General features: G+C 42.3%; 1 protein-coding gene and 1 long non-coding RNA gene across 5 annotated transcripts; one reads left to right on the top strand and one right to left on the bottom strand.

Annotated features, from left to right (window-relative positions):
- The first annotated feature begins 48,928 nt into the window (after positions 1 to 48,928).
- PDGFD (platelet derived growth factor D) lies at positions 48,929 to 278,837 on the top strand. Of its 4 annotated transcripts, none has more exons than XM_027579123.2 (7): positions 48,929 to 49,371; positions 205,723 to 205,909; positions 208,869 to 209,049; positions 249,366 to 249,428; positions 253,029 to 253,227; positions 265,833 to 266,047; positions 275,137 to 278,837. In XM_027579123.2, the coding sequence occupies exons 1-7, from the start codon at positions 49,245 to 49,247 to the stop codon at positions 275,260 to 275,262; spliced, it is 1,098 nt and encodes a 365-aa protein (XP_027434924.1). In that variant the 5' UTR covers positions 48,929 to 49,244; the 3' UTR covers positions 275,263 to 278,837. The 4 variants fall into 4 exon arrangements, with proteins under 4 accessions (XP_027434924.1, XP_027434923.1, XP_027434925.1 ...); XM_027579122.2 differs by having other exon boundaries at positions 48,940 to 49,371; positions 205,705 to 205,909; XM_027579124.2 differs by lacking the exon at positions 48,929 to 49,371 and adding an exon at positions 170,077 to 170,225.
- Positions 217,611 to 223,108, bottom strand: LOC113914169. The gene is made up of 3 exons (XR_003517399.2): positions 222,924 to 223,108; positions 219,739 to 219,958; positions 217,611 to 218,314 (listed from the first exon to the last, which is right to left on the bottom strand). It is a non-coding gene; the product is annotated as an uncharacterized LOC113914169 (long non-coding RNA).
- Positions 278,838 to 288,358: the final 9,521 nt, after the last annotated feature.

The following is a 288,358-nucleotide window of genomic DNA, read 5'->3' as shown; positions in this document are numbered from 1 at the left end:
TGTAAGAAACTGAAAGACTAGATGAATGGATCTCAAATTATGGTGTATGTAAGAATATCAAAGTGTTTACTAAAATTACATTCTCTGGTGCTTTTCTGCCCTCACTCCTAGATATAGAAAATCTGGTATGAGTCTCAAAATTCTTGTCAAAGGGAACAGGATGGTGAAAGTGAAATGTGGTAAAGACTGAATCCACACGGAATTATTGGACTCCAGGCAAGAGATGCTCTGCTTCTCTTTAAGAATACACTTGCATCAACTGCTGTTTTTAGTCTACTCCTTCATCATATCATTTCTGATTCATTCCCTCATTCTCAAACAGATTCCAGGGACACCTGGGTGGCTCAGTTGGTTAAGAGTCTGACTCTTGATTTCAGCTCAGGTCAGGATCCTAGGGTTGTGGGATCAAGCCTGGGCTCTGTGCTCAGCACAGAGTTTGCTTGAGATTCTCTCTCTCTCTCCTTCTGCCTCTCCCCCTGCCTGCTCTCTCTTTCTCTCAATAAAATAAAATAAAATAAAATAAAATAAAATAAAATAAAATAAAATAAAATAAAATAAAATAAATAAAATAAAATAAAATAAAAAAGATTCCATTTAACCAAGCAGGTGAAAGACCTGTACACTGAAAACTATAAAACATCGATGAAGGAAACTGAAGATGTCACAAATAAATGGAAAGATATTCTATGCTTATGGAGTGGAAGAATTAATATTGCTACAATGCCCACATGACCCAAAGCAATCTATAGATTTAATGCAATCCCTATCAAAATTCTAATGGCATTTTTCACAGAAATAGAACAAACAACCTAAAATTTGTATGGAACCACAAAAGACCACGGAATAGCCAAAGCCATCTTGAGAAAGAAGAATAAAGTTGGTAGCATCGCATTTACTCATTTCAAACTGTACTACAAAGGTATAGTAATTCAAACAGTATGGTATTGGCATAAAACAGACACATAGATCAGCAGAACAGAATAGAGAGCCCAGAAATAAACTCATACATATATGGTCAATTAATTTATGGCAAAGAAGCCAAAAATACACAATGGGAAAAGGACAGCCTCTTCAACAAATGGTGTTGGGAAAACTGGACAGCTACATACAAAAGAATGAAACTGGACAACTTTCTTACACTATATGCAAAAATCAACTCAAAATGAATTAAAGACTTGAAGGTAAGCCATAAAACTCCTAGAAGAAAACATAGGGTGTGAGCTCCTTGACATCAATCTTGGCAATGATTTTTTGGATTTGACATGAAAAGCAAAGGCAACAAAAGCAAAAACAAGCAAATGAAACTACATCAAACTTTTAGGTTCTGCTAAGGAAAAGAAGCCATCAAAAACATGAAAAGACAACCTATGGAACGGGAGAAGACATTACCCCACCGTATATCTAATAAGGCCATAATATCCAAAATACATAAAGAACTCCTATAACTCCACAGCAAAAACCAAACAATCCAATTATAATATGGGCAGAGGATCTGGAACAGTCATATTTCCAAAGAAGACATCCAGATGGCCAACAGACACATGAAAAGGTGCTCAACATCACTGATCATCAGGGAAATGCAAACCAAAACCACAAAGAGGTATCACCTCACCACTATTAGCATGGCTATCTAGTATCAAAAATAGAAGAAATAACAAGGGTCAGCAAGGATGTGAACAAAAGGGATCCCTCATGCACTGCTGGCGGGAATGTCTACCAGTGCAGCCACTGTGGAAAACAGTATGGAAGTTCCTCAAAAAAATTGCAAATAGAACTACCATATGATCCAGCAATTCCACTTCTGGGAATATATCCAAAGGAAACAAAATCACTGTGTTGAAGAGATATCTGTATCCCCATGTCCTTTGCAGCATTATTTATAATTACCTCCACCCCCAAGTTCATTACAGATTTACAACAGCCAAGACATGGAAACCATCTAAGTGTCCATCACCGGATGGATGGAGAAAGAAAATGTGATATATATACATAAACAATGACATAGTATTCATCCATGAAAAAAAAAAAAAAGGAAATCCTGGCATTTGTGACATGGATGGATCTTGAGGGTATTATGCAAACTGAAATAAGTCAGACATTGAAAAACAAATACTTTATGATCTCACATGTGGAATAATAATGATGATGATGATGTAATGTACAGCCTGGTGACTATAGTTAATAATACTGTATTGTATATTTGAAAGTTTCTAAAAGAATAGATCTAAAAGTTCTCATCATAAGGAAAAGAATTTAGTAATTATGGGTGGTGATGGATATTAACTAGAGTTACTATGGTGATCATTTTGCAATATACATATATATGGAATCATGATGTTGTACACCTGAAACTAATAGAATGGTATATGTCAATTACATTTCAACTTTAAAGTGAAATAACAAAACAAAATACAGATTCCAAAGGGTTTAATTCACTTTCCACCACTGGCAAATAGCTTACTACATACCTCAGTTTCATCATCTATAAAATGGGCATAAAATACCTATAACGTAGGGATGGTGCATTAAATGGTAAAATATATGAAAGGGACCCTAGGTAGAAACTGGAATATAAAAGTCACCTGAAAAACACGGGTTCCTTTCATTTGTTGAGTGGTGTGTTCTTACACATATCAATCCTTAGACAATTCCAGAAGACTACTCTTCAGGTGGACTTAATCAGGTGGAGTTCTGTCTATGTGCCTACAGTAGATTCCAGATTAGAAACCATTTAGAAACCCAGGAAGATTGGGGCTGGGTGGATGCTCTAAGTCTTTTTAGAGAATTCTTAGATTCTAAGGAGAGCAAAATGTTCAACTCATGGCCTACATGACTACACCATGACTGGTGTAGAATCACAAAATATTTAGAGGTCATCTAGTCTGAACATGTCATTTATTAATTAGGAAATGGGTATGAAAGAAAGTTGAGTCATTAGCCCAATTCATAGAAAACAGTGGTGGAAATGGACCTGGCACCCAGGAGCTTTGACCACCACGCCAAGGCTCTTGGGATTACTCCCTCATTGCTGGCTCATACATTCATTAATTCATTTGTTCGTTCACTTTACAAATTTTATTGAGTAGCTAAGATGTGCCAGACCTTGTTCATGATATTGGATACTCACATAGCCAATAATCTGATACTATCAGCTAAAATTTGTTGAGATCTTATGATAGTGAAATATTATTTTAAATACTTTGCATATATTAACTCATTAATCTCTGCGTTTTTGCAGAATATTTTGTGTTGCTATTTTTATGTGTTTCTGGTATTTGGAAAATAGTCAATTCACATAGTTTAAATATTGACAAATTAATATCCAAATAATGCATTTGTCTGGGTTCTTAATAAGCTGGGGGAAGTAGGTGAGTGGAAATTGTACTGGGCAAATGAGGTGTGAACTCCACATTCATTCTGCAACTCTTTTAACCTAAAATTGTTTGCCTTAACACAATGTTGCTTTAACACATGTATAAGCAAGCGTTACTGCTTGTAAAGTTGCTGTTGCTTGAAAAAACCCAACTCTGTCACTCAAGTATTTTCTGTCTGTGGTGCCCACAGGTTTGAACACTAACTTATCCATGCAAAAACTTAATTATCTTTTTCGATTTTAAAAATGTTTGTGAAATGATGTATATGCAGACATCTTCCTCCTCCCTTGCTGGTTTCAACCCTCATGCACATCACAGAATCAGCCAAACTATGTGCCTGATCTGAAATCTGAATCTTAATCAATGACAAACATTTAAATTTTGTTGGCACATCACTCTAAAAGTATTTGTGTTGTTTCATCATTTAATGAATAAATCTACCACATGAATTTATAATTTCATGTCTTCATTATAATGCTCTAATAAAAAATAACAAAATTAGTATGAATTGTTAAAAAAGATTGCGGGGGATTTTTATTTTCCCCACTTTATGGTGGGGAAAGGAACCGAAGCCAGAAGAATGAAATATCTTTCCTCTAATTGTATGAGCAGTCGCCATCGTGCTAGAATTGGACCCTGACCCCTACTCTTCACCACTACACTGTACTGCCTCTTGGAGAGAAGGAACTGTAACAACGTTGACAGACAATAAAACATACACAAAGAGTTATAGCACAGTAATGAAAATAGAGTAAACCCAGAAGGTAATAGGGGAAGGATTGGAATCTGTTTAGACACTAGCCAGGGAAATTCCCACATTGCAATAACACTAACATGGAAAAGACTGGAAGCCACCTAAATAAAGAGTGGAGGGGGCGCCTGGGTGGCTCAGTTGGTTAAGCATCTGCCTTCAGCTCAGGTCATGATCCCAGGTCCTGGGATCGAGCCCGGCATCGGGCTCCCTGCTCCGTGGGGAGTCTGCTTCTCCCTCTGCCTCTCCTCCTGCTCTTGCACTCTCTCTCAAATAAATAAAATCTTAAAAAAAAAAAAAAAAAAAAAAAAAAACGAGTGGAGGAATAATGTTCACACAGGGGGATTAGCTTGTGAGAAGGCTCAGGTGTGTAAGGGGCTGGTGTGTCCATGCCCAGGAAAGGGACTGGCGTGCGGAGAGCGAGGGAGAGAATGAGAACAGCCATTGGAGAGCCAGGCAGGGTCCAGATGGTGGGTGCCTTGGGCCACATTAAGACATTCCGATTTCATCATGAGTGCAAATGGGAGTCGCTGAAGCATTTTAACCCGAGACCATGATTTCTGTGCTTTTTACATTTTCTCTTCTCTCTTACTCAACCTAGTGCACTCTACACGTTGAACTGTGAATAAAGGTTAGAGTTAAATTGGCTGTCCTTAAAATTACAGAGAGAGAAGCTTTTTTTTCCCCCATTCGATCGCTTCTTTATGGTTAAGAGAGAACACAGGCCACGTAGAAATAATAAGCAGTCATATAGAGCTAAATATATCTCAGAGCTTTCAGTTTTCATGCCAATAAAAATATTACCATACCGTCCACACCACCATCCGCATATTGAATTAGTAAGTAACAGCATCACTATTTAAAATGAAAAGGTCAGCCATAGGTCCACATTTTTAGAAATCCCAGCCTAAATGAAATAAAGCATCCAGCTAGAGTTTTTTTCTCAGCCCACAGGTTCCCTGCTCATGTTTTACCAAAATGAATTACTTCTGCCGTTAAAAGAAATATGCCCTTGAAAAAATGTGTGTTGCTTCAGTGATCCATCTGAACCAGAAAATGTATATCAGAGCAAAAGCAAAAATAGATTTGCCTCCGACATCCAGACCTGCTGAAAGCAGGAGAGGGATGCAATGGAGAGAAATATTTCCAGGAATTCTTTTCATGCCTCCGTTAAAGAATAAACTTAAAGTAGCTATATTAGACCAGACCAGTGTCTGGGTCCAGGATCAAGGAGGATAAAAATGGCAATTTGGACCCAGTTCAAAGTTTACTTCCGAGGAGGCCAACAAGTCCTGCAAAGGAAAATGAAGGGACCCCGACGAGAGAGGAAGAACGTGTTCCCTGTGTCCTTCATCCATCTTGCAGAGAAGCAGCCCAGGCTCAGGGTTCACAGCAGTCCTCACAGAGAGGTTACCCACTGGCAAAGACACGCGGAATCCCACACTCCCTGCCCCGTACACCCCCAAGTCCCATTAGCACCACTTTTTTTTTTTTTTTTAATGTGTAAGACCATAATTTTGCAACTCAGTAAGGCTTGTCTCCACAGGCAGAACGTCCAAGTCATGGGTCTCAACATTTTTGCTGTGCGGGGCCTGGGCGATCTCTCTGGGAAATCACATCTAGCGGCTTTTGATGGCCAGCCAGGCACAGCCCACAAGAGCGACCCCACACTAAGTTAAAACAGAGATCAACTCCTCACACCAGGCTCTGCATGTTCTGTTGTTCGTGGAAGTGACGTCTCGAACAAACTGGTAAAACCATGAAGAATAGGTTACCACTTGTCTAGTCCCGACGCCTGAATTAGATGCTTAAAAACAACCAGTGATGCTTGGGGAGCCTGGGTGGTGCCGTCGGTCAGGCTTCCGACTCTCGGTTTCGGCTGGAGTCGTGATCTTGGGGTTGTGGGATCCAGCCTAGCATCCAGCCCCAAGTCGGGCTCTACAATCAGCACCGAATCTGCCTGGGACTCTCCCTCCCTGTCCCTCTGCTCCTTCCCCTCTGCTCTCTCTTTCATAAATAAGTAAATCTTTAAAAGAAATAACCAGTGATGGTTAACTCAACTCAATAAAATATGGGGAAAGAAGTAGCGTTAGGATAGAGATGTGATAGTCTCTAGAATTTCAGCAGGAAAGTGTTTTCATAATTATTTCATAAATAATGTTTGACATGTATGTAAGTCCATTTCAGAAATGAAGCCATGTATTTGAATACTTGAGGTTTCTGTAGAGACAAGATTAAATCTGTGCTGACCAAGCAAAGCACCGTTTATTAAGCAGTTACCCGAACACACTGCCTTTGAGAGCACAAAGTGTTGGACATCTTTTTTTTTTCATTAGATGTTCTTTTTCTCACAAAACATTGTGGGAACGATTGCATCAGCTTTGAAAAATCCACCCAAGATATATATTTTAAATCCCTTCTGTCGAACAACACAAGATTCAATGCTGCAATAAATGAGGGCCCAGCAAGTCATAGGTGTAATTATAGTATTCAATCCTAATGATTTTAAGACAATAGGTTACCCATTTGTAAGTGATGTCTATACAAGAACGTTGGAATTGAACTAGACACACAGTCTCTTTTACCACTGCCCCTTTACATCTCGAAAGGGAGGAAAGTGTTTAATATTTGGGTAATGCTTTAGAGTTTACAAAGTGCCTATATAGACACCACATTATTTAACACAACATTTTGGAAACACAGAAACTGATACCCAGAATTTTTAACTGACTTGTCCAACACGAGCCTGCTAACAAGTTAAAAAACAAAACTTAAACCTCGGGGTTCTTTCCACAGTCTCAAATGTGAGTCCCTAGCGGCATGCATAAGACACTGCAGGCAAGCACACCCGTATTTTAATTAGTACATTTTCTCAAAGCAATTTTGATACATATTATCAAATAAATATTTAATCTCATACTGCATGGGCTAACCTCATATGGCCTATTTATCAACACATATAAAATATACCATCCTTTTTTTTTGAAACTAACAAGCACAGGAAGTAATTTGTATCTTATTTTTTAGACAGACATGGGTTGATCCTTGCATTGTTGGTTTACATATTGGCAAATGCTATGTTGTCATGTGCCCAGCTCAGCATCCCTCTCAATGAAAACTTTGGGAAAATGGTAGTTTATAATTCCTTCCAAAAATGTGTTTATGGCTATTGATTAGTCTAATAGCATCAATGAATATACCAGATAGAACATGAATTTAAATTTGTTTTCTATTATGAAATAAAATATAAAGCAACGGCATATTGCCATAGGATGGAATTTTGAGTGCATAATTTTAGTCTTTATGTTCAAAATGCCATTCCCTTGTTCTGCTCTTATCATCCTGAAATAATCATTCCCAGCCCACTGCCCTGGTGAGAAAACAATACGCCAAATATGCTCACCATCCCTGCCCCCACCTCCCGGCCCTCCTCCCGACCACACGCACCCTGAGTGCTTTTCCAGTGGAGCTGAGCAGACTCACACAGAGACTTTAACAGATGAGGCTCACGTCCACAGGCCCTGACTTAGACCTTCAAAGGATCTGGCTCCAAAAGATAAAGTGCACCAAACCCATTGTCCGTCAGCAGTTTGAGCCACTGGATACCAGCGGAAGACCTAGTCCGCGATAAACACTTGCTCTGAAAAGTTTATAGAACTGAGGCTATGGAGGCCATTAAAAGACCCCAAATCTTTGAAAGTTATCCAAGAGGAGAATCTCAGAGGGAGGTGTTTGGGGGACAGCTGAGGAGGAACTCGATATGGGAGGACCCAAGCACCAGGAGGTAAGCAGCCTCTGTTCTCTGCTTCCCAGGTCCCAGCCTCTACCTTAGGGAGGCCAGATGACACCTGACTCCCGAACGTCGATAGGTGTGGGATTCTCCATACCTATTTACAAAAAAAAATTTCCTTTTCACGAGCAAGCTTAAACGGGTCTCTATTACTTACACCTGAACATGAATATTACCTTGGCTTTGAGAATCTGCGTGTGTGGGCAGGCAAGGGAGGCTCCCTCAGGTTATCTTTTGCATTGATGAACAAACACATAAGATAGGCAAAGGTTTTATTATTATTTAAAAAAAATAAATAAAATTTATTTATCTGACAGAGAGAGACACAGCGAGGGAGGGAACACAAGCAGGGGGAGTGGGAGAGGGGGAAGCAGGCTTCCCGCGGAGCAGGGAGCCCAATGCGGGGCTCCATCCCAGGACCCCGGGATCATGACCTGAACCGAAGGCAGACGCTTAACGACTGAGCCACCCGGAATTTTTTAAAGTAAAAGATCATCACAATTTTCAAAAGGGAGAAGGAGATGTTAGGGAAGGAAGAAGTGGGAGAGGCTCTTTACTGTCCTTTAAAATTTAAGGATCAGCAATGTATTTCCTACCGAAAAATCATGACCGTGCCAATCACGGAGAAACACGATACCCTAAAATGTTAGCAGGGATGCTGTGGGCTAACCCCATGCACACACTCAGTTTATATTTGGAATGAAAAATCAGGACCACCCATGTGGGAGAATGCCAGAGGGGTATCTATATGTGCCCCAGGATCATTGCATAAATTTCTGGACTCTTCTTCATTTGACACTTCCAGATACCAGTTTTACTCTTTAACTGGGCAACGTTCATGAGTGGATCACGTTGCCCAACATTGGCCATACTGAAGTTTCCTTAGTTATATCAGTGCAGAATCAGATGAGGACATTCCTGAGAAGACAGCCACTTGTTAAGAAACTGATTCTGGGGCACCTGGGTGGCTCAGTTGGTTAAGCATCTGCCTTCGGCTCAGGTCATGATCCCGGGGTCCTGGGATTGAGCCCCACATGGGGCTCCCTGCTCTGCGGGGGTCTGCTTCTCCCTCTGCCCCCCCACCCCGTGTTTGCACTCTCTCTCTCTAGCTCTCTCTCTCTCTCAAATACATAAAATCTTAAAAAAAAAAAAAACTGATTCTGTTGAGAAATGCACTGACCATCAACTGTAGTTGTAATTGTTTTTACTGCGACCTAATGAAGAGACGCATATCATACACTTCCCAAGGACTCCTAGGTCCTTTTATGGGACATGTGTGGATTCAGCAACCCATGATCTATTCCCGCCAATTTCTCTATGGTTTTAAAGGAATTTTAAGCAATAGAATAAAATCATGGGGGAAAAAAGTGCCAAGATACTGTTATGATACACTTTTTGATAATCAACATGACATTTTATGGGCTTAAATTGTTTAAATTAATAATGGATTTTGAACTTATCAAAAGTAGGATATTTAACAATATCATTATCCACAAATAGGCATTTGTTTTTATAATTTGATAGAGAAGAATAAATATCTTGGGGCACCTGAGTGGCACAGTCGGTTAAGCCCCCAACCCTTGATTTCAGCTCAGGTCATGATCTCAGGGTTCTGGGATTAAGTCCCACTTCGGGCTCAATGCTCAGTGGGGCGTCTGCTCAGGATTTTCTCTCCCTCTGTCCCTCCCCCACACACTCCCACCCCTGTGTTCACTCTCTCTTTAAAATAAATAAGCCTTAAAAAAAATAAAGAATGTCTTTGAAATGAATACCAATTGCCAAGCTTCATGCCTCACAATAGTAAATTCTGGAGGACCACAGGATTACCTCAGGGCAAAATAGTTGTGCTGCTTATGAAAAACAAAGACATGGAAGTCTATTAGAAAGCTCTGCAAGGTACAAGGCTTTGAAGCCAATACATATTTTCCCCACTAAAAAACTATCATTTTAAAGACAAAGCTTATAGTTTGGAGACCCTGAGTTAGGCATAAATAATTTATATTCATCTAGGTCGAATGCCTGACTCTCTGGCATGTTAAGTGCTACAATTATCTGGACCAGACAAGTACTTCATTTTCATTTTCTGGGGTGAAATTTTTATGGTTGAATATATCTGTGGATATTTCTGCATGATTACTTACAATGGGCTTGTTCATTCCCCCATTTAAACTTGCTAAAAGAAGTTGGTTTAATGTTTTGCTATATTGAAATTTATATTAATCTTGAAGGGTAATATTGAATTGTGCAAGCGTGCTTTATGATTGTTTTATCCTTAGTAGACTGTAGGGAGGAGATGTGAGGTCTAAAGGAAAGTCTTTTTTGCATAATTAAGTACCTTCTGTTCCCTCCCTTTGTCCCTTTCACAATTAACTATAATTGTATTTATCTAACCACGAAACATTTCTTTTGAGAAGGAAAAATTTTAGCATAATGAAGTTGTTTTAAAGGCAACAGCATGCCCATAGATGCACAGGAAAAGGCAAGGATTCTACTTTTCCAAGTTAGTTTTGTGGGACATGAATGCTGCTTTCTACTGTTCCCCATTTAGAGGTATTTTCCTACTTTTACCAAATGGGGAACAGTATGGAAAATTTGCAGAAAGGAAAATCATGAAAACTGGTGGTTCTTTTCCCCCCTTTTTGTATTTCTTACTTATATATTCAGAAGAATTCTGTTTTTCCTCCTCTGGCATGCAATTATCAAAAAAGGGGCCTGGGGAACATTTTTTGCAGGTTTTGGATACTGTCAGGTTGCCCAGTAGAGGTATCATTTTTAAGATGCTTGAGAGCAAATCCAAGAAGGACTCCATTCTTACCTTCTTTATTTTTAACTTCAAAGGGCTGATGGATTCACACTCCACAGATCATGACACGGATGTCATTGTCTTTGGAAGTCCCTTCCTTCAGTGTTTATTTTTAAACTCCCTCTAGATTCTCTGAATCTACTTCACGATGCCCCTAGTTCCTCCACAGGAAGGAACATAAGAAGAAAAATTAAACATTTGACCCCAGAAGCTGCCAAGCATCCTTAAAAAGTAAAGGGGAAAATAAAGGGAGACAGAGGGAGGGGAAGTATTCAGAAAGGAACAATAAGTATTGAGTTAATCAGGTCTTCTTTTATGAAATACAGCCTTGATTATATATCTACCACTTAAAATTTACCTACAAACTCTAGCACTCGTCCTCGATTGATCTGCCTCTTTCAGTTCTCACATAGGCTCTGAGAGCAATGACTCCACAATGCGTCCCTGTAGCCCCTCGGTCAACCGCATCCCCACTGGCATCCTCCTGGTGCAGAGCACCATGGCGTCTGGCCTGGACCAGAGCAGCAGTCCCCGTTCTTGCCTCTACTCACACACACACACAAGTACATCTCTGCCACACTGGCTTTTCCCTCCACCCTCAAGGGCTGTGCGTTGACTCTTTCCTTCACCTGGAAAACCCTCCTTCCTAATTTCACTTCTTCTCTGTTCTACATCATTCAGTTTTCAGATCAAATATGGCCTCAGGAAAGATGATTTCTATGACCATCCTGTGGAAAGTAGCCCTACTCAACCCCAAGTCATTCTGCATTTTATCACTTGGTTTATTTTCTTTTTATTGCTAATTGCTACTGAAATTTTTCATGTCTGTTTATTTGCTTATTTTATATCCAGGTCCCCCCTTCCTTAATTCCAAATAGAAGGTAAACTCCACCAAAGACATGGATATTGTCCTTCTCCGTGCTACGGAGAACAGGAGTCCACCTTTGTGCAATTGATGAATGCTTCCTAAATGGATGAAAGCACCAGGCACATTATTGGGTGACATCCATCCATCCTAAGAGCAGATACACCATATTCTCATTATTGCTGTTTTGTAGATGATAAAACTGAAGTGTAGACAGATTAGATAGATAATCTGTCCAAGATTGCATGGATAAGAAATAGCATATCCAGAATCACACCGCTTAATTTGGAGTCATTCGTTCAGGCTCCAAATCCCTTGGCCTTCTTACTGAGCCTGTGATTTATAAAGCTGACTTCCTATGCAGTAGGTGTTTCCATCTCCGTTTATATGGGTGAAGAAGTGCTGGCTCAGGACAATTGATCCTTTTGCCCCAAATTGCACAGGTGGAATATGGTGGGGTCAGAATTTGAATTGCATTTTCTATAGTGTAATCTCATACTTTTTCTATCCAGCATGCCGCCTCACCTCTCAAATCATGGTACTAACCTTAAGGTATTACAATAGAAGTTTTGAGAACAAAAGATGTTAAACGTAAGCATATACTTTTTACATTAGGCATTAAATTCTTGCCATCAGATTACAGTGTAAATGTGCATGACCTACCCTTCTAAGAACATGAGTCTTTAACCTTACTGCCCTCTCTGTACAAAGTACCTCGTACTGTCACAGACCCTGTAGGGACAGTCCATATTCGCAGAGTATGTCTAGTCATCTGGGGGAGTAGCCTTTGCAATAAAATCAGTTCTGGTTATAATTTTGTGGCATAAAATATTGCCCCTGCCCCCCAAATCCATGCTCTCCTCATCTTCTTGGGTACATGGCTGGAGGGTTGACCTCATTTCTGGGCTCCATTTCATTATGTGTGCCCCTAAGATTAAATTCCAGACAATGGAATGTGTGAGAGAAAGTAATAAGCACCTCCTCAAAGACTGGCCCAGGAAAATCCTTTACAAACACTTCTCAGAGCTCTCTTTCCTCCTGACTGCTTGAAATGGAGATCGCTCCAAGGTCACCCGGGAAGCATCCTTAAGTCTGGGTTCCTGAAAAACTGGATGGGGTAGGATACCCTGCCAACCTGTTCACTGGAAAAATACTGTTGGTTGAGGAAGGACTAGAACTCTCAAATCTGTTCTACTACAGTTTCTCCAGCAGATTAGCTCATATAGGATTGCCACACAGAAAATGGGTAGAATCAGGCCTGGGTGATGCGCCCTGACGTGGGATCTCCCCATGCGCGCTCATGGTTTGTGTCCTGAGGCAACAGCCACAGACCTCAGCTCTCTAGTTCGGCTGAACAGAGTCACAGAGCAGCACGGAGCTGTGACTTCCGTCCACTCCACGTTGCCCCAAGTTCGGTCCCTTGCTCTGCATCTCTAACTTCTCACGGTCTTTGTCTCCAGCCCTCTGAAGCTCGGTTATTCCTTGTACCCTTCTGCCCTTATTCCCCCACTTTGTCAAAAGAGCCTTCCAGGTGTGCGCTTACTTATCAGAAGTGTAACGTGAACTTCAGAAATGAAGACCTGATTCACAGCAAAAGTGAGTGGAAAGAACCAGGATCCTCTATGCCCCTGACCCCAACGCCACCACTTACACAGATCCCGCCCACTCTCAGTATCTCCACCGGACTCGTACTTCTGTCACCATCAATGAACAGACAATAGCATGTCGTTCCCAAGCCCATAGTTTACACACGGGGTCACTCTTGCCATTCTGTCCTTTTTGACAAAAGTACAATGACCTGTATCCATCACTGTGGTATTTTCCAGAACAGCTGAGAAAGCCTTGTATTCCACCTGTTCATCCCTCCCTCGTCCCTGTACCTCTGGGACTCACCAATACCTGTACTGTTACCATAGATTTACTTTTTCGGGATGTCAGGTAGTTAGAAATATGTCTTTCCTAATATACTAATATTTTTTCTTATTGTTTTTAGTGTTCTGTTTAGAACTTTAGAGTTACCAAGCTCCCTAGGTTTCAAAGGGTCTTCCCCAACTCCATTTTCCCCAGAATTGCTATTATTTTTAATGTGCAATTTTATAGAATGGTTGATCTTTTAAGAATGGACATATTAGGTTTTTACAGCACCTTAATTGAATTTGAGCCATCATAAACTTGGGGGTCTCTATGTCGTGTTACCGAGTCTAGTTCATACAGATCCCTCACTAAAGTCCCGTTTACCCCAAGGAGTAGGGCATTTTGAAACAGCACTATTGGAAGGAGTGTAGCACAGTAGTTGTGTGGCCTTGAGCAAGTGTCTAAATCTTAATCACCTTCTCTGTCAAATAGGTGTTAGAGGTTGTTGTGAGTATTCAACCATACAAGCTGTGGGATGGACTTAGCTCAGGACTGTCTGTCATCATCACGCGGACGCTTAAATTGGGTTTTATCATTGGTTTTGCTGTAAGACATACCACATTTCTGCCACTTACTATCTGTACCACCTCAGGAATGTTTTTTTTAGCCCCGTAAAGCATCAGTTTCTTCATTTGTAAAATCTGTAACAAGGAATGAATACCGTAACTCACTAAGAGAGAGCATGTATGCAAAACTAGTAACACATAAGGCGTCACGTTCAAGCAGAAAAAAACCGACATTCAAACGCTTTCCTAGGAAGAGCAGCCGCATTTCAAAAAGCAGGTTTTCAGTGTTTTTCAAGACATACCTTGTGGGTGATTGTCGTCCTTGCAAACATATCAGAATGGTTCCAGGGGTCACTGGTGTGAGAAAGGAATATGCCTGTAATCAGTAGCACACACACTAAGCTTGGGAAAAAGAAAATTTCCATCTGCAGCACTTTCCATAATTCACCCAGGGGCATATTCACAGCGGGAACTCTAGGTCGGTAAATAGTTTATTAAAATTCTTTCTGAGTTTCATTGTATTCAGTTTCAGGAAGGGAGATAAGACAAATGAGATACATCAAAATAAATCCCAGAATTTGAGAATTAAGCAATAAAAAGGAATAAAGAAACTGGAAGAAATATTATGTGAATATTTATCAGTTATTGGGCTGCAGAGAGACTTTTGAATATAATATTGTAGAAGGGAACCATAAAATAAAAACTTAACAAGTAAGACTTTCTAAATTTTTTTTAAATTTCAAGTTTTTATTTAAATTCTAGTTAGTTAACACATACTATAATATTAGTGTCAGGAGTAGAATTCAGTGATTCATCACTTCCATACAACACCCAGTGCCCATCACAACAAGTGCCTCCCTAACGCCCATCCCCCCCGTCAAGCCCATCCCCCACCCACCTTCCTCCATCCACCCTCAGTTTGTTTTCTATTGTTAAGAGTCTGTTTTATGGTTTGCCTCCCTCTTTCTTTTTTTTCTTCACCCTATGTTCATCTGTTTTGTTTCTTAAATTTCACATATGAGTGAGATCATATGGTATTTTTCTCTGACTGACTTATTTCCTATAGCATTATGTACTCTAGCTCCATTTACGTCTTTGGAAATGGCAAGATTTCCTTCTTTTTGATGGCCGAGTAACATTCCATTGTATATGCATACCACATCTTTATCCATTCAACAATCTGTGGACATCTGGGCTCTTTCCATATTTTGGCTATTGTTGATAATGCTACTATAAATATTGGGGTGCATATGCCTCTTTGAATCAGTGTTTTTGTATCATTTGGGTTAAACACCTAGTAGTACAATTGCTGGGTCATAGGTAGTTGTGTTTTTAAACTTTTGAGGAACCTCCATACTGTTTTCCAGAGTGGCTGCACCAGTTTGCATTCCCACCAACAGTGTAAGAGGGTTCCCCTTTCTCTGCATCCTCACCAACATTTGTTGTTTCCTGACTTGTGAATTTTAGCCATTCTGACTGGTGTGAGGTGGTATCTCGTTTTAGTTTTGATTTGGATTTCCCTGATGATGAGTGAGGTTGAGCATCTTTGCATGTGTCTGTTAGCCATCTGGATGTCTTCTTTGGAAAAATGTTGATTCATATCTTCTATTTCTTAACTGGATTATTTGTTTTTTGGGTATTGAGTTTGATAAATTCTTAGTAGATTTTGGATACTAGCCCTTAAGCTGGTATGTCATTAGAGAATATCTCCTCCCATGCCATAGACTGCCTTTTAGTGTTGTTGATTGGTTCCTTTGCTGTGCAAAAGCTTCTTATCCTAAGTCCCAATAGTTCATTTCTGCTTTTGTTTCCCTTGCCTACAGAGACATGTCTAGTAAGATCTTGCTGTGCCAAGGTCAAAGAGGTTTCTGCTTGTGTTCTCCACTAGGATTCTGATGGATTTCTGTCACGCATTTAGGTCTTTCATCCATTTTGAGTTTATTTTTGTGTGTGGTGTAAGAAAGTGGTCCAGTTTCATTCTTCTGCATGTGGCTGTCCAGTTTTCCCAACAGCATTTGTTGAAGAAACTGTCTTTTTTCCATTGGATATTTTTTCTTTCATGTCGAAGATTAGTTGACCATAGAGTTGAGGGTCCATCTCTGGGCTCTCTATTCTGTTCCACTGATCTATGTGTCTGTTTTTGTGCCAGTACCATACTGTCTTAATGATGACAGCTTTATAATAGAGCTTGAAATCCAGAATTGTGATGCTTCCAGCTTTGCTTTTCTTTTTCAAGATTGCTTTGGCCAATCGGGGTCGTTTGTGGTTCCATACACATTTTAGGATTGTTTGACCTAGGTCTGTGAAAACTGCTGGTGGTATTTTGATAGGGATTGTATTAAATGTGTAGATTGCTTTGGGTAGTATGCACATTTTATTAATATCTGTTCTTATGATCCATGAGCATTTAATATTTTTCCATTTCTTTGTGTCATCTTCACAATTTCTTTCATAAGTGTTTTATAGTTTTCCAAGTACAAATCTTTTATGTCTTTGGTTAGGTTTATTCCTAGATATCTTAGAGTTTTTGGTGCAATTGTAAATGGGATCAATTCCTTGATTTCTCTGTATGCTGCTTCATTATTGGCCTGCAGAAATGCAACAGATTTCTGTATGTTGATTTTGTATCCTGTGACTTTACTGAATTTGTGTATCAGTTGTAGCAATTTTTTGGTGAAGTCTTTCAGGTTTTTTTTTAACTTTTTATTAATTTATTCATGAGAGACAGAGAGAGAGAGAGAGAGGCAGAGGGATAAGCAGGCTCCCAAGGAGCAGGGAGCCTGATGCAGGACTCGATCCCAGGACTCTGGGATCATGACCTGAGCCGAAGGCAGACGCTTAACCATCTGAGCCACCCAGGTGCCCAGTCTTTCAGGTTTTTACATAGAGTATCATGTTGTCTGTGAAGAGTGAGTTTGACTTCTTCCTTGCTGATTGGTATTTCTTTTTGTTACCTGATTGCTGAGGCTAGGACTTCCAGTACTATGTTAAATAACAGGGGTCAGAGCAGACATCCCTTTCTTTTCCTGACCTTAGAGGAAAAGCTCTCAGTTTTGCCCCATTGAGGATGATATTAGCTGTGGGTCTTTTGTATATGGCTTTTATGATGTCGAGGTATCCCTACCCTATCTCTAATTTTTGAGCGTTGTTTTTTTTTTGAGGGTTTTATCAAGAACGGATGCTGTCGGGGTGCCTGGGTGGCTCAGTCATTTGAGCGGCCAATTCTTGGTTCTGGCTCAGATTGCGATCTTGGGGTCATGAGATCAAGGCCTGCATTGGGCTCTGCAATCCGCAGGAAGTCTGCTTCCTCCCTCTGCTCCTCCCTCTTCTCTCTCTCTAAAATAAAATAAAGTCTTAAAAAAATGGATGCTGTACTTTGTCAAATGCTTTTCCTACATGTATTGAGAAGATCATATGGTTCTTTTCCTTTCTTTTATTAATGTGGTGAATCACATTAATTCACTTGCAAATATTGAACCACCCTTGCAGCCCAGGAATAAATCCCATTTGGAAGATTATTTTAATGTACTGTTAGATCTTATTGGCCAGTATCTTGTTGAGAATTTTTGCATCCATATTCCTCAGGGATGTTGCCTATAATTCTCCTTTTTTAGTGGGGTCTTTCTCTGGTTTTGGAATCAAGGTAACACTGGCCTCGTAGTATGAGTTTGGAAGTTTTCCTTCCATTTCTTTTTTTTTTTTTGGAACAGTTTGAGAAAAATAGGCATTAACTCTTCTTTAAATGTTTGGTAGCGGGGCGCCTGCGTGGCTCAGTTTGTTGAGCATCCGACTCTTGATTTCAGCTCAGGTCATGATCTCAGGGTCCTGGGATGGAGCCGCCATGTCATCAGGCTCCCTGCTCAGTGGGGAGTCTGCTTCTCCCTCTTCCTCTGCCCTTCCCCCATGCTCTCTCTCTCGAATAAATAAATAAATCTTAAAAAAATAAATGTTTGGTAAATTCGCCCGTGAAGCCATCTGGCCCTGGACTTTTGTTTATTGGTTTTTTTTTTTTTTTAAGATTTTATTTATTCATTTGACAGAGAGAAACACAGCAAGAGAGGGAACACAAGCAGGGAGAGTGGGAGAGGGAGAAGCAGGTTCCCCATTGAGCAGGGAGCCCGATGTGGGGCTCCATCCCAGGACCCTGGGATCACGACCTGAGCCGAAGGCAGACGCTTAACGACGGAGCCACCCAGGCGCCCTTATTGGGGCTTTTTGAATACTGATTCCATTTCTTTGCTGGTCATAGGTATGTTCAAATTTTCTATTTCTTCCTGATTCAGTTTTGGTAGTTTATATGTTTCCAGGAATTTATCCATTTTTTTCCAGATTGTCCAAATTGTTGGTGTATAATTTTGCATAATATTCTCTTATAATAATTTGCTTTTCTGTGGTATTTATTATGATCTCTTCTCTCTCATTCATGATTGTATTTATTAATTTATTTTCTTTCTTCATTTGGATAAGTGTGGTTAGGGGTTCATCAATTTTATTAATTCTTTCAAAGAATCAGCTCCTAGTTTCATCGATCTGTTCTACTGGGTTTTTTGGTAGTAGTTGTTATTGTTGTTTCTACATCATTTATTTCTGCTCTAATTTTTATTTCCCTTCTTCTGCTGGCTTTAGGCTTCATTTGTTTTTCTTTTTCTAACTATTTTAGGTGTGAGGTTAGGTTGTATATTTGAGATTTTTCTTGCTTATTGAAGTAGGCCTGTATTGCTATAAACTTCCCTCTTACGACCACTTTTGTTGCATCCCAAAGGTTTTGGACTGTCGTGTTCTCATTTTCATTTGTTTCCTTATATTTTTTATCTCTTTTTTAATTTCCTAATTAAGCCATTCACTCTTTAGTAGGATGTTCTTTAACCTCCATATATTTGTGATCTTTCCAAATTTTTTCTTGTGGTTGACTTCAAGTTTCATAGCATTGTGGTCTGAAAATATGCATGGTATGATCTCAATCTTTTTGTACTTGAGCCCTGATTTGTGACTCAGTGTGTGGTATATTCTGGAGAATGTCCCATGTGCACTTGAAAATAATTTATATTCTGCTGCTTTAGGATGGAATGTTCTGAATACATCTGTGAAGTCCGTCTGGTCCAGTATGTCATTCAAAGCCATTGTTTCCTTGTTGAGTTTCTGCTTGGATGATCTGTCCATTGATGTGAGTGGGGTGTTAAAGTCCCCTACTATTACTGTATTATTATCAATGAGTTTCTTTATGTTTGTTATTAATTGTTTAATATATCTGGGAGTCCCAACCTGGGGGCATAAATATTTACAATTGTTAGATCCTCTTGCTGGATAGACCCACCAATGATGTTAGTGACCTTCTTCCTCTCTTGTTACAGTCTTTAGTTTAAAATCTAGTTTGTCTGATATAAGTATGGCTACTCTGGCTTTCTTTTGACACCCACTAGCATAATAAATTGTTTTCCATCCCCTTGACTTTCCATCTGCAGTTGTCTTTAGGTGAGTCTCTTGTAGGCAGCATATAGATGGTTCTTATTTTTTTATCCATTCTGATACCCTATGTCTTTTGTTTGGAGCATTTAGTCCATTTACATTCAGAGTGATTTATTAATAGATATGAATTTAGTGCCATTGTATTACCTGTTAAGTCATTGTTTCTGGAGATTTTCTCTCTTCCTTTCTAATCTTAGTCACTTTTGGTCTTTTCTTCCCACTCAAAGAGTCTCCTTTAATATTTCCTGCAGGACTGGTTTAGTGGTCACAAACTCCTTTAGTTTTTATTTGCCTGGGAAAATCTTTATCTCTCCTTCTGTTCTGAATGACAGCCTTGCTGGATAAAGTATTCTTGGTGGGGGGTGGGAGGGATGGGGTGGCTGGGTGATAGACATTGGGGAGGGTATGTGCTATGGTGAGCACTGTGAATTGTGCAAGACTGTTGAATCACAGACCCATACCTCTGAAACAAATAATGCAGTATATGTTAAGAAAAAAAAAAAAAGAAGCTAGCAGGAGGGGAAGAATGAAGGGGAGTAAGTCGGAGGGGGAGATGAACCATGAGAGATGATGGACTCTGGAAAACAAACTCAGGGTTCTAGAGGGGAGGGGGTGGGGGGATGGGTTAGCCTGGTGATGGGTATTAAAGAGGGCACGTTCTGCGTGGAGCACTGGGTGTTATATGCAGACAATGACTCATGGAACACTACATCAAAAACTAATGATGTAATGTATGGTGATTAACATAACAATAAAAAATTTTATAAAAAGGAAAAAAGTATTCTTGGCTGCAGATTTTTCCCATTCAGCACATTGAATTTATCATGCCACTCTCTTCCGGCCTGCCTAGTTTCTGTGGTTAGATCTACTGTGAATCTGATTTGCCTTCCTTTGTAGGTTAGGGATTTCTTTTCCCTTGCTGCTTTCAGAAATTCTTTATCTCTGTATTCTGCAAATTTTACTACAATATGTCTTGGTGTTGGCCTGCTTTTGTTGATTTTGATGGGAGTTCTCTGTACCTCCTGCATCTGGATGCTTGTTTCCTTCCCCAGATGAGGCAAGTTTTCAGCTATAATTTGCTCAAATAGACATTCTGCCCCCTTTTCCCCCTCTTTTTCTGAGGCTCCTATGATATGAACGTTATTACACTTTATGGACTTGCTGAGTTCACTAAGTCTACATTTGTGATTCAATACTTTTTTTCCCTCTTCTTTTCAGCTCCATTATTTTCCATAATTTCATCTTCTATATCACTGATTCATTCCTCTGCTTCTTCCATCATTATGGTCATTAAATCCAGTCAGTTTTGCCTATCAATTATAGCATTTTTTATTTTGGCCTGACTAGTTTTTAGGTCTTTTATCTCTGTGGTAAGGGTCTCCCTGGTGTCTTCTATGCTTTTCTCAAGCCCAGCTAGTAGCCTTATGATCACTGCTTTAAATTCTGGATCAGGTATATTGCTTATATGTGTTTCAATTAGATCCCTAGCCATAATGTTTTCTTGTTCTTTTTGGGGGGCATGCATTCCTCCATTTTGGCATTTTGTCTCGGTCTCTGTCTTCTCCCGTGTGTTAGGAAAACCTTTTATGTTTTCTGCTCCTGAGGGTAATGGCTTTATGAAGAAGAGGTCAAGTAGTGCCCAGGGCCTGGAGCTTCAGGAAGTGTTTCTGGTGTATTCTGTGCAGTCTGCTCTTGTGTTCTGACTGCTCTTTCCCTCAGGTCAGTCCTCTGCAGAGTTTCTCCTTGCCTGCAGTGGAAGGGTTTGAAGCTTGTTCAGAGTGTGGTGAGTTTTAACTAGGTGTGCTCTGGTCTGCTTGCTTAAAGAGGCTTGATCCTAGTTCCACTAGAGCTGAAGCTTTGCAGTACTGTACAGTGAGTAGACTTACGCATGCAGGGCATTTGTGCTGAACTTCCAGGGGAGGGATCTGCTGCTCTGGTTTTCAGGCCCACTTGCCCTTGGTAAAGAAGTTGCAGGGGGTGGGGCTTGGTGTAGGTGGCTCAGGCCTCCACTGCTGGTGCTGTGTTGCTCACTAAAGTCAGTCCTTGCTGACAGGCAGGGCAGAAAAATGGCACCAGTCCTTTCTCTCATTCCTGTAGAGGGGAGTTCACATTTGCCACTGTCTGGGAAGCCCTCACAGAAGAGCAAACAATCTCCCCTTGTGTGTCCCAGGCACCCCTCAGATACCTGCCTTCACCCAGTCTGTGTCCAGGCCATCTGTCCACCCAGCAGTGCAGTGCACCTATGTCTTATCTCAGGCATACCAGCTGAGTTTCAAAACTCCAAACTTTAGGGACCTGGTGTGGTGAGGACCCACACTGGGGCTGGTGTTAGTTTGTTCCAGAAGAGCAGTCGTACCAATGCACAGGATCTTGGAGTTTAGAGTAAAGTGCAGAAAAAGGCCTGAGTCCAGGTTAACTGTCTTCAGTAGGTGTCTCCGTCCCTATGCTTAAGGGGCCGGGGAGTGCAACGGTGCCTGCAGGCTCTTTTGTCCCCTGAGAGGCAACGCCACCTCTCCCAGATGCACTCCAAGAAGGGGAAAGCATCTCTCCCAGTGCATCCCGGGGGATCCTCAGATCATGCTGTCGCCTCCTGTGCCTCTGTCCTCCTTCTCCACGGGAGCCCAGCAGTGCACACCAGGCTCCACACTGGCCATGGTCTGGACTTCTAAAACTCCAGTCTTTGAGCTCCACTGGTTATAATAACTCATGATAATCAGCCCCTCTTGTTTTCCCAGTTAATGGTTTTGGGGAAGTGTTTTTCTTGTGTGATCCCCTGTGCACTGCTCTCTCTCTCCATCTTCATCACTGTCTCTCTCTCTCCCCCTCTCTCCATGGTCAAGGCTCCCTCCCCTCTGCAGCACCTGCGATCCTTTTCCCCCTCAAATTGTGTCTCCACACTTACTACCTTCCACGACTTCGGCTCTCCTCTCCTCTAGTTGTGCAGTTCATACTCTCAGTCCTCAGGTTGATTTCTTGGGTGTTCAGAATGATTTGATATTGATCTAGCTGTGTTCAAGGGACAAGGCAAGCAAAGAGTTACCCCTACACCCCACCATCTTCCAATCTTCTGACTTCCTGAAAATTTTGAACTTCTGCACACATGTTTAATTCTTCCACTCATCACTGTAAAAAGGCAAACAACTAACCAGGAAAAATATGGGTTATGGGTTATATAAAATATATCTGGATTAATAAGGTAATAATATTTAAAGGATTAACAAGGATTATTTTTGTTTTTTTTTTAAGATTTTATTTACTTGACAGAGAGAGAGAGAGCATGAACACAAGCAGGGGGAGCAGCTGAGGGAGAGGGAGAAGCAGGCTCCCCGCTGAGCAGGGAGCCAAATGTGGGGCTCGATCCCAGGACCCTGGGATCGTGACCTCAGCCAAAGGCAGACGCTTAACTGACTGAGCCACCCAGGTGCCCCTAGTGGTCTTATTCCATTGAAATATTCTCTATGAGGAAAAGAGAAACATCCAAATAGAAAGATGGCACTATGGACTGAATGGTTTTGTCTCCTAAAAATTCCTATGCTGAGCTCCTAAGCTCCAACGTGATGGTATTAGGAGGCAGGGTCTTTGGGACATGCTCAGGGAGCCCTCCTTATGGCAGCAGTGCCCTTTTATAAAAGAGACCCAGAGTGCCCTCTCACACCTCCTGTCATGAGTAGACAACTGAAGACAGCTGTATATGAGAAAGGAAAGGACCCTCACCAGCCACTGAATCCTCCAGTGCCTTGATCTGGGACTTCCCAGACTCCAGAATGGTGAGAAATAAGTTTCTGATACTTCCATTATAGCCGCCCAAACTGACTAAGACAAATGAGTAAATGTCAATTTCAAATAATTCATTAGAAAAAAATATTTATTAAGCAACTTGTATATGCTAGACAGAGCTCTAGGTGATGGGAATTAATACCAGAATGAAAAAGATAAGCCACACTTCCTCTGCTCAGGAAGCTTGTCATCTAATGGGAAGGTGGACAGTAAAAAAGTAAACAGGAGGCAGTTACATAAATAAACAACATGATTTTAGGTGGCAAACAAATGTTTTACAAAGCAGGGGAAGTAGATAAAGAACACAGGGGGAGAGGCTATTTTGGACTGTTGAGTCCTGGAATGCTCTATGAAAGGTGACATTGGAGCAGAACAGAGTGGAGAGAGTGAGTCTTGTGAAGATCTGGAAACAGGGATGCACTGTGCACTGTGGCTGGAGAAAGCCCACAGCATGATCAACGTCTCTGAGAGAGAAATAAACTTAGCACAACACAACAGCAGTGAAATGCGTGTGGCTAGAGCAACGTCAAACAAGAAAGGTGGCAGGAAAGAAAGAAGGTCCAGCCCACGTGGACAAATATTTATAATAATTGACCAGTAATCCCACCTCTAAAAATTTATGTTATTTGATAAAATCATTGAACACATAAATGCACACAGATATTCATATATTATAATTCAAAATAATGCAATATTGAAAATAAACCAATATACAACCATCGAGATTACTGCATTAGTATGGTATGACAATAACATGGACAGTTATGCAGAAATAAAATTATATTTTCAGACTACTTAATAAGATTAAATACTCAGGACAATATAATGAAGGGAAAAGAGCAGTACACAAAAGAGAACATGGCCTTAATTTTAGGGAGAAAACCAAGAAAGAAATAAGCAAGCAAGAACATTGAAATGTAAGCAATGATTTTCACTGTGTTGAAAAATTATATGTGACTTCAATCTTCCTCTTTATATGCCCTGTGTTTTCCATTTTTTCCAGTGGCAATATGTCACTTTTATACTCAGAAAACCAGACAAAAGTTATTAAGAAAATTAAGTTTGCACCTAAAAATGTCTTGCTTTTTATAAAATGGCCTATGATGGGTTATCCCCACAGGGAATTGTATGTACACCTTGTTTGGCTACAGACAGAGCAAAAGCAAGGGAAATGCCTGGTTCTCTGGGTGTATATGTTTGAAAAGAATCGTCACAGAATGATGGGATGTTACGGAAAAGATAGAAAGATAGTTGAAACACTTTGTTTTGAAGATGAGGAAACAAAGACCCAGGAGAGATATGTAACCTGCTAAGGACCCAACAGCAGTTCATGGTGGGAATTAGACTAAAGCCTCCCTGACTTGATCCTCAGGTCCATTATCCTATATCCCAGAACACCTCAAGCCTAACAGCCGCATGACCAACAGCTGGGCAAAGAGGATCTGTCAGAACAAGAGAGAAGAAATGACTGGGGAAAAGCTAATGTGTGGGGTAATCTACCCCCGTGAAGGAAGGCTGAGGATGACAGGAAGACCTTCAGTTGGCAATGTAACCATTTGTGGACAGAATCGAGTACACAGGAAAAAGGAAACAATTATTGACAGTTGAGATACAGTGAACTGGCTAATAAGCCTTCAGAGTGTCTATTTTCAGACAAGTTCAGCCAGGAAAGATACCTGAAGCTGCATAACTAGGAACCATCCGTCCTTTATAAGAAGACCAAGTGACCTAGAGCCCAGAGGGAGGGTAGAGGTCAGACGGGATGCCTAGAGGCAGGAAGCTGGAGAAAGTCTCTCTGTAAGGACACTGCACCCCCCATTTCCCTGTGGTTCTGTATATTTGCATTCCTAGACAACAGTAGGTTACTCCCAGACCTTAAGATTCTTTAGATTGATAGCTCACCCTAGTTATTTCTGCCATGACACACCTCATAGATATTTACTGCATGCTTAACATGAAAGCATCTGGATGGTGTAACACATATAACTGTAATGCAAGACCTGTGGTACCACTCAGCAACCCCAGTACCAACGCTGAATTCCAAAAGACCTCCAACGGCACAGTGAAAAAACCGAAGTTCCCATCCGACAGACCTATTCTAGAATTCTAATTTTGTCGCTTTTTAACTTTGGATCAATGAGCTTCAGCTTCTTCCTCTATTCTACCTGATAGACCTGCAAAGATAAAATGAGACAATGGATGTAAACCACACAGGATGGTATGTGAAATATACAAAGCACAAGAGAAAGATTAAAGGCTCTTTCTACACTTCTTACTTTTGACTATGTACACCACCCCTCCCCCTTCATCACCTCCACACTTTCCAAATACAGAGTTTACTGAACTAGAAAATCTACATTATTTTTTTTTAAGATTTTATTTATTCATTCACGAGAGAGAGAGACACACAGAGAGAGAAAGAAGCAGGCTCCCCGCTGAGCAGGGACCCCGGGATCATGACCCAAGCCGAAGGCAGAGGCTTCACTGACTGAGCCACCCAGGCGCCCCTACATTATGGTTTTGAATGCTGCTTCTGCAGAGCTGTACTTCTCATGGACACCCAATACTGGGTGATCAACTCTATTTGAGACCTCTCATGACCCTAAAGATAAGAGTAAAATCTTGCTTTGACATAGGAGCAACTGAAGTCACCCATGAAGCACCGTATTGGATTTCCACAAGCCCGACATGAGATTCTTTCATAGGTTTTTGCAGATGCTGCTTGTATATCAAGTGTTATGTGTGTGCATGTGTGTTGTGCTAAAATCAAGAAAGGGGGATCCTTTTTAACATGCAGAATCACTGTATCAGTGGAATAATGAGCAATGTAATGATGGGTTCTACTGTACTTGTTGTCTAAGTATGCCTTAGAGGCAGAGGCCAGCCCACAGGAGGCCTTGCAAATTTCAATTTCCAATTCCTCCCCCACAGAGCATGAAATGAAATGGAAAAGAATAAACGTTGTCAATTCGAGTTTTCTAATATATTTGGTGGAAAAGGATATTAAGTTTGAAAGTAAAGCAGCCCATTTCTTCCCTGCATGGCTGTGATCTAATCCCGTTCTTGGATAAAAATATAGATCATGAGTGTGGCAGCCTGAAACAGTGACCCCATCTCCATATTCACCACCTACATTTGCACACTTACATATAACTCATTTCACTGTTCCTGGGAATCTATTTCCTCTTTTACATTTTCATTCACCTTAGTCATGTGTTTAAGAATCACCTGTGAAGCTTTCTGAAAATACAAATTCTCAGTCTGCCATGAAAAACCCTAATTCAGGGAACTGCACGTTTTAATGAACATCTCAGGCGATCCCGGTGCGCACGCTCACCACCCCTCCGCCTTGGAAGACCGCTGTGCTGCTCTTTCTGGTCAATTCCCTTCTAATGAGGCCTTCCCACTATTGTTCTCCACTGAGGAATATACTTTTTCCTCCAATTAAAAAAAAAAAAAAACGTTCTTACATGTCTCAGATATCTCCTTTTATTGCTCTTTTGCTTTCCAAACCATATCCTAGTTAATATGAAACATCTTCACTTGGCTTCCAGAACACACATTTGCGTCTTTTTCTCTCACATTTTTGGCCACTTCTCAGTACCCCTTGTTGGTCCCTACTTATCTCCCCGGTGCTCACAGGGATCGGTCCTCGGCCATTTTCCGTTTTCTATCAAAATCACTCCCCAAGTAATCTGACCCATTTCATGGCTTGTATATCCAACTCTTAAACATCTCCACCGGGATGTTTAAGAAGCATTCAACCTTGCCTCAACCTGGGAACCATGATAATCCCTCCAAACCTGATTCTCCTTCAGCGTCCTCCATCCTTCCAGTTGCCAAATTCTTGAAATTATGTCTGACTCTTCCCTTTCTCTCATACCCTGCATTCAATCCACTAACAAAACCCATTGGTTCTACTTAAAAATGTATTTATAATCTGAACACTTCCCACTACCCCCAACTCTACCACTCACCACCATTTCTTACTCACAAGAGTCAAAATATCTGCATTGACCTTCTTCGTCTCATGCCTACCTCCCTTTCTGAGCCATTCTTACTTCAGCAGCTGTAATGAACTTATTAAAATGTCAGTCAGAACACATCACTGCTCCAAACCCAAAGACTTCTCATCTCACTCAGAGTAAAAGCCTAGGTCTGTACCATGCCCCCCTGCCAAAGTCCTACACACGATCTGACCCCACAGCCACTCCTTGTCCCTCAACTCTCCTACTTGCTCCTTCGGCTCCAGCCCACTGGCCTCCTTCCTGCTCTGGGGACATGGCGGCACCCTCCCGCCACAGGGTGTTTGCCACTTTTGTTTCCTCTCTGGAATGTGCTTCCCTCAGATACGTGCATGCTTCGCTGTCTCACTTCCTTCAGCTTTTTACTTGAAAAGTCATTTTCCCAGAGAAACCTTTCCTGGCTAATCTGTCTAAAATTTCAACACTCCCATCCCCGCCCCCAACCATCCTAAACTCCTGACACTTCATAATCCCATTCCCTGTTTTATTTTCTACTCTTAGCTCTTATTCTAACCTGGTGTGTATTTTCCCTCTATCAACTATAGTTGACTGCTATTTCTTTGAGTGTTTAGTTTATTGCTGTATCCCTAGCAACTAGAACATTGCTGGACACATAGCAGGTATTCAATAAATACTGGCCGAATGACTTAAAGAACAGAGGTTTAAGTCCTTGGGTCCAGCAATCCATTCAATTGACCTCTTACATTTTCTCCAGTTCTCTGCTTTATATATTCCAATCTCTTTTTCCCATACATAAACAAAGGCCAACTCCCTTTATGTGACCCCTGAAAAAGTGCTCTGTTTTCTACCCTAATATTCTTTGGACTGTTAACTTCTTTTCCTATTAAAATGGGAGCCTTTGCTTTGACAGCGCCTCCCGTGTGACAAGCACTAATACAGTGAGCCTCTAATATAATGCTGCTTTCCCATTTTACAGATGAGGAAAGTATTCTTTGAGTAATTTGAGCACCTTTAGTGGAGATCATCCTTTGATCCTCCTCAGTCTGCCCCCTAAACCTGGGCTTTTGGCCACAAATTGTGCTCTACGTTTTCATACCAAAGCCATGTCATAGGGCTTCATGTGCACTTGCCCCACCTTTGAACACTCCCAGGTCTAACTGTGATGTGTCCTACCCTCCCACACTTTGCTTCGTAGACATCCAACTTTGTTCTTTCATTTCACAGTTGTTTCTTAAAACTCATCCTCTGTCCTCCACCACTCCTAAAGCTTTCCCAGTGGAAGGGAGATTCTGTCTATGTAGTTTTATGTCACTTGCCTCCAAATATCTCTCCCTCTTTCTCTCACCCTATATAGCCCCCTTCCTCAGGTCTCTCAACAGTTACACTTCAAATTCCAACCCCACTTTTAAAATGTGTCATGCCAAGGCAATGTTAGTAGTGATAGCCAAAGTCAGCAGAAAATTTGGATAACTCATTGTTCCAAAAATGGAATTACTGGCTCATCAATCTGGCACAGTTATTTTATGCAGTGAAGAGGTACCAACGTATGTGCCAAATATCTCCCCTTTAATTTTCATTGGGTAGAAATGTATCCATAGGAATGATATAACAAAGGCAATGCAAAGTTTGGAGGCCAATGACACCTGCATCACTATTGTGATAACCTTATTCTACTTCTAAGTCCTTTTACAAGGACTACAGATAAGCTATTTGATATTAATGGGAATAAACTGTCAGAAAAAAATGAAAAAAAATCAGGATAATTTAATATTTTACAAACCTACCATGTTCTTTATGCTGAGATTAACTTAATTCAGACCCTGCTCATGAACACAGCAACTCCTCCACAAAGGTGAATGTTTTAATGCTCGTGGTTCTCAAAATAAACGCCTTTCTTCCTTCATAATTCACCAACAGTCTGGTGAGGTTATATTCCCTAAATCCCTATTTTCTTTAGAGCGATCTTGAGCTTCTCAATGTTCTCTCTGCATTTTTATTAGAAAAGTGGGGAAGGCAAAAGACTAGATTATGATGGCACTTATATGAATTCATTACCTTTCCTAGAGATGGAGATGGATTTTATGGCCACATTGCACTGAAGCATAACTCCCTTAAAATATGGTAGGGTTTTTCATTTTTAATAACTCCCTGCTAAAAGGAAAAGATTAAAGTTGCTGATTTACAAGAGAGGAAAATACATACAATAAATAAAATAGAATGTATGTATTTTTGAGATCATAACTTTCTTACTATTGAATTTCAAATCTACTGAAGTGGAAAAAAAGATAGTCAGTGATGAGGAAGAATGACAAAATGAAAAATCTGGAACACAGCTTCAGGCAGTTAATGTTTCCGTGTAGACAAAAGCCTCATCACAGGTTTTAGAACGGAAACTCATACATCAGATTTTCAGCCAAGAGCTTATCAGATAATTGCAGATTCCCAATGGCAGTAATCCTTTAACATGTTTTTCATCAACTGTATTGTTTTCGCCATCATCCCTATCATGTGTCAACCAACACACCAGAAAAAAAAAAAAATCAGTTGGACTGCAAGTTTAGGCCAAGTATGGTCCTTGCGGCCACGGACAGACATCTTTCAATGCGATCAATTCTCTATGACTGGCTAAAAATGGTCAGTCTGAATGCACACATCTATCTGAAAATAAAACTAGTAAAAAACTATTGAATTCTTCTGAGAAATTTGATGACATGATGGATATTTTAAAGTTCTAGCACCCTTTGGAGAATTAATATAGTTAAACATTGCTAAGATAAAGTCTTAAGATATGTCATTATCTTGTGTACCCTTGGGAAAGAAAAAAAAGCTGTCAATTAAACTCCTAATTAAATTAATCAATGCTTTGTTCTCTTTAGAAACGTTATGCTTATTCAAAGAACCCTTACATACTTAATTTTCATACATAACGTATTCATACATAGTTTTTTGAATTACTTCTGTGCATAAATAAAAATGAAAGTTTTAGCGGAATACACAGGTTTAAGTATCCCTGAAACTTATTCCAATCCAGAATCTGACTCTCCTGAAAAATTTTTGGGTTGAGAATTATTGAACTCCGTGTTTTTCCATACAGTGTTATTTTCTGGGTCATCAAGGATGTTCATGATACAGCATTTATTTACAAAGAACTCCACTATTGTCTTTGAACTTTTCTCCTACCCACGAACGCCTTCCTACCAGGTTTGATGCCTGGAGGTTCTTAATCTTACCGAAGTGTGAGGGGATGTCCACCATGTTATTCTGACTGCCGCTTGGCCAAGAGTATCTGGAAGAAGCAAAGGGTTTTTCTGATTGTAGAGCTGTTTAAAGTGAGAAAACGAAATGCATCTTAGAATTGACAATATATGGAGAGGCGGAGCAAGATGGCAGAGGAGCAGGAGACCTAGATTTCGTCTGGTCTCAGGAATTCAGCTGAATAGGGATCAAACCATTCTGAACACCTACGAACTCAACAGGAGACCGAAGAAGAGAGTAGCAACAACTCTCTGAACAGAGAAGTGACCACTTACTGGAAGGTAGGACGTGCGGAGAAGTGAATCCGAGGCGATATTCGGGAGGATAGACGGCGAGGGAGGGGCCTCCGTCGGCCGCTTCTGGCAAGTGCTAGAGCCGCGGAGCACAAAATCGGACCTTTTAGAAGTCGGCTCCGCGGAGGGACGTCGCTGCAGTGGCTAAGCGGGGGGTGGAACCCTCGCGGGACAGTGTGGTCTCAGGACCCTCGGGGTCACAGAAAGACCGGGGGTGCCTGAGTGCGGCAGAGCTCCCAGGGATCGGAGCGGGGAAGCCGGCTGCAGAGACGGAGCCGAGGCGCGGGCTCTCAGCTCGGGGTGGCCATAAACTGTGATCCGTGGCCCAGTCGGGGCACGGCTCCCCCAGCAGCGACCCAACAAGCAGCAGATCCGGGGAGACTCCCCTTCCTTCCCGGGGAGGAGCGGTGCGGGAACGCACTGCAGGTATCTGCTGGGTTTGGAGACTCCGCGCGGGTTCGGGTGCCAGAGATAGAAACGCTCGGTCACAGGCCGGGTGAGCACGGAGTGCGGCCGGAGACCGGGGACACGGGATTGACTGCTTTTCTCTGGGGGCGCATGAGGAGCGGGGCCCCGAGTTCTCAGCTCCTCCGAGTGGAGATTGGGAGGCCACCATTTTCACCCTGGTCCTCCAAGGCTGTACGGAGAGCTTGCAGGGAACAAAAGCTCCTGAGAGCAAACCAGAGCCGCTTCCTTAGCCCGGACCGACAAGGATGGGGCAATTCTGCCTCCGGCAAAGACATTTGGAAACCACAGCAACAGGCCCCTCCCCCAGAAGATCAGCACAAACAGCCAGCAAGCCAAGACCAAGTTGATCGATCAAGGAGAATAGGAGAACTCCAGCGCTAGGGGAATACTGCACATAGATTCATGGCTTTTTTTTTTTTTTTACCATGATTCATTATTTCATCAAAGTTAATTTTTGTTGACTGTTTTTTTCTATTTTTCTTTTTCCTTTTTTCAACCAACATCTTATAAATCCCTTTTTAAAAAAAAAAATTTTATTTTTCATTTTTAGAGTCATATTTTATCCCTTCATAGTAGTTACCCTTATTTTTGGCATATATATATAAGTTGTTCTCTCTTTAAAATTTTGAGGTACAGTTTCTTCTAACAGATCAAAATATACCCTAAATCACTAGTGTATGGCTTTGTTCTAGTCTCCTGCCTGATCACATTCTCTCCCTTTTTCCTTTTTTTTTTTCTTTTTCTTAAATCTTCTTTCTTTTTTCAAACAACTTATCTTACCAAGTCCTTTTATAAAATTTTTATAATTTTCATCTTTACAGTCATCTTCCATCCCTTCATTGTATCAACCCTTATTTTGTACATATATGTCTTTCTTCCTTTAAAATTTTAGGAGGCACTTTGTTCTAACAGACCAAAATATGCCCAAAATCTAGTGTGTGGTACTGATCTATGCACTAGCCTGATCATATTTGATCATATTCTGCCTTTTTTGTATTGTTTTGTTTTTGTTTTTATCTCTTTTTTTCTTTTTTTTTTCTTTTTCTCTTTCTTTTTTCTTTCTTTCCCTTTCTTTTCCCCTGGTTTCAGGTCTTTTCTGATTTGTATACAGTATATTTGCTGATGACATTGTTAACCTGTTAGCATTTTGTTCTCTCATTCATCTATTCTCCTCTGGACAAAATGACAAGACGAAAGAAATCACCTCAGCAAAAAGAACAAGAGGTAGTACCGTCAGCCAGGGACCTACTCAATACGGACATTAGTACGATATCAGACCTAGAGTTCAGAATCATGACTTTAAAGATACTAGCTGGGCTTGAAAAAAGCGTGGAAGTTATTAGAGAAACCCTTTCTGGAGAAATAAAAGAACTAAAATCTAACCAAATCGAAATCAAAAAGGCTATTGATGAGGTGCAATCAAAAATGGGGGCACTAAATGCTAGGATAAATGAGGCAGAAGAGAGAATCAGCGATATAGAAGACCAAATGATGGAAAATAAAGAGGCTGAGAAAAAGAGAGAGAAACAACTACAGGATCACGAGGGCAGAATTCGAGAGATAAGTGATACGATAAGACGAAACAACATTAGAATAATTGGGATCCCAGAAGAAGAAGAGAGAGAGAGAGGGGCAGAAGGTATATTGGAGCAAATTATAGCAGAGAACTTCCCTAATGTGAGGAAGGAAACAGGCATTAAAATCCAGGAGGCACAGAGAACCCCTCTCAAAATCAATAATAATAGGTCAACACCCCGACATCTAATAGTAAAACTTACGAGTCTCAGAGACAAAGAGAAAATCCTGAAAGCAGCTCGGGAGAAGAGATATGTAACCTACAATGGTAGAAACATTAGATTGGCAACAGACCTATCCACAGAGACCTGGCAGGCCAGAAAGGACTGGCAAGATATCTTCAGAGCACTAAACGAGAAAAATATGCAGCCAAGAATACTATATCCAGCTAGGCTATCATTGAAAATAGAAGGAAGATAAAAAGCTTCCAGAACAAACAAAAACTAAAGGAATTTGCAAACACGAAACCAGCGCTCCAAGAAATATTGAGAGGGGTCCTCTAAGCAAAGAGAGAACCTAAAAGCAGCAAAGAGCAGAAACGAACACAGACAACAGACAGTTAACAGTCACCTTACAGGTAATACAATGGCACTAAATTCATACCTTTCAATAGTTACCCTGAATGTAAATGGGCTCAATGCCCCAATCAAAAGACACAGGCTATCAGATTGGATTAAAAAACAAGACCCATCCATATGCTGTCTGCAAGAGACTCATTTTAGACCCAAAGACACCCACAGATTGAAAGTGAGGGGGTGGAAAACCATTTACCATGCTAATGGACACCAAAAGAAAGCCGGGGTGGCAATCCTTATATCAGACAAACTAGATTTTAAAAGAAAGACTGTAATAAGAGATGAGGAAGGACACTATATCCTACTTAAAGGGTCTATCCAACAAGAAGATCTAACAATTGTAAATATCTATGCCCCGAACATGGGAGCAACCAATTATATAAGGCAATTAATAACAAAAGCAAAGAAACACATTGACAACAATACAGTAATAGTGGGGGACTTTAACACTCCCCTGACTGAAATGGACAGATCATCTAAGCAAAAGATCAACAAGGAAATAAAGACTTTAAATGACACACTGGACCAAATGGACTTCACAGACATATTCAGAACATTCCATCCCAAAGCAAAGGAATACACATTCTTCTCTAGTGCCCATGGAACATTTTCCAGAATTGATCACATCCTAGGTCACAAATCAGGTCTCAATCGGTACCAAAAGATTGGGATCATTCCCTGCATATTTTCAGACCACAATGCTTTGAAACTAGAACTCAACCACAAGAGGAAAGTCGGAAGGAACTCAAATACATGGAGGCTAAAGAACATCCTACTAAAGAATGAATGGGTCAACCAAGAAATTAAAGAAGAATTAAAAAAATTCATGGAAACCAATGAAAATGAAAACACAACTGTTCAAAATCTTTGGGATACAGCAAAGGCAGTCCTGAGAGGAAAGTATATAGCAATACAAGCCTTTCTCAAGAAACGAGAAAGGTCTCAAATACACAACCTAACCCTACACCTAAAGGAGCTGGAGAAAGAACAGCAAATAAAGCCTAAACCCAGCAGGAGAAGAGAAATCATAAAGATCAGAGCAGAAATCAATGAACTAGAAACCAAAAGAACAGTAGAACAGATCAACGAAACTAGGAGCTGGTTCTTTGAAAGAATTAACAAGATTGATAAACCCCTGGCCAGACTGATCAAAAAGAAAAGAGAAATGACCCAAATCAACAAAATCATGAATGAAAGAGGAGAGATCACAACCAACACCAAAGAAATACAAACAATTATAAGAACATATTATGAGCAACTCTATGCCAGCAAATTAGATAACCTGGAAGAAATGGGTGCATTCCTAGAGATGTATCAACTACCAAAATTGAACCAGGAAGAAATAGAAAACCTGAACAGACCTATAACCACTAAGGAAATTGAAACAGTCATCAAAAATCTCCCAAGAAACAAAAGCCCAGGGCCAGATGGCTTCCCAGGGGAATTCTATCAGACATTTCAAGAAGAATTAATACCTATTCTCCTGAAACTGTTCCAAAAAATAGAAATGGAAGGGAAACTTCCAAACTCATTTTATGAGGCCAGCATTACCTTGATCCCAAAACCAGACAAAGACCCCATCAAAACGGAGAATTACAGACCAATAACCTTGATGAACATGGATGCAAAAATTCTCACCAAAATACTAGCCAATAGGATCCAACAGTACATTAAAAGAATTATTCACCACGACCAAGTGGGATTTATTCCTGGGCTGCAAGGCTGGTTCAACATCCGCAAATCAATCAACGTGATACAATACATTAACAAAAGAAAGAACAAGAATCATATGATCCTCTCAATAGATGCAGAAAAAGCATTTGACAAAGTACAGCATCCTTTCTTGATCAAAACTTTTCAGAGTATAGGGATAGAGGGTACATACCTCAATATCATAAAAGCCATCTATGAAAAACCTACAGCGAATATCATTCTCAATGGGGAAAAGCGGAGAGCTTTTCCCCTAAGGTCAGGAATGCGGCAGGGATGTCCACTCTCACCACTGCTATTCAACATAGTATTAGAAGTCCTAGCCACAGCAATTAGACAACAAAAAGAAATCAAAGGCATCCAAATCGGCAAAGAGGAAGTCAAACTCTCACTCTTTGCAGATGATATGATACTGTATGTGGAAAACCCAAAAGACTCCACCCCAAAACTGCTAGAACTCATCCAGGAATTCAGTAAAGTAGCAGGATATAGAATCAATGCACAGAAATCAGTGGCATTCCTATACACCAACAAGACAGAAGAGAGACAAATCAAGGATTCGATCCCATTTACAATTGCACCCAAAACCATTAGATACCTAGGAATAAATCTAACCAAAGAGGCAAAGGATCTGTACTCAGAAAACTATAAAATACTCAGGAAAGAAATTGAAGAAGACACAAAGAAATGGAAAAACGTTCCATGCTCATGGACTGGAAGAACAAACATTGTGAAGATGTCAATGCTACCTAGAGCAATCTACACATTCAATCTAATCCCCATCAAAATACCATGCACTTTTTTCAAAGAAATGGAACAAATAATCCTAAAATTTGTATGGAACCAGAAGAGACCCAGAATAGCCAGAGGAATACTGAAAAAGAAAAGCAAAGCTGGCGGCATCACAATTCCGGACTTCCAGCTCTATTACAAAGCTGTCATCATCAAGACAGTATGGTACTGGCACAAAAACAGACACATCGATCAATGGAACAGAATCGAGAGCCCAGAAATGGACCCTCAACTCTATGGTCAACTTATCTTTGACAAAGCAGGAAAGAATGTCCAATGGAAAAGAGACAGTCTCTTCAACAAATGGTGTTGGGAAAATTGGACAGCCACACGCAGAAGAATGAAACTGGATCATTTCCTTACACCACACACAAAAATAGACTCCAAATGGTTGAAAGACCTAAACGTGAGACAGGAGTCCATCAAAATCCTAAAGGAGAACACAGGTAGCAACCTCTTCGACCTCAGCCGCAGCAACTTCTTCCTAGAAACATCGCCAAAGGCACGGGAAGCCAGGGCAAAAATGAACTATTGGGATTTCATCAAGATAAAAAGCTTTTGCACAGCAAAAGAAACAGTCCACAAAACCAAAAGACAACCGACAGAATGGGAGAAAATATTTGCAAATGACATATCAGATAAAGGGCTAGTATCCAAAATCTATAAAGAACTTATCAAACTCAACACCCAAAGAACAAATAATCCAATCAAGAAATGGGCAGAAGACATGAACAGACATTTCTCCAAAGAAGACATCCAAATGGCCAACAGGCACATGAAAAAGTGCTCAACATCGCTCGGCATCAGGGAAATCCAAATCAAAACCTCCATGAGATACCACCTCGCACCCGTCAGAATGTCTAAAATTAACAAGTCAGGAAACGACAGATGTTGGCGGGGATGTGGAGAAAGGGGAGCCCTCCTACACTGTTGGTGGGAATGCAAGCTGGTGCAACCACTCTGGAAAACAGTATGGAGGTTCCTCAAACAGTTGAAATTAGAGCTACCGTTCGATCCAGCAATTGCACTACTGGGTATTTACCACAAAGATACAAATGTAGGGACCCGAAGGGGTACGTGTACCCCAATGTTTATAGCAGCAATGTCCACCATAGCCAAACTGTGGAAAGAGCCAAGATGCCCATCGACAGATGAATGGATAAAGAAGAGGTGGTATATATACACAATGGAATATTATGCAGCCATCAAAAGGAATGAGATCTTGCCATTTGCAACGATGTGGATGGAACTGGAGGGTGTTATGCTGAGTGAAATAAGTCAATCAGAGAAAGACATGTATCACATGACCTCACTGATATGAGGAATTCTTAATCTCAGGAAAGAAACTGAGTGTTACTGGAGTGGTTGGGGGTGGGAGGGATGGGGTGGCTGGGTGATAGACATTGGGGAGGGTATGTGCTACGGTGAGCACTGTGAATTGTGCAAGACTGTTGAATCACAGTTCTGTACTTCTGAAACAAATAACACAACATATTTTAAGAAAAAAGAAAAAAGAAGAAGATAACAGGAGGGGAAGAAAAGGGGAGTATGTCAGAGGGGGAGACGAACCATAAGAGATGATGGACTCTGAAAAACAAACTGAGGGTTCTAGAGGGGAGGGGGGTAGGGGGATGGGTTAGCCTGGTGATGGGTATTGAGGAGGGCACGTTCTGCATGGAGCACTGGGTGTTATGCACAAACAATGAATCATGGAACACTGCACCAAAAACTAATGATGTAATGTATGGTGATTAACATAACAATAAAAAATTAAAAAAAAAAAAGAATTGACAATATATGGTACACTATTGGCCAAATATGTCAAGAAGTTTTTGTCCTTCCTCTCCAGGACAATCTTATGTATGAAAACTTATTTTTACATGGATTCTACAATGTCTCTTGTGTCAGTGACTCAATATTCTCACCTCCAACACCTTTGTGGTAGTCTTCTTAAATGTAAAACTTAGTTTTTGATCAGTATCCTCCAAATATTGACCATACAATTCAATTTAAAGGTGAGTCCAAGTCAGGTTTTCTTGTAATTCAGTATTTCCCAAATTCATGTCCAGTATATTGGGGAAATGCTGGATTAAGCAAAAACTAAACAGGAGGCTTTAATACAACTTTTTCAGAACCTGTAATATATGGATGTATATTGTGATTGTCTAAGAGTGGCAAATTATGTAACACTTCTGAAAATTATTTGATTATAGAACATTTTTAATAGAATATGTTATAAAATTTTTGCCTTGAGGAACAATATTATAGTTAGCTAATATTCTTTGTAGGGTTTCTTTGTAGTGTCTTCTCTTTGCTATGTGGCACTTTAAATTACTAAAACTCTGGGCTTGCACGTGATTTTAATACAGATAACTCCACATTTATCCAGGATTATCAAAGAATGAGATGGTCATGACATAAATTTTAGGTAAGAGAATCTTATTTATGCACAAAATTGTTTGCCTTCTATCATACAGTGTGGTTACACAATTCCATAACATATGTTTGTTTTGAAAACTGACCAAGACGGCCATGAAGAAAATCCTAGGCTTTTTGGGAAAATATGAAACATCTCTGGCAGCTAGGGTAAATGAAGGTTAAAGGTTCTTTCCCCACAACTGTCCTATCGGTTGTTATATCACAAGAGAAGCATGTCTCTGACAAACAGATAAATGTTATTAGTAAACAAGTATAAAGCAAATAGGTGGTTCTTAAAGCTGCTCTGGGGACAGTCTAATTCTGTTAAGATACTCCAACCTTTCATACAGACTTACTCAAGTGAACACAATGGTATCCTGGGTATAGGACTAGCTGGCCTTGTAACTAGGTCACGAGACAAGGAATATTCTGTGAAACAAGAGGATAGAGGTCCAATGGGGTCTGGTCAAGACTGAGCTATATAGGTACCTGGATGGCTCAGTTGGTGAGCGACTGCCTTCGGCTCAGGTCATGATGCTGGAGTCCCGGGATCAAGTCCCACATCGGGCTCCCTGCTCGGCGGGGAGTCTGCTTCTCCCTCTGACCCTCTTCCCTCTCGTGCTCTCTCTCATTCTCTCTCTCTCAAATAAATAAATAAAATCTTTAAAAAAAAAAAGACTGAGCTATATAAAGAACTTCTCAAACTCAACACCCAAAACCAAATAATCAAGTCAAAAAATGGGCAGAAGACACGAACAGACACTTCTCAAAAGAAGACAAACAAATGGCTAACAGACACATGAAAAAATGTTCATCATCGTTAGCCATCAGGGAAATTCAAATCAAAACCACATTAAGATACCACCTTACACCAGTTAGAATGGCAAAAATTGACAAGGCAAGAAACAAATGTTGGAGAGGTTGTGGAGAAAGGGGAACCCTCTTACACTGTTGGTGGGAATGCAACCTGGTGCAGCCACTTTGGAAAACAGTGTGGAGGTGCCTCAAAAAATTAAAAATACAGCTACCTTATGACCCAGCAACTGCACTCCTGGGTATTTACCCCAAAGACCCAGATGTAGTGAAAAGAAGGGGCACCGACACCCCAATGTTCCTAGCAGCAACGTCCACAATAGCCAAATTGTGGAAAGAGCTGAGATGCCCTTCAACAGATGAATGGATAAAGAAGTTGTGGTCCATATATACAACGGAATATGACTCAGCCATCAGAAAGGATGAATACCCAACTTTTACATCCACATGGATGGGACTGGAGGAGATGATGCTAAGTGAAATAAGTCAAGCAGAGAAAGTCAATTATCATATGGTTTCACTTATTTGTGGAACCTAAGGAACAGCATGGAGGACATTAGGAGAAGGAAGGGAAAAATGAGGGGGGGAAATCGGAGGGAGAGACGAACCAGGAGAGACGATGGACTCTGAGAAACAAACTGAGGGTTCTAGAGGGGAGGGGGGTGGGGGATGGGTTAGCCCCGTGATGGGTATTAAGGAGGGCACGTTCTGCGTGGAGCACTGGGTGTTATAAGCAAACAATGAATCATGGAACAAAAACTAATGATGTAATGTATGGTGATTAACATAACATAATAAAATTATATTAAAAAAAAAAAAAAGACTGTACTCTGCACCAAAGACATTTGGCTGCTGATCTTGCTGAATTCTTATACCTCATTCATTTAAGAAGAGAGTCTGTGATTGGTAAGTATCATATGATCTCACTGATATGAGGAATTTGAGAAATAAGACAGAGGATCATAGGGGAAGGGAGGGAAAAAATGAAACAAGACGAAACCAGAGAGGGAGACAAACCATAAGAGACTCTTAATCTCAGGAAACAATTGAAGGTTGCTGGAGGGGAGGGGGGTGGGGGGATGGGGTAACTGGGTGATGAACACTGGGGAGGGTATGTGCTATAATGAGCGCTGGGTATTATATAAGACTGATGAATCACAGACCTGCACCCCTGAAATAAATAATATATGTTAATAAAATTTTTTTTTTTAAAAAAGAAGAGAGTCTGACCAATATTTCCTATCAACCACATGTATAGGACACTATTCACTTCACTGATGAAAAATCATTTCTAATATTGCTTATACAAATTAACAAAGTCTTCATGTGTATATTTGGATAAAGATATGTGGGCACTAAGCATTCAAATTCTCTAATGCTGATTTCTGACAAAGATTGTTTTTACAAATGCTAACCAATTATTGCTTTGGTTTAAATTGCAGTTAACTTGTATACATATACATATATGTAACAATATTAATATTTGATTTTTAAAAATGAATGTCCATTATATTGGTAATGTAAAACCTTACCCTATTAAACAGAATATAGCCAAAGGAATTGATATGTATTTACAGTAATTAAGCACCATTATTATATTTTTCAATTAATGGGACACCCCACTGATATCTATCAGCTCCAAAGAGTTCTATCAGGATGTTTGCAAGCATAGTAAATAAAGACTCCATACCGACTCTTAGTTCTTCTTTTTGTACATTTTTAAAAACTCCTCTCTCATTCTCAATTTTATTGTATTATTCTTGATGTTCCACTCTGCAGTCTGCTACTTAATAGAGAAACCACACATTTGATCTAATTAAAATCATGTACAGGGGCGCCTGGGTGGCTCAGTCGGTGAAGCATCTGCCTTCAGCTCAGGTCATGATCTCGGGGTCCTGGGATCGAGCCCTGGTCGGGCTCCCTGCTCAGTGGGAAGTCTCCTTCCCCCTCTCCCTCTGCCCGTCCCCGCTATCGCTCTCATTCTCTCTCAAATAAAGAAAATATTTTTTAAAAATGTTTAAAATTATGTACAAACTAAGACCAAGCCAGCTCTCTATTAGGGCCTAAAGTTTTCCCAGAAAGTAAAGCACACAGACTTTCTAGAATGATCTTTGGAACACCTAGCTTGGATGTTCAAAGACTGCCCCTCAGTTTTATTATAGTTCCTTCAAGTTGCTGAATAAGTTATTTTCAAAACAACGTGAAAAATAAGTTATACCAGATTTTATCGACCTTAATGTTTTCATATTTTCTACAGTTATGTTTGGCTTCAAAAGTGAATTCAACAACGTTCCAAGCTTGGTAAAATTAATATCGTACTAGAAAAAACAATTACATCAACTTTAATGCATTAGGGAAAAATATATGTGCGGTCAGGATGTTGGTCAGATTGAGACAATTAATTTGCGTATTTTTTATTTTCAATGTAATACCATCCTGCGTGTGCCGTAGGATCATATTAAGAATGCTGCTGGGCTTCACGGGGGTCTAGACAACACTCCTAATAACTAAAAACATTTGAAAATGACCTGAAATAGAACTATTAAAAATTCCCAGCTGTGCCGTGAGTAATAGGATTATTGTTCAAAAACTAAATAATCTTGGGGGAGCTATAACCATAAAAGTACAATATCGTACAGTTGGGGAAAAAACTTTTAAGGCCTTTCAAAACTTCTCCTTAGGGGCGCCTGGGTGGCTCAGTCATTAAGCGTCTGCCTTCGGCTCAGGTCATTATCCCGGGGTCCTGGGATGGAGCCCCGCCTCGGGCTCCCTGCTCCGCGGGAAGCCTGCTTCCCCTCTCCCACTCCCCCTGCTTGTGTTCCCTCTCTCGCTGTCTGTCTCTCTGTCAAATAAATAAATAAAATCTTAAAAAAAAAAAAAAAAACTCCTTAGGGAAGTAACTTCATTTTTAATGCTCCTGTTGTTAAAACAGTGCCCACGATAATGCTTTTAGTAATTTGAACAACAACAACAACTTCTGTCCTAAGATACAATTCATTCTATTTTTAAACAGGTCAAATTAGGCTTTTTGTGTTTTTTTAAATACGGTATGAATTAGAATGTCCCTAGTTCTACATGCTTTATAGAGCAGGGATGGTTTATTTATAGAAACCATCTTCCATGTGGTAGGTCTTCAAGTGCATGCAGATAGTCTCTGTGTCTCTCTGCACCCTTCACCCCTACCCAGCTCTCCCTCCACGCCACTCACGCACTTTTATCTTCCTAATCATTAGGACAGGTTCTTGGCAGATACTCCACTGTTCCTGTGGCCTCATCAGTATGCATATTAGTTTCTCTACATTTACACATGGTGCCCAGGTAGATTTTAAAGCCAAGCCATTTAAGTTAGAACTATAATTTGGACAGACATGTTTTTTAATTTGCCTTTGTTCCCTTGAGATGACCCGCTCCTTTCCTGTGGTCTCCCACATGCTTCCTTTGTCATGCTTTTATCGTTTCACTTTGCCCACCCCACTCGTGAGATAGCGTCTCATCGATTGTGCTACATTAAGTCAACAAGGGTTGCTGATGCCTTCAAACCTTCCTGAGAGGTTTGGAGATTCACCCCAGCCAACTCAAAAGCAGAAATGGCCAACAAACAGCTTGAACTAGTAGTGCCTTTTCCTAGCTTGGAGAGTCGCCTAGGCTCAAACATAAAAAATACAGTCGTGAAACACAGGTCATGATCTGGCAAAGATGCCACACTAGATTATACTTCAGGATTCTTCAATTAGTTAATCAGATTAAAAAGTATTTGTAAAAATATGTTGATAAGACTGGCGAATAGTGTCTACCCATTGTCAAAACAGTCTCACCTTGGTAGAAGTTTAAAATTTTCAAATGAGGGCGCCTGGGTGGCTCAGTTGGTTAAGCGACTGCCTTCGGCTCAGGTCATGATCCTGGAGTCCCGGGATCGAGTCCCACATCGGGCTCCCTGCTCGCCAGGGAGTCTGTTTCTCCCTCTGACCCTCTTCCCTCTCATGCTCTCTATCTCTCATTCTCTCTATCTCAAATAAATAAATAAAATCTTTAAAAAAAAATAAAATAAAATTTTCAAATGAGGGACTCTTTCTGTCTTTACTCTGGAAACAAATCCCTTATGGCCTCAAAAGAAAAAAAAATCTATGAGAAAAATCAGGGTCAGCGTCAAATGATGTGATTTATTTCTACCACAAGTTAGCTTATTGAAAGTAAACTGTAGGGGCATCTGGGTGGCTCAGTCGGTTAAGCGTCTGACTCATGCTTTTGGCTCAGGGCATTATCTCAGGGTCGTGGGATCGAGCCCCATGTTGGGCTTTGTTCTCCACCAGGAGTCTGCTTGACATTCTCTGTCTCCCTCTGCCCCTTGCCCCACTCATGCTCTCTCTGTCTCAAAATAAAAAAATTTTATAAAAAGTAAATTTTATTATTCATTTTGTGCAACCCTTTCAATACTTTTTTCTCTTCCATGGTGCACTGCTACTTTTTTTAGTAGAGAAGATGTAAGAAGGGAAGTCAGGAGACATAACCAAGATTTTAGAACACAAAAGATGGCCTCGGTCTCAAACCCTCAAAAGCAACTCTTTGACAGAGGAGAACTACACATCCAAATGGTGAAATTAGTCGGCTAAGAATAAAGAATCTGGTCACTACTAAGGGTTAAATACTCAAATTTTAAATACTGTCATTAATAAATTCAAAATGGGCTCAGTGGAAAAGAATAGATGTATAATATGGAATTCCACGGGACATAAATACAGAGAAATATTTTCTTGATTGGATTAAAATTCTCACTCAAGGAAAGGGACCTGAATACCAATTTGTTGCTCAGGAAATGAGGAGAACTCAAAGTATGACAGTTCACTGGATATAAGCGCATCTTGTGAAGATAAAAGTGCAGAATTCTAAAGGAGACTGGCAGACATCCCAGATCAATTAAGGAAGGAGTTCTGCAATATATGCAACATATTCATCTTTGAAACCTTAAATTTAGATAATGCAGCTCGAGAATGGATAAATGGAAATAAAACATATAACTGAGCTGAAGAAAAATTATAGATATAGGGATTCTTTTCCATGAAAGACATATAACTCAATGACTCATTCTATTAAGAGTGTAGGATAAATTGAATACACTGGACTTATGATTGTATTACTATGTATAATAATTTTCCTCAAGTTAGGACCCAGAAAATAGAAGTAGGCTTGCACTTGAGTCAATCAAGTAGATCTAACAGTTGCATTTTTTGCTATACATTTAGTATGGGCCATTGCAATTATAATTTTAAAGAAAAGTCCTTGACCAGGAGGAACTCTGTACCGTCGCCTCTTGAGGAAGGGCCATGCTCAGAGCATGGGCTCCCCCACCAGTAACTGAAAAGAGGAAAAAATTAATGCTATTTTGAAAGAAATTAAATAAATCAGTAAGTTTTAGTCCTCCTCAGAGCCATAATTTCAGTCATTTCTTCACTTTTTACAGAGAATGTGATACTTGTAAGAAAAGGTGCTTTAAAAAGTCTACATTATTTTACTGTTAATAATAATGGAGACAAAAGGAAAACTATGCTACATGTAGTAAGTGAGTCAGTTAAAAATATGACAGAATTTAACAAAAGGAAAATTTAATCGTTAAAAGACACTCATTGAATAGGTTGAAAAATGATGTGCTTCTTGTCAATGAGTAAATATAATTTAATGGCATATTTTGCACATACTTGATATAAAATATTCTGTAACCACGTTGGTATTCTGGGTCTTTCGAATCATTTGGAACTATTTAGAAAACTTAACCATGGTTTGTCATCTCATGAATATTTAATTTCAGTTTTTGGCACCAACTATTCAAACATTATCTTTTATTCAATCACAAAAATCAACTGATTTAATCCAGTTTTTCTGAGCTAAATCATAGGTCAAAATCATTTTGCTAACTGTCTTAAAGCACCAGAGTTTGTCTCTTCTCTGAATGTGTCACAGTTTTAATCAACTGTGGTTAATCTCCTCAGTTATTCCCACCACTAAAACATATCCCCGCTCTTTATATTTGTATACATTAGAATCACTGATTTCTCTAAAAAAATATAATTTTGAAAACAAAAGTAACTATTAATATTAGATGATAAGCCAAGCTTTTAATCAGTTTATTAGAGGAGTCCTCCCATTATCTACAAGGGATATGTTCCAAGACCCCAGAGGGTGCCGGAAACCACAGAGAGTACCAAACCCTACAAATACTGTTTCTTCTTATACGTACATACCTACGATAAAGTTTAATTATAAATGAGGCACAGTAAGAGATTAACAACAATAACAATAAAATAGAAGTATTATAAGAGGACACTGTAATAAAAGTTATGGGAATGTGGTCTCTCTCTGTCTATATCAAAATATCTTACTGGACTCACCCTTTTTGTGAGGATAGGAGATGATCAAGGGCCTAGATGATGAGCTGAGGAGATGCGAGGTGCATGAGGGATGTGGGGCGCTGTGACGTAGTTAGGCTACGACTGACCTTTGAAAGATTCGTCAGAAGGACGATCACAGACAGGGTCTGGACTTCGGCTGCCCGCGGGTACTTGAAACAGCTGATGGCGAAACCACAGATAAGCAGAGGGGACTACCGTCTATATTAGTCATTGAAATTCCAAATGTCAGCTCATTAAAATGTGTAGAAAACTTTCTTGTATGTTGTATTCTTGTATATACTCACAATTTCTAAAACTATTTAAATGCATTTCAACTTGATAAAGCTACATATGTAGACTGTGGTTTTAGAGAGAGAGATGGTGATGAGGTTTAATAAATTAAACAAAATAGATTTCCAAAAGAATTCTTGAAGGTCATCTACTATAACACTCTCCTTTTTGCAGAAACAGATCTACGTCCCATGAACTTCAATCCTGCCAAAGATCAGTAGTCTATTCGCAGAGCAGAAATTAGGATTTTACGTCAGAGTGTTCTGCTTTTTCTGAGATCGGTGAGTGGAGGATGACCAGCCCAGGGGTGTCCCCTTTGAGGAGAGTAGGCTTCGTGGCATGATTACTACAGTCAAGAGAAAGGTCCTGCACTGACTTATAAGTAAAGACTGGGAGAAGTTTACTTAAAAAAAAAAAAAGTACTGGTATGAGCCACTTGCAGAAATGAGACACGCCCTATTTCATTCCTTTTCCACTGTGACTTTTATGAATTCCTGAAAGAAGCATATTGGAAAATGTAGTGGAAAACACCATTCTTGTGCTCTATTTATGTAAGGAAAAGAGTATATGATAAAAAATGGTGTCACATCCTAACCTACCTTTTAGCAAGTCATTACTGTGAGAATATATATGTTTGGGATAAATGCCACTTTGCATGGACCTCTTATAAATTGCTCTCATATTTAACAATGTTTTCTAAACAGAAGTATCCTTTACAGTTATATGAATGTCATTGAACAATGGTTAAATATAGAATAGTTGATTTATCTTATTCTGAACAGTCATAAATATTTATAAATCTGACTTCTTCATGTTCTTCTAACTGGCCTATAAGCATTTAAAGACACAGTGGCAAGTTCAGTGTTTTGCTAAGTTAGTTTAAGATACAGGTAAAAAGAAAATTGAATCATCTAATCTTTAATCTTGATACCAGACCTTCCTCAGTCTCTCAGTCTACCTTTCTTAAGTGCTTCTTCTGTGTGCAATGATACCTTAGTTGGTGTAGTCAACCTCATTTGTAAGAATTAATTATTAGGTAATATTGAAAACCAGATTCAGAAGAGTTGGTTAGGGACAGCTCCCTAGTTTTTCTTTTCTTTTAAAGATTTTATTTATTTGAGAGAGAGTGAACACAGGCAGGGGGAGGGGCAGAGGCAGAGAGAGAAGCAAATTCCCCGCCGAGCAGGGAGCCCGATGTGGGACTCCATCCCAGGACCCTGGGATCATGACCTGAGCTGAAGGCAGACGCTTCACCGACTGAGCCACCCAGGCGCCCCAGTTTTTTTGTTTTATCATTGATTTGGGGTATTTACTGACATTAAAGATCAAAACATGCAGATTCCGTGTGAGATCCTTTACTATTCTCAACTAAAATATTTGACATTATGAATTTGCAATGCCTTTACACAGTACACAGTATTAGTATCTTGGGCAACACGACTTTGAATACTTTAAATTCAGTATTTTATATATTATGATAAATGATCCTCTTTAGCATTTGATACTTTAACAACATAAACCACTTGCACATTTTTCTCATTTTTCCTATATTCTCATTTCAGGGGCTATATCTGAAATTTAATGAGCATTTTCAACCACTTTTTTAAAATGGTATAATATACTTTAGTCTCAGTCCTATCTTACCAGTCTCTGATTCTCTTATTAATATATATGGGTGATTATGATGTGTCAGTGTATGATCAGTTGTAACAAACACACCACTGTGGTCAGCCCTGTTGATGATGGCAGAAGCTACCCCTGTGTTTGGGCAAAGTGCATATGGGACATCTTCGTACTTTTCACTGGGTTTTGCTGTGAACCTAAAAATTCTCTGGAAAAATAAAGTATTGATAGAAAAAAGTAATCATGCTGGTCTTGAAACTGACTTCACAATCCACAAACCTGCAGTTGGTGAACTACTGTTTTAGACAAAATGCCAGGGGATGAACCACATGAATCTTTGCCTAAATGGAAAGAGCACAGGTGTCCTAGCCCACGTTGGACGGTGTAGTTGTCAAATGTCTTTTTTCCTTCTCAGCTGCTCTTTATCTGGGTATCACTGACTTCTCATACCCCAGACTTTCAGGGGCTGGAAGGCCTAAAAGAGACTACTAGTAAATGTCTCTTCTAGTTCTCATCAATGAGGAGCTGAGAAATTATGTAAATTTGGATTTTAATTCAGCTACAAAGCTAAATACCAAAATTATTTCATATAATTGTCACCACAGCCATACAGACTAAAAATTGCTACCCTCCTTTTCTAAGTAAAGACACTGAGGCTCAAGAGGTCAAGCGATTTGCTCAAGGTGACAAGGCCGTAAGCAGCAGAGCCGAGACTTACTCCTGTTCCAAACATAGTTCCTCACCCCGGAGAGATAGATGCATGATGCAGAAGTTCCTAGAACCCACAGTCAGGTCCTCTGGACCTCTGAGCTCCCAGATACTGAGAGGAGGGAGGCCCAAAGGCCTGATGCTCCCTGCCTCTTGCTATGGACCATGAAGAAAAAGAAGGAAAAGAATGTAATGGTCTCTCAACTTCACCTTTCCAGCGTGCCCCGGCTCACCCCCACCCTGACCTCTAGCCCCTTCTACTGGGCAGGGCGTGGGAGTGGGCATAGGAGAGCACTCCTGACCCTTTCTTGTTCCCGTCACCACATGGGGCCATCACAACTAGAGCCCCGTGAGATAGGAAGGACCTCTGTTCCCCCTCCCACCGGTGGGAAAACGACCTTGACTCAGCTAAGGTCACGGCCGGACCGGAGCTCGTAAGGAGCTCAGAATCAAGCTTCTTTACCTTGCCCTGGCCCACTTTCTCACCTAGTGATATCCTGAATAAGCAGAATCTGATTCTGGCCCAACTCCAGGCCCCATCCCCAAACCCCCCACCACCGTGGAGGGAGCTCTGCCCCCGTGGGGACGGACTAGCAGGCCGCTTGGGCAGAGGCGCTGGGAGGTGGGCCTCTCCCCGGGGTCCGCGCTCCCCGGCTGGCGGACCGAGCGGGCCTGAGCCGCGGCCGCGGGGGGGGAAGCCGCGTCCCCCCCTCCCACGCCCGCACCCGGGGCCCGCTGGGGGCGGGGCGGAGCGCGCGCCTCTGGGCTCCGCGCGGCGGGGCTGGCGGAGGACGCACGGCTCTGCGCGCCCGCCCGGGACGCCGCGCCCCCGCTGCGTGTGCTGCCGCCGCCGGCCGCCGGAGGGGGCGGACCGGCGTCAACCTGTGGTGTGGCCCGCCACCCTCCCTCGGCCTGCGGCTGCACAAGGAAGTGCGGCGCCCACACGCGCTCCGAAAGTTGGGCATATGCAGGAAGTGCGCGCCCAGCGCGGCCACTAGCTCCGCGGCCCGGCCCTCGCGCGGGAGCGCAGGCGGCGACAGCGCTGCGTCCGGCCCGGCGGCCCCCGGCTTTCTCCTGCGGCGACGCGGTCCCCGGCTCGCGGCTCCCAATGCGCCCGCTCGGCCTCGTCTACACTCTGGTCTGCGCAAACTTTTGCAGCTATCGGGACACTTCTGCAGCCCCGCAGAGCGCATCATCCATCAAAGCTTTGCGCAACGCCAACCTCAGGCGAGATGGTGAGAGATTCAGATTTTATTTTCTTTAGTTTTTTTTTTTTAAAGAAATCACGTTTTTGTTGTTTTGTTGTTGTTGTTGTCATCCTTAAAAAACTTTTTCATATGAAGCCTGGTGAAGGCTTCGTGGCGGCAGGGCGGGGTGGCGGGGTGTCTCGTGCTTGTCCCCATTCCTGAATGGGCCTGGGGGCTTCGGGACGCGTGCCAGCGGCGTGGGGATCACATGGGTCAGGTGGCTCATTTCCCTGCACCCCAGAGAAGTCCTCTCTGTGCCGTAGTCACTGATCCCAGGGTCCCGGAGCTGCAGAGCTGCAGCCTGCGCCGCCCCTCGGCCAGGCTCTTAACCTTTTGGACTGGACACTCAGATAGATGGGGCATTTTTGATAGGCGGAGGGACTCAAGAGTGGCTTTCTCTGGGTGATTTATTTTATTTTTATTGTATCAGGAGGAGGAAAGGGAATGATGTCCTTCAGTCCTGCAGCCGTATGTGGAACAGAGAACTCATGTGTTATTTATTTTGGGGAGATGGCCGTGTGCAGCGTTTGCCGTTTATGTCCCCAAAGTGAATTTCCCCCGGGGGTGCAGACGCTCCCTGGGAGACTGGGACAGCCGGGGTTTCATCAGTACCGCAGGGGGCTTGTACTCTTAGTTTCCCCGCACAGAAGGTTTTCCAACTGTTGCAAGAAGCAAGGCTGCTTAGCTAACCTAAGCAACGTGCCAAGCAGGCTTGTTTGTTTTCCTTTGCTCTGGAGGACACCTGGGTCAATGGGTCCCAGACACTTTAATTGAGCTTATTTAGTTTCTAGGCTACCACCAAGAGCTGAACTTGATTTATTCTTTTATTCCCAACTACAACTGATGTTGCCAGTAGTTTGAAGCTGTTTCTACCATCTACCTGAACTGACCCATAGTCTTTTGTTTTTTCCCTTCATCAGTACCACCTTTCTTTCTGTCTGCCTGCTGAAAATTCTAACACATCCCCCAAGGAGCTCACCAAGCTGTTCTTAATGGCTTCACTGTTTGAGCGGGCAGTATGTGTTCTCCAGTAAATTCATAGTAGCCATCTTATGCCCTTATCAGTTTCTCTCTTGATATGCCCTTAATTTGGACTTTACAGCAAGGCTTTTGAACTTTGAAACAACAACAAAAACCTAGTATATTTTCTGATGATAAGTACGCTATGGATTTCAGTGTGCTCGAGTCCTACGAGGTGGTATAGTTGTGTGGAGAGGGCACAGGGAAGCCTCAGGGTCACCTCCTGGCCAAAAGATGCCCCTGTGTTTCCAGAATTACTTTATCACAGTGTTGTTATGTGAAATATTCCAGAAGTGGCTTGCCCTCCATCTTAGTTAAAGTACAGAGTTTTCTTACTAAAACTTAAAAAAAGTTTTAGGCTCAAGACCAAACTTTTATAGTTTTGCTTCTGTCATTAATGTTTCCGCCAGGGACAATCTTCTAGTGGAGTTTTTAGATTTGTTAAGGTTTACACTTTATATGCCCTCTCAGCTGTGTAGAATAAAATGCCATGTATAATTTGCATGACTTCATAGCCATAATTTTGTAATTCTTAGCCTCCCAAGTATCAGTTACAAGATGTCAAGGACAGAAAGTGAAAAGTATGTAACCATTGCCTGGTAACCCAAGATTCCAACTGAAACCAAGGCATGCAGCTCATATTTTTTTAAAAGAATACTCTCCTTTTAGTTTTCATTGTTAAAACTCTGTACATCTGTCTGGTCTATATGATAAAGGCTTTATTTTATCAGAATTTTGAAAACTAACCTGGATCTATTTATTCATATTTTAGTTAAAGCTGTTTTGCAGTTTACTAACAGCACACACATGCACACACATTTTGATTAATTTGGATTGCTCAACACTTTCCTCAATGTCAGTCTCATTTTGCAAACAAAAATAGGTGGGGGAAAGGTTAGATAAAAAAAATTGTTATATACAGAGTAAAAAAATTCATACTCATAATGAGTTGTTAGTTTGGGGAATTTTCAAAAGGCATCTTACTCTTAAGTGTTACAGAGCATGCATTCTCAAAGAGCGACAAAATTGCCCTAAAGTAGCAAAATCAGATCTTAGAGGGTGAAAAAAATCTTAACTACTACAGTGGTTTGTGGTCCTGCGAAGGGCAGGAATATGTAAAGAGATAGTGTATCTGTAGTGTTAACATTTCACGGGGAGGAGACATGATTAGGAAAAAAGTCTAAACAGGCTCTTGAAGGGAGGAATGATGATAACGAAAAACAAAATTGAGAAACACTGCCGCAGGGTTTTGCTGAGGGGTTAAGAATAAAGGTTCTTTGAAAAAGTCTAGACATCATCTGGAAAATCTTAATCACAACAGTTGGGCTGTTGAGAGAAAGTAATAACGTATTAAATTAAAACGCTTGTTCTGATTCCAGACATTTTTAACTGGTTCCCCCAAAGTTCCTTTGTCAAGGAAGACAATAATCTTGTTCTTTTGACTATCGGGTTAAGACAGGGTGTAATCCTGGAGAGGACGTGGGCATGGAATGTAATAAGGAGAAATACAGAAGATGAAAGTTTCCAAACATTAATTTAGGGTCCCCAGAAGATCGGGCTTTCCTATTACAAGTGGTAGGAAGTCACAATAAAAAATTAGCCATGACCCTTGAATAGGGGTTTTAGAAATCGGTATCTAATGACGGAACTATCCTCATTCACAGCTGAGTGCATCAATTTGTTCCTGCTGACCCTGTTAGCTGCCACTTAATGCTGGAGTCAAGATAAGAACAAACAGGGCAGGCATCCTGTCATGGGCATGCGATGTGGTGGATCCTGTCCAGCCTGACACCCAGAAACCTTGTTTTTATTCTACCTGTATGTCATAGCTCCAGATATAGCTAGAATAGCTAGAAATGGTGTAGAAGTGTTAGAGTCGATCAGTGATAATCTCCTTCTACCCAGAGTGTAGGAGGCCGGTCTGCTGCTGTCTCCTGGCCAGAACTCTCCATCACAATATATTTTTATTGTAAAGGGGTTATCTGCAGACCCCTTCCCAGCACACCTGCAGAAGGGTTCAAGGTGACCCAATGGTGGTTGAATTTGGTCCCTGTCTCCAGGAGGAAACTAGATTCTGCATCTAAGAAGGAGAAAAGTATCGTTTGCAAAACTTAATTGATTATTTACACTTCCTTATATCATATTTATTATTTTTAACTGATTTACTTTTGATACCCATGCCTGACCTGCCTCCTAGCTCAGGGAAAGTCTTAATGATAGCAGCAGAGTTCCCATATTCTTGTTTTAGTGCCTGCACAATTGTGCTTTTGTAATAACTGGCCACAACTGGTGTTGCTCAGAGTGTAGATCAAGAAGTGTAAAGGTAGCAATTAACTGACCGTATTACTTACTGATTTTAAAATCGAATAGACAGAACTTCCTGCTGGGGTGTGGGCTTCGGGGATACAGATGCACTCTTCATTTTCTTGACCTTTTGTTGTTTTCTGTGTCGCTTTCAGGTGCTGGTGGGAAAAGGTTCTGAATTTAATGTTGTTTGTTTGCTTAATATGCTGATACTTGAATTGTCTGTTACATTATCATTATCTAGTCATAGGCCTGCAGGTTTACTAATTGTGGTCTTAGATCTTTAAGGAGTCAACCTTGTTTCTTAGATAATGTGGATTTCTGTCGTCAATGATGACAAAGATTAGATCTGTTAGAAAAGGCAACAAAACAGAGGACGATGTAAACAAATTATTAGGGTTTGTTTTTTTGAAGTAACACTGACATACAATACGCTCTGTATGCACCCCTATATATAGGATATGTGTTCTGTATATTGCAGCATTATTTACAATAAACAAATTATCTTCAAAATGTTTGAAAGCTGAGAATCAGGTTAGTGTCAGGTCTTATGTTCTTCTGGGTTTATATTTTCTGTTCAACTCTGAGGGCATTAAAGTTTCATAATCTCATACAGCATCGTGGTGATTACGTATTTTAAATGTAACATGGCTATGACTTGCTGCCATGGGTTATAGTATTTAATATAGATTCTTCTAAAGAGGCGAGTTTAAACAGGTGGATGTACACTCTGTAGGAGGAAATGCCACTAGATTGTGAGTTATGGTAATGACGTTGATTTTTGTTTATGGGATTTCCCTTCCAGGGAAGGAGAGCAAAACTTTATTGTTTCAGAACAGTATTGTCAACCAATGGAGCAGTGTCCCAGAGTCATTGATCTTTACTGATCAGTGATAAGCATGCTGTCACACGGGTCTCTTGAGTATGCATGGTCTCAACCCCATCTTTCTGAGTCTGGAAGGATGTGTGTATTTATGTGTCTGTCCTTGAGAGCTGAGTCATAATGCACATCATCTCCCTTCTGGAACTACTCTTTTCAACTTACCCAGCTGAATTGATCTGACTAGCTTAAAAAGGTACTACCTAAGCATTAATAAAATTCCTCCTTATATTAAAATAAGAACATCTTTTAAGTGAGCTGGGGGTGGCTGCTCCTAGCTCATCTATGCCACGTCCTTTAGGTAACGATTTGTCTCTCACAAAGGAGTCAGATGGCTTAAGGTGGAAGTGAATCATGTTTGAACTGTCTGTCCCTTTTAAAGGTTGTCTCCTTTTAGTTCATTCCTTCTTTGGTCTGGACTGTCCTCTAAACATGGAAGTTTGGAAATGAATGTACAAATAGTTCTTTGTCCTGCGCTCTGCTGCTGACCCCCACTGTTACTTATTCATCTCTATGGCAATTATTTATTGTATCTCTAATCTTTGCCAGTTACTGTGCTGGATGCAGAGTTATCTAGCACATTATGAATAAAACAGGCATGGTCCCTGCCTCCTTCCAGCCTATAGTCTCCTGGACAACAGAGACAAATGCATACTTCGTGCCAGTGTGGTACCGTTGTCTTTCAGGTGCATTCGGGAGAGTCCCAGGATTGTCTGCCCCTCCTTCAACAGAACTATTTTACATGCATCCCTACATTTTTGCTTCACATATCTGAGTCCATCAGAAGAGTTTTATTTGAAAAGGATTTATTTTGCAATTAGAAAAGTGTGAAGGCCCAGTGTAGTGTGATATTTGCTTTTATGGAGGAAATGCACAGAGGTATGGGAATTCGCAAGGAGCACCTAATCTAGATTTGAGGGATTGGGGAAGGTTTCCTGCAGGAAGTGGTATCTAAACTGGGGAATGAAGTGTGAGTAGGAGTTAGAAGTTGGGGGCAATGAGGAAGCAGGGTGGAGATTGCTAGCGGGAGACAGCCCTTGCCAAGATTTGGAGGTGAGAACGCAGCCATCAGGTGTCCACTAAGTAGAGGTCTGGGAAGTGATGTGAGGGAGTTTGGCCATTATTTGTAGGGCAGTGAGAAGCCACCAAAAGAGTTAGTTTGGAGAAAGATAGGGCCTGTGCTGTGTTTGAATACTGACGGCCAGTGTTCCTGAGAAGTCAGCCAGGCCAGTGATGTGATCAGAACAGTCTCCCTATACTTCCGCTGCCCATGGGACATGAACACGGGACCACTTAATTTTCAGCATGATCGGGGTGGACGTGACTGGTTTTCCTAGCCTGAAATTTCCAGATGTGAGGTGCCAGTGTCCTGGGACGTCACTGAGGTCCCCTCACCCTGGGTGCCCCCCCCATGCCTCAGCACGCTAGATGCTAGATTCTGCTCCCTGTACCTGAGGTCTCGTTCAGATCATGTAGAGAGGGAAAGCAACCTGTCTGGTGTGTTTACCACATTTTAAGGTATTTCAAACTTCCATATTTCAGATTTAATGCAATTTAAAACATTTTTACATTGACCATTGACTTTTATGTGAAGGACGGTTTTGGTAAAAAGGTACAGGGGGATAATACATAATAGCCAAAAAGAAAGAATCCAAGACAAATACTGCATCAAAAAAAAATGTTCTCCCTCCCCACACTGTATTTCAGGACCAAATGTAAGTCATAAGTAAAGGAATAAGCCCATGAGACACTAAAGTGCACAAGGGCACATATAGGAAGAAATATTTTCTTCCAAGCACTTTTTTCCAGAATAAGAATGAAGTATGCCTTGTTTTTACATGTGTTGATGATACATATAATAATGTATTTTTGCTCTGCTCTGTACCATGGTATGCTGACATCAGTATATTATCTTTAATATTCATAGATTAGTACTATGCTTTTTTGTGCTTTGTGCAGGTTAGTGGTTGTTGTGTAATTGGGAGACAGGGGTGTCTCCGGAAACACCCTGCTACAGGCATAGGAGTTGTCTTTCATATGAGGAGGGGTGTTTTCTGATTTTAGGTTTTTTACTTGAGCACTTTTTTGGTAGAGTGTTTACAAAGACAGATAGAGCTTTAGAGGCAGCACTCTGCCTGCAAAAGTGAGCCAGACATGATTTGGAATCTTGTATCTTAGGATTCTTGATTTCTGGAATTTGGAGGCCAGCATGCTTTCTTGGGACTGCTGGGTGTGCTGAATAAGCTGTGTTAGTTTTGAACAAGTCATTTCAGACCCAATAGGTTCTGCATTTCACTAAGACATGCAATAAGCAATGTAGCAACAGTCCACTTTTATTTTTTAAAGATTTTATTTATTTATTTGTTCATTTATTCATTCATTTATTTATTTTAGAGAGGGAGTGCTTAAGCGGGGGGTGGGGGGAGAGAGAGAGAGAGACTCTTAAGCAGACTCCCTGCTGAGCCTGGAGCCCGACCTGGGGCTCAATCTTATGACCCAGAGATCATGACTCGAATGGAAATCAAGAGTTGGATGCTTAACCAAATGAGCCACCCCGGCAGCCCAGCAACAGCCCAGTTTTACAGACTTTAGCTCTTCAGCAACCTCTACTATGTAAAATGCAACCAAATGAACCAGTAAGTATGCAGCAAATCCCCTTAAAAGCCAACATCAGTGTTGCAGAGTTTTTAAAGAGTTTGTAAGTTCATGTGGTAGACACTGAAAGACCCTTCGCCTCTACTTTCCATCTAATTCCATCCCCCTTGTTTTGGTGGTTTTCACATCCACAGCAGAATAGGAGCGTGATATTGGAATAGAGAACAAGACTGGTTCGAGTTACATACGCTGTTGGTACGGAGAACTGACAGCTAGTAGTTTTTCTGCCTCTTGGTATTTCCATGCCTTGGAAAGCATTCATAAGATCTAAGCAAGCATTGCTGGCTTAGGCTTCTTACTGAATAAGGGCAGAAAAGTTCCTACCTGCAATGTCTGTGTCCCCTGAGAATTCATACATTGAAATCCCAACTCCCAGTGTAGTGATATCAGGAGGTGGAGCCTTTGGGAGGTTATTAATGGCATTAGTGCCCTTCTACAAGGGACACCAGGGACGTCCCTTTCTGCAATGTGAGGATACAAAAAAAAAAAAAAATACTGGATCTGCCCAGGCCTTGATCTTGGACTTCCTGGCCTCTAGAACTGTGAGGAATAAACTACTATTGTTTAAAACCCACTCAGTCTCTGGTATTTTGTTGCAGCATTCTGAATGGGCTAAGACATGCCTCGCTCCAGATTTCACTAAGGAATTACTATATTACAGCCCAGTAACGTTGCTGATTTTTAAAATCATGTCCTTGATTAAGGCTCCTTGGGGGCTCAGTCTGTTGAATGTCCAACTCTCGATTTCTGCTCGGGTCGTGGTCTCAAGGTCGTGAGATCAAGACCCACATCTGGCTCTGCTCTCAGCAGGGAGTCTGTTTGGGATTCTCTCTCTCTCTCTCTGTCCCTCTGCCCATCCCTGCCCCCCTCGCAAGTGTGCTTCCTCTTTTTCTCTCTAAAGAAATTAAATAAATGAAGTAAAATTATGTCCTTGAGTCATAAAGGAAAGTTTAGATAACGTGTTTGGTGGGTTTACCAGTATCCTAAACTGAAAGTGCTATTAGCTTAAGTATATATGGATCTCAACCAGAAAATTGGCATTTCTGTGACAACATTGTGGAAAAGAATGATTGTAGCCTTCATGTTAATAAACATATTATCATTCTTTTGGTGGTAGATTTGTGTTTGTCAAGAGGGAAATGGAGAGGGATATAGATTTGTGTTCGTCAAGAGGGAGATGAAGAGGAATTTTATTGGCACTTTGGATTAGACCATATTGGGGTCAGAATTCTTAATAACTTGAGTGAAGACACAGAAAACACATCTGCTAAACTTGGTTATTTTAGCCGGAAAGAATAGGGAGTTGGAGTAGATGCAGAGAGGCAGGCTTTCACCATAAAGGGCCAGGTACTAAATTCTTTAGGCTTTCAGGCTATAAGGTCTCTATTGCAATGACTTGACTCGACCACTGTAGTATGAAAGCAGCCATGAAATTACATAGAAAAACAGGTGTGGCTGTGTTCATTCTAATAAAGTGTTATTTGCAGAAACAGGCAGTCGGCCTACAGGCTGTAGTTTGCTGACTACTGATGTAGAAAATCCACATGCTCTTAGGTGGAAATGATGGACTGATCCTATGAAATTCAACAGGAATAAGTGAAAAATATCATTATTTGGCTAGAAAACAAGAGCAACTACATAATTACAGAATGGAGTACTTGGATTAACATCAGCTCATACCACGATAGATCGATGGATGGATGCATGGTTGGATGGATGGATGATCGGATGCGTAGATAGATAGATAGATAGCTGACTGGATGGACAGATAGATGGATAGATAGGTGGATGGATGGATAGATGGATGGATGGATGATTGGATAGATGATAGATAGATAGATAGATAGATAGATAGATAGATAGATAGATAGTTGGCTGATTGGATGGATGGATGGATGGATGGATACATGGATGGATGGATGGATGGATGGATACGTGGATGGATGGATGGATGGATACGTGGATGGATGGATGGATGGATGGATAGATGGTTGGATGGATGGATGGATGGATGGATAGGTGGATGGATGGATGGATGGATACGTGGATGGATGGATGGATGGATGGATACGTGGATGGATGGATGGATGGATACGTGGATGGATGGATGGATGGATGGATAGATGGTTGGATGGATGGATGGATGGATGGATAGGTGGATGGATGGATGGATGGATACGTGGATGGATGGATGGATGGATGGATACGTGGATGGATGGATGGATGGATACGTGGATGGATGGATGGATGGATGGATAGATGGTTGGATGGATGGATGGATGGATGGATGGATGGATGGATGGATGGGTGGATGGATGGATGGATGGATGGATACGTGGATGGATGGATGGATGGATACGTGGATGGATGGATGGATGGATGGATAGATGGTTGGATGGATGGATGGATGGATGGATGGATGGGTGGATGGATGGATGGATGGATGGATAGATGGTTGGATGGATGGATGGATGGATGGATGGATGGGTGGATAGATGGATGGATGGATGGATACGTGGTTGGAAGGATGGATGGATGGATGGAAGGATGGATGGATGGAAGGATGGGTGGATACGTGGATGGATGGATACGTGGATGGATGGATACATGGATGGAAGGATGGATGGATGGTTGGATGGATGGATGGATGGATACGTGGATGGATGGATACGTGGATGGATGGATACATGGATGGAAGGATGGATGGATGGTTGGATGGATGGATGGATGGATACGTGGATGGATGGATACGTGGATGGATGGATACATGGATGGATGGATGGATGGAAGGATATGTCTATATCTGTGTCTGTATCGTCTAACTGGTTTAAATGAACACAGCTAATGCTTCAAAAAATGGTGTAGTTGCTAAACAACAATCACTACTTAAACCTGGTATCAACATTAATATCGTGTCAGGATCAGGGAGGCCGAAGTGCTCTTTTAAGTCAGACTCTGTTCCAGTCCATCGTGTATGAGGGTTTGTGGTTAGGGTCTCTCTCCTGTGGACAAAGCTGCTGACTCCTTCAGTCCCATGACCTAAACCCACAGCTTACTACTCTTCTGTCTTTAAATTTTCCCTTCTTACTGGCTCCATCTCCTCAGCCAACATGTGTGGTCAAGTTTCCTTGCACCCTCCCATAATGTACACAAGCTGTTTTACTATTTTTCTACTTTACCACCATATAAACATCTTCGGTTTCACCACGACTCACCGTCTCCTCCTTCTCTCCTCTGCCTTACCCACTTGACATGCAGTCACTCCCGTGGCTCTACTGAACTGCTCTGGGTTGACATCACTGTGGTGACATCACTGTGACATCACTCTGATGGGCTGGTCTTATCTTGAAACATTGTCTTCCCTCGGCTTGACACTGCCTCTCCTTTGCCTTAACCGCTCCTAAATGCCAGGTTTGGAATGGTGATAGAAATAAAGCCAGAAATAACACAGTACTTGTTTTAGGTTCTTTAGAGGAGCAAGATGAGAGAAGGCCTTAAAAAGTGTATCTTACGTGCCTGGGTGGCTCAGTCGTTAAGCGTCTACCTTCGGCTCAGGTCATGGTCCCGGGGTCCTGGGATCGAGCCCCACATCGGGCTCCCTGCTCCGCGGGAAGCCTGCTTCCTCCCTCTCCCGCTCCCCCTGCTTGTGTTCCTGCTCTCGCTCTCTCTCTCTGTCAAATAAAATAAATTTAAAAAATCTTAAAAAAAAGTGTATCTTATGTGTTATTGTCCCTGTAACCATTATGAATAATGAAAGAAGTAGCAAAGATCTTAGAATGTAGTAAGGATTTTGTGAATACAGAGAGAGCACTCAAAGATAAAAATTGTATTACAACCCAGGAAGTGCTACAATCGCAATATTTTGCGGGGAGATATGTATAGATAGATCGTATAGGTGTATCTATGTATATATGAACTTAAAATGTTTTAAATAGAAGGGTATTTATGGCTATCGAAATATGACATTGAACACAGATTTTGACATTGAACACAGACACTGACGTAGATTTTGTTTTCTTATGTCATTGAGCGCACTCTTATTTTATTTTTTGTCTCCTCCGCTGGGTCTTCGTCTCACTGTCTGCCCTATAAATACTGGTATGTTTTCTTAAGGCTTTGACCTCAGCCTTATCGTCTCACTTTCCTCACTGATAATCTCTGGAAAATCTTAGTTTTATCCAAAGTGTCAATTGCTGCCAAAGACCTGTAAATATACATTTACTGCCTCTGCCTCTTCACTGAGCTTTGAACTTGAGGTCTGCATTGGCCGATCCCATGGGGGCTTAGAGTAAACTCTCCAATTTAGAGGCCTGAGAGTGAAATAATTACTTTTTTAAAAATATTAGCTTATTCATCCAGTGGTGAATGCCGTAGCAGTATTAATCCTTGTGGTTAATTCTTTCCGACACAGCACGGTTATGTCTGCCTGGACCGTGGGTGGGGGCAGGGGCAGGAGGGCTGCATCACTCTGTCGCCTTTCTGGACCCCAGCACCCCCCAGGGAGAATTGGCCACTCCTTAATTATCCCACATGTCCATCATAAAGCCCATAAGGGTACTCACTTATGTACTTATCTGACATTTTCGGATGTGAGCGTGCTTGTATGTAGTACAGCCGGGCATCCTCATTGTTCGTTTCACTGTCTGGCCCACGGGGGAATAAAGTTTCAGGAATCAGTAAATCAGTGGCAGCCAGGGTCTCCTTTTTGTGCCGGATCTTTGAACTGCGTGAGCCCTCCCATCAGCGGACTGTAAAGGGATGGGAGAAGGGTGTTTAAACCCGGACTCGAGGGTGACAGGTTTCTGTTCATTGTCTGGGGGGGCTTTTTATATCCAGAACAGGCTAGGCAGTCAGAGATGAGGAACAGGTAAGGGAAAGTCACGGAGACGGACTCTTCAGGCTTTGGGAGCCTGTGCAGGATCCATGCGGATGGAACCTAGAGGCAGGGAGGCAGGAGAGACATTGTTTTTTTTTTTTAAAGATTTTATTTATTTATTTGAGAGAGTGAGAGAGAGAGAGAGCACGAGCAGGGGGAGTGGCAGACAGAGGGAGAAGCAGGCTTCCCGTGGAGCAGGGAGCACAACGGCGGGGCCCGATCCCAGGACTCCGGGATCATGAGCTGAGCTGAAGGCAGACGCTTCACCATCTGAGCCACCCAGGGGCCCCAGGAGAGAAACATTATTTATATGAAATACGTGCACAGTGAACATGAAGAATCAACAGTGTATTATTGTGCTTTTAAAGTAAGAGATTTCATGGTTGTGGGCGTGTGAGAAGAAAACCTGGTATTTCTGGAGCACTTGCAACATGGCAAAGCGCTCTCTAGCCTCATCAGCAGTGGTTGGTGTGAAGGGTTGAGTTTTTCCAGCAGACTTGTGGATAATGCCGAGATGACACATAACTTTTAGACTGCTGCCTTAGGCATAAGCATGACATCTGGGCGTTCACTTTGGACTAATATCAATGAAGTGTGTGAAGAGTTTACCCCCCCAAAAAAACCCTCCACACATATACTGACTACAGTGAATCCTTTCAGATATACCTTTCCTTTCCAGTATTAATATTTGAGTGCTTTTACACGAAATTCCTGCTACTTAATAAAAGTTCAAAAGAAAGAACATTAAAGATCAGGAAACAAGTCTTAAGGTTCAATCTGGATGATTAACAGACATTAAGAAAGATTAATGCATCTCTGTTCTGTGCATACAGAGAGTGCGTGTTTAACCCATCTGTTATTTTACTGAGGATTAAACAAGAAAGTTGCCATTGAATGGAATAAAAAATATATGTATTTCCTATAAAAGCAAAAAGTTCATTGATGAAATAAATATGGAATTAAAGGATTTTTATAGAGTTAATTAAAAAAAAGAATGAAGTGAGAGCTATTTGGAATTTAGTTTAAATACAGCATCTGGGGGGATTATTTAAATACCCTAAGAAGAACTCCTGTGGCTTTGTATTGTTTTGATTCAATTCTGTAGATGAATGCTTTTCACCAAACCCAATTCGAGTAAACATGAACACTGTTCATTGGCTCAGCAGATGTTTATTGAGTGCTGCCTGCATGCAGAGTTCTGGATGACATACTGAGTTTAGAAACAGGTAAGCCTCAGGCACAGCCTCTACTCTCTTAAAGCTTATACTTTGGCCGAAGAGATAAAACATCTCTGTGAATAAGCACAAGGCAGTGTCCATCTGGGTGCCATCATTCTGTGTCCTAGGCTTTTTGTTTGAAGACTTGGTCCAATTGGCCTAATTGTAACCACACATCGTCTCTCCTAATATTTAGTTCAGAAAAAAATGATACTGGTCAAGCCGTTGTAGAGCACAGGATTCTTCGAAGGTTGAAAAACAACTCCCTCATTGGTTCTCACTATTCTATTCATTAACATTTGAACAGAAAAGTAACTTTTGATTTTAGAACGGGGAGTTGTACTTTCTTGATTTTCTCTTTTGTGTATTTAGATATTAGCCTGAATATTCCTGAACCACAAAAGCAAAAACTGTGGGCTCCCTTAGCAACCCACATTAACTATTTAATGCTTACTTATTAACTTTTTTTCTATGTAATATGCAATATGATTATTTGACCACTGGATGGCAGTAGAAAAAAGACAGCTTTATGCGTCATATTTTTTTTACTCCCTCACTTGGGAATGTGAGTTAAACTAGGGGAATTTCATACTTTTCAAATACATTGGAAAAAAATGAACAATAATGGTAATCTGTCACTGATATACAACCATTCTCATCTATGTGATCTCAACAAATTTTAGATATAATTAAAATAGTTGAATCAGTTGTATGACCCCTGAATCGCTTGGTGTCATTTACACACCCAATTTGCATGCATGCCTAAAATTCATGAAAATAGAATTTAGAAACATTGGTTAGTTGAAAATTATTTTCTGAATGACATTTGCATGTGCCTATATAGCCCTTAGCTGACCAGTTTCCTTTGCGCACAAAACCAGCTAGTTGGCCCTTCTAGACTTGCAGACACTCCCTGGAGACTCCTCATTACTTGCCAGATGTTTATCAGAAATAAGTTATTCAGGGGGACAAAAGCATTACTATCATATCAGGAGTGAGAAGTCACCATCTCAGAATCCTTGCATCTGTGAGATCCTGAGGAGAAACGAGCGCAGCATTGAGCAGGTGAAAGCTCAGGAGCATGAAACCTGCAACCCACAGTGGGGACAGTAGTCAGTTAGGGGCATGCAATAGCACATAATTGCTATATAAAAACCTTGCGTCCATCCAGCTTTCATAGAGATTGCAGAGTGGCATACAAAAATGACCGTTTTTAGTGACTACCGTAGGGCAGATTGGAAAACTATGTGTTGGAGTCTGTCTTCTGTGGACTCGTGGCCCTCAAAGGTTGCATGCCCTAATTCTGGCATCGCTAAATAAGGCTTTATATGGCAAAGAATTTGCAGGTGTGATTTAGCTAAGGATCTTGAGATGCGGGAGATCATCCTGGATTTTTCAGGTGGGTCCTGATGCGATTTTAAGTGTCCTTATAGGAGAGAGACTGAGGGAGATCTGACACAGGGAGAGAAGAGAGTGTAGTGTCACCATAGAAACAGAGCCTGGAATGATGTGGACACATGTCATGGAATGCCAGGAACCACCGGAAAATAGGAGAGGCAAGCAACAGATTCTACCCTAGAGCATCCAGAGGGAACATGACCCTGCCAGCACCTTGATTTTGGATCATGGCCCCCGTCTCAGGTGTCTGGCCTCTAGAACTGGAAGAGAATAAATGTGTGTTGTTTTAAGTCCGTCAGTCTGGGGCTATTTGTTACAGCACCCACGGGAAACTAATAAAGGGTATGAAAGATCATACGATGTGAAGGATGGATAGTTGAACTATTTGTTGAACTCAGTTTTCTAATCATTTATACATTTCACTGGCCTTGAAATCTATATTGACAGTTTAATGGTGCATTTATATCTCTGCCTTTGAGAATTCTCTAGGAAGACGAGCCTTACTTTTGCCCTAGTTCCTTATCAGAATATCTTGAAAATCCTGGCTTCGACTGCTATCTCTTTTTCAGCTCAGTGAAGTCCTGACATGATCAAAAGGGCAATGCTCCTATGTCGTTACAGTTTCATTGATTCTTGAAATTCTCCCTTAACCCACCTTTTGTCATTTATGGCTCTGTTGGCTCATATGCATTCACTTGTTCATTCTACAAACTTTGGTTGTGAGTTCACTTTTTTGTTAGTTACTAGGCTGGATTGTAGGGCAACAGTGTTGAAAGTGATATGATAATGACTTTGTTAATTAGCTATGTGATAATGGTTCTCATCCAGAGTACTTACTCTTACGGAGAGTATGCTGATGTGACATACTATGTGTTAGTGCAGTCGCGATATTATATGATAAGTGGTGGGGCATTGAAGAGATTGCTCTCGATGAGATATTTGCAGATATTAGGGTTATTGGGAATTTGGAGCTTAGGACAGAATGAGAGAATTCTAGTTGTATTTCTGGGCCCAGTTCCATTAGCTGGGATTGAATCAACATTTGCCACTCTAAAGCATCATCGTACGACAGAAATATAATGCAAGCCTATACCACTTAAAAAATTGTAGTAGCCGGGGCACCTGGGTGGCTCAGTCGTTAAGTGTCTGCCTTCGGCTCCAGTCATGGTCCCAGGGTCCTGGGATCGAGCCCTGCATCGGGCTCCCCGCTCTGCGGGAAGCCTGCTTCTCCCTCTCCCACTCCCCCTGCTTGTGTTCCCTCTCTCGCTGCGTCTCTGTCAAATAAATAAATAAAATCTTTAAAAAAATTGTAATAGCCACATTTTAAAAAAAGAAATGCATGAAACTAATTTTATTAATATATTTTATTTAACCCAATCTATATCCAAATATTATCATTTCAGTGTTCAATAAATATTTTAAAATATCGAGATATATCTTCCTATTCTTTTTATCATGTTGAGTCCTCAAAATAGGATATGCATTTTACATCTATAACACATCCTATTTCAGACTAGACACATTTCAGATACTCAGTACTAATATGTGGCTAGTCATTATCAATTTGAACAGCACTGTTCTGGGACATTGATATCATTTATTTAGACTAACACAGTTATCATTGGTCTTTTTCCAAAATAAAAAATAATTTATGTGAGCTCTTTCTCCATCTTATTTTTTAGCAATGTGTCGAAGTTGCCTGAGTCACTTTTTAGGGGGATTAATAATCTAATAAGGGCAAGTTTTATATGATTTCTATTTTGCTTTCTTATTATATCAACATGGATACATTTCATGTTTCTGGTTGCCTTCATATATTCTCTTTTGTAAAAAAGAACTTACACTCATCTAGAAGATACCCATCAGCCAGGCTACTCAGTTTTTATAGCAGGTGCAACGTTTTTGATATCTGAGAAGTTGCTTATGCAAACACCACTGGCACATCATTTCTCTGTCATGGATGGAAAAAAATTTGTGTTTAACCAGCTTTGGTATTCTTTTTCACTTACAACTTAATTTGACTCAGGTAACGATAACATTCTTTTTTATCACCTGACTTTTTAAAAATGACTCTTTCTGGCTGATCAGTGAAGGATTTGTAAAAAGCAAAGTCGTGCCGGGTGCAGAGGGAGGCTTTAACCTATTAGAAATTTGATATGGCTTTTTATTATATAACTCATATCTCCCTGGATTTAGAGGACTTGAACAGCATCTGTTTGGAGCCTGCCTTTTTAAAGGAAAGTTAAAGGTTATGAGCGCTGATGTTTTGCGTTTTAAAATCTCAGATCTGCCAGTCACTTTGTGGTCCACAATGGAAAGATGATCAATAAAAATGATTAGAGAAATATAAATCATTCTTCCTTTTTGTTCAGTGACTTATTTCTACCAAACTTGTGGTTGGGTGTTTGTCAGCATGGCCTTTTAATTTGTTAATAGTCTGGGCAAGCAAAAGCATTCTGTCTAGTAAGTGTGGCTCGTAAGGGTGCCTTGTTTTTCCGTAACCTAATCTCAAACCATCTCCTTGGGTTATGTTCCTTTGATGGGTACAACATGTAACATGCATGTAACAACGCCCCGTACAATTTCCATTGTTGCAGAATGTATTTCTTCCGTGGGTGGAGGGCTCTGCCACCTGAGGTCCCAGGTGGAGGTCTGAGCCTGTGAAAGACCTCAGCACGGTGACCTTAGTGTTCTGCACAAACACCCAGGATGGAAAAAACTTGTTCTAAGGAAGGAATGACCTCATGAGCTCTGAGCTCTATATATGTCAGGACACAGCAAGACGCTACTTCTGTGAAAACATTTTGCTCATGAGGCACTTTCCGTTTCCAGAGAAGTGGTTTTAAAAAACAATTCTTCTTGACTCTGCCTGTTTTGCAACATCCTCACTCACCTCTGCCCGAAGTGGTACATTTTTATTTGTGTATGTCCTGTCTCCTTCCAAGAATCTGAGCTGTGAGGATGGAGCCTTGGTCTCTTGTATTCCCTGCTGTACCCTTCGCTCTTGGAACAGCACCTAGTGTGTAGGAAGTGCTTAGTAAATATTTGCTGAATGGTGGAATGAATGTCAGCGGAGTGCAGTTCCGGGGAAGCTCAGATTTGTAGCAAGAGGAAGGTCTCTGCGGGTGGCAGCCATGGCCTAACTTTGAAGCTGAGGATACTTAAAGCTGCAGGCCCCCTCCCTTACCAGGTCCCTGCTGAGGCCCTGTTACCTAAGTTTATATTTATAATTTGTTTTTCTTAAAGAGAGCATCTCAGATTATATAAGTATCATACACCACAAAATCTGGGTCCTTCCCTGTATTAAGGTGCATTTCTCTTAGTCATGTCAGATTTGCCCTGCAGAAATGTGAAAATACCCTCCACCAGGTGAACAAATCAATGCAGCAAGAGCTCTTTTACCCCAAGAGGTAAATTGACCACATGGTCTAGTGTGAATGGAAAATCTTTGAGTGACACCTGATGTAGGAAAGACGTTACGGTTCGAAGCCGACGGCCAAGAAAGAATTCTTGAGACGTCTTTGGTGCAAAAAGGTGGTTTTATTAAAGCCCAGGGGCAGGACCCGGGGCCAGAAGGAGCCGCACCGGGCTCGTGAGGAGTGGCCCGTCATATACTTTCAAGCTGGGAGGGGGTTAGGGAGAGCGGAAGTCTCTAAGGAATTTTGGAAGCAAGCTTTCCAGGACCTCGAGGGGGCTAGCTGTTGTTAGGACAAGGGCGTTTATTACTGTCTAATAAAACCTGAGTCATGAGACCCTTCACATGTGTATCGGTGGGTCGTATGCTTGGGGGATAATTGACAACACGAATCTTGGGGGGTTTAGAGATAAAGGAAGTTCCCAAAGGAATTTTATATGTTAAAGTAGACTTACAGGGTCCTGGGGGGAGAAGGCGTCGAGCTAGGATTGTCTTTTGCCCTCAGCAAAGTGTCAACATCGAGGTAGGTGAGTTCCTAGAGGAAGGTCACTCTGCCTGTCTCGAGGACTTGTCCGTGGGCTGTAGGTAGTAAGGGAATTTAGCAATTTTTCTTCTGCCTTCATTTCCCACATCAATACCCACGATTGCCGTGCTTGTGTTACTACCCTGAGTGCATTTCTGCTTGCACTGTTGAGATAGACACATCCCAAGGGTCTGTTGTACTTGTTCCCAAACATCTGTTGTCCAGTTGTACACATTGATATAATTACAATTCAGTTAAATATCGTGTGGCACAACAAAACATGAGTGTAGTCAAGAGGGTTTATTATTTATTACGGTAAATATTTAAGTGAAAATCCAAACTTTCATGGTGAGTTGCTTTAAAAAATGTCGTTGAGTTAGGTTGTCAGTGAGACAACTCAACCGTTTTACAAAGAGTGAAAATAAATAAATCTAAAAAGCCTGAATGGCTTCACTTGTGTCTTTAAGTTTTTCTCTACTTTCAAGACAGAGAAACTGGAAATTATGGATACGTTATGGACACGGCTTATATAAGAAAGATCACAAAGAATTTTATCATTATGAGATGTACTCAGAGAAAAGATCTTTGTACTTCATCAAAACCTGGTCACAGGAATGCACATTTATGTTTTAACCAAAATAAAATGTAAAACCTCCCCCATTTTAACAGGCATTTTACATTGGTCAATCTAGGACTGTTTCAACTGTGTTGGGTAGGGTGGTTTCGAACATGTGTACATAGAAAAGAGTAATATCTTAAAGGGACACGTGTACTGTATAACCAAGCATCCAATTTATGCCAACAGAGGTTAATGAATTTATGTTAATGAAGGAAATAAGGAAACCTGGCTTATGGGAGGCTGTGTGGAAAAATGATTAAGAGTAACGAGACCTCAGCTGAAATCCTGCCTCTGCCGCTTACTAGCTAGGTATTCTTGGGAAAGTACTCAACCCCTCTCCCACCTGGGTGCATTGAAAATTGAAAGCAAAACACACACACACAAAAAATACTCTATAAGAAGGTGAATGTGAAGAGTCAATAATTACTGTATGTAAAGCTCTTAACATGATGTTGGGAAAACAACACTTAATGAAAGATGGGGCATTTAGATGTCTGCATTCAGTTGTTTGTCAGTGGTTTTTTTCTTAAAGATTTTATTTGAGACAGAGAGAGAGAGAAACAGAGAGCATTGGGGAGGGGCAGAGGCAGAGGGAGAAGCAGGCTCCCCACTGGGCAGAGAGTCCGACATGGGGCTCGATCCCAGGACCCCGAGATCGTGACCTGAGCCGAAGGCAGAGGCTCACAGACCGAGCCCCCCAAGCACCCTCTATTTGTCAGGTTTTTATCTTTCAGGCTCAACATTTCCTTCAGAGGATGCCTTCCATGATCCAAGTCGGAACTCATACAAGTACTGGTAAGAGCTGTGTCTACGGTACGTTTCCATGAGGACTTTGTAGACTCGGGAGATTTTAGCACTGGAAGCCTTCTTCGGGGTAGTCTAGGCTGTCTTCTTGCTCTACGGTTGATAAAACCATGGCACAGAGAGGTGCGGTGACCTGCCCAAAGTCACACAGTGGATCATGCCAGGGTCAACGTTCAAGTACACGTGTTCCAGCAACTCATCTGTTGCTTTTCCCGCAGGAGTGCAGATGGCTCCTGTTGTTAGGCATGGCAAGTGCCGGTCTCAGTAAAGTGGTGGCAGGGTGAGAGCACCTTCCACAACACCTCACTGGTGCGTCATCACTATACCTACCCTTCCCCCTCCAAAGCTGTGTTCACTTTGGGCTTCTTTATGGTAAATACAATGGCTGTATTGAACGTTTTGAACTAAAGAGTAGTCATAAGAATTGAGAACTTCCGGCTCTTTTTTGTTGTTGATTTTATTTATAATCTTAACCTTCAGCATTCAGCTTACTGCAGTGTATTCGAGCCAAAGCTGTAGATCAAGCCAGTTTGCAGCCTCTTCAGGAGAGGCTTGACTTTTTAGCAATATGCTTTAGCCATAAAAACATGAATCTAAATAAAGTTGGAAGTCAGGAAATCCATTTCTGAGTATGTTTTCTTTAACGTCTCAATGCAGTACGTATGCAAATACAAAGTTGCCTTAAGAAAAAGGACAGAAATTTAAGCTGCTTTTAAATAATCTTCACTGGATTTGAAAAGTAGACAAATCAGTTCTATAATGTAACCAAGGAAAATAATGTAAATCCAGCCCTTTGGGTGTGAGTTTTGTGTGATTCATTAGTCATTTGATGAGCATCTACTCTGTTCCTACCACTTGAGCTGCCACAGATGTGGTAGTAAGAGAGACAGGATTCTCCACCTTGATTCTCAAGGTTAGGAGACCCTTGAGGCCAGTAGATTACTGTCCCAGAGTGAAGGCTGTGAGCTCAACATGCCAAGTGGGTACTGAGGAGGGGCCTCCATCCTAGAACCACAGCAAGGGTGGTCCCCCAAGATCTCTTCCCCAGGGAGCTTTGAGTTGCCATAAAATGTAAATGATGCTTCCAAGGATAAAATTAGATAGATTCAACAAACCTTTACCACCCAATCAGTTACCAGATTTTGTGTTTAATCATGGCGACCAAAATCAAGTAAGAATTCCAAGAACATCAGGGTTTCTGCTTTATTCAGCAAGAACTGGTTCAAGAACCCTTTCTAACCCAGGTTTGCTCCCCTCTAGCACTTTCAGAAATGTGGAGGCTACACATAGATATTTTAGTATAAATCTTATTATCTAATCAATAATTTTCTAAAATAGCCCCAGCAAACAATTCCTGATCTGGAGGTGTTCCTCAGACCAAAGAGGAAGTTACAGCTTTCTGTCAAAAAAATTATGTATAAAAATATAGCAGACCTTTTGGGGCACCCGGGTGGCTCAGTCTTCAGGCGTCTGCCTTCGGCTCAGGTCATCGTCCCGGGGTCCTGGGATCGAGCCCCGCATCGGGCTCCCTGCTCGGCGGGGAGTCTGCTTCTCCCTCTGCCTCTGCCCCTGCTTGTGTTCCTGCTCTCGCTGTGTCTCTCTCTCTGTCAAATAAACAAATAAAATATAAAAAAAAAAAGACTTGAAAACTCATTGATTTATTTGATGATTATGTGCTGGGTGTCTGTTAGTAAAGTATGATGCTGGGTAAATAAGATGGAGATTTAAAAAAGCAATGACATCGGCTAAGGATAGATATATTATGTGTATGTTCATACGTACCCACATACCCAGATGTATGACAATGTTTTACATAGATATGTATAGGCAATTACACAAGGCTTGGTGGCTTAAAACAACAGAGATTTATTCTTTAGCAGTTCGGGAGGTCAGAAGTCCAAAATCGAGGTGTTAGCAGGGCTACATACCCTGCAGAGACTCTAGGGGAAGATCTGTCCCTCACCTTCTGTTGGCTGTTGGCTTTCCTTAGCTTTGGCCACGTTGCTGCAGTCTGTGCTCCCGTGGTCACGTTGCCTTCTCCTCTTCTGTGGTCAGCTGGCCCTTGCTTAAGGATACTTGAGATTGTAGGTAGGACTCATGGGCTTAATCGTGGAAGACTCTTCTCAAGATCCCAGAGTTCCTCACATCTTTTGCCACGTAAGGTAACATTCACAAGTGTTTGAAATGAAAGTGTAGACATATCTTTTGGGGAGGGCTCCCCATTCAACCCACTGTAGGTGAGAACCTTTTCAAAAGCTAAGTCTGGGGAGAGCCTTATAGGGGGGGAAACTAGAGCAAGCAGAGGTGTAGGGGCATCTGTAGGAAGAAGGTACATTGCATAACAAGGAGGAGCATCAGGGAGCAGCCGTGTCCGTGGAGGCAAGGAAGAGAAGCAAACAAGGTTCCGGTGGGGCCAAGCCATGGGGGCCCTTTGCTCCTGGGCAGCCACATTCAAATGGATGAGGACCGGGTAGGAGGCTATTAACGTAGCCCAGGTGAGACATCACCAAAGCCTACAAGTGGCTATTAGCTATGGGAATAGAAAGGGAAGGAGGTATTTCTTTTCTTTTTTTTTTTTTAAGGTTTATTTATTTATTTATGTGTCAGAGAGAGAGAGAACATGAGTTGGAGCGGGGGAGAGGCAGAGGGAGAAGCAGGCTCCCCGCTGAGCAGGGAGCCCCACCTAGGGCTCCGTCCCAGGGCTCCAGGATCATGACCTGAGCCAAAGGCAGACGCCCAACTGCCTGAGCCACCCAGGTGTCCCAGGAAAGGAGGTATTTCAGCAGTAAAATCAATAAATAGAGTTTGCAACACATTGGGTTCGGTTCCACAAAAGAGAATTCCAAATGCTTGGATTACCGGGAAAGGGCTAGAACATTAACAATAGTAGGGAAATTAGAGGGTAGGAATGCTTGGTTTGGATGTGTTGTCTGAGTTGCCATATGCAGAGGGGGATGCAATTAGAAATGTGGACTTGGTCTCCAGAGAGCCGCTGGTGTTGGAGTTCTCTGCCCCAAAGGGTGAGGCTCCAATGGGAAGAAAGAGAACCTGTCCAAGGTGTTAACAGTCCTGGAGGACTCCGTCCATAGAGGTTAGGAAAGAAAAAGAGGGCTAACGTTCCTGTGTTTCCTTATTTTTCGACCCAGAGGATTATTGAGGTTCCAGAATTTTTGCTGTGCTCACGGGTTGTAAGTGAGCTCAATCTCTTTATGTCATCTCTACTGAAATCCTGGCATGTGAATCTTGCTGTGAGTCTTTGCATTTTTTGCTAGCACAATTTAGCCTAATTATGACCTTATTAAAATAACATGGTTATATTTGCTCTTTGTTTTATGGTAATGACTGATAAACAAAATGTTAATTGGCATTACAATTTGGGGCTATATTTGTTCTGATATTCAAATGGTTTAATTAGGATTTAATTTGCACACCAGCCTGAGCAGTTGTCTATGCTGATACTTCGTTTGCTTTTTTGGTTCGGGGAATGTTATTTATTATGACATGGCAAGGGCCCAAAGCTTTGTCACTGCGTGTGGTGCCAACGCCCGTTTTCAGGGAAGAGAGTTTTCTTCATGAACCAAGGCAAGGAGCAGTTGATTCCAATTATGTCATTGTATGCGAAGTTGTGGTTTCAGGTGAAAACCACCGGATTATCCTTTGTCCAGGCGAAAGCAGCAGCTTCTACACGTCACGTTGCTGCCCGTCTTTAGTCCCCAGTGTTTGTGATTGGATATGGCTGTCCTCACAGCTCATTTCTGGTTCAGGTTGGACCCATACAAACTTGCTGTGTCAACACTTAACAGGTAGTAATTTCTCCTGGGGCATCTGGTGCTCCCCTTCTCCCCGTTATTGTCCCGTTTGACTTCTCAGCTACATGCATTGCTGGTTATATTTCTTCTCTCCTCACTGTATAATGCGCTCTGAGGTCAGATCCCTGCAGGAGGAAGCGGCTGTCCTACACTCGGTCACCAGTCCTCAGTATGATTCTCTAGTGTTGTTAGAGCAGGTGATGGAAGAATGGATGGGGACCACAGGCATTTAAACATATTCTGAAAAAATTCAAAGTGCGGTAGAAGGCATGGCATAACTCTATTGCATGTTTCATACTAGAGCTATTTAGTTACTTTATTTCAAGGTGACACATCCCGACCACAAAGAAGGAAAGGCACGTGAGCCAGTCGTGCTTCTCAGAGCGGATTGTGCGTAGGGCTACCTGCGGATCATGCTGAAGTGCAGATGCTGCTGATTCGGGGTGTCGGTGATGAGCTGGTGGTGAGCCTCAGGGTCTGCATCTCACGGGCTCCTCGTGACATCCCCCCGCCCCCGTTTGCTGACCACATGTTTAGTAGCAATTAGCTCACAGGGTTAAGCTGCAGGAGTGCTGGCTGCTCTCTAATCAAATAGTAGAAGAATTTAAAAGTACATACGTGTAAGTCTGTATCCCTCGTAGACCCAGATGCATTGTTGGTAATACACATGGGGCTGGGAGGAAACCTAAAAACTTTTCTAACCCAGTGAGAGAATCAAAGTATTTTAAAAGCTGCAAAACAAAATCAGTTTAACCAGGGATTTTGCTATTTATTTACTATTTTTAGGATTTTGCATTTTAAAAGAGCTTTATGGTGATGCCTCTTGTCATGTAAATCTCTATCTAAAATAACTGCTTTGTAAATGTGGATTTCCTCATTGGGTTTTCCTAAAAGTAGATTTATTTTTTAATGAAAAAAAGAGTTAAGGTTTAAATTGGAATCTGTTAATTTTTTCTCGATTCTGTAAATACCGTTTTAGGGGTAATGTACACCACTTCACTGTTCTTTAACACATAGAGTTATTGTAGTACATTAGCTAGCACATGTACAGATTTGTATCATTTATTCTTAATAAGAAAAGTTTCGTCTCTGTAACATAGGCCAGCATGTGGGATGCGATGCCCACACTCTAGCAAGAATTGGCTAAATGCAAGATGCAAGGTGAGTGGCATGGCTTCTTGCTTTCAGGAGCTCAGTTTCTCCTGGGGAAACAGGCTTATGCACAGCAGTGGGCAAAACCCGGGATCTCCCTGCAGAGGGGACACTCTAGCTCTGGGCAGGGTAGGTGTGGGGTGGGAGGGTGGGGTTCTGCAGAGAAGGCAGCTGGAGGTGGCATTAAATTGGCCTCCTAAGAAGGGCAGAATCGCAGAGACTTCCCACATCCAGTAAGCGAGAAGGCACAAAGAGGTGATGTGCATCGCTAGCAGAATAATTGGAGGTACAATGGAAGATCACGGTCTATCATCAGGGTATTTGTGATGTGAAAGTCAGCCAGCAGGGGCGGCCAGGGACACCCTCCCACCCCCGCCAGCCAGCCACGGTGGGTGGTCTAAAGCAACTAAGTGAAGTCTTCCAAATCGGCTGGAACAAGGATGGAATGCTGAGGGGGTTCAGTACTTCCGGAAGTGTTCTAACTTTGTCTTGAACTAATGATAAAATTGACCAAGTAAGCTGTACTTGGACTCTCTAGAAAATGTGCTGGAAACTTTGTATCTGGAGGCATATTTGTGATTTGAGGATTTTGCAAAATGGTCCAGTTCCTGTGAAGTGTTGTAGTGTTGATCACCACGCTTCCTTACACTTTTGGTCTAACTCCCCCATCTCCTGCTCCAGCTGCAGGAGGGCAAGGGGTGAATCTTTCTTATCCATGGCCATGTCATAAAGAGAGTTCTGGAGCATTGTGTGCATTTAGATGGATTCTGTATTCACTGTTCAAAGATCCCTCTTTGTTACTGAAATTCTAAACAACAGACAAATTTTTAAATGCTCTCAGTACTGACAATGGTGTTAATATTTTGCACAGCCATTTGGTATAACGGGCCTAGTGTTCAATAGACCAGAGCTTGAGAAATGCGGGGTCAGTGGAAGGAAGAATGGACAGGCAGGACCCTGCATCCTTGTGTGACCTCTAGCAGATCCTCTCGTTCCGTGCTTCCTCTCCAGATGCAAAATGAGGACGTTGGATTGCTTTCACTCAAAGCCCCTTTTTGTTCTAAATTGTATGGTGTTTGTAAGTGAAATATGAGTGTAAAGTCTTTTAGGGACTTGACCCGAATGCTTTTGAGTGTTTCTTAAAAGGACTTGGTTTGGCAGGCAGGATAATTCTATTTTATCTGCAATAAAGCATAAAAGTGCTGATAGATAAGTGTTGGTGAGGGGTGAATGCACCCAGCAGAGCACATGTTGACATAGATTTAGTAAGACATGAGCACACTTCTCATGTGATTTATTACCGGAGAAGGTGTATTTGTGAAAAGTTACATGCAACCTGAATCTCATTCTCATGGTGTTGATGTTGTAATTCATAAAATGTGTATTTTTGACAGAGTAATACATGTCTGTAGTTGAAACACCAAACAGATGTCTCTCTGGGTTTATAATAATGAATGGTGGTCCTTCTAGTCCTAATTCCCAGAGGACACTGGTGTTTTGCTTTACTTGGCATTTGTTTTGTTTTATCTTTGCATCTTCTAGATCTGTCAATTTTAGACATTATTTTCTTTTGACACTGGGAGGTGATGTTTCGTGGATTTTTTGAGGAAGGGAAGGTAAAGATGTTTGCTCAATCTGTCATGCTTAGCTGGTAGCCTGCAAACAGGATTTTAGAGATGTTCTGTTTTTGTTTCTACAGAATCGTTATAGGACAGTAGCTCAATCATTAACTCCTGTATAACCTTAGCCCTCTTGGCTGTCCATTCTCTAAAGACTGAATCATGCAGACAATTATAGGTCTTTCCCTGGATACTGATGAGCTCAGTGGTGCCTGATATATCACCTCCTTTCTCAGATTCCAAAGATAAGGCTCACAGGCTCACCTCTGCATTTACACTCCCCTTTCTTGGGGATGCCTCTCTTCCCTTCCGCACCCCATTGCACCGGTCTACCTGGAGACCCCCTTCTGCTCCTTCCCGCTCAAATCCTGTGTTACCTGACCTTCCCAGCCTTCCTGAGAGCGGATGCCTCCACGTCCGATGTCCCACAACTCCTGGTGCATGTGTTTTATATGTCTTCTCATTCTCCCTCCACCCACTTCCTAGACCTCTCTCTTGAGCATGACCCTTACCTTCATTTCCCTATAGACAGCTCATAACTGTCTTTCAGGTGCCGCAGATTCGCTGAGCACAGACCTAAACTCACCCCAGCCTTTCCTAAAGTAGCCTTCCCTTGGGTGTCTGTACGAACGGTGAATGGAGCTCCTGTTCCCTGAGATCCTCACTCCCACCCCGCTGTCAGCTAATCCGTAGTCCTCACACTATAAGGAACAGGTGGGCGTCTGATCAGGTACCCCCCTTTCCAAGATTCTTCAATGCCGCCTAATAGAACAGCCTTCTGAGTAGGGCTTAGGTTCTGGTTTCAGGCCCCTCCAGCCTCCTTTCAGCCTGCCTTTGCACACAGGTGCGCTCTGAGCTTCTGGCGCATGAAATCACTTGGAGTTTCTGGAAAAGAGCATGCTCTGTCTCTCCTCTGGGATTTTATTTATGCCATAGCATTCTGGAATACTCCCTCCCCCCAGCTTGGGACACACACTTCCTTCATTACCTGTGTAATTGCTCGTCCTTCTCCAGCTCCACTCACAAGCCTTTCTGGGGCCCTCGCAGCTGAGGTGGGAGTCACCGTATTGGGCTCCCCAGGTCTCTGGGCATACTCTCCCCTAACACCTAACACCATGGGATGCAAAAAACCTTGAAAATTGTCACTGCTGTTTACTTAGGACTTACTAGTTCAAGGGATTATACTAAGTGCTTTAGGGATATTATGCCATCAAAATGAGGTTGTCTGATTATTAATATAAGAGGCATAGTGGTTGGTTTTCCTCTTCACTCATGGCCCTTCTCTGAGAGATTAACCACAGTCCCTGCTAAGAGGCCGGTGCATCCCCTGCCCTGACCCACTGGCCTTAGGACATTGGGCACGGACACAGATGCTTGACTCAGCCAGGTCGACCAGATACCCCCTTGTAGAAAGCTTGAATTTGGGCTCAAACACTCTACTGAGAAATGAGGTCACTGAATGCTCAACTGAGGAGTGACTGATGCCTTTCTGTGCATTTAGAAGTGCAGAAAGCCAATCAGAAAAGAGGAAGGAGGCTGCAGCGGCCTAGCCCAGTGGGGGTGGGGGGCTGCGGATGCAGCGAGCAGATCTGTTTCTGACGTTGAGTTATGGTTTCAGCCCCTCGTGAGGCCTGAGTCAACATGCTGCTTTGGGTTTCAGGAGACTCTTTGTGTCTGCCCCAAGTTCCTCTTTTTACACAAGCTACGTTGCTGCTTGAAACCAAAGTATTCTTAATTAAGATACTGATTTTAATCAAATTACTGACTGTGAGCTTCTTAAGGACACCGAGTGAGGGTTCTCGGAACTTTGGCATATGGCCTGGAGATGCTTCATAAATGGATGGATCAGTCTGTCCTGGGGACTGGGTGCCTTCAGATGGTCAAGGCCATGGTGTGACTCCACAGCCAGTGTCCCTGGAGTTGTAGCACTTAAATTAATTGGGCTTTTTATGAGGCTTTATTATCCCAGTTTAGAATTACATTTCATATATGTGAGAAGTTTTCTAATCCAACACAATCTATTTTAATAGTATACTTAAGATGTTCTAACTATGATAAATGGGATGTATTTCCTTAGAGATGCTTAGCGTCTGAAAACAAAACTAAGGGGGTACCTGGGTGTCTCGGTTGAGTGTCTGACTTCGGCTCAAGTCATGATCTCAGGGTCCTGGGATCATGGGGAGTACTGTGTAGGGCTCCCTGCTTGGTTCAGAGTCTGCTTGGGATTCTCCCTCTCCCTCTGCCTCCCCCCATGCTCATGCTCTCTCTCTCTCAAATAAATAAAATCTTGAAAAAAAAAAAAAAACTAAGGCTAGTGTTTAATGTGTGTAATCATTATGGATTTTTGACAGCAGTTATCTGGTACATAGTACTCCAAAGATGATACTGCATGTGTATGAGCATACATGTGTGTCTGTGTGTGTGTAACTTCTGAACACACATTCATATACACACAGCTGGGTTTGTATTTGCAAAGGGACGAAAACAAAACGCTGAAGAACTGTAGTTGCTTCTTTGATGTTTCCTGTATATTTCATTTGTGGGTGATAGGAATAATGAATGTTACAGTAATGCCTGTGGTTGTCGGAGATTTATTAGGTGAAACAAGGAGTGAGCGCAGAGTGATTTGTGCAGCTGTCTAGCCTAACATGGGGCCATATTAGTAAGAGGTACCGTTCTGGTGTCTGCTCGGTATCTTCAGTTTGATCCCATCATGTCCCTGGTGGATGAGCTGCATAGACACCAGCTGCAGGATATACTAGGGCTCAGCACCTTGTCACACAAGAGGTCACACAGCCTCTTTGAGCCTTAGTGTTCCTGTTGTTTTGGTTTGTTTTTTTAATCAGTAGAATAGAACTCATAACCCTGATATTGCATTCATGCTTTATAGGACTAGTTTATATAGTCTCTTATCTAGTGTATTATATGACATAGTAGATCCCAGTGGATATTAGTGATTATTATTAGTATTTAACTCAAAGAGAAATAATGAGTTCCTATGAATTAAAAATAGGAGGCCTGTAGCGAAACCTGTCGGTAAGGTCCTAAATGAAGATGGCATTTGCAGAGAGCTAGAGCACTTGTCACAGATGACGCCACCACATTTGAATATGTTAGAGCATCCCCATCACGTCCACTAGACGGGCCCCAACTGCATACATATGTTTTTGAGCAACCTGCTGTCTTCTCTGTAGCATGGAAGCTGGAGATACAGTGAGAACTTTGAAACTTCACCCATCGTTATGACTTTTAAGAAATAGCCCCAAAGGAGTTTCCTTACAGAAGTTTCTCCAGCTTTTAAAAACTGCCTTAACTTATAAAATCCTGCTAAAAATCTTGATGAAATTATTTAGAATTCCTATTTCATTATTCATGATTTATAAAGATTCAATATATTAGTCAAAACAAAAAAAAGTCCTCTTTGGTGCCATTTTATTGGACTCTGGCAACCATTTGATCTTCCGTCTGTTCAACAAACAGTTGAGTGCTTATCGTAGTGCTAGACTGCGTTCAAGGTCCTGGGTATACGGTAGTGGCCAGGGAAGGCTATAAGGCCTTATTCTCATGGAACCAGCTTCCTGGGGCGGGGGGTGGGGAAAGGTAAAAGACACTTATAATAATCAGGATGGTCTCCAAAAGTTACAAGTAAAGTAAAGCCAAGAGCTGTAACAGTGAGTGGGGTGGACAGGTGGTGATATTAGGTGGGATTGTAGAGAAAAAACTCTTAGAACATTTGAAGTGAGACTGGAATGATAGCAAGGAATTGGTTCTGTGAAGGTTGGGAGAAGGAGGATCTCAGGCAATGGGAACACGGCGCAAACACCCTGAGTCAGGAGAACAGAGAGATAAGCCGAGGTCCACCCAAAGCTACCAGGTCTTAATCTGGAGGGTTTTTGCAGATGTGATTATGTTGAGGATCTTGAGCGAAGGAGACTATTTGGGACCATCAGAGTGGACTCGCAGTGCCATCACAGTTCTTATAAGAGAGAGGCAGACAGAGATAAGATGCAGACAGAACAGGAGAAGTAATGTGAAGAAGGAGGCAGAGATGGAGTGAGGCAGCCATGAGCCAAAGAATGCTGGCAGCACCTAGAAGCTTCTGGAAGGAGCGATGGCCCTGCCAACGCCTTGTTTTTGGCTTTCTGGCCTCAAAAACTATGAGAGAGAAATCCCTGTTGTTGTAAGCCACAAAGTTTGAGGCCATGCATTACAGCAGCCTTGGTAAACATGGTAAACCCACGCACATGGTGAGCGAGAACTAGACTAGAAGTAGACGTGCGGATCTGGTAGGTCTTGGAGGCCAAATTGGATTTTTTTCTGAATGCAGTGGAAAGGTCCTGTGTTGCATACTTTTAAGCAAATCAGTTTGGCTGTTGGGGAGGGGGATAGATTATGGTGGTGGAGAAGGGTAGGTTAAGAGTAGGGATATACTTAGGGGTCAGTGGCACTCCTCCAAGCAGGAGGTGATGGTGCCTTGGTTTAGGACGGAAGCCATAGAGTTGGTGAAAAGTTGATGAATTCAGATTATATTTTGGAGATTGAGCTGACAAAACTCACTAATGGATTGAATGTGAAATCTAACAACAGAGAGATCTTGATATGCATATAAGTAAAATTATAAAACCAAGGGCAAAGTATTTGTTTCTGTTCATCCTGTTGACAAGAAATACAATCTGACAAATTTTAACCATTTTTTTCTGACATTTTTCAATAAACTAAAATAAATTATCTTACCTCTAAGGGTTACTTCTAAGGGATTTTCCTAAGATATTTTAGGTATTTTTAGCTCACTTATAGTTGTAAGATGAGACTGTGTAAGAGTCATGGGCAGAATAAATACTTCTTCCGGGAGATTTTGAGGAAATGTTTTAGAGAATACTGTAGAATGTACAAATCTATATGCTCCTCCCTGGAAATTTCAGCACATCTCCTCATTTTGAGGTTCTTGGTCTTGGTTTTGAGGTCTGTGGCCATGCATGACCCCAAGTATGTGTACTGCAGATGTTATAAGGACAGCTAAAGTAAAATTTCATTTTCATGTTTCACCATTATTTGATGGTAGCACAAGCATTGTGATGAAAATGACTGATAAAGAAAAGATGCTGTTTACAAGCAGTCACTTTTTCCCTGTTGTAATTCACTAATAAATGGTAAAATTGGAGAACTTACGTGTTTTGTTCATTATTCAATTAGGATGTGTTATCGATTTCAAGAAAATTCTTATGCCTATTACTCAATTTTTATCACTTAGGAAAATATAAAATGACCAGAATTCAAAATTAATCCATGCTGATAGTAATAATAATGGAGATGGTGATAATAATAAAGGCTAATATTTAGATATTCTGTTCCTGTAGTAACAGTGAATTGAAATTGTAATGTTTATATATAATAATAACATAATAATTAAACCTCCTTGAGTGTTACTACTAAAGGTAGGCATTACTTTATGAGCTATTTCTTTATGGAGTCTTCATAACTAATTCTGGGTCACGGGCAGTAGTCGAAGTGACCTTGATCAATTCTGGGCAGAGGCGGGGGCATCTGTCTCTTGCATCAGCTTCTTCTCCTACAACAACAACCTTGGAGTTCCAGATGGTGGAGCTACCCAGACTGCTTTGGATTGTGTGTGCATGAGCAACGGACTTAGAGTTAGTCTGCTGAGAGGTCAAGGTTGTTTTGTTACTGTGGCAACGGTCTTACCCTGACTAATACACTCACTGCATGGTACAGTATGCAGTCACATTGTTTACCTGGTTTATTTTCAGGTCGTTATGGAAAGGTGATGTTGGTATTTAAGGAAATATGTTTGACTTTGACACATCAGCTAATTGTACTCTTATAAACCTCTGTGTCAGACTAATCATTGGTTGGATGAGAAGACAGTGGTCTCAGCAAAAGCATAAATGCTCGGCATAAAGAATTCTTTAAAATGATGCTGTGTGGAAGTATAGTATCTGTAGTAAGGAGCTCACTAGACCCCTTTCCTTGTTGAGTGGTTTCATGAGCCTGCCTTACTCATGTTAGAATATGAGAGAACAGCAGAATTGAAGAGATGATACAACTAGCCGATGCCAGGGAGAAATCACCAGGAGGGGACGGGCCCCATGAAAAGAGGTTTCAAAAGAGGCTCCAGGGAACCCACAGTGCAGACAGTGAGCATTTTTTTGTCTAGCTGTTGGAAAGTAGCTAAGCATATTGTTTCGTCTTTGTACAAAGTGGGAAAAAACAAGACATTCTTATAGTAATACCTTAGGTTCATCTGCATATGCCATGTCAAGATTATGTTACTTGTGCAGAATTTTTGAAAAAAAGATGCTTGTTTTTTATTGAATTTTATTAGAACCCTGATCTGTTCAGTTTGAGCAAACTGCAAAGAGAGAATATCAAAGAAAATAAGAAGTTGACATAAGAATAAGTAATATGCAGTATTCAACCCCATTACAGTTCCATTAAGCAGATGTATTTTGACTGAATTGAATGCAGTCGAATTGTCCAAGATCGGAATGCCTCGTATCAATTAGAGGTAGTACCAGGCTCAGTGAATTTCCCTGACAAATTGCTTTATGATTTCCATTCTACCCCAGGAGACAAAGGCAACTATTGTTTTTTTTAAAGTTCCCATTCCCAGGTTGTAGTTGTCTCCCTTAAGGTCTAAGTCATAATTTTCTAAATTATTTATGATTGTGTTCTTCAGAGAAGACCAAGAAAAATTGACGAGTCTTGTGAAGTCAAGATAAATGATTGTGCTCTCTCTTCCATCTGTGAGAACCATTACTCTGTCAAAGTAGTAATTTAGATGCTGTGATTTGTTCCTCAAAAAGTTATTTTGATTTTGCCAGCACCCTCTCCTTAGGCATGGTGGTCAGTGGGTTGTATTTGTTCGAACATCCCTCTGAGTAAACTTGAAACAGTTGAACAAGGGGCAAGGTCGTAGTCAGTAAAGCAAAGCTGGCTTTATATTTGCCTTTGGTCAAATACTGCTCTGAGGTAGAGCGCGGGTCACCTCTGTGGGTGGTTGGGGAGGTTTACAAATTAGAAGAAAAAGTTGTTTGCCCCATCACTGGGTCTTAGATTACAGTAAATGGAGGTAAAGCACAAGAACCTCTATGTGGTTGCCTCTTGGATGAAAGCAGGTTGTTTGGATCGGTTTGCATTTGGTGGGGTATACTCTTCTCTACGAATAAAGATGAAATAAAATGTATGATAAGAAATAACCATTAAAAAAAGTGATGTGAATTAAATCATGCGGTTGGATAAAAGGATGAGTTTTATCTAACACTGCCTTGATGTCTGATATTTTCCTGTCCTTTGGCCTGCTTGCCATGGCAGGGGATATTCAGATCTCCAGATTTCTTGAACCTGAAGGTGATAGTATGTTTTTAAAGGAGCCTCGGTTGGGTCCCTGGGTGGCTCAGTCATTAAGCGTCTGCCTTCAGCTCAGGTCACGATCCCAGGGTCCTGGGATCGAGTCCCGCATCGGGCTCCCTGCTCGGCAGGGAGTCTGCTTCTCCCTCCGCCTCTCTCTCTCTCTCTCTGTCTCTCATGAATAAATAATCTTTAAAAAAAACAAAGGAGCCTTGGTTGATATGTCCATCCAAAGATTCATCCTGGTGCCACTTGTCAATTTCATCTCTGCTTTTCCTGGCTTCTGCAAAAGAGAATTTCAGCCTAGAGGTTATCTCATCAGAGAGTAGATCACCAAGATGTTCTCACCGTTCACTGCAATCTGGGGTACTTAGAGGAAACACTAGGACACTGTCCCTGTCTAAGGAGATTAGATGGCGTTTCTTCTCACTGGTGCCAGCAAATCTTTGTGGCACGATTACCAAACCAGACCAGAAATGCCAATTGTTGTGAAGTTGACAGAGAAACGGCATTTATAGCTGTTACCCCACATGGCATCATCACTCTGGATGGTAAAGTGTTAGCTCGGAGAGAGAACGCATCTCATTCTTTGAATTAAACATGTTTTGCGTACCTCCTGTGTTCTAGGCAGTTGGGATGTATAGGCAGGGTTCTTGCTCTCATAGATCTTACGTTTTCAAGATGGTATATGATCGATGAGCTTAGTGTGCTGATTCTAAGATACACATTCTGTTTCATGTTTTAGTAACTTGGAAGTCAGATGCGACTCACCATTAAAGGTGTGTTTCCCACCACTGACCAGAGAGCAATCTGACGTACTGGTCATTTCCTGCTTATGCCCAAACTTGTTAAAAGATGTCCATATCATGGCCAATTGTGTTGCATTATGTGTCCACAGGTTGAGTTTAGTTGCCATTTAAAATCTTTTTGAGAAGTTTACAGTATCATTTGACATTAAAGCAAAAAGTTATTGTTGCTGCAGGAAGCCAGAAACAGAGCATTGAAATTGAAAATAATGAACATTCATTTTTGGCAGAATGACTATGACTTTGTATTTAACCACAAGACAATGAACAGCCTATCTCATTTTTATCTTCCTATTCGTGTTTGTAAAAGAGTGATATATAATAAGAATCAATGTCTCAGTAGATCTAAAAAACATCTTCCCATTAAATATATAATCGGAATTCAAAATGTTAAGAAAAACATGTGTCTTAGTTTAATTGGCAGCATCTTGCTTTGTTAAGAATACACCAAATAATACCACATCTTGTACTTGATGGCCTCTTGGATTCAAGGACATACAATTAATAAACCAAAAAATAGCAGACGGTTGTAAGGTCTCTGAAAATAACAAAATAGGATGAGGTGATTGGAATTGGCTGGGTCCAAGGCAGGGGAGGTACTTTAGAGAGGTGGCCTGAGAAGGTCTCTCTGAGGTCATTGGAGCCCAACTGAGATTAGATAACAAGAATGAGCCATTCTCCAGGAAGAACATTCCAGGGGGGGGAGGGATAGCAAAGTCAGAGGCCCTGAGGGTGAACACATCCGGCTTGTTCAGCCAGCACAGAAGGCTAGTATGAGGTGAGTGTCAAGAAGGCTGGTGTAAGGATATTTTTATCTTTTGTCACTCGATTCAGCGGCCAACGACGTTGACTTGGGTAACTCAGACATTGCCCTTCCTCTAGAAGCAGAGGTCGCCTCTCTGGGCATTTGGGGAAAGGTGGGCTAATCTCATGCCCACCCCCTTGAGTTGTTCTGCTGTCTCTCGGTGCTCCTGCGATGGAGCCCCTCCGCGCTCCGAGCGCGGCAGGTCAGCGCCCAGACGCCCAAACAGCTGCCCGTCACCAGCAGCTACAGCGGGGCCACGCTCCCTCCAAACGCCTCCCTTCCCAGCCCCAGCTCACAAGGCTGTATGGTTGTGTTAGACTTCACTCAGAGTTTGGTGGAGAAAGGGGGAATTGAGAAAGCACTTAGAATATAGAGGGTCTTTTTGCCTCATCACACACCCTTCATGAGCCTCCATCCACCTGAATTTCTGCAGACTGTAGCCTCCCGTTGTGCTTTCTCAGCCCCCACCTGTGCCCCCCCTTCTCTGTCTTCCATGCTGTGGCCCCACCCACAGGCCCCCCTTTAACTTTCTGTGCTGAGCACGTTAGCTGTTTCTTCCTTTTACTGTCTCCTTTCACCTCTTGCCTTCATGCCTCACTTTCTGCCTCCAAGAAGCTGATCGAGGTTAACTTGAAGTTTCTTCTTTAGGAGGAGCTCCAGTGCCAACTTCTAAGATGGTAAATTCCGCACCTTGAGGCTTCAAGGAAGCATCTGAGGTTGGTGTGCAAGGCTCCCACCAACCATGATAACAAGCTTTTTTTTTTTTTTTTTAAGACAAGCTTTTATTTTTTTAAGATTTTATTTATTTATTTGACAGAGAGAGCGAGAGAGCACAAGCAGGGGGAGCGGGAGAGGGAGAGGGAGAAGTGGGCTCCCTGCAGGGATGAGGGGCTCCATCCCAGGACCCTGGGATCATGACCTGAGCTGAAGGCAGACGCTTAACCATCTGAGCCACCCAGGTACCCCAACAAGCTTTATTCTACTTTTTCCCTCCCTTCTTTGTTATAAGTAAAAAAGAAAAAGAGCACGTTCCTAGAGACATGACTGGAAAGGCATGTATTTATTTCTATGCCTCTGCTCGTGATTCAGGAGGATCACAGGAGGCAACGTTGCAGGTTAAGGGGAAAGTTGACAAGGAATGCTGTAAGATCTTTCTAACGTGTTGTTTGCAGGGGCTGGGAGGGAAATGTGTCAGACTTCCCTTATCATTAAACCACTCCCGGGGTGCCCGAATAGCAGCCACGCAGTGCTACCTGGAAAGATTTAAAAAAATCTTTTTTGGTGTTGCAGAAGGAGAAGGGAAAAACAAACAAACAAGAAAATGGTAGGCACAGAGAGAGACTGTCATTGTTGGGCAAACAGAGAACTCAAGTTGGAGGTCTCTCCGCATGTGCTCCGCCAGGTCCCTTGCCATTTGCTGTGTCTCTTACATTTCTAAGATTCACACAGGTTTCCAGTTTATTCCAAAACTTTCAAGATGCACGTGCAGAACATTTGCAGTGTTGACTGTGAAACTGGTGGCCACAGCATTTGGAGACTGTGCTGAATCACGGGATGTTTGGACTTTGCATTTCTAGGTCACCGTGAGGATAATTTCTGAATGTGGTATTGTAATTAAGAATTACGAGCAACAGTACTAGCAACAGTAAAAATAACAATTGGCAGCATTCATTGAGCGTATCTCAGCATGGTGGGACAATGCCAAGAGGTTCGTGCACATTATCTGTGTGCATTATCTCATTTAATCCTCCCTGGAAATCCTCCAAAGCACATACGATTTTTGCTCTCATTTTATAGTTCAATAAATTAGATTTCCCAAGAGAAGCCAAAATTGCAAAACACATTTTTCTCATTGCAAAACAATTCTACACTGCCTCTTCTGAATCAGCGCTTTTTTTTTTTTATAGTAACCATCTCTTATTTATTGTTTATGGGAGGCTGACAAAAGAGAAGAGAAATATATTCTCATGCATGGAGTCATGCATCTGTACCAGGCTTTTCATGTACCCAGTGGTATCAACTGCAGGTGACAGTACTGTCCTAGAGGTGTTTAGAAACACAAGGGGTGTTTTGGTTGCCGTGGTGAGTGGAGGGTACCACTGGCATTTAGCGGACGTGCCAAGGAGAAGGGCATCTGCTCCCTGGCTTAGAGCTGTGTTTGGGCATTTGAGAATTCTGGGATGGTGGTTATCACCTCCCTCCTTGGAGAGAGGAAGCAATGCTGTAGGAAATCACTCAGAAATCCCACTGTCCCAACACCACTGGCCAATGCGGGGAGAAGCAAAGTCATTCCCCTGGCAATGGGTCAAGCCTTGTTCATCCAGGAAGGGTTGGGAGGGCAGGTGCAGAAGGGGCCATCACATGATACTGGGGCGGGGGGCACAAATTTCAAATTCTATTCTGCAGCACTTTTCGATAGATTAGTCCATTTCTTTGTAGACCATCATTTGTCGGTCTCCTCTCCCCTGTATTCAGGATGTCCTAGCCATTGCTGAGGTGTGGCCCACCTACACCATGTTTCCTCAGTGAGACATCCCCCTGTCTCTTACACTCTCCTCCCCTTCTCGGGTGAGCGGAACAGACTGCTCACCGAGCACGTGGTGGAGGACCGAAATTGGGGCGGGGGGTATTGGAAAGCTGGAGCCCACACAGCTCACAGCACTTGCCTGAGGACAGCTCCCGGCCATGACGGATTGATCCGTGGACACTCCTGCGCCCACGCTCGCTAATAACCTTCTCCTCGGAATTTGTCACTGGAGTGGACAGAGGCCCAGAGACTACATGTATCAGGACACCAAATACTAATACTGATGCTAAAATGGACTAAATGGTGGTGCTAGTGACTAGGAGAAGGTCCGTGAATTTTTGTGTTGAGGTTGTAAGAGCTTCTCTGGATCCTGTTCTTGTGATTGAGTCATTGTTCATATTCTTTATCCAGTTTCTGAGCCGCCTCTGATAAAGCTCTGATGTAGTTAAAAATCTACACATATGTAAATATATATATATACACACATACATGAAATCTACATATACACACCATACACACACACACACACACACACACACAGATATATTTTTTTAATTGAGCCTTAATCATTTTCATTGCTTGGAAAACCAGCAAACAAAACTTGGGTTGGTATACAAGCATACCAGAGCTGGAATGTGACATTAAAAGCTACTCTGTGCAGTCACCTCTGGATACATATTTTAGAATTTATATATACATTTTAAAGATTTTATTTATTTATTTTTGCAAGAGAGAGAGTGAGAAAGAGAGCACACAAACAGGGAGGAGGGGCAGAGGGAGAAGCAGACTCCCCACTGGGCAGGGAGCCTGATGGAGAACTCGATCCCAGGACTCTGAACCGACTGAGCCACTCAGGTGCCCAGATAGTTTAGAATTTAACACATATTTCATGTTAAATGCTTATTAGAGCCATATCAGAATCTAGGCTTCTACACAATACAATCTGACCTCTTTGAAAAATGAATCTGGTTTTGTCCCTTCCTTCCAGTTTCTTCTGTGTCATTGGCTGTGTCACTTGCTATATGTTGGAATCTCCTGGAAACTTAGAAAAATCTCCCGGCCCAGATCATAGTTGTACTAATTAAATCAGAGAGTCTGAGGGTAGGATCCAGGGATCACGTTCATGGAATCGCTGTATGGAAAATGGGGAAAAGCCGAGCTAGTGGGGTGGTGGGCACAGGGTGTGTGCTGCTGGCGGGCCTGGGGCCCCTGATGGTCTGTAAGAATCCCCCCCGCCCAGGACCACCAACAACCCCACAAGGAGCACAGTTGGAACTCTACTGCGATGGCACGTTGACGTTCCATCGGCTTCCTGTGCAGTCGGGGAGCTCATGGAATTTGTTACTCCTAGGGTACGGTAGTTCGCAAACGGTCTTCTTCATGTTAGAGTTCTTTCATAGTTATTCCTGCTCCTTTCATTGCGTTGTAGCCTGCATTGCTGTGCTGGGGGGAGAGAGCTAGAGCTGTGGCCGCTGCCCGTGCGTGAGCTGCTCTCACAGCCTCTGTTAGCTGGGAACTGCGCACGTGATTGGCATGAGGGTCACACGTAATGCACTTGCCACACTGCTGTGCTGTGTCTGTGTCCCTCTCTTCCTAGACCCTAACCTTCTAAAGAGCAGGCGTCGTGTTTCAGTTATGTCTTCCACATCTGGCATAATGTCTGGCACATAGTAGGTGCTCAACCAAAGTTGTTTTTCTCCTTAGAAATCAAGTGAATAATGTTGAACTTGCTTGAGTTTAAGGAGACCTGATGAGTAGTAAGTACTTTCCCCACCTGGTGTTTGAAACCACGGTGAAGTAAGCAAAAGGACGAGGCAGATGATTCTAGTACAAGTGGGATTGCAGGATGTTATTTTAAGTGGGCCTTTTTGTACTGCCGGTGGGATCCCAGCCTTAGACCCCAGCACTGTTGGGCTGAGGGGGCTTTCCCATGTCCTGCGGCAGAGAACTCTCTTCAGGACGCTGAGGATTATGCATGCCCCGCTTTTCAGTCCAAACTCACTGAGTGTCAACCCAGTTACTCTTCTTGGAGAATAAGCAAGGGAGTGGTGACAGGCTAGGGATATGCTCCTGGGACTCTAGCCACATGGCAGGAACCGTCAGGAGTGGTGGGAAAGCATTCTTCCCCTGGACCCCCACCACTACAGTGACCACATTCGGTCACTCGGGGGTGCTGTGCCCTCTGTATTCGAGTTTGGGTCTTCATCATATGATATGTATGAGATTAAGAATGCCTGCTCTCTGTGATGGTGTCACTGTTATTCTGGGCCCAAAATGAACACCTACACCTTGTCACTCTTGGTCATAGTATGAACAGCTTTACTCACTGCCTAACTTCAGCATGAGGAGTACTCATGCCGCCCATTTGCTAACAGAATTATAGGGAGTTCTATATTTTTGCAAGTAAAATTATGGGGATTTTTCATGCTCTTATGAGAAGAGTCATTGATAAATATGCAGTAATGTAATAACATGCACTTGCATTCTTAACATGTTCCTAAGAGTGAGATATTCTTGAGAATCTATAAGCAGGAAACATTTTGGGATAATTTTCTGTGGTTTTATTCAGCTTAGGTCTGAAAATCTATAGTCTATAATTTCCATTTTAAGGTAAATATATCCCTGATAACTTACATATGAGCAAGTTTAAAATCTGAAATTGAGATCACTTAAAAACACGTTAAGGTAGAAATTCTCTCAGTATAAAGTAATAGTAATAATAAAAAAAGAATGTTCATGTTTTCTTGTTATGTGAAGTCCTTTATATGTATTAGTTCACTTGATCCAGAAAACAACCCTGTGAGGTATATTTTTGGCCCTATTATCACATAAGGAAGTTTAGAGAGTTTGATTAACTTGGTCAAGGTCAAAGAGCTGCTAAGCAGGAAATTCAGATTCCAGATCAAATGCTTCTTGACATCATGTTGTGAAGGAGGCATGTTTTCTAACCATCCCTGAGACCCAACTGACCCTCTACATTCATACCTACCCTTCTTCCCCATTACTACTTGCAAAGTTCTGGCTCTTCCTGAAACTGAGCATAGCTGCCCACAGATGAAGCTGGAATTCCTGAGTCAAGACAAAGAGCTTGGTGATGAAGATGGGCATTGCTGGAGTACGTCTTTGTTGTAGCAATTTTAATAGTAAAAGGCAATTAAGTCTAAAAATTAGCGTTTCTGACTCATCTGATTTAAAAGAAATGCTAGGGGAGCGCCTGGGTGGCTCAGTCGTTAAGCATCTGCCTTCGGCTCAGGTCATGGTCCCAGGGTCCTGGGATCGAGCCCCGCATCGGGCTCCCCGCTCAGCCAGGAGCCTCCTTCTCTGTCTCCTGCTCCCCCTGCTTGTGTTCCCTCTCTCGCTGTCTCTCTCTCTCTGTGTCAAATGAATAAAAAGTAAAAAAAAAAAAAAGAAATGCTAGGTACGTGATTGTTTAAATATACTGTTTGCTACTTGAAGATGTATAAAAGTTACTTTACAGATTCATCTGGATTCTTTAAGGTCCTTTATTTTAAATTCTTAAACAGTTTATGTGAACAGGAAAGTCCTGATGTAGAGTGCAGCTTTTCTAGGGGAAGGGAAACCTCATTTTCATAGGGTCTTGAGGAAAGGGTATGTTTGGGCACCAATACTGAGAAAGATTCACTGCATTGTTAAAACACTTACATTTGCCTTTCAAAACTTTGCTGTACTGTAAACTGGTAAAAAACATCTGAACTTTTTCTAGCCACTTTGGTAAAATGAATTTTATGTGTCTCTTCTGAATGAGTGAGGAACAAATGAACGTGAATGGACACAGCTGATTTAATAATGAACATAAACATTTATAGTAATTATCCGTAGCGAGGATGAGGGCCTTAAAGATGATCTGCTGGTCTACTCACAGACATCCCATTCTGTGATGTAATTACAGGACTTCCAGTAAGGGGGACTCACTGCGTGCCATGTAGCCCTTTCAGGGCTGTGGACTCAGAAGTAAGAAAGTTCTTTTGTGCCTTAAAGTGGAGCCTGCTTCCTAGTAACGTCCCCACATTACACTGACTTAACAGCTGAATGTACAGAGTGACCCTTTCCTCTGTCCTGAGAACCCTTAACATACATTGATATTTATTTTGTTCTTTGCCCCGGAGGAGACGGACTGGCACGGAGGTTCTCTGGTGCTGAGACGGGGGGTGGGGGAGGCGGACGGGAGGGACTGCGGTTGGCTTGAGCCTACAGACAGCATGCCTGGGCGCACACAGCATGTGGAGCCTGGTTCGGTCCACTTCATAGCACTGTTGCCGTAACAGAGACAAAGGTTGAATAAATGTCAGGTCGCTGTCATCCAGGATTCTGTCTAAGCCCTGTTCTCTCCCCATGCTGCATAGTTTCATTAGGAGTGGTCTCATCCGTGCTCATTCCAGCAAAATCACATTTGCTGCTGATTCTTACATGTTCCCCCTCTGCCAGACCTCTATATCTAACTGCCTACTGGGCATCTCGTCTTGCACATTTCGCCAGTCAATGTTGTATCAATTCAATGTAACAAAAAACATTTTTTTTTCCTGCCAAATATATTCTTCCTCCTGTGTATCTTATTGAGCAGCCCTGCCATTTAGCTCCTTGAGCCCGATGTTGGGGAGCCCTGCTGCATTCTTCCCTCTCTGGAGCTTGCAGCACTGTGGGTCCTGAAGCATCCAGCCCCGGGCTCTGTTCTCGGTACTTTCATGCCGGCTACTGATGAGGCCTTCCACCTCTTTGAGTATTCCCTGTTCGTTTCTGACATAGATCTTTCATGCACACTTCCTTCTGCAGGAAACCTCTGGCTTGCATTGGCTGTCCTTAGGAGGCCCTTAACCCTCTCCCACGATTCAGTTGCTTCTTAGAAAAAAAAACAAACCAACATAACTGTCAGTTCCATGAGTTAAGGACAACCTTTTCACCATTGTTTCCCCAGCAGGGAGTTTGATATGGAGGAGACAGACAGTCAGTGACTCTGTGAATACAGAAATGATCAGCCTCCAAACTAAGCCTTACTGCATTGGTTTGGTCTTCTCTCCGCAAAGAGGAGAGAAGACCACACAGCCTAATGCGGTGATGAGCTATGGAAGGACTGTGCTAGTCGAGCCTTTGCTAATTAGCAGCAAATTTTTAATTGATTTTTATCGACTTTTCTTAATTATCTGGAGTCGGCACCAGTGACTGTAGTAGATACTAAAACAGGTAAAAGAGAAGGAAAAAGTCATATTAAAGAAAATACCAAACACCAGGAGGAACAGAACACAAAGGAATGCAGGTGTGTACAAAGCAAAGGGCATTTGAAAAATCTTTCAAAGTCTGCATTAAAATTGCAAGCTTTGCTAACAAGTTATTTTTCCTTTGAATTCATGAATTCAAAATAAAGACAAATGAATGCCACTTTAAACATATTTAATTAGTTGAATTCATGGCTTCAGGGTATTATGGACTCATAGTTTACTAGGTTTAAAAATTGATAGAATACTTATTAATAATAGATGCTTGTACTCATTACTTAACAGTCACTAAGCAAGTCTACTTCTCAACTTCCTAGACAAATACAGCAGTGGTTTCAGGCAATTAACTAGACATTTCAAGAACTTTTTACTTGAATTGTCTAGATAATTGCCCTGGTGCCTTGTTTGCTTTTCATATGCAGACAAAGAGGTAGAATATAAAGTTTTCTTTCTTTTTTGAAGGCCAATTTATAGAAGAGAAAGCGCTCCTTGTTCAAAAACAGCACCTGGGCTGATCATTAGGATCTGGGTATTACTTCCCAGGGATCCCATAATCACTTTTATGGTCAAAAATTTTAAAAATGCAACGCAGCTAGTGTCTTACTTATTTCATGTTTGCATTTGTTTGTTTCTGTTTTTTTGGAAGAAATAATGAATTATTTCCCAAATGAGATACCGTACTTAATAGATGTTTACTACCATGGAAGTTCCCAGGAAAACATTCTTTAGAAAAAAGAGAAAAATAACAAAACTCCCCAAACTCCCCAGTGTTTTAATTTGTTGGGATTAACATTAGTAGGGAAAAAATGTAAACACAGCTGTGTACAGTGTGTAGGAGATCCAGGGTCCCGTATCCACAACTGTTGTCATTATGTGCCCAGGCTTGGGCTAATAATTTTCCGTTTTCGTTTTTCTCCATCTAATCTTATGTTCCGTGTTTGCCTTATACACACAAAACCAGCAAGATCAAGGTACAGTTCCAAGCTGTGCAAATTCCAAGATTGGCCTTCTAAAAATGGAAATGAAGGGCGTATTTATGTTTCCTTTCATGAGCCTTTTGATTAGCTGAAGAAAGGAACACACATTTGTGGAAGGTTGTGTTTCAAGGATCCGGTAGGAACAGGAGAAAGATACTTGGATGTGCCTGGGTTTGTAACTATGTTTTCAGATGTGTCATATTTTATAGACAGCAGTTTTTTTCAGCTGTAAGATGAGTATGGTGTCTATATCAAAAAGGATTTTCTGAAGATTAAATAAAATAAATTATGGGAACAGTCTAGAGCAATGCTGGGTACATAACCAGTGCTCAAAAAAATGAGAAATTACTATGATTCTCACGTTGCTCTTCTATAAAATAAGGAGACCTTATCAGTACCATTCCAAGTGTGGCTTGGGAACCAGTAATGACCAATGAACCAACTCAATTATCCTGAGTTAAGCGCAGAAATTAGAAGTGTGTATTACACATCTTATGTGATTTGCTAGAATAATTTTATGTCTGCTGAATCTAATAAACAATAGAACTTACATATTTTTTTATTATTTCATTTCTAAATAATTCATTTTTATTATGGTTTACACAATCATTAGTCAATGACAGATTAAACATAAAAAAAAAAAAAACCACAGGTGGTTTGAGGAGCGCTAGACCAAATAATCTCTGAGATAGTCTTCCTAGCTCTCAATTTCTGTAATTCTGGATAAACCATACAGTTTTCTTCAAGGAACTGTGAAATGTACTCACACCAGATACAGATGTTTTGAAAACATTTCATTTAGTGAAAATTGCTTCACTAAATTAAAATTCCAAATACGTACCCCGTAATATTTATTCACATTGTCACCTGCATTAAAACCAGCGTTGTGGGTGCCTGAGGAAAAGAAGGAGGGTCTGCACTGTTGACAGTCAAATTAAACTTCCTATTTGTTCTTTAAAATCTAATCTACTTGGATTCAAAGTTCTGTTTTTAATGAAAAGCAGCAGGAGATTACAAAAGATGGTGGTGTGCACTGTCACTTTGAGTCCTCAGGTTCCTTTCTTAGATTAAAAAGGAAATCATTCCCTCCTCACAGACACCACTTCGTAGAATTTCACTTGGCATTAAGGTTGCTAATCTGCAGTCTTTGAGAGAGAGAGAGAGAGATTTTTCCTGGAGGATCTGATGGGCCCAGTGTGATCATAAGGGTCCTCAGAAGCAGGAGAAGGGCTCAGGGAAAGGAGATTCAGAGCTGTGACCACAGGGGTGGGAGTCCAGCCTGATCTCGAAGGTGCAGGAAGGGGGCCAGGACCCAAGGAATGTCGGAGAGCCTCTAGGGGCTGGAAGAGGTTCCCTCACAGTCACCCAAAGAATGTCACTCTGCAACACCCTGATTGTAGCTCAGTGAGGCTCAGTTTGGACTTCTAACCTGGACAACTGTGAGATAATGAATTCGTAGTCAGCTGCAAGGTTTGGGGCAATGCATGTAGCAGTCCTGGAAAACTGATCAAGGCAGGCATTTGCCAGGCACAGAGCTGTGGCTTCCCCTCCTGGCCTCCAGCACGGCCACACCAGCCCCGACCGGAGATGGACCCCCAACCCCGGGCTCAGGGACAATGCTCTCTTCCCAGAGTGGTCCTTAATTGATCTGTCACAGAACCAGAAAGGCAGGAATCTCTCCCTGTCTCGCACTGCTCTATGTCTGTGTATGAATTAACAGTTGTTTTGTAAATTACCCTGTATATGAATTAACCAGTTGTTTTGTAAATTACCCATCAGATTTTTTTCACATGAAGTCATGGAGAGAGATGAACCATAAATTGTCCAGAACACAAGGAGTAATCCAAGTTTTGTATGGGTTTAAGCTTATACAATTTTTGGGAAAAGGAAAAACAGAAATTTAGGTATGACAGTGCATATATATTTAGGATGAGAGAATGAATAACAACAGATTACATATAAAAATGCTAATAAGTACCACTGATATCCAAAAACTATATATAGATATATATACACACATACATATAATGACTGACATGTCTTTATAATGTTTTTTTCTATATTTTTTGACAATGTACTCTTGGATTATTTCTTCATATGACCATGACTTGTCATTTCCTTTTCTGTAAAGAGAATGGAAAGCTCATGCAAGCTTTCTGCTAGCATGTCTAATCAATTTTTTTTTCTTTTCTTTTCTTTTATTAATAGTTTGGAAAAGTTTCTGTTAGCATCACAACTTGTTACTAAGTGATTCCAGTATTTTCTTGAGATTGTTGCCAACCTCCATCAAGTGTCTTTCATATATGACCGGGAAGATTTAGAAGGTTTTTCCACAGTCCAGCTACTGACTCCGACATTTCAAACCTTGCTCCTCCTCAACTCTCTCTGTTTTTCTAGGAACAGGCACCAGAGGACCTAGTTTGGTCTCTGCAGAACCTCTGACTTTGCAATTCCATGTCCTGACAGCGGGTGTGTGGGAGTCAGCACGGTAGGTGGTAGAATATTTCTGGAAGCCATTCCTACACCAGGACGGCAGCGAAGACTTGACTATATAAGAGCGTGGTTACGGACCACAGAATGTAGCCCATTAAATGCAAACCAAGCTCAGCTTTCCTTAGCAGGACTTGCAGTAGCTCCCCCCACACACTCCCTCATCACCTGACACAAGGGGGCCTGATGGAGCATATAATGAATGGAAGGAGACAACGGTCTTAATTGGTTGCTTTCAAAATATCTTACTTTTGCAAAATTTACTAAAGCATATGACATGGTAACCACATTGCTGGGGCCTCTCCCAGTACCTTACAAGGAGCCCTTTGCAAGGGAGGGGCCCTAAAGCTCTGTCAGTTCCTCAGTAAAAACATCTCTGATAGGACAGTATTTCATACACTGGCAGGATTTCATAATTCTTTTGTTTTTGAAGTTTTCCAACCCATGATTTTGAAATTCCAAATATGGAGGTAACCAAGAAACATGGATCAAATGCTATCGTCAAAACATTTATTCCTACAGGCTGCCCTCCTTGACCTTGAAAGTCTTAGCTTTATAGTAGGATAAAATTTGCAGATCTGTTTTTTTGTTTGTTTATTTGTTTGATTTTGTTTTCCCTGAAGAAGCTCTCTTGTGTGCTTTCTCTGGGTTTGGCCAAGATAGACATCCTTAAAGCAGGTGTCTTTCTTTGCTTTGGGGGCTTTTTTTTTTTTTTTGTCCATTTTATTGTTTAAAAAAGGTCATTTTGCACATTCCTACCCATCTGTCATTTAGCTAAACTTAAGCATCAGAACTTTCTTCAAATATGCTGGAAAAGTAGAGAACATTGTTATCTGGAATGAAGAGCAAAATCAGACAGCAATATTGCTAATGAGAGCAGAAGGAATGGATCAGAGCCTTCATTTAGTCATGGGTGGCAAGTTTCACAGGATTGATGACTCATTCAGCTGGATGGTACCTGCAAAAACATCAGGAATGGTTCCTGCCTTTCACTGCTCAGGCGGATGAGGCCCAGAGAAAGAAAGTGCTCCATCATTTCTGAATAGGTCTTTTCCCTCTGGATTTATAGAGCTGTCTTCAGTATCTGTAAGTGTTCCTGTATTTATCTGCTTGTAGTATGCTTTAGTAATTGGATTTTTAATTCTTGCAGGTAGGATTTCCCAAATTTGGTGACAAACTTCGGAAAGTTTTTTTACCGGTGGATGGGTGACGTGGGGCCTGGGGAAACTGCAGGAACATTTGGCAGACTTTAGGGTACAAAAGGTTGGAAATGTCTAGATGAGAGCAAGATGTGGAGTTATCACTTGGAAATGATTTTTCTAGACTGTGTGTTGTAACTTCCATGCAAAACAGATTGGTTCTTGTCATGTCAAGGATGCACCTAGGGCAAAGCTGCACGTGTTCTGAAATTTGCTTTGTGAGAAACCGGTCTTAAGTGTGTAGGTGATGCCAGTTTGAGTTGAGAACTTACTCTGCCTTGGTAGACTTGTGAGAGGACCCGGAGCAGCTCTAGGTTAGATTTCTCCTCAGTCTCAATATCAGATGTGACCCAGGCAGCCTTGAAGGCCTCCAGGGCCCATTCTCCCCGCTCCTCACAGATGATGTTCACTTCACTCATCGCTGACCCCTCCCTGGGTGGGACCCATCTTTCTTTTCTCTGTGCTTTTAAACACCTGTTGTTTTGTGTGCAATACCTGTTAAAAACAAAATGGGTCAACGTGTGTCTTTGACGCAGCCTTTGTCATTCCTCCAACCTTTTCCAATTCCACAGTCTGCACGAACGTTACTTCCTTTTAAAGTCATTCCTGTGTTCCCCTTTAGAATGAATCCGTAGTTCTCCTTTGCTCCCTCTGTCTTCCTCTCTCACTCTGCTGGGGAAGAACTGTCCTTACTCTCTTCTGCCACGTTTTATAAATGGCTTAGCCTCTGCTTACTGGCCTATAAGTTATACAAGGTTGGAAGGGATGGTTTCCTCTACTTTTTTTTTTTTTTTGCCTTATCCTTGTGCTTTGTATAAATACAAGATACTCAGTTTTTTTCTGTGTTGTATTCATTCAACAAATATGCAACAAATATTGAACCTCTTTTTGCCAGGCACTGTTCTAAGCACTGGGGACATAGCGGTGAACAAAACAGACAAAATTTTCTTCCCTAATAAAACGTAACACTAATTGTGTTGAGTTGTACTTCTATTTTATTCTTTTTTTTTTTTAAAGAATTCTTTTTTTAAAAAGAATAAAAAAAGATTATTTTAGAATGGGGGGGGCAGGAAGGGGCATAGGGAAAGAAACTTAAACTGACTCTGCGCTGAACATGGAGCCTGACATGGGGCTTGATCTCAAGACCCTGAGATCAGATCTGAGCTGATACTAAGTGTCAGATGCTCAACCAACTGCACCACCCAGGTGCCCCACTTCTATTTTATTCTTAAATCTCTGGTGTGCTCCTTGATTTATGAAAAATTAGTTTAAAAATCAGTTTTATTCTCTAGTCTGACAACTCTTCATGTTAATGTTGATTCTTGCCAACTAGCATTAGTAGGTATAGTGCTGAAAGGTTCATCTTAACCAGTTGGGCAAAAGATTTTTGTAGAATCATTTTAAATTACACCCAAAATTAAATCATTTAATGGTTTAGTTGAATGATCTGTAAGATTACAGGTAACTTAGTTACTTATGGGCTTTAGTATCTCCTTGGATGGGTCTTGCCCAACCACTGTTTTCCTATCCAGCTCCTTCCCAGTTGCCTTTCACTCCGCAAACTCATATCTTGTGTAATTTTTCCATATTATATGTATCACTTTATCTTAATCTCTAGCCAACTCTACCAGTAAAATGTAGGCTTTGTGTTGGCTTGGACATGGTTGCATTCCCACGATACTATCAAGCAAAAAAGAGGCACTCAATCAATGTTTTTAATGATTGAAAATGATTTAATACCTTCTTGATTTCTGAGGAATTTACAACCTTGGGTGTAGACATTCACCCCCCCCCATAAAATTCATTTTTAAAGTTGCTCTTACTAAACAGTGATGTCAAGGCCAGCCAAATATTCCAACTGAATAGAGACCTCTTTCAGTTACAGGTCTTAATTTTCAAAAAACACATCATTGGTTCTTATCTTACTAATTCTGCTTTATAGTCTCTCTCATCAATTGAATTAGTTAGAAAATAAACAACTTTGCATTTCTAACTTTTGAAATGACAGACATCATGGAGATAACAAAAATTTAGAAAATCACATTGGTCTTACATTCTTGAGACTGATGTGTAATTGGGATATGAATGAAACCCTTAGCCTGAAGACCTGAAAGTTATTGAACCATATTTCTGTAGCAAGTTACACAGTTACAAGCTGTCTCTTGAAGTAGGGTTAGATGTAGTAATAATAGATGTTTAAACTTCTGAGTTGTTTTACCATGACTTGTAACCATACTTAATTTTTTATAATTTTCAGTTAATTATGGATCTTATATTTCCAGATCCATATTGGATCTGTATATTTTAAGAAGTCACCTATGATTTACTCTTCTTCCCTATGTCTCCTAATTCATAGTTTAGATAATTCATCTAAACTGTAGAAGGAGCAGATGTCTAAAATTTGCTCTGTGCTCACCATCATCAGCATTTCTTATGTTTTCCCAGCCTGAGTTTCTTTCAACAGAATATTGCCCAAGATATCCAGAACCAAGAATGGTAGAGAATGGGAGTAAATTGTTCAAGAAGAAATAATCAATAAACAGATTTTATTAAAGGATGGGTTTGTTAACAAATGCTGTTTGTGTGTATAATTTTAGTTTTCCTGAATGGGAATTTTAAGAACTGGAGAAAAGTAGGAAATAAACATTCATGCTACTAGGAATCATGTTGTTTATGTGGTTATAGTCTTTGTTTTTGTTACATTAATAAATACCTCAAATTCTTGTACTTTTAATAATAAACACCCTGGGAACATTTTCCTCCTGTAGAATTTCACTCAATAAACAGAAGCTTTATTTTCCATGAGTGAAACTGCACTAGGTTAAAAAAGCATTTTGGGGAAGATGCAAAATGTTTTAGGAGGTTTCTTTTAGGTTTAGGAGAATTTCTTGCTTTACTTTTATACCTTCTCGCATTCCAGTGGCTTTCAAAATATTTTATCCTCAGATTTCAGTTATTCTTGGAATCTTCCCTAAAACTCTCATAATCTTACCATTGATATGGGAGACAAAAATGCAAATGCAACACTTAACCTCATAGATTTGCCACCACTCAGCCATGATCAGAGTTTTGTAACATCACTGCAGCGAATTCTGTTTTATTTTTTCAGCTTTTTGAGATATATTTGACATAAAGCATTGTCTAAGTTTAAGGTGTACGATGGGTCGATTGTAAAATGATTGCCACCATAGCATTTGCACATCTCATATTTATCATTTCTTTTTTTTGTGAGGAGAACATTTAAGATTTTCTGTCTTAGCAAGTATTATGTGAGTATATGATACATATTGTTCAAGTACACAATACAGTATTATTAATCATAATCATCATGATGTACATGGATCCTCAGGATTTATTCATCTTATAGCTAGAAATTTGTATAGACCAACAGCTTATGTCCCTTCTGGCCCACCCTCTGGCAACCACCATTCTAGTCTCTGTTTCTGTGCGTTTGACTGTTTCAGATTCTACACATAGACAATATGCACTGTTCTTTCTCTTATTCCACTTAGCCTTAATGCCCTCAAGGACCATGTTGTTAAAATGCCAGGATTTTCTTCTTTCTCATGGCTGAATATTTCACTATATATACATACGTGTCCATCGGCAGATAAATAGCTAAAGAAAATCTGATCTATATACATATGTCTATATATGTATATGTATATGTGTGTGTATATATGTATATAGATCACATTTTCTTTAGCCATTCATCTGTTGATGAACACTTACGTTGTTTCCATATCTTGGCTACTGTAAATAATACTGCTGTCAACATGAGAATGCAGATATCTTTTTGAGGTCCTGTTTTCATTCCCTTTGGATATATATCTAGAAGTGGGATTGTTGTATCATTTGGTAGTTCTATTTTTAATTTTTAGAGGAGCCTCCACACTATTTTCCATAGTGACTGTACCAGTTTGCATTTCCACCAGCAGTGCACAAGAATTCCCTTATATCCACATGCTTAACAGCACTTGTTATCTGATGTCTTTTTTGACAAAGAAAGATCTGCTGATAGTCTTATGGGGGGAGGGTCCTTGTATGTAACGAGCTATTTTTCTGTTGCTGCTTTTAACATTCTTTCCTTGTCTTTAACTTTCATCAGTTTAATTACAATGTATCTCAATGTGGGTCTCTTTGGATCCATTTTACTTGAAACTGAGTTTCCTGGGTCTGGATATCTATTTCTTTCCCCAGATTAGGTAAATTTTCAAACATTAGCTCTTTGAATAAGCTTTCTGCCCCTTTCTCTCTATCTTTTCCTTCTGGGACCCTATAATGTGTATATTGGTCCACTTTATTGTGTCCCACAAGGCTCTCTTCATTCTTTTTTATTGTTTTTTTGTGCTTTTTTCCCCCCTCATATGAATTCCACTGCCCCATCTTCAACTTCACTCATCTTTTTTTTCTGCTCGATCTAGTCTGCTATTAAACCCTTCTACTGATTTTTGTTTGTTTGTTTAATTATTATATTCTTTGGCTCTTGATTTCTATTTGGTACTTTTGAAATATCCTCTTTGTTGAAATTCTCACTCGGTTCATGCATTTTCTCCTGACTTCCGTGAGTATCTTTATGAGCATTACTTTGAGCTCTCTGTCAGATACATCACTTACCTCTGTTTCGCTAGGCTCTTTGTCTAGAGTTGTTTTTTTTTTTTCTCATGTTTGAAACATCTTCCTATTTCTTCATTTTCCTTGACTCTCCACGTTGGTTCCCGTGCATTAGATAAAAATGTGCAGCCACCTTTCCCAGTCTTGACAGAGTGGGCTTGTTGGGAGATGGACCTTGTCAATCGACCCAGACAGAGTGGGCTTGTTGGGAGATGGACCTTGTCAATCGACCCAGACAGAGTGGGCTTGTTGGGAGATGGACCTTGTCAATCGACCCAGACAGAGTGGGCTTGTTGGGAGATGGACCTTGTCAATCGACCCAGACAGAGTGGGCTTGTTGGGAGATGGACCTTGTCAATCGACCCAGACAGAGTGGGCTTGTTGGGAGATGGACCTTGTCAATCGACCCAGACAGAGTGGGCTTGTTGGGAGATGGACCTTGTCAATCGACCCAGACAGAGTGGGCTTGTTGGGAGATGGACCTTGTCAATCGACCCAGGCTGTGCTCACAGTTGTCCCTTATACTGTGTGATTGTCCAAACTTACTTCTTTGTTCTCAGTGTCTTCCAGTAGTTAAGGGTGGACCAAGACCCATTGGTGTTCCAAAGAGGGGACTGCAGTTAGTACCTAGATGCAGCCTGGCTGGAGGCCGGACCCTCAGGCAGCCTCAGGGAAAGGATGCAGTTAGGACCCTTCCAGGAGATGGTCATGTTTGTCTACTCCCTCTTCACTGGGCCTGGGTGTATATCTGTGCAAGGGGGCTCTTTAGACTGTTGAGAACTTCTTCCTTTTTTGCTGCAATACTGTGGGACTCCTGGATGCAAGCCCTGTTGACAGAGCCAGGGGATTGGGGGCTCATCTCTCAGGTGGCAGGTGGCAGCCGCAAAAGCTGGGGCCCCAGACAGGGGTACAAGCTCCTTCCAAAGAGATCCTTGTGATTTGGGGTGGGCTATCATGAGGGCAAGGGAGGTATTGGCCAGCTTCCCTGGTCTCTGGGGAGGATCACAGTCACCCCTAGATTCATGCTGAGAAGGCTGACCCTCAGGCATCAGCTTCTCAAGTAAGGGCAGTGGATGTTAGAGGGCACAGGTCAGGGCTTGGGGAAAAGACACAGCATATGGGGCCTGTGGGTCATGGTTTCCTATGCCCACTGAAACCATGGTGCCTTCTGTTGTGAGTCCTTCCAAACTACTGCATACTTTCCTAGGCTTTCTGTCTCAGCCCAGTCTCTGCTTCCAGCACCGTATGTCTGTTTAATTTCAAGCGCTGACTGTTCGCACTGAAGAGTACCTGCCCTGGGCACTGTGAGGGAGATCGTTCCGAAGGGCTCAATAATTTTGTTTCAATGAATAAATGATTAAAACATATTGCTGACTGTCAAATTCACAGTCGTCTGCAATTTCCATGAAGCCCTTCCCGAGTTCATGGACTCATTTTTTCACCCATTCATACTTTTCAGGCTGGGCTAGGCATCAGGTGTGTAGTGGGTGACCCAGATGTGTTTGCTGTAATCAAATTAATAATGCTGGTAATAATAGAACAGTAACAGTAGTGATCATAGTATTTTATGGAGAGCTTCCTCTTTGACAGGAGCTGGGTTTAGCATTAGACATGTTGTTCCCTCACCGAACCCACACAGACTCTATGTATTATTCCCCATTTCATAGGTGGAGAAACTGAGGCACAGAGGTTGAGTCAATTGCCAAAGGTCACATAGCTATTATTAAGTGACTCAAGTGCCTTATTATAAGTGCAGTGAATTTTGTGATTGGAGAAAAAACAAGATTTGATTCATTCTGAAATTCACAAGACTTTATCTTTACATTTTTAATGTACACTGATTTATATATTCATTTTGTATTTCTTTTTTCTTTTTTTTTAATTTTTTATTGTTATGTTAATCACCATACATTACATCATTAGTTTTTGATGCAGTGTTCCATGAGTCATTGTGCATAACACCCAGTGCTCCATGCAGAATGTGCCCTCTTTAATACCCATCACCAGGCTAACCCATCCCCCCACCCCCCTCCCCTCTAGAACCCTCAGTTTGTTTTTCAGAGTCCATCGTCTCTCATGGTTCGTCTCCCCCTCCGATTTCCCCCCTTCATTCTTCCCCTCCTGCTATCTTCTTTTTTCTTAATATATATTGCATTGTTTCAGAGGTACAGGTCTGTGATTCAACAGTCTTGCACAATTCACAGCGCTCACCATAGCACATAACCTCCCCAATGTCTATCACCCAGCCACCCCATCCCTCCCACCCCCAACGACTCCAGCAACCCTCAGTTTGTTTCCTGAGATTAAGAATTCCTCATGTCAGTGAGGTCATAGGATACATGTCTTTCTCTGATTGACTTATTTCACTCAGCATAACACCCTCCAGTTCCATCCACGTCGTTGCAAATGGCAAGATCTCATTCCTTTTGATGGCTGCATAATATTCCATTGTGTATATATACCACCTCTTCTTTATCCATTCATCTGTCGATGGACGTCTTGGCTCTTTCCACAGTTTGGCTACTGTGGACATTGCTGCTATAAACATTGGGGTGCACGTACCCCTCATTTTGTATTTCTGAAAAATAACCTCCAGTTTAGCAGATCAAAGCAACACCTGTTCATTATCCAGAAAGCATCAGCAGCTCAGGAGTCTGAACATGGTTTAGCTGGATCCTCTGCTCAAATGCACGTGAAGGTGTTGCTAGGGCTACAGTCTCATCTGAGGTTTGGGGTTCTCTTCCAAGCTCACTGGTAGTCAGGAGAATTTGGCTCTTTGTGGTTGTCAGGTTGAGGTCCTCAGCAACCAGAGGCCACCCAGCGTTCCCAGCCACATGACCTTCTCCCTAAAATGGCAGTTCTTCAAGACCAATAAGAAAACACCCCTGCTGCTTCTCATCTCTTAACTTTAGACCTTTTATAGAGACCTGATTTAGTCTTTTTAGGGATAATCTAAAGTCAACCGGTTAGGGACCTTCATTACATCTGCAGAATTATTTTAGCTTTATCGTACTGTGTAACCTAATTGTGGGAGTGATGTCCCCTCCTCCTCACTGGCCCTGCCCCCACTCAGGGGAGGGGGTCATACAAAGGCATGGGTCCTAGGGGGTCACCTTGGAATTCTGGCTACCACAAATTATAATAACGGGGAGTTGTTTCATCTCTCTACCACTACACCTTGCAGAAGTTCTAGAACTAACAGTCTTTGTTGTTATTGTTTTTAAAGTTTTAGTTACCTGCACACCCTACGTGGCATGACCCCGAGATCAAGCGTTGCACGCTCTGTCAACTGAGGCAGCCGGGTGCCCCATGACCGTCTTTGTTTTACCTGCAGACGCAGCAACATGCCTTGCACAGACGGGCGGTCGGTGTTAGCTGATGGCTGAGTGTGTGCGGTTTTCCTCTCAGCATCTCACCCAGACTCCCCATTAGCATGCGATCTGTATTAATATAAATTATGCCTGTTTTTAGAAACTAAAACAGTGGTCTCTGCTGTCACAGTTTGGAATGTATGCTAATGCGGAGGTAGTGATTTTTGTCCTTGAAACAAACAAAAAAAGAAACAGCATGTGCTGTGAGTTCGGCTGTGTTCCCTTGGTGGTATGATAACATTCTTCAGAGATGAAAAATGAAAGCATATGCTATCAGTCAGTGGGTTCATGAGGAAACTTTGTGAACAGACAGTGCCAAAGTGTTGAAAAATCGGAATTACCTCATCTTGTTTACAACTGGACTGCATGGAAATTTGAGATTACACAGTTTACTAAGGCATTCCGTCTGAATGCTCTCAAGTCAGCTAGTTTTTTCTGTTCGTCAGTACAGAAATATATGTTTCTAATATATGTGTGATTTATAATACCCTGTGGTGCTGGCTTAATTTTTAAGTGGAGATTAAATAATACTTGAAAGTTCCTCTGTTGTAAATATACTTTTCCCTGCCCACAATCACTGTGTCAGGAATTTCTGACGACCCCACATACCATTCTGGACTTCTTTGTAGTCCAGTCTCAAATTTAAGTTCTTTTCCCTAATTCCTGATACTACAAACACCTTACAGGTAACAAACTTACAACTTTACTTTTTCTTTGAAGAAGTATGAGTTCTCCATCAAAACACAGCAGGAGTTTCCAGGAATACTTGCACATGATTACTTTGTACTTCATCCACTCTTACTGTCCAGAATTCTCCTTTATTTTCCTTTGACGTTATTTTCCTGCTGTCATTTGGAGTGATGTGCATGCCCAGCTGGATTCTATGAGCCCTCACCTCTGTACAGACCATCACTGACTGCATGTAGAGAAAATGGCATGTGAAGCTAAATGAGCATTTGGAAAATATGAGAACATTTACAACAAGACAGTTTGAATAATTGGAGCTACAAACACCATTTTTCTTTTACAAGAATAGTCTTCTGAGGGTCAGTTGAATAGCAGACCAAAGACTTTGTTTACCTATATAAACAGGGTGGATGTTTTCTTCTTCCTGTGGTTTGTTCTCAGCCCTGAACTCTTAGTCTAAGTGGGGTGACTATCCAGCAGGCATTTGATTCGTGCCTGTGATTTGGTAGTTAGCTCAGGTAACTTGAGAAAACTAGTTGCTAACCAACATAATACAGTGGACAGCGGATCATATTGAGAACTAAAGTTTGTAAGCCTAACTTCCCTTCTTGCTGTAGCTGCATATCGGGGTGGGGGCGGGGGCGGGGGTGCAGCGGCTTCAAATCCAAGACCTGGGCTCAAACACCAGCCCAGCTGTTAAGTCTCTGGGTAATCTCTGACAAATCATCGTGTAGGTGGTCTTCATCTCTGCTTCCCTGTCTTATCAAATGATCACCACGGGGTCCCCTGGTGGGGTTGCTGTATGGCTCACGTGAGGAATGCACGTCAGGTGCTTAACACGTGACAGGCACATCATACATTTCACTTCCCTGTTAACTCTTATTATAATTGCGTTTTCCCTTGTATGGTACTGATAGCTATGGTGAGCAGCAAAAAGGAAGTCCTTATTAGTGACAAAGAACAGTTTCCCTGTGTAGTGTTCCTCTTGAACTCCGTAGGTTTGCATGTGGTGTGAATGTTTGCGGTGACAAACAGCTGCTTTACATGGTCCTTCTGGAGAGGACCGCCGTTGCTGGGGATGCTCAGCGCCTAGGGGCTTAGCGCACTTCTTTGGGGAAGTTCTGCGTAGATGTGTGGTGAATCATTGATGAAAGATTCTCCTAATACTGGATATATTCCTCATACACAGACACTCGGTTTTCTATTTTTATTTGGATATTTTGCTTATTGAGAAAGCAAGAGAAATCTGTTCAGGTGAAACGTTTAAATCCAAGTGAATACTTGGAAATAGGACTTGATCAGATTTGCAAACAAAACAAAAAACCCAAAAGGGATGGTTGTATTTATAAGGAAAAATGGGTAATACTTCTACAGCCGCTGAAACGCGCCAGCGCTCATGTCAGCCGCTCGCATGTACTCGCTGACTTACTCTTCTCTGAACAGCTCGGGGAGGTGGACGCTGTAAATGCCGACATTTGGCAGATGAGTGCTCTAAGGCACAGGGTGAAGTGACTTGTTTGTGGTCACGTGACCAGTAAGTGGGGAACTGGGATTTGAAACCTTGTCGTGGGGCTCCAGAAACTTTGCTTTCAGCCAACGTGCTAGTTCAAAATAAAAGCTCGTTTCATAGATTTCAAAATAGTACCGCCTTCAATCCAAGCCAGAGAGACCCCCGCCCCAGAACCGAGGACCCGTGTTTTAGTGGGCCCTGCTAATCAAACCCACAGACACAGGGAGAAAACCATGGGGAACAGCCCGGAAGCACCCGGTCGCTCAGGATGCTCTGCTCCGTGCTGCCCAAGTGGGCCCTGCAGCCTGCTTAGCCCCAGAACCCCTTCTGAGCACGTCTTGTCCTGAGTCCCCAGCAAGGCACATGCATCCGAATGTCCACAAGCGTGTGCACTGCCGGTGGTGGACGGACACGTCCTCTGAGGTTTGAGTGGCGGAAATGCTTAAAGAAGGGAGAAGATTGATTCACCTGTCAAACCCTTCTGCTCAGGCGGCAGGCATGCGGTGGAGTTTTGCACCGATAAAGTCTTTGTTCTCTATTCTTTGAGAGCATCCATTTTCTTGATTCTCTTCACGCTCCCAACTTGTGGTTTGAAAGGTATTAACCATCTAGTGTGGTATTCACAACATGCTAATTAGCAGTTTGCAAAAGAACACGATTCATGTTATTCTTAAAAATGGGCGTGTGAGTGCAGGCCTAACATGCATGAAGGCAAGACAGGCAGCTGGGTGGACGTGAAATAGCGGATTTATGAATAGTCTTATTTTTATAATTATGAAGATTTCATGATTTAAATTTTCAAAATATCCACAAAGCAATTAAAGCTATATTTTCAAGGTAGAGAGATGAAATATGTTTCATTAAACAATGTGTTTGCTCAATTTATAACTTAAATATTTAGACATACTGTATGTCAACTTGCATTTATAGTCTTGCTGTGGGCAAAGGATGGGGTTGTTTCAAATTTCTCAATATTTGACAGAGTTTGAGCTTGAGCCACCACATGATTTTCCTTTTTTTATTTTTTTATAATTTGTTTCTTTATGATAGAACTTGGAAGGGAAAGAACATTCAGAAGGAAAATTTGACCCCTTATATAATCCGTATTTCACTTTCTTTACCCCAGATGGTACCAATAGTTATAAATTTTTGTCTGTGTGGTTATTTATTCGTGTTTTTTAAGAGGACGTAAATTAAGAAGCAAGATGTCCTTCAGAAGTTGGTGAAGACTGCAGGGCGGGACAGCCGGCTTCCCATGCTGGCGAGGCCACGGACCAGCTGTGCAGGGTTGTGCTCGTCGGCGGAGCATCTGGGTTTGTTGGTGCAATATAAGTGCTCACGCATCCATCTCCCAGGGTTGTTGTGAGAAATGGCTCTGAGAAAGCCCCCGATGCAAGTTCGGTGTTACTATTTTACTTTATTTTCAGTGACTTCAGCTGCTTTTATTAAGATCATTTTAAGAAATCACTCAATAATTTATATGAGGGATTTCATCTACTTTTTCAAAAATAAGACAAAGATCTCCAACAGATTTTATAATGTTTCCTGTGTGCTGGTCCTTATCTGTGTCACATACTGCTTTTTCCTTCTTTTTCATATTTGGTGAATAAAATGAAGAAAAACAGGAGGAAAGCTCTTCCCCTTTAGATACATATTTCGCAGCCTTTTAGAGTGCTTGGAATTGGCAAATACTTCTCATAGGAGAAGGTCAAAGTGTGAGTTAAAGGGAACAGCATTCCCTCCCAGACACATCGTGGTCTCTCTGCACCCCACTCCTCTTCTGGAACGTCCAGATTCCTTGGCATCTCAGAGAGCTCAAGCCCAGAAGAGAGGCAGAGAACTGAACAGAAATAGCCACCATATCTAATCTTTGCTTTTCTTTTGCGAAAACAAAGCTTTGCCCAAAGCCAGCATGCAGTAGGCACCAGGTGGGTATTTTTATAGTGACAAGATCAAACAAATTATGTGTTTTCAGGTTGAAGTTGATGACCCATCTCAATGAGGATAAAAATATTTTCATGCAAACTGTTTTTGTGGTGGCATTTTAAGGGGCAGATTCTCTTATCTTACGGTTGAGCATGATTTTTATGCAGGAAGAAGGCATTTTGGCTTTTGGAGTGCAAGGCTGGAGTTCTCCTAAGGTGATGGACCCACTATGTTAAGCGTCTGAAAATTGCTGTAGACTTTGCCACAAAGCCCCACTTGGAAGTGGCTTGAGCTCGGAGGAGGCACTATGGTTAGGTTTAAAGTAAGAACAGGGGATTCAGACCTGGTGTAGGTGGAAGCCCGGTTGCTTACCTGTTGAGAGATTGCTTAGTGTCCTAAGCCCCAGTTTCTTCATTTGTAACCCAAGGATAATAATAGAGTTGGCAGCACCATGGTAGTACACTATGGCTACGCTACACATAGTTATCCTTGTTCATATTGTCACGAAAGTGTCGAAGGAGTTTCTATATAGTGTAACATTAACTTCTGTTGGATCCTAAACAGTTTGCCTTGCTGTATACAGCATGTTTGGTAGAGGTCCACGGCTGGCTGGGGGTGGGAACCCTGTTTGGAAACCATGTGAGTTCATCATGTCAGCATTGCATGAAGAATCGGCATCTGCGTTGAGTGTACAGCTCTTGCCGAGGGTCTGGGGCAAACCTCTTGACCTTATCAACCCTCTTCTCTTCAAGAGCAGAGGAGTGATGGTTTCCAGAAGCATTGTAAGGCCTGACATAGTGAAGAACAAAACTATTTAGTACGAAAGGGGTGTTAAGAGGACATAAATAGGGCCTTCACTGAAGTCAGCTTGTGGTTATTCAAGACCTAACCACCTAATTCTTCTCCTTCTAACCAGTCTGATCACAACCACCCCTTAGCACAACTGGAATTTCACACCCTTTGGAGAAGGAGCTTTAAACCGCTGGACGTCATTGTACCCTGGGCACCGCCTCTCATCCTTCCATCCTGTGCTCGTCCCGCGTACAGAGGTGTTACCAGTGCTGGTTCGAAATGTCCCAGATATTAAATATTGGCCACGCGTAGATGAGACAACTTAGCCCAGAAACCCCTACAGAATGACACTTGTAGGAAAAGTGCATTTCCCCCCTTCTCTCTTTTTAATTGAGGTAGAGTTGACACGCGATGTTACATCGTTTCAGGTGTGATTTCAGGGTGTGAGTCACATGATGCCGTGCTCACCGCAGGTGTCCTGCCGTCTGTCCCTATAAGCACCGTATTCCCTGTGCTGTACCTTTCCTCCCCATGACGTAGTCATTCCGTCACTGGAAGCCTGGACCTCCCAGAGATGCTTTCTGAATGACTGCAGACATCATGCAGATTGAATGAAAGGGTCTGTGGGTCTTTTATTCATCTTTTCTCACTCCAAGCAGAGTCGTGTCTACAAATGTTTGTTGAATGAGAAAATGGAGTTTGGGAACTGTTGGTGATTGTAATTTGTCCTGTATTTCTTTTGTTCCCTCATTCTAGGATGAAATCAAGAGGTGAATAAATACACTGTTCGTATCTGTTGATCTTCACTAACATTTGGCTTTAAATTGCACGGTATGTGGAATGCTCTCCATGGCTGTTCTTCCAGCATTCCCGGTATTTTGCCCAATACCCACATTACAATAACTAGAGACAAGAGAGCTTTTTTTTTTTTTTTTTTTGCAGGAAAAATGAGACAGTTATTGGACATTTGAATTCCTGAACAAATGCTTAGAGAAATCTCAAATTGTGGCTCCTTTTATAAACTTCAATTAGTATTTTTAGATTGAAATTATTATCTCTTCAGGGACCACATTACAGAAAATGTAACTGTAATAACAGGAAACAGAACATAATGTCCCATTCCCCACGTGCCTAGGCGGTTCTCTTGGGAATATGTTTAGGGAGATCTGCAGATTGTATTAATTCTTTCATGCCACTGGGGGAGTATTGAATGAGTTAGTGTTTCAAAGTACAGGCTGTGGAGTCATCTCAGAACTAATAGAGCTAACCCACGTTTTTATTTCCTTGTATATCAGTAAGAGTGATTTCATTTCAAGTGTGAAAGATGTGAAGAGATAAATATGATACTGGAATTTGTAGGATGCTCCCTGCTAAAGATGGAAGCTGTATATTTGGCCTTTCCAAACATTAACAGTAATGGGGATTGCACGTGCAAATGTTCATTACAGAGATGATAGGCTTTTCTACGGGGCATGTTTTATAGACCAAATCTGAAAGGAGAACGGTGAGAATATTTCTTACACATCCAGTGTGCTTCAACTACAAATATTAAACCTTTTTCTCCTTTCCCCACCTCTTTCTGCTCCTCTCATTTTTTTCATCTTACACAGTTAGTGACGCAGCAGCGGGAAATAGATGTTATAATGGGGATTTTAGGCACGGGTGGCAGAGCGTTACTGAGGATGGAAACAGGAGCTTGTAACACCACCCCCGCACCCCGCCCCCAACCTCCTATTTCCAGGGCCCAGATCAGGGCTCAGAGGGCTGCTCTGTTCAGTGGGAAGAGTGGTTTTCAATAGTCACAATCTTTTCTGCTTATTAATTGACACATAATTCTTGAGCACCTCCTGTGTGCACTGTTAGGAGAAGTAAAGGTCTCATTCTTGCCATCATGGAGATTATGGTTTAGTTAGATGATATAAAACAAACCAAGACAAATCACTATGTTGTAAGAAGAGAATACTATGTTCCTTTAGGTCAAGCGGGTGGTCAGAGAAGGCCTCTGAAGATGTACTATTTAAACAGTTATCTGAAGAATTAGCAGAGGGAAGACGTTTCCAGGCAGAGAACGTATGTGAAAAGGAAATATGGGGCCGGGAGGAGGGTTGGAAACCGAGGCAGGAGTCAGACCATGCAAAGTTTTGTGGGCATGCTTAGGAGTTTTCATTTTATTTTCACTTTAGTGGAAAGCCATCAGAGGGCTTTAGAAAGGAGACTGTCGTGACCTGATGTAGTTTTAGGGATGTCTCTGGGCATTATGGAGAGGGAGGGGACGGCCGTGGGAGAAGCCAGCTGGGAGCTTGTTGCATTTGTCCATATAAGGGTCGATGTCATGGCTAGAGTTTCGGCAGTAGAGTTGGAGAAGAAAATCTGAAAGAAAGCTGTGCACAGAGTTGAGATAGTAGAACGGACAGGACTTGGCCAACGACTGGTTGAGGGTGGAGGCAGAGTGGACGATCACGAGGCTGAACTGAGCAACTGGGCAGATGGTAATGTGGTGATGTGAACAGAGGGGGAAGGACTGAGGGGGAAGGTGGAGGGTTTAATTTAGGAAAAGTCAAGTCTGGGATGCTTGTATCTCAAGGAGGTTTCTGGATATCTGATTCTGGTCTTCAGATGTAAATCTTGGCATCCTTGGCACAGAAATGATAGCATACAGACGGGACATCCCAAGGAGACTGTACGCAGGGAGAAAAGAGGAGGGGCCGGGGCTGGTTACCAAGGAATTCCAGGACTCACAGCCGGGTTAGAGGGGGAAGAGCCAGCAGACGCTGCTGAAAACAGTGGGGGGGAGCCGGGAGAGGCTGAGCAAAATCAAGCTGTGCTGATTTGGAGACCAAGAAAGGATGTGGTTAAGATGGAGGGGTGACTGATGTGCCAGATGCCCAAATGCTGCGAGAGGCCTGGTCATTTAGGAATCAAAGCACACCTGATGTTTGTTTTGTTTTGTTTTGGAGAGAGAGCACACAAGAGAGTGTGCGCGTGGTGGGGTTGGGGAGCGGCAGAGGAGAGAGAATAATCTCAAACAGGCTCCACGCTCAGCATGGAGCCTGATGCAGGGCTCGATCTCATGACCCTTGGATCACAGCCTGAGCTGAAATCAAAAGAGTCAGACGCTCACCTGACTTGAGCTGCCCAGGTGGCCCTCACACCTAAGTAAGTCTAGCAACAGACCATCTGGCGTGTGCGAGCAGTGCTGGCCCGGGGGTGGGGGCTGATGCGGGACTGGGCTGAGGTGAAGAAGGAGTAGGGATGGCAGGCTCTCTGACAAAGCGTGGAGAAATTGGAAACCGGGCCATAGCTGGCAGAGATGGTGAGATTAAGAGGAATTTCTTTTGTTGGTACGGAGATACTAGAATTGAAAGAGCCGATGGCCAGAGGGGGAAGGCCTTGAAGAGAGGATTAAAGAAAGGGAGAGCCGCTGTTGCTGAGAAGGCAGTAGAAGGTGGGTGGGGCCCCGTGACGTTTCGTCATTTAATGATGCAATTAGATGAGGGAGGTGAGCCCTCGTGGATGCCATCCTCTGGCCAAGAAGAAAGCGAAGTCGTTGGCTAAGCAAGGAGGGGCGAGGGTTTGGGAGGTTTGAGGGAGAGAAAAGCAGGCCCACTCGGAGGATGCTATGGGGGTTGTACCCAGTGGAGAACTAGTCCACGGAACCTTCATATACGAATTGATAAAAGAAGAGGTGTCTTGTTGGAAGAAGAGAGGAGGAGCAGAGTTTGGTCTGGTCTGTTTTCTCCGCGCTCCTGGGCCAGGAGACCTCGGACCCCAACGTACTTCATTTTAAAACAACCTGCACTGGGGAGAACGTCCCCGGCTTTTCAACAGGCTGAGCAGCCAGGCTCTGCATGTGTCCATATGCGCCCCTGGGCGTCAGTCCCTTCCAGGGCTGGCCCATGAAGCATCAGCGAAATCTCCTATACCCTCGCAATTTTCCCGAAATCTTTAGCACTAAAACTTACGTTTTCCTCTTGAAGGCATACTGAATTCCCAGTGAAAAATCAGATTCTCCTGGAAGAGCTACTAGCTCGTGAAAGTTGGAAGCGTTTCGGCTTCAGCTGACCCAAGGCAAGCCGGGTGTGTGTACCCGGGACTGGGAGACCCTGCAGGTGGGGGAGGAGAGGGGCGCTCAGAAAGCAGGTGGGGGAGGGGCCAGGACTGACTCCATGCACTGTACAATCCTGTACTCGATGGGACTTGCTGTTCTAAGCTGCTTTCAATGTCACAGGAAAATGTTGCATCTGGCATGTTCTCAGCCCACCTGTTGAATGACTCCTTCCCTTCTTGGTTCAGCCTCCAGAATATGAGAAGGACTGAAAAAGGCTGGACAAATTTTTAAAACCCCAAGGTGATCATATTTTGCTTTTTCCATATAATCACTATTGATTTTCTCCTTTTTGTGTCATTTAGCACATTTGCTCATGTCAGAAAAGCCAACAGCATTGAGTATATTTTTTTAAAAGGGGGATTATGTTTCTCAAAATTTTGGTCATTACTTGCTCATATGCCTGTGACAAAACTCTACATAATATGCAATTGTTTCCTTCAAGAAGATCAGAACTAGTACTTTTTTTTTTGGAGGGGGGAGACATGTTTTAATTATAAAAACAGGTCCTTTGGCAATGACATTTTCTTTTTTTTCTTAATATTCACTTATTTATCTAAGAGAGAGCAAGTGAGCTGGGGGTAGGGGCAGAGGGAGAGGGAAAGAGAATCCCAAGGTGACTCTGCACTAAGCGTGGAGCCCAGTGTGGGGCTCGATCTCATGACCCTGAGACCATGACCTGAACCAAAACCAAAAGCCAGATGCTTAACTGACTTAGTCACCCAGGCACCCCAGCAATGACATTTTCTGATCTTATTTGTTAGGATATCATTCTAGTTGTCTCTAAAATGGTCAGAGTGCTGTGTGTCAAATGCCCAGTGTGTTTTGTTGAGGATAGCATAGGGGCCGGTGTAGGGCATTCTGCTGGGTATGATCATAGGCACTTTTCTTTCCTCTTCTGTAAAATGTGACCAATAAAACTACCACTCTCCTGAGGTTGTTCTGAGGATTTAGTGAGTAAATCACTAAAAACACTGTAGCCACCCCTGGTAAGCAGGAGTCATAAACTAGTGTAAACATATGAAGAAGCTACAGATCTATTGGGGGCCACATGTTGTAGCTGAAAACTCATTGTCTCTGAGTCAGATTTATAGGGTTTCAAGTGCTGGGGCTGACGTTTACTGGGTGTGCGATCTTGGCAATGTCACCTTGCTCTCTGAGTCTTGTGGGCTTGCTTCGTCTTACTGGCTTGGAGAGCCCACATTTTCTCTAAGTTTTACTAACTTTGCCTTTGAACTAGAAGTAGTCCTCCTTCCTCTGTAGGGCTGATATGACAATGACTTAGGGTAATGTGTAGAAAATATATGGAAAGGCCTCATATAGAAGGTTCTGGGTAACAAGTGCTGGGGGCGCTTATGTCACGTCACCCCGTCCTTCACTGCCAGCCAGACTGGTTTCCAATCCTGACAGACAGGACTGTGGTTACTTCTGACAGCTTGGTGGGGTCTCATGGTCTGCTGCTCCCACAAGTCCCCCGAGTGTTAGATCCTTGTTGCCATGAGAAGTGTAGATTTTGGACCCAGTCAAAATCAAGACTATGAAACCATGAGTTATTTAGTGGCCGTTGTTATTATTCGTTACATAAACGGTGTAGGCTCTGCTCTAAGCACCTAAAACCTGACTCCTAAGGAGTTGGTCTTAGCTTGCTCCTCCTTGAAGGGCACAGTCAGGGAGCCCTGCTCTTCATCACACCATGGAAGCAGACTCGTTAGGGACAGCGGGTCAACCTTTCTCCTCAGAGCACTGTTGCAGGAGTGAATAAAATGTGACTCGGTCTTCCCATATCCACTGCCGAGAGTGTGGGCTGCATCACACGGGGCAACGTGTTTCCTGGGACTCCCTCTATCTGGGTCACGCAGAAGCAGAGAGGGGCTAAAATATGGAAATGTATGGAGAACAGAGAAAGCTTCTCCTCCTTAGACACAGACTAAGGACCGTAGGGTATCTATCCCTTAAAATAAAAGGGTGTTTCATAGTTGATTCTACAGTACGAAGCCATTCTTTTCAAGAAAGGAAAAACAAATGATCACCATGATTTTAATATTTAAATATGTTCCACTTAAAAATTACTTATGAAATTGTTTCACCTGCTCATACACATATAAACAAGCGTGGTTTTGGCTAGAGACAGAGACTCTAATTTGCAATGCTGCGGAGCCATCAGCTATAAATCTGTGTAAATCATCTTGTTCCGGTTGCCCTGGGGGCCCTGGGAAACGCTTTGGGATTTCAGCGTGAGACTCGGTCGCTTGCCCGGGGGGGCTTCTGCGGGAGGATTGCAGGCCACGTTACTACATCCGTTCTACCATGAGCTGCATCATGGGCAGAGTGGTTGCCCCCGAGAGAGACCCGGGAGATCAAAAACACGGCAGGTTCTGGGCAGAGTTGGGGAAGCACGTTCTTAGCTGCTGGGCCTGCCTCGGATGCAGGACAGAAACAGAGAAACAGAGTCATTTATTCCATTTCGCTGTCTTTCTCCATTGCAGGCAAATGTTCCTTGAAACACAGTCTTTGTGAAAATAGTGTTGTGGATGTTTCTTCTTTTCAGTGAATGCAGATTTTTCCACAGTGCCTTGCTGTGCAGGACCTTGGTTTTCAGCACTGACCAAGCACTAAGATTGATCTCACAAGCGCTGAGTTTCAGGGGGAAATTTCATGCTGATGTGGAAGCTGCAAACCCAATGTTAAAAATGGCGAATCGATTTCTGTAAGATTCATAGCTTTTTATTCTTGTTGATGTCATAATATGGTTCCGAGGAAAGTGTTTTGAGGGGAAAAAAGAGAGGAAATATAATTAAAATTTCTTATTTTCCTTGCCTTCCACTGCTGTCTATGCAGGAAGAGATGACACTGCAGTCAGTGTTTTAGAAACGTATTAGAGACTTGATCGATAGGGACATTCATAGTTTTTCATTGTTGATCTTAGTTAACCTGGGGGTGAGGAGCTGTATGTTCTACTCTCTGCTGTCTGGGTCTGGGGCAGGTAAACCAACTCTTAAATCTCTGCCTCTAGAGAGAGTGGGCACTCCATTAGAAACTGTACAATTTGTGCTTCCTTTGCTATATTTTGACAGGTTTGTTACTGGTAAGTTGTTAATTTTGTTATGGCAGATGGATTATGCTTCACATGGGAGGCTTTTATTTAAAGCATTTTTTGGTAACGTCTTTCTTAAAGTCAAGAAGTCTGCATCTTATGATAGAATATGAATACAAATTCAAGCCCTGGTGCTCTCCTTGGCTGGCCAACCACAGGCATGCCTCCTAACCTTGCCAAGACCCATTTCCTTACCTGGCAAGTGGAGATGATAAGTTACCCTGAGGGTTGATGAAATTCAATTGATTTAATTCTTGCAGTAGTATTTAGTAATCTCTAACATCTAAGCTGATGTCATCAAAGTTCTGTGTGATATTATTTTATTCTTACAATTGCATTTTTACTTTGTATAAACTTGGGATTTCTAACATTAAACCCATATAGAAAGGGCATAAACCTCCGTACCTAGAAAATCAAGAATATTGGAGTCACCTGTGAATTACCACTTGACAGTGTTGCTTTGAACGATTCTGGCTTTGGCACCTAGGGGCTCAAGCTCTGTGTGCCTTCAGAGAGGAGAAGACACTCTCTAGACTCCTCTTTTTCCTAATTCCTGTGGTTCCAAATCCAGTGGAAATTAATTTTATGACCCCCAGATAAGCCCTGATTTTTATCATCTATTCAGTTGTTCCTATAGTGCAGGGTCATTTTCCAAACCTAGTGTCTTCATGAAATATTCTCCGATGACTCCACAGTCTATTTCCTGCCTCATGTTTTAAGACAGTCTTTGATTCATAATTTACCAATTTGCCATTTCTGACTCATACATTTATGGCTCTCAAATTAGCTGATTTGTTCTTGCCTTTCTGACTTGAGCTTTTGGATATACAGGTAGTATCTTATTGTTCTTTTCTTTCCCTTCCTGATGGATTTATTTCTCAATAGTTTTTTATTCTGCTTTGATGCTCATGCTTACGCGAAGGAGCTAATGGCCGCTTGCATCCCTAGAACTTTTCTGGTTGTAGAGGGGAGGATTTGGGATCGGTGCGTTCTAAGAGCGCTTCCCCGGCTGAGAGAGTCCTCTGGCCGCTGTAGTACCTAGCAGCCTCACTTACCCTCTTCAGGCTGATGTGCCTGAGCTGGCTAGTTGGTCCAGGAAGGTCTCACCTCGCTCGATCCCTCCTCCCTGTGAGACCTTCTCAAAGTTGCCTGCTTCATTGGAGCAGTCTGCCTTCCCTTCTTCCAGAGAAAAGGTGTCTATTACTCAGGCAGAGCTTCTCCCAAGCTGTAATGTCCAGACAAGGAGTCCAGACTCAAAAATTCTCATTCTTAGATGTCGTATCTGGAAACCATGGTATCCCTTATATTTCAGAAGTCTTTTGTGTAGTGCTTCTGTGTATGTATGCATTTGCCCTTTGCATTGTTCTAGGTAATGAAGGTTCTCAGTATGAAGAAATGAATTGAGGGCTTAGAAGCAAATTATGAAGCAGTCAGTAAATAAGTGATATATTGAACCCCATGGGGTATGTGTAGACCTGGTTTCTATAATTGTCACCCTTGAAGAACATTCAGTAAGGCAGAATAAACAGGTAAATTTGTAATTATTTATTTAACTGAAACTATAGCTCTGCAAAATTTCCTCTGTGTGTGGGTTTTAGTTGAAAATGTCCTGAGCACCCATCACACATAGGCGCTTGTAATAGCTGCAGGTATCAGAGACATAAACTAGACACGGGGCCTGCCACAGAGGAGTTCACTCTACTCATTTGAATACAGTCAAGAGACAGTATGATGTAATGAAAGCACAGAAAAAAAAAAGGTTAATTCTATTGAGATGTCTTCACAAGAAATGTGAAGCTTCCGTTTCCTTTAGATGGACAAATAAGATTTCACTGAGCAAGTGCAAGGGGTGTTGTTCAGTATGACTGGACCATTGAATATGTAAGCCATGTCACGGAACTTTGTTATAAATTAGTCCAGGTCTTTTTTTTTTTTAATTTTATTTTATTATGTTATGTTAGTCCAGGTCTTTCCACCCATTACTCCAAATGAAAGCTATGTAGGTCTTTCTCTCGATGGGTCACTAATACCTACCTGTCTGGGGCACAGCACTAAGGCATGATCCAAACCCTGACTAGGCTAAGCTACGTTTCTTTGTGTTGGGGGTAGACTATTTCAGACATTGCCCCTGGGCACTCTGAACCTAAGATTGTATGGAACCGTTGTTCAGGAGGAGGTAAGGAAGCTGTGAGCAACAAGGCATCTGCAAGCAGGTGGCTTGCCATTGGAGTCTCTGCGACAATAAGAAAACTGAGGAAAAGATTTTTTTTTTAATATTATGTGTCAGTGACACTGAAAAGATAAAGGCAAAAAAGGAGGCCTAAGGGCTGAGAAACAAGAGGGGCTTCTCTCTCCCTCTCTCTCTCTCTTTGTCTGAATCAACTCAGTATGGGCATGGCATTATAAACTAAAGACTGCTGATTCTAACCTCGTATTTATAATTTATTCTTGAAGGATTTAGACACTGCTTCTCCCATGATCTGGAATCTGTTGTAAGAGCATTACTTGGCACAAAGGGGACGTTCTCATTATCTGCTGCTGATACTGAGGAATCTCTGTTTACATTTGGGCCTAACATATGCCTCGGTTTTCACTTGAATAAAATAATTTTGTTTATACAATATCCTCTAAAGGAATTGAGCAAGATGAGTATCTGGGAAAAAAAGTGAGTATTATTACAGTGTTTGGATGATATGTTTGCCTGAAGTTAATATCCTCTGGTCTGAACTCTGCTGTTTCTTTCTTTTTTTTTTTTAAGATATTTTTTATTTATTTATTTGACAGAGAGACAGAGAGCACAGGTAGGCAGAGGGAAAGGGAGAAGCAGGCTCTCTGCTGAGCAGGGAGCCCGATGCGGGGCTCGATCCCAGGACCCTGGGGTCATGACCTGAGCCGAAGGCAGTCACTTCACCGACTGAGCCACCCAGGCGCCCGTGCTGTGTTTATTTCTAACTAAGGTTCCAACAACATGGAGAGGCAAATGGAATCATTAAACATTTGTGCGTTCTTAGTTATAAATGTTGTTATAGAACTGCCTGTAAAAATCTATACTTCGTTCTAATCTGTGCTTGGACAATAGTGGAATAGAGAAGAAGTATAGTCCTTTAAATACACGATGTCATTGATGATGGGACGCAGCATCCATACAATTACAGCTTTGGGAAGAAGAAGAAAAAACAGGAAAGGAAGGGAAAGCGGGAAGGGAGGAAGGAAGGAAGGAAGGAAGGAAGGAAGGAAGGAAAGGAGGGACGGAAGCAAGGGAGATGCCCCATTAAAAACATACTTACCTCTTTTACCAAATTCGCCCTAAAATGTGCTGCTCCTGCGGACACCGTCCATACAGCAGGGCAGGTGCAGATGCGTGAGAGGCCCCCACCTCCTTCCTTCCCTGGTCTCCCCCGTCTCCTTCGTCACCATGACCTGCAGACTCCACTTACCACAGGCACACCGTGTCGGTGTTGTCTTCCTGCCGGCCCTCTGGTTCCAGCTTCCACGGTGTCCTGTTGGGGGAGGGGCGCTCCCTCCTGGGCTGTCCCTCCACTGCCACTTAGGCCTCCTGCCCCATTCTTGGCTGTCACGAACCACCCGACACGTTCATTTTGCTCATCAAAGCCAGAGGAGTGATGTTTCAGGAAGGTATAAATCAGTTGTGTCACTCTCTTGGCCTCAGGCTCTGCAGTGAACTTCTTTCTCTTAAAACCCCATCTTTTATCATCCAAGACCCCCACTCAGTGGTTCTTCAGTGGTTCTGGAAATCCTAGGAGCCCTGGAGATCTTTTCAGGGGGTCCACAAGGTCAAAAACGCTTTTCCTCATCATGCTAAGGTGTTCGTTACGTTTCCCCCTCACTCTCTCATGAATGTTTAGAGGAGGTTCTCAGAGATCACATGGCATGTGCTGTCACAGCTCAATGAACGCGGAAGCCGTCTTTGGTTGAGATGGACATTAAATTCGTCTGAAACATGCCACTCTTCTGACTTGCTTTTCTTTCAAAAAATACATTTATTTCTCATAAAAGTAGGTTATTTCTATGAACATACAGTGGGTTATTGCTAGTTTTAAGTGAATTAATAAATATTTTTAAATGCTCCCAATCGAATTTCCAACATGGTACATTTTCCATATGTACAACACATATAAACAAAAGCTATTTGGAGTCTTCAGTAATTTTTAGGGATGTAAATGTGCTTCAGTGAGCAAAGGGGTCAGAAACTGTGGTATATCCATTCATGGAGCACTCTTCAGCATTCAGAAGGGACAAACTATTGAAATATGGAGCCATGTGCATGGATCTCAAGGACATTGTGCTGAGTGAGAGAGAGAGCCAATTTATATAACATTTATATAATATTCCCAGGGTGATAAAATTATAGAGAACATATCAATGGTTGCCAGGAGCTAAGGTTGCAGAAAGTATGATAATTAAGAGGTAAACAAGCAGTTTTCTTTGTGGTGATGGGACACTTGTGGAATAGTGGTGCTTGTGGTTACACAAATCTACCCATGTGATAAAACTCAATAGAAATATATACCCCCAAAAGTGCAAACTGGTGGAATATTAATAAGGTCTGTATCTGAGTGACTAGAATTGTACTAATATCAGTTTCCTTGTTTTGAAATATACTCTGGTTATGTAAAGTATCATCATTGTTGGAAGCTGAGGGAAGGGGACCATATGTATATATAATAGCATATACATATGTGTGTATATATATGTATATAATGTTATATATTGTTATATTACTGTTATGGGTTACTTGTATATTATTTCTATATTATTAATATATAACATAAAATATACTATTCACATACTATATATTTTATGTATGTAAAGTTTATTCTTTTACATGCACAGAGGAGCTTTAGAACAAAATGTTTGAGAAGCTTTGCCATAAGTAATCTGCCCCCAGCCTGCCTTTCAGACCCCTCCTCCCTCTGCTTGTTACATCTCACCTGCACTTGCCTGCCTTCTGTCCCTTCATTATACTGAGTTCAGGGCCTTGGTACTAGCGCTTTCTTCTTCCTGGAAATCACACCCCAGATCTCTTCCAGGCCTGTCTGTCCCATCTTTCAATCTCAGCTGAAGCCTCATTTTCTCAGAGCTTCCCTGACTGTGCAGTGTGAGATAGTTTCTTGGTCATGCTCTGTGTTCTCTACTTCTTGGTCTTCACCTGAACAGCTCCCACCAGCCAACCCGTGTTGCTTACAGATTTGTCTGTTGCGTGTGAGCTCGGTGTGAGCTCTGTGAGTACGGGCATCTCCTCTGAGCATCCACTGTTGCTCTTCCCAGTGTCTAGAAGAATGCTTGGACTAGTATGGGAACCAAGGGCACTCTTGTTGAGTGGATGCGCTAATACAGGTGTGTTCTTCACTGTCATCTCAGAATTTGATGTCACATGGAGCTTTATGTCTACAGGGGGCAGTAGATCAGCTCTCAGTGACCCAGCTGCTTGTTGTAACCTGAGTGTAGGATCTTGACCTCTTTGGCACCATCAGAATTGACAGTGTCCTTTGGAATCACATTAAAGAATTCTGAAGCCTTAGCAGCATTTCCTCCCTTGGAAAACCAACAACTACAAACCCAAATGCCTGTGGGACCCAGGAAGTCTGGGTAAACCGAGAGGACTTTTCAGGGTTGGGTCCAGAAGAGCCAGACTAGAGTCACCATGTGGAAGTGATCTATAATGGCCAGATCACACATGAGGGCCAAGGATGTAGAATTCTGTTGAAATCTACCAATTTTAGAATATTGTCAATTAATTTAAATTTTTAGAAAAGACTGCACAGGGGAAGATAACATGTGTCTGTGGGTCGGGCTCCCTGAGTGTCCAGATTTCGATCCCAGATTAAATTTGTGGGTTTTGTTTTCTGTATTGTAACTGTAATTATATATGCCTGGCAGAAAACACAATTACTTTGAAAATAATCTGTAACGTTTTGATAAAAAAAAAGTCTGGTGATTGAATAATACATCTTTTCTTTGATTTATAAATTATTCAGACCTATTCCTTCTAGTTTTCGGATTCCACAGACTAATTCTGAGAGATTTGGCATGTTCTGTTGCTTTTAACAGGCTTTGTCTTTTATTCCTGTGTTAGATTAGAGAGTAATTTATTTGACTATATTATATAGTAATTAAAGATCTTAATTTATGTGACACTCCAAGTGGAAACAATTTAACAGTCTCTGTGCAACAATAAGTTCACACAGCTAGGTTCACGCCTAGTTCGGCCAGGTCACAGCTCACCCTTATACCTAGAGTCACACAGGTTTCTTTCATTGTTGATTATTATAAACACCACAACATAGGAAACATTAAATTTTGAGACAAAACACATCTTAAAATGGTTTCAGTGTAGTCATTGTTAATTGAGTCATGCAGACCCAGAGGTAAGGGTCTAATTTTTGCAATATTTAGCAAATAAAAATACAAACAGTATTAGTCAGGGTTCTCCAGAGAAATAGAACCAATAGGTATTCTATACATATATAGATATTTATTATAAGGAACTGGCTCACGTGATTATGACGGCTGAGTCCCAGGATCTGCAGTCAGGAAGTTTTAAGACCTAGGAGAGCCAGTGATATAATTCCCATCTGAATCCAAAGGCCTGAGATCAAAGAAGAGTCTATGTTTCAGTCTGAGTCTGAAGGCAAGTAAAGACCAGTGCCTTCAGCCGGATGACCAGTGAAGACCAGTGCCTTCAGCCAGATGACCAGTGAAGACCAGTGCCTTCAGCCGGATGACCAGTGAAGACCACTGCCTTCAGCCGGATGACCGTTGAAGACCAGTGCCTTCAGCCGGATGACCAGTGAAGACCACTGCCTTCAGCCGGATGACCGTTGAAGACCAGTGCCTTCAGCCGGATGACCAGTGAAGACCAGTGCCTTCAGCCGGAAGATAGGCAGGAGCAGCTCCCTCTTACCAGCTGGAATGTCAGCCTTTTTGTTCTACCCAAGCCTTCTACTATTAGATGCGGGCCTCCCACACTAGGGAGGACAATCTGCTTTGGCCCAGGCAACAGATTCAACTGTAATCTCACCCCAAAACACCCTCACAGACATACTTAAAATAAACCTGGCTCGAGTTGACACATAAAATCAACCCTCACACAGACTAATTTAAATTTCACATAAATAGTAATTTTTAATATATATATGTCCCATGCAGTATTTGGGACATACTTAAACATACTTAATTGCTTATTGCTTATCTGAAGTTAAAATTTAACTGTCCTGTATTTTATCTAACAACACTGTCCAGAGGACAGCTTACTTTATGCTCATTCTTTTCCATGTGAGATGGACCAACGTGCCCAAGTATCAGGCAGTGTGAAGCTTTACTAGAAGTTTGAGGATATGTTATTGTTTGTTTGTTTCAAGTTTTTATTTAGATTCTATTTAATTAACATAGAGTGTAATATTGGTTTCAGGAGTAGCATTTAGTGATTCATCGCTTACACACAATGGCCAGTGCTCATCCCAACAAGCAGTCTTCCAAGATTTTGTCACGTGCATGCTCTAATTAAATCAATGCAATCCAATTTTTCTCTGTTGGGACAGTGTCGTATTTTATTTTATTTTTTATTTTTATTTTTGTTTGAAAGCCTAGATAACAGACAAATTTTCTGTGTAATTAGTGATTGGAAAATTTGATGCTTTTGTGTTATCAGGTAATTTAGTGGTCTTAACACAAGCTATAGAAAAAAGCAACCAAGGCTCAGGAAAATAAAAGGTAATGGGACTTCTGTTCATTATGGAATGCTCCATTTCTTAAAATGTCCTCAAAAACCTTCAGAGACAACTTTTGAATTATGTTTCTTATATGCCAGGTACTTCAAACGTTCTGTTAAAAATATTGCTCCCACACATCATTTCAGCTTTTCTCTATCTTTGGCCAGATCAAATACGTTGTATGAAAACCATCATATATTTGTTGTTCCACTTTTCCCTGCAGTTGGTTAACAAATGACCAAGATACCAAGATATTTTTTATAAATTTTATACCTCTCTTTCAGTCTTAAAAATTTAATGGATTTCATTTTCTACTAGAATATAAATATGAAGCCAATATATTATGAAACCAATACATCGTATGGACAACTTACAGCAACCTGAAATATACGGGGTCATGACAAGAAGAGGACCCCAAAGATGTTTGCTGTTGGTTACCACTAGTGTATTTGTATTAAGAGACAATGGTAGGATGTTCTTAAAACTTAAATTTTATGGGTTTTAATTAGCTATGATGACACAAATAAGCCTAAACTTTAGTGTTTTGAACCGATCCTTAAAATAGATGAACCAAAAATTTAAACACACGAATTTTGAATGAGAGTCGCTAGTGTTTTTCGTAACTAAAATGAAAAAAAAAAGATCATAACTATAATCTATATGGTAAAAGATACAACCAGACCCAGAAAATAATACTTTTCTTGGAATTTCCTTCAAGACTAATTTTAGAAAGATCTTTGAAAGTGGGATTTACATAATGGAGGAATTTTGTTAAAGTTTGCCATGGATAAGATTGAAATTTTTCTGGGTCAAAAAGAGGTAACCACTTAGAAAGAAAAGCATCGTTCTTGATACCATCAGAGACTGTATCCCTAAACAGCTGCTTGAGAGGTTGACTTCTTGCCCATATGTTGATATAATTTTAGAGCTATTAAAATTAACACTTTAATGGATTTTGTTTACATATGTAATGTCATCAGCAAAAATACATTAAACTTTATATTGCCTGATCGGCCAGGAACTGGGACAAAGTTTAGCAATAATTGACATTTCTATGAAAAGCAAAATTTTGGGAACTCAATCAACTCCATCCACGCCATGGTTATATTTATTAAGAATTGACTGCCTTACTGACTTCAGCCCGTGGTTCTCTTTTTATTTTCAATGGGATCATTAATAAATATTATTTTAGAAAATCAAGTGCTTCAAATAGCTATCATTTTAGACAAATTTATGGTGATTTGTAAGATGAATTCAAAAGCTTATTCTATGAATATATATTTCAAGGTGAGAAAGGTTGTTAAAGTGCTGAAACTTGGGTTTGAATTGTGGCTATTTTTTTTTGGAAGAGAAAGTATGGGGCATCATGACAAAAGACAAAGACCTGAATCAACTGCTGATCTTATTGTTCTCATAAATTTGATTTATTTTACATATTTTTAGCTGAATATTATTATCAACAGCTGCAATTGCAAAACTGAAAAGTTTTTTTTTACCATTTCTATCAACATTAGTATAATACAAGTGAAATTTTATAGTTGGATGAAGAAAGTTGATCATATGGACGATATGTTCTTTGTGGTTCTTACTTCATTTGGATTTGGCAGAAATTAGAGGTTTCGTGGTGAAAGAAAAATAGCTTTTGATGACTTATTTTTCCAAGGCATTAAAAAACAAACTGAATAGTGATTCAGAGAATATTTCAATCTGTCACATAAAAGAAGCAACGTTACCTCTTACCAAGATTAACTCAATGAATTTTCTGTCAGTGGTAGGTTGAAAATAGAACTCCACCGGCTTATTGCGAGAGCTCTACACACTTCTTTTCAGGTAATGCCTTGACATAGTGTCATGAAGAAGTAAAATAATTTGCCATCTGTATCCCCTTATGTATTATTTATCTGTTGTGCATAACAAAATATCCTAAAACTTGGTGGCATAAGAAAAACAAAAAATATGTATTATCTCCTGGTGGTTTTCTAAGTCAAGAATTTGGAATGGCTTAGGGACCCTGAGTGGCTCAGTCGGTTAGGCGTCCAAATCTTGATTTTGGCTCAGGTCATGATCTCAGGGTCATGAGATTGAGCCCTGCATTGGGCTCTGCACTGAGCGTGGAGCCTGCCTGGGATTCTCTCTCTCCCTCTGCCGCTCCCCTCCCCTCATGCACACATGCATGCTCTTTCTCTCTGTCTCATAAAACTTTTTTTGGAATGCCTTAGCTGGGCATTTCTAACTCTGATTATTTTATGAAACTGAGGTGAAGACATTACCCAGGGCTGCAGTCCTCTGAAATGCCTGAGGCTGTTTTCACATTGACAGACTTACATAACTGGCGAGTTGGTGCTGGGTTATGGACTGGAGACCTCAAGTTTTCCCCACGTGGGCTTCTCCACAGGGTTGTGTAAGTGTCCTTGTGACATGGCAGCTGGCTCCCCCCACAGCCAGCAATCCCAGAGGCCCATATGGGAGCTGCAGTGTCTTTGATGGCCTCTTCTCAGAAGTCACCCACCATCACTTCCTCAATATGTGTTGGTCATACAGGTCACCCTTTCAATGTGTGTGGGGTACTACGCAAGAGGTGAGCAAGGATCACGGTGGAGGGGCATGCCGGAGGCTGGCTACTCTAATGTACATCAGAGTATGTTCATGAAATATTGTGATACCAATGTGGCCACAAGAAATCAGCGAGGTGCTGAAAGGGATAGGTAATGAATATCAAATCTCTTCAATTCAACCCACTTTTCAGACCTTTTTAACTCAGTGCAAAGTTGTATCTTGCATATTAATCAAAATGATGTCATAATGTCTATTTCTTTTCCAGAAGGTATTTAAGCCATGGCTTTAATATTAAGACACAATTGATATATCATGGAGTCAAATTTAAATATTAAATGAGATTTCCAGGAGACTTTGAAAAAGCTCCAGATTTAAGTCGGGCTGCCTGGACATCTCCTCTCCTCTCACTTCCACGGTTCTTGGTAGGGAAGTTTGAGAAGTACTTTCCTTTAGGAAACTTGCCTTAGACAGTTTGACCACATGACTCGTCCTAAATATCTGAATTAAAAATCTTCAGCATCAGACCATTCCTTGTTACTGCTTCAGTCGTACACATGCCCCCTCTATATATTAAGGTTTTTGGGTTTGGGTGCTTCTATATGCCCAACTTCTTAGCATTCACTTCCTATCTACCTATGTGCAGCTACTTCCATATTTCAAAAACATGATTAAAAGCTTTGTTTTCCACCAAGCCTTTCCATCTGCCTCCATAACTCCTTCTTGACTACCAATTCCTGTCCCCTCTGGGTAGCGTGGGGACCATGAGTTTGAACAGGGTTGTGAGAGAGAGGGAGGTTGGTGGTAAGAGAGAAGTAAGGACAGGCTCGTCTGAAATCCATCCTGTGGCTCCTTCCAGGTGTGTCCCTAATACCCATGTTACAATGTTGCCGCCACAGTCCAGAGGCTCAGTAATGGTTTGTGGAATGAATGGGATGACATCAATCTGTGTTCAGTCCATAACATACTACTGTTTGTTCCCTTACCGGGGAGCGATCTTGCTATGAAAGTCAGGCATTTCATGTGCACGCTTCTCTGAATTCTCTTTGAAGAAGAGAAAACTCACAAATTAAAAAGTTCAACTCTGCCGTTTGTCATTCATTGATCTTAGTTTAGAGTGTAATTGGTTTTAATACATTCAAGATTTGCTGCCCTGGTTCTTCATTCTCCTGTAATCCTTGGCATTATTGCTTTCATTGACAGAAATATTAGTCATACTGTTGTACTTATTATGAGAAGAAACACCAGTGATCACTCTCTGTTTTTTGTTGTAGAACTTGCTGCTTGTACCACCCATTTAACAGTTAAATTGAATATATGCCTTGAATAATTCTTGGTTTCCTAATTAAACAATAAAATATTATGAGACAAGAGTTATTCTTCAGATTCCCTGAAGCAGCAAATACAGTACATTTTTGCTGATTAATTCAATTGCACAAGTTTTGAGCTACCGAAATAGTTTACTTCCCTTGCTAAAGGCTTGTTTCTGTTTTGTTTAAATGGCTTCATTCAGATCAGCTCCTCTCCCTCCATCCCTCCCCTCCCCCTCCTCCCTATGTAAGGTGAACAATTTAGGGTCACAGTTGGCCCTTTGTGGTGTAGAACTTGCTTCAGTTTTGGAAACACACAAGTCTGTAAGCTTCTTCAGGACAAGTGCTATACTTTTGTTCAATGTATGTATTCCTGACATCTCATACAGTGCCTAATAAAGCAAATGTTTATAGATACTTGTCCAGTGGATGAATGAATTAGATGGATCATACGTAATAATTGAATTACTGAATGTGATGTGTGATTTTATTTTATTATTATTATTTTGCTATGTGTGATTTTCAGGTACTTGAATTTCTGACCTAGAGTTCCAATCTGGTGATGGTTGATACTATATGAGGGGTCTTTTTGGGTTTTTTTTGGCTTAAGCATCAGTTACTTCCTGTTGATAAGCACATGTATCGTAACTTATTCCCTTGTTGGTAACGGCAAAAGGGTACAGTGTTAAAAGATCAAAGATGTAATGAATCTCAGTCTTTGGAAGTTCTGCTCTTAGGTGAGGGCAGTGCTAAGGACAGATTTTGATAATTCAGAAATAAAAAGTGCTTGCTTTTCTCGATAGAGGACAGACTGTACCAATCCTCTTTTCACTTCATTTAATCCCACTTACTGTAGAATTAGTGGGGAAATGAAGAGTCACTCATTGGGCTTTTCAGCCACACTCATATGCATAGACAGTGATACTGTCAGTACCATTATCTTTTAATTCGAAGAGTGTGACATATACTTCAAAGCATGTACAAAATGTATAAATTTTTAGAGGTTCATTGCTCTGCTCAGAAATGTGCATTTATACTATGCATAAATGCCATTATATCATATTTTCAGCTTCTTCCTTTATATCCTAGCTATTAATAATTTATTCATGGATGTGGTAATATATAGGTATTTATGTAAAGATTAATTTTTCAGATTACAGCTACTCTATTACCATATGTGTGTTGGATAACCTAGACCAAGCACTCATAAAGGGAATTGTCAACAGTGCTTGAAAGTGGCCCTTAGTCTAGAATTAGCATATCTGTTCAAGAATTCATGGTGTGCCAACCTGATAATTTTAGCAGAAGAGGGAGGTGACAAGTAGGCTTATTGCAATGCCATAGATCTTTCTTCAGTAAATACTATCACCTACACATTGTGCTAAGGTAATTAAAGATAGGAAGATACTAGGGCAGACTGCTTCTTGTTTGCCTGGACAGTGGAGCCTGAATTATTCAGCTAATGCATCTACATTGTTTTTAATTCAGTGGATGAGTTTTTTTCAGATTTTTGATCTGTGCTTGATATTGTCAGAACTGAGAAAAATTAAATAATGCTATCTACTAAAGTGAAAATAGCAATGTAAGCAATTATTTTTAAGCAATATGCAAAGTAGACGTTAAGAAGCATCTACACGGAAAAACATTTCTTAGTATGCCAATTGCTAAGTGAAAGCTTTCTTAAGAAAAGCTTTCACATCTCTCTCTCGGTACAAGCAAGCCCAGACAACGTTAAATCTCATACTTATTTAGGAAATATAAAGTATGTAAAGTGAGTAAATAATATGACTTTTTGTAATATTTCTGCTCTTACCGGTAAACAGCTGATTGCCTAAATATTAAATACTTCATACCGTGGCCATAATTATTTTAAAGGCCTTTTTTGGGGTCAAAATATAATCAACTTACTAAAATGAAATAATATTTTGGTGGGCCGCTTCCAAATTCAACATGAATTATATTGACTAGTCCACATTAACACACTCAAAAGCATTTTTGGATGAGATTTTATCAGACTTTCAGGTTGAGGAGCTAAACCACATGGAATGCATCATTAAGCGACCCAGCAGAAGAGAAATAAGAAATAGATACTTCCAAAGTAGAGAGTAGGAGTCTAGAGAGAGAGCAGGTGCTCACTAAAATGCTAGGGCCATGAAGGCATGTAACATCTCCACTGTGCGTGGGCAACAAGTGGGCATGGAAGAAGGCAGGCCATGTGCGGGGACCAAACCCTGTGGGAGCTGCCGTGTTCCCCTCTGTATGCGGTTACGTGTGGAGCTACAGAAGCCCAGAGAGCCATGTTCTCCTTCCCTGGCCCCCCAGACACTGTGGGAGGGAGTGGGAATAAATCACCTTTGAAATCTACCACACCTGGTTTTATTTCTGAAACTTCTGCTCTGCAGAAATGGGGAGTTCCTTAACCATGTTGCACCTCACTTTCTTCATCTGTCCATTGAAGATTAAAATGCTTATAAAGTGGTTGTGAGGATGATGAGGGTATTTTAAACTTTTGGAATACCTCCCAGGCTCTCTCCCTCAATGGGAAAGTTAGTTTGTGCACCTGTACCCCACACACCGTATGGCCCTGGGGACTGAGGAGGTAAAACACCGTCTGGGGAAGGAGGTAAATATGGGAGAGACCGATACCATACAGGGGGAGGTGAAGGAAAGCCTGAGTCAGGGAGCGTGGGAGGGAGGGGGGGTAGGGGGTGAGTGAGAAAGAAGAGATGGGGGGCCCTCAGCTAAAAACAGCCAGCATCGGGAAGGGGGAATCTGAGAATTTGGCACTTTGTGGCTGGTTTCCTGGGGTAGTGTTGGGGTGCGTCAGCCTTTCGAGGGATCCTAACATCTCAAAAGCAATAGTGAAGCACTAATGGAAGAAGATAGCAATCAAACTAGCTAGAATTGGTGCTGCTCATTAGATGAGCACCTATGCTGTGCATTCGATGCAGAAGCTCCCCATTACCCAGCCCCCAGCTCATCCCCGTGGCTCCAGACACCAGAACCTGCTTAGTGGGCTGGCTCCCTGGTGCTGAAGGGCAAGACAGCGAGAACAAGAGACGCAGAGATGATGCCAAGTCCAGATCCACAGCAAAAGAGGCAAAGCTGTGTGGAGCCCACCCGAGAGCAGCATATTCCCTGCGGCCAGGGCTCAAGGCAAGGGGACCCCGGGGCATGTCTGCCCAGACCCCAGGACAGCAACGATCAGCTCCCACCTAGATCCCAAGGTCCATAAGTGATGCTGTTACTTGCAAGCACGGAAATGCATTTAGCCAGCAAGGGAATTCTTCCCCTGCTCTCCTTTGGGATGAAGGGTCATGAGAAAATCTAGATCCATTGCAGACAAGGAAAGAAGCTATCAAGGTTTATAGGATCATGAATGCCAACCATCAAGTTTTACTTTTAAGACTCACCTCTTCTGGACTTGTGTACCCTGCGGGTGGGACCGAACTCATCATTCCTCAGGCAGTTCCTTCCAGATCCCCACTTCCTCTGCTGGTCCCCTGTTGGGGAGGATGACGTCACCCGTTGTCCACACCCGAGTCCTCCAGCTCTGCTGTCTTCACTCCTTCGCATCTCTCTCTCGGGATACTCGCTGTTCCCACTTACAGGACCTTAAATCTGGCGCTCCTCCTCTCCTCCCTGGCTGTCCTCTCTACCCACCTTCTTGGCCCCCAGCCTCCGGGCTTGTCACCAGTAATCCATCATCCACAGAGCTGCTAGGAATGCCTTTGCTTTGCTTTCTTTTTTTTTTTTTTAAGAGTTTTTATTTATTTGAGAGAGAGAGCTAGAGCACAGGTGGCGGGGAGCAGCAGAGGGAGAGGGAGAAGCAGACCCCCGCTGAGCAGGGAGCCCGATGCAGGGCTCGATCCCAGGACCCTGGGTTCCTGACCTGAGCCGAAGGCAGATGCTTAACTGACTGAGCCACACAGTGCCCCAGGAATGCCTTTTCAAATGTAGAGCTACCTTTGTTCTGCCTCTTCCTTAAAAATCTTCTAAGACAACCCATCACCTAGAGAATGTATAGTCCAAATTCCTAAGCTTGATATACATCCCTTTTTTGAGAACAAGTACATCAGAATACATCTGGGTTTGGATCTCTGTGGATTGATATTTTTCAAAGCCTCCTTGGAGATTCCAGTATGATGAAAGGTTTAAAAAATTATCAAGGTAATTCAGAATAAGTTTAAGGTTTTTTCAAAGATGAACCTGAAATTAAAACACAAAATTCAAAAATTCTTACATAGAACTTGCAGACCCCTGAGACTCGTTCATACAAGAAGCCCAGTGGTGGGTATTAAGAAGGGCACGTACTGCATGGAGCACTGGGTGTTATGCACAAACAGTGAATCGTGGAGCAGTACATCAAAAACTAATGATGTGATGTATGGTGATTAACATAACATAATAATAAAAAAAAGCTGGAGAAACACATTCTGTTCTCACATAGGAAACATTTGAAGGTTTTAAGCTGAAGAGTGATGACAGTGATGTGATCACACTAATTAATAATACTTAATAATAATAATAAATAGTAACTCGGAATAGTTACGATCATGGATAAAGAGAGCACAGAGCCATCAGGAAGAGGTGCTGCTAAGAGGCTTTTGCAATAACCTAGGTGTTAAATGCTCCTGATATAAAGGTAGATGAGCCATGAGAAGTCATCAGAGAGCTAGTCTAGGAGAAAAGAGAGGCAGTCCCAGTGCCTGGCATTATTCGGGGAGAGAAACACCAGGTATGATGACTGCATCCCAGGGAGGGCAGGTGGCAGACAACTCAGCTTGGGGACATGTACCAAGGTTTTTCAAAGTGTCAAAATGATTCTACCCCATAAGCACATCTCTCATTAGGTAACAACTAGAAGGAAAGGGAAAATGTGTCCCTCAGAAAAATCAAATGGTGAATTCAGATAGACTTAGTGTATCTTGCCAAAGGCTTATAGAGCCGGGTACAGCTAATGGTTCATTAGAACAGTGAGGTTTGCAAATTCATCAATAGCAAGCTCCATTTGATTATTTGTTTGTGAGAAAGAAATGGCTAAGATATATGGACTGACTTTAAAAATGCAAATGACAGGACCTCCAATGACCAGGGACCATTTTACCCCAGCCATATTTGCAACCGTATTTTCATGTTTCATGTAATGTAACTACATTACAAAATGATGACCTTGGGTCATTAAAGAGAAAGTTGGACGGTAGCCAATCTATGTTGAATGTTGTCACACATTTTCCAGCTTTCCTATAGCATTTTTGGTCTGTGCGTGGACTGCATTTGACTTAGTTGTTTACTTTAAATTAGTTTATTTAGGTTTTCAGTGGTGCAATAAGAATTTATGAATCCACCACACAAAACAAAAGCTAAAGGGGCACCTGGGCGGCTCAGTAGCTTAAGCCTCTGACTCTTAGTTTCAGCTCAGGTCATGATTTCAGGGTCTTGAGATCAAAGCCCTGCATCAGGCTCCAGGCCCCACAAGGAGCCTGCTTAAGATTCTCTCTTCCTATACCTCTTTCCCATCCCCCCTCCCCCCTTTGCATACACGCTCTCACCCTCTCAAAAAACAAAACAAAACAAAACAAAAAAGTAGAGGTTTTGCAATGACCTACATTTAATCATATGATTTCTCCATCCACCTGCTACCTCCAACCAAGATAATCAGCATCCTCAACCTCCTGCTCATTATTGCCTTTTCTTTTGATATAATTTTGTTGCAAATTGCTTGTTATATAAAACAGGTATCACACTGTGGATAATCTTTCTGGACTTACTTTTTCACTTAGTGTGATTTTGCTAAGATTCAACCATATTGTTGCCTGTTTTAGTTCATTCATACTGACTAAGCTGCAACTTACTCCTCCACTCTTCCTTGGTTGATTATGTGATCCAGGACCACACTTCATCATAACCAGCCTTGATACCTGCTTTTCAGGTGTATTTGTGACTCCTTGCTTACATATTTAAATTTCATAATCACCTTATCAAGTTTCATTTTAAAAGCCCACACTTCTAGCCACTAAGTCAGTGCTAGTCTGCCACACGTGCTTTTTAATCAGGTATTAGTTGTCAGTTACCTTAGGAAACTACTTTCTATTCATTCTATGCCTGAGCAAATAAGTATATATATTATAGATAATGGGAGCCAGGTTTCTAACTGTGGAGAAGGACATTATAAATACGGAAACAGGGAAAGAGAGAACGAACCCTGTGTTTTTGGATTTGTATTTCAGGTATCAGTGTGAACTAATGGATTGTGTTAATAGCTAGTTGTATACATCCCTAGCTCTATTTTCTGAGAAGGTCTAGAACCCATGACACTATAGTAGGAATGAACACACCGAGCACCTAGTTCTTGGTTTCTACGTACCATACTCCACGAAGAGGACCAAGGTTCCTTGAAGAAATGGCTGATTCCAGGGCCAGGGCAGAGAAAGTCCAAGGTGAGCCAGGAAAATCTTGGTGTGAAATGGCAAGGAAGTGTTCAAAGAATGATGACACGTGAGTAGGACACAGGGATCAATAGGAAGGAGTTCCTACTGTGGCCAAACCTGGGGTAAAAAGGTCAAAATGATGATTCTGGAGGATTACAACTATTAAACAAAGTTAGAGTCTGGGAGCCCCTCTGCGGAGGTTTTTGTTTCAGTAGAGCGCCATCTGATAAGTGTAGAAGGGACAATGGAATTTGAAAACCACCATTCGTCCACCAACAGAAGAATAATTGATTTAGAGGAGAAACATCCGTGGATGCTTAAAGAAATGGGTGAAACTTTCAGAAGTAATGGAAGACTTATGTAGTCTCAGAATATCTGCCAGCAGATCTATACTTATAACAAAAGGTAAAATAATGACCTTCAGGTAGGAACACTTAGCATGGGCTTCCTACAAAGGATGCATGGAAGGACACAGCAGAACTTCTGTAGTATTCTTGCCAGAAGGGTGCAAACTGAGTCTAATCATGAAGAAACCCCAGCAAACCCAGCTGATGGTATCCTGCAAACTAACTGGCCTGTACTCTTCAAAGATGTCAGTGTCATGAAAGAGAAGACTCAGAAACTTTCAGATCAGAAGGGGCTGAAAAGGCAAGACAGCAATGCATTGAATTATCTTGGATTTTCACTTGCTTTCGACATTATTGGGACAATTTAGAAATTGAATAAGATCGTATCTGTAGATTAGATAACAGTACTGTATCAATGTCAGTTTCCTAATTTTAACAATTGCACTGGCTCTACAAGAGAATTCCTTGCTTTCAGAAAATACACATTGAAATAGTAGCTCATCATGTCTGCAACATACTCTGAAAGAGTTTGGGAGGAAATACATGCACATAAGCTAAAACGGGAAAAGGAAGAAAAAAGGTTAAATCAACTGTCATGGAATGTCAAAATCTCTGTGAAGGGTATTCATAAATTCTTTGTACTATTTTATCATCTTCAGGTTATACCCAAGTATTTTAAAAAGTTATCCACAGGTATATAAATACATGATTTTCTATTTCTCATCAACATGTTTAATGAATTAACCAGTATTGTTCAAGCCCAGTTTACACCAAATAACATGAGAAAACTCTATACAAATGTGATATCTCTTTACCAATTGCCAGCGATATTAAACTGAAGAGTGGGATTTTGGTTGGGCCAATTTAGGTAGCATGCCACATCTAGGCCTTTTTCTACTTTTGGAGTAAAGAGACTTTGTATAAGTAGGTAAGGTAGATCTTTCCCCAGATCCTGTATCTGCTGAAGCCATATGTTTTTTGGCCAGAGGCATCCCGTGGGCATTAGCTGCTATCTGCCTTTGATAAGTCATCACTGGAATATAAACAGAAGATTTTTGAAGGTCCTACACTTTAGTAAACCATAATCTGAGTATAGTTAATGCCTTATCTGTAAATATCCTAAAATGTTTATGTTATTGCTATATTGGGAACTTAAGAGGGATACTTAAATTGTACTCTGGATCTATCCCCACTTTGGAACAAAGAGCTATATAGACAATGATGTCCTGAGACATTTTTTTAATCCAAATTTACAAAGGCTACAGGAGGAGGGATCGTCACAACCAAAGAAGGAAATAATCATTAGCATTTGATTATACTCTCACGAAAACCCCCTCCTTTGGGGTTAAGCGTGTGTCCACTGCCTGTACAAAGTAGTCAGAAACAAAGCAGGTTGGTGGTTGGTTACAAACCTCTGGAGCCAGACAGATCTGTGTTCAAATCCTAATTCTGTACTTGGCTCTGAAATGCAGGCTTTGATCGCTAGCGCATGGGGCGTGGGTGTGGTTTAACAAGGCGACCTACCCAAGAACAGTGTTGCCCTGATTGTCACCCTTCAGTTTTCTAGATGGAGAAGTGATAAAATCAAACCAGTCGCTTTCTGATCTCACATGTTAAAAACAATTAACGTGGGAAAGAAACCTATTCTTTTATGTGTTAGCATTTTAGTGTGTGATAGCACGATTCTTGTCACTTAACGAATTGTCTTGGCAGTTTCGCACATATAATTCTCTCTCCCCTGAAATCTTATTAGCATTATTCCCATGAAACAACCAGAGAAATAAAGCAAAAGCATTTTAATTAACTCAGGTTTAATATGTTTTCCTTATCTGCCATTGCTGCAGATACCAGATGAGCAGAACTGCTTGATGCATTCAGAATCTTTTAGTTGATCAAAGAAAGGAGACTGCAGGAAATTCAAAGCTGGAAATTCATTTAGTTCTACTTAGGCCACAGACATGAGCAGAGGCCATTTATCCTTCAACATATCTTAAAATTTCTATTTTTCTACTTGAATCTAATATTCTTTAGAATTGTCCTGACTTGCTAAAGGACAGAGTGCACCTGGCTGACCTCCGTGTTTCTTTCAGCCTCACATCCTACCAGCAGGAAATAGAAGACTTTGTATGTACATTGGTAATACTTCGAATAGAATTGAAAGGTGCATGCCTATATGTGTGTGTATGTAATTTGATTGAATTCCAGTAAAAAAAAAAAAAGATTTTAAATTTTGAAGTACCTTTGCTCCTTAACACATGTGAAACAAGAAAAATTGCTTGGAACCCTTTTCAACTGGCTGTTTTAATATTGTGAGAATAATTATTCAAGCCATTAAAAAACACTGAGCAGGTATTTCCTATTTGAAAAGGAATGATTTTCAAAGTGTAATTGAGAACACCATAAGTCTTTTTTGATCTTGCCTCAAAAAAAAAAAAAAAATCTATTACACTTCTCAGAACGTCTGCATATAGAAATATCTTCCTTACCTTAAGGGGTATTTTTTTTTTTTAACTGGAGAAATGTTTGAATGTGTGTATATAGTCACGGGAGCTGACGTGACCCTAATGTACATATTTCATTTACAATTCACATATATATTCAACACATATTCTTGCCCACCAGAACCTAGCACGGGGCCTGGTCTTTATTTTGTCCTCAATAACTATGAAAAGAATTAGAAGATACAACTTAGGGTGAAGACTAAGTATTTGTAGATAGACAAACCAAACTCTCCTGGAATTCAGTTGTATGGGTACTTTCCCTTCAAGATTTCAAGAAAGGGGAATATTGCAGCAAATCCTCAAAGGGTGAGTGGGATTTGATTGTAGGAGCTAGGAAATACCGTCTGGGATCAATCAGCAATGTGGATGTATATTTTTAAATATTTCATAGTTTAATAGGGTGATAACAGATTTTATATCACTTCCTTCTGAGATATGCTTAAAACTGTGCTCCAAATACCCTCCACATTCCTCTATAAACTCTGAAGAATCTAACAGGTATGACTGTATCCCGATATGTTCTTTATACTGTGTTAGCTCTGACTGTTGGTTCAAGGAGTTTATTGGCTACTGTGTGCTGGTGTATTTCTCTCTCCTTGTCTGAGAGCTACCGGTACCCAGTATTTCTGTCATCTCACTCAGAGGTTTGACTGAGCGCTCGTTCTTTAGATTTTACAGGAATAAGACCTGACCCAGCAGAGATTCCTGAAAGAAATACATTGTTCACACTTTTTTATTCACGGAAGTATCTGATCATTCATAAACTCTAAGACTGTATATGACAAAACATATTACCCAATTCAGTTCAACTGGGTTCTTTTATTTTCAGTGTTTTTAAAATGCATTTTTTGATTGTGTTAGAGAGAAAGGATTTTTGGTGATTTGAACAAAACATGGCTTACATTCCTGTTGGGATATAGAAGATTGGGTAGGTATAGCATTCCTATACAAAAGTCAGTCATCCCCCCACCGATTTAAAATGGGTATACTGCTACTGCTTCTTTATGTTTCAATAATAAACAGACTTCCAACTTTATATCTTGTCGGTAAAAATTTATATATAGTGGGTGCCTGGGTGGCTCAGTCAGTTCAGCGTCTGCTTCTCACTCTCCCTCTGCCTGCCTCTCCCCCTGCTTGTGCTTGCTCTCTGTCAAATGAATAAAATCTTTAAAAAATTTATATATATGGGATACCATATCCCTCTGCCCCAAAATTAAAATATTTACTTAACTTTTAGTTAACCAACCAGATATCTTATTTACGATGTTGGTTTAGATTTCTACACTTTAGTTACTGGTCAAAGTGACTTGGTTTTCCCATTCCCGTTTCTCCAGTGTTTATTAAATATATGCTGTAGATCCTCCAGGACAGAATAAAAAGTCTCTAGTGCTTGACAGATTTTTGCTCTAGCAAATACACAAGATACAATATATAGAGCAGTCGGTGCTTTATGTTTTCAAGTGAGTTGAGGATAGTTTTCATTACCTTGATAAAGAAGTTGGAACAAAGAATCACCAAACATTAGGCTTTACTGTTGCATTTTGAATATCTTCTACCATGCTGGATTTGATTAAGTAATGAATGGCAAGGAGGGAATTTTCATTGCCAGTTAATTTTTTGACACATTTTTTAAAAGCCAGTTGTAAGTTGTATATGCTGTTCTTGTTTTATTTATATTTCTTTGCCAGTCCTTAGACCAGTTCTTTGTAAGAAATAAATGCTTGTAAGTAATTTAAAATCCTCTTCCCCATGCTGAGAATTTGTTTAATGCTAAACACTTTCTAAAAATCTAAACTTTTACTGAGGCATGAGTTTGGAAGGATAGTTTGTTAAAGCTCAATAAGGTAAAGAAATGCACTTTTGAGATCTAGCAACAGTGCTCCAGTAATTATATTTTATGTCAACTTCAGGTTCTGTTAATCTGCAGCATAAATAATTATGTATGTTAAATTGTGTAATTATCCTCCATTTGAAGTGAAAATCAGAATGTGCAATGACGGAGAGGCAACATTTACAGGCGTGGATGTGACAATACGGACACGGGGTCATGGCTATTGTTCCTTAGTGGTGGCCCCTGCCTTACTTCCTTCCCTCCCTCCACGTCACTTCACATTTTTTTAAAATTTTTTTATTGTTATGTTAATCACCATACATTACATCATTAGTTTTTGATGTAGTGTTCCATGATTCATTGTTTGTGCATAACACCCAGTGCTCCATGCAGAACGTGCCCTCCTCAATACCCATCACCAGGCTAACCCATCCCCCCACCCCCCTCCCCTCTAGAACCCTCAGTTTGTTTTTCAGAGTCCATTGTCTCTCATGGTCCGTCTCCCCCTCCGACTTACTCCCCTTCATTCTTCCCCTCCTGCTATCTTCTTCTTCTTTTTTTTCTTAACATATATGGCATTATTTGTTTCAGAAGTACAGAACTGTGATTCAACAGTCTTACACAATTCACAGCGCTCGCCATAGCACATACCCTCCCCAATGTCTATCACCCAGCCACCCCATCCCTCCCACCCCCTGCCACTCCAGCAACCCTCAGTTTGTTTCCTGACATTAAGAATTCCTCATATCAGTGAGGTCATATGATACACGTCTTTCTCTGATTGACTTATTTCACTAAGCATAACACCCTCCAGTTCTATCCACGTCGTTGCAAATGGCAAGATCTCATTCCTTTTGATGGCTGCATAATATTCCATTGTGTATATATACCACTTCTTCTTTATCCATTCATCTGTCGATGGGCATCTTGGCTCTTTCCACAGTTTGGCTATTGTGGACATTGCTGCTATAAACATTGGGGTGCACGTACCCCTTCAGATCCCTACATTTGTATCTTTGGGGTAAATACCCAGTACTGCAATTGCTGGATCGTATGGTAGCTCAATTTTCAACTTTTTGAGGAACCTCCATACTGTTTTCCAGAGTGGTTGCACCAGCTTGCATTCCCACCAACAGTGTAGGAGGGTTCCCCTTTCTCCACATCCCCGCCAACATCTGTCGTTTCCTGACTTGTTAATTTTAGCCATTCTGACGGGTGTGAGGTGGTATCTCATTGAGGTTTTGATTTGGATTTCCCTGATGCCGAGCGATGTTGAGCACTTTTTCATGTGTCTGTTGGCCATTTGGATGTCTTCTTTGGAAAAATGTCTGCTCATGTCTTCTGCCCATTTCTTGATTGGATCATTTGTTCTTTGGGTATTCAGGTTGATAAGTTCTTTATAGATTTTGGATACTAGCCCTTTATCTGATATGTCATTTGCAAATATCTTCTCCCATTCTGTCAGTTGTCTTTTGGTTTTGTGGACTGTTTCTTTTGCTGTGCAAAAGCTTTTTATCTTGATGAAATCCCAATAGTTCATTTTTGCCCTGGCTTCCCTTGCCTTTGGCGATGTTTCTAGGAAGAAGTTGCTGCGGCTGAGGTCGAAAAGGATGCTACCTGTGTTCTCCTTTAGGATTTTGATGGACTCCTATCTCACCTTTAGCTCTTTCAACCATTTGGAGTCTATTTTTGTGTGTGGTGTAAGGAAATGGTCCAGTTTCATTCTTCTGCATGTGGCTGTCCAATTTTCCCAACACCATTTGTTGAAGAGACTGTCTTTTTTCCATTGGACATTCTTTCCTGCTTTGTCAAAGTTTAGGTGACCATAGAGTTGAGGGTCCATTTCTGGGCTCTCTATTCTGTTCCATTGATCTATGTGTCTGTTTTTGTGCCAGTACCGTACTGTCTTGATGATGACAGCTTTGTAATAGAGCTGGAAGTCCGGAACTGTGATGCCGCCAGCTTTGCTTTTCTTTTTCAACATTCCTCTGGCTATTCAGGGTCTCTTCTAGTTCCATACAAATTTTAGGATTATTTGTTCCATTTCTTTGAAAAAAGTGGATGGTATTTTGATGGGGATTGCATTGAATGTGTAGATTGCTCTAGGTAGCATTGACATCTTCACAATGTTTGTTCTTCCAGTCCATGAGCATGGAACGTTTTTCCGTTTCTTTGTGTCTTCCTCAATTTCTTTCATGAGTATTTTATAGTTTTCTGAGTACAGATCCTTTGCCTCTTTGGTTAAATTTATTCCTAGGTATCTTATGGTTTTGGGTGCAATTGTAAATGGGATCGACTCCTTGATTTGTCTCTCTTCTGTCTTGTTGTTGGTGTATAGGAATGCCACTGATGTCTGTGCATTGATTTTTATATCCTGCTACTTTACTGAATTCCTGGATGAGTTCTAGCAGTTTTGGGGTGGAGTCTTTTGGGTTTTCCACATACAGTATCATATCATCTGCAAAGAGTGAGAGTTTGACTTTCTCTTTGCCGATTTGGATGCCTTTGATTTCTTTTTGTTGTCTCGTTGCTGTGGCTAGGTCTTCTAATACTATGTTGAATAGCAGTGGTGATAGTGGACATCCCTGCCGCGTTCCTGACCTTAGGGGAAAAGCTCTCCGCTTTTCCCCATTGAGAATGATATTCGCTGTAGGTTTTTCATAGATGGCTTTTATGATATTGAGGTATGTACCCTCTATCCCTATACTCTGAAGAGTTTTGATCAAGAAAGGTGCTGTACTTTGTCAAATGCTTTTTCTGCATCTATTGAGAGGATCATATGATTCTTGTTCTTTCTTTTGTTAATGTATTGTATCACGTTGATTGATTTGCGGATGTTGAACCAACCTTGCAGCCCAGGGATAAATCCCACTTGGTCGTGGTGAATAATCCTTTTAATGTACTGTTGGATCCTATTGGCTAGTATTTTGGTGAGAACTTTTGCATCCATGTTCATTAAGGATATTGGTCTGTAATTCTCCGTTTTGATGGGGTCTTTGTCTGGTTTTGGGATCAAGGTAATGCTGGCCTCATAAAATGAGTTTGGAAGTTTTCCTTCCATTTCAATTTTTTGGAACAGTTTCAGGAGAATAGGTATTAATTCTTCTTTAAATGTTTGGTAGAATTCCCCTGGGAAGCCATCTGGCCATGGGCTTTTGTTTGTTGGGAGATTTTTGATGACTGCTTCAATTTCCTTAGTGGTTATAGGTCTGTTCAGGTCTTCTATTTCTTCCTGGTTCAATTTTGGTAGTTGATACATCTCTAGGAATGCACCCATTTCTTCCAGGTTATCTAACTTGCTGGCATAGAGGTGCTCATAATATGTTCTTATAATTGTTTGTATTTCTTTGGTGTTGGTTTTGATCTCTCCTCTTTCATTCATGATTTTGTTGATTTGGGTCATTTTTCTTTTTGATAAGTCGGGCCAGGGGTTTATCAATCTTGTTAATTCTTTCAAAGAACCAGCTCCTAGTTTCGTTGATCTGTTCTACTGTTCTTTTGGTTTCTATTGCATTGATTTCTGCTCTGATCTTTATTATTTCTCTTCTCCCACTGGGTTTAGGCTTTATTTGCTGTTCTTTCTCCAGCTCCTTTAGGTGTAGGGTTAGGCTGTGTATTTGAGACCTCTGTTGTTTCTTGAGAAAGGTTTGTATTGATATATATTTTCCTCTCAGGACTGCCTTTGCTGTATCCCAAAGATTTTGAACAGTTGTGTTTTCATTTTCATTGGTTTCCATGAATTTTTTAAATTCTTCTTTAATTTCCTGGTTGACCCATTCATTCTTTAGTGGGATGCTCTTTAGCCTCCATGTATTTGAGTTCTTTTCGACTTTCCTCTTGTGATTGAGTTCCAGTTTCAAAGCATTGTGGTCTGAAAATATGCAGGGAATAATCCCAATCTTTTGGTACCAGTTGAGACCTGATTTGTGACCTAGGCTGTGATCAATTCTGGAGAATGTTCCATGGGCACTAGAGAAGAATGCTTATTCCTTTGCTTTGGGATGGAATGTTCTGAATATGTCTGTGAAGTCCATTTGGTCCAGTGTTTCATTTAAAGTCTTTATTTCCTTGTTGATCTTTTGCTTAGATGATCTGTCCATTTCAGTCAGGGGGCTGTTAAAGTCCCCCACTATTATTGTATTGTTGTCAATGTGTTTCTTTGCTTTTGTTATTAATTGCCTTATATAATAGGCTGCTCCCATGTTAGGGGCATAGATATTTACAATTGTTAGATCTTCTTGTTGGATAGACCCTTTAAGTAGGATATAGTGTCCTTCTTCATCTCTTATTACAGTCTTTGTTTTAAAATCTAATTTGTCTGATATAACGATTGCCACTCCAGCTTTCTTTTGGTGTCCATTAGCATGGTCAATGGTTTTCCACCCCCTCACTTTCAATCTGGGTGTGTCTTTGGGTCTAAAATGAGTCTGTTGCAGACAGCATATTGATGGGTCCTGCTTTTTAATCCAGTCTGATAGCCTGTGTCTTTTGATTGGGGCATTTAGCCCATTTACATTCAGGGTAACTATTGAAAGATAGGAATTTAGTGTCATTGTATTGCTTGTAAGGTGACTGTTCCTGTATATTGTCTGTGTTCCTTTCTGATCTATGCTGCTTTTAGGCTCTCTCTTTGCTTAGAGGACCCCTTTCAATATTCCTTGGAGGGCTGGTTTCGTGTTTGCAAATTCCTTTAGTTTTTGTTTGTCCTGGAAGCTTTTTATCTCTCCTTCTATTTTCAATGACAGCCTAGCTGGATATAGTATTCTTGGCTGCATATTTTTCTCGTTTAGTGCCTGAGGATATCATGGTGTCTGAAGATACCAGTCCTTTCTGGCCTGCCAGGTCTCTGTGGATAGGTCTGTTGCCAATCTAATGTTTCTACCATTGTAGGTTACATATATCTTCTCCGGAGCTGCTTTCAGGATTTTCTCTTTGTCTCTGAGACTCGTAAGTTTTACTCTTAGATGTCGGGGTGTTGACCTATTTTTATTGATTTTGAGAGGGGTTCTCTGTGCCTCCTGGATTTTGATGCCTGTTTCCTTCCTCACATTAGGGACCTTCTCTGCTCTAATTTGCTCCAATATACCTTCTGCCCCTCTCTCTCTTTCTTCTTCTTCTGGGATCCCAATTATTCTAATGTTATTTCGTCTTATCGTATCGCTTATCTCTCGAATTCTGCCCTCGTGATCCAGTAGTTGTTTATCTCTCTTTTTCTCAGCTTCTTTATTTTCCATCATTTGGTCTTCTATATTGCTGATTCTCTCTTCTGCCTCATTTATCCTAGCAGTTAGTGCCCCCATTTTTGATTGTACCTCATTAATAGCCTTTTTGATTTTGACTTGGTTAGATTTTAGTTCTTTTATTTCTCCAGAAAGGGCTTCTCTAATAACTTCCACGCTGTTTTGAAGCCCAGCTAGTGTCTTTAAAGTCATGATTCTGAACTCTAGGTCCGACATCGTACTCATGTCCGTATTGAGTAGGTCCCTGGCAGAGGGTACTACCTCTTGTTCTTTTTGCTGAGGTGATTTCTTTCATCTTGTCATTTTGTCCAGAGGAGAATAGATGAATGAGAGAACACAATGCTAACAGGTTAACAATGTCATCAGCAAATATACTCTATACAAATCAGAAAAGACCTGAAACCAGGGGAAAAGAAAGGGAAAGAAAGAAAAAAGTAAGAGGAAAAAAAAAGAAAAAGAAAAAGATAGAAACAAACTAAAACAGAACAAAACAAAAAAAACCAGAATATGATCAAATATGATCAGGCTAGTGCATAGATCAGTGCCACACACTAGATTTTGGGTGTATTTTGGTCTGTTAGAAGAAAGTGCCTCCTAAAATTTTAAAGGAAGAAAGACTTATATTTGTACAAAATAAGGGTTGATACAATGAAGGGATGGAAGATGACTGTAAAGATGAAAATTATAAAAGAGTTTATAAAAGGAATTGATAAGAAGTTGTTTGAAAAAAGAAAGAAGATTTAAAAAAAAAAAAAAAGGGAGAGAATGTGATCAGGCAGGAGACTAGAACAAAGCTGTACACTAGTGACTTAGGGTATATTTTGATCTGTTAGAAGAAACTGTATCTCAGAATTTTAAAGAGAGAACAACATATATATATGCCAAAAATAAGGGTAACTACTATGAAGGGACAAAATATGACTCTAAAAATGAAAAATAAAAAATGTTTTTTTAAAAAAGGGATTGATAAGATGTTGGTTGAAAAAGGGAAAAAGAAAAATGCAAAAAAAGAAAGAAAACAGTTAAAATAATTAACTTTGAAAAACTAATGAATCATGGTGAAAAAGCCATGAATTCTATGTGCAGTATTCCCCTAGCGCTGGAGTTCTCCCGTTCTCCTTGATCGGTAAACTTGGTCTTGGCTTGCTGGCTGTTCGTGCTGATCTTCTGGGGGAGGGGCCTGTTGTTGTGGTTCCCAAACGTCTTTGCCGGAGGCGGAATTGCCCCGCCCTTGTGAGTCCGGGCTAAGCAAGCTGCTCCGGTTTGCTCTCAGGAGCTTTTGTTCCCTGCAAGCTCTCGGTACAGCTTTGGAGGACCAGAGTGAAAAATGGTGGCCTCCCAATCTCGGCCCGGAGGAGCTGAGAACTCGGGGCCCCGCTCCTCAGTGCGCCCCCAGAGAAAAGCAGTCAATCACTCCCGTCTCCCCGGTCTCCGGCCACACTCTGTGCTCACCCGGCCTGTGACCGAGCATTTCTATCTCTGGCACCCGACCTCGTGTGGAGTCTCCAAACCCAGCAGATCCCTGCAGTGCGTTCCTGCGCCACTCCTCCTGGGGGAGGAAGGGGAGTCTCCCCGGCTCTGCCGCTTGTTGGGTCCCTGCTGGAGGAGCAGTGGCCCGACTGGGCCGCGGATCACAGTTTATGGCAACCTCGAGCTGAGAGCCCACGCCTCGGCTCCGTCTCTGCAGCCGGCTTCCCCGCTCCGATCCCTGGGAGCTCTGCCGCACTCAGGCACCCCCGGTCTTCCTGTGACCCCGAGGGTCCTGAGACCACACTGTCCCACGAGGGAGGGTTCCACCCCCCGCTTAGCCACTGCAGCGACGTCCCTCCGCCGAGCCGGCTTCTCAAAGGTCCGATTTTGTGCTCCGCGGCTCTAGCACTTGCCAGAAGCGGCCGACGGAGGCCCCTCCCCCGCCGTCTATCCCCCCGAATATCGCCTCGGATTCACTTCTCCGCACGTCCTACCTTCCAGAAAGTGGTCGCTTCTCTGTTCAGAGAGTTGTTGCTACTCTCCTGTTCGATCTCCTGTTGAGTTCGTAGGTGTTCAGAATGGTTTGATCCCTATTCAGCTGAATTCCCGAGACCAGACGAAATCCAGGTCTCCTACTCCTCCGCCAGCTTGCTCCGCCCCCCCACGTCACTTCTCTTTTACCTGGATCTTTTTTCCTTTGCGTCTTTTACTTTATAAATACAATCTTCTAAGCTCATCAAAATCCAATATACTTTCTTGCAAATGAAAGCTCCGTCGTAGACCGCGCCGTGCCTGTCCTGTCCGGGTTCGGTGTGGCCGTTCTGATCCCGTGTCCCTGTCTGTGAAGGTATCAGGAATGCACCTCCCCGCCTTGCATGGCGACTCGTTCCGTCCTTGTGTCCTGCTCAGGGGCGTTGGGTGTCTGTGTACAGAATGCTTGGAAGTATAATTCATAGAGTGTGTTCATCCGCGCTTCCGCTGGGTTGCCTTGAAGCCCAGTCAAGGTGTTTACCACGTGGTGATTGAATGAATAAATCCAGCGCATCAACACGGTCCGTTCTAGGTAGTATCTGGGAGGGGTGCTCTGTGGGGAAGGACACGTGGTAAAGTCAACACTGTTCTGTCTTCTGAGCACACAGCAAACTCATCCAGGAAAGGTGTATTTTGGGTGTTAGGAATGTACTTGTGCTTATATTCACTGATTTCATGTTGGAAATCCCAAAGTCATGGCATGCACAGGGTAGGTTCACAGTGAAGGCTTTGAAGCCCAGCAGCTTAGACCCCAAATGCAGGCTGCACCGCTGACCGTGACGTTCTGAGCAAGTGACCCACATGTTCTGAACTGCTGCTTTCTCCATCGCTCTCCCTCCCTGCGTCGGTCCTCCTGCCCCCTCCTCTGCCCTTTGAGACATCAGAATTTGGGACGGGGCCAGGTTTAGCAAATATACATATCTATCCTCTCTCTCTCCCCCCTCACTGCCCCCCTCACATGCATGTGCACACACGTGCACACAAACACACCTACACACACACACACACACACACGACACGTCGCTAAAGACCTGCTGAGAGGCGTCCTGTCTTAGTTAATGTTGCAGATGATGCTGGAGTCTGTGTCCTGAGGGCATGTATCTGTGGAAAGCCCTCAAGATCTTTCCCTGTAGGACAAAACTACCTTCCTTGACCAACAGCCCAGCCCCCACACTCCACCTTCTTTCTCTGATATTTGGCAGCATAATTGAATGAATGTCTCTTAGTCCTTTTCAAAGCTTAGAGCCTGGGGCAACTGCCCTAGTTTGCTGGGTCTCTGGGGAAGCTCCTCATAAAGTATTTATATAACCCAAATATACAGAGGTTTGAAATTAGAGGGGTTTTGTCTTTTTTTGTTGTCGTTGTTGTGTAAGGATGACGGATGTTCACAAAGTTTTGCAAGAATATGGGGGACAGCAAATTAATAGCTCTGCTAGATACTCTATATTTGTATCTCTAGAGAAGACTGCATATCTAATGAGCGAATTCATTAGCATATCTGATGTGGATAATGGTAATTAATCTGATTGAAGACATTTTTGTTTTTTCCCCTTAATATGAATTTTCCAGTATGCCCCTTCGTGCCCAGAAAGTAGGTTTGAATTTACTTTTTTTTTTTTATCGTACCATTTAGAGGATGTTTGTAGTAACATAACGTGTTCTCTTTGTATGTTGATTCTCAGCTGGTTAGTGCTGCAGTAATTTGAGGATTTAAGTGGGTGGATAAGCATATTTAATTAATATACATAATTATTTCTAAGATATTCCGAGGTGCTGAGCTGCCACCTGGATATTTTGGCAATGTAACCAAAATAATAATAATAATAATTTTCATAGTTGATACATCGATCATGCAGTTTCTCATGCTTTATTTGAAATCAGAAAAGCCTTTTTTATTAGACGGAGTCCAGGAGAAAGGATGCACAGAGCCAGATTGGATGACAGACGAGGCAAGGACAGATGGAGGAGTTTGCCTTTTCCGTGGCCAAGAAGAGCAGGGTTGAGAAGCATCCCCGGAAGAGCTGGCCAAGGTTCCAGCCAGAATGCTGGGTGAAGGCTGGGTGAAGGCGTTGGTTCCCGGGTGACAGAGAGCAGCCTTGGGAGCTGTCGGGGAATAGGGAGACCGTCCCAGATGAGGATGGAGCCAGCAGATGCCTGCCTTTATTCCCCAGGTCCAAATAGAATGTCATGGAAAATCTTCTTATTTCCCCTTCTCTTGCTTTAGAAAAGCTTAGCTTTGATTAAAGAGGATGGTATCTCACTTAGGAGTCATTCTGGGAAACGCAGCAAAGTACGTGAACAGAACATAGAGGGGTGCACAACCCTAAATCATACAAAGATAGGAGAGGTCTGGACCTACTTGAACTCCAGCACGTTGATATTCAGGTTGTAACTACCTGAAGCAAGAAAATACCAGAAAACTTAATTTAAAACATATCAAATATGCACACCTGAACATACCATCTGGGAGATGTGGTTCCTGAAACAGACCTGGCACATAGTAGGTTTGTTGATTCATCTAATAAATATGAAGTATTTATCGCTCTGCTACAAAGCTGGACTTGCAGAAGCGTGTATAGGACTCCCTGCTAGGTAGCCCTCCGAATTCCCCTTGGTTAGGGACCTTTGCAGACTTGAAGCGTGAGCAGTGTAAATAGGTCTGAATTAGCATCAGAAGACAGTCCACCTGCCTGGGTGGGGTCTGAAAGCTACAGTTGCAGAGCCACACTCACGTGGACACCTGGAGCCTATCTGGGCAAAACCCTGGTCTAGACATGAAGGTTGGTCCAAGACACAGTCAGAATGAGATCTACAACACAGTGGGTCTGTGTAGTCTTTGCAGAGGGAACGCTGCATGTTTCTGAAGCGACCCCCATTAGTGTGTCATTGGGGATGACACAATGCCTTGATGAAAATACCCAAATGGCGGGCAAGCGAAACCAAATTAAGATTTAGTCTGCTGCCCTTCAAAAGTGCCATTTCATTCTGAAGTCTCTCCTGGGGCTACCTGCCACCCATTTAGACCAGTCTCCTGCAGGGACGAAATCTCCCATTCAGAGAAATGACAGCTGATGTTGAAAATGATTTATTTCCATAGCAGTCTTATATTTAATGCAGTCTAGGTATGAGGCACTTTGCTAAGAGTTGGGCAAGTAATGATAAATAAACTAAAATTGCTGTTGGCATTGTAGTTGGAGATAAATATGTGTCAGAGGGGTGCTATCCTGGAAATGAATTAGATGCCCTGGAGAACAGGGGAGAAATTGCAGCAGAGTTGTCAGGAAGAAGGCTGTCAGCCGTCTGAGAAATTAGTTGTAGTCCCTTAGGCAGACAAGGTCTCAGAGGAAAAAAAATGCATATACTGGAAACGGCTCCAAAGTGGGAATTTTTACAATATAAATTGGAAAATCTCACTCAATTCAACTAGATTTGAATTAAGTGATCTTAAAATAATAATAATATTGCAACAATGGAGATATAAAACTTTATGGGCTCTTTTCACCTGTGGGAGGGATGTTTCACTTGTAAAGAGGTTCTTTTGTGCTTAGTTTTTCAAAACAATGGACAAGGAAAGATATTTAAAAATCAGGTAGTAATGATAGTGCTGACAGTTACATTTAAAAAGTGTTTATTTTGGGGGGCGGGCATCTGAGTGGCTCAGTTGGTTAAGCATCCAACTCTTGATTTCAGCTCAGGTCATGATCTCAGGGTCGTGAGTTTGAGCCCCGCGTCAGGCTCCACACTCAGCGGGGCCTCTGCTTGAGATTCTCTCCCTCCGCACACAGGCTCTTTCTCTCTCTAAAATAAATAAATAAATCTTAAAAAAAAAGTGTTTATTTTTTAGTAGAAGATACATATAAAAATTATATCTGTTTAGGGATGTTTAGGGTTTATATTTGCTTGGCGATGTCAGGCTTTTGAAGAGCACATCTGGGTTAATGAAACTTCAGAAGGACAAACACTGTTCTACAGTTACTCTGAATCTCCCTACCTCCAAACTCTCCCAATTGATCATTGAAATATATATATATTTTTTAGGCAGATGTATTGAGGTATAGCTTGCACCTAGTAAAATTCACCATTTTCAGGTGTACAGGGCAAGTTTTGACAAATGTCAACAGTTGCATAACCACGAGCACAATCAAGATAATGTTTCCATCGCTGAAAATGTTCCCTGGAGTTTCTCCGTAGTCAGTCCCTTCTTCAGCCTCCATGTTCTGGCAAAATCCTTGGTGTGCCGTCCTATCTTTGTAGTTTTGCCTTTTAATAAATATCATATAGGTGGGATGATGCAGTGTGTAGCCTTTGTGTCTGGACTTTTTCGTTTAGCACGTGCTTTACAGACCGCTCTGTGTTGTTGAATGTGTCTCTTGTTTATTCATTTTTATTGCTGAGTGGTCTTCCATTGTATGGAAATTCTATAATTTGCTAATCCATCCGAGGGCTTGTGGGCTATTATGGACAAAACTGCTCTGAACTATCAGTAGTTGTGTACGTCTCTGTGATGTCATCCCTTTGGTATAAATACCTACAAGTGTGGTAAGTATCTGTTTATGTGAAACTTCCAAACCATAATTTTCCAAGATGGCCCCTCCTTTGTGCGCACCTGCCAACAGTGTGTGAGTTCTAGATGCCCCACAGCTTTGCCAGCACTCAGTGTTGTCAGTTGCTCATGGTGTATAATTTTAGCCACTCTAGTATATGTGTCTTGATATCTCACTGTGGTTTTATTTGCATTTCCCTAATGACTAATAATGTTGAGCATCTTTTCATACCTCCTCTTTAGGTAACTGTGGTTTTCCATCTTTTGCTCATCTTGTATTGGGTTCTTCTTACCATTAAATTGTGGAAGTTGTATATATATATGTGTGTATATATATTTATATATAATATTACTATATATATGTATATTTATCAGATACACATTTTGCAGATAATTTCTCCCAGTCTGAGGTTTCTCTTTTCTGTTTCTTGGAGTGTTTTTCAGAGAGTTTTTACCTTTGATGAGGTCCAGTTTATCCATTTTTTTCTTTTATGGTTCATGCTTTTTGTGTTCTATCTAAGAAGTCTTTACCTAATCTCTGTCATGAAAATTTTCTCCTGTGTTTTCTTCCAGAAGTTTTATAGGCTTTACATTTAGGTCTATGATCTATTTTGAGTCTTTTTTTTTTTTTTTTTACGTATGGATGCCTTTTGGTTCCAGTACCACTTGTTGAAAAGACTTGTCTTCTTCATTGGATTATTTTGACCATATATGAATGGGTTGAAAATCAACTGACCATATATGTATGGGTCTACTTCTGGACTCTGCATTGTGTCCTATACATGTATATGGCTGTCTATATGCTAATACCAAATTATCTTGATTACGGCAGCTTGGTCTTGAAATCATGTATTGTGTAATTTCCAGCTTTTTTTTTCCAAATTATTTTAAGATTTTTCTAGGCCCTTTATGTAGAATCATATTGTCAGTTTTTTTAAGATTTATTTATTTGAGAGAGAGAATGGCGGGGAAGGACAAAGAGAGAGAATCCTCAAGCAGACTCCCTGCTCAGTGCAGAGTCCAGTGCGGGGCTTGATCTCACCACCCTGAGATCATGACCTGAGCCAGAATCAAGAGTCAGACACTTAATGGACTGAGCCACCTAAGTGCTGCCAGATTGTCAGTTTTAACAATAATAATTTTTTAAAAAAATGCTGCTGAGTTTTGATTGGAATTACTTTGATTCTACATATGAAATTATGAGAAATTGACATTTTAACAGTATTGAGTTCTTTATTTTTTTAAATCAATGTTGTGTAGTTTTCTGCATACAAGTCTTGTACATATCTCATTAGATTCATTTGTAAGAACTTTGTGTTTTTTGATGTGGAATATTTTCAAAATTTAATTTCCAGATGTTTATGCTAGTACATTAAAAAGGCAGTTGATTTTGAGAGTTGTTTTAAACTTACTAAAATATAAATATAGAAAGAAACTGTTGTCCTAAAATGCAGTTTTTGATGAGTTTACTTAGAAGCGACTGTCATGCTAATAAAGAATGTGTTTACTAAAGCATGTCATGGTTACAACACCCCTCAACAAAAATATTTTCACTCTAATCCATAATTAATCAAAACTAGTATTCTCTTGGGATCTAAGAGTGGTGATAATGTTAGAGAATATCCCTTCTCTCATCCTGAAATTCTTCCCCTGTCAAAGGGGGCATTTTTCCCCGAAGGTTTAATGAGATTAAATGTGATTAAACGCAGAGTGCTTACCGCTTCACCAAGTTCCCTTTCCTTCACCCACCTTTCCTGTTGAATGCTGGGTTAGCTTCCTGGGTCTGCTGTAACAAATCACCACAGACTTGGTGGTCTAAAACAACTGAGAAACGTATGTCCTCACACTTGTGGAGGCCAGAGGTTCAAAGTCAAAATGTCGGCGAGGCTGGTTCCTTTCAGGGGCTCAGAGAGAATTCCTTTCCAGGCCTGTCTCTCAGCTCCTGGTGGCCCCCCAGCCTCCTCGATATTCCCTAGCTTGTAGCTGCTCTGTTCCCGTCCCTGCCTCTCTTCACCTGGCCTTCCTCTCTGCATCTCTGTGTCCTTGAACTTTTGTTCCTTTCTCTTATAAGGACATCCTAAATCCAGGATGACCTAATCCGAAAACCGTTAACTTAAATCCATCTGCAAAGACCCTCTTTCTGAATAAAGCCACGTTCCCAGTTATGGAGGGTTAGGACTCGAAGGTACCTCTTCCTGGACACTCCACAGCCCACTACAAATGTCCAGACAAAGATGTGTGCATATAAGGGCAAGTTTCATAGTAAATATCCAGCCATATACTACATGGGTAAAGAATATAGAAAAGAAACAATTTGGATATATGATGGTTTTATGTTTGTAGATAATCTGATATGTGTATGGATAACTCTCTCTTTTCTATTCTATGTTTTTAGAACCTTTGTTGTTTGATAGATTTTTTATAGGTAAAACTTACGATCAGTTTTAGGGTCACAGAGTTTTTGCCCATTTTATGTCCATGTCGTAGATTCATCTTTTAACTTTGAGGTGGGGAGGAATATTCGGCTTCTGCTTGTTGATTTTATGTTTTATTAGGCATGTTATTTTCAAAGGCAAAAAAAAGAAAAATTTAAGCGAGAAATAGAAATTGCTTTCAGTGTTTTATTTGTGTGAGTGTTTTTTCTTACTCTCATATGAAGGAAATACATCCAAATGAAGAGAGCGAAGTGGAGAAATACCATTTCTATGGCAACGGTTCTATTATGATGGTGCTTCCATCGTCATTTCTGTAGCACGTTGGATCATTGTAGTTAAGCACATTCAAAAGACTCACACTGGGGAAATAACACATCGATATCTAGTAGGTCACTTCAGTAAAAACTCTGGAAACATTTCTCCAGGTAAAAACTATTTCAAACTGATCACACTAAAGATGAATTTCAGATTTTAAGAAAGATAAATTTCTGATTTATTGAAACTTTCTCTTAATTCTTCAAAGAGTTATGATTTTTTTTTTTTTTTTTACTTTTACTATGAAAGGTTGGTACTTACCACACAGCTCCAACTAAGTGCTGGACTCTGTATTACCACATTAATCTGTTATTTCTATTCCTTGTAACACACTTGAGTAAGGAGGATTATTAGTTCCATTTACAGATAAGGGACCCAAATCTCAAGTCAAAAAACCCTTTATTCATTTATTCCTTCTGCAAATATTTATTAAGCCAAACACTATCCCAAATGTCAAACATGCAGCAGTGAATAAGAATGAGCAAGAAACTGGGGCACCTGGTGGCTCAGTCACTTAAGTGTCTGACTCTTGATTTCAGCTCAGGTCATGATCTCAGGGTCGTGGGATCAAGCCCCACATCAGGCTCTGTGCTCAGCAGGGAGTGTGCTTGAGATTCTCTCTCCCTCTCCCTCTGCCCCTCTCCTCCCCACCATTCATATTTGCACACGTGTGCACTCTCTCTCTGTAAAAAATAAATTTTAAGAATATTAAAACAAAACAAAAAGAATGAGCTAGAAATTGAGAAGAGCCAGGATTCAAACCCATGTCTCTGTTGACGCTAAAATCTGTATTCTTTCTGATAAATACCTGGTCTTGAATCTGACTCTACTTGCCAGACTCTTTGTGTGTATGTGTTAAACTTGAATGTATATGTGATTTATATGTTAAATAGTATGTGGTATATATGTTAATTCCTTATTGTGAATTCTGTGAAATGAATTGCTGTGTTGTGTTACAGTGGAGTAGGGCATCCTTTTTCCTGTCAGAGAATTTGCTTTTCAACAGATATGACATACGCATAAAAATCCGGGAGTAGTAGCAGGTAGTGTTTCTATTAAAAATTTTAAATTAAAATAAATAAAATTTGGGGGCGCCTGGGTGGCTCAGTCGTTAAGCATCTGCCTTCGGCTCAGGTCATGATCCCAGGGTCCTGGGGTTGAGCCCCGCCTCGGGCTCCCTGCTCGGCGGGAAGCCTGCTTCTCCCTCTGCCTGCCGCCCCCCCCCCCGCTTGTGCTCTCTCTCTCTCTCAAATAGATAAATAAAATCTTTAAAAAAATAAACTTTTATAGGGCCACATGCTATTTGCATAACGTTTTCTAAGAGATTCCTGTTGTGGTTCTGATTTCAAGGGTGAGACGTGGGCTGTGGGGACAGTAAGGTCCTTGCTGCACCTGGGGCCCCGCCTTCCCTTTGCCCGACCCACCAGACTCCACCTGTGCTTTCTCTGGAACCTGCCCCTCTCCAGGATTCTTGCTCTGCTGCCCCTTCTTTCCCGTCTGTCTCTAACTTCTACTGGTGGCTTCCTTCGCCTTTGAATGTCTCCACGTATCTCCCAGGTGAAGCCATGTGAGCGCCCACTGTCCCTCTGCCCTGCCCCCAGCCAGCATGAAGCAACTGAAGGACGTTCTGCACACCCCCTGTCCCTGCATATTCTCCTGTGCTCCTGGGTATCCGTCACCGTCTGAATTCCCTTCTCTCCGTTTCGACTCCAAGTACTTTATCCAAAGACTTGGCCAGCGCCCTGTTACCAGTGATATTTCATTGCCCGTGTGTTTATTTTATTTCTAATGCGACTGAACATTAGTTCACATTTCTTACTTTGTTCTCATCTGTTTTTGTGTTGCCTGCTTGAGACTTTTGCCTACTTTCTTGTTACGGTTGACCCATTTCTTTTAAATGATTTAATGGGGAGAGTAGATGATTTCCTCACTCTTTGACCAACATCCAGTAGAATTAAGAAGTTAAAACACCACCAATGCTGAAGGTCAACAGTGAATGTGAGGATGACAGTACTGAACAAGCAAACTACGGGGGATATTGTGCAAAAATGTGGCTGCCATTTTACCAGCCATATTTCCCAGAAACAGGAGACTTCCTCCTTTCTAGTAATCGTTGCCCAACCGTGAAAATCCACTGGTGAAGTAAACACGCCATCCATGTGTGGTGGTGTTTGCGGCTGGGGTGTTTGCTGCAGAGCTCCCTGAGGACCACCTGTCTGGCTCTCGCTGTTGGAACAGTAGGCACTGTGGGCTCCTAGCAAGTTGAGCTCATGAAAAGCATCATACCTCCTCTTATGCTGGCCTCCCTGCCTCTTCTGTGATCATGAATCTTCGCCCTTCGTAAATGTCTCGGTTCTGCCTCTGGCTACACATTGTAAATCTCGTTTATCTCTGCTACATGGCAGTATCGTCACAGCCAAGATTGCCCTGCTGTTTGGAGGCCTCCGGAATTCAGGGCCATTGCTTCATCCAATTTTACGGATTGATCAAATTTTACATTGAGCATGTGTTGTTTTGTGTCTCAGCATCATATCTAGTTCGATTTCTCTGGATTATGCAAGTATTTATAAAATCCTGCCTTGTTGAATATATGGGCTTCTCGTTCTGTACCTTCTATTGCAAACTACATAACTGATTTGTCACCAAAAAAAGTTTATTTTTATGTGGCTGCAATTTAATTTTATAGATGACTACAATTATGTTGAAAGATATAAATAATTTATCTTCAATTCATAGATCTTACAGCTATTTAACACGTTTTCATAGGAATGGGGTAGACCCATCTGGAGCATTTTTGTAATAAGCTAATTGCATTTTAAAAGCTCTTTGGGAAACGATTAGTTTCTGCAGGCATGAATTGCCATCTCATTTAAGTTAAGTGAGTAAATAAAATGACCACAAACTTTAAGATATACATTTATGAAAAAACAGACCCAGAGAAAAGTCAAATTCCAGTTATTTTGCATAGTGTTTTTACCCAACTATCTAAAATACAAGAGAGAATGAAATAATGTCTCCTTGGAGGAAAATGTATACATTGTAAATAGAGTCACAGCTTCTTAGTATTCTTTCTGAAAATCCTTATGATATAAAAAGGGCCCATTTTTTTCCTCAAAAGTATCATTAGGAAATCAAGTTAGATCGCTGTCCCACTTCAGTTCAATGGAATGAGGTCCTTAACAGAAGCTCCCCATTCCAGGTTTCATAATAAGAAAGTATCTGGTCAATTAAATCATAAGCATATAAACCAACTAATAGAAGAAAGTATGACTTGAAATCATAGCCCGAAAATTACAGTTAAGACCAATATTCTGTCTCAGAAGGTACTTCACTTTGTTTCTGTCAGTGAATAAAAACATAGAAATTCTGTGCCAGACATTGTTAGAATAAAGCTCCCACAGAATGAAGATGTAGATTAAAACAGGAAAAAGGAAGATCCTTTCTGACTTTTTCTACAGACTGCTCAGGACATTTCATAGAAAGCCCCCCTCTCCCCCCATCCCTGCCGTAGGTCAGTTACCAGTTTTAGAAGCAGGTTCATGAAAATTCTGAGAATCCACATGGTTTTTGCCAGAAAAAGGAACAACTCTGCCTGCCATGTCACCCATATTGCATTAACTCGAGATGGACAGAAAAAAAAAAAAAAAAACCAGCGGAAAGAAAACCCAAACAAACAAACAAAACCAAAGTTTCTTCTATTCCTATTGCAATTCACTCCACAGAAATTTACTGAGTACATTCTGCGTTCTAGCTAAGGAATTCCAACGTTTCCAGCTCATCAGTAATTAGTGAATGTTTATTATGTCTCCTTAGTAAAGATCAAAATGTCACTTACGAAAGTTTTCTCTGACTGTAGCATATTCAGTTTCATGAATGATTCCTTAGAGTAGAATTAACAAAACAAGCTCTTGTTTGCTCTTCTCTCTGTAAGAGTTGTCATTAGGGCGCCTGGGTGGCTCAGTTGGTTAAGCGACTGCCTTCAGCTCAGGTCATGGTCCTGGAGTCCCGGGATCGAGCCCCACATCGGGCTCCCTGCTCGGCAGGGAGTCTGCTTCTCCCTCCGACCCTCTTCCCTCTCGTGCTCTCTCTCTCTCATTCTCTCTCTCTCAAATAAATAAATAAAATCTTTAAAAAAAAAAAAAGAGTTGTCATTAATCAGAATAGGCTGGTTTTCACTGGATTTCTGCTGGGTTCTGCGTATTGTTGTCGCTCAGAACTGGGAGGGAGGTCCATGCCATGCTTGCAAGCCAACATCGTCGTTCAAAAGCACGTTGGCTTTGGCCACAGAAAGGAGTGAGGTACTGACGCATGCTTCAGAACCTTATGCTAAGTGAATGAAGCCAGACACAAATGGCCACATATTGTATGATTCTGTTTAGATGAAATATACAGAATCCATAGATCCATAAAGACAAAGCACAGATTGGGGGTTGCCCGTGACTAGGAAGATAATGGCAGGGGTGTGCAGAGTAACTGCCTCGTGGGTACACGGTTTTCTTTTGGGGTGATGACAACGTTTTGGAACAGATGGAGTGGTGGTGGCACCACATTATGACTTTGTTCATGGCCACTGAATTGTTCACTTCAAAATGGTTAACTTTATGTTACGTGAATTTTACCCCAATTGAAAATCTATGCCAAAAATATTTTCTTAAATTTTTTGAAAAAGCAAAAAAAAGCATATATGTGATTACATTCTGTAGACACAACATCATGTTTATAATATCTGGCAGGTGTTTTTATTCAAGAAGTGTCACTAATAAAACCATTTGGGAACTGTGTGATCACTGGGGACCCTCCCCCCAGGAATCACCATTGCAGGGGAGGAAATTTTTTCCCATTTCCCTTCTAGGTCCTTTGACTGATCTAATAATTAGATATAAGACAAGTTAACAAGAAAAACAAATTTAATTTGGTATGTATAGAAGCCCATAAAAATATGAGACTCAAAGAAGTGACCAAAGTAGGCAGCTTTTATACCTTTTTGACAAGAAAACAATCAATCTGTGAAGATTTGGCAAGACAAAGAAGTTTGGGCGTTGGGCAGCAAATTAGGAAAGAAGTAGCAAGGCTTATTTATTCTTAGTTCTCAGCCTTAAGTTCCCTGTCTCTGGTGGTAGAGATGCCTTCTACCCTGCTTGCAGAAGGAGGGTGCCTTTTGTGTGGGAGATTTAGTTCCTGCTTTCAGGGGGGTGAAGGAGGGTCAGAGAGTTTTTCTCACCCTGGCTTGCTCTTTTTTTTTTTTTATTTTATTTTATTATGTTAACCGCCATACATTACAGCATTACTTTTTGATGTCGTGTTCCATGATTCATTGTTTGTGCATAACACCCAGTGCTCCATGCAGTACGTGCCCTCCTTAATACCCATCACCAGGCTAACCCATCCCCCCACCCCCTCCCCTCTAGAACCCTCAGTTTGTTTCTCAGAGTCCATCGTCTCTCATGGTTCGTCTCTTAAGCAACTTTAATTCAAAATATTTGGGATGTCAGAGTGGCAGCTTTGGGGGGGTGGCATGGTCTGCTACTGTCCCCATCCTACTATTTAAGATTTTCACCTAGAACTATCTGTGTTATCTCAGTCTAATTGCCTGTCTTAAATTTTACATCTTTCCAAGAACCTTTGTATTCATTTCTACTCAAGTTATTACTGTGATGTTGGAAGCTTACATTTGGAATAACTCCTATGGTAGAATCATTTCTGAAAATCCAGTGCCATGCTGGCCCTCCTCTTAGACATCATTAATGAAGGTGTCAGCTAGAAAGGTCATGAACAGCAGTGCCTGGAGCACCCCACTGATCATCTGAGTAGAATTTGTTATAGTGCCTTTAATAACTGCCCTGTCCTTGTCAGCTAATTCTCAGTTCACGTTGGAGGCCTTATGGTCAATACAATTAAAATTAATTTTTCTCATTTTATGGTAGTGAGATGCTCTTCACTACCATTCTGGGGATACCTGAATACCAACCCCCCCCCCACCGCCCACTCCTGGGCATCCGCTTTGTGTAAGGATTATGAGAGTTAATGACCGTGGTCTCCATAATAATGGAGAGCTGATTTTTCACTTCTGGATCACCCTGTGCGGGCTCTTCCTTTTCCTGGCTTTAATCGGCACCCTGTTCCACTGCTTATTAGTACCTCTAAGGCCTGAGGAAATAGCAAGCCCAGCTTCTGTTCACTTTGCCTGGCTCACAACCTGTTTTCAGCCTAAAAACTGCTTTGGGGGCTGAGGGCGAGGATTGGTGGTGGTGAATTAAGTGGATGCATGGTTTATCCATCTGTGAAAGCTTCCCCTGATAGATGGACACCTGAAGCTACAGTGAGGGTCTCAGAGTTGGGGGCATTCTGGTGCGATCCTCAGCCCCCGTTTTTCCCACCGAGCGTGGAGCCCCAGCAGAGCTAGTTTTATTTAAAATACTGAAACTGACAATCTGGGGGTTTCAGAGGGAAGGAGGGTGGGGGGAGGGGTAACAGGGTGATGGGTATTGAGGAGGGCACGTGCTGTGACGCACACTGGGTGTGATATGCAGCTAATGAATCACTGAACACTACATCAAAAGCGAATGATGTACTACACAGTGGCTAACTGAACATAATGAAAAAAGTAATAAAATACTGACACTGGAATCTTAAGTGGGCCGCCAGGACTGGTCAGAAATTCAGTCCCCTTTCCGACTCAGTCTAGTCTTTCTTGCTCCAGAATGAGTCTCGTTCTCTCAGTCTTTGGGCCCTCCAGGCCCTCCGCTCACGCTTCGCTGGTGCTCTTGCACCTTACGTCCCTGTGACGATAGAAGATCGAGCTAGCTGGCTGTCTTCCCACCATCAGCGCTGCGAGCCCGTGTCTGCATCTCTGTTCTGCCACGAGCCATGAATTCTTGCTCTGAAGGCCCCATCGCTGCCTCACATGCGAGGACTGTGTTTCTTGAGGTTTTCCTTGTTCTCGCTATTTCTTCACTTACTTCCCCCCACTGGATGATTTCCGTCAACACGTAGATCTACTCAGTGACGTGCACAGTAAGACGGATGCCCTCACGGCCCCTTCATCTACGAAGGTGTGTTTCAGCTTTTCCTGGAAGAATTCCGTCCTGAGAGCTGTTGGTCCCAGCTCTCTCCCCGTCTCCGTCCCTCCAGCAGGCCCCTTGACCTCCTCAGACTCACCCTTCTGTCTCCGCCGCACCCGCAACATCCTTCCTGCCAGTGACCGCCTCCATCTTGCCAAATCGAGCCCCAAATTCTCAGCCCTCTTCCTAACCTCTCTGCAGTGTGGGGCCCACTGCTCTTCAGGAAACATTTGCTTCAGCTGGCTTCTGACGCTAAACATGGTTTCTTTATTTGCCTCCCTACGATAGCCACCAGTTTTCACTGAAGGCTCTTCTACGTACGGAATCCAGGAAGCTGTTTGTCTTCTCACAAATGTGTACGAGATGATTCATCTGTATCTTGGGAGACTGAAATAAGTCAGTGCTTCTTAATCACTGTCAAAGATATAGCAGATTTACCATAGCTATGTACTAGTAAATCATTTTGGCCATCTGTTAATGAACATAATGCATTTCATCTGACCGGTCACCTTCACTTAGTCTTCCTGGCATTTCAGCTAAAGGGTGCCGAACCGTTCACCTCTTCTCTGAACTTCCTACCAGACTGTTCAGGTGGTTGCCGGATGACCTTCACAGAGCCATCGAAAGTGACAGTGCAGATGGGGATTTGAAACTTCCACATGTGCCTTTAGAGTATCAGCCACAACTCGAAAGATGTGTAGAGTGTCTTTCAAAAAATAAAGCATCGAACAGCATATTTTCCACTGTTCTTTTGGAGTTTTTGCAAAATGGCTTGTGAAAAGCAATTTAACTTGAATCCCTGTGAAGAGTTGGGGGCCTGGACAGGTTTTTGCATTTTTTCATACAACTTTGTTACTGAACACTTAGAGAAAAAGACCAAGCACTGATTTGGTTTCTTGCATTAATGAAGAGACTTTGAGGCCAGACACTTAAGAGTCATTACATAATGAGGCTCTGACGGTGGAGACCTTGCCCAATGGGACAGAAACTCCGAGAGCCTGTGGAATAGCCGTGAGACGGGTCTCTGTCAGTTACGGCTCTGGATCCCAAGGGGCGGCAGTTGCCAGTGATTGAACGCAGAATATCTTTGCTTCTATTTTAGTCTAACTGCCCGTCTGTTGGTCTAACGTCATACAGCTGTTGCTGATAGAGTAACTAACGCTTGGAGCCCTGGCTCCAGTATATTTATGGACAGTTTTTCTTAATATCGGTTCCTTCTACATTGTTGAAGAGATAGGCCAGAAGGAAAGTTATGACACGGTGGATTGAAGAACTGGCTCGATGGATAACAAGAGTTGCCTTGTGTACATGTTTCGGGCTGCCCTGAAGTCTTCCGCTTCTCTCCCTCAATTCTCTGAAAGCCGCTCTGGCTTTATTGTCCTTCTGGTGGCGAAGGTAAAAGTCTCACTTGGCCCTTTTGCCTTTCTTCACATTATTTGGTACGTTAGTGGTTGACCTCTTTCCCTTAGGACCTTCTCGGACCTCGGCTTCCATGGAAGGGTTACTGTCAGGCCGCCCTCCCTCCCCTTGCCTCCCAGCCCCCAGCTCTGCCAGGCTTTCTGCCGCGTCGGGGCCCTCGCGTGTTTCTTGCACTCCTCGACCAGATACTCAGCCGAGCTGCTGCGCGTGGGATGCTTTGCCGTCCGTAAGCAGCTTCTTATCAGAAACCCGCTTGTCTTCTGCTGCTTCCCTGCGGGCAGACCTACCTTCCACTCTCCTCCTTGCGTCTTGCCCTTCTCCTGGCTCCGGGGCAACCCCAAATAAATGCGGAGGTGACATCGTTTTTCGTTTGGGTTCCTTTATGAAGTTTCTGCTCCTCTGTTCAGAGGGCCCCTTAAAGTGCAAAACCTGGGATTTACTTTGAGACTTGAATTCAATCCATCCTAAGCATAAACACTGGCATAATTTTGTTTTATTGGTGCTTTTTCAGGATAATCCTAGTTCATTGTTATTTGAAGTATTTATTTTGAGGACCCCGTGCTCCCGTTTTCTGACATCAATTTCCACTCATCTCATTTTCATATTGTGTACTATAAATACATACCACTTCTAGGAAGTCTTGACAGTTAAAGCAGCTTTGTCAACTTCTGGATTTTCTTGAAAAAAAGTACAGGGTTCTTTCACTAGATTCTTTAGTACTTCTTTTAAGTTGTGGCTTTCTGTGATTTTTAAAATGATTACCTCTCCAGTCCAGACATATTTGAGGAATGTGTTCCAATAAGGTTATTTCTCCTGTACAAATAGATCAGGACGTTCTACATCCAACATGTATTTGGACGTATACTGGTAACATGGGTCATCGATCCTTCAGGCCTGTTACGTCTGCAGCTTGTCTGGAGGTGCCCGCAGTACGTTCGTGTGCCTTAAATCGAAGACCCACTTCCAACATTTGTAGGGTGACTGACTGTTCTGGTTTGCCTGGGACTGAGGGCAGGAGTGATTTGGCCCCTGCAAACGCTAGTTAAATTGTCCTTAGAGTGGAGCAGTTAGCAGGTTTACCAGATTAAAAGCACCTTAAGGACTGATTTCTCAGATCACTTACATTTAAATCTGTATATGTAAATATCAACCATGTTATTAACCCAGAATATATTTATTTATTCTAATTATACAAAGATAATCTGTCTATATATAATTCAATTATACTTACATATTTTTATACAAAAAATACAAAGTCACACTTTCTCTGTATCAGCTTGTTAATAAATGTAGGGCTTTTCTATTCATTCATTCTTTATATTTTTTGATCGGGTACTGTTGACCTCATACAAAATACCAAAGATGAAAGATATGATTATGAACAGGATTATTATCCCTTCAGAAATTCCCAACACTTACTAGATTTTTTTGTTGGTAATTTGGGCCCCATTCCAGGTTTGCAAAGTCCGCCAACATTTATATAACTGCCATCTGGTTCGTATCTCATTGTCCCTGACAACTCCAGCTCTCATTCCCTGGACTTTAGGTGTGTAACAAATGTTCCATTAAATTGACTCATCTCGAGAGTTAGCTTCTTCTGCCCGTGTTGCTGGTTGTTCATGCATTGTGTGAGCCCTACGCCTTTTCATTAGCTTGTGAGAGAAGTATTTGTTTACAGTTGTCAAACCCTGCTCCAAGACTAAGCCCCTAATAGGAAGGAAATTGAGCACGGTGTCACCGTGGGTCAAGGCAGAAACAGACCACAGACTTGGCCTTGAAGTTTATCCTGAGAATCTGCCCCAGGCTAGCTGGCTTGGTTAGCTGGGTCACCTCAAAGCAACCCTGAATGACCCATCTTTAAGGAGGGGACAGATTCTCCTGTTTGGCTGGCTACAGATCAGAGTACCAGCTGAGCATCAGAAAATTGTTGCTGCAAATCCAGCACCTGAATAGTGCCTGGCATATAGTAGGTGCTCAAGAAAATTTTGCCCAAGAGATCCTGTTGTGTTGTCGCTAGCATCTCAGGATACAGGAGATCATCCCCTGAACTCATATTCTGTATTTCATGATTCAGCACTGTGTTCAATATTATTTTGCAACCATTTACTTGGTATTTTTTTCTAGCTCCTCTAACTTTTAAAGGCTAAGACGGCAACTTACTTTTTTTTTGTCTCTCTGCATGACATAGGACAGTGACTGGACTCTTGGAAAAAAATATATTGAATTTTTAGTGACATCGATGAATGCGAAACATTGATACTTTCTGACAGATAGACAAATTAAATCCCTAGACGCGACATGGGTTTGAAGGGAGACTATGTAAATTAATGTAACCTTAAATTAATTTTCCTCTCCATGTCAAGGTCCTTGTAGTGAAGTGCTAGTAGGGGGAGATTGTAGAATAGTGACTGATGTTGTAGGGTAAGGATTTGATGGCATTAAGTGATTATTTTACCTGGGATATGCTTATGTTGGTAATCAGTGTCTATTTTATTGGGATACAGCATCAATATATCAATTAACAGTAGGAAAATAGACACTTCTTCCGCACCTTCTTTTGCTCATGTTGTCTCGCATGGACTTCAACACAGGAGGAAATTATCATGATTTTTCTAAGGATTTCATAAAATAAGCTTTACTGATTAGAAATAGAAAAGCTGGATTCATCATAAAAGTCTTTCCTCAGAAAAAAAAAAAAAGAAAGAAACCATCAGAAAACATTCAGTGTGGTAATAAGAGACAAAGCCACCACAGGTGGGCTCATCTCCGCAGCCTGTTAAATGGATCCATGAAAACAGCAGGATGGCAGACCCCATTTTTCTGATCACAGACTCTTAAAATTCTGAGATTCTAACAGGTGGACCCAGACATGCGAACAATCCAGGGTTCAAAAGCATGTTGGACTCAGGCCGGGATGTGAAAACATTTTCATTGTAGATAACTTGCCAAGGATGGATGAGGTATTGTGGCCCTAAGAGCTAATCCTTAATCTCAGCCCAGTCCCCACCCACCTTATGAAACAGCAGGTAAACCAAGAGAGAATTAGTTTTAAAAGCACAGATTTTTCGGATTTTTTTAATCCCTTCCTTCTTCTCTACCCTTACTTTACCTTTGTTCCTCTTTGGTTTCCGAGGCTCTTGTTAACCTCAAAGAACCGCTATGAATGTTAGCACTGAATGGCATCTTCCCCAGCGGTCTCGCCTGGTGTGAGTCCCAGATCACTCTCCCACCATTCACTCACGGTTTTCTTTGTGGGATGTTGGATGTCAGCAAGGGCCCTCTGAAATAAATGCAGTGTTCTCTTAAAAAGGCACCGTTTAAGAGCACCCGGGTGGCTCAGTTGGTTGTGTCTGCCCTCAGCTGAGGTCATGATCGCAGGGTCCTGGGATCAAGCCCTGCATCGGCTCCCCACTGAGTGGGGGGTCTGCTTCTCCTCCCTCTGTCCTACTGGTGCTCTCTCTCTTGCTCCCTCTCTCTCAAATAAAAAAAAAAAAAAAAAAAAAAAAGCTGCATTTAGTCCCTACAATGAAAGTGAATTCATATATGGAGATCTCCATTTCTTTTTTCTTTGGGGGGGAGTGGGTTTTCCCCTAGGAACAAGAGAAACTTTATGACCTGGTATTGTAAGAAAGAAGTTGAGACTGTATGTTCTACAAATCTCAAACATGAGCCTTCTGGTTTAACTGCGGCAGAATGCATTACCACAGTCTTGAAATGCATGCTTATCAACAGTAGTGATTTCCTTTCATGTAAGATGGGCATTTAAATGGACATGAGGAGAAATCAAGGGATTAATGGATTTTTTTTTAAGGCCTTATTATCTTTAACAGCATTAGGTCATTTTCATCATGTGGTATGCTGTATCCTGATTACTAATGGGTAGAGAGAAAATGAAGATTTGTTCATCATTTTCCAGGTAGTAAATTCCCAATAGTAGATAATCCCCAACAGTAAATATTATAAGTTCTAAATTAGAAACCTGAACTTTAGGAGGAGAGAATGTTTTGTTGTCCAGCATCAGTGGTGGTCATTGTAGACATATTGAAAGTGCATTTTACTGGCTTTTTACTTTAATAATAACCCCAAATTAAAACCCCTTCCTTCGTTTGCACCAACATATTACTAATTCCATGTGCACCCTTTTCATCCTGAGTTGGTTACAAGTCTTTCCCCTGCCCTACCAGGCTGTGCTCACCTTCGGGTCTGGAACTGTAACTTACTCATTTCCCCGCTTGTAACAACTTGGCTCAGTGCTCAATTCATAGGTGTTCAATAAATAATGGTTCTGTGTGCTCTGCTGGCTGCTTCTCTGGGGTCATTTTTACTTGCAGTGTTTAGGTAATTTCCATAGGTTTTTGTTTTTGTTTTACTTACAGAGCAGTGGGGCTGTTTATTGGCATTCATTTCAGCAGGGGAGGGCCCTGAACACTGAAGTCTCACCCATTTTATGGAAACTTCTGTACATGGTTTAGTTGCATACTGTAGCAAGAATCCAATTAGCGACATTTTGTAACATTTTTTACTGGTAGTTAGGACTCTACTGTGACACATAAAGAAGGTTGAATAGTGGAGAGAACTTGGCATTTGAAATCAGAAAGATCTGAACTCAGTGATCTGATCTGATGAGTCAGGTTTTTCCAAATTGTGGGTCAGGACACGTTGGTTGGATAACAATGAGCGGGACACGTCTAATATATTTTCTTAAGTAATAAAAATATAATTTTTCAAAGTAAGAGACTGGGAACGGATAAAACATTTCATGTTATTTCGAGGATCTTTTTGTTTCAGAGATACAGACTGGTTTGTGTGTGTGTGTGTGTGTGTGTGAGATGTGAAATTGGGTCACAATCTAAAACGTAGATTGTCAAGAAAAAGTTTTAAAAACACGAAGCTCTGGGTATTTGAATGTTTCATCATTCTGAGCCTTGAATTTCTCATCTGTTAAATGAGATTAATGGTGACCATTTTGAGGGTTTATTCTGAGGATTAATGGCAGTAATACGCGCAAGGTACTTTGCATAGCACCTAATTTACATGATAGGCATGCAAAAGATGTTACCTTTTCCTAAAAACTAATCCATTTAAAATTTAATTGATTAGGATCTATTCAAGTGTACTTGATTGAGTCAAGATTTAAATCCATGAAACTAATTTTTAAAACATTTTCTGATTTGAAAGACAATGATGTTAAAAATTAGGAAGGACATCGCTTAATTAATTCACTGTTTATTGATTTTTCTTTGAGATTGTCACTTTTCAGTTCAATAAAACTATTTTTAACTTATCAACCCATTTACTCAAGTGATATATTTAGAAGCTGGAATATGTCCAAAGGAACATGACAGAAATTTTTAGGTGACTCCAAACTTATGCTATGAGAAATAATTAAATAATCCAGTGAGAGCTTACAAAAGAGAATACTCAAGTGACATTGATTTCATATATTAAAAGGATTATTTCATGCCAGAGAAATTACATTAATTAAATATGTTCTTGGAAGAAGGGAGAGTGAAGACAAGTTTATTGGAAGTTACGGAATAATAGAGTTTAGCTCAAAACCAGAAACAAGGAATTATTCTTGAGACTGGTCCTGAACCACTGTAGCTATTTTAGGAGGGATGTTCTTCTGAGAAGGGAGGGTGTGTATGTTTAGATTTGTGATGGTGCAAATCATCTTTCAGTTTAAAGACCTGATGATTTTTTAGATTGGCTTTTACGGGTTAGCTATCCTGATCGGCTCTATATCAGACTTTTATGTCGAGTAGTCCCATATGGGACTATGCACATCAGATGTGCGTTTTCCATAAATGGGCCTGGAAACAGAGTCTGGTAGAAACTGCTGAGGAACATGCATGTTTTTATCTGTGAAGGAATCCTTGTATTTATCAGGTCCGTTTTCATCTAGTGACAGACGTTAAATTGCTTATCCCTGGCTTTACTCTGGATTTCTTCCTTCGTTTTGTTAGTTACCACTTGCTGAGTACTTAGAAGCAAAAGTAGAAAAGAGGCTGTCCATTGCTCATTTTTAGCAGTTTAGTGAGTGTAATAAGCCTTGCTGTGAATGTAGACAAGGTTGGGGCTTGTGAGCATGGGAGCACCTACGAGAAGAAGAACATGAGAGGTAGAGTAATGGTGGCTGGAGGGTGAGAAGTGACGCTAGAGAGAAATAAGATGGTTAGTCTCACCACGAAGCCGACCAGGAGGGCGCCTGGGTGGCTCAGTCGGTTCAGCGACTGCCTTCGGCTCAGGTCATGATCCTGGAGTCCCGGGATCGAGTCCCGCATCGGGCTCCCTGCTCGGCGGGGAGTCTGCTTCTCCCTCTGACCCTCCCCCCTCTCTTGTGCTCTCTCTCTCTCTCAAATAAATAAAATTAAAAAAAAAGAAAGAAGCAGACCAAGAAAGGCATGGTAGGGAAAGGTGATGGTAGGGAAGGACTTTTTTTTTTTTTCCTGTAGCCTTTAGGGAACGCTTTGAGTGTCTTCAGATTTTGTTGGGAAAAGAGAGTAACTGCAAGGATGCCCTCAATCGTAACATAATCTTGGAACCTGAAAACGGCTCTCCCCTCCCAAGTAATTTACAGACGAGAAATCAGAGCTGTGTAAAATGTGACCTGATTTGCCCAAGTAAAGCAGAGCTAGAATCAGAACATGTGTTTCTTGACTTTGCACCCTTCTTTCTCTCATATATCCGTCTTGATGGGTTACTGCCCTGAAACACTCTCTGAGTCTGATGGCCTCGGGCACCTGGACCCGTTGTGTCAGGGGTTTTAGCCACAGATTATAACGGGTCCGGTCTCTTCCAGGAGTAACGCAGCATGGGTTGTTCGAACGGATCATATTGCTGAATGAGGGCTCAGACATCTTCTCCTTCAGAGGTTTTCACATGTTACTTTAACAGGGAAACCCTCTGTTCCCACAATATTCTGTAGCAGCCTAATATATAAAGCAGAGGTTTGTTGTTGTTTAAAAAAAGCAACAACAAAAAAAGATGATATAGTTGAAATGAGTATTAGGGATCTGGAGCACGGCCTGCTCCTACCCCCCACTGGCCCCACCGTGACAATCACTAGGCTTCCAAGATGCACCATAATTTAAAAAAAAAAAAAAAAATGTCTACTTGCTGGCCTTTGTTTTATGACCAGGGTTTCTTTGAATACAGGGGAAAGAGGACATTATTTCAGACTTCCTGGAGAAAAATCCATTTTCTCAAATGTGGCAAAAATGGCCTGCAGGGGCAGATTGCAGCGAGCATGACTCTAGGGGAGTCCAGTGGAAGGGAAGACATGAAATATGAGGAAATCGGCCTTTATACTGTCCAAAACAGACATTTGTAAGTATTAATCAACTGGAGTGTAACCAACTCACCATTTCTAAGAACTTTCCCAAAGAAAGCAATATCTGGGAAAATAGGCATATTTCTCTTAATATAAATTATTGTTAGTGCTGATCTGAAATCGTTTTGTGTAGATGTTTGGTAGGGTCTACAGTGATGGCTTTTTCTAGGGAATCTGCAAAATATCATCTGGTTTGGACAAGCCACCCCACCCTGTAATCTGATGGGACAGTGCCTCTAAAGGTTTCCTTTCATGGGTTATCTGGAAATCACTTCCAGCCTCCAGAGCCTTCCTGGGATGAGGTTCGGTGATCTTTGGATAAGGGAAATGGAGGGGGGGCCAAGATCAAGCAAGTGACGGATCCCAGAAGGTAGTCCCCAAGCCAGGTTTGGTTGTTACTGATGTTTTTAATGATTACATTGCCAGTGAGCTCCTGTCTTAGAATCTCCCCGGACCTGAGGCTTCCCCAAGATAGTGGCATGTTCATAACGCATTTCAACGCTTTTTCTGTCCTAAATCCTTGACCGAATGCTTGATAGTATCTGCTACTTCCTTGTCTGGAGAGTCTTCTTGCCCAGCACCGCACACCAGCTTGGCACACAGGGGTAACTCCCCCTCGGGAAGAAAGTGAGTCTGCGTGCCCGTGGTGCCGATCACCAGCACGTTTTTCTTCAGGTCGATGGAGCACTGGTGTCTCCTGAGCATGTCTAGTCCTAGAAGCATGTCCATGGGTTGCTCCTCCAGGATAGAGAACGAGCACTGGAGGAAATCGCCTTCGATCTGAATCTGGGCTAGATGGACCCGGCCAATAATTCTCTGCGTGCCCACCCCTTTGGCGATGCCAGCCCACCGGCGGTCCACCAGCCGAATTATGTTACATCTCTCGGCACAAGCTTGGCTCACAATGGTCATCTGGGCACCAGAGTCCACGAAAGCCTTCAGAGGGTGTCCGTTCACTTTGCAGTTGATGTAGAGCATGGTCACCTGCCCGAAACTCTCCGGAGCCTCTTCCATCGCGATGCTCATGTTTTCCTCAATGTTCTGCTGCCGGATTTCTTCTTCTATTTTGGCCTGAGCTTCCAAATCAAAGGGGTCGGCGGCGAAGAGACGCAGCCGCTCCTGCTCTCGCAGGGCCCTCTCCCTCTGCTGCCCCATGAGGACCTGAGAAAAGGTCTCGAGGTTCCCGCTGAGCAGGGCTTCGGCCAGGGGCTGGTTGTGCTCCTTGAGCAGCGACAGGTCGTGGGGGTTGGACAGCAGCATGCTCCGGATCAGGGCGGGGCTGTCCAGGCCTTGCGCGGACGGCCTCTTCTCTCCCGAGGCCAGGCCGTGGGGCTGCTGGCCCCGCGGGGCCCGGTGCGGCGCGTGGGGCGCGTGGGGCGCGCGGCAGCTGGACGTCCCCGGCTCGGCTGCCCCGGGGCGGTCCATCCGCCGCAGGCTGGCCGTCCGTGCGGGCGGCCGAGGCCCCGCGCCCTCCTTCTGCAGCAGCACCAGCACGTCGCCGTCTCGGAGGCCGTAGGAGCTCAGGGAGCGGTGGTCGTCAGCCAGGAGCCGCTCCAGGAAGATGATCTGGATCTCGTCGGCGGGGATGCCGGACTCGAGCTCACAGAGGAGGCGGAAGTTGTACAGCTCGAAGTCCGGGCTGACCTGGAGGGAGAAGGTGGCCTCGGACAGGTCGCTCCGCACGCAGTACACGGTGACCTGCATGACATGGGCCCGGGGCATCGGGGTGTCCTCTGGCTGGCTGGAGCCCCTCTCGCCGGTGGTGCGGTTGCTCCTCCGGATGCGCCGCCTGGGCCGAGGGTCGTTCACTCCTCGGCAGAGGCCCAGCCGCTCGCCAGCCTCAGCGCCGACTGCGCGGCCGCTCGGAGCCCTGCGGGGCGGCGTGCGTTCCAGGCTCGTTTGTGCGGCGCTGCGCGGAACGCGGAACCCCGTTCCCACGGAGGCGCCCCGACCCCGGGCCGCGGGGCCCCCGGCCCAGGCCCAGCCCCTCCAGCCCTGCCGCGCCCGCGTCGGGGAAGGCGCGATTTCAGCCCTTCCTGCACAGCTTGGCCACTTGAGAGCTGTGTCCGTGTACTTGCCAGCGTACCCCAAGCCGGGAGTGCGTGTTTGCGGCGCGCTGAGCTCGGCATGAAGGGTGGCTCAGCCCTGGCGCCCGACCTCGAGGACCTCCCCTCCTCGGGGGGGACCGACGGTCAGCGGGGAGTCCGAACACTGGGGCTCAGCGAGAGGCACCGCAGTCGAGAATTACAGAAGCCAGAATTCACAACAAGGCCGGTAGTGTTCCACAGGGAAGGGAGACCTGACTTCCAACGGCGGGGTATGAAGCTGGAAAGAGGAGGTTTGGAACCGCTTTATAGAGTCCTGCCTGGATCCAGGGAATTTGTAAGCAGTAACCCTAAGCAAGAATCCTCCCTCCAAAAGTATACAAAGGGAGGGAAAGAAAAGAGAAAAAAAAGAAGAAATGGGAAGGATTGGAAGCAGGTGTTTGTGATGTTTATTTATTTTTTCATTATTTGATTTCGGAAGAGGTTTCTCATGAGCTGTGAAGGCCGCAAGGGGGCAGGAGGACCGGGTAGATGCTTTCTCGTTGGTTCGGAGGGGACACTTGCTAGGAGATGAAAATAGGAGGGAGACCAAAGCCAGCGCGGGGGGCTGAGAGTGGTTCTTGAGTAGAATGGCCGGGGCTGTTCAGCCATCGGATGTGGGGAGGGTGAGGAAGAGCGCGTGTGGATAAATGCAAGAGCCGTTCGCGGTCGGCCGTTACCTTCAATGCACGTGTGAGATGAACGTGTGAGAAGACCAGTTTGACAGGGGTTCTGGAGTGGAGTGCATCGTGAATGCCTCTTGGGGCGTCTGTGGCTCCCTCTCGGCCATAGGGCACGGCGCCCTCCCCCACACCCCAGAGTGCAGGTGCGCGGGGCGCCGGAGAGAGGTCCCTCCAGGCAAGTGGCAGCTGGGTAGAAATCCTTGAGTGCCACTTCTCTTTCTCTGTATTTCTCTAAATGTTTGTGAGGCGCTCCTCTGCCCCGGCTGGGCCTTCCCATGTGTGTCAGTCAACATCCTCTGCCTTGCCCACCCCCCGCTTGATTTCAAGTTTTGACAGACCTGCACCATTAGAGGTTGTATCAGCTGAAAGAACTTTTTTAGTTTCTGTTTCTCCTGTTTGTCTCAGATAAAGGATTGTATCTCACTCAGTGGCCTGATTATCATTGTATTTCCATACTCACATTCATTTATGTTGGAAGTGTTGACTGAACGCCCAGTGCGTGTGAAGCATGTGCTAAGTTCTGGGGATGCACACGTGAGTAATGTGTTTGTCGAGGAGCCACAGTCTAAAAGGACACATGCACGCATGCACACACGCATGCACACCTGTGCACACGCATGCACACATACGCGCATACACACGTACGTACACACATACACATACACATAGAGACACACATATATGCATGGACACATATACATATACCCATATACGTGCACACACATATACACACACATGCATATGCACACACATACATCTATGCACAGACATGCACACACATATACACATGCATATACACACATATGCACATACATACACAAATGGGGGGGTTAAAAAAATACCAGAGAAGTCAGTACAACACGGAAGAAATGAATAATATCTGGAGAACAAATGCAGAATGTGGAGAAGGTGCCAACAGGGAAGGCTTCCTGAAATTCCTGGGCTTGGAGAGACGGCGAGAAGTCAGCCACAGAGGGTGAACGTGGTGGAGACCAAGGGCTGAGAAGTGCGCGGCCCAACTTCCCAACCTTAACCAGAAAGGCAGTGGCATTTCAGGAGGAGGATTTTATAAAATTATAGGGGGGAAAAATCTAGCATTATAATTTTCCTGTAGAAAATTATGAATTATTTAGAGCAGTTTTCCACTCTTTATAGAGAGGGATGGCCCTTTGACTCAAAATATTAAGTTAATAAATTTCTTCTGCAGTTCTTGGTGTCCTGAAATTCAGTTCGTCAGAGATCAGCCGTGGTGGTGCTGAGCTCGAGAGCAACTGTAAGACACGTAGCGTCCAGAAGACTCTGCCAGAAGCCAGCAAGGCTCCAATTCCACATCCTTTCTCACTTCCCACCAACCAGCTTTGCACAGTTCGGCTTTAAAATCTTAGTAAGCTAGGGAGATAATGCAAGGGTTTTGTTTTCTTAAACAGTGGATGAAATTATTTTTGTAGAATAAGGTTTCCCCCCCCTTTTTTGGCAGAGCAAGAATCCAGGGTTCACATCAAAAGAAGCTAACATCCTTTTTTTTTTCATATTACCATTGTTTTGATACTGAACATAATTAAGCTTTGCAGTCTGTTTTATTAGCTTGCTGTATTCTTTTGTGGGCATTTTGCATTTATGTGCCTTTTACTATTTTACCGTTTTCTGGGAACACACAGTGGAAAGCAAGAAGCCTCAAGGTCTGGCCAATTAAGTGTCATCATTCCGTAGAATATCCCATAGGATTCAGGATTAGCAGGGAGCTTAGTGTCCTCTAGTCCAGCTACCACGCAGGCCTTCAATCTCTGTTGCAAAACAGCCTGGAATCTGAAGTGCTAAACACAGCCTTCTGGGGCTGTATATACCGTATGATTCTTTCATTTTACTCAGCACTGTGGGTGATTCAGATACCATATATGTAATTATCTTACCTCAGAATTGCAATTAAAAACTTACTCTGATTATGTAATAAACTCAGGGATCACTGGGAGTATATATAAATGCTCCTAAATATAAAATGTTCCCACACCATAAATTCCTGTTGCACGGGCTTTTGAGAAATGGGCTATCTGAATTATCTCGATGTGCAAATCCAGGTAACTGGAGGCTATTATAAGTTCTCCTGAGGAGTTTCTGTGAAGTATATTCTCTTGCTTTTTCTTCCTTGGTAAGTACAATATGGGAACATAATCGAACCTTTCTTCGATAAGTGAGACCCCTGCAAGGTCTCGGGGCTATCACTCAGAAAATCAATTCTCATTGTACAGCCTAAATACCCAGAAAATAAAAGAGATGACACTGATTTCATGCCGGCCCAGGAAACAGCCCTGAAGTTATTTTTTGGAATAAATCCACAATAATGCCCTTTATAATTTGCCTCTTTATAAAACCTTAATGCAGCAAAAAAAAAAAAAAAAATCCAGATAATTGATGGTTTCACTTAGTACAGTCAGCTGACGGCTTAAAGTTCCATGCCTTGCTTTGCAGGGCAAATAAATGTCTTTTCTGTGAAAAAGGAGTAGCGGCATAAATGTCAGTATGTAGCATATATAATAATTAAACCACATTAAGCAAATATATTAGCTTGCTGCATTTGGATTCCTTTCTTGAAATATGTGCCTGCTATAATTTTAAAAATAAAGTGTAATCGAGACTTATTAAGACAGGGCAATATTTACTTGAAATTCGCAAAGCAACTTAGGAAAGATGCAGAATTTTCAAAGCTGATGTAGAGCAAACACGAATTTTCCTCCTGTTCTGCCATTCGCTTTATAATAATACAATAATTATACCTCCATGGTTGCAAATGAATAACATTTATTTCTTTGGATAATTATTTAATAGGCACATTGACAATACTCTGATGAAAGTTCAAGTTTCTATTCATATGTTTGAAGGTTTCCCATTGGAGAGGTTTAGTATTGCCCATCTTTGAGATTTAAACTCCATAAGACCTCTTAAATAAACGTATAAACAGTATGTAATTGAAGAAACTCATGAGACCTGACAATTTATTCCATATCAATCTGCTGGCAACTCAGCTACTGAATTTTTCTCTATTACAAGGAGACAGAATATGGACAGAAGACACACACACACACACACACACACACACACACGTGTGTGGGGAGAGAGAAAGTCAGCAAGTGCACACTCAGTCTGGACATGTTTTCAATCACTTTGGATGTGCAATTAAAAGATGATGTCATTTTCCAGCAGGGAGCACTTTTAGGGGGCATTGTATTTATCACTTTATTTTACAGATTACTGTTTTAACATTTTATCATGAAATGGGATGCATTTTAAGTTATATATTGCATGTTGAAAATAATATAGTATCTCTTGATAGCTTTTGGCTTTATAGAACTTTTGGCTTTGGCTTTACTTTCCAAGTCTAGATATACATGTGTGTGTGTTTACTTATTTTTAAGAAGCTTTGCTGCTACAATTTTGTGCTTTATAGTCCCTTCCAGTGTCTTAATCATATAAGAAATACTCAGATGTGTAGGACACACACCTTATTACTGAAGGTTTGTAGATTACTTATAATTTGTGAGAGAAACACTTATAGATTAACTGAGTTTAATGTAATAAATTAAAGACATATTAAAAAAATTATGGGGGCATCTGGGTGGCTCAGTTGGTTAAGCGTCTGACTCTTGGTTTCGGTTCAGGTCATGATCTCGGGGTCCTGGGATCAAGCCCCGCATCCGGCTCTGTGCTCAGCAGGGAGTCTGCTTCTCCATCTCCCTCTGCCCCTCCCCTCCACTTGCTCTCTCTCGCTCTCTCTCAAATAAATAAACATAATCTTCAAAAATATATGATTTCTTGGGTTGATACTTACTTGTTTCTTAACTTCCAATGTGCCTTAGTAAAAGAATGTTTCCATTTTTTTTAATTTTTGCTCTATGGAGAATAACCATGTAGAAAATACTAACAGGAATGATAATGGAGACTTAAGATGTTTTGAATTCAGCTGTCATTGAGGAAAACCATTCAAACCATTTTTTAATGTTTACTGTTTTGTAATAAACTTGTAATCAGCACATTTCAAAGACACTGTCACTGTAGTTTAGATATACCAGCATGACCTGTGCATAAGTTCAAATACACTTTAATAACTTCAACATAAATTTTCTTTGTCAGAATATTAACATTAATATCATCATTAATTCCTCATTACATTTAGGTAATTATGTTTTATCCTGAAAATGAGAAAATTAGCTGGTTCCCTCTCATGTGGTGTTAATATTCAATCAGCAAAGTATTCCTTTTTGAGCATTTTCTAGGTGCCTTTCTTTTCCAGGTGGTTGACATATATTTCTGAGCATATTCCTCATCTTCTAAGAACGATATATGTTTGACTAAAGTATCAAACTAGAGGACAATGCAAAGGGTTTTGCAAGCTAGCAGCATTACTAAATATTATATTTTTATTTTTAAAATCATTATTTTTATTTCATTAAAACTACTGTGTGCGGGCCACCTGGGTGGCTCGGTTGGTTAAGCGTCTGCCTTCGGCTCAGGTCATGATCTCGGCATCCTGAGATCAAGCCCCACATCGGGCTCTCTGCTCAGTGGGGAGTCTACTTCTCTCTCTCTCTCTCTCCCTCTCTCTAATAAATAAATAAAATCTTAAGAAAATAAAATTACTGTGTGAGATGTTTCCTACATTTGTTTTTTTTTTCTTTTTTTGATGTAAGATATCTTATTCAAACTTGAGCCCTACAAAGTTCCTAACAAAGGGTGTCAATCATGATGTACAAGCAAATGTGTTGGAATGACTGGGAAATAGCCACAGCCCTATGGACTGGACAGGAATCCCCATCAAAGTGTCACTAACATCCTAGATCTTCATGAGGCCTTTCTTACTGCTGCTAGGAGGATGCTGCTAAGGTCTGAAACCACCGTTTGTATTTGTTTTTTATTTAGTTCTAATTTACTTGTGATTTCTCTGCTGTTCCTCCTTCTTCTTCCTGTATAGTGATTCCTGGTGGGGAATCAGTGGAAGAAATCTATTCTTTGGAAGTGTCTTGAATTGGCCCTATTAATTGTCCAGAAGAATATGTATTTGGAAAATTATAGACTTGTCTGTTATTTACATACTTTGTTAAGCTTTTGTGCCATTTGGAGATGAGCTCAGAAACATGTTAATAATTTCTCATAGTAAAGATTTAATGACCACATCCTGTAAGCAAGTCATTGGACTAGTAGCTTCCAGGACAGAAGGATGACTTGGAGTCATTTTCCTCTTTCAAAGAACAAGATACCTACGAGGAGAGATAAGACTCACGTACTTTGAATTATTTTACGTACTAGAAGTTAATTAGAGTCATGATAGGTGTGTAAATCAAACGTTGTGCTTGCTCAGCAGCGATGAATGCTCCCCGTTGGGGTGGCGCAGGGCGCGGTCAGGACGCTGCCGAAGGCTCACCGCGCACAGCGCCGCTGCGTTGGGCCCAGAGGAAGGATTTGGCCATCGTGCCCTCTTTCCTGCCTGGGTTTGCAGGAGCAGCCCTTGGTCATGGCACTCCTTGACTCCTTTCTCCTCACACAAACGCACGTCTCACTGTTCACTGTTTGTCCTTGTAGGTGCTGTAACCAAACGGAGGCAGCGGCCTGCCTGCCCCCAGCTTTCACACAGACACACACACAAGGGTTTCTGCCCATGTTTCCTTCCGGTCAGAGCTTTTACTGGTGAAGGGACAGTCTTGGCTCCATGAGGGGAACCTCATGTGGTGCCCGGACTGAACTCTGCATGGCCCCTTCCTCAGTTCACCTTCACCCGCTTTACGGCGAGTGAAGGATTCCTTCAAGACATTGGCCTTCTGTTGCCCGTCTATCTTAGCTTATGTTACTCTCTAGCCTGGGCAGAGGTTTCATTAGAAAATGGGTAGAGGCTACCGCAGGAATATCCACAAGTCCCTGTGGTTGCTTTTAGTATAAATGTGTATAATCAGTGGATATCATACTTTAAAAGTGTTGATGGGACAACACACATATCTATGAGATGATGCAAAACTTCCTGAAATTAACCAGTTTGGACATTCTCCACACTCACCCCAACACATGAGACCTCCAACTCTAGAGCACAGAGTAATAGCATGCGGTCCCCTCAGACATGAAGGATGTGAGGCCCCTAGCCACCGGCCAGGCCAGCTCCAAAGCTAGTGATGTGGCAAGTCACGTTATTTACGCTGGCACTTTGGGTCCAACCGTCTTTGCAGCGTGGATGTCCGCTAGTTTCCTGACAGGACAAAGACAGAGTGAAAAGGTCTCGAATAAATGCAAAAGCCCCCTCTACCATGATAACATGGTGTACCGGATATTTCATTAATTATATGCATGATAGGTGATGTTTCTACAATGGTCTTTATAAAAGACAGAATTTCCAGATTGTTGTTTATGTAACTTCCTCTATTCTAAACAGCAGCTGAGTTAATTGATCGCCATGGTAATTAGCATGGCTCAAGCCCATCTGTCAATAGGATTTCATCGTATTCCAACCATGAAAATGAGAAACAAAGCCTGATAAACAAAAGCTTTATTTAAAAAAAAAAAAAAGCAAATAAAAGAGAAATCAACTCACATTCTGTTTTTCTCAGAAAAATTAAATTTAGCAGCCCAGATACAAGGATTCTTTCTTAGACCATCTTAAGGGCATCCAGTACAGAGCATTTTCCTTCCAGAAAAGGTTTGGAGGTGTTAGTGTCTCTCTTCTGAGACTCCCACGCCCGTCCTGCTCCATTATCTCATTCCACTTACGAATATTCTACTTCACTCAGCTCATAAAATGTGCTCAACGACTGATAATGCTCGTTTACTCATGTAGTGCTGAAATATTTCAGTGCTGCTTATGCACAGAACATAAGTAGTCTCTTTCCGGAGACCTCCAGAGGACAAGAACCAATCCGAGTAACTGTGTACCCTGGCTTTCAAAATCAGAGACCCAATTTCTGATGTTGAAGAGAAAGAAGATAGGATCATTGATTGTTTTTTTTCTTTACAAGTAAATGAAATGAAACAGAAAGGTCTCAGGCAACCCTAACAAAACTGTTTTTCAGTCTTTTATTTTTCTGCATTTCCTCACTTATCTTCCAAACAACTTAAGGCACTATTAATTTTGAGCAAAGTCTTGGTTTTATTTTATGTTCTTACTGCAGTGTTTTTCATCGAGAATGGAGAGTTGTGCTGAACCCTTCATGCCTGTGGCTGAGACACGGGACCAAATGTTCTAAGGATAACTCGTAAATTACTGTTTGTGCAACATGAAATAAACTGGCATTCAATTAAAATAAAAATGTGGAGTCCTGCTGTAGTCATCATTTCTGATATTAAAGTTGGGCTCTTAGACTATTTCTTTATAGAAGTTTAGAGCAAACCGGATCATCAGCTCTTGAATTTGCAGCAGACCAACCTAAAAACAAACAGCAACAACCACAAAGAAAACCAATGACCACTTCATGCAGGCGATGTAATTTGTGTGGTTGGGATGGATGTCAGGCACACCTGTCCAGCAATTGACCTCAGGTCTCTCGACCTTCTCTTTCATAGTCCTAGGTGAGATCATTCTTTATGGTATGGAATTTTTCATCTAAAATAACTAGGACGATTCTAGATACAAGAAACCTTAATTAGAGGGGGAATAAATCATGCTATACTTTTAATAAAATAGGCTCTCAGTGAATCACTTCTTAAAAAGAAAGCTGTGTGTTCTGTTCCTTGAAACTATTGACTCATTCTGCCTCTGTGACTAAAAAGGTCAACAAAACACAGGCATCTTCAGAAACTAGTATCAAAAATTTAATCAAAATATGTTATTCTATCCTTACATAAAACAACAGTGTTTATAACTGCAATTCTGGAAGAACAGTCTCTCTCTCTCTCTCTCTCTCTCTCTCTCTCTCTCTCTCTCTCTCACACACACACACACACACACACACACACACACACATGCACACACATGAACTGGCTAAGATATACAGACCAGTGAGATAGAAAGCCTGTTGTTGCTTTGAAGTCATAAAAATAGGGTTTAAGTTCCTGAATTTGTCACTTAATTATCTGAATGCCCTTGGACAAAGCATTAATTTCTCTGAGCTTCATTATCCTCTTTTGTAAAATGGGGATGATGACAGTAATCTCTTTTCCATAGGATTGCCATGTGGACTTAATGGATAATTTGAATTTGTCTTGTAAATAGAAGAACACTCTACCAAAGTCCGTTACTGTTTCCCTGTATGAGTAGAAACAGTAATTAGCAACCTGGAGAAGTAAGAAGAGAGGATGGAATTTATAAATCCTGAAGGAAATACGTAGATTAGTTTTAACCGCTTCTTGACTTGGATTGGATGCTGTTGTGTCTTTAGAGCTGTCCCTGCTCACTTCAGCCTTGTGCTCTGAGCTGCCCAAAATAGTAGCAAGACCTGATTGCCAAATCTGTTTCAAAACCAGGAAGTAGGCTTTAAGGGGTGACTAAGCAAATCTGTTCATAGGACATTATGTCAACAGTTTATTCGGTGTCATTTTTAACCATCACAGTCTGCAAGTTGTTCTTGTAGGTTAAAGAGAGAAAACAATGAGCCCTGTGCTCATAAGGTGCTTATAGGATTATTAAGCAGACAGAACATAGTGTAAAGACAATCCATTCACCCTAATTAAGAGTGAAAAAGTGTTGCAGAGTAAATCAAGTTAGTAATACTTGTATGCAACCAAACGGTCGAGGTGGATGCCACGAATATAAGTATCGTCTTTCCCGTAAATTATGATTTAGAATCCCTGTTGTGGACAGTTTCATATTAGATGGGACAGTGAGAAGGCCTCATTCCATAGGGCACCTTCCTCAAAAGCCTTTTAAAAGAAAAAACAAAAAACACATTACGGAACTGAGGAAATCAAACCCTCAAAGTGGATACCCAGAGTCATTTGGACGGGGCCAGCCTAACCGTGAGGCCATGAGGTTGCAAACCTGGGGGACTTCTTGGCACAATCGAGAGCGGCCATTTAAAAGTTCCCTTGAAGACCTGGCATGTTGACAGAGGTCATTGTCCTGTGGCTACTGGATAGCAGATCTGATCTCCCTCCTAGCAGGACCTTCAAACCTTTTTGATGGTGCACCTCATTCTTAAAAAAAAAAAAGTTTGCTCACACTCTCAATGTTTATAAACTATTTTTTAATGGAGTATCTGGACGGTTCAGTTGGTTAAACGTTGACTCTTGATTTTGCCTCAAGTCACGATCTCAGGGTTGTGAGACCAAGCTCAGCAGGGAGTTTGCTCAAGATTCTCTCTCTCTTGCCCTCTGCCCCTCCCCCCCCAAAATAAATAAATAAATCTTAAAAAAATAAACTATTTTTAAATGGATCAGTTACAGTAAATACAAATAGAATTTCTGTTCTTTTCCCACCCTCACTAATGGATCCAGAGGTGTGAGAATGTCACTTTTGGGGGGGGGGGGCTTACGTTTATTTTTTTATTTTTTATTTTTTTATTATTATATTATGTTAATCACCATACATTACATCATTAGTTTTTGATGTAGGGTTCCATGATTCATTGTTTGTTCATAACACCCAGTGCTCCACGCAGAACGTGCCCTCCTCAATACCCATCACCAGGCTAACCCATCCCCCCACCCCCTCCCCTCTAGAACCCTCAGTTTGTTTTTCAGAGTCCATCGTCTCTCATGGTTCGTCTCCCCCTCCGATTTCCCCCCTTCCTTCTTCCCCTCCTGCTCTCTTCTTTTTTTTTTTTTAACATATAATGTATTATTGTTTCAGAGGTACAGGTCTGTGATTCAACAGTCACTTTTGATCCTATTAGGAGACAACTCAATCTCTGATGCTCTGACTCTATGGCCAAGGGGCAGTTTCCTTTCAGGATGGCATAGGTTATGATCAAACTAGGAGGGCTGGAGCCCAAAGGAAGCCTGGCCTTGAGCAGCACTGCCCAGAAGCTCACGTGGAGTGGGGCATTTATGGCCAAGGCCTTTCCTAACGCAGTCCTCTTCAGTGGGGTGCATGTCGAGAGCAGAGTAGGACAGCCTCGGGCACGGGGGGGGAGCCAACTCGGTGATGGGAGGGCCAGCAGGAGCACCCCCTCACCTCCCCACCAGGTACTGGCATATGAGGCAGGAATGCACAGGGCATCGAGGACCTCTGCGGAGAGTCCACGTAGGACCTGATGGGCAGTGATAAGGTTGGCTCCAAGAGAGGAGGGGCAAAGAAGAAAACAGAATCAGAAAGACTTCCCCTCTGCTTCCCAGTGGCTGGAAATGTTGCTCCACTCCTTACAGCTCTGCTGAATAAACACAGCTGGGATTCTGGGATGCTTGTGCTTGGGGAGCAGGCACCATTGCTGACCCCACTGCTTCTCCCTGAGCCCACGTTTGTGTTCCTGTACATGCTGACGTCTTCCCGTTTTCAGCGCCCGTGTGTCTTGGTGTCTCCACACCTGGGGAGCTTGCTCAGTGCTCCTCAGCCTGGAAGTACAGAAACAACTCGTAAGCAGCGAAAGATGAGAGTCAGGGGATGAACACCCCGCCTCTCCATCTTTCTATGGGGTGGTTCTCAAGTATGTTCTCTGTGGTTCCTCAGAGGGGTTGAACTGCAGGTTCTCACAGCAATAATGTGCTAGATCTTCTTGCTTTATCTCAGTTTAGCCACCTCCTCACCACTGCTCCCTGGAATGAGCTCCCAAATAAGGACTGTGCACCCTCCTCTGGGTCTCAGTGTTAGCACCTGAAAAGAGACCATAAATGAATTTGGAGGAAGGGGAGTACCATATTTATTATTGTGTGATGGGTATTTTTTCTCAAATGGTTTCTTCTGGAGTCTCAAATAATTCATGTCGATTTTACAAAAAGATAATGGACTTATACTTCACACCATCCAGTCAAAATCTTGGTACCTGGCCCGGGGTTCAATGTGAGTGTAGCTTTTATTAATTCTACACGTTCTATAACAGTGTTCTCTGCTGTTGCTCTGAATTGGCTCATTCAGATTCCGAAGTGCCCTGTCAGTAAATCTCACAGTTTTATGTATTTGGTAATTACAACATGTAATAAAATGTATCTGGAAGATAGTTTGATGTAAGTCTTACGGCATGGAATTTGGATATTCCAAGGTTCAGTTCCCTACATTGAAACTTTTAGTGCTGTGCATCCATTTCTTTATGTCTTAAAGAAGGCTCTTGATGTTGACATCCTGTTGGCTCCTGAGAAATCCACCTGGCATTGATTTGGGGCTTATTTTAAAGCATCAATCACGTTATGATCCTCGGTAAAGGATGTGTTCCACATTCTGCCCACAACTTCTTGAGATCAGCTCTTCAAGAGCGATGATACAGATTTGACACTTATATGTGCAAATCGGTAATTTGTATGCACATTTTTTGACAGGGCCCTTCTGTGTATCTCTCATTGTTTTGACAATATTAGCAAAACATTAGACACTGACTTTAGTATCAGTTATTTATATGCAATTCAGTCGACTTATTGTGGTTCTTTGAAAAAACATTGTATTCTGTGGCCAACTTGTTTAACATGTGAAATATGAATAGAATAACAGCATGAGAAATCCTTGTGTTCCATTTTTCTTTGTATGGCATGGCCATGTGGAAATGTATTCTTAGGCATGTACTTGGAGATTTTATTCCTTTTGATTCACCTGTGTTTATCATCCAAATTTATAGCCCAAGGTGAAAGCTACTTCTTGAAACTAAATGCCAAATTCTGTGTCTTGTGAGACCTTTTTGTTCACTAGGGTCCAAAAGGAAAGCCCCTCTTCACTCGTATGTGATCTGTTTTCCCTCATAGCCTTAGTTAATATGTCGTATGTTTAAGTTTTTAAGAGTTGGTCAAAAGCAAAGATGTTGAAGACACCTTTGAGATCATATTAACACCAGCCAAAGCATCCCAGCTTTGTGCACCTTTTTTTCCTTAGGTTAGCAATGTTTGCATATTAAAATCTGGCTAATGTTAGAGATACAGGTTGTGGGAATTTCACTGTGAATTTGACTTTTAGGTGTAACAGGGAAATAGTCTATAAGAGAATGTCTGCGGCAAATGTGAAAGTTGTAATAGGCATTTTTGCCAACCTGTGAAATTCCACTTGAGAGTTCACAGTGGCTAATACTCCTAGCTTCTTGTTGGAAGAGAAATGCTGAGCATCTGTGTAGCAAATCTCCAGGCCACATTTACTTAACCTTTATTCTGTGGCTACATAATTTGTCTCATGGAAAACATAGGTGACATTTCTGAACAGTGGATTGTCTTTACATGATATTAAGACTAGACATAAGGAGAAATTGCAAAGAATTTCTAAGAAATCCTAAATTACTAAGCATGGATCAAAAGCATCCTTTTTTCATGAAAAAGCAAGAACTATTGATAAAAGAATAGTCAATACCATCTTTTTCTCCCTTGTACTCAAAATCAACCCTTCTTAAATGTCACTCGGTAGGTAGGAGTGTTTCTAGAATGATTATATGAGTCTGTCTTCGGTGAATTGAGTGAGATGAAAGAAATTCTGCTTTAATTGCAAAAGGAAGCTTCAGTCTTTTGAGACCAAGAGCGTCCTCAAAAAGAAAAAAACAGACAAACAGTGGCAGACATTCTATCTGCAATGCATTGGAGCAAAGAAGTTTGCAGTTCAGAAAGATGTAAAGAAAACATTGCTCAGAAGACATATTCTTGTTGCTCATCTTGCAGCTGTTATTTCCTAGAGATCCTGGTTATTTGATGATACCTTATTCCAGAAGATATTCAAGGTCATACTTGCGGCAGATTTTTGATTGTATACAAAGCTATACAAAGTGGAACATTTCACCCTGGGGAGCCCCCTAAAATGGCTGCAGTCACGTTATTAAGTGAGGTGCCCTGGAGCTTGGCTCTGGTTGTTAAATCAAAGGTTTATGTGTGTGTGCGTTGTTACTGCAGGCTACAATTGTTCCATAGTTTTCACTTCTGGCCAACTGGAGGTACAAACCAATGGACCTTTGAAAAAAATAAAAAAACAGTTTTTGCATTTTAATATAGTTATTACCCAAATAGTGTCCAGGGAACTTTAACAGAACAACAGTCCTGTCAACTTAGTGTGTGTGTGTGTGTGTGTGTGTGTGTTTGTACACACCTAAATTTAACTAACTGTTCAGGTTCAGCTATATACGCAGCATTTTGCCTTTTGGCCCCGTAAAAACAGAAACCAGGATAAAATATTGTTTCACTTTTATTGCTGTAAATTTTAAGGTCAGATTCTTTTCCTTCCTCATTGTATGGTTGGAACTGGACCTGGAGAGAAGTATTTTGGAAGTTGACCTAGGAAGTAGGAGGGGTAAGAGTCGTTCTTTTTTTGTGCCGTAGAAAGTATGTGTTAGTGTAATGTCACACTCTAAACAGTAATTATGAAAGCATTATTCTAGTACATCATTTAAATGACAGCTGTCCCTCTGAGGTGTTGAGTCCAAATATCCAGTCTCAAACACTGTCCTGATGGGATCCATTAAGTCAGAACTTGACAGGAAGACACACAGAAGAGTAGCAAATCAGTTAGGTCCACACTGTGGAGTGAGAACTCTTCTTTGACTGTGGCCTGACTATTTTAAGAAGACAAACTGAAGAGTGCAGTGTTATTCATGCCAGCCTGCATGCACTCTCTGTTCGGCATAAAATTCCTCCTCTTTCGTAAATGGTTAAATCTGTTCTATCCCAGTTTGAAACATTCCTTTTTCGCTCACAAATTTCTGGTCTTTGTGTATTACATTCTGTTTTTGTTTTTTGCTACACTAACTGGGGAAGAAAATAAAGCAGAGCCCTAGCTGGGACTCTGCACTTTGTCTTTGCACTACTCATAGACCTGGTTACGGATCCCTTGTCCACCATGCCTGGAGCCAGGGTGTGAGTATAGCTGCTCCGACATTATCCCTCTCAGCAGCCCGCCTCACCCTGACTCTTGTAAGATTCCCTGCGTACCTGTATTAGTCAATTATTTGAAGAATAAGCTGTGTAACAACCATCCCCCACCTAAGTGTCTGAAAGCAAGAATTACTTATTCTCACTCATGTGTCTGGGGCCAAATGGAGTCTGATAGACCTAGACCAGGCTTGTATGGTGTAGCCATCTGCATTTGGTTGGATCTGCATCTGCTCCGTGTGTCTCTCCTCTTTGTTCTAACCAGCTACCCAGTACATGTGCTTCTATGGCTATTGCAGAAGCACAGGAGGGTTGAATAGAAACATAGGATGTCTCCTAAGGTCTAGGCTCAGAATTGGTACATCAGTTCTTCTTCCTGCATTCTGTTGTCTCCATCGAATCTTATTCCCAAACCCAGCATCAGTAGGGCAGGAAAATTGAAGGGATTGACTCTAGAGTGACTCCTAGAAAGTCATATGGCAAATGATGAAATAAGTGGAACAGTATGAACAATAATGAAATCGACCATAGCACGCGCTCAGGACTTGATCCCAGTGCCCTTTCCTCTCTCGAGCAATGCTGTGCAAGAAGTCTGTGGACTACTTCTTAGCATTAGTAAGTCTTGTGATTCAGTAGGTCGGACTGAGGAGAATCAACCCATTTCTAGTTTTCCCTAGACCACTGCCGCTCACATGTAATCCATGGACCTGCTGTCAGTCCCAGAAATCCTTTTTTAGTCCACAGTAAGATAAGAAACTTGCACCAAATGTAGATTAAGTATGACCCTAAGTGCACTGTTTGTTTACTAAAATTGTTTATTATAGCAAGAAATTTTTGGTGAAGGAAGCTATATTTTGATTTTCAACCTGGCCCCTGCTCCTCATGATGTAGCCAGTAGGCACTTTAAGTAGTTTTACCCTTCTTAATCCAATATTTCCATCCTTAATCCAATATTAAGGAATGGATCTCTTAATCCAATATTTCAATCCTTTCACTAATTCTAGATGATGATACATAAATCCTCAGAACTGAAGTTAAAACATTATGAATTCAGTATCTTTATATTGGTGTTCACAGCCCTATTTGAAACTGTTCCATTAATAGGACAGGTTCATGCAGGGAATAATGTAATACTTGGATAGATAGGAAACTTGGCACTTGTGTAAAGGCCCAGGAAAAATGGAATATAAAATATGACCATATCCTGCCTCATACTCTTAAAATATAGTCATTTCCTTAGATTTAAATAGAAAAATATGTTTTCCATTGCCTTTTCAGCATACTTGAGAAACAATTTATTGTGTTCCCTGATGTGTACAGGTACCTATCAAATTACAGCCGTGATAGAATAGAATAATTATTTCAGTTATTAATACTTACCTGCTTTTGCATTCATATTATCTCATTCTCATTAGATTGGAACATTTTTTCCATTTTTTATTTTCACTTAGGAGCCATCAATAAATTATCTGTAATGTCTTTGGCACATTGAATGGATAACATCAGGTCACACGTAATGCGGTTTATATTTTCAGTGTTTTATGTCGACAGTCACAGTCATGTCAAACTCATTAGAAAAAACTTAATGAAATAGCTCCGGGGCCTAACATTTCTAGAAATAGTCAAGGAAAGCCAAATATAAAATATTAAGTGTATGTCTACATCTCTACATTTTATTACATATGTTACTTCCACTCTCTGAAGCAATAAATCGGGCTAAGAAACTGCTGCCCCACTCTCTGAACTCCTAAAATGTTTGCTGTGAGAATTCATTGTTCATTTACTCCTCTGTGTTATTTTTTTGCATGTCTGCCTAATCAAGTGACATTCCTCTATGTCTGCTTTAGGTTTTGTAAAGTATTTCTACTTTTTCTGAGGTGGGGACCCTTCTCACGGTCCCACAGGGAAGTCAGTGTTATCACTATTTTGCAGCTGAAGAAAATGCCTCCTACATTACCTGATTTTTCCCAAAGACACAGAGTTAGCAAGTGATACCAAACACTCCATTCAAATGCATCTTTTTTTTTAAAAGCTCGTGCATCTTAGCCCTTTCACAATAGGGGTGGCAGATAGAACATGGGGGTACCACCATCTATCCCTGCTCCATGCTCAGGATTGATAATAGTTACACCTGGAGCTCTTTCCCCAGAGCACCTGTGCAGTCTGAGAAAAGGTCCCAGCACACTGCTCTGAGGAAAGTCGAATACGTGTTTGGAACTGACATTCAGGATTAAATGTGTTTGATTTTCCATCTCTGTACCTTGCTTTGTTAGGATTTATGTTTTGTTTTGTTTTTTGTATTTATGCCCCATAGCATCCATCATTGTACTTTGTACAAAATAATAAACGCTAAATAAATGTTCATGGTTTATGGTTAAATGGATACAAGTCATAATGTGGTAGAATTTAGTTGATGACAAGGAAGAGTTTTCCTTTCATTATCATTTCATTATCATTATCATTTCTGTGAGGAAGAGCAGATGCAAAGAAATCATTTATTTCTTATGTATTTCTGGGCCTCATCTGGTGCTACCCATTGGAGACCCAAGGACAAATTTATTCACGGGGCAGAAAAGGGAGGCAGAGCAGACAGATGTGTGAGGGCTGGGGGGATGGGGGGAGGCGTGTGATCTGGTACAGACACTGCTGTCTGTATGTCATCCCTGAGGAATGGGAGCCACCTGGGCACCCCCTGGATTGCCATTCACAGAGAACGGGGTGTCATGGGAGTTGGGCAGACCCCCCCCCCACAGCCCAGAAGGAGCACGTATTGGGGGTTTGCCTGCAGGGTTTGTGAATCCTGTCTTCAAACCTGCACATGAGGAGCACTTGGGTGGCTTATTCGGTTAAGCGTCCAACTCTTGGTCTGAGTTCCAGTCTTGATCCAGGGTCATGAGTTCAAGCCCCACATTGGTCTCCATGCTAGGTGTGGAACCTACTTGAAAAGAAAAGAGAAGAGAAGAGAAGAAGAGGAAAGAAAAGAAAACAAATGAACCAACTCAGTCAACCAACGGACTAATTGCTTAACCTTGCCTGTACTGCCTCCTTATATGGCTATCCATAGATTTTTCTTGTGTTGAGAATATTCTAAATTTCATTCCTTTGTCCAATATATATTGAAAGCCTTTTATTATCTCCCACTGGGTTCTGGAACAACAGTGAATGAGACCCAGTCTTTATTTTCCAGAAGCTTCTGGTCTGGAAAATGGAGGACAGGAAGAGAGTGAATGTTTCAGGCAAAGTCAATAAAAAAGCACATATTAAGTTTTCTGTCACAAAATCTGACCCAAGAAGTGTTATTTTCCACCCTCAACCCCACTTATCATATATCATCATAAGGTACTCTTGATTATTTTTTAACTAAAAAATCCTTCTGTATGACAGTTATTCACCAAGGAGAACAGGAGTCGTCACTGTACTAGTTTTCAAGTTTTTCTAGAGGTACAAATGTCAGTGACACACCTTTACAAAAGGGCCTGTTTAGCAAACACCAACAATCCTATCAATAACACTTATAATAATTATGGTGCACTTCCTTCTGGGAGGCTCTCATTGGTATCGCCGTAGAAGGCGTCCGCTCTTCCTCACAGAAATTAGCATCCTGGTCTATGTACAAAGATAAAGATGTAGGCAGTGTCTCCTGAGTCAGTGTTCATGAGACACATGTCAGGACCCACGGAGAACCCCACAGGTGAGAGAAAATATCAAGACTTCCACATTTTATTTCTTATTAAATCCATGTAAATCCGTGAGTAGAGGTCACATCTTCCTATCTGAGTCTCTGGCATTTATCTCTGTGTGTTGGATGCTCGACAGGAAAACCCCCAAAGAGATGTTAACAAGTAGTTCTAGGGACATAGGGACATCTGGGGGCTGAAAAAGAGAACTTTCCTTCACCAAATTCTAATATGACCGATATTTCTTAAGCGCCACTGCATGCCAACTGCAGAAGGAAAGATTTTCCTGTCAACCTCCCTTCACCCCAGACAGCTTATACACACCCTGTTCAGAGTAAGAACCATGTCATATCCATTTTTTCATTCCCCCAGTGGTTATGGGGCCCTGTCCATGTGGAAGGAGTGTGCACTCAGGAGACTTTGGCTAGACATATATTTCAAGCAGCCTTTTAAAAACCTTGGTAAAAACACAGACACACTTGTTGTGAACTCACTACCATTGGCGGCCACTCCTCTTGCTGCCCTGGACCTCTTTTTCTTCCTCACAGAACCCTGGTGAGGGGACATGGGTTTCAGGAAAGCCTCGGCCTCCCCCGGCCCGGGAAGTGTGCTGTGTGCATCTGAGGGAAAGCCTGCCTACCGGAGGGCTTGAGGGTTCCAGAAAGGTTTCTGCTTTCTTAAAATGAGATTCATGTAGAAGAAAGCCATTTCTTGGCCTCTGCATCTGACCCTGTGAGGAGGAAATAGCTGGAGCTTTTGTAACCCTCTGTCAGATTTTGAGAACAGCCCACATGCCCAGCTAGCAGAGCAGAGAGGTGGGAGCCCGTGATGACACCTCAACATCTTGAGTGAACCTACCCTAAAAATGTTCTACTCCAGACTTCCAGTCCGAGATGACACCTTTTCTTTATTGTCCAGTCATTTTTTGGTTCGTTCATCTGTTACTTGCAACCTAAATTCACTTCTGGGATCCATGACTTGATCACAACGTGTGGCTCTGTGCAAATAAAGGAAAAGGCCTCTCCCCATGGGCAGAATTTCAGAAAGATTCTGTCAGCAGATATTGCTTGAGAGCTCTCTACTCTTCGAAAATTGATAAATTGAGAGAGAATGTATCTCTACAGAGATTTTTGGACTCTGTAGGACACGCATGGAATGAATAGTAAAAACCAGCTGGTATTCAGAGTAGTTTCCGTGTGAGCTCTTTAAGTGCATGAGAGCGTAGTCTTTGGGTCCCTGTGTTTAACCAAAAGTGAAAATAGAAACAAATTCTGTGAATAGCTAAATTGGATGACCATGCAAAACGTACATGATATCATAAGTTGGTGAAACATGACATTCTGAAGAGTCTAATGCATATTGATACACTGGTACCTTTTTTAAAGATTTTATTTATTTTAGAGAGAGTGTGTGCATGTGTGTGTGAGCCGGGAGGGGAGGGGCAGAGGGAGAGGGAGAGACAGAACCTTAAGCAGACTCCCTGCTGAGTGATCTCAGGACCCTGAGGTCATGACCTAAGCTGAAATCAAGAGTCTTAACCTACTGAGCCACCCAGGTGCCCCAATACACTGGTACTTTTCAAATTTATTCAGGTGTCTCACTTCCCAAAACCCTATTTTGTTCTGCATATATCTCTAGGTCTAATGTAGAGACATATACTAGTTAGAAAACTATGCTTTTGAATGGACTGTTTTATTTAAGGAAAATGTTAAATATGTCATTTTCCTTTGTGCGCAGGTGCTTTAAAATGCTTTTTAAAACAATATTCCAGATGCAAAGGCAATGTTGTCTTGTCTTTTTTATTTGAAGTATCATAAGAGATGACCTGTAGTAGTTCTTGCCTCTGAAACTGCTCTTTTTCTAAGATTAACTTTAAAAAAGTGTAGCTTCTTTCACACCTGGGACCCCTTGAGAGTAAACAAAATCTGCATTTCTTTTTCAGACAGTAGCCTGTCAATCTAAGAAACAAACAGAGCAGTTTTTCAGTCGCCAGCTTCTCATGGCATATGGTCTCTGCAGAAATCTCACAGAGAATTAGTCACTGTAGCTCAGTTTAAAAGTTAGAATTTTATTATGTTTCAGAAGAAAATCTAGTAAAGTCTGAAAGCAATTACTCATGGTTTATGAATGAAATAAAAAGTATCGTTATAAGAGTTCAGAGCAACAGATCCATGGCAATATTCTTGAGGCCTTAAGCTGATGGGAATGGAAAGTTCTATCTTTTCTTCCCCTTTGCAAAAACAATTTTAACAGAAGAACCTGGAACTTTCGCTTTCTACCATGCGGCGTCAGACTTAGGGTGAAAACATAAACCTAGAACACAGTCTGAAAGTAACTCCTGATTCCAAGCAGGCACTCCCTAAGATCTGAGTAAATGCTTAAGGAGTGATGGACCACTTCGGGTCTTATCCCAGAAAATAACTTCAGATTGTTTTCTGCTAGTCGTGTAAGAGAATATATTATAAATATATGCACTCCCAGGGAAGCCAGACAGATGCTGGTATATCACTAGTCATTTTACCAAGTTGTCTTCCAATTTTCCAGTGTGATCATGCCTGTATGAGTTCACAGATAGATTCCTTTTAACAATGTATGTACACACCATTATCATTCTCAATACTCATTAAATGCTGCTATGAATTGTCCTTTATGAAAGGCCAGACCCTTTGCTCTATGTCATCTGAAAAAGTGATTCTAGATGACCGTAGGAGTGGTCCAAGAAGAGAGTGAGCTTAGCTTACAGTGACGTACGTTTCATATGCCAAAGGTATATTGCAAGTGTCTTAGCAAATCACTAAAGGACCCTATGTGTTAAGGTATGTCCGGGTTTCTAGTTTGACAGTCTGGCTCTATCATAGATAGATAGATATACTCCAAATATATGACCATGTCTCATTTCACTTAGTTTTTCCTCTCAAAGATACTGTCATTTGCTATTAAATTTTTGCTTTAAAATGAAGATTACAGAGAGTAAACAGGTAATCTTACTTGCGATGAAAGACAGTCTCTTCTATTATCTATCAACTCATGTAATTCCCATATTTGTTCATTTATTTACTCTTGTAACAAACACTCAGTTAATATCCCCTAAATCCTGGGGACTGTGCTTCATGCTGAGGACCATAGGTGAGCTTGCCTGTGTGTGGCGAACAGCACTGGATTGACTGGGTGTATAAAGCATGGAGGTGAGGAGCAGAATAAAATCCAGAATATTAGCTTATCTGTCCAGTTCTCCCCCTCCATCTGCTTAACTGGTTACAGAAATCTGATGTCTACTATTTAGAAGTAGTTGATGCAACTAAAATAAGCCAATGAATATCGAAGAAAATTTGTCTGTCATGCATTGAAGGGATTTTCTGAATGTGTGGTAATAGTGAGGACCAATGCATTAAGGTTCCCTTGGATTCTAAACAGACCAGTAAATATTAAGCACTTGACTGTTTTCCTTGAGATGTATTTAGTAAATATTAGCTTTTTGTGAAAATTATTTTAATCTAACATTTACAGATATTCTGAAGAACATATAAATAAGGTGCTACACAAATTTAATTTGCCCAGAGATTTCTTTGACCTAGACAGGAAAACCACCCAATTTCTGTGTTACTCCCAAGCAAATATTCATTGAGCAAGTATTCGTTGAGTAGCCACTGTGATTAATACCATTACCTAGCAATTTGTCATCTCGTTGAACAGGTAAGAAGAAACCTAAGTGTGGAGTAACGAGGAGACCTAGAGTATGAGTCAGTGGTAATGTGAGTGATGCAAACAAGGGTTGTTTCTGGGCCCATGACAGACATTGTTGCTCATTTCCATTTTCCCCACTTAAAATAGATACAGGCTCAGAATCCTAAGTTAGTATTGCAGGAGGTCATCACCATTCAAGTTTACCCACTGGGCAAATAAAACCCGTTTGCCATCTCTAAGAAGACAAGTAAGTTCTAAAAAAGGTCAAGGTCCCTTACTCAAATGTATTTTTCTGGCAACTCATCAACTCCCTGCTGAGTTTGAAATCAGATAAATAGTTATCTCTTAAGCATGACTAAATTTAGACAGACAAAACTCTGCCCTAACTTGCTCCATTTCCTAACAGCTAGACAGTTACCTTTAACAGTAATCATACAATCTTTCCCTATTTTGAAATATTAATATGTGAAAAAAGGGACTTCAATGACATTCAGTATTGAAAAATGACTCAATCTATAAAAAGTATAATTATAGATACACATGATGTGGTCATGTCTATTACATGAGAGATAATGTACATAGCAGATAGGGAGATAGGTATATACAAGTCACAATTTAGAAGCCATATGTGAACAGCCGGTTAGTTTTCTCTTGGATTTGATGAATCTTTATTCAAATGCGACTGGGAAAATGCTTTGTCGTCATCACGCGACTCAAGTATTTAATCATGAGGATATTTCAAAATCATCTTCTTTGTTCCACACTGTTCAAATTCTGTGGCACTTTTGTTGGACCGATGACTTCTTCCTGAAATTTACCCCGTAAAGTAACTTCGGAAAATTCTCACTGTCTGTGAAGACTCGAAGTTCATACTTTTGTCTTCCTTGATGCTGTTTGTAAGAATATTAGTTTTCATAATCAGTGTTTCCTAGGAAAAAGGTGAAATCTAGTTTTTCCTGGGCATGACTTTTCCTTCTATTTTGCCTTTTATCTTTCTATATCTCTGAGCTGTGTTCCCAGTGATTAAAGCAGATCTTTTTGTCATTATGATTGTCTTGTTTTCTAGGTAGTAAGTTAGTATAATTGAAAAGGTCTCTCCCTTTGATTCTGTAGTACTTCCTGTCATGCCACTCAGCCTTGGCCTTCCCTTCTGCCACAGTTCTGAATGTTATCGATTCATTTTTTTCATGCCTTTCACTTGTAAACAACATCACAACACAAAAAGACTACAGTAGAAGAAAAGAGAATTATTAGAGAGTTAATGAATATGAATTATCCTAATGAGATAAAATGCAGTGTAGATATTTTTGGGCAATCTTTATTTTCACTCACTTTAATTTTCTAAATATAGACCCAAATAATTTTCATTTTAATGGAATTTTGTGATCAGTTTTTGTAGTATACCTATAAAATAGAAGCTATTTTCAAGGAAAGAGTGTACAGTAGTCCTCCACCCCATATTTGTGATTTTACTTTCCCCAAATTCAGTTACCCTGGGTCATCTGCGGTCAGGAAGTGGCTGATCCTCCTTCTGATGTATAGTTGAAAGGTCAGGAGTAGCCTCATGTCACGTCAGAGTGCCGACATCATTCACCTTAGTCCATTTCATCACCTCACATCATCACCAAAAGTATGAGTACAGTAAGATATTTTGAGAGCCCACAATGACAGAACTCTCATCACAGTATATTGTTATAATTGTAGGTTACTATTAGTTATTGTTGTTGATCCCTCATTGTGTCTAATTTATAAATTAAGCTTTATCAGGGGTATGCATGTATCGAGAAAACACAGTGTACATAGCGTTCAGCACTCTCCGTGGTTTCAGGCATCCACAGGGGTCTTGGACTGTACGTCCCATGGATGGGAGGGGCTCCTGTAATTGCTCCGTGTTCTGCAATAACACAGCAAAACCTTGTACGTCAAGAGATCTGGTGAGGTGAGGAGTAGTAACTATCAGTCCAGTACTTTGGGCATCACTACATTCCTGGTGACTATTTCTGGCAAATGTTCAAAAAGAAATTACGGTATTTTTTATTTTTCTACTTTGATAGACTCAAATTCTTAAAGAAGAATAATTTTGAGCTCGGAATTATCAAGTGATTACTCTCCAAATGGTTACTCTGAGGAAGTTTGTTTATAAAACGTTAACGCTTTGGTTTGTGCCAAAAGGAAGTGTGATTTAAAAATAATAATAATACATAACTGGCAGACAACCAACTCCCTCCTCCCTGAATTCATAAATAGAAAGGTTTTTCTAGTACAACTGGAGTTCTTAGAAAAAAATCTCTGCTGGAGAATTCTAAATAAATGTCTGATGTTTAATCAGCTTTGCTCTTGAGTTGCTTACAAACAGAATGAGCACAGGTGACTTGTTTGAGAACTAACGGGATTTGGGAAGACTAGTTTTCACTAGGAACACATGCCAGATTTTATCCAAAATTTCTTTAATGAAGATGGCCCCACCAGCTGTCCCTGGAAGAATTTAGGTCATTGATTGCAAGCTTCGGTGCCTTGGGAAACACGGAGGGGGGAAAATTGTTGAAAATGCTCTCACACTGATTTTTAAATGAACATTTTTAACGAAGTCTTATTTTCACCTTTAGTAGTTCACATGGTGAGACCCCAACCCTGTGCTTTTTAAGTTAGATAATGTCCCATCAATTATCTCCTAATTAAATTCAGTTGCATCCCTAAAACATCCCTGTGTTTTAGGATCTGTTCTACAAATTGACCTATTCATTTTAAAATTAGAGACTCCCTGCCCTACCCTCTTTTATATTCTCCACTTCTCCCCCACTTCTCGTTTGCATCTTCAGTAATGCACTGCCCTGCGTCTTACTAATGAAGGTACTATTTTGCATCCTAGGAAGGTTTTCTACACTGTGCTGTTAGCCATGGAGGGAGGGTGTGCAAGGATAATTTGACTTAGCTTTGTAGTAATACCAAGAATAACACACTAGGCAAGGCACAGACCTGAGCCCTGGTTAGTCTTGCTGAGCTTTTCTCTTCTAAATTAGAGGCTTGCGCTCTGGGCCCCGTCACCTGACTGTATGGTGCTTGATAGATCTGAGCACGGCCCCCACTCACAACAGCAACCCCCCTGCTTTGATTCCAGCGTGTTGTTCTTTTCTTTCTTGGTCCTGGGTTTTCCCAGTGTAGCTGTCGTGAACCTGGTGGTAACAGATTTTGATGGAAATAGTACAGAATAGGAGGAAGGACCATTTCAGTGGAATTCTCCCCAAAATAATTCTTTAATGTTGATGCCAGATGTACCCCCCCACACACACAATGTCAGACCCACTGGCTACATCAAAATCGAAAAAAAAAAAAAAGAAAATATTTGCCAGGTGCCCGGGTGGCTCAGTCGGTTGAGTGTCTGACCCTTGGTTTAGCTCAGGTCCTGATCTCAGGTCATGAGACCCAGCCCCATGTCGGACTCCGTGCTCAGCAGGGAGTCTGCTTAAGATTTTCTCTTTCCCTCTGCTTCTGTTCTCCCCCACCCCCATTTCTCTCTCTCTCTCAAAAAAAAAATAAATATTTTTTTAAAAAAGAAATAAAATATTTGGGCATGTTTCAACTTTATTTCTGATAAAGCTGCCTTTTGTTGTTGTCTTCAAGATATTTCAGGTTTTAAGAAGAACTCTGAGTATGCCTATTTGCAGTAACCATCCATTCAGTATATTTAACAGATGTATTCTCGGGGTCTCTATTTGCCCAGACCAGCAAGGTGCTGGCGTTACGAGGCATAGTCCTTCTCCTCAAGGAATATAATATTCTGCATACGACTTTTTCTTTTTACTTTCCTATGAGACTTTAAGGAAATAGTGAAGCACCTTTGAATATCTTCAGTTTTTATCTCCTGTACCTAACCGGCCTCACTTGAGCTTTAAAAAGCGCTAAACATAGAATACGTTGTTCTCACATTAAAAGATTTATTGAAATTATTCCATAATGTGTTCAGTGCAAATCTATGTGCGAAGTAACTAGCGGTGTGCCTGGGGTACTCTTCTAGTTTGTAGGAAGTAAAGATTGTCCTAAATGTGTGTTTGAACACCTCGTTCAGGTTGCCCACTTACACTCTTATTTTAGACGACAGAATACAACTATGTATAAAATCACGTTAGGTGGAAAAGCGTCTGTGCCGTTGAAGGTGTGCGATCTCGGGTCCCACCGCCCCATCTTTGCCTCACCCTTGACCGCTACGTCATGGCCAACCCACTGGCAGCTCCATCCCCTTACAAGAAAATCGGGGGGGGGGGTGTCATGTCCCTTGGACCTGCACAGAAGCTTGAGCGCCACGCGATGGCAGCGCCCTGAAGTATCAGTTTAAGAAACAGAAGCCAGAAGGATGACATAGTGGGTCTAATGCCGTTGTGTGTTGTGGCGGAAAGCCACCGGCACCAGAACATGGCAAAGCTGAATTGAAGACTCTCACCCACACCGGCTCCCGTTCCTCTGGCTTTGCAACAAATCACTTCAGCTTCTCTGGGTTGGTTTCATGACCTGTTAAAGTAACAAAACAAAATTTAATTTAAAAGAAGAAAACAGAATGACAGCAACGATATTTACTACCTCCCTTTTTGTTACATAAACTTATATTGATGATGGACTTACAAAATTGGATTCTTATCAACTATATTGCTCCCTACAAAAATTAAGTAGTCTTATTGTGGTTGTTTAGCAGCAGAAGTGGGGCTTCTCAGTTTATATATCATTCAAGTGTAGTCTGGGCAAACGTTGTTTCTATAATATATTGTATAATTATGGCACAGCCATTTTGCAAATGAAATTTTGTAATATATGCCCTTGCACGTTAGGAATTTTCTGCCTCTGGTGACCATTCTTTGCTTTTGTGACCATCAGTCATGCTGCTGGCTCCTGGATGTCTTATGGGGACAGTGGGGCAAATGTGTATGCCTGTCCTGTCCCGCTGCATTTCTGTGAGGTGGTGCAGTCTGTAATTATATCATTGATTGTTCCTGTGGATCAAGTATTTTAATCCTATTTAACCACTCAGCATCTGGGCTTTGCATTTTATGTTGTCATAGGTAATATGATCTGAGAAGAAATAAAAGTATTGCTATTATTCGTGATTCCATTCCCTCTTAAACGTTATGTTATGGGACGATGGATTATCTCATGTATCTGTTGGAACCAGGGATGTCTCTGTTCCATGACACGGAGGAAGCTGGATGAAGGGGGGACACCCAGGTGCTCTGTGTCAAAATCGGTAAGACAGGTAGTCTCTCACGGTCGGGTCCCTGTGCACCAGAGAGGATGAATTGGAAGAGGTTCCAAGGTCACAGACAGGAAAGTGAGCCCGAGACAGGCCATGAGCTGGAGAGGCAAGATGAAAAATTGAGCTTGAGGTGCAGGGTCACAGCAAGGAGGTGAAGGAACCAGTAAGTCAGGAATAGCAAGCAGGATGATGGAGGTGGTCAGCCGGGTGGACGGTTCTCAATCTAGGCAGCAGTAGAATTATCTGGAGGGTCTATTAAAACAAACAGTGCTGGTCTCCACCCCAGCTTTTCTGCTTCAGTAGGTCTGGGATGGGGCCCAGTAATCTGCATTTCTCGTAAGTTCCCAGGTGATGTTAATGAGTCTGATTTGAGAGACACACCTGGAGAACCGCTGTTCTAGATGAATGCCAGAGTGAGTGATGGGGCCTACAGTGACTCTCCATGAGCTCCTTTGATACTGGGTTGGATGAGCTAAGTTTGTTTAAAGGGTTTGGGACAGAATAGACAAATAAAATATTTGGCTTTGTTTTTGTTTTTTGTGGTTTTTTTTCATTTTAATTGGCTTTAAAAATAAGATTAAATGCATAACTCAGAGTTTATGAGGATGTGAACTTCTTTCTGAAGTAGAATGTAAAATAAGAACTTATATTCTTGACATATAAACATACCTAGGGTATGGTGCTGAGTGAAATAAGTCCATCAGAGGAAGACAGTGTTATCATATAATCTCACTCATATGTGGAATTTAAGAAACAAAACAGAGGAGCACGGGGAAGGGAGAGAAAAATAAAACAAGATGAAATCAGAGAAGGAGACAAACCATAAGAGACTCTTAACTCTAGGAAACCAACGGAGGGCTGCTGGAGGGGAGGTGGGTGGGGGGATGGGGTCACTGGGGGATGGGCATGAAGGGGAGCAGAGATGTGATGAGCACTGGGTGTGACGTGAGACTGGTGAAGCACTGACCTCCACCTCTGAAACTAATGATACACTGTATGTTAATTAATTGAATTTAAATGTTACAAAAGGAAAAAAATTCTTTATGAAAAATGACATATTTCATAGTTTTGTAGTTTAGCAGCTAGGACAATGCTCTGAAGACGGACTACCTGGGGTCAAATCGCGGACCCACCACTAGCTTTGTGCCCTGAGGACCCAGGCTCCTTAAATTCTCTGAGCTTCCTTTGTGAAGTAGGGGATATTTCCTAATCATACAGGGTTCTGGTGAAGACTCAGTGAAGTAGCATATTTAAACTTACTGGAGTGCCTGGCACATCATAATTACTCCATAAATGTTAGCTGCTATCGGACACCAAAGTGAATGATTTCATTCGCAAGTGTGACTTTATATATAATACTTGGTAGTAATCCCAGGTTAAGCCTGATATGTTGCTGTCTGTACTGTTATTCATTATTAACTCTTCTGCTAAGAATAGCCCTGAGTCCGCACGAAGTTATAAATTATATGTAAACAGTGTGACTCAGAAGTCAAAGTGGATTACAGATAGCAAAGAATCTAAACTTGCCTCTGATGAATCACTAAACTCTACCTCTGAAACTAATAATACACTGTATGGTAATTAATTGATTTGAAGTCTAAAAAAAAAAAAGATTAAATAAATAAATAAAATAAACTTGCCTCTAACACATTTCAGACCGAGAAGGAAGAACACCTTCTATGGCATAGGGGTTAAGAGAATCAAGCCTGGGACCAGATTGCTGGCTTTTTCTTCTGACCCCACCCTTTACCAGCTCTGTGACTTTAAATAAATTATTTGACCTCTCTGTGCCTGAGATTCTTCCTCTGCAGAGTGGTAATAAGAATATCTATCTTGGCGGGTTGTTATAGAGCTCACGCGAACACACACGGTCCTGTATGGAAAGAGTTTATCCTCTAAAGGAAACATGCAAAGTGCTTGGAGTAATGCCTGGCACAAAATGTGCCCTAGCCAAGGGATTGCTGGTATTCATATTTGTGTATGTGTGTATTTTGGCAGGATTTTGATTTTTAAGGGAAAATAAATCACAAAACGTGAGAAAAAAAATTTTTTTTTTTTTTTTTTTGCCTTCAGGTTAGAGTTCGATACAGTTTTGTCTTACCTAAACTATGTAAGAAGGAAAGCCTCCCACTCCACCCCCACCAGAACTTCCTTAAAAATACAATAGGCATTTCGGGGCGCCTGGGTGGCTCAGTTCGTTGAGTGTCTGCCTTCGGCTCAGGTCATGATCCCGGGGTCCTGGGATCGAGCCCCGCATCTGCTCCCTGCTCCGCGGGGAGCGTGCTTCTCCCTCTCCCTCTGCCCCTCATTCCTGCTCTTTCTCTCTCTCTCAAATAAATACATAAAATCTATCTATCTATCTATATAAAATAGGCATTTCATGTATAACCTGAGTTAGTACTTTGAAGACAGTCTAGCCTTTAATGATGTTCTAGTGAAAAAGAAGTCCCTTTCTTGCAGAAGAACTCTGTACACCGCGTCATGGACTTGGCCACGGCCAAGTTCTGTGGTCTTTTCTCGGTGCATATTGTCCCTTGGTCTTGCTCCTGCATTGGACAGTACTGACCGCTGAGTTTTTGCACCTGCCCCTTTCCTGGGCAGTTGGTGTAGACCCGCACTGCTGTGGTCCCTGTTCCTGATTTCCCCAGGCATGTGTGCCAGAGCCCAGGTCCTGGGAGGGCTGTGTTCCCAAGGCTCCTGTTTGCCCTCCCGACCCTCGCCATACCTCTGCTGTTGTCCCAGCGCAGGTCTAGGTCCTGTCCCCAGAAGCCTGCTGAGGCTTGCCCTGGAATTCCTTCTCACCACATCGAAACTCAGCTCCCAGGGTTGCAGCATCACCACACGGCGCTCAGGCCTTGGGATCAGCCGGTGGCTGCTACCTCTGACTCAGCCCTTTGCATTCCTTTCTTTAACTGCAAGTTCTGCTTGGTTTATTCCCCTGACGCGGCCTCGCTGTTCCCCACCCTTCTAGGTCAGAACCTAGGAGATGTTCCCCCAGCAGGTGCTCTTCCCCGTTCATCTTCTTCAGCGCCCCCAAGCCTTGGCCCTTTGCAGAGCCTTCCTGTGTCCACTTCTTTCGAGTGCAGGTGCTTCTGTCTGGCTCTCAGCAGTGTCTGTCACTTACCTTTAAAGCTGCAGGTCCCCCCACCTGCCCGTGTCCCACTTGGGCCCACTTGGACTCCGCTCCGATCTGGTGTTTTGCAGATGCCTTCGCAGAATCCCATGCACCGCCTTGTATTCACCGCAGCCCTGTATCTCTCCCGGCCTCGAGCAGCCGGGGCCTTACACCCAGTGCTTCCCGTTCCTTGTGCGTGGCTTACGAACGCGTGCGAGGTGTGCGGCCGCTGTGTTTCTCAGGTCCACAGCCGCAGGGACTATTCTTGAAGCACTCTGAAATTAGAGCCAAACGTAACATAGCATCTGGAATCCCAAAAACACACAACCGCTGAATACTATCCCCAAAGGAGACCAGATGGAAAACAAGCCGCTCAGACTCCTTATTTGATAAATGAGCAATGTGAACCCCTCAGATGCATATTTTTAAATGTAATAGTTATATATTTAGATTTACGGGTACCTTCTATTCATGGCAAGTGGTTATCTAGTTGCTATTTACATTGATACAAAGTTTTATTTTACAATACATTTGCTTTTGATTAAAAATACTAATTTAGAGGGGCTCTTGGGTGGCTCAGTCAGTTAAGCATCTGACTCTTGATTTCAGCTCTTGATTTCTTGATCTCGGGGTCCTGAGGTCGAGCCCCGCCTTGGGCTCCGCTCAGCAGGGAGTCTGCTTGGGATTCTGTCTCTCCCTCTCCTCTGTCCCTCCCTCCCACCCACTTGCGCGTGCAGGCATGCTCTCTCTCTCTAAAAAAATTTAGAGAAATATTAAGCAAATAATTGTACTCAAGGAAATATGGCACCAATTGTAAAGGCAAAACTTTTACCTTTGAAAACACTGCAAAACATTGTGTTTACAGTCTGTACTTAATAAATGATTATTGATTGGCTGATTGTTCATCTCTCTCTTCCTAACAAACAGCCCTCACTCGTTTCCTATAAGGCCCCTATGACCAAATGAGCAGACAGGTAATTCTCATGGCTGCATTTTTAGCATAAGATCTAGGGAGGAGAGGAGGAAAGGGTCAGCCGGGAGACGTTGTCTGTTGGCACCCGGGAGGCCGTGCGTGGCTGAGCTCACTGGAGGTGGCCACAGCCCCAGAGCTGTCACTCATGTCCTGGTTTCCAGAGAAGAGCTCCTGCCAGCCCCCCGTGATCCTCCAGCACTCTCCCCATGCAGAATCGAACTGGGCAAGTGCAACACGTTGAACACTGAACAAGTAAAAACTATATATATATATTTTGTAATTCCTGTCCGCACAGGAACATTTGTGAAAGGGAGAGAAGCCTTTGCATGTCACTTGCTTCTTCCCTCTTCCTTCCTCTGTTATTTGGGACACTTTGCCAGCCACCCTGGGCAACCCCACCTTCCAGTGGTTTCCACCAGCAATTTAAGCCTCCCTGACCAGGCTCGCTGAATTAGAGGGCCTCAAAGTAAACTCTCTGCGGGAGAATGCAAATAGGCTGTGGTAGGAGGTCCACTAATGGCAGGGTCTGAACAGCCAAAATCTAAAATGCAAAGAGCTCTGGATATTGGGAAAGATATAACAACAGACCTACCCAGAGTGAGGTCAGAGTTCACAGGGGAAGGGCACAACGCCTTCGAGACTACACTTCAGACACCAGCTGCCGATTGGGAGGGGCTACCAGTCAACCCATACTTCTTACCAACTGGCTGTAGATTCAGGGCTTCGCATAAACCCATCGGGTTTGATAATTTGCAAGGCCGACGTAACGACTCAAGAAAGTGCTATCGTTACAATTATAGTTTTACTGTTAAGTTTGTGCAGGGTACAAATCAGGACCAGCCAGATGAAGAGACAGCTGGGATGAGGTCTGGGAGGGTCCCAAGCATGAAGCTTTCACGTCCTCAGGACGCGTCACCTCCTAGCACATCCGTGTGTACACCGACCAGAAAGTTGGCCCAAGCCTCTGGGACCAGGGTTTCTATCGGGCTTTCATTCTGCAGGTGTGACTGATAGGATCACTGACAGTACACGCCTGGACCCAGTCCCCAGTGCCCCTTTCCTCCAGGGAGATGGGGAGGTCAGGCTGATGTCAGGGCTCCAAGCTCTAACCCTGTAACCACAGGGTTGGTCTTACTCTATAGCCAGCCACCGTCCTGGAACTGTTTAGGGGCCCACGGCTCACGTTGGTTGGCTAATCACTTCATTAGTGTAAACTCAGGTGGGGTCCCCAGGGCCCACCATGAATAACAAAGACCCTTCACTCACCTGGAAAATTCTCAGGGGAGAGCGGTTCCCTGTTAGGGAACCCAGGACAAAGACCAGACAAGTTCTTTATGATACAACACACAGAAACTAGAATAAGAATCAGGCCTTTAAGGGCCTTCTGCCCTTAAAGTCATCTGCCTTCGGCTCCGGTCGTGATCCCAGGGTCCTGGGATCAAGCCCCACGTCTGGCTCCTTGCTCAGCTTGGAGTCAGCTTCTCCTCCCTCTGCCCCTCCCCCTTCTCGTGCTCTCTCTCAAACAAACGAACAAAAACAGAATCGGGCCTTTAAGTCACCAAAAACGAAGGCAAAGAAATAATGATTTTAATGATGGAGAAACCACCGGGAAATGTTTGAATTACAAATAAGTGGTCACTAAGCCCCGTGAGATTCTTTTATGTGTTTCGTTCACTTGCCCATTCATGCAACAATATTTATTGAGTCCGGCCTGTGCTTACCACTGAAGCTATGCCGTGATGCTGTCAGGGTAAAGAGAAAAAGAAAGAAAAAAATTTTTTTATTACATGGAAGGAGGAACTATTTGAAATTATTTATTTTCATATTGATCTGAATGAACCCGAGTTCCGAGATAACTGTTCATTTTCCTTGTCACAAATTATGTTAAAGGAGCTCTCCAAGTACAAAATGTTTTGCAGGTAGTGTGGGTCTGCAGCGGCTGGGGAGGTGGGGGGTCGTAGAAGGAATGTGGATGTTGCTTGTTTAACCGGGAGGCTGCCGTCTGGCCTTCTGCTGTTAGACAAAACTCAAGAGACGTGCTTTAACATGAGATGTTTTTAAACTGTTCTTTGTTTGCTTTCTTGTAATTGGAGCAACATACTAATTTCTACCAGTTGTGACTACTAACAGAGAGCAATCACCTCACAGACTTGTACCGAAGAGACGAGACCATCCAGGTGACAGGACACGGCCACGTGCAGAGCCCTCGCTTCCCCAACAGCTACCCCAGGAACCTGCTCCTGACCTGGCAGCTCCAATCGCAGGAGAAAACCAGAATACAGCTTGCCTTCGACCACCAGTTTGGCCTGGAGGAAGCCGAAAATGATATCTGTAGGTAAGTGGGGAGAATCCCTTTCAGGGGCACACTTCCCAGGTGAAGAAGAGCTGGATTTAAGGCATCACACCAGACTTCCCTGGGGGGAGGCCCCGAGGACCTACCCGAGGCGCGTCGGCCCCTCTCCTTTTCCCAAAAAGCCTTTGTGTCTGTCCGTCCTGGCGGGTGGAACACGCTGGAGTGCCCACGGCCTCTGCAGAGGGCCTGCTTAACTGGTGCCTCTCCCGGAATTGCAGGCCCACAACTGCCAGAGAAGGGGGCCCCCCGTAGGCCCCGCTCCAGCCAGGCCCCGAGCGGCCTTTGTGAGCAGGTAGACGCATCCAGTGTCCCACATCACCCACAGCCACGTCGGGGGCTCTGGTGCAAGCCTGCTCCCGGCTCCCGGAGCTCAGCCAGGCAGCCGTCCCGGGTGCATGGTCGTGATCGCCCCGCGCACGCTGGGGGAGGGTGATGGCGAGGCCCGGATCCTGGCTGCACCCTGAAACCTCAGGCCTCACAGCTGTCAGCCCCAGGCTCTGGGAGCCCCGCACACCGTCTGTTTCCGGTCCTTCCTGGGTCAGCGGTCGACAAACACTGTGCCTGAGAATCTTCTCCCTTCCAAGCGTATTTATCAGAGAAGGTCCTGGCCGTTCCTTGAATGGTCTGCGCCCAGCATCATATTCACCTAATTAGCACACACGAGGCTGGGGAGGGTTTGATTCCTCCCGGTACCTCACCGATCGCACGCACTCCTTCTCCATTGCCGACGCCCTGCCCAACAGCTAAATCCTTTCGGCAGCGTTATTTCCCTTTGGCTCAGAAAAAGAGGGTGCCTCAAATCTGGCCGTCCTTTGTTGCATGTTTATTATGCTGACAGCTTTTATTACGTGGCTGTTGTTTGCAAGAATAACAGCAGTGACGATTACTTTCTAGGACCACAGAGGGTAATGTATGCCAGAAATCAGACACAAATACAGGCAGAAGAGCCCGTTAATATTTACAAAGAGAACAAACTCAAGCAGATCTCGTGTTTCAACATTGAAAGGGAGAACTCATTTTCTGTGCTGGAAAAAGAGATGGTGGGAGACTTTTTTTTTTTTTTTTTTTTGGAGACTAGGAGGTGATGATGACCCAGACGGGAAGGCGGGTCTCTGCTGCTGAGCTGGGATTTTGATCCTGGTAGGGAGAGAGCTCTTTCAGCACCCCGGCCTTGAAAGTAGAAGATGCTAGGGTGGTTTCCTTTCGGGGCCCTTCATCAAAATCCAGTTGCTTCCCCAAATTTACGGAGGCAGGTAGAGAAGTATGATGTGGGAAACGGGAGAGGAATGCAGGAAGGAGACACATCAGAGCCTCAGACCCTCCCGGCGAATTAATGTGATGCTCTCTTGACCTCATCCAGAGTAAAAATTACACTGATGTTGTGTTTTCCAAAAAAAAAAAAAAAAAAAAAGAAAGTAACCTATAGTGTTATTAACAGTTTCAAGTATACTCATGCTTTGTGCAGTAACTATGATTTACCGCATATTGTATATAAAATAAAATGCAATTGATTTCCTACCATCTGTTCCAAAGCCTCCTTGATGTTTACACTGTAATATTTTATTGCTTGAATAATGATTCTTTGTGAGTGCTTTTCACCTTTCAAGCACCATAAAAACATTAACTAATTAATATACACCACACCCTAGAGATATCCAGCTAGTAAGTTTGTATAAACCTCTTATTTTGCTCATAAGGAAACTGAGGCAAAGGAATTAAGGGACTCGTGAGTCACTTCAATGAAAGGTAGTCATGATACGGACATTGGGTGATAAGTTGGATCGTGTGTGATGAGTTCACCCACTCCTGCGATTACCCTCCCCGATTCGATAAGAGCTCTGTGGTGGGTTCCCTTCACATTCACCTGTGATGTTTCTCACGCTGATTCCTTTTGGCAGTCGCGACAGAAAATCCCCGGTGCGTTGAGCTTGCAGCCGCTCCTCACCCTAATCCTCGTCCTCTGCATTGTGACTTTAGCATCCCGTGTCATTTGGGGAGAGGCAGAGACTGATGCCCAGAACTGAAGGTCAGGTAGTTCAGCTCACCAAGGAGACTGTCCCAAGATTTGGGGTGTCTGAAAGTAAGAGAGATGATCCCTAGAAGGTGTACACTGTCACTGAAGATGCTCCACTGTGCGACGGAAAGGTTATATGGGACACTCAGAGAGGGACTGTCCCCTGTCCTTAACCTTGGCATTCTGTGTTTCTCTGCCCAGAGTCAGAGCTGAAACTATGGTCTTCAGCATATTCACACACTGGTTTAAGCATCCCAGATATTTCCAGGAATGGTTAGGGCACATCCCTCCCCAAAGCCATAATGCTTTTTACTATGAAAACTGTCCTATTTTATGATATGATACTTCCAAAAGACAGTTTCCAAAAAGAGAAAATATTGATTTATTTTATTTTACCATGTATTTACCATACCATTTATTTTACCATGTATAATGGGATGATGTAATGTGATGCTGATTCCATATGCTGTGTAGGTACAGGTCCTTTCTTAAGGAAGCACTGAATGTGGTGAATTAATTCAAAGTGGGAATTTGTTTGAAAAACTTTATATAGTAAATATTTGGACATATAATTAGAGCTATATCTCCAAAAATAGGACAATAGATGACAATAGATTGTAGTTACTAGTTCTCCTAGGAAACCCTTACAAGCCTTATGCTCAGAAGGTGGCCCATTTTAATTACTGATGATTTGGGAATACTCGTGGCTAAATGTGCACAGGGCTCTTTCAGATTATTGAAGTTTGAATTTGAAAAACTTAATCCAAAAAACCAGGTTTCCTTTCAAAATTTCAGCGGGCTTTAATTCTCATTTTAGTTAGTAGGTCATGAGAAGTCACAAATGTTAGTTTTATTTTCTGAGTAGAAGTATGAATTTCAAAGTCTACTGTAATCAAAACACATTTATTTATGTCAAATTGAAACTAGGTATGATTTTGTGGAAGTTGAAGATGTATCTGAAACCAGTACCATAATTAGAGGGCGGTGGTGTGGACACAAGGAAGTCCCTCCAAGGATAACATCAAGAACGAACCAAATTAAAATAACATTCAAGTCTGATGACTACTTTGTGGCTAAACCTGGATTCAAGATTTATTATTCTTTTGTGGTAAGTAGCCTAAACCACCCTGCGATTAAAAGCAGACACTGGTTTTATGAGGTATGAAGATATCTTCTGTGATTAAATGCAGTGGTGTGAGGGTGAACTTCACCAATTCTCGGTGGTATGCTGTGTTCCTACCCTACAGCCAACACAGTAAAGCTTTCTTCTGTAAGGAACACCACTGTGGATCGATTAAGTCAACCCTCGGGTCCACACCTTTTTTTTTTCTTTTATTATTTTATTTTTTTAACTTTTACCATTGTTTCTTTTTTTTATGTTATGTTAGTCACCATACATTGCAACATTAGTTTCTGGTGTAGTGTTCCATGATTCACTGTTTGCGTATAACACCCAGGGCTCCACGCAGAACGGGTCCACACCTTTTGAAAGGAAGCATGGTAAATAGAGAAAGTAAAATAGTTGATAGTAAAGCAGTTTTACCTTTGATTCAGCTAAAGTAGGATAAATGTACAGCCAAAAAGAAAAAAGAAAAAAAGGCAGTTGAGAGTTGACCATCTTTGGTTCAAAAAGTTGTCTGTGTAATTCCAACCCCAGAGAAGAGTCTGAATGATTTTAGTTTAAGTTCTGATCCAAACTGGGGAAGGGTCTGTGTTATGATCATAGAGCCTCAGAGGTAGCCAGCCTCTTGAAGATCGTAAAGCCTCAGTACGGAGCCCAGAGTTGCGTACTGGCTGCTGTGCCCGTGCTTAGGTGTGATCTCGCCTCTCCTACAGCACGCCGGCCGCCATCCCCAACTCCAAGTGGCTCTGACTGGGGGAAACTGCTCAGCCTCTTATTGAGTCAAAATCGACATCGTCGTTAATTCCAGTCACACGCCGTCAGGTGTCTGCTTTACTCACGTGGTCATTAATAAGACACTAGAAAGTTCCTGCTCGTCGTCAGACGCTCCGACAGGTGTCGTGGCTACAAAGGTGGGCAGGACAGACAGGGTTCTTGAACCCCTGGAGTTTATAATCTGGTGGGGATGACCATCAGTTACAAACCCATGGGGAGTGAGAACGATGAGTAATGAGTTAAGCTCAGGGAGACACTGGGATAATTTTACCTATTTGCTGTCTTAGAAATCCATGAATCCTTCATGTTCATAGCATGATGCCTTTTGTTTTCCCACAAACACATTTTATTCCCATTCAACTTGACTCTGGCCCTTTTCAAAGTATGGATATCAAAATAGAACACAGCACTATGAATGGAGTCAATCTGTGTTTTTGCTCCCCTCTTATGTTAAATTTTGAATGGAAAAAAACCTTGCTTTTTATAGCTGATGTGGGTGGTTGTTTTTTGTTTTGTTTTTTTATTTTTACACTACAGTGAGTTATTAAACACTAAGTGAATTCTACATCAGAATAAATGAAAAAATAGCATGAGGTGACACTGATTCCAGTTTTAATCCTAAAATAATCCATCAAGCAACATTTACATTATTGCAAACACACAGTGCTGCTCAGCATTAAAATTGAAGTGTGACCCTTTGCTTTCTACATTTCTTTCTTCTAATGTGTCCGGTGGTGCATCTCTTCTCTGCTGTTCATGGACAAAGCAGGCTTGGCATGTTGGAATGATGATGGATAGGCTTAGTGAAGGACCTTTTTTTCCCTTAAAATACCAAGCACTATTCCTGCTAATGGATATACTTTTTGTAGAACTTTGGTTACGACTACATCGAATGGTTCGTAAGTCAGCTAGAAATACCCTAACTCTAATACAGTGTCTCTAAGGCAAAATAATTCCTTTTTTGGTTTTGTTTTTGGTAGAAAAGACAGTACAGGTATGGATTTAGGGAAGAATGAATTCTCCTGTTGGAGGTGTTTGGGGTTATGGTGCAGGCTCCTCACTCATTTACTAGCCAGTGGTAAGTGGCCTGTTGAACAGCCTCTGTAGTCGGCATGGAAACTGGCATCCTTCCACGCCCTTACTCATTCACCTCCACCAGGACACTCAGTTGTGGGTTTTAGGAATGACGATAATGATCACTTCTTTGCATATTTCCCTGCTGACCTCTTGGTCTGCATTCACTGAGAATAGCTCCGGGCTGCTTTTCTGCTCCTAAAAGCTTTTGGCACTAAATGTGACCACCTAGAGCCAAAGTGCTTTGGTGGCTGAATCCCCAGAGGTAGAATGAGCGTGTGTATAGACTGTAGATCTCTGTGGCTTTTGATAAAACTTCATTTGATTCTTGCTCAACAGGGATAGAAGACCACTATGGCTCAAACAGGGTATTGGGAAGATCATTTTATTTGTGTTTAAGTTGTACTTGCAGAGACTTCAAAGCAGTGTTTAGAACAGACTCTACAGAGACTGGGCTTAAAGCCTAAAGTTGGCCAACTATACGCTAATATGGAGACAGGGGGATTAAAAATGGCAAACCCTCTTTAAGTGATACCGAAATTATTTTTACAATGTTACGCTGACCCAGAAAACTTCTTCTAAGGGTTGGAGACAGCTGTTTTGTAAACCCTACCTTCAGGCATGGTAGGTTCCAAGGACGTTTGAGCCTGAGAGTAGTTCCTGAGGAGTCGGAGTTCACTGGGAAGATGGCAAGTAGCCATCTCGGTAGGTCACGACCACCTCCTTTCTCTTCTCTCCCTTTTCACATCTCTGCTTCCCATGGAACATCTTTCTTCCTCACACCTCAGTGACCCTCCGGGTGTACGGGGATGTTCTCTGGGGCTGCAAGTAATAGGTGCCCAGGACCACAGGAGCCCTGTGCACTGGAATCAAATCTACATGGTCTCGGCTCATATGTTTGGAATACCAAGTCCAGTGTACATGTTTAGTCAGTTTGTCATTCCAGCAAAGTGTGGGAGACTAACGGTTAATATCAGGATCATTTATTTTTCATTAGGAGTGGTTCATGTATTACAATTGTGTTTGATAAGCTTGGAATTCGATCTTCTACCTTTTTCTACAGCACCTGTCCCAGTCTCTTTTAGAGAAGTCTGTGTAGCCTCAGGGGACCAGTTTTCCTGTAAAGCTCCCTTTGGGATGAACAAGGTTTCCCTACTTACTAATGGTCTGATATTAAACAAGTCTCTTACCCTTTGCTTTTACATCTATAAAAGGAGGCTAATAATTGGCGTTGGTGTGTGGTTTTTAGATGGTAACACATACTTGGTGGTCAGTAAATAATGGCGTTAATGATCCTACATTTACCATCACTAATTGTGTACATATCTTTCTCTTCAGATTAATGGTATCAAAGTTCAACTGAGTAAATTTTACAGATTATGTTGGCTTTATTCAGTGATTCACTCATCACACAGTGTCCAATCTAGCAGACAGGAAGGGGCTCCGAGGAGCTGTGCAAACAGAAAGACTTTTATGGCAGAAGGGAGCAGAAACAAGGAGGTTATACTAGGCAAAAAACTGAGTTCATTACTGCAAGGTTACTTTTCCTTGGAAGATAGCAGGGGTCTATCAGGCAGATTGTATAACTAGTGTTGATCAGGAGATTCCTGACTGACTGGTTTAAGATTCCATTTCTGGGAAAGCCAACACTATAATTAAGTCTCAGTTTGGTAACCTGGAGCTTAGCATAAGTGACTCCATTTTAAGCCTGTTGTCTTATTTTCAACAATGGTAATGAACTATTCAAGGGTAGGACAACTGTATTCCTGTGAGTATTCTACACATGCCTTCTACATGGCTAGCTAGTGTATTTGTTGAGTTGACTCTATCCTGATAAAATATGATTCAATAGAACTGCCTAATTTCATTTTTTGTGATTCTCCCCAGCCTTCTTTCCTTAATTTTTACTCTACTGAGGAGAATAGGTAAACTTCAGAGGGCATAATTATTTTCAAATACTTGTTAGCAAGATGTGATTGTCTAAATAAATGAGGCTCTCCCACCTCAGATACAGTTTGTTGGGGAATGAATGGATGGCTTGTCAGGAATCTGTTTTTGAAGACCATTAAGTAGGTTATTGGAAAGGTATCCAAATACAAGGCTCCCAGTGGATGCTTTTCAGAGAAGTCAACAACCAACGGTATGAATTTCAGCTCTACGGCTCACTGCAGTTTCTTCATCCATAAAATGATGGTAATACTGCCAGACATTAAGTAGTTGCAGGCATTAGATTAGAGAACTTTTGTAAACTGCCTAGAACTTATTAATTACTTAAATATCTACTATTCTTATTATCATTGGTATTATTATTAACATATCAGGTGACAAGTGAACTCCTCGGTCCTAAACAAACAGCGCAGGTGTCAGTGAGAGGAATGCACATATATATATACACCTCTAACCATAGTCCCTTCCTCCCATCCAAGTTAGAAACATCTTATTGTACATTGTAACAAACATGAGAACTTTTGTTTGTGTGTGTGCACATATGTGTTTAATGTAAGGTACATTTTTTAAAATTCAAAAACAAAAACATAAAGTCATTCTAAAGCTATTCAGAAACTTTATTTTTTATTAACAAATTGTAGGTTATTTCATAACTTGGAATTTGCTAGTACCTCTTATAAACAATTAAAAAGCAATTTTATCAGGCCAGTTGCTTAACTATATATCTCTGTAGTTGGAATTAATTTTAAGTGGTGAAGTTAAGATTTCCATTGAGATTGAAACTCTGGATGAATTGTGGTTTTAGAAGCAGGAGAGGGGAAGGGAAAGAAGAAGAGGAAGAGAAGAAAAAGGAGGAATAAAAAAAAGGAGTTGAATAAGATAGGATTCTCAATTCCAACAACTTTTGCAGATTCTAATTTTGTTCAACTAAACCTTACCAGTTGGTTGAGCAAAAACAAACTAATGGTATGGGCAGTTCATCCTAATTCCCCGAAGCTGAATTCTCAGACAAAGCTGGAGAGTGAAGAACCCCATTCACTTTCTTTGTAAAATGTGTGGAAAGTCTTAATTTGCACAGTCAGATAAAAAAATTGTTGGATATTCTGAACATGTATTGGGACTCTGGCCACACAGTTGGACTGTGTATATAGAGCCAAGGACAGTCAAGGTCAGGGTGGTGATCTCACAGTAGCTGTCTCCATCAGTTTTTTCCTTATAAATATACCCTCCTGGAGGCTTGGGAGCTATATAGACTCTGATGCTGTTCATTAAGTGCCTACGGAGAGCTGTGCCCGGCTCAGTCCAGCTCCCTGGAGACACAGCAGTGAAAAACACACGCAGAGTCTCTGCCCTTGGGATCTTGCATGGTAGTGGAAGGTGCAGACAATAAACACGTAGGTAAATAGGGAAGTGAGTACATATTTACGAGCAAATTATTTGAAGTTCAGTAAAAGCAGGAAAGAAGGTGAGTGAGTAGTGTGATGGACAGTGATGAGGACAGGAGCCCAGTCCAGCTGGAGTGTCAAGGAAGATCCGTGGATGTGAAGTTTGCACTGAGACCTGGAAGATGGGCAGGAAACACCCATGAGAAGCCATGAGCAAAAAGAACAGCAAATCCTAAGACCCTGAAACAGGAAAGAGAAGACCTCTTTCCCTTGACAGTAATAATTCTCTTGGTGCCTTGGGATTCAGGCTGCTGGGAGGGAGGACAGCACCTAACTCCTCTCAGCCAAGATGAGAAAGGAGATTCCGTGTTTTCATCTCAGCCCATCTTATTGTGCCTCTCTCTCAAGGGTTCCAGCACTTAGACAGTCAGCTAAGTGCAGATATGAAGAAAGTCTCAACGAGACTTCAAACAAAGTGTGGGTCAGAGAGAAGACCAAGGGCACAGTCAGGGTCAAACAGGAGGGGAGCAGGGGCTCCTGGGTGGCTCAGTTGGTTAAGCATCAGACTCTTGACTTCGGCTCAGCTCATGATTTCAGGGTCATGGGATCATTGGGCTCTGCGCGCAGTGGGGAGTCTGCTTGAGAGTCTCTCCTTCTGCCTCTGTCCCTCCCCCCAACATGTGCAAGGGAGCTCACTCTCTCTCACATAAATGAATCTTAAACAAACAGGAGGGGAGCTGAGCAAGAGGGACAGATGCATGCTCTGAAAGCCCTAGGCAAGTGTCCTTGCAGTGGGCTGCCAGGTTGGGAAGCCTACTAGTGGCTTCAGCGGATGTGGGTTGAAGCGCACAGTCTTACGGACAGAGTCTCATTGTCGCACCACCTTGTAGGCGCGGGTGGATAAATGCTCTTATTTGAAATTTTACAAACGTCCCAAAATTTCACTAATTACATAGAACATTTTGAAGTGAATTCATTATTTTAATCAGATTGCTTTCCTAAAACCTGAGCACATAATGAAAACTTTAATAGAATTCACAAGAGACTGAAGAGCAAAATTTAGTAGAATCTTGGAGCAAAGGATAATTTCTCAAAAGGTATGGCGAGGTCCAGGAGCAAATTGTGGGTGAAGGGAATGAAAAGGGGAATCTGAGCTCTTGCAGGAGGTGTGGGGGTGGGGAGCAGAAGAGGGCAGGTAAATTGAAAAAAGAAAGGATTTAGGGAATAGGAGACGAAAAAGTGAGGTGGATGCAATCCCATGATAGTACCTGGCCCTGCTGAATTCTGGGCATTTTTGCTAGTCATACATTGGCCTCAGTGCATGATTCAGCAGGCTTTTTACTGAGCACCTCCTATGCGCCCTCAGCCACATCTGGACTGAGAGTACTGAAGAAAACAAAGTCCCTGCCCTCCTAGAAACTGATAACTTGGCACAGATGAGGCTAATAGCATCCAACCACTTGGGTTACCGTGATGATTGAATCCATGAAGTGTTTAATTCAGGCCCTGCCATGCTGCAAGTAATCAGTCTGCTACTGAACCATGCATTGCATGAAGACGGGTTTCAAGAAGAATAGAGAATAGAGCTGCAGCATCGTCGAGATCTAGTGCTGAGGCCAACCTTCTTATTTCACAAATGAGGCAATGGACACAGGCTATGTAACTTTACAAATGAGACAGTAAACACAGAGAGGTTATGAGTTTGCCTGTGGTCACAGAGCTCACACATAGACACTATCCATGAGATACGAAAGCTGTGGGCCCTCCAGGGAAAAGGAAATCTGTCTACAATCGTGCATAAAATCTCAGGGAACCCCCACCTCTCATCCATGATGTCCTGTGGGTCTATAGATGCAGCTCCGAGCCCCACACATGTTGTCTGTGGGCGTTATCTGACTTTGGGAATGTTTTCTTCCACGTTGACTCGTCATTTCCAACACGGTGTTTGACATAATACTTTACTGCTGTAATTCATTTTGCCCATAAACCCCATGTGCTAATGACATGAGCAGATGACTCCGCATGTGCTGAGTAAACACATTTCCAGCTTTGAGAGGGAGTTTAATGACACTTGGACAGGGCAGCATCCTGTTTATCTAGGGTGTAATTATGTGGCCATACTATGAGTAAACTTTCGTCCTTGAGACCCGGAAAGTTGTAGTGACTCTAAGTGACTGTGCCTCTTTACAGACCTATGGCTTGCTCTCTATACTGTGCTCTTTGATGCACTAATATTTTGGTAGCTGGAGAAAAAGAGAAAAATGAAGGAAAAAGCCATTCAACTATATTAGAAAAAGCTTGCATATTTAAGATATGCCTAAAACAGAGCCCTATTTCTTTCTTAAAAAGCTATGAAGCAAACCTCAGTGAAAAACACCTCTACCTAGTGTTCACTAATAAATAAATAAGAACTTACTGTGGATAATAAGAAGAAAATGATAGTCCTGTGCAGGAGAAAGGCACACGATTATAAACCACTGGGCTTCGCAGTGAAGAAATGCGTGTGGGACATTGGGCGACACACAGAAAGGAGGGGCACTTAACTTCATGCAGGCTGGGCTGGCTGGTGGAAGAGAGAAAAAGAGCTGTTTTCCCCTCTGTGCTCCCAGGTCCTCTGTCTGGGGCCCTGCAGATGAGACCGACAAAAGAACAACGAGAGAAACACAAGTGCGTGAACACGTGCATCTCATACGCACAGGGAAGCACTCCGCGATGAGTAACTCCAGAGGGGCAGTTGGAACTGGAGTTTAAATTCCATCTTGACAAAAGATCAATACATTTTCAGAGAAGTGACAAGACAAAGGAAAGGGACTTTTTGAGTTTGCAGGGTAGCAAACTGTGGGAAGGTAAATATGGGGGGGGGGGGGGGCTAATGGAACCTAAGGGCCAGTTAGGTTCGTTCTGTAGGTTTCTCTGGTGCCTCCAGGCTGGTAAGGGTCTGGAGTTGTCTCTGGTGATTCACTTCTGCCCTTTGTGGTAGAGAGGGGCGTGGGGGCCCCTTTACAAATTTATATTCTGCTTCTAGGCAGATAGGGGAGGGCAGAAGTTATGTCTCTTCTTCTCAGTTGCCCTCAGCCCAAACTACTCTTTATGCCAAAGTGACATATCTTGGGGTCACATATTCTGTTGCCCACCATTGGACTGAGACAGGGAATCACCCCAGGAAAAGGGGATTGCCTAAATAAAGGCACAAAGGTGAAAAAAAAGGGGGAGGCATTTCAGAATATCCTGATGAGTTCTCTCAAAGTGTTGGAGGTTACAGTTGCTAACCACTTAACTATACTTCCTTTATTCTAGCCGGTAGAAAAGAGAGACAAGAAGCCAAAAAAAATCACCAAAACAGCAGCTTTATTCATGGTGTTCTAAGAAATGCCAAAGCTCAAGACTCTCTTGTAAAACTAGAGAACTTGCCGGGGACCCAAAGCCAGAGGGGAGTGTGCTACTCCTGCGATGCAAATTCACACCCAGGGCTTCTTTCGAGGAGTCTGGGGTCCAGAGAAGAGACTGGGGTGCACTTACATGCCCCTCCCCCTGCGTGGAAGATGATAGGTCTGGTCCCAAGTACTCACCAACAGGCAGGACAGCCGGTGAGGCCGGCAGACTCTAAGTCCACCTGTGCGCAGCAGATGGGCCAGGAAATGGAGGGGCGCCGAGAGCCTCCCGATGGTTGGAGTCAAATGCAGGCAGCCCAAGAGAGAAATGGGGAAAGGGGATGTGGTGGAGGAAGCGTAGCAGGACAGAAGAAGTGATAAAGGGAAGGCATTTGTGACGGAGGAGGCCAAAGATGTTTGTGGATGTCTCCGTATCTGTGAACTGAGGCAGGAGCACAGACAGAAGGTTTCCCCTCCGGAAGAGCGAACAGAGAGCAGTGTGCTCCGTGAAGGGTCCAAGCCCACCGTGATTTATGCTTGTGTTTTTCGGCCATCTTTGGTAACAGTCCTGGGGAACTCAATCCCACCCAGCTCTGATCCTAAGGAGAGCTGGTTGACCTGCTCCCTCTCTCGAGATCAGCCACTTTGGGGAGTTGAAGGTCCTGAGAACTTCAGGGCAATGCCAGTCTCCTCTCCCAGCTGAACAAAGGAATTAGAAATTAATCATATAGACAGGACTCATCTCGTCTTGAAAATAACTGCCTTTAATGTCCCCTTTATCAGTGAGAATGGGACCCGTTAAGGCTGACCTCCATTCAACATGGCTTCTGTCACCTGTGAAAATATTGAGCTACAGATTCCAAGTGACTCTTTCCTTATTTTGCAATTGAAAATTGGGGTCAGGCAGGCAAAAAAAAAAAAAAAAAAAAAAAAATCAAAAAGAGATTAAAAAGGCATGGAGCCACCTCTGGAAGAGAGAGATACATGAATAAATAATCAAGTAATCATCGCTTCTTGGCTGGGTCCTGCTGATCCCTTCCTGATTAGTCTCTCCGCCTCCTGTCTCCCTTACCTTCAGTCTGTCCAGAACATAGCTGCCTGCTACAGGAGAGCTGGGGTCAAATCATTTTCCAGTGAATGACTTCCAATTTCCTGTGAACCTAATGTCCAAACGCCTCACTCCAGTACTGAGAGCCTTCCGTGTTCCGATCCCAAGCTAGCATCCTAGCCAGTTCTCTCTCCTCCCTGTGCATTCCTCATTCCAGACAAGCAGCACTATTCCCTGATGACCCAGCTACCTCAGGACTTTCCGCCTCTCATCCCTGCTATTTTATCTTATTTTCACATCTATCTATACCTGTCCTCAAAGATCCAAGCCCTCTTCGGTCAAAGCATATTCAATGTCAAAACTACTACCTGTCCTTAGCTTATTTCCCTCCACTCCCTCCTCCCAGATTGTTGGTCTTTATCAACATTACAGTTTTCCAAAGAAAAAATAATGAACACATACCCAGATACTTTGGGAAATATATAGAATAGGAATCAAGAAAAAAAAAAAAACAAAAACACCAGTAGTTGGGTGCAAATATAACCTCTGTGAATATTTTGATGTCTTCCTTTTCAGTCTTTTTTTTATTTCATAAAAATCTTTGTACACATCTCACTGTGTCTCCTTGAGGGTAGAGAGTGGCTTGTTCCAGAAGGTCTGTCACAGGGTATTGTTCTAAGTAGGTCTCAAGATGTTTAACTGAGCTGAACCAACACATATTCTTGAGCTCCTATGATGCATCTCATAGTTTGGGAGTAAAAACAATAAGAAACAATCCCCAGAAATGCACAAAGAGAAGAGGTACTAACAGCCCATTGCCTGTTTTTTTCCAGACTTAAGACCTGAGAGATTTGCAGTCATACCAACATACCAGTGGGCCTTAGCTGTTTTGGTCCAGGACTCACTGGGCATTGGAGGGGTGGCCGTGAGGATGGAAGAGTGGGGGCCATTGTTGGGGTCAGAGGTCAGGGGGATTGTGGCATGGAAGCCGATATTCTGATTGTGAAGTCTGTCTTTTCAGCCTCACGGAGCATTATAATTGCATCAGTAGCAGCCTGACCTCAGCCGTTCTTACCTCGGACTGTGTAACTGGGACATCGTAGCAGACATGGTTCGGGTCCTCTATTTCTCATGAAGAAAGTCTGCAGCCTGGAAGACTCAGGGCTTCTTACAATGGAAAAGTGGTCTTTGGGGTCCTGATATTCTGTCACTCTCAGGGTCTTTCCCAAAGCCTCCAGAGCTTTCCAGGTTTTTAAAACACTCCAGAGCCATTCCTTTGATTTTTTTGAGGCTTTCTATACAGGACAGAGGATATATGAATCAGAAACACTCAAGTTCACATCTGTGTATTATCCGTGAGACCTAGGACGCGCATTTAGACTGCCCAAGAGGCTGTTTCTTCATGTGCAAAATGGGAAGGATCCACCTGTATCGTAAAGCTGCTCGAGGATTACCTGTAGGGTGTCTGGGTTTGATGTACAGTTTGTGTACAACAGATGGACCTATCACTAGTACTGTTACTATTAAAGTATCTTTGGGGGGTTAGAATGAAGTTAAGTGGTCCAAGGTTAAGAGGTCTTGTGTCTGCACTGCTGTAACGGAATGCCATAGCCTGGATGACTTAAAAGTTATTTTTCACAGTCTTGGAGCCTAGGAAGTCCAAGTTCAAGGCAAATTTGGTGTCTGTTGAGGGCCCACTTCCTGGTTCATAGCTGGCTGTCTTTTTGCTATAACCTCACATGGCAGGAGAGGTAAGAGCTCTCTGGAGCCTCTTTGATAAGGCACTAATCACATTCGTGGCTGAATCACCTCCCAGAGGCCCCAGTACCATCACGCTGGGGATTAGGTTGCAAGATATGAATTTGGGGGACACTGCAACAGTGAGTGTACAGCATGTTAAACCAGACGAACGCTGGGGAGACCATCGGCCTGACAGTAAGGTCAGCCCTAGGAGCAGTTATGTAGTGTGATTCCAGTGCCTAGCTGGAAACCTGCATACACCCTGAGTCAGATTTGGGACAGTAAGCCAAAAACCCTTAAGGGCTCTTTTTTCATTAGGCTATCTTAGATCCACACCTTCATCCCTTTTGAACTGTTCATGAAAATATCTTGAAATATACCTTTAATATAAAAATTCTAATTTTAGTAGTATATTTGGATTTGAAAAGTTCCGGATATCACTGCTGTGACATCACCTAATTCTACAAAACACTGTGCAGATAGCCCCTAAAATATTCCGTTGGCTCAAAGATAAGCCACATCTCTGAAGCGTATAGGTGTTAAAGGCCACAAGTACTCAATGTGATCTTCTGGCATTTTTTTCCCCCTGAAATGCTAAAACTGGCTATTTTTACAAGGAGAAAAAGACCTTGAACCACCTGGTATTCTAATCTCTACAATAAATATCTCTAGAACAGACAAGAAAGAAATATGAATTTGTAATAGAAACTTATTTCATTTAGCCATGAGGATAGATAGGAAAGTTTTTTTTTTAATTATTACAAAATATTTATAAATGCAAAGTCTTAACCAAAAAACCATTTCTGAAGGAAAAACACGGTTATAAAGGCAGAGCTCTAAATTCAAATTTCAGGCCAGTGCCTAATTTTTTATTTAATTAGTTACAAAAACAACTGTAAACGATCCATTTTCTTCTGTGCCTTTTGTAAGAGCCTCCCTTGCGTAACAAAAATATATGCTATCATCAACATGAAAATAAAATGGTTATTTCAAAAGCCCAGTGGTAGGCAGAATGACAAAGATCTTGTTTTTTGTGCCCCCAGTTTCCTTTTGAAATCATCTACAACCCTGACTCCCGCTCATCTCACCTCGGCCCAAAAGGTTCTTTCCTGACAAATCAAAACCACTAGCAGATCGCTCATGTAGGCCAGGCTTAAATTACTTCTCTAATTAATTCGGTCACTCATTTATTCCACATGCATTCTTGTGGATCTCCGTCTCTAGGTCAGAGTTCAAGCTGGGTCCTGGGGATGCAAATAAGGTGGGAAACCTGCCCTCCAGACAGTCAGGTTAAGGAGACAGGCTGTGATAAGCAGTGACTGAAATGAAAAAACAAGAGGCTGTGGGAGGGGAGAACAGACAAAGTAACTTTGGAAAGAGAAGGTGGTCAGGGTATGAGTCACAGAAGGAGCAGTAGCTGACCCAAGGAGGGGGGATCCTTCAGTCCACGCCCTGAGGGAACAAAACGAGTCACTGACTGATAACAGCTTAAAGCCTTACCCATCCCAAGTTATTTGCATTTAAAAGTGATAAATCCTAAAGCTAAAAGGAAGAAAATCAACCCAAGGCATTTTAGACTAAACCCGTAGAGCATAATTTAGACAGAATGAAGCATCCCAGTTGGAAGAAAATGGCTCTTAATCAAGTGTTTGCATTAGAACCACCTAAAGTTTTTTTTTTTTTTTTTTTTTAAATATAGGTGCTCAGAACTTTCCCCGACTTACTGAATCAGAATCTCAGGGAAAGGGTGTGCAGAACTCTATTTATCAAAGCTCCTCAGCTGATCCTGATGTGCTGCCCTATTAAGAACTATTTCCTTTGATAAGAATGCTTAATCTAGAAGTCGAGCTCCAGAATCCACACTCCTCTCTGACGATGCCATCCCTAAGTTCGCATTTGCTGCTCATTTCACCACTTTCATAGCAATGAGTTCACCAGAGCTATTCTACAACACTTATGTTGTGTGTGGGCGTTTCTTGTCATCACGGGACCAGGAACACTTCAAAGACAATGGCAAGCCTTCATTAAATTGTGTCTGTTTTCCTGCACCACTTATCGGAGGGGCATGTGTTAGTGAATGTTCCTAAATGAATTAATGTTCAGTAAGTTCCTGGAACACACTATGAACACCTACTATGTGCCCAGCACATAGTAGGGTGAAATGAGATAAGATAAGGGAAAGCACTTAATAAAATGTAAATGCACCACCTCGTTTTGAGATATTGTAACCAACTGTGGAGCGTGCTTCTTAATTCCATTAAGTAGCTCAATAGGCTTTAGCGTTCTATCATTGAATTCTACACTTCACATCAATGTCAATATATTTCAGCCCCATAAAAAGAGACCTCTTGATTTATTAGTTTTCTTAATTCCACACTACCTTCAAATCAAACATTATGCTAGTTCATATTAGTTAATTTTTAATTTTCTTAGTTAATTTTCTGGGTGGAGGCCTTAGGAAAGGGGCCACTTTAAAAGACAGATACGTTCATGAGAAAGAAAACAAAGCAGCTCCCTTACCTTATAAACACCGTCCCCATTCCTGGCCCATTTTCTTCTGTCAGTAAACCAGATTTCATTTTGAAGACACCATGGCTCTGACCTTCAGTTAAGAGAACATTTCTTCTGTTTTGCTATTTAAAAAATTTTTGTTGTGACAGAGAAAATAGATTTAACAGTGCCTGTTTGTTTGCTCAGGTGTTAGCAACGAGAATGAGACATCTTATGACAATGTTTTGGGAAGGCGCCTGCAGCAGCCCCATCCCCCCACCATCTCCTGCGCTGTGGAGTGCTGGGAGCTTGTTGTTGTTTATATATAGTATCGGCCTTCTTTTCCCCTGTTCTCATGATCTTCTAACCTCTGCTTTAATTTCTGTAAACCTGCTTCTTGACACGTTGCAGGTTTGAACGGCTCCGTCCTCATCTTATTTAGACTCAGCAATCACACGTTTAAAGGAAAACAGAAATCTCTATACAGAATATATCCCATTACCCTCAAATACATAATAAGTGATACTTGGTCCTCCCAGCCCTGCCCTGATTTTCTAGGTGGAGGAGGACTCTGCCACTAAGCTTCATTTCTAGATATGGTATATTTGAATGAAAAATATCAAAATGCAGCAAAGTAATACACATGCTTTCTGATGCATCTCTGTATACTCGGATACTCTCACTGCCACGAGGGCTTTGAGGGGGCTGATGTGACAAGTCATCCTGCAGAACCTGCTGCGTGCTTGGTACGTTGGAGGGTTCCAGGGGCCTGGTCCAGCTTTTGAAGAGAAATTAAAACAACACCTAACAGTACCATCAGTGAGGACGGAACAGAGGTTATGAAGGAAGTGCCGAATAGTGCTGTGCGGTGACTTCAGGGCTGGACGGCACTTCCTCCCTTGCTGGAGGTGGTGGTACCTCAGGAGGAGGGAGCACCTCTCACAGAACTCTCGGGCCCCACCATTTTGAGTCCCCATGCTATCCTGGCGAGGGTTGGGCAGCAGAAGAAAACACTGGGAATGAGTACAGGCATTGTCTTTTCTCTTTGTACTTGGAAAAATGCAACTCCCTTTTTAACTCCCTAACTCCTTAATCTCTTTCTGTGTGAGCCCCCCCCCTTTTTTTCCTTTTTTTCTATCACTCTGCCTAAGGCTACCATAATCTCTTCCCTGGGTGACACCCAAGAATCTCTTTCCTTCCTTGTTTCTCTGCCTGTAGGATTGTCACTGAACCCCTCCTTTCTTCCCCACATCAGCCTAAGAGATCTTTCTGAGTCTCAAATCCAAATAAATATGCCACTCCTCTTCTTTAAACCTTTCAGTGGCTGCCCTTTATCTGCGACAACCTCCAAACACTAACAGAACAACCGACCTTTTCTGTCCCTTACTGTTAAGGCTGGCTGATCTCTCCCTGGGTCTCCAGCCACACTGTGTAGTGGAGATGGCCAAGAACAGTTGTGGTGTGTTCACAGCCTCTGCAAGTTAATGAGGCTTCTTTTGCTCAGAGAAGGCTCTGGAATTTGAATGCGGACTCTGCTGCTGCTCAGATTTTGGGGCTCTCAGTGAGACTTCCAGCCCCCCAAGCCTGAGCCCTCTCATTGAGGTCACACAGTGAGTGCCAGAGTCCCTGTCGACACCACAGATAGAATGCGCCGGTGCAGAGGATGGCACATGGCGGGCGTGCAGGATTATCGCCTACTTCGGATCTTCCAAAACTCCTTTCCAAGAGCCACCCCTTCAGTTGCGCCTCTTCTCCCTCCCCCGTGGGAAGTGACCCCTCCCTCCTGCGTACACAAGACTTCCGTTCTGTATTCTTCCAGTGAGTCTTCCAAGACTGTATTGTTCCAATGAGCGACACTTGTTTACATGTTAGTCTAACCCTAAAATTTCACAAAGGCCAGGGTCCTGTTTTATTGATTGCTGTATGCCTTGGCAAAGCTCCGTGCACGTTGTTGACACTCACGGTGTATATTCCAGTGAATGAATTGTTATTGCCAGACTTTTGTGACAATTTCTTTCGACATTGGCCAGTTCATTGAAGCTACACAGACAAAAACTGGAAGCAAACTTTCAAATTCTCCATGTGGCTTCCCCATGTCCTGTGCAGTCCATGAAATAAATGAAGTATGCCCACATTTTTACTGCTAGATAGCGGACTTCTCACTCTAAGTCTGTGTGTCTTAAACTGTTTAAATATTTGCACCATCTCATTTCACCTGCTGTCATTGGTTCAGAGAATCAGATGTGAACCTATCACTAGGCCATTCTTAGAAAGGGGGTCTAGGGTGCCTCTCTCTGGGGAGGCTGTACATTAGCCTACTGATACCTCTTGTTGAGTTTTCACAAAACTGAGCTTCACAGTCTTATTCCCTAAGGCCATTCGGTCTGGATATTGAGGCTCATGTTTTTGATCACCAGTCGCAGCCCATCTTCTCACAGCGGCCTTCTCCACAGAACCCTGGAGATGTCAAGGAGGAAGAACCAAAAGATGAGTTTATCAGGCCCTGGAGATGTCAAGGAGGAAGAACCAAAAGATGAGTTTGTCAGGTTATCCAGTGGCTCCCCCCACGCTTGCCCACCTTGCTCTAGCAGTGGTTCTCAACCGGGGGTGAGCTCTCCTCCCTCCCCACCCCCGCCGCCCTGAGATGTTAGACAATATCTGGGAACATTCTTGGTTGTCACAACTGGCAGAGCAGTGGGGGAAATCCACCGGCATCCAGTAGGTGGAGACCAGGAACGCTGGTCAGTATTCTACAATGTACAGGTCACCTCTTTTCCCGACCCCAGCAAAAAATTATCCAGCTAAAAGTGTCAATAGTGCTGAGTTTCAGAAATTCTACTCTAAGCCTTTCCTACACATTTTATTGCCCAAAGTTACCCTTGTGATTTCCTGGAGTATTTTAGAGACAGGGCTTTGAGGAGAAATGGGAACGAACAACAGAAGACCTGTTAGGACTTAAACAAAAAGGCAAGAAGGGGAGGGGTTATATGTGAAGTAAGAGAAGGTCGGGGAGATTTGCACAAACCGCAGCCTCCTTTCACCGTTTCCTCGTTTGTATGACCCTCTTTACTGTGAGCAGGCTTTATGTCACATTTTCACACCGTGAGTATTCCCAAAGCGGGCAGTACATCTGAAACTGATGTAACTAAGAACCTGGAGGTGTGGTAAGCATTACAACTCAAGTGTTCTTTGCTGCTGTAATATCTGTGAAGTAAGAAACAGCTTTATGGTGCGAGAATTCCTTAATAGGTTTAAATGGATCTTATACATGAGATGGAATATTGAAACAAAGGTAAAGTGCTAGGTTCTCATTCCTTTGACAAATGTTTGAAATTTACAATAAATTTTTACGTAGCCAAGGATTTTATGAGATGTAAATATGTATGTAATATAACTGAGATTAGCATAAATGATTAAGCAGCTATTTTCAGTGTGTCAAAGGCACCAAATATCTCCTTTTTAATCCATTGCCTATGCATTGCCCATAAATTGTCATATAAGAGAAGATTAGTTAATAAATGCCCATAAGCAAAAGGATTGGAGTTTAATAAAACATGAAAAAGTGACATATTCATAAATGGCTAAAAGAGAAGATTCTACTACCGGATTGACATCAATAAATAAAATTAAAAAATTCTGTTTCTGCTCTCTCATCAGCTTTCAAAGGCAATGAGTTTATGACTAGATGTATGTACTTCCAAGTACATTGTAAAGTGGATTAAAATTCTAACTGGTTTATTGTTTTTTCCTCCAAGCAGTTTCCTTATAGCGACTCAGGATAGTAACTTACAAGTGTGATTTTCATAAACTATAATCCAAGCAAACCAAAGGGTTTACAAACTGGAGGCCTTTTAGAAAAATAAACTCAAAAGAGATTGAAATCCTAAACATAAAATGAAAGCTGGGATAGGAATATGTTCCCATGGAAGACAGATGCTGAGCGAAAGACACATAACACTTTCAGAAGCACAAATGGGTGGCCCGAGTGGGTCATTCATTTTACTGTCCATCACAGCAGTTGGGTGGATTTCTTTCCAAAGGTGTATCTTTGAATACTTTGTCCACTCTGGTGTGAAATGACTTTACACGATGGCTTTTCCACTGTTTCCACTGTGAGGCCATTCCACAATTTAATAGATATATCACTATTGGGAAAACTTTGTAGATGGGGAGCCTACATTTTCTGTTACTCAATTTCATGCCCTGACTTCTAGTTATTGCCCCCAGGGAACATTGTGAAAAATTCTTTCCCTTCATGGTGTTGTATTTTGAATTCTTGGAAATTTGTATCATATCCCCCTAAGTAACTCTCTGAAAAATTTTATACGTAGTGTACATCAAGTACTTAATTCCTTTGTCGATGAACAGTATATTTAGTTTTTATAATCTTGTCTTGAAAATCATTTTCCTCAGTCTGTTAATCAGTCAGCTCTTCCTGAATTCCCACAAGTTTGTCACCATCTTATATGAAACTACTCACAAAATGATTTGGTAATCGGATTCCCATTTTGCCAAATGCACCGCACACACCAACAATTGATTCCTAGTTTCAAGTAGTAGCGCTCTTGGGTTTCGGCGCCTTTGAAATATCTCAACAGTTACCACTTCCCTCCATAGCTTGTTATCACTTGCTGTATTTTGCAGTGGAACTCTCTCCTTTGAAATTTCAGGGAAAGCAGATACAATTCTAGATTCGGTGATACCAAAGAAGTCAGAACAACTTTTTATAAAGACATTCATTCCATATTCCATACAATACATTGTAATAGGGATTTGGGATCAGTGATTGATATTTAGAGGTGATTTCACTAATGTTTGTGTTCTTCCAAGTTTGAGATGTTCTATATCTGATGTAATAGTAACACTTCTGGATAAAGAATGTCTGAAATCCACTGTACTCTTCCCCCTACAAGGAACCTATCCGTGTACATTATACAAGTTAGCGAAAGTTACCGAAGGACCTTTGTCAGGTAAATAATTTGATTCCTCTGAAATGTATAGTGTCTATAATTAGCACAGCCATTTTTGTTCCATTTCTTTCAGATTGATTAAGCATGATCACCTATGGCAGGGAAACTTTCCTTTTAAATTCTTAAGACTTTTTTTACTTGTTAATATCAGTGTTTCCTGTTTTGTGAAATGATCTTGCCTTTTTGCAACATTTCAATTTTAGAGTTCTCAAGTTCCAGAATTAACATTATTTTGAAAACCAGTTATCATTTTGTCTCGATATTTTATTGCTACCTGAATCTATATTTTTTTTGCCTTAAAAGAAACCAATTATGTGTAGTGAATAAATTTTCAAAAAGACCTTGACCCAGAGTTAAATCTATGAGAACCTTTGCAATATCTTGAATTTCAATACTAAAAGCTCCTGAAGGAGTAATTCTGATATCAAAGGACAGAAATATAGAGAAAATATTCTTTTCACATGGCCTTAAAATAATTGAATTAGTCACCCACTACCCCACCTTCAGAGCATTCATGTTAAGGGCAATACCTCAACAGTTTACTAAGAAGAAAAACACTTTTGGAGATAAAACCAAATGTCAACAGTGGTCTTGCTGCCAAGAAAGTGAGTTTATAGAACCTTTAGTTGTCACACATTTAGAAATGTTTATGAATAGAAATAATTATTAACCCATAAGCCAACATCTAACGTTAAGCCACCTTTATGAATAAAAATAGCTTAAAAGTGAGTTGGCCACTTGAAAATATGTTCTTTAAAGTTACTAATCAAATTCCCACTTCATAGATAATGGATCTTAATTAGGAATTTGATAAGAATTCTTAATTTCATTAAGAATTTGATCAAATTTAATTTGATAAGCACTTAATTTCATTAAGTGTCATATCATGCCTTTGGAACTCAGTCATTTTTTAAGTCTTTATGGAGAGCCTGTTATGTTCCAGGAACTATGTTAGCTCCTGTGGACGCATGAAAATTAATGAAAAGTACACTGTAAGTCTTTGGTTCCCAAAGTATATACTCTGGGAACACAGAGGAGGTAGCATCTACGAATCAGAACTAATAGTGCTTCTCAAAGGAAGTGATTTCACTTGTGTTCTAAATGATAAGGCTGAGTTAGCTAAAGGGAAAGGGTTGGGGGAACTTTCCAAGCAAAGGGAGTGGCCTCGGCAAATTTAAAAGGGCTGATAAAGCATGGAATAATTCTGAGAGCCCAGAGGAGTAAGAGCGACCCGCTGGAAATCGTGGAGGAGAGTAAGAGGGAACCAGACACTAAAGGTTTCGATGTACTCATCACAGGACAACACGCTATTGAGAACCTCTGAGGGATCGGGGGCTTGGAAGTTGCGTGGGTGGGGGAGCAATTTTTGTTTTGATTTTACTTTCGGCGACCAATATGACAGACCAGTGGAGGTTAGACTGCAGCTGGATACGAATAGAGACAGACTAGTTAGGGAGCTATCATAGAAACCCACAAGAGATGTGGTGAACTTCTGACTTAAAACTTAGGGCAGAAGACATGGTTTTGAAGGATGAAGAAATTATGATCTGAAGAACTTAGTGACTAAATGGAGCATATTTCAGCATGACAGCGAGGTATATGATATATAACAGGTGAAGGTGGTTTTATCTTTCTAGGAAAGGGGACACAGGATGATGAGCAGGTTTTGTGGGGGTACGGATGAGTACCATTTTGGACATGATGAGTTTGAAGAGCTTATGGGACATCCACGGGGCGGGAGGGGGGGTTGGCCAGAGGGAATGTGGCAAAATGATCTAATTCTCAGCAAAGATTTCTTGGCCTGGCGTATGGAGTTAGGTATCATTCATGTACATATTAGTGCTCAGACCACGAAATTCAATGAGTTTAACCAGGTACCAAGTATCAAGTATCAGAATCCTGGAAAACACTACATTTAAAAAGACATTAAAAGACAGGAATCCAGAGAAGAAATAGGTGGAGAAGCAAAAGGAGAACACCAGAGCATAATACCACAGAAGACAAGGGAAGCGATGATTATGGAGGGCATCATCCACAACGTTAAATGTTAGAAAGGTGTCAGGTTAAACAAAGGCTATATAGAAAGGGTGCATTGGCTTTGGAAATTCAAAAGCTATTAAAAATATTAATAAGAGTGTTTTCATTGGAGTGAGAACCAGGCTGCCATGGGACGGAAGGTGGCCCAGAATTGCAGTCAACACCAAGTGTAAGCTATTATTTCAAAAAGCTTGAGTGTGAATGGATGCAAATTTAAACAAATGATACCTAGAGAGGAGGTTTGAATCAGGAAGATACTTTTAAGATGGTAAAGAGACTCAAACATCTTTTGTAGGTTGGACGGACAGATAACTAGAGGAAAGGGGTGTGGAGATATAAGAAAGAAAGGCAACATGGTGCGCTGGGTGCTGGGTGTGTGCCTTTCCTCCAGCAGAAATCCAGATGTTGAAGAACGGTGCGACTGCTCCAGAGAGGACTTCGGCAGCGTGAGGGCTGGGGGACAGCCAGGTGGCGAGGGAGTACTGACAAGACAGCACTGAAAGTGACGGACTCTACCAGGCCTCCAAGATCAGTAGACGGCTGATGACCTGGGGGGACGTGGAGGTATTGAGTGTCTGGAGGGCTCACTGGGGTCAAAGACAGAGAGAGAGCAGCAAGAGCTCAAGAGCATATGGGATTATAGAGGTCGTGGCCACAGGGTGCATGGTGCCTTTAAGATTTCGGACATAGAAGGGGCTGCTGGAGTGGGGACACCAAAGAGATGAGTCAAAGGACCTCAGATCAAGGGTATTCGCCCTGCTGTCTGCATGGACTCTGGCATCATTCAGGGTGATGGCAGCAGGAGGTGAGGACAGATACTGAAAATGCAGATGCCGCCGTACTTGGCGAATGTGGGGACCTGACCGGGACTTCAGGAGAAGCAGGAACGTGGCAAATCCTGAGGAGAAGAAGAAGAATTATATAATTAGCAGTAGCTGCGGGTCCTGAGTCCCAGAGGAGGTGACTATGTACGTGTCCTTGTATATGCCTGCAGTATCTTTCAAAGAATGTGTCAGAAGCTGGTAATGTGGATGGCCTCTGACCGGCATCCTTTCTCTAACTTTGAGATTTGGGGCCACGGGAATGTATTGTATGAAAAATATCAATGGTTTGGAGGCCAACAGAAGGCCAACATTTCCCAGCCTGGCCGGGATTTCAGAGGGCCGCTCTCCTGTCGGCCCCGAGGGAAGCTCTGGTCTTCAGAGGGGAGCAAGGGGGCGGTCAGTGAAGGGTCTGGGGTCTCGGGGGTGTTCGTGCACGGCGCTGCCAGTCACCTCTCAGAAGCCGTCTCATGCTTATGGTGTCCCATTTTGAAATTAATCTACTCCGTAGTTTTTAGACTGAAAATACTCAGCCGGTGTCAAAAATCCAATTTAAAGTTTCCTTTTTATTTTGGAAGAGAATATGGAGCCCAGGTTAAAACAGCTCCCAGAAGCAATATTCTTTACGGTGTACAATAAATCATCAGCTTTCCATCCCATCCGTAAACTTAGTAAGAAGTTGGCAGAGGATAATGTAGTGCTCTCTTGAGAGCAAAGATTCTTGTTAACTTATATTCCTATTTTCTATAAAAGTTTATGGCTTTTTTGTTGTTGTTGCTATTGCTCTTAAAAGAATAGTATCTTCCACTTAACACAGGAGAGTGAAGGATTTTGTTGTCGTTGTTGTTGGTTCTGATGAAGTCTAAGATAGGCCTTGGCTGAGTAGGCAGGAGAGCGTAGACAAGGCGCCCGGCGGGTGAGCGAAAACGCAGGGAGCCCTGGAGGGCAGCAGAGCAAACACCTAGCTTCCTGAACCCAGCTTTATCTGACGCCATGATGGTTAAAGAGGCTATTCTTTTGCCTTGAACAATCTTTCTTCCCTCCTTCCCCCCTGCCCATTCTCTCCCCCATAACGCAATGGGAAGCATCCCACACAGAGCTGAGAATACAGTGATTCTAACTGGATGGCTTTTGCCTGACCCAAATAGTTTTTGGCTTCTGTATATTACGTACGGTGGCACAGTTCTCTCTCCGCATCATAAGGAAATAGGAGAAAGCTCCCCTCCTTTTTCTGTTCTCTCTGAGAATAGCTAAGCACTAAAGGCAGAAGCACTCAGTACTGTCCCGGTGCTGAGTCAGGTTGTGGGAGGGACCCCCAGGAGCAGCCATTGTTTCCTATTCACTCTGCGGGGGGGGGGGGGGGGGGGGGGGTTAGGTGGGATGCTTTTCTTTCCTCCAGCCGCGATATCAAGAAGCCTTCAAGTGTCAGGGTTTTCATGTTCTTCCTGAGGCTGAGGAGGCCTCCTCTAAACCTGTCAGTCAGGATGACAGGAGTTCACCAAAGACTTCTTGAAAGGGCAGTGAATTTCACATTAGGGTTGAGACTACTATGGTCAGCATTTGAATACAGTAGATGGTGTGAGCTGGATCATGAACTTGACCCAGCCCCCTGGCCCACCATCCCCCTCCCTGCCATGGGTACCGGATTCTCCTCTGCCCATAGACAGGGGCTTTGGATTTCAATGGTCTCATTTCTACCCGTAAGTATTCTGTTAACATACACAACATTGTGCAAAACTTGGCATCCAATTCAAATAAAATCAAAGAGGGATTGTGCAACTATTGGATTTATTTTATTTTATTTTTTGGATTTGTTTTAAAATAGAGCTTCCACAGCTAGAAATGAAGACTACCTGCTGACCATTTTTGATGATAAAAACAATTGTTGCATTTTGCAGGGCTGTGAACCACATGACCGCTAATGTCCTTCGTAACTTAATGCTTTACATGAAAGGAAGACACATAATGCTTATATAGTATGTGTTTACTGTGTCTTTGAAAGATGACTTTATTTTTTTCTTTCATATTAACTTCATTAGTATTTATAAAATAACAATTTATGAAAATACTTTCAAGATATAGAAACTACAATCTTTGCAAAATATACACAGCCATAATTGTTACAATACACATCCTTGTATATACCTTAGACATTATAAAAGTGTTTAAGAATGACACCCTGTAAAAGTTGAGAGAAGAAACTTTAATAGACGGCTCCTAAATGATACAAAGTTTCTTCTGGCTTCTCACATGTCAAATGCAGAGAGAGCAGAGTACGTGCAGTTTGGCATCTGCGTATCAAGGCTTGTGCATCATTTCATATAAAATAAGGTTTTCATTCACAGATGATTTATTTTAAATGCCGGTGATTTTTCCTGGAGGGAACTGATATTGGAAGAAGAAATAGTGTTTTGCAAATACATCTAGTATGAGATTACCTCCCTTTTCATTCTACCACTCTGTGGGGACTCTCTCTACCTTTTTGAAATATAAATATTACCTGAGATAATATCAGGGGACATATTATGAGAAGTGAACACTGGACTGCACTATCTTTTGGATCAGAACTCAGGCTGGGATAAATTTTGAAGTAGCACCTGGACTCGGGGTGAACGTGTACCTCACTCCCACCCTGGACCAGGAGTACCCCTGCGTCTGGCTACCTTCCGCATGGACCCACCTGTTCCCTGTGCACATTGTAGGGGACATCCACTGACCATTCCGGTAAGAAATGTCAGTTGCCTCTGAAAACAAGATGACTTTCCTTCTCTTTTTTATTTTGGAAGAGAATATGGAGCCCAGGTTAAAACTGTCCCAAGAATTGGGACAGAGATCAGTGGATATTGGAAGGGTACTCTAGAGGAGGGCAGTGCTCATGCTTTTGCCACTAGTGGATTTGGGGAAGAAAACAATGAGTGACCAGAAATCACTCTGGAAGTCTGCAAAGCTATTTAGAGGAGGTGTCTCATTTCTTAAAGCATGTGCTAGAGTGGAAAACAGCTTTGATGAGGCATGAGGAGATGCGGAGTCTCGTTCTGGCTTTCTCGTGAGTTAGATGTGTCCCCATTAGAAGAGTCGCTTGGGCATTTACTCCTGAGATAGTAATGGTTTGCTAAGTTATCCTGCAGTAACAAACAAGCCTGAAATTTCAGGGGCTTACAAAAGCCAAGGTTGGCTTCCCAGTCATGTTACATGTAAGTTCCTAATCCCTAGCCGCAGTGCTCCGCGTAGCTTCTCCATTTGGGAGTCGGGGCCGAAGGCTCAGCCCCATGGGGGATGCACAGCGGAGGGAAAAGAGTGATGGCAGAACCACACAATGTGTTTTAAAGTTTCTCCTCCTCTTCAGTTGGTTAAAGGAAGCCACGTGGCCAAGCCTGCCTTCAGGGGAGCAGGAAGTAACACTCCTCCCATAAGGAGGGTAATGGGAGCAGCCCTGAGAAGGTAGACGAGGGGCCCAGTGCCTAGAAGTTGAAGGCATCGGTCGGTGATTTGTAAAGTCTCCTTGAGCGCCACAATTACAAGTTATTATTTTGTAAGTTAGAGATAGCAATAATTAGTTTGGACATAGAGTTTTTTTTAAGATTTTATTTATTTATTTGTTTGACAGAGAGAGCGCACAAGCAGGGGGAGAGGCAGAGGCGAAAGCAGGTTCTCCACTGAGCAGGGGCTCGATCCCAGGACCCCCAGGATCATGTCCTGAGCCGAAGGCAGATGCTTCACCTACTGAGCTGCCAGGCGCCCCATGGACGTAGAGATGTTTTACCAAAAGATAGGAGACTGCATGAATTAGCGGTTTGCATATACATGCATAGTCTTTAAATTCCTTCAACTGTTTTAAAGCAAGTTCTTGCTCTTTTGAAATGTTTTGTTTACTAATGTGAAGAATGCATGAATAACAGTCCTTTGAATGTGTATAATGGTTTAGAGCAGGCAAAATACTTATGCATACATCTGTTCCTCTGTCCCCTGGTCCTCACATGACCAACTTGACCATGTTTGGTTTGTTGACTCTGTTTTAACAATGCCTAGAACAGTGTCTAGCAAGTAGTAAGCGCTCAGTAATTTCCTGGAGGGTGGGGTAGAACTCCTTTTGTAGGGAGACTATTGGAGTTAGTTAAGGAGCTGGAGGAGTGCATTCCATCCCCTGGGAAAAAGTCCAAGAAGACACATCCCTTTACCTGATGGTTGCGGAAAAGACCAGTCAGGAAATCTCCCCTCTGAGAAGATGCAAACTGTTATTTTTTCTAATGTGTCTGTGCCCACACCCGGCTCATGTGGTGGCGGAGGGAGATTGAAATGAGATGAGGAATGTTAAAGCTGCTTGAAAATTTCAAAATCTCAATGCCCATTTTAGGTGAAGAAAAGCCAGGCCCTTGTAGTCTGGATGGACCGATCAACGTTTTTTCCAAGAAAAGAAGTGTGCAAATGTGTGAAGGCTAAGCCTTTCTATAACAGCTTTCCATATAATGATCTATGAAATATCCAGACTGTCCCTTTGAGATAGGAATTACTGGTACCTCCATGTTCAGGTGAGAATATTGAGGCACAGAGAAACTAAGTACTAGGTGCAAGGATTGGTGCGGGTCAGTGGTGGACTTGGGATAGGATCCAGACAGCCCAGCTCCGGAACTTGTAACATCTTTGCAGAAGTGTTAAATTAATGTGACCGTCTTTCCAGCAGAAAGATAACATATTGGAAAGATCATACTAGTTTTGGAAAGAATGCAGTGAATGTCCACGTGGGCTAGTTAGTTTCACATGAGTTAATCTAATTTAATCCTCAACTACCCCTGTGGGGGATAAAAAGGGTAATTTTTTTCCCGTTTTACAAATCCAGGACTCCCAAGCGTAGAGAGTTTACCTTGCCCAAGGTCACACAGCCAATGTTCCATGTGGAATCCGATTCTGAGTGCTGTCTTCAAAGCCATGTTTTAAAAATGGTTTAGCACACTGAGTATGAAATCTCTTCTAACCAGCCAAAAATACTGTAGTCCTTATCTGACCAGGTGAATAGCAAAGGAGGCTCAGGACTCCCGGCTCTTCCTTTAAAGGCACAGGGTCTGCTTTTATTTTGTTTGTTCTTAGAGATCCTCTGATGAGAGAGATTGAGGCCCATTTGTATAGGGCATCTTTAGGATCCCTGCTGGGTGGAGAGAGAGCTCTCCGTAATCCCAGCGGATCAGCCCCCCCCCCCCCCCCCCCCCCCCCCCCCCCCCCCCCCCCCCCCCCCCCCCCCCCCCCCCCCCCCGCTGACTGACCTCCGGGGTCATCACAAAGTACTTAAGGGATCCTCATCTGTCGAATCTTCTCATCAGGCAAACATTCTAACTTCTTTGAAGAAGAAAGGTAATTTTGTACCCTGCTGAGAAATGAGATAGAACTAAATTATATTTGAGAATGCTATTATCATTTTAGGGATTTGATTACCAAAATAAGGAAGGACTCCTAATTCTAAGGTTGCCTTAGAAGATTATGGACATTCCAGAAAGGGTTTCCAAACCAACAGCACTGAATTTCTTGGTTTCCATTTTTTCAACTGCCCTCATCTCTCAGAATAGCAAAGCGTTGTTTACTGTGTGTTTTCTAGGAACTCTGTTATGCTGCTTAAGATCACAGAATTCACGAGGATAAAACACTTTCTTCTCTTTCGTTGTTTTCATACACAGAGGGAGGCGCGTGAGCAGGGCGAGAGAGATGGGGCTCCCTGTGGGGCAGCGGGGTGCAGTGCACCGTGTCCAGAGACAGAGGCTCCAGGCTCCGGATTGGCCAGTGATGCTGATGCTTGACCTTTAGGGAGCTTGGTTTCCTTGTATACAGACAAAGCGCGGTCAGAAAGAAAGCGCCCTGAGAGCAGTGACCTCGGTGTTCTTTTCTGTATCTCCAGCACTTTGAACCATTAGTCAGAAATAGTGGACGTCTTTAAATGCCTGGTAAATGAATGATTAAATACCGCACCCCCCCACCCCAAGATGCTCAGTGTGGCATCCACGACCCCCTGATCTGTCCCGTTCCTTCCTTTTCAGCCTCCTTTTCTGCCTGGTGCTTTGGGCACGTACTCTTAGTAGGTCCAAGATCTTGCCACTCTGCCACTTTCCCCTCTACCTGTCTGCTCCCCTGACTGTCAAAAGCCCTGATTATCATTTAGGGTCAACTCCAGGGCCACTTCTTCTGAGACCCTTCTCCAGTCCTCCAGATGGACTTCAAGCATTCCTCCCTGTGTAGACCTACAGGACTTGGCTTATGGCCCTGATAGAGCGTTCATTCCTATAGGTCCTGTATTACTCGTTTATTTATTCCACAGATATCTATTAACACTCAACCACATGCCCGCCAGTAGGCTAGGGCTTTATATGAGTCATGTCATTTGCTCCTCACACAATCCAGTAGCTATTTGTGCTTTCATTTAACTAGTACTTATTCGATGCATGTTAGTTAACGGATGCTGTCTCAGGTACCGCGCTGAGTAGTGTAAAAGTTAGAAGTCGGCTAGATAACTTCACCTAATGGTAAGCCACTAAGAAAAAGTAAATAGCGTTCATATAAGTTGCTGACGTGAAAGGGAATGACAAGAGTAGGGAATTAGAATTCATCTAGACGATGGATTCCTCCAGGCGGTTGGATGTTTTACCCATCTGTGCCTTGCCCGGGGCTTAGCACAGTGAGTTACACCTTGTGATCATTCAAAGATCTTAGATAGTGAAGAGAACTTTGGACTTAGTGATCTTAGCATTCTTCGATCTCCACACTGTGCTGCTGAGATTTAAAGAAGTGGGTATAGGTGTGTGAGATATCAGGTGTGCTAAAAAATATCCAGATGCAGGGAATACCTCAGCCAGTTTTCGGGCCTGAGCAGCAATGCCGTCCACTCTGAGTTTTCCCAGTCCGGCAGAGCGGCAGCAATCATTCACCCAACCCCTCGAGTGTTTTCCCTTTGACTTTGGAATGCATTGTTCTCTTAATTTTTTTGGCAGTAAAAATTACCTTTATAATTATATTTGGCTTAGATGAATACAGCAGTGAATTTGCATTCTCTAAGTACACAGCATGTGATAATCCAAAAAAAAAAAAAAAAAAAAAGAATAGCAATAAGCCGAGGAGAGCCAATCTAGGATTAAAATTTTGCTGTGCAAAGCCTCGTGCTCTCACTCACGAGCACCGCTGATGAATACTGCTAATGTAATCGCAGGCAAAAGTAAAAAATGCTGCTGCTGGTAGCTAATCATAACCACAAGTACAAAGGAATCGTAAAGGCCCATAAACATGAACCGGTAGGACTCAAACTGCAGAATCTCTCGTTTAAATACCCATGAGGAGAAGGCTGGGGGCTGTTGACTCCGGGGTCACGATGAAGTTAAGTGGACTGAGTAGAGCTTCAGTTCCCTGGAGGTCTCTTTCCCCGGTTTAACCATGGAGCCTGGCCACCAGACTGAGTTTTGTCTTTGTGCAAAGCTTTCCCAGCCCTGATCAGAATGAATCCCACGACCTGTATATGTGGGATTCAGCACCAGCACGCTCAGCTAATGGGCCCAGACCGCAAGCCTGCTTTTGGGACCTGAAACCTGCGACCTGCTTTGATGAGCTGCTAGTTGCCTGAGGAGTGAAAAGTGACTGCAAGGTCAAGAATGTGCTAATCTCACCTTTTGTCAGGAGTGATTTGCGGGGGGCCTGGGTACACTTTTGTTTCAGACTTTACATTCACCAACCTGCTGGTTTAACCACAGAATTGTGCCCAGAAATCTCTTTACCATCAGGCCAAGAAAAAGGTTGTGTTTTGAATTAACGGTTAGTTCATTTCCAGAGCTCCACAATATTCACGTGGCTATTAAATATCTTACATTCCAGGTAGCTTGGAGTGCCAAATGATAATTACGATGGGCGGTGGCTCTGGTCCAGTGTAGGGCTGAGGATGAAGGTGTCCAGGGAAAATGCATCACCAAAACACAAAGCCACCCTCCTAGGCAATAGTCAAGAGTTTTTAAAGGAACAAACAGCTTTCTGAGTGCTTTTGACTGACTTGTCCCTGATTCTCCCCCAAGATGTTCCTCTTTATTTTATAAACCTATCACTTGCTGGATGACGTTTCATGAGCCCTTTTCCCTGGCAGAATGACAAGTTGTGTTGACTATGACTTTGTGTTTTAGACTTCAAATGGTATTTTCTCCTTAAAGTTAGGTCTTAAAAGCTTTAATTAGCAGTGGGATCGTTTGAGTTCATAAAGGAAATGATTTTAGTGAAGGGATTTTGGTGACTTGGCCTTCATCTTCGTAGTGTTCATAATTTTCAGGTTTTCTAATATTTGTTTTAATAAATATAACTAGCTTTTGGCCAGGATGGAGGTAATCCGTTTATATAATGCCATCTGAATACAGAGAAACTCAGCAGTTTTTAGGAGTGTGCCTTTCAACACAGTCATCCAATCAAAATGAAATGATTTGTTGAATTTTGAGTGTATTTCCTCCCTCAGCAATAGAAACCAAATAGAAAGCAAAGTGAGTCCTCACTATGTACCAGGAAGTCTGCTAAGTGCAAGGAAATGAAAATGTGAATAATTCAGGTCAACACTTCTTCTTTTCATTTCAAATTTGTAATTTTTCTAAGGTAGCAAAATAAACTCCTCAGCCATCCATTTTGTCCTGGTAGTGCAAATATCTTTAAGATTAGCTTAGCGATATCAAAAGTACCATCTTTAATAATGTTCAGGCTACCGGTGAACCAAACCAAATGTTCTTTCTTGAAATGCATTTAAGAAATGTCTGAAAACTTGTACTTAGCACAAATCAAGGGTGTTTTGTTTTGTTTTGTTTTGTTTTTTTGTCTTATACAAGGACTCTTTGTAAATGAAAGGATGAGCCCTGTAGCAGAGAGGAAAGAGCGTGGAGAGTCAGCCTCAAGTTCAGGTATCTGCAGAGCCTCTTGACGACCAGCTCGTTCCCATGGGCAGGTTCCTCAAGCATCGTCAAAGCTGCAGAAATGAGGAGTGGAGTGATGTACCGGAAGGGTTTCATGTAGTGCCTGGCATGTCATCTGCGCTCTGTGAAAGGCAGCTGTTGTTACAAAGTAATTAATCATAGAGTTTTCTCAATACTAAACAAAGTTATTGTGTTTATAAGAGCTATTAACAAAATTTCAGCCTGCACCTAGCTCTCCAGCAACACAGTGAAGAAAGACCTCTGGCAGTATCTTTCTAGATGAAAATTAAATGTTCATTTATCACATGGTCTGTATGAAGCACAGTGAAAGCTACTAGCAGAGTTGTATTTCGCAGTTTGTAATTTTCTGTGCAGCCCCTCGCTAAGATGTCCTTGTTTGGCTAACACGGAGTTAATTTAATCAGCCTTCTTGCCCATCCGTCTCCCCTCTCCAGGATCATTGTGGTTTCCTCAGGCCATAGGCCACAAGCAGTAATGGCAGGTGGTTCATCTTTTTTCTGTCTCCCTCGACTCGCTCTCTCCGTCTGCAAACACGCCTTGACCTTCCCCAGCTCTGTGCTGCGGCCCTTGTGACACCCTCTCTGAGTCAATGACCTCTTCTCTGCCTGCTGAGGGAACTTTCTTCCTTACCCGTTGGACTGGGGTTTGCTCTCATCTTAGCTTATCTGTTGTAACAACTTCCCAGACTAAGTTTGGTCTAAGAAATCAGAAACTAACAAGTATAAGAAGTTCCTTGTCTCATAGCATAAGAGAAAAAATGAACTTTTAAAAAATACTTTGACATTAGCATCAAGGTTTCATGGGTGATTAGTTGATGAATCCTAGAAGATCTAAATTGAAACATTGTACTTTAGTGTCAATAATGGCCTAAAAAGTTGTGAAACTAACTCTTAAATCAGCGGAAGTCTGCAAATAGGTCTTATCTGTGGGGATATTTGCTATTAAAGATATATTTATTTTATTAATATTTTATTTCCAATCACAGTTGACTCCTGTCCAGCTTCTTAGAGCTCTGAGAATATATGTTACTAATTTCACAGGCAAATTCTCTACCTTTGAAAGGTGCTCTTTGATCCTTGTTAATTATTGATTCTGGAACTCTCGATATCCTTTTACTAAACTTTATTGCCAATAAAAGCTGGCCTCCAGCCAAGGCCTTTCCCATATTCCTTGTTAAAGAACTGATTTGATGATGAGCATGTAATGAAATGTACTTGTAAAGCCTTGGTTGGATCATAGCATTTGATGGAACCAAAGGGTTTTCAATTTTTGCTTTATTCTATTCCCATAGACGTTGAGTCATTGATGTATCATTATTTGCATGTACATTGACTGGACTACATATCAGAAGTTCATGCACTAGAGCATCAGAAGTCTTTGTTCTAAAGGATCTCCCCCATAGAGTCATCTCAGGGCACAGGCTTGCACGGTCAGCATTATTTGCATTTTCCTCAGTAGGTCATGAACGGCGTGTCATGAACAAATGAAGACTCACTAAGGGGATAAATGTTGACAGTGTGTTTGTTTGTTATTGTTTTATGAATCTGGACAAATCCCTCTGTTTCTTTAGCATTTCAAAATGAACACCTCTAAGGCTTCACTTAATCAAGAAGCACCACTAGAATTAGGAGAGGACTTTATTATTTTATTATCTGCTTCTGAGGAATGGATAGAAAACATCAAACAGAAGCACAGTTTTGAAAATTAAGGAAAACACTCTGACAAATGTCCTTCAAAACTTTCCCCCAATAAGTCATCCCCCAATAGGTTAACATTGTTTTGGTTGAAAGCTTTTTAAAATCTCTAAGTAAGTGCATATGTTTTGTTCGAAGAGATGGAAGAGTACATCCCTCTGAGCAATGAACAGTTTATGGCTCATCTCTTCACACACTGCATAATCACCTCAGATAAAAATGAACAGCCCTCTTCCATGAGATCCAGAAACAGGTGGTGTGACTAATCATCCTAAATGTTTGGAATGTTGGCCTGGCAACTGCTGTCTCCAAAGACTCAAAAGACAGTTGTCCCCAGCTCTACTCTCGAGGCTCAGGAGAGGGATTCATTTGGATATCCATTGCAGGCATTTGGTGATTGAACACGTATGAGCTTGCCTGGGAAGGGGGCTGAGTGGATTATTCACTTGTTAGCATGTAATATCCTACCTGGCCCCAAGGTGACTGACGGCAAGGAAGGGTTATCTGGCCATATCCTGTCTGAAAATGAAATGCCCAATCATGTCTGTCTTTAAAAGTGAAGATTATTATTGAGACTATTCATTACCTGTAGTGGTATTGTATCCCCAGCTCGATTTGCTTTCAGCCTGAGTTCACTGTCCTCATACAGAGGCAGACCCATTCCTGTTGGGCACTGAGCTGATGGCTACCTGCATGTTTTCATGGTAAAAAAAAAACAGCCATACTTTCATGGCTGTTTTTAAAACATCAAAAGTTTGTGTTGAATTAGCCATGGTTTTAGGTTGAGTCAAATGTGATGATTCTAGAACCATTCTTTATTGTCCCATCTTTGAACAATTCTCTCTAGTAATTGGTGAGAATTACTTCTACAAAAATGCTTTTATTTTCCACCAGGGAATACATAGGTGACACTATTCACTCTAATGATATAACATAAGGCTTTAGGGGTAGGTGCTCATGCACACTCTAATCCATTTCTCTCTTCCAATTTTGTTTTAGAAATCATATGGTTTCACTCATATGTGGAATATAAGGAATAGTGCAGAGGACCACAGGGGAAGGGAGGGAAAACTGAATGGGAAGACTTCAGAGAGGGAGACAGACCATGAGAGACCCTGGACTCCAGGAAACAAACTGAGGGTTACAGAAAGGAGGGGGTGGGGGATGGGGTAACCAGGTGATGGGTATTAAGGAGGGCATGTGATGTGATGAGCACTGGGTGTTATATGTAACTAATGAATCATTGAACACTATATTAAAAACAATGATGTACTACTATATGTTGGCTAGCTGAACATAATAAAAAAAGAAATTTATCAATTTCTTATTAAAACTTGATATGTATTATAAAAAATTGAGGACATACAAATAGACAAAGGAAAGAAAAGAAAAGCATGCATCATTCAGTGTCAACAATGTCAATATTGTTGTGAGTATATTTTCAGTCTTGCTTCAATCAGATATCTGTACATTTTTCTAGTAGAATTAGGTGATACAAAACATACTCTTACAACCTTTTCATGTATAAGAGTTTGTTTTATTTTAAGGATGTTAACTGTTTATTATATCTGTTACAAGTATATTTGTGCATTTATCTTTATGCTTTTAATTTTGTTTTTGGTATTTTTTTGGATTTATGCAACATTTTAGTAGGTGTGAGTGGTATCGAATTTTATGCTTCCTTAGCATGAGTGCTTAAGGTACTATTTCTCCCACATTTCGATTATACAAATATCTATGTATGTTTTCATATACTTTAAGATGTTCTTTTTTCATACCTCCCCAACTTCCTAGTGAATGACTTTTCTCTCACACAAATCAAACTTCCAGAGCTAAGCTATTTAAAAAGCACAGATCTCAGAATCACATCTATGTTTTCAAAATTACTCCAGACAGAGCGTAAGGGAGTGGGTTTCATTTCAAAATGCCAAATAATGAGTTTCACTGCCAATATATGATTGTGAAGAATTATAACGTGAGGATATAAGCTGAGAATAAATTATTTTTAATGATGTAAATTAATTCTTATTAGATTAAGGCAGTGCTGACGCAGATGCCTGTAATTATAGGATGATGTGTGCCATTATTCGGTGGGTTGGAAACCACGTAACCTAGAGAGAACAGTAGCTTCTTGGACTCTAGTCCTGACTCCAGTCATAATTAGTTCAGAGATGCTAGACAGTGCCTCTGGCTCTCTGCACTGCAGCACGCTCTTCTCTCAAGGGATGGCTTGGACCCCTAGATATGACCTTAGTAAGTCACCCATAGCACCAAAGTGCAGTCCCTGCAGGGACTGAGGGAACAAAGTAGCCAGAACAGCAGCTTCTCTCTTTTAGGATGAAACAGGCTACAGTGTAGGAGCAGGAGGTAAGGAAATGAAGCACTGAATTAGTACCTACTTCTTGGAGCTCACACATAGTTCTCTCTCCTCGGAAGAATGGGACATGGCATTTAAAGCACTTGCTGGAGTTTGTTGTAACAAAAAAGAGAAATGGGGTTTTGTAAGCTGACTGTGTCTATACATTTTAAATGATTATTCACTGTTCTATTTTAGCATTTAAGTCATGCTAAGGACACTGCTCTGCAAAGAGCACCCATAATAGCGGAGTTTGTCTTTCATTATCCTGGAGCTTGAAAAAGCAAGTTGTCTACCCAGGATGATTCTAAAACTATGTAGCAAACAGTTTGACATGGGCACCAAGTGATCAGAGTGGGCTCTGGCTCTAAACCACTGCTTTGCCTGTACAGGGGAAGTGGATGAACATTATCCCTGATAATGCTCACTGAACCAGTGGAATTGGAGTGTGTCCCCAAAACTCTTGATAAGAATTTGGGGTAGAAGACAGAAGAAATAAACAAGCTCCCTGCCATTCTACAGCATTTATTCTAGCTGGGGAAAGAGATCACGAGCAGTAAAACAAATAGAAAATCATTTCAGATAATCATAAATGCTTTAAAGAAAATTAAGCAAATTAAGTGGAGAGGGTGGCCAAGAGTAGGGGTATTTTAAATAAAGTGTTCAAGGAGGGGTTCCCTACTGATGCGATGTCTGAGCAGAGAACTAAATGATGAGGAGCCAGTCACTGGAACATTTGGAGAAAGTGCATCATGGGCATAGGGAACAGCACCAGACTTGAGGGGGAGATGCCTGGAGTGTTATTTGAAAGACTATAAGAAGGCCAGAGTAGTGGGAGTGCAGTTTCTGAGAAAGATAGAACATCAAATCAGAGAGAGACGCTGGGGAGGAAACAAGCATGGGTCAGATCATGTAAGACCAGATTCTAAGTGCAATGGAAAGCTATCAGAAGGATTTAAGCAGAAGACTGTAGTGATCTGATTTACACTTTAAAAAGATACCAATAGAAAACAGTAGCCCAAAAATACACCCATGCATATACAGTTAACTAATATTTTACAAAGGAGCCAAGAATAGTTGATGGGGAAAGATACTCTGTTCAATAAATGGTGCTGGGAAAATTAGATATTCACACATAAAAGAATGAAATTGGACGCATATCTTAATACCACTGACAAACACTAACTTGATATAGAATCGACTTCAATGTAAGACATGAAACTGTAAAACTCCTAGAAGAAAACAAAGGGGAAAATCCCCAAACATTGGTTTTGATAATGATTTTTTTGGATATGGCATCAAAAACAAAGGCAATAAATAAGCAATGGGACTATGTCAAAGTATAAAAGCTTCTACACAGCAAAAGAAGCAGCAGAATGAAAAGGCAACCTAGGGAATGGGAGAAAATATTTGCAAACCACATCTGAAAAGAGATTAACATCCAAAATATATAAGGAACCCATACAATTCAATAGCAAAAAAAACCCCAAATAATCTGATTTAAAAATTGGCAGAGGATCTGAATAGATTTTTTTTTCAAAGAAGACTTATAAATGCTCAACAGGTACATGAAAAGATGCTCAACATTACTAATCAGCAGGGAAACGAAAATCATAAGCACAATGAGAAATCACCTTACACCTATTACAACGACTAGTATCAAAAAGAGAAGAGATAACAAATGTTGGCAAGGGAGTTGGGAAGAGGGAACATTATTAATGCGCTGTTGATAGGAATGTAGATGAGTACAGCCACTGTAGAAAACAGCATGGAGTTTACTCAGGAAATTAAAAAACTATTATACAATCCAGCAATCCCATTTCTGGTTATACAACTGAAAGAAACTAAGTCACTGTATTGAGGAGACATGTGCACCCCCACATTCACTGCAGTGTATTGACCATAGCCAAGACATGGAAACAACCTAAGTGTTCATTGACAGAACGGATAAAGAAAATGTGGGAGATGTATATTCAGCTTTGAGAAAGATGGAAATCCTGCATTTGTGACAACATGGATGGACCTTGAGGACATTAGACATTATACTAAGTAAAATAAGTCAGATAGAAAAAGACAAAACCTGTATCTCACCTATATATGAAAGAAGGGGGGATGAAGTCAAACTCACAGAAACACAGTAGTATGGTAATTGCCAAGGATAAGAAAATAGGAAAATGGGGAGTTGTTGGTCAAAGGATACAAACTTCCAGTTATAAGACCACAAAGTTCTGGGGATCTAATGCACAGTACAGTGACTATAATTAACAGTGTTGTATTATATACTTGAAAGTTGCTAAGAAAGAGTAGTTCTCAAATATTCTCACCACACACACATACACACAATTGTAATTATGTGATCGATATGTTAACCAACCTTATTTGGTAACCACTCCGCAATTTACACATGTATCAGATTATCATGTTGTACACCTTAAATCTGCACAATGTTATATGTCAGTTGTTTTTTGTAAAGCCAGAAAAGACAAGAGCATCTTGGCTGCCATGTGGAGCGTGGACTCTGGATACAGTAGCAGCATTTAGAAGCTAGTGGCTGGGAGGCCCACCAGTATCTCGTACTGATGACATTATGGCGGACGGAGATGAGAAATTCATGTTAAGGATAGCGTTAGAAAGCAAATGGCTGTGTTCCTCCCGATGCCAAGTTTGTCCTTTCGGGTCTAAATTCTGTACTCCCTTCTTAGAAGGGGGAATTTTCCCTTTTTTAAAGCTCATTATAAATGTGTCATTTATAAATAATGGCAAATTTTGAAGTAACCTAAAAGAAGGTTGGTTTCTTTTCAAAGTCTAATACTTATGCTGCTAAGAGAAGATAAATTTACTTTTTATCTGGAACTTAATGAAATCCTCTGTCCTTGGTGCCTATTAAGGTTTCTAACTAGACAGTGAAGAAATGAACAGTTCTTTGTGCAACATTTGTCTAGGTGCATGGGCATGAAGGCCCTTTATGCTTAAAAATGCTTAACAAAACATTTTTACCATATATCTATGCAAGAAAATAAAGTAAATTGGAGTCACAGAACTTAGTAAGTGTAGAGGTAAAATCTAAATTGCTAAGAATACTTCAAAGGATATCCTTGGTAGAACCCTCCACCAGTACTCTGCTTTATGTCTTTCCTGCTTTACTTTTAACTTTCTTCTGGACCCTGTTTCATTCAAGCCAGCTACAGTGATATGAAAGACCACCACGCAGCGCCTCCTTAGAAGTGTGCTCTGGAGGTCCCGCTTTGCATGAACTTGGCTACATGATAATGGAGCGCATTATTTATCTCTCTGAGAATTGGTTTTCTAATCATTAAAATGAAGACATTGCATGAGATAATACTAAAATTCTTTCCAGTTCCAAGATTTTAAGATTGTCCCTTTTCAGATTTTCACACATGATCAACATAATCCACCACTTACTTCATTACCATTATTGTGCTGGTGATTCTCGGATCTATATCCCAAGTACAGGTCTCTCTCATGCGGCCCATCCCCATATAGCCAATGGTGTCCTGGACATCACTAGCTGGATATTGCATGGGCACCTCAAACACCCTGTACCCAACATGACTCATTAATTTTCCCCAATAACTTCTTTTCCAGTATATGTTCCTCACATTTGTCTAGACATCTATCTTTCTTTGAGTCTTCTACCCCACCTTTCTTGGAAGTAGCCATCTACTTACTCATCTACTTACCTGAGTCTACAAGACTCAGCTCAAGAGTCACGTTCTTGCGTGAAATATTTCAAGCCCACTTCCTCTCAGGTAAATTTTCTACTGCCTTCCTTAATGTCTCTATTAAACTAGTATTACAGCACACACATAAGTTTATTGCAGGAGCTCTTTACCTGGTTATAAATATGTTTACAGTTTGAACTCCTTGAGGTCAGGTATAGTTTCTCAGTTCCTCATGATTCTACCCTCAGCTCAGAATGTATCGCATAGTTGGTGATGAGCAAATACTGAATTGAATGAGTGAAAATGAAAATTCTATGGTGTGAGGATTGCTCAGGTTGTTCTTGTACCTGGCATAGGTCCTCCCCCCAACGGTTCCTTCACAACATGGAGAAGCCATTGGCTCTCTTGCCCAGTTTCACCTGTTCGCCTGCTTATGAAGACTCATATCAGTACCAACCTGCATTTGTTTGCACCCATCCTTTTGCTGTGGGAATTCACCTTTCAGAGTGCAGAGACCAATTTTCTCTTTCTTTTTTATCTTTCCTGAGGAGAGACAAGAATAATGATGCCTTGCCAGTTTTTAATAGATGTTCATTCATTTAACCCCACATTTGACTTAGTTCTTTCTTGGTAAACAACTAAATTTTTTTAACACAGACATTTATATATAATCCAGTCTCATCATGAGCAATTAACAAATGCACTTGCAGCTCCTCAAAATGTTAATGAAATTTAGACCTGCTACTTAGCTTCATTCAGTGAGTATACTTGGGTAAATAAGCTGCCAGATTTGAGTATCTGAATTTTTCTCAGCATCATCTTAAAATACACCCTACTCTCTGGCCTGGCTAGAAGACCTTAACCAAGTTGACTGATGTTAGCAGGGTCAAGAAACCATCTGTGATGTGTAAAAATGGTGGAATCAGCTCTTCTTCCCATTATGTTTTTTAAAGTTACTGGTGCTAGAGTAATTGACAAGAAAGTCACACAAATTGGAGACACATTTTCCTTTTAAGAGATGTTCCTTTCTCGGATGCCTGGGTGGCTCAGTTGTTTAAGCGACTGCCTTCGGCTCAGGGCATGATCCTGGAGTCCCGGGATCGAGTCCCGCATCGGGCTCCCTGCTCCGCGGGGAGTCTGCCTCTCCCTCTGACCTTCTTCCCTCTCGTGCTCTCTCTCTACCATTCTCTCTCTCTCAATAAATAAATAAAAATCTATTAAAAAAAAGAGAGAGAAGTTCCTTTCTCTGAGATCCATTGCTACCACAAATCCTTCAAGGCTTCTCTGAGATAATTTTCTCGGGTTTGCCTTTTATCTTGTTCTTTGGGGAATACTTTGTCACTCTGCGGCCATCTCCTTCCCCCTGCCCTTCTTCCTGGCGTTTCCTGAGAGAGTCAGGAATAGCCCTTTGCCAGTGAATTTATCTTTGAAAAGATCACTGATATTATAGACCAGCTCAAGAGGCAGGACTGAACATGATACAGAACCTAGTTCAAACCAAATAAACATCAACCTGGATAATGGCTATTATTACTCTTTATTAAGGACCTTATTAACTGCTAGTTATAATTATATAATTAGTGCATTCAGTTCTCAAAACTACCCTCTAATTTAAGCATCCCATACCATCCCATACAGATGAGGAAGAGAAGGATTGCAGAGGCTAGGTAGATTGCCTGAGGTCATGCAGCCGGCGGATGGACAACTTAAAATTTGAACTCTTGTCTGCACATTTTCCACTTCACACTTAAGAGTAAATGTGAATATATCCCTTATGTCCATAAGTGTCTGTGTCTTGAATGAGAAGGGTTCTTGAGGAGAGGTGCTGAAGACAAATGGTGAACTGTCCGGCAAGAATGTAGCCCTTACATCTGTTGTCTTTAGTTGAAAGAAGATTCTGAGGGCTGAGATATTCAAACTGTGCACATAATAAATTGCACAGAGGTTTGATTGACCCACATGAATGTTTCTTGCCTTCTAGGATGATTTCCAACCCGCAGCAGACTCAGAGACCAACTGGGAGTCAGTCACAAGCTCTATCTCAGTAAGTAATTTGTTTTTCTGTTGCCAGTGAAAAAAGCTGATGGAGAAGGTAAGGTCAACCCCAGAACAGTGTGAGCTGCATGAAGGACCTGGGGCTTCACCAAAAGCCGCGTTGCAATCATGATGTGTCCTTCCATTTCATTTACGGTTTCAGCGGGCTGTGTCGCATGCCCTTTTCCCCCTCTCTTCAAAAAGCCTCTCAGGAAATGCCAGTACCCATTGTAGGAACACGGGCTAGACAATGACTTCAGTATTTATCAGTTTCAAAGTAGAATGTTCCAACTAGACGACTGTCCAGACATTTCAAACGTATCAAACTGGTCCATGGCCCAAGCTCAAGTGGGGTGTTTTGAAATAGTGTTTTGAATATTCCAGGGAAAGCTGTTAACCTTTGTGTTTTCAAGGATCTTTTCAGATGTGAAAAATCCCAGTGTTTACAGTAAGATAACTTAAGTGCAAACCAGGCGTGTGTTCTGTTTGACTTAGAAATAAAACATAACTCACCCTGAAACTGTAAAATGGCTCGTGCCCCCCATTTTTTTCCTCCAAATTTAGTCATTCCTCGGTATTCTACGTCTCCTTGTTCAGAAAGAACAGGCCTTGTTTACACCAGTCCTATGAGTAGCACGTACGTAGCAACAAAAGACAAGATAATAAATGTTGGTGTTTATTAGAAGGTCAAGAGCATGGAGAAAGCTTGCCCATGGGTCTGAGTCAGCCCATGTGGCTGAGTCAGAGTTGAATTTTTTTTTTTCAAGTGATACTCCATCCTTTGCTCTCTGGGGGATTTTTAAAGAAATACCTTCGGATGGCAGGGTTTCCTTAGCTATGGGCTCTGTGACTATTTAATTCACCTGCTGTGTCCGCTGGACTAGAACAACATGGCCCTACTCAAGCGGTCAGTGGGGTTTCTCATGGTGATATTAGGAGTGTTTAATGTGTTCTTGACAACCCTGAATGCATGCTCTGAACCTCTCCAAGTGCAGGCAATCACTGTGAGGCAGGTGAAGTCTTCGCTCTGGGAGGCCAGGCGGAGGCTTGGCGGGTTAGCAGCCTGAGGCCGACGATCCACGGTGTAACAGCTTGTGCCGCCAGGCGCTGGTGTGCTGTTCCGTGGAATCCTCCGGCTTCTCAGGCATCTTCTAGTGATGGCTCAGAGGGGCTGAGTCATTCACGCCCCAGGTGCAGAAATTACAAGCTTGAGGGACGCCTAGCGAATGCAGGATAACGCAGGTCCTCTTAAAGAAAAGGATTGACCACCCGTTTGGAGCATCAGCAGAAGCTCAGCACTGGGTCCATATGCACTGGACACTTTTCTGGTTGGAGCTCCAAAGCCAGGTTCTGCTTCGTCCTCTGGAAATAGCAGGGAAACAGTCTCTTTCCTCAGCGTTCTGGTTTTCAGGAACCCTCTGGAATAGCAGTAAGGACCCTTGGACCCACCATTAACTCTGTATGAACCATATTTTGTTTTTGTGGAAAGTGGTTTCTAGTTTTCTGAGCATTATTTTTCTTTTAAAAATGGTTAATTTAAAGCCATTCAGTTAGCTTTAGAATGGATTTTTATAAATATATAACAAAAGCTGAATGAGATAGGATCTACAGTGGTGTGGAAAAGGGCACACCCAGTTAGTTCTTTCTCACAAAAATAGTTTTCAAATAATTACCCCAGAAATAAACATGTTCTGGTGAGTTTTTTAGGTCCTCTAATCACCCATGAGTATTTTCTTAACTATCTCACTTAAGGACAGTTTTACATTTTACCTGTGGTTTGTTTGGATTTGCTCTGCAGGCAGATGTCAGAGGGATTAGATTTCTGGCTCCCCCTCAGGCATGGAGAGCCCCTCACAGTTTGCTCCTGGAGAGATGTGTAGGTAGACACTAAGCTCTAGGTCCTGTGAGGAGCCACCCCAGGAAACTTTCTGCCAAGGGTTCCCCAGAGCCCCTGACAGAGGCCTCCACTTGCATGAAAATGGCTTCGTGTTGTTTCCAAACACAGGGAAGCAGTTTAACTTCAAAGCTTTTACAGAGATGCCGTGCACCTAACTTTGGGCAGCTCTTTTTGAATTTTTGGATCTCAGACCCACATCTTTGGGATGGAGTTGTAAAACATCTGGTGACGATGAGCCAGGTGGACTGTACATTATCCAGGTAATACAAAGTTGAATGGGAATTTGAAATTTTGAGACTGAGTCATAATATCTGACTCCAGCACGTGATGCCAGGAAGGATGTGAAAGACAGAAATGATGTGCCTCTGTCAGGGTTCGGTTTATATGAGACACGCACGTGCGCGTGTGTACCCCTGGATTCGGGAGCTGGCCCGCTGTCTTCAGTCTAGCTCACATCTCCCAGCCTGTTCCCCACTCCCTTTCCCCTACCAGGCATATTTGAAAACTGCCTTTAAGGTACATGAGTGTGGGTTAATGCTTTTGCAAAATGCCTTCGTTTGCTAAAGAGGGACCACCATTCCTCTGAAAGCAGGTGGGCATCCATTCCCTGGCTTCCGGACCTTTGGACCTTGATTGGTTAAAAAGAGAGACCCTAAGCTGAAAGTGAGACCATGAAATGTGGGTTCCGCTGTCTGAAACCCTGTGGCACATAGTAGTTCTTGTTAGGATGCTGCATGAAGTTTCAGGAACGCGAGTGCCTGTTAATTCCCACGTTCCCATTCCCGGAGTGATAGGAGATATTTGCCCTTGAGGGATCTTGTTTGTTTGGCAGTTTCTTGAAAGACATTTTGAAACCATTTGCGACTGTGCTATTTCCTTGTTAATGGGTCATGAATTTTTACAGAGATGTTTGAATCATGGCTCATTTGCCTCTAGATTATCCAAGGGTTAGTGAAGTAAGTGCTTGGGAACTTATGTGGGGACATAGTCCACATAATCCCTCCCAGGTTTTCAGTGGTGTTGCATTCCCCATTTAAAGAGTATTTCTGAGAATATTTTAATGACAGCTGGGATCACCAGCAAGCAACAGCACTTTAAAAATACATATATATGCTTCCCATTGGGATCTCCCAGTCTTGGTCGAGAGAGCAAGTTTCATGACTAATTATTCTTGTTGATAACCAGTAAATAAGCTGGTGAAAGTGCCAAATTTTATCATATTCTCTCCAGAGGAGATTCAAACCCTGCTCACACAACACCTGCAATGCAAGGTGACCCATGAAGAGGAAACGTGGAAGCTAAACATGGGCGGAGAGAATGGATTATGAAAGCAGTTCAGAATTTAAATTCTCATCATTATTTGTTGATGGAGATGTGGATGACTTGGGAGCTCGAACCAAGACGGGGGATGATGTAATTTTGATATTGCCATTTAGTCAGTGTCGTCTTTAATGATTATATCTCAGATGAACTGGAAGTTTTATGATCTGCCTGGTTTTGATTTGCAGAAATGTGAATGACTATCATTTACCAATTAATTGCTCTTATTTAAGAATATGGCAGGACTATAGCAGAGGACTTGAGCATGATATTTATGCATAGAATGTCTTACCATCAGAAGCCTGTTTATGTTCCTTCCATACAGTTGTATGACTATTGTATTTCATAGCAATGGACTTTTTCTGAGTACACTGAGCTGTATGTCACTCTTAGGGGGTACCCTATCACTCTTCATCAGTAACGGACCCCACCCTCACTGCGGATGCTCTGGACAAAACAGTCGCAGAATTTGATACCGTGGAAGATCTGCTCAAGCACTTCAATCCAGAATCATGGCAAGAAGATCTTGAGAATCTATATTTGGAAACCCCCCATTATCGAGGCAGGTCCTACCATGATAGGAAGTCAAAAGGTAAGAAACAGAGCCTTGGAGGTTCTTCACAAACAGATAAGACCACTGATAGTTATTCTCAGTAAGGACAAAAATGCAATATATTTAATTCACTAAAATCAGAGGATTACTGCCAGTCTTTTTTATTTTATTTTATTATGTTATGTTAATCACCATACATTACATCACTAGTTTTTGATGCAGTGTTCCATGATTCATTGTTTGTGCATAACACCCAGTGCTCCACGCAGAACGTGCCCTCCTCAATACCCATCACCAGGCTAACCCATCCCCCCACCCCCTCCCCTCTAGAACCCTCAGTTTGTTTCTCAGAGTCCATCATCTCTTCATGGTTTATCTCCCCCTCTGATTTCCCCCCCTTCATTTTTCCCTTCCTACTATCTTCTTTTTTTTTTTTTAACATATAATGTGTGATTTGTTTCAGAAGTACAGGTCTGTGATTCAACAGTCTTGCACAATTCACAGCGCTCACCACAGCACATACCCTCCCCAATGTCTATCACCCAGCCACCCCGTCCCTCCCACCCCCCACCACTCCAGCAACCCTCAGTTTGTTTCCTGAGATTAAGAGTCTCTTACAGTTTGTCTCCCTCTCTGGTTTCGTCTTGTTTCATTTTTCTCTCCCTTCCCCTATGATCCTCTGTGTTGATTCTCAAATTCCTCATATCAGTGAGGTCATACGATACATGTCTTTCTCTGACTGACTTATTTCACTCAGCATAACACCCTCCAGTTCCATCCACGTCGTTGCAAATGGCAAGATCTCATTCCTTTGATGGCTGCATAATATTCCATTGTGTATATATACCACCTCTTCTTTATCCATTCATCTGTCGATGGACATCTTGGGTCTTTCCACAGTTTGGCTATTGTGGACATTGCTGCTATAAACATTGGGGTGCAGGTGCCCCTTCAGATTGCTACATTTGTATCTTTGGGGTAAATACCCACATTACTGCCAGTCTTATCACACATCTCTCCCACAGCACCTTCAGATGAAGTTCTGTGTTTATCCCAAACTGTGTTGTTTGTATGGGACTGAGAAAGGTTTGGTGCAAAGATGTGTCATAGTTAGGAGCTAGAAGAAACCTTGTAAAATCATGTGGACAGGCTTCTTGCATCTTGGCAAGTAAGGTATTATTAGCCTCCCTGTCAGGGGAAGTAAATACTTTGGTACTAGCTGTGTGGCCAGTGGGCAGTAGAGAGGAGGTGAGCGTCGTGGCCTCTCGCCTCCAGGGGCAGCACCCACATGATGGTCCGCTGTACCTCTCCGATAGATGTGCATGTTGATTTAGCTCAGGACCCGGTGCTGGCAAGATAGGCTCCTGGGAAAGCAGTGGTCAGAACTCTTTAGAAGATTTCACCTCTTCCCATTCAGTGTCTATTCTTAAATGGTTCTATGAGGATCTACTGCGTGCTTGGTGCCCTGGAGCTTCGCAGGACATACCTGTCCCAGAGAAGAAACAAAGAAGGCCTGGGATGATTTGGAGGTCTGTGTGTGGGCATGCATTCAACTGGGAGTTTCGGGAAAATATCATTAGGGGAGGAGAGAGGAACATTCATGAGAAAACATCTGGGGTCAAAACAATACTGAAAGTTGCAAAAAATAAATACCTTACTTGTACATCTGAGCGATATGATCTGAGATGAAAATGTTTCTTTGCATGTTTAATTCAAAGTAATAGCGAAATATCTTATAATTACCTTTTATTGAATGAAACCATAATTCGTTCTTGCTTTATTTGCTTAAAATCTATCATTAAAATCTTCTCTAAGAGTCTCCTAAGGCTCATTTGCATCATAAACGTGAAGGTATTTAGCTAACATACAGCTTGTTTCCTACATTTTATCATGTCAGGGGTACTTTGAAGAACCGTGACCTTGGCCCACTCTGGTAGGAAATGCTTGTGTCAGGAAGCCTGAGCTGTTGGAGCATTTGGACTGGAATAACTCATCAGTTAACTCCTGCCTGGGTCTGCTGCTTATGGCCCAGGCCTGGAACCTTATCTACTTAAAACATACAGCTAAAGGGTGGACAAAAAAAGTCCTAGTGTGTCCCTGACACTATGGCAGATCCCTGTAGCTCTCAGAGTCTCCCCGAGGCTCAGGTTGGATTCAGCTCGGGCAAGAAATTGCTTTTCTGTAGCGTTGCTGTCTTGGGGTCTCTACTTACGTCAACTTGAAGGAAAGTAAAAGATTCACAGTGTTTCGAAAACCCCAGAAAAACAGGAAAAATGGGATTGGACCAAAAAAATAATAAAATCTGACCGTGTCCTCAAGTATGTTCACTACGATAGCTGTTCGAGAGACAGTTCTCCTCGGCATCTCTTTTGGATTTTTAAGACTTAAAAATCACCTAAATCCATTACTTTCTTTCGCCCAGAGATCATGTTGAGTTGGAGGCAGAGGGTCTGGTTCGAATCTTAACTCTGCCACTTACAAGTGTTGTGAACTTGCAGCAAGTCTCTGATCTTCCTGTGCCTCAGTTTCCTCTGGCAACGAGTGTATCATGCCTACCTCTGATAGCTGTCAGAGGAGCCATCAGGAGAACCTGGCGCGTGGTACTTGTTCAAGAAACCTTAGCTAGCTCTGGCTACCGAGAATTCTGGAATATGTTTGCGTCACGGTGCTGGGGACGCCCTCCTTGCCCCTCATCCTCTGCCTGTGAAGCCCGCACAGCGTTCTTCCATCCTACTACTGCACTTAATTGCGTCTTGGGGTTTTCTCTAAGGCAGTACGAGAGCCTAGGACGTAAGGGTCCGGTCTCAGCTCCAGCTGAATAGTGAGTCCGCTGGGGAGCTGTGAGAAGCTGCCGAAGCCTCGTCACAGACACACTGACTCAGAACCCCTGAGGGTGGGGCTGAGCTACTGATGTTATTTTATGGCCGTGGGAGATTGAGATCGATCCTGAGTGGCAGCCAGCGTTGAGAGCCTCTGTGTTAGACGTTGTTCCTCTGTATCTCGGGCTCTTGGCACAGACTCTGACACATTTTAGGTGCTCCATTAATGTTTGTGGAATTAAAGATATTAATAATCCAGCGTGAGTATCTTTCCAAAGTTTACAGAAACCCACCCCATAAGACTGAGGAATGTAGCTTTACTAAGAATGCCTTTGGTTACTGATAAGACCTTGCAAGAACATTCAAGGTGACGTTCTACTTATTCCTGACAGAGTCAATATTTCTTTCCCTTTGTTGGCTTGGGTTCCACTTCTTAATCTCTTGTTTAGAATGGCCCTAAGGCAGATCTGTACTGTTTCATTTAACCCTGGCCAGTCACCACTCTCTCTGCACTTGGATAAATGTGCTGCTTTCACTGTTTATCAAACCACCTGCATGCCTGTCTCACACACAGAGAAGTCCGGTTTAATATCTCAGCTGTCATCGTCAGCTTTTAGAACTTAAAAAGTACAAACTCATGGTTTATGTTCTGGTATATAAGAAGGGGAGCCGCGGATGGAGAGTGGAGACAGAAACATAGTTACAAATAATGGAGGCCCATTGAATGTCCAATGAAGAGTGGACTTTATAGGATCCCTGAAAAATTTTCTTCTTGGCCTACTCATCAGAAAAAGTAAATGCAACTTGAACTTGAAACAACTTTTTTTTTTTTTCCAAAAACAAACATCAGTTACGGATAGCTATTGAATATCCATTCTTCTGATTTGCCCAGATCAATCGAAGTGGCATTTTTCATGATACCAAAGAGCAGTATTCTAAGATGATTCTTCAATGTGAACGTACAAACACAGAGTTTTATAAACTCCAAAATAAGACACAAACACACTGGGTGAAGAACATTTGTAACGAGGTCGAAATAGTACATATTTAAAATAAAATTGTGTGCTTTGCTTCTAATGTTTGTTTGAAAGCAGATTTGGAGACATTGAGATTCAAGGTCTCTCTAAGAAGAGACTTGTACACGGGAAGCAAGAGGACAGTAAGTTTTGGGGAGAAGAGAGAGAGAAAAGGGACAATAACATTGCACATATTGGAGCCAGAAATTCAGCACACAAGGTCGACTTTTCTAAAACTTACAAAGGGTAAGCTCAGACTTGTCTATAAAAGCTTCTGGACTGAAGATAATAAAACAAGTTAATGTATCCAATGTTCAGTTTCTTAGGGTGTTTGGAGAAAAGGGTAACATGGATCATCGAAATCTGTACAGAACTGCAATTCCAAAACTCAGTTTTTACCAATAATTTCAACCTCATGCTTTCACCTGAAAGCTGCCTAAAAGTTAAAAAAAAAAAAGTTGTTTCAAGTTCAAGTTGCATTTACTTTTTCTGATGAGTATGCTAATGAGATAGCACCCTTGCACATAATTAGGTGAAAAGTTACATGGATCTTCTACAAACTATATAATCATCATAGGACCACTGTAGCCTAAGTGAAACCGTACTGTGATTTCTTTAAAACACAGTGCTTTGAATTTAGGGGCAGCCCACCTTTATTCAAGTTCATAGCATGACAGTGGATGTCTTTAAATTAAGAAATGATCAGCCTTATTCTCTACTAGAGTGGGCACTCATTGAGAGGCACATTAACAATGTGAATGAAATCTGTTGTATTTTTTACTTATTCCAGAAGAACTTGACTTTCCCAAACAATAGTGTGTTTGTCATAGAAAAAATCCAACAAATTACAACAAGGGAGAAGCCTGTTTCCACAGCGTCAGTGTTAGCATTAAAATATGGATATAGGGGCGCCTGGGTGGCTCAGTCGTTAAGCGTCTGCCTCCAGCTCAGGTCATGATCCCAGGGTCCTGGAATCGAGCCCCGCGTCGGGCTCCCTGCTCAGCGGGAAGCCTGCTTCTCCCTCTCCCACTCCCCCTGCTTGTGTTCCCTCTCTCGCTGTGTCTCTCTCTGTTGAATAAATAAAATCTCTAAAAAAAATAAAATAAAATAAAATATGGATATAAATGTTGGAGCATTCCAGCCTACTAGTTTTGAACTACAGTTTTACTTACCACAAGTAAATTCTTCCCCAAAGGATTGCTCTTTTTTAATGCTTGTGCCAAAATTCACGTGCACTCCTCTTTAAAAAAAAAAATCAGTATTTCCACATTGAGTGGAGTAAATGTATTGATATTAAATTGATTCTAAGTGACAGCGTTTGAAATATGTGATTTTTTACAGATGCTAAATGGTTAGGTGTTCTAACTCTGGGACAGTTATTAACCGACTTGAGAGGCTCAGATACCAATTCTGTGATTTCTTCCGTGACATTATTTTGCTTTAAGATCTAAACCACTTAACCATTTGAAAACAATTTATAGGTAAATAACTGGCATAGAAGCTGAGGATTAAGTGACAGAAATATGTTTAATATCAAAATGTTTGACTTGGTTCTGAATTCTCCTAAATCAAAATACTTCTAATTTTTAAATTAGTAATTTATTGCCATTTATTTGTCATGCCCTTGTCTATTAACTAGGAAAGTACAAGTTTTGCTCTTTCAAAAATGATTTTGAATGAGGGAAATAATTTCATAGTATATTAAGACATGAACATAGTTTAGAACGTGCTGAGGCCATCACAAGATGAATGCTTGCAACTTTGTCTGCCTATTTGCTCTCTGGGTAGCAACTTGCTGACACTAGTGATGAATCCGATAAGTCAGTTTTGAGATATCATCCCCTGTAACTACCTCTCTGTCAATTAAACAGAGGTACTGGGGACATTAAATCAAAATGGATTTATTTTTCTAATTTCTGATATTGAAAGAGGGTTGGCTTCATTGAACTTGCTGAACCATGTAGTATGCCCCAAGTAAAAGCCATCTTTATTAATAAGTGTGAAAATTGTCTTCCACAAATTTGATAGAAAGAGAGCAAAAGAAAGGATGCCATAGTGGGAAGAGCATGGACTTTGTAGTCAAGTAAACTTGAGATGAAATTCTAACTCACATCCAAAGGACGTGGCCTCAGGGAAGTCACTTGTAGACCCCTGAGGCTCTGCGTTCTGCGCTTTGCAAAATGGCTCTAATTATAACCACTTTGCAAAGTTGTGTTAGGATTAATAAGAGAGACTCTCTAACACCTCATGGGCCCTCAGTAAATGATAGCTACTCTTGTTACTTCAGTAAAACTGCACAGAACCAAGACATTTCTGTGAACTCCTCCGCTAGGGCGGTAAGATAATCATTGCTATAATCTGGAGAGCCTCCTACAGAGTATCCAAATATTGTCAGATTTAAGGACTTGTAAAATCAGTACACTCCTTACAAGTTTACAAAATGATTGGCAAGTACTAAACTTTTCTAGGATACTGTTTACCCAGAAACTTTTCTGGCACCATTTTGCTTGTTGGGTGTTTCCTTTGAAAAGCACTTTTTTTTAAGGCTGTAGCCACTGTTGCTGACCTGTATGGCTTTTAAGTATCTAGATTCCCCACTCAGTTCGCCAGAAGGCATTAATAAAAGCCGCGTTTTTGTCTATCACATCGCGTGTGTCTCTGGGCGCACATAAAAGGTTTGAAGGAAGTCAGCGCAGGGAACAGTAGGTAACTTTCGGTGTCTGGAGGGACACAGCAGTCACTCTGGCTAATGATGGATGTCTTTGCCTTGTGGGTCCCTTCCCTACTTTTTCTGGGAAGCATTGGGACACCCCCCCCCCCACAGCATCCTTTTGCTCTGTGCCCCTGTGGACTTAGGGAGGAAGCACACCCTTCCTACAGCACACGGTCCTTTCAGAACTGCCGGTGCTGGGAAGACCGGCTCGGCCCCAGGGAATTAAACTGAACACAGAAGATCATTGCCTTCTGACGCTGAGATCAAGGCGGACATGACCTTCCTTTCCTTAGTGATCCCCAACTGCAGCATCTCAGCTCTGGGGCGTTCTGTGCTTAACCTTACTCATTTATCTGTTTTACTCGTCTCGACAGTGTTGTGGGGGATACCTCCCGAGAGCTAGGATTTGGATCTGTGCTTCAAATACTCTTAACTCATTCAATTTTTATTTTTTTAAGATTTTATTTATTTATTTTAAAGAGAGAGAGAGAGAGAGCATGAGAAGGAGGGGCAGAGAGAGAGAGAGAGAGAGAGAATCTCTCTCTTAGTTATTTCAAATACCCTGAAATGTCACGTGTGCTCCGTCTTCAGAGATGCCCTATTTCCTCCAGCAGGACCTGGTTGAAACCAAATGATTTTAGGAGAGCAGGACTTAAATGACCTATATTTGGGCTCTCCCCTATGGGCAAAGCACTAGGAGAGGAGGCATCAAAAAGTGATTAACTCTCTGCTTCCAAGAACCTTGTATTTTAATGGAAAAGAAACACCTAAATAGAAGAAAGTGACACAGCAAGGTCTGTGAAGTTCGTACTAGAACAGAAGGCAGAGAAGGTGTGGCGAGCATATAGCAGGGGGTCAGAAGAGATGGAGGCTGAATATGGCTTTTGACTTGAGCCCTAGAAGATTAAAATGACTTAGGAGACTTGAATGCTAGGGAAAAAGAAATAGAATGACAAAAGCATGGTATTAAAAAATTATATCTATATATATATGTCTGTATCCCTGCTTCAAGCACACGCACTTCCCATGCCTTACCACATACTAAACATGTATATGTATATATTAGTGCATGCTGAAAGAGTTTATAAAGAATCTTGGCGCTGTAAAAGCTTGGTCTGGTTGTTAGAAAATGCTTCCTGGCTCTCTCTGAGGACTGGACATTTCATCGGAGACGCCAGCAGACTCAAGGAGATCAAGATATAAGGCTAGTGACACACACAGCAGAGCACAGGTGGAGGAAAGAGCAGCGCCCTGAAAGCCGCCCACAAACTCGACACCCAGAGACTGACCCACGGGATCGTCCTCCTGTTAAGCAAACAGGCAGTGAATTAGATGAAACATGGCATGGGGAGAAAAAAAAACCCACGCTTTCCTGCATTCAAAGGGAGGACGTTATTTTGTTTCACCATGAATTTTTATATTCACACAAAAACCCTTGAAATGATCCACTTAGAGAAGACTTCTAAAATGTTATCACAAGCGGATCAGTGCCCACACCGTGCGTGCCAGGCGTGTGAGCCCTACTGCAGGCACACGTCGGAGACACCGAGCAGTCGGTTCCAGCCCGGTTACTCCATAACAAGAAAGCAAATATTGCAAGAGAGCAGGTCAGATGAATGTTGTGGTTTCCCGGTGTGTATGAAAGTTGTGTTTACACTATGCTGTAGGCTGTCAAGTGTGCAATAGCATTATGTCTGAAAAAACAATGTCTGTAGCTTAATTAAAAAATGCTTTAATACTAAAAAATACTTAAGCATCATCTGAGCTTTCAGTGAGTCATAATCACTGGTCACAGATCACCGTAACGGATATGATAATAATGAAAAAGTTTGAAATATTGTGAGATTCATCAAAATGCGACAAAGTGAACAAGTGGTGCTGGAAAAAAAAATAATGGCACCAATAGACTCGCACGACTTGGAGTTGCCACAAACCTCTGATTTGTGAAAAAAGGCAGTATCTACAAGTATCTGCAAAGCGTCATAAAGCGAGACATAATGCAACGAGGTGCTCCTGTCGTGGCTTTACCTGTCCCGTAAAAAGAATCTTTAGGACTCTAACATGGGTTCCCTCTGAAGACAAATATTTGTTATCAATCCGTTCAGCTCTTTGCATGGGCTTCCGACCGGTTTTCATGACTAAGACCACAGGCAGGTGAGGGCAAGAAGGTGCTGGTCCTCATTTCTTCTTCAAATGAAGATCGTGCATAGACGCAGGCTCCTTCAGTTTGGGGGAAACAGAGAAGCTCATTATGTTGTTCGATGCCAAAGAAGTCCTGTTCCAGCAGCACCCGATAAACGAATGTATGTGCATGGGATGCTCAGGCTTGGGTGTACCTCCTCGGCAGGTGACGGTCTATCACACACCTGGGAAGCCTGGTCCTTGGGACAGCGAGCAGCCCCCCAGTGGGGGGACCCCAGCGTGGCTCGTGGAAACTGCCCTTTGCTCCTCCCTTCAGATCTTCAGGCCACGGTTATAAGCATGCAGAGGCATGAAAAAGCCTGGATTCAAACTCTAGCTCTACTAGACGTTGGCTGGGCGTGTGGCTGTGGACAGGTGTTCTTCTTAACCTCTCAGAGGCTCAATTCCCTGCCCTGTGAAGGTGAGAGCAATAATGGTTTGTAATTCGTAGCACTGAAGGGGGCGGGGTGGTTCTTGCAGGCGTGTATGTGAGGGGCTTCTCACGTTCCCTGGGACTCAGGGCTGTGGGTGGTGGGATCAGACAGACCAGACTGACTCCGCGCCCTGTCCTCGCATGCCTGAGCCGCAGTGGGTTGGAGACTGAACACTATCTCCTGCTTGACACGACCCCACCCAGTGCTCAGACCCCAGAACTCGTCACAGCACAAGGATCTTCTGCAAATGACCTGGGCTTTGAGGCCAGGGCTGCAGGAAGAGGGGTGTGCCCGCTGTACTGCACAGTGCCCTGCCTTGGACTAACCTGTCCTGGGGATGCTCTGAGGACGGTGGCCACTTCTCAGCCCTTCCAACAGATTGTCGGTGCCCAGCCCAGAAACGGATGTCGGAGACCCATGAAAAGACAAGACTCAAATTCGAAAGGACAGCAAGGGAGGGATTAGAACATTACATACACCCGGAGTGAAATAAGGGGAAATAGATAAAATTCACAGGACTTTGAATTAAGTTTGGGACATCTTTGCTGCCCTGTCCCGTTCCTCTAAAAGCACGGCCCTCTCCCAGGCTCCCCCTCCAGAGGCTCGGGCAGAGCCCCTGCCCGGGGGGGCTCCCGAAGCTCTGCTGGCCACTCAGCCTCCTGTCCGGCGTCCTGCTCTGGGGGCCTCATCCGTCTCCTTTGAGTGCCTTGGTGCCTTCAATGCCCCGAGACGCAGGGCAGCTGGAGGCTACGATAGTCACCCTGGCCACGGTTGAACTGGTCCCGTCGGTGAATGGATGCCCGCAACGGACCCGTGTCGTACATCTGTTTGCGGCGGGCAGGGAACGGGGTGGACCCGTGCTGGTCAGTAAAACGGTTACCCAGTGGGAAGAGTCCTGCTTCCAGGCGAGTAAGGAGGATGTGCCTTTTCCTGGTTTGCTGAGGGCACCTTGGGGTTTGGCTACATCCCCGGAGGAGAGGCGTGCTGTCGCAGGGCTCGGGGGTATCCCTGAGAGAAGGCTGCGCCGCCCCAGACCCACTACAGCATCAGGGAGCTCCGTCTTCTTCCTCCGGCTCTTGGGGACCTGGCCTGCCCCCGTTCTCCTAGATGTGCCAGAAACTGGAGCAGAAGGGGGAAGAGCTTCAAATCCCAGTTTCCCACTTAACCATTCACCTTAAAAGGGCGGGGGGGGGGGGGGGGCCGTGAAGTGCGGTGACAAGTAGAAGGTGCCGAGCAGGAGGCTGACCTAGAGACCCATGGCACGGCGCCTTCCCGCCTGCCCCCCTCTGCCTCCCCGCACCCTCCACGTCTCCTTGGTAACAGCACCTCTTGACTCCTCAGCCTCAGACCAGATAGACCCCCACGGCCCCCACGGCAGATCCAGCCGCCTGCACCAGCCCTGTCCACAGCACGGCAGTGCACAGGCTGGTGTCACTATGTATCTCAAGGTGACACATGCAATGGATGACGGCTGCACTTCGTAATCCATTTATGGAATCCTTCCTGCTTTGCTTGGAGTTATTTTCAGGGCTTTAGCAGCAATAAAATGCTTCCTTTCCCGAGACACAGTTCATTCAATTTAAATCTGCATTGATTATAGCTAAATTTAGGACATGTCTTTACAAAGGAAGGAAAAAACAGCAATAAATGATGCACAGAAATTATTCAGCATTTATTCAGCACCCCCTCCCCTTGCCCCCCACTCCCAGTGTCGCAGGCTCAGCATGTAGCAGTGGGGGTAAAAATTCCCTGCCCTTGAGAATCAAAGCCCAGTCGCACATACGGAAAGGCTCTCAGGGCAGGGCATTGATCCAACTGCCATTAATTCCTTATTCAAGGGGTCACCCGGCCATATGGCCAGACTTTCCGCTGACTTCATGGTGTCAAGGGGACTCTTCATCAACCTGCACCTTCTTTGCTTTTGGTTTCCCTCACGGGCGTTCTCCCGACAACATCCTTAGCCTCTGGCTTCTACCCCAAAAGAGCACTCTCACTGCTCCTCACGCAGTTTGGGTTTAAGACCAAGACTCTTTTTTTTTTTTAAAGGTTTTATTTATTTTTTTGAGAGAGAGAGAGAATGAGAGAAATCATGAGAGGGAAGAGGGTCAGAGGGAGGAGCAGACTCCCTGCTGAGCAGGAAGCCCGATGTGGGACTCGATCCTGGGACTCCAGGATCATGACCTGAGCCGAAGGCAGTCGCTTAACCAACTGAGCCACCCAGGCGCCCTTAAGACCAAGACTCTTGCAGGGGCTGGAGTCCAGGGTAAGCCTGCTGCTGTCTGCCCAGCCTTTGTGGGATTTCCCCTGTGCCCGCCTGGCAGGTGACGAGGGAGGCACTCCAGAGCGTGGTCAGAAGGCTTGCATGCCAAGTGCATGGAGGATTAGGTGCCTTTTTCAGAATGTTGAACGTAACCTATGTAAATACGATAATATAAATTTAATCCAAGTAAATATCTGTGATTCGAATTTGGAAATGGAGGGTGCTGCTCTTAATTCACAGAAGTCCCAGTAACCATACCCCCTTGACAATCACTGACCCAGAGGCATGGCCAACAGAGAGAAATAGAGGAGAAAGGCCTGAATTGTTTTATTTTTGACCATTTGACTTTAAAAGGAAACATGGAAGGAAAAATCAAAATGAAGCCAGACAAATAATCATAATTGGCTTTGACTGAGTGCCAGGCACACTAGATTCAATCCTTAAAATATTTCTGTGAAATAGGTAAAGATGAAGAAGCAGAGATTGGAAGCAGCTGGGTAACTTTCCAGCTCCCGGGAGGCAGGCAGCTGTGGCTTGGCTTCGGAGCCCAGGCTGTACCCACTGGGCTCTGCCACCATCCAGGACCCGGTGCACAAACACACATCATCTGCACAGCCCCCAAATGCCGTTGTCTTGGACGTTTTGATTGACCTTGGAGTTAAAATGAAACTAAAACCTTCTTCACACATCCCTGTAAAATTTCATCACCAGCTAAACATAATAAAGTAGTTGTCCCTAATGCATCCCTGATAGAATTCAAATTATATTTAAATAATGGTTTGGAATTCAGGTTTTAATTAGAATCAAGAGCCGATTTATTTTGGTGGCTTCTTTTTTTTAAGATAAAGGCAGTTATTTTACATTGCTGGACATTTCATTTTCTTTCCTCAGAATTCTTTTTGTATATTAGAAAAAGGTATAAGGAAATCTGAACCAAGATAAAGATTTAGCCAAGTTTTTGAGAGGTTTTTTTTGTTTTTCCTTTGTTGTTGATTATTTTATTTATTATTAATATTATTATTATTTTGGAAGAGCAGATGGGATCAAAAGAGAATCAGATTTCCCACCTTCCATGTTAGGTTCCTAACTGAGACCCCAAGGACAGATTCGATCCCTGCGTTAAGGTCACCTCACAACATCTTCCCACCCCTTTGCCAAAAACACCTGCCGGGGTTTTTGCTCAGGGTCGTGTGCTCGTTCACACCTCTGTCTTTCTTACAGTCGACCTGGACAGGCTCAATGATGACGTCAAGCGCTACAGTTGCACTCCCAGGAATTACTCTGTCAACTTAAGAGAGGAGCTGAAGCTGACGCACGTGGTCTTCTTTCCCCGGTGCCTCCTTGTGCAGCGTTGTGGGGGCAACTGTGGCTGTGGGACCATCAACTGGAAATCCTGCACGTGCAGTTCCGGGAAAACTGTGAAAAAGTATCATGAGGTATGTGCTTCTCACACGTCCGTGCTGCAACACAATGTTATGTAACCTGCAGGGTCCTGGACGAACGGACCATCGCATACAGTTGTTCAGGTTGTTCACTGCACAAAGGCACCCAGCCAGAGGGATGCGTGGGAGCCGAAATTATACATGAGCTAAAATTGCTAAGCCAAATGCCCCAGAGAGGTTAACTCCTTCCTGAAGGATGCACTCTTTTTTTCTGTCCTTTTTTTTTTAATATTTATTTATTCACTTGAGAGAGAAAGAACGAGAGCACGAGTGGTGGGGGGGGGTCAGAGGGAGAGGGAGAAGCAGACTCCCCACTGAGCGGGGTTCCCGATGCGGGGCTCGATCCCAGGACCCCAGGATCATGACCTGAGCCGAGGCAGACACTTAACCAACGGAGCCAGCCAGGTGCTCTGGACTCTTTTTCCTAATCATCATAATACAACCTCTGGGACAACATCCTTGTTAGATTATATAATCAAATGCATGACCCAGTGATTCAGAGCTTACATGCCTTCTTTGTAGTAATATGATGGAATAATAAAGACTATCACTACAAAATCTAGGTTGCTTTAAGAAAATTCTAAGGGCCAAACTTGAATTCAATCAAGTCCTTAAGAAATTAAGCAGAGTGAAGACAGCAAAATGTAAATTGACAGAAAATATTTATAGTTGAGACTTTTTAATTCGCTAAATATGATATTCTTTTTCTTCTAAAAATACCAATTTTTCCCAAATACTGCTGAGTGCTACCCGGGGAATCAGCCGTGAAAGTATGCAAAAATAAACAAAAGTAAATATGAGGATCAAAGAGGAACAAAAGTTTAAGGAGAGCAGGTTTCTGCAGAGAGCAGAACTCTGTGTTCCAGAGTCTGTTCTTATCACTAGTAAACACTGTGCTTTTTCCTTTGTAAACACATAGCACTTTATTGAGCATTAAAGAAAGAGTAGATTTAAGGGGAGTCAGGGCTGCTCCTGACCTCGGCAGCAGCTGTTACTTGCCAATCGTGGGAGCATTTGCAAGTCACAAAATTTGGAGACTCGGTTTTCACATATGTGAAATGGGACTAAGAAATTATATCAGATAATCACTTAAAAAGTGGTTCTGGAGATCGAATAAAATAGTGCATATGGAATGCTTTTTCTAAGATGTGAAACATCATTAGAAATGATTGAGTTGTTTTTCCTCTGTACCCAAAACAAAGAATAGACAGTGCTCCCTAAATAAAGCCTTTAGCTTTGTAAAACTGGGTGGTGGTTTTTTTTTTCTTTTAATCCTAAAAAACAATAAAACAATATGAACAAGTTTAAGGAGGTGACTTTGTAGCTAAAAGAGAATGGGTAGGTCATAACTAGTATTTTCAACTTGGGAAGTGTAGGAAGTCAAATGCCACAGTGACCATGCTTACCTTACGCGGGGGAGACAGATTATTTTAGACCTACACAAAGCTTACTTTCTTAGTCATAAGAATTCCTTACTCCACCCTGCAATTTTCCAGGGGAAAAAATGTTCTCATATCCAGAGAATGCTATAGTCTATGTTCATTGTGTTTTATTTTTGTATGACCTGATGAACTCTAGATTGGATGTTGTCCTTTGCATCTAAGAACCTGCATTTTGTAATGTTTAGTCATGCTCTGAGGATCAGTGCAGAATGCAATCATCAAGCTCGAGTTAAAATAATCTAGCCAGTGACAAGATCTCTACCTAGGCAGAGCACTGAGCAAAGACATTCAAGTGCGGGCCTTTGGTCTATCTGTAGAGTGCTTTATTTTCCTCTGGACTCTGCTCAGATAAAAGTTACAGCTTCATTTTTTTAATTGTTTATTGCGGAAATGGCAGGGTTAAACATACACCCCACCCCTTAAAAAAAACCCTCGCCTCCCAGACAGTTAGTGCCAAAGGGCTTTGAAGGGTCCTGCTCTGGCGTCTTTTCTTGTCTCTGCACACCAGAGCTGTTACCTGTACATTTCTGTTCACAATTAGTATCTAGAAAGGGAAGTCCTTGATCTCTGCTCATCACAGGAGCAGGTCTGAGATGTCAGCATCTTTTTGAAGCTGCTCTCTGAAGCAGCTCTTTGAAACATTGTATCACGGTATTTCTACTTCTGGGGTCTGCAGAGCTTTACACGAAATCACTCTGCCAAGCGCTGGACAAAGGTTCAGAACAGCGTCAGTCACTCTCTCAGCCGCTGCATAGCTGGAACGAACATGCCTGGCCCATTGCCCCGCGACTCCTAAAATACCTTGCAGCATGTCCCAGTGATCACTCTGTTGAGTGCCCCGTGGAAAAGAGTAGAAGGCTTGTTCCGTTTCCAGCAAAGGGGGTTGCTTGAGCCAGGCTCATTAGGGAAAATTCCTCATTCTTTGTTCTGTTCTCTGTCTGTGTTCTTACCCCAGAGACACGAGAAACCAGTTTCCCCAGCTTCTAGTTGTAACTGATGAGATGTGAAATGAGTTTCCATGGGCCATGAGCACCCTTAAGGGGGTAACTGGAACTCAGCGTTTAAGGCATAAATCTGAAAAATTATAAAGCTCCTAATGAAGCTTAGATAATTGTTCTTTGCACGGGTCATGCTGTTTCTCCAGTAGGGGGTTGAGCGTTTTTTCACCGTGCGATACAGTGTTACTTCCTTTATGATTTTCTGTTTTCCAGAAGTTTGTGGGTACCCTGTTAAGGTATTTTTCCTGTTTGCTCATAACAGTTCTTTGATGCCTCCTGGAATATGTATAGGATACAAAAGATACTTTGGGGTAGGGATTTTTCAAAAAGGAAGGTTCCAGAAAACATACTGTGTAGACACTTAGAGGATGCTGTTATTTCAGTTCCCTTCTTGCCTTGATGATGCTCCATGAAGGAATAGGATCTTCCCTAGAAATACGGTGACCTTTTAAATTAATACTTAACTGTTTTTCATCATCTGGTCCCCTGCCTACGGACGTTCGGGCAAGAGCCAAAAACTCACGAAGCAGCAGAGAGAGAAAGATCAGAGTTAATTTTTCTGTCCTTCCTCTCGTGACTGTGGCGTGATGCTGCTATAACCAGCTGTCCTGTCTAGGAGAACTTTCTGCAGTCCCGGGACAGTAGTCTGCAGCAACGTGTGGCTAGGGGGCACTTGACGTGTGCGGAACGCAAACGGGAGACCGGACTTTGAATTTTCTATGATTTTAAGTAATGTAAACGTAAATAGCTACACACGGCTGGTGGCTGCCATATTGAAGGGCACAGCCCAGAGCCATCTCTGTTTCTGGCACAACCATTCCTGTTTCTGGACAAAATGGAAAAAAATATAATGACTTCAGAGGATTATTTTTATTTCACTCTAGAATTTTATATTAAAAATTTGCTTCCTATTACAGCTGAAGTGTTAGGAAATGTAAGCAGATGTTTATATATGAACAAAAAGATTAATTAGAGGTTTTAAACTGTTGAGCTTCAGACTTGAGATAAAAGAATAGTACTTTTAGTTTTTACATGTTTTAAGCATCTGCCATAGAAACAAATTTAGCTAAAATTGGAAATTGAGATCAAGGAGACAGAAAAAAAATTTTGTTTCCAAAGAGTTTCTCCTCTGTGGCAAAAGCAGTGAGATGTGGGGTTATGATTATAACCAACCATAACGAAAGTCAAGAAAATTTCTTCTCTTTTTCTGGAAGTAGCATTTCTAGAGCTAGTGTAGCGTCTCCCGGCTTCCTCCTCTTTCTCTCTCTTTGGGTGAGACCAGGAGACCACTCTCCCGTGGGCTTTTCCTGTGTTTCCGACGACAGACGGGGCAAGAGAGCAAAACGTGGCCTGACTGGAAGCCTCCGGTTCCAGCTTTGCACACTTCATCCCCACAACAACCCACAGTTTTGGGTTCCCAGGCAGACCTGAAGTTACATGGCATCCATCAACTGTTACACTATCCTACCCCCCAAATCCTACCTTACTGACATTACGTGAGGAATGAGAGCAAACCGGTGATGGAAGTGCTAAGTCAATGTGAAGGACTAAAGATAGGATGGGAACAGTTCATGTTGATGGAAAAGTTCACTCACGCAGCAGTGACAACACTGACGCTCAGCTCACGGGGACACTGGACAAAGGCTGAAGACTGGAAAGCCCAGAACACATGTGGGTGGAGTTTTCGGAGAGGTCTGGCTTCCCTGCAGCCTCGATGACTCCCCAAGTGAATGGACCCTGCATTTAAGTATGAACAAATGTGTGCATTCCTTCCCTCCTAGACCTAGCTTCCTGCCATCGCTTCGCAAACCTGCCTTGGGGTGTGCTCCCTCTCAGGTAGACAAGACCATTTGTGATATGAATGGTCCTCCATGCTAATCCCATGCTCTGTAGTTGGTGCCTGGTTAGCCTTCCATTACGTTTTCTGCAGTGGGTAGTCAGGAGCCCTGTATGGTGCTGCCGAAATTATGGAACTGCCTCGTTCTTTAAAGGTTGGACTGCAGCTGGGTGCACCCTGCGGTAACCCCAGAGTGCTCCCAGAAAACGTAATGTCTCCAGAGATTAAGATTGCATTTTCAGTACTCACGAGCGTTTTACGGACCCTGACTCTAATCCCAGCCTTTGGTCCCGTACAGCCTTCATTGTCCAGGGAAGCGTTGTTAAACTGTGTCATCGGGGTCTTTCTTTCCGAGTACCCTATCTTATGACGTGCAGTCAGCCCTTCCACTAGGATGTTCCACGTCTGCTGGGGGTGCTACAAGTTCGGTAATTACCCAGGCAGAAAATAATGTGTTATCCCTTCTCAAGATGTTTTTGCTCGTAATCACCTAGGTTTCAGAGAAATGGACTAGCAGCTCTTAATAATCTAAACTCTCTGCACATTTTTCATAAAGCCTAGAAGCATGGAAAAGTTCAAAATGGAGGCAAAACTAGGAGGCTTTTTTTTTTTTTTTTAAGATCAGAAACTATGTATCTGGAATACCACCTGCTTTAGAAGTTGAGGAGAATCTTAAACTCTTAATGATTCCAGCTTATACAATGCATTTGTCCTGAAATACGTGTTTTTGTTCCTGCGTCAGCCATTAATCTGAGAACTATTACAAGGCCTTAACAACCATTTTCTTTACATTCCCAATAAAGAAGAACCCAACTCAGCAGATAGCTTTTCTGCCTGGTATTGTTTTATTAGTGTAATAGCTTTATGGCAATGATTCACTCATTGGTTTATTGGCAACGAGGCGAGTAACCGAGGTGAAATATCTTCCGTGGTGTGGTAATTTGCAGACCGAGCATCTGTGACTTTGTGTAGTGTTGTGAAAGCCTCCAGCCGGCTTAGTCGATGTCCAATTAGTAAAAGTCAACTTTGCCTGGCTTCATGTGGTTTTCCAGGTGGTGGAGAGGGTTCAGGATTTCCATCTCCATCCACAGGTAAGAAGAAGTCGGTGGATTTTACTTCAGGGTGTGCTCACAGCTGTGAACCCTAGCTGGGAAAATAGGAAAGCATTTTGGGATGGTCCTATTAGTAAGTGTCCTTCGGCGGCTGTAATTAATTCCTTCCCTTTGAAAGTGACCAGATACCCTATAACCAGCCAGTTTGCCTGCCCAGATAAAGGCTTTTCATTTCTCTTTTAACTTTCCGTGCTCTCTTAAGTCGGCTTTGCTTTCTTCCTCCTTTCAGTGCTGTGTACCTGAACCTAAGACTATTACATGGTCTGAAAGCTTTGAACATCAGTGCTGTGATCAGCCAGGAAAACAGCGCAATTTCCACTTTGTTCGAACAGTGCTTTCCGGTCTTGTCTGGGAAAGTGTCTGCCAATTCATTTTTCTCTTCTTATCAGCAAAACACATCTATACTGTGCTCACGTTGCTTAATATAAAACACAGGGAAAATCCCTGAACAATCAGGAGACCAGTTAGAAAAACTGCCGGGGCTCTGCGCTCATCCCACCGCACACTCTTTTGTTTGCCGTCAAATGAGAAAGCAAATCGCCAGAGCCCTGAGTGTCCAGGGACCGGTCATCACCACTCATTAGGCTTTCATAGCAGCCTTATGCTTATGCTCATTGTCTTAGGAGTCATTTCCCTCCCCTGCATCTGCAGACCCCCCAAATCTGGTTTACATAGAATCTTGGACCACAGTGACTAATGGATGTTGGAGAAATTCTCGGAGAAGCTGTAGGACTCAAACCTCTAGGGCACTCTGACCAAATATAGCCCAGCTGGACTTGCTGATCCATCATGGGCGGCACTATTCAGTACCCCAAAATGTCAGACATTCTTCAACCCTTGTTGTTGGGTGGTTTTTTTGGGGGGGAGTAGTTTTTGTTTTTGGTTTTTTACTTATTTTTTCATGAAGAAGCCACATCTTTTTTCCCCTATAGTTCGCTGCAAGAGAGAACATGGGAGCCACACAAGGAAGGCAGATGCCATTGTAATTCTGCTCTTAGTACTTTAAATCTTCTTCCCAAATTGTGAAAGTGTTAAAAGTGGCCCCACATGTGGGGCACTTATTTTGGCCTCTGCTTTACTTCCTGGCTTGTGTGTCTGTCCGTGTTTGTTGGAGGTGCAGGGAGGAGGTGAAAAGGAGAGAACGGGAGCGTTCACTTCTCCGTCGGCGCCACCACCACCTGGGGGGCGCTTCTTCACCAGCTGCTACGTTCACAACATGCTACTGAGCCGTACAAACATAGTTCCCGTTTCGTAGGTGAGCTTATCCACATGGGCTCAAATTCAGTGCCAGCTCTGTAATTTTGGCATGTAGCTTAATCTCTCTTCTTACGTATGAAAATTAGAAAAGTACCTAATAGTGTTGCAGGGAAGCCCAAATGGTATTTGCAAAGTCACTTTGAACAGTGTGTGGCTTCTAGTAAATACTCAATAATATTAGTATAGTTTCTGCTGTGTCCTTGCCCTCGAAGCGCTTATAATCCCATGAATAGAGAGAATACAAAATAAATCGGGTGCAGTTGTGTGATACATGTTGTTGGAGTAGCAGGAGAGTTGCAGGAGAAAAAGAGAACAACAGAATTAGCTCTCAGAACTGCCATTTGGACTAGTTTACCGACAGCAGGTACCTTTGAGTCTTTGTGCCTCTGGCATGAACCCTCGTAGGGCGCCCCTTTCCGCCCCCACTGTGTGCTCATAAACGTTCTCCTGAAGCTCTGCTACTCGTGGAAATCCATGTCCCACTCCGCGTTAGCAGAGACCAGACCCCGTAGCCTGATTGAACATGGAACAAATGAGGTGCTTTATTCTCCTCCTCACTGGGGCCCCCACGGCCCAGCCTGGCTACACGAAGGAGTACAAAGTGCTGAGGGCCCTGAACCTGCCTTTCCTGGTCGACGGTTTCGGTCTATTTGTGACTCGAGGCAGGTAATGATGTGAGGAGGAGCAAATTGCTGGGAAGAGAATTCATAGTCAAGAGTCGGAAGAATGCCAGGAAAAGTCTTGCAGACTCTAAAGCAAGATTTTGACACAGACCAGAGTATGCCAGCCAAAGCATCTCAGTGCCCATTCCAGTTCCCATGTGGAGCCCGATGGCCTTTGGAGACACAAAAGGAAATCATAGGCACATCGAAGAGGCGTTGATCCCAGCGTGCGGGGACCCTATCAGACAGAGCTCTGTGTGCAAGTCCAAGTGGCCAGAAGACCCCGCACAAGGCACACGGCCTCCTTGAGGGTCTCAGTGCTCCCATATATAAAATGTGGATGAGGAACATCCTCTACTAGGTGACAAGGTTTGTTGCAGGGCAAAAGAAATAATGTGTCTGTGCAAATCCTTTGAAAAGGCTAGAATACAACATCATCATATGGTAGCGCCTGCTGGAGTTTAGAGTCTGAAAGGAAAATAGAAAAAAAGTCAAAAGTAAAGACTAACAGGAACCTAAGAACGTACAGAAGAGAAGCAATTAAACCGACCAGAGAGTATCTGTGAGAGCACATATATGATTTCCCAAGTAATTGTGTCTGAGATGAGTAATGTTTGATTTCAGCAAAGGCCATAGCAGGGAAGAAGTTAGCTTCCGTGTAAACTTACTAAAATTATGTTTCAACTTAGATTTTTTGTAAGTTTTTATTTAAATTCCAGTGTTTTAACATACAGTGTAATATTAGTTTCCGGTGTACAATGTAGTGATTCAACACTTCCATCCATCACCCGGTGCTCATCAGGACAGGTGCGCTCCTTCATCCCCAGCACCTGTGTCCCCATCCCCCACCCTTCCATCCATCACCCGGTGCTCATCAGGACAGGTGCGCTCCTTCATCCCCAGCACCTGTGTCCCCATCCCCCACCCACCTCCCCTCTGGTCACCATCAGGGCGTTCTCTGGAGTTCAGAGTCTGTTTCTTGGCTTGTCTCTTTCTCTCTTTCTTTCCCCTTTGCTCATCTGTTTTGTTTCTTAAATTCCACATATGAGTGAAATCATATGGTATCTATTTATCTCTAACTTAGTTCCCTTAGCATGATAGTCTCTAGCTCCATCCATGTCATTATAATCAACTTATTAATTCAAAAAATTAAGGATATGCTTTATGAAGAAATGCTGTACTGATACACAGATCAATGTAGAAGATTTTAGTGGAGCTGGTCTGTTTTGAATTGTAAAAGGTATTGTGTATTAACAAATGTATAAGAACATAAACACATTTTCACCTAATTATGGCCAGTAATCACCTTCTTCATGGCAAAAATATTTTACATTAACCAAACATTTAGCCACAGCAGCCTATTACGTTCACGACTTTATTCATTGTTCTAAGGAGTAATCAATGCTCGGTATTGTATTTATCCATAACATATGCTCTGTTCAGAAGAATCTTTATGACAGTATTTGGAGCAACACTCGGCACCAAAACAGGCCCTTTGAAAGCTATCGATAAGTGCTTGCCAGGACCCCTGAGCTCATCTTGGTACTGCCGGCTGGTAACGTAGGAGGCGTTACTCCGTGGTCAGCAGACCACTCTACCCACGTCGGGAAGTTGATGATTGTAAAAACATTTTCAGGAGTGCATCATAATAACAAGCCCAGAGTTTCCATTGGCTTCTCAAAAGGTTGGGGACCAGTTGTCATAAAAAGCATAAGGGGTATCTAGTTGTGCTAAACTCTCAGGGCTTTCTAACAGGAAATATCTTCTTGTCCTAGGTATTAAAGTTTGAACCTGGCCATTTCAAGAGGAGGGGCAGAGCAAAGCACATGGCTCTCGTTGACATCCAGTTGGATCATCATGAGCGCTGTGACTGCATCTGCAGCTCACGACCACCTCGATAAAAGAGTGTGCACATACTTCCATTGAGCATGAATGAATCTTTAGTTTAAGGAGGGTGTGGTAAGAGACCCTTTTCCCACCAGCAACCGAACTTAACTACTAGCCTGCAAAGCAATGAATACAAGTGGTTGCTGAGTTTCAACCTAGCTTTGTTAGCCATGGCAAGTAGAAAGGTATATCATCAACTTCTGTATCCCAGAATATAGGATTGCATTTAATGATAGTGTCGGGGAATATATACGTGTGTATATACATATGTGTATATTCTCCATGTCTATGTGTAAATACATCAAATGGTTTATTCAGTGTATACAACCAGAGCTGACATATGGTGGACTTATTTAGACCCTTAAAATCTTTTGACTAATTCAGGGACATATTAAATACATGAAACATGGCCTTGGAAGATTCAGAAGATTATTTTGTTTATTTTTAAATTCGAATCACAAAACAACCTTGGATCTTGCTCTTTTAAAGAAAACCCATTGTATATTAAAAAACCAATAAATTAGCTTTTCTTATATAAACATCTTAATTATAAAAAAAAAGGAAAACTATGGCTTCTGGGAAAAGCACAGATGATTTTTCCCATGGGACGCACTATATGCTTACCTATGTAGACAATAATTACCTATCTCCAGAAGCATGCCATAATAATATAGATGCTTTAGAAATTAAGTCATTAAGTCTTCTTTTTATGCATCTTGCTGAGGCATGCAAATTCACTTAACACCTGTCTCAAAAAAATTTCTCAGAAGGTTTATTATTATAATCCTCCCAGAGACAATTTATTAACTGTAGCAGAATTTTTAATTGTTTTATTCTGAAACTCCTCCACAGAAGTAACTCCTTTTAGAAAATGGCATGGGGACTCTGTATGAGCCTTTCAAAATAGTGTTGGTTGAAAGATTTGGGTAGTTGAAAGTAAGAACAGTGAATGCAGAAATATTAACAGAACTGGAAATCGGATGGAATATTTGATTGGATCCATATTTAATAATGGGTCCAAAACTCTCCAAACTATGCCAGTTCATTTTATGTCTCTTGCTTATGTGTTCCTGTCTCTTTGCTATACAAACGTGGATTTACAATGGCATTTAAATTTGGCAAGAATCGTGAATTATTTTTAGACTAAAAGCTTTTGTGTATTAAAACCACCCGATGTTATTGATGTACGTTCCTAATTGTACCCTCACTCACCATTCTGAATTCCTGTTTCTGAACTAAGTGAAATCAGATCTGGGGTCTGTGGTTCTCTCCAGATCTGCGGAGCTTGTTCTAAGAAGCTGTCCTGCAAGTTACAGGAACACAAATTTGGCCTCTCTCCGCCGCTAGAAACCTGGAGTTTGCATCGGCAGTCAGTCCTGGTATTTAGGGTCATTTTCCCTCCCTGGCTCCTCAGTGTCTTTTGGAAAGGAGACGCTCCCGGAGGAGGAGGTGATTCGTCATTCTCCGAAGCAAGGCTCTTGGGAGAGAGCACCACTGAAACCCAGATAGCTCCAGGGCTACTCAGAGAGAGTTCCAGTTTTCCTGCTGCCTTGAAACAAAAAAAGGAGAGACGATTTCTTCCATGAGTCTAGGGCCCTAGTGACTAGAACCAGTTTGAGTGAGGGGTGTGTGAGGCGGGCTGGGTAAGCCCTGGGGCTCAGGTGAGGGGTCTAAATACACTTGGACTTCAAAGCATGGGCCACGTTCTCCACCGTCCTTCATCATACCCTCCTTTCCTCTCAGCTCTTTGAGATGAAAGGCCATTGCTTATTGAAGATGGGAAACTTCCCTAGAAGCGCCCAGTGTTCTTACTGCAGGGAGTGAGTGGTGAAATCACTGTCGTGTTCAGTTGTCCAGAATCCCAGAGCACAGTCAGAAATAGCCGAAGCAGATGCCCTCACTGTCAGGGACCTGCTTGTCCCCTTCACGAGCGCGTGCAAGTTTACCGTGAAGACGTCGCGTGGGCGCCCAAATCAAAATGTGTGTCACCTCACTCTGGCTTGGTGCAGCTCATGTCGTAGCTGTAAGTATGAAAAATTAGAGTGTTCTACCCCAATTTTCAATAAACCTTCCAGGCTGCAATAACGGGGATGGTTTTCAGTTAAAGCCCTAACTGTACTTTTTATTTATTAGCTGAAATGTAAGCAGGCATATTCACTCACTTTTCTTTCTTCTTTCCTGAGGGTTTTATTAAAACGTCTCCCTTGGTTATCTGTTATCTATTGCACTTGCAACATGTAGCCAATAAATCTGTTTCATTGCCATCAAAGGAATAAAAAAGCTCGCCGTACAAATTACATTTCAAAACAAACCCTAATCAATCCGCATTTCTGCGTGGCTCACTCACCTGGAATAATGCCTTTCATTCAATATGTTCTTATAGGGCAGAACACTTTCATAAGTGGAATTTGTTATGTTTTTTGTCATGTCGGTAACACGCGGCTTTTTCCTCTCGCAGCATTTTTCTATAGCAAATGTAATACGGCTCTTATCTTCATGAAAAATATATATTGCTTTTGAACAAAACTACTCCATTATTTAGTTCCCAATTGCAGTTTTAAAAGGTATACAGCATTACGACCTTACTTTCACCAATGCGTGCAGCTATTTGGGGTGACAGGATGGGGTGACAGCTGCGGGCTTGGTTTGAGGAAGTAGGGCCTGCGCGAACCTTGTCCCCTAGCAGCAGGCTTTGGCCCAGTCTGTGTCCCGGAGCTGGGCAGCCAGGCGGGACTTGAGGTCTCGCGGTCTTGTTGTTGCTGTTTGTGCCTCTTTGACTGTTTGTTTGCCTGCAGGCCTTTTAATAAAATATAGTCGCCTCTGACATTCCTCATCAAGGAGAGTTCACAGGCTGTCTCTTCCTTGGGGGCCTGACATCAGTACCATCCCGACTCATTGCCCCCCAGCCGGAGGGGGAGGGCTCCCGGCTCAGGGAGGCCAGTGAGGGGCTGTGAGCCTATGGACTTTGATGTACGATCAGGGGACGCAGAGTGTAAAGAGCTCTGCTCACTGCAAGAATTTGAGCTTTTGCTTGCAGTTTGGTCTTCATCATTGTCCTACCCGCGGCTGGACAGGAGCTGCTCGGTGTTGGCTGAAACTCAGCCACTTCGTGGAATGAGCAGTTTCCGGTTGTTCAGGGAAAGGGAGTAGAGACATGTATTCTGTGCCAAGAATCAATTTTACCATCGGAAATACCAGCTAACGTGTGAGTCAAAGTGTGGGTAAGGGACAGGAAGGAATCAAATAATTCTGTGCATGGTTGTTAATTCGGATAACTTGGATTTTCATGATTTTTATATAAAAATCCAAGTTATCTGAATATATAATATATGTATACAGTTATCTGAATATATAATATATGTATACAGTTATCTGAATATATATATATATCTGTATTTCTGTGTGTGTGTATATATACACAGTATCTTAATGCAGATACCTTAATCATCTGATGTTATTTCTTGAAGTATACATGTGTCCAGTTTTACCCTAAGAATAACTTTACGGATGTCCAAATTGTTCATATCCTCCCGGGGTCCTCTGGTAGAATATTAAATTAAAATTCATAGATTGGTATTCATGCCTGAAATCCCAGGAAGTACAGTTCTGTTTATTGACAGCTCTGATCAAATATGCTGGAAGAGAGAATATTTATAATTCACTGGTTTTTATTGACATCCGCTTAAATTGTGTTGTTTTGAAAGATCAAGTTAAAGACCTGCTGCCCTGGGATGGGAGGGGGTGTCTCCTGAGTGTCGGGGGGGGCGACATCACCGGTGGGAATGGATGAGTCACTAAGCGCCTCATTTAAGACTTCATGCTTGCCCTTCAGGTTACAGTCCCGAATTTGCAAGTTAACTTGTATCTTTTTAAAATAAAGTTCATTTATATAGAGATCTGTAAAAATTCTTTAGCAGACCTCATTAGAAGAGAGCGGGGCCGTACTTCATGTAGCATGTTATGGGCCAAGAAATCTGCATTTTCCAATAAAACCATTTGACTTCTTAATTATTTTAAACTGTTGGATACAGGCTGCCAGGTTTAGTGGCCAGGAACCAAACGTTAAGATTACTCTTGGACTCCATTTATATTTTACATAATTCCTATAACATAGACTCTCTTTTAAGAACATATTCTGGGTCGTGTTCTCTAACCTCCACCTCTCTGGTTGAGGTCATATTACAAATTCATTCTCTTCTGGTATCTTCTGGCCTTTCTGTTCTCCCTGTGGACCCCCACATGCCTTTTCTTTCTCGCCAGTCTCTACCCACCAGTCTTTGGTCGGAGAGAATCAGGATCAGTGTCTGCTCTGGGTAGGCACCGGAGGTGGGGGCCATTCAAGGAGACCAGGAAAGCAAATGGTTTCCCAAGGGACCACTTCATAGGCTTAGAATGCCAACTGTTAAGAAATCACTGGTTTTTGTGAGTTGAATGCACCAAATGAATGTTTGCCATTATTGTCCATTTTGGTACAAACTTCAGAATATGGTGGTAGATATTTATTGACTTCTATCAAAGGATACCTAGTCACCATCAATATGGGGAAAACTGACTAACTTAAATGTTTCATTAGTTCATTGAACAAGAAGATGTATAAAAACACACTGTGTATCAGGATTGCTTTGGGGTCAAAATACAAGGTCTGCAACAAGGATAAGAGTAGAGATAGATATTCTAGGGGGGGGTAAACAAGAAGAACCAAGATCTCCCAGCAAAAATGCATGAGGGAAACGTGAGCCTTTCAAAGAATGAAAAGTAACGTGGCTGGAAGGAATCACAATTGGTGGTAAGTTTGAAAAGGCAGAAAAGCAGCTGGTTACACAAAGTCTTGTCCTCTACATGGAGGAGAGGAAGCCATGGGGGCTTTTAAGCATAGTGTGGGGCTGCAAGCGTCACAGTGCGTCAGAGAGAACATTAAAAGGTCTTGGGTACGGTGACCAGCCGACCACTTTCTGGACCTGTTTCCTCATTCACGAAATCAGAAGGGTAAGATGGAGCCTTTCCAACAGGACATTTCTGCATTTGGGGAAAGGCAACCTGCGGGAAGGATGGGGGTAGGAATGTGAATTCTAAAGCTCCTCAGAGTTCTCCGGATGAGACATCGGAGACAGGAGTGTAGGCCCCCTGTGGTCGTGTGGGTTCTGCACTGCAAGTTCTAGAAGGTGGCCTGGGACGGCAAGGGAAGTTAACAGGAGGATTCAGAGGTCTTAATGACTCAGTCGAGGAGAGCAGTGCAGGCTCAGGGCGTGTCCTAGAGGAAGAAGTCCTGTGAGCGGGACTTCTGAGAGTATTGTCCACAGAATGCCAGGGAGGCAGGAAGAAGAGGCTAATTTTGAGAGAAGAGATCACAATTGTCTCAAGAGCCAGGGCTTGTGACAATGACTGGGAGTCATCCTTAGAAGAGCAAAGCTGAACCCACGAGAAAGAAGATAAATAACAGAACCTGAAGGACACCCGTAACTACAGAGAAGACCAAAAAAGAGGAATTCACAAAGCTCACAAATAAGTGTTCCAAAATGGGGTAAAAACTGAGGGCTGGTTAAGTGTCTGGCATGTGCCAGTCATAACAGATTTGGAAAACAATAAAGACAGCCATGTTTTCGGCCCTTATCAAACTAGAGAAGGGATGGTAGATATTAAATAAATAATCCTTTGTATTTGTGAAAAGCAAAAGCATGAGGTGAGATGACATTGAAAGGTAGAACTTCCATCAGGGGAGGGAAGAGATTCCTTAAGAAATGGTCATTTACTGGAGACATTAGAGCAGGAACAGAAATTTGAATAAATGTTAGCCAGCAGGGAAGTGGAAGGAGACTGTGGTATTAGAAATGAAAATAAAACTGTGACTCGATTAGAGAAGTATTTTGAATTTTGAATTGACCGCAGCTGATTTGGATTGGGTGTTGGGAAGGAGGTGGAGGGTGCCAGGGATTTTTCTAGGGCTTCTGGCATAACGAACTGGGCAGATAGAGATGCCACTTATTGAGATGGGGGCCTGGGAAGAAGAAGAGATTTGCGGTAGATCAAGAGCTCAATATGAGACAATAATGGCCAGCGGTCTTCGATGTACTCAGTCGGAGATACTAGGTAGGCAGTTAGGTCTGTGGGTCTGGAGCTCAGAAGAGGGTCTAGGAGTGAGATACGAGCTTGGGAGCTATCATCATGGAACAACTAAAAGTTACAGGAATGGTTGAGTCGCTTAGAGGAGGGGGAAGGCCAAGGGGGGGAAGAAGGGTATAAAAACAGCCTGGTGCCAGGGGAAGAAACTGTCCCAAGGGGGCTGGGCCTGTTTCGTCAAGTATGGCAGAGAGGATGTAGCAGATGCCGACTGATACACGTGCCCAGAAACACCCCTCCAGACCCCCCTCCACGCCTCTTCGGGGAAGAGCTGCTTTATCCATGGCACTGTGCAGAACTTTGTGCCACGATGCCTAGCCCACTCCTGAGGCCACTAGCTATGTGTGGCTGTTGAGCACCTGCAACATGGCTGGTAGGCTGAAGACGTCTTCGTTGTACTAACTTAAACTGATTTACATTTAAGTATGAACAGCCACACGTGAGTAGTGGCTACTGCATCAGACAGAGCAGCTCTAGACTTGAGGCATGACCCACAGACTTGAAGCCAAAGTAACATTTCAAGGTACAACACACACATGCACACATACACCTCAGCTGAATATCCAGGGTAGCGACACCTGACCCAAACTAGGACCTAAGTCTTTCTCACGATACATGGAACTGAGCAGAGATTCAGATAGTCTCTTGGGTTGCTGGGATGGTAAGACGTAAACATCAATGGCTGTTGGCACCGCACTGCTTCCACATGGACCAGAAAGCCCAGAGAAGGTCCCACGACAAGACAAAGGACGGGGAAGAATGACACCAGGGTGGAGAAGTAGTGGGGGGTGGGGAATCCCTGGTGTCCCCGGGTCCTGAGGTCTGGCCACATGCCACTCCTGGGTTCTCCAGGAATGTCTCGCAGAGAGGTGTGAACCCGAGGGTAATGTGCTGTGGATGGAAGAGTTGTGTTGAAATCGAGGATTTGAGTGAAAACCACTTGCAAGTGCAAAGGTCCTGAGGCAGAAACAAGCGAAAGATGGTGTGAGGAGAAGCAAGAGGGCTATAGGATAATGCAAAAGAAAACAAGTGAAAGAAGTATGCAGGGTTAATTCATATGGGTCTTCTAGGTCATGGCAAGGACTTTGGGTTCTCAATGTGTTGGGAGGTCCTCAAGTTTTGACCAGCAGAGAAAATGTTAGGACAAATGGTTAAAAGGTCCGTCACTGTGTAGAGAGTTGACTGTGGGAAACCAGAGTAGAAGCTGATAGACCGTCGAGGGCCACAGGCTCAGGAGGGAGAGGGAGGCTCGGTGGAGGAGGTGAGAGCAGGCAGTTTCCTGATACCTAAAAAGCAGAGCTTTAAAAGTAGAGCGTGAGGGAGGGAGCAGGGTCAAGAACGTCTCCAGGGAGCATGGCCCCAACTCCCTGGTGGATGCTAGAACATTCCGCCTCCCTGGGGAAGGTCCTGATACAGGAGGATTGGGGGTGGGAGTTTTCTTCAGACTTGCACAGCCTTTTATTAAATCCTAGAATCTGGAGTCAGGTCTTTTCTTTTTTCTTTTTTAAAAGAAAAAGTTGATTTCTGGGTCTCCTGGGAAAGTATGCTCTCAATACATAGGAGTCAATCACTTTGCTGATTCACCCAAACCCCTATTTTGTCTAAAAAAAAAAAAAAAAACTAATATTTTTCAGGTTAAACCTTATCTCAATACGAAATTCGATCTTGGTTATTACATAAAAGTGGAGGTTTGCGTGAGACAGACTCCTTGTCCCTGTGTGTCATGTGAAGTGACCCTTGGGCATGATAGAAACTCTGACAAGAAGCAATGAACAGATATCTGGACACGTTCGCTTTGCTGAGAAAGACAGCTTGCACTCATCCTGAAGGAGAGAAAAGCCCAGACCAAATAACAAGTGTATTAATTGGGGGGGAAAAAAAGGAAAGTGAGGAAATATTTTGGTCCACTATTTGCCAAAAAATACACTCAAAAACAAACCAGAGATGATTCTCTGAATTCCACCCCAGCTCACCCTGCCTAGTTTCCACAGGAACTAAAATCAGTTGCTATTTTATCCATAGGAGGAGGCGTGTTCCTTCAGCAAACATTTTCAAGAAATATATGAACTTTTTCACAAGATTGGAGCAAATATGACTTTCCTTTTTCTTCTCATATAAATTAAAATAGACTAAGAGACACAGAGCTGTGAATAGTTCTCAATTTGACCTCAAAATAAAGGCGGCGAGCCAGAGTTTCATCATAATCGTGTTTTATGTCTAGAATGTAATGTGTCTAGAGTAGATCTAGTGTTTTAATATTATACCTTTTCTCAGTGACTCAGTCAACAATGATTTTTGAGAACCGACTAGGTATCAGGCACCGTACGAGGTGCTGGGAAGGCACCATGGATAACACCATCTCAATTCCGGCCCTCGTACTCCTTACCGGGTCACTCGGATAGGTAGTAAAACAGTGGTTACCTGAAGCGATTCCAGAAGCGCTGTGACCGGGGCCCCTCCGCTCCCCCTGGAACAGGATTTCTTAAGCTCAGATCTGTTGACACGTGGGGCTGGACGATTCTTTGCTGCGGGGCTGCCCCGTGCATTAGGGGCTGTGTGGCACCGTCTGGGCTGCACGCCCGAGAAGCCAGAACAGTCCTCCCCCATCAGTGATAATGCCAGTTGTCCCCGGGGGAAGCCGTGCGTCCTCGGACCACCGCTGAGCAGAGAACATGATCTTAGCCAGGAGAGTCTGGCTTCCTCTGGGGTCTCCCGTTCATTCTGCAAAGTTGCCTTTGCCAAACGCTCTTACCCAGAGATGAGATGGAGGACCAGGATAATGTGGGGGGCCGGCCGGTACCCCCGGGCTGGACCGGCTGAGAACGCAGCAGAACCCCTCCATTGGCTTTTGAAATAGAAAGACAATCACTGTTTCTGATGACAAAACTATTAAGTTCCAGGATATTAATTCACTTATTCAACAGCAACAAAAAATCATTAAATGCCTACTCTCGTGTATGCCAGGCACAGTTCTAGGGACTGGGGATAGGGGACAAAACAGACCAAAATCCCTGTCCCTGAAGAGTTTATAATGACAGGAGGCAGATAAATAAGTAAGATGCACATTCTGTGTGAGGCAGAAATAAGTGTTATGGCTACAGATAAATAAAATCAGGGAAAGAGGGTCAGTGGCGGAGGGGAATTCTATTTTAGATAAGGCATTCATCTAAAGTGAAGGCCCGAAGGATATAAGGGAGAAAGCCATGGAAATATCTGATAAGAGTATTCCCTGCAGAATGGACAGCAGGTGCAAAAGCCCTGAGGTAGAAGCTTGCTTGGTGTGGGGCTGGAATGGCATCAGCTAGGTCGAGTGGTAGGAGATGAAGTTAGGAAGCTCACAGGAGCCAGATTTTATTGAATCTTGCAGGCCATTATAAGGACACTAGTTTATATTCCTAAGGATTGTTAGCGGGGTTCAACAAACATTTCAAATCGTCCTTCCAGGCACACAAGAGGATTACATTACCCTGCGCCCTTAAAGTTAGGGGTGTGATAGATTGGATACGCCCCCCTTCTTCACTCCTTCTCTGCATCTGCACACATGTCCCGGCTTCAACTTGACTGTGGTTTGGGCCACAAGACTTGCTTCGGACAACGGGATGTAAGACGAGATGCAAGCAAGGACTTGAGATGTGCTGCCAAGTGAGGCTTGCCCTCTTGATCTTCTGCCGTCGCCATGAACAAAACAAAACAAACAAAACCCAAACACATGCCCCGGCTCTGGTCCACTGACTGGAGGAGAGGGCTCCCCCAGACGACGCGCAGCTTACAGCCGACCCCAGCGAGCCCGGCCTGCATCAGCTGCCCGCCCACGCGGGACGTGGAGGCATCTTGCTGCCTGCAGGACAGCAGGGCCCCGGCTTAGCCGGTGGAGGGGAGGTGGGAGTGGAATCTTGGAAAGGCACGGCCTATCCCCGCCCCTTTCCAGCTGCAGGGGTGATGGAAGCGAACGACAAGAGCCTCTGTCTCCCTGGCCGTGGGAGCAGAGCCCCTGAGACGCAGCCTAGTTGTACATCCTGAGAAACAGAAGCCTGCGGTAACCGGTTTCTGATTCTGCAGCATCCCCTGGCCTGGCAGGCGCAGGAAGTCTCTACCTGAGTCCAGGCGAGGAATCAGGGGCTGTGACTCCTACGTAAAGACCTCTGGCTCCGTTGAGAGCAGGCTGAAGAGGGTGGGGGCCGAGGCTCGGACACAGACTCGGAGGTGGTTACCACACCACGGGACGGCGGTGGCCGTGGGGAAGCTGACCCGGGCTCGGAGCCTGGGACATTGGGGAACTAGCCCTGCAGGGACTTGGTGGTGGACAGGATGCGGTAGAGGAAGGGCGGAGTCGGAGACGGCCCCGGGGTGTGGGACAGAGTGGGGGCGGGAGAGCCGCAGGGTCTGCGGTGGAGAACACTATGGCAGGGGAGCAGCGAGGGGGCTTCGCAGCCTGACGGGCCGCGGCCGGTCCGCACCCCTGTCGCAGGCAGGGACAGAGGGGGACAGCCAGTCGGGGGGCAGGGGCTGATCGTGATGCACAGACCCAGCTGGTGTCTGGAGTCAGGAGCCTGGATGACACCACGGGGGAGGGGACAGTAAGTAGAAGAGAGGGGTCAAGGGCCAGCCAGGAAGTCAGACGGCAGTTGACGAGTGTGGTCGCGCCGCACACCTCGCCTGTGCAGCTAAAGCACCTTTCCTCCGGTTCTCCACCTGGATCTCTGTCCCTGGAGGCACATCTGTTTTGTCCTCCGTTACTCTTTTTATCGTACATTTGACGTATTTTTATCTGCGCAGGAGCATACAGGAGTAAATGGTTTCACTTGTTTCCAGTTAGGTTCAAAACAGTTATTTCACTAACCAATATCCTTCAAAGTAAAGATAACACGACCTACCCTGGTGGATGAACGTGAATAGCGCAAGAAAGAAAGGGAAAGAAAACTTCGCGAAAACAAGTGAGCGCACCCACGGCAGGTAGTGTGTTCCTCGGCTCCATCCCCGCCGCCGAAGCGCCGGGTGGGGGGCGGGCGGGTGCCCTCATTTATTTGTTTGTTTGTGATAGAAGCAGAGTCGACACACAAGGTTCCGCCACGCGCATGCGTACAACGTGGTGACCGGACAAGTGTCTGTGTTGCGCGGCGCTCACCTCGAGCGCAGCCACCACACAGCGTGTCTCAGCACCACGGACTGTGTTCCCTACGCTGTGCCTTGTTTGCCCGGGACGGACTTAGTCCCAGGAGGCTGATCCTGATGGAATGACTCCCGCGTCCTCCAGCAGATGGTCGGGTTTGGCTCCTGGGAAGGAGCCCTCACAGGAGATGAGGAAGGAGAGAGCTTAGGATTACGTCAGTGGCTCTCTGCTTTTAAAAATGCCTCAGAATCACCTACGGGGATGATTAAGCAGAGTGCTGGACCCCGTCCTCGGAAGCTCTGATTCTTTTCTGATCCGTGGGTGAGAAAAGGTTTTGCATTTTAAGTTCCCAGGAGATGCTGATGCTGCTGGGCTGGGGACCACGCTTTGAGAACCACGGGATGAGGGTATGTATCCCCTGCTTTCCTCCCTGTGAGATGGCTTCAGCCCGCTGGGACCCTCAGCAGAAGGTCAGCGTTCCTCCAGTGCTGGCCCATGCTACATGACTCAGTTTCCCCTGGAATTCCAGGAGCTTCCTCCTGCCCTCAACGTCTCAAAGGTGGTGGCACTTCCCTCCTGATGGCCCCGAGCTCCTGGGGTACCCCCCCATCCACTACTCATAACTTGGTCATTACTTTCTCTGGAAATACATCCTCCTTGACTTACCCTAATTTGGGTGAGCCATCAGTGTCACCTGGGGAAAAATGAAGAGGCAATTTGAAAAGGCCCACCTGGCCAATTGTGTCAAGTGCTGCTGAAGGGACCAGCCGGATAAGTTTTAGAAACCACCGTTGCATTCAGCACTTAGATGCCACGCTGGACTATTGGAGACAGAAGTCAAGCAGGGAGCATTTGAGAAAGAGTGGTAAGACGTATATATCTGCAAATGAATCCAGTCCTCTCCAGAGTCCTCAGTCATATGAGGCCAATGACCAGGAGGCCCTCTGCCATCGGTGGGCCAGTTTGCCAATGACGCAACCAGACATTCACAGCTGGGAGGTATCCCACACCCCTGTTCTCCTAACATCAAGACAAGCCCACATCCTGTCAATCAAGCTGAAGGGTGGGCCCCCAACATCAGGAAGCATCGGACTCACCCAGAGGGCCTGGTAAACCAGCACAACGGGCCCTCCCCCGGAGTTGTGATTCCCGGGGTCTGCGATGAAAGCCAATCACTGACCCTTGAACCGGTCCCCAGGTGATGCTGATGTTGCTGGTCACGGGGCCACGCTTTAGAAATCACCACTCTGTCGGAGATTTCTCCTACCCCACCTCTCCTTTCCATCCTGGGCCAGCCTAGGCTCTCATGACGTTCGCCCGAACTACCACCACACCCTCCAAACCATCTCATGACAACAGGTCAGTCAAAAAAAGTCAAGTTGAGGGGATCTGGGGCCTTTTGTGCTGTAGTGCCTGGATTTTCTTTTAAGTGTGTGATCTCTGACTTCACAGGCCGAGGTGAGGCCCATCACCTGTGCAGGGAAGAAGTTAAGGTCAATGTTCAGTCACCTGTAGGAAAAGCAAGAGAACACTGAACTCTGAAGTTTTTTTTTATTTGTCTCACAAAACATGGTTTCAAATCTCTCTCGGGAACCATCAGGCTTAAGGAGTTTTTAAAATTATTTTAAGCACTTTAATGATTTCTCTTTACCAGTTACATGATATCATCCCTGTTTCAGAGTTGTTCCTTCAAAACCCGTCTTGCCCCAGCAGTGACATACTACTCAGCATTTTCAGGGAAACAGACTGGTCAGCTTCCTATAAAGCCCCTAGCAGGGCTGTCTCTCCAGACCACCTCCATAGGGTTACCCCGCACTTCTGTGTTGCTGGTGGAATGCGGTTGTATATTTCCATAGTCATCCAGTCTCATATAAACATGGCTT

Source organism: Zalophus californianus, chromosome 11 (assembly GCF_009762305.2).
Source record: "Zalophus californianus isolate mZalCal1 chromosome 11, mZalCal1.pri.v2, whole genome shotgun sequence".
In the NCBI taxonomy this organism is placed as follows: Eukaryota; Metazoa; Chordata; class Mammalia; order Carnivora; family Otariidae; genus Zalophus; species Zalophus californianus.
Note: the sequence above shows the minus strand (reverse complement) of the source record. Positions and strands in the feature narration are given on the sequence as shown.

Excerpts from the sequence above, each read along its gene's own strand:
- PDGFD (XM_027579121.2), top strand. The coding sequence starts at position 171,025 with ATGGACCCGGCCAATAATTCTCTGCGTGCCCACCCCTTTGGCGATGCC. Across the intron at positions 249,429-253,028 it reads CAGTCACAAGCTCTATCTCA|GGGGTACCCTATCACTCTTC; the intron begins GTAAGTAATTTG and ends TGTCACTCTTAG. Across the intron at positions 266,048-275,136 it reads CTGTGAAAAAGTATCATGAG|GTATTAAAGTTTGAACCTGG; the intron begins GTATGTGCTTCT and ends TTCTTGTCCTAG.